At 38.7% G+C, this 288,358-nt stretch overlaps 2 protein-coding genes across 13 annotated transcripts in view; both read left to right on the top strand.

Moving 5' to 3' along the window:
* Nucleotides 1-38,626, top strand: part of BIRC6 (baculoviral IAP repeat containing 6) — a 221,425-nt gene extending 182,799 nt beyond the window's left edge. For 10 of the 12 annotated variants that reach the window (XM_046662165.1, XM_046662162.1, XM_046662161.1 and 7 more), the window contains 9 exons: nt 445-655; nt 15,417-15,562; nt 16,226-16,336; nt 22,158-22,375; nt 23,972-24,133; nt 24,589-24,666; nt 29,907-30,095; nt 34,015-34,149; nt 37,458-38,626. In XM_046662165.1, the coding sequence (XP_046518121.1) occupies nt 445-655; nt 15,417-15,562; nt 16,226-16,336; nt 22,158-22,375; nt 23,972-24,133; nt 24,589-24,666; nt 29,907-30,095; nt 34,015-34,149; nt 37,458-37,637 (1,430 nt within the window). In that variant the 3' untranslated portion in view covers nt 37,638-38,626. Of the gene's footprint in view, nt 1-444; nt 656-12,306; nt 12,480-13,044; nt 13,185-15,416; nt 15,563-16,225; nt 16,337-22,157; nt 22,376-23,971; nt 24,134-24,588; nt 24,667-29,906; nt 30,096-34,014; nt 34,150-37,457 lie in introns of those variants that run through there. The other 2 variants (XR_006888703.1, XR_006888704.1) reach the window with 2 other exon arrangements.
* A 15,997-nt stretch (nt 38,627-54,623) lies between these two features.
* On the top strand, nt 54,624-231,032 carry TTC27 (tetratricopeptide repeat domain 27). Its single transcript, XM_046663090.1, has 20 exons — nt 54,624-54,893; nt 56,043-56,220; nt 57,302-57,431; nt 63,319-63,459; nt 67,770-67,872; nt 82,660-82,824; nt 84,741-84,874; nt 92,094-92,206; nt 102,827-102,893; nt 127,485-127,598; nt 152,411-152,506; nt 156,334-156,456; nt 175,495-175,722; nt 194,789-194,887; nt 199,593-199,645; nt 204,462-204,627; nt 221,864-222,061; nt 223,369-223,480; nt 227,134-227,234; nt 230,803-231,032. Exons 1-20 carry the CDS (start codon nt 54,794-54,796, stop codon nt 230,923-230,925), a joined length of 2,544 nt encoding a protein of 847 aa, XP_046519046.1. The 5' UTR covers nt 54,624-54,793; the 3' UTR covers nt 230,926-231,032.
* The last annotated feature ends 57,326 nt before the right edge of the window (nt 231,033-288,358 follow it).

Here is a 288,358-nt window from a genome sequence, read left to right as displayed (position 1 = left end):
GTAATAATTAAGTTAGCATATAATCAATTTTTTAACAATTTGTTGAATTATACTTTTGATAAACTGTGATCATATTGTTCTATTTTACGTAATATACAGTGGTTTTATCACTTCAATTTAATTTTTAAAATATATTTCCACTTCGTGCTAATAAGTGTATTTACTGCCATAATTTATTATCTGGGCTATTTAATTTTTATGTGTAATATAACTAGGTAGTTGCTTAATTATATTTCTTGCTCTCTCCCCAACTCTGTCCCTTATTTATTTTTATTCCCTAAAAGTGTCTATTATGCTTTTTACATTGGTGCTTCATAAACATCTGCATTAGTCCGTTTATCAACTAACCAATTAATCTTAAGATTCAAGTAGGAGCTGCATTGCTGTGGACTTAGTTTTATATTGCACATGTTCTCATTTTATATTTTTCCCCTCTTCTTATAGTTCTTGACATGGCAAGACATGTGCCACTCTATCGAGCTCTGCTGGAATTGCTCCGGGCCATTGCTTCTTGTACGTCCATGGTGCCCCTGTTGTTACCTCTTTCTACAGAGAATGGTGAAGAGGAAGAAGAACAGTCAGAGTGTCAAACTTCTGTTGGTACATTATTAGCCAAAATGAAGACCTGTGTTGATACCTACACCAACCGTTTAAGGTACTGTACTTTTCTTCATTTCTCTTGACCTTGCCTCAAACAATCTTTAAAATAGCTTTATGAGGTTTTCTAATGATATATGCTAATTAAACACACATACACACAAGCAATATATAAAACTAGAAGGAAAAAGTATCCACCAAAGGCTACACTCAGAAACCTTTGTTCACATTAGCTTATCAGACATCTCCCTCTACAGTCTTATAGCTATAGGTATGAAGTTTTTCTTAAATGCTGTCACATTGTACCTATTATACAGATAGATGCTAGTTTTATTCAGTGTTGAGGTCAAAGATACTTTTCAGTGTCAGTAAATATATATTGCTTCCATTGTTCTTAATACTTCTAATTATGCATTGTATATAGGTGCTGTATTTTACTTAACCATCTAATAGTGGACATTTCGGGTTATTTCCAATTTATAATTACCTCAGACATACATCTTTTGGGGCTTGTAGAAATCTCCACAGTAGATTCATAGAAGTGGAATTGTTGGGTTTATGGATTACTCCTGTTTCATTTTGATACATATGTTATAATTCACACTGTAAGTTTTTTAGAAGTCAGAGGATTCAGTATTTATTTGTTGGAATTATAATAAAGTTAGTATTTATCTTCATGTAAATTTAAATTTTTAAATGAATATTTAAGATTATATCTCACTAGATTCAGATAAATTCTGCTACGAAAACTCTTTTTAAATAACCTGGTAAGCCTTTTCCTTTCTCTTAGAATCTGTTTAGTGGTTGTCAGTTTTACTTAAAGATGGCCTAATTCTGATTTCTAAGGCATTTATACTACCAGTGGAAGTTTATTCCTTTGTCAGTGGTCTTTTGAGTCAATTAATATTCTTTACCGGGGGCTGGCCCCGTGGCCAAGTGGTTAAGTTCGCGCGCTCCGCTGCAGGCGGCCCAGTGTTTCGTTGGTTCGAATCCTGGGCGCGGACATGGCACTGCTCATCAGACCACGCTGAGGCAGCGTCCCACATGCCACAACTAGAAGAACCCACAACGAAGAATACACAACTATGTACTGGGGGGCTTTGGGGAGAAAAAGGAAAAAATAAAATCTTTAAAAAAAAAAAAAATATATTCTTTACCATCTTTGCAATATATTTGTTCTACCTATTTTCACTTATTTTTTAAGAACCTAAAATTTGGGAAGCAAGAATGTATGTCAAACGATGGCAGAGAATTGGTCACTGGAGGAATAGTTTTTGTCAGTCTTCACCTTTCAGAGAGAAATCAACTTCTCAGATAATCGTCACTCTTCTTAGCTTATTGTATTGTCATTATCACTTTAAAAACTAATGTCTTGCTGCCAGTCAGCAGGAATCGTAAATTAGAGAAGAGAGTAAAGAAGAGCCAATTGGCAGAGATATAAAAAGCTGTAGGTTCATACTACTCTTTTACCAGGGAAGGAAAGTGTAGAGGTATATTTTCTTTCATAGTATGAGATATTTTCTGTTGAGGAGAAAAGAATAATATTATGTTTGGTTCCATCCTTTACTGTGGCAAAAATTTTTTCAAATAGTAACCTAGGCAGCCAGCATAATTGTATAAAAACAATGTGATGTCATAATTGAACTGAAGGTCTAATTTCCTAATTGACTTCAGTCACACTGAGAAACGTCTAACTGAACATCCCATGCTCTGCCCTGGCCATCCGTGTTCCTTACTCTTGTACCTAAAAAGATAGTTCTTGACAAAGCAATTAATGTAAAATATATAAAGGGGGCTGGCCCCATGGCCCAGTGGTTAAGTCTGCATGCTCTGCTTTGGCGGCCCAGTGTTTTGCTGGTTTGGATCCTGGGCGTGGACGTGGCACTGCTCATGAAGCCATGCTGAGGTGGTGTCCCACATGCCACAGCTAGAAGGACCCACAACTAAAAATATACAACTATGTACTGGGGGGCTTTGGGGAGAAAAAGGACAAAATAAAATCTTAAAATAATAATAATAATAATAATAATATCACAAATTTGTGATGTTATAAATGTGAAAATAAGACCATTAAAATAAAAATAACTTTCTTTATACTACGTTTCCTTATGCTATAATTTCTATTGGATCCTGCAAAAATGCAGTTGTAGTACATTGAGTTCTATGGTAATTATAGAAGATGCTTATTGCATTGAATGAAATTTGTACACCTAGAGTGCCTTTTTCGTTGCTTTCCTTAAATTAAGAAATTTCCAGTTCACATAACATATTCAGTATAATTTTTTAAAAAGTGAATGACTTCTGGGGCTGGCCCAGTGGCGCAGCCATTAAGTGCATGCATTCCGCTTCAGCGGCTCGGGGTTCACTGGTTTGGATCCCGGGTGCGGACATGGCATGGCTTGGCAAGCCATGCTGTGGTAGGTGTCCCAAATATAAAGTGGAGGAAGATGGGCACAGATGTTAGCTCAGGGCCAGTCTTCCTCAGCAAAGAGGAAGCAGGTGTTTGCTCAGGGCTAATCTTCCTCAAAAAAAAAAAAAGAAAAGTAAACAACTTCTGTATAAAATGTATTAATTAATGATTCACTACAAAAATTTAATTTCAGATAGAAGATAACTTGAGTTTCGTTTAACTGGAGCTCTTTATTTTTCTACTTGGTTACCTAAAAAGAATTATTCTTCAGGTTGTTTCCTTCTTCAACAAGGAAAAAAAAATGATGCCTCAGACTTCTAAATTCTGTACCAACAAAACACGCCTGTACAGATCATAATCAGTGTTCACAAAGTTCATTTCATTTATGTTATTTTATCTTATGGTGACCCTGTACAGTAACTATTTCTAATAACTGTTTTACTGATGAAGAAACACTACTAGTGCATTTTTTAATAGAATCTGAATATGTTTCTTAGTCAAGATCCATCCATCATGATACCTGTTACATTATACAGCCTCTGTTAGAAAAAGAAACCAGTAAAGACATACGTATTTTAACATCCCTACTTTCCTTTCAAGGTTTGACATATTGAGAATTCATTTTCAACTTCACACAGAAAGAGGGTAAATCTGTTTTTTTCCAGCCTAGCAAGACTTAAGATGTATTTCTTTTCATATTTTCATTATAATAGACCTCTAATAAAATGAACGATGTAGTCCAATTTCCTGTAGAAGTTAACATCCACAGAAATTGGCCTAAGTTCAACATTAACACTGTTTTAAAGTGCAGAGCTTTCCCCTCCCCCTACCTGCCTACTCCATCCCCAGCTATATTCTTTTAAAAACCCTGGATACTCTTGAGAAGACGATGGGCAAGGCAAATATGTTCTGTTTATGTATCATTTTGAGGATATTTTTAGTGCTTTATTAGGGTTTGGAGTTATGGCTTAAAAATAATATGTAGGTGTACCCCAACTCAGAAAATTATTACATTATTTTTATCTCTGCTGTCTTGGAAAGGTAAGGCTGAATAAAGTACGTCTATTTAGTATAGAGGGCTTTTTTTTAAGTAAAACAGCAAGTACTAGTTTACTAATTAAGTTATATGCCTATTGCCTTGTTTTTTCCCTCTTGTTAACTTATTTCTCATTTGTAACTGTTTTTTAAACCAAGTATATACAAAAGGCATGCAGTTTTTTTTCCCCTTGAAACAAAATTTTAATATATTTAACTCTTTGGTCATCTTAGATAAAGAAAAAATGGATTCACTATGTACTCTGCAGATCTCTAGGTCATGATTGTGTTTATATATAATGATTTTCATTGAAATTATTTCTTCTGTATATGTTACGTTTATAATTTTTGTCTTCCTTTTGTGGGTGAGAGAAATTAAAATGTTTTGCCCAGTTTACTTTTACTGGCAGGAATAACCCAAGTAAGATTATCCTATCTTGAGGTCAGCGCCTAAACCCAACTAATTTTGATCTCGAAATTCAAAGAATGGGGGGGATTATATAGGTTAGCTGGCTCTCTCCCAAGCCTGAAACCTTTTGTAAGAGGAAGTAGAAAGCTATCATTAAGAAGCTTAAAAGGCAGATCATTTATCTTGTATTTATCTAATTTATGCATTACAAGTTTGTGATTATATTTAGATAGGTGAGATCTGGCCTGATCACAAGATCGTGACTGATTTGTTCATTTAACAGATGTTTATTGAATAATGTTCATGGGAGCATAACAAGAAGATAGAGTCCTTTTTCTAAGGGACTGACAGATAAATGGGAGAAGCAATCACTAGACAGTTTTAATTACATGATACATGGCATATTAGAAGTATACGACATTACTGCAGAATCAACCCAGATTTGGAGGCCTAAAGAGTAAGTAGGAATTAGTTAAATGAAGAGGGACAGGGGGCTGGTATACCAGGCTATGGGCATAATGTTAGCAGTGAAAGGAAGCATCACGCATTCAGGGAAACCTAGAGAAGTTTGGTGTGCCTGGCTGTAGTGTGGGTGGGAGATGAGGCTAGAGAGGAGAGCAGGGGCTAGAAGATGAAAAGAGTTGTATTAGACAATAGAAAGTTAGTTCCTAGGTGGAAATTCATTCTGTGTACCAGACGTTTGACTTAAAAAAGCAATCATGTAACTCAGGCTTTATAAATCACGTATTAACTGCATTATTCTGCCTGTGGGTTAATACTGGCAACTGCAGATTTATCCCTGGGGATCCCCTTCAGTAGAGTGCAAGTGCTATACCATAAATAGTTCTGGGAGCATGGTTTCCTTTGTTCACATATAAGAATCTAAAGTCTAATTCCAGGTGGAAGTTTTCTAAAACTAGTCCTACTAAGTTATTTTACCGACCCAGTTAGGCAGAAAACTATCACCTCTTGGCTTGACGGAGGCTCTGAGTCATTAGCAGAGAATCTTAAGTCTTTTATATTAAGGTTCAGGGATGACAGGGTGAGACTACATACGTGTTCATACATTCCTCTGCTGTTTTCTTAAAGCTGTCATCCAGCTTAAGTTGTAGATGGGGAGAACTCGTACAGCAGTAAGTAGGTTTTAGATGTAATTTTTCTGGAGCCTTTTGTCTGTATTATTTTGGAATTTATCTAAATCTAAAGTGTGCTCATGTAATAATGGGATTTTATTAATCTGATCAAGTAAGCCAAACAGTATTCATGATTGAAAACAGGAGGAAATTTTTCTTGGTAGAAATTCTTTGTCAGAGTACAGAGCCTCAGCATTTATGAGGAAGAACTTTTAGATCTTATACCACCTGTGCGATTGTTAGAATCTTTCTTTAGATCAACTGACTTTAAAAAAAAAAAAAAGCATTTTATTTGAAGAGGAAACTTCAAATTACTACCATATCAGAAGAACCATTATTATTTGCCATAAATAGAAGATAAGAGTAAAAGCGAATAAACTAAAATAAAAATACTGACTCCACACCTGTTTTCTGCTTTCAAAAGGAAGGTTTGGCAAATGCTAAAGAATTTCCAAAGGGTTATTGAGACCTTTCTTTTCATTGGAAAGGGGCTAGCTTTCTCATTATGCAATTCAGTTATCTAGTACCATATTTCATTACCACTTAATGTCTTCTCACACTTTGGGAAATCTTCTTTAATAGGGTATATCTTCAAGTCCTCTAAAATAGAGGCGTTTTGCAAATATAAACTAACAAAATAGAAAAAAGAGAAAAAATGGCAAGATGTCCATTAACTATCTTACTCTCTCTCCCTTTTTATCTGTGTTGAATTGGGAGAAACTAAAGTTAGCGGATAGCCAAACTAGCCTAGCTTTTGTTTGTAAATGTAGCTACAGTTTAGAATGGTATTGTGGTTCTTATCATCACCTTAAAAGTTTTACAAAAAGTAGTTGGTTTTTAACTTAACATGCTTCTCTTCCTTTTTGTTTTTTACTTCCCTGATTGCTAAGATACCCAGGGCCCTCTCTGGGCCCTCTGTCTGGTTGAAGCACTTTCTAACCAGGTCTGTCCTGCTGTTCCAGGATTTTCCCCTTTTTGTTTAAGACAGACCCCTTATTTCAGAATACTTTCCTAAGTATGGATATGATAATTTATATAAAAAAAAGGAAATGGCCCTTTAGCCTTACAAGGGGGCACTTGTATTTTAATAAAGAGTAACTCAAGTAATTCTTGATGAAGGAGTGTATAGGAGCTGTATTAGGTGGGTTGCCTTTTACGTCATGCTCCCTTTTCGGTGCTCGGCCGGCGGGAGTAGCCCAGGTAGAATCATTACTGCAGTTACATTACCGAACTCTCTGTGCGTCCAAAGGCTTCAGTGAGAAGAACTGCTTAGAGGAGGAGTATGGGATGGCTCAGTGGCACAACGCCATGGGAATGCTTTGTATGCCTGATAGTTCTGTAATTACTGAGTTTTTGCTGCTATGTATAATAATATATTGTGTGACATGTATAGTTATATATGCACGTGTATATCAACACACACATCTGAAAAGTAGCTTCTAAAGTTTAATTTTTGAATAATAAACTTTAAGGCATGTTTCATATTTCCCTTACTTATAATTATACCTTAATAATAAAATGATATCTCTTATGGGTGAAGGTTAGTTTGATAATTACAGCACTTTGATACGGTTGGTATTTAGTATAAACGAGAGCACTACTCAAGTAATGAATGTACTTCTAGTTTATTATGTTCATCTTTCCTGGCTTATCTGCTAAATTAACCTTTTGACATGGCAAGGTGACAACTAGGAGTGGTTTGTTGTGATTTAGTGTGTTTTTAAAAAGTTGACAGGGGTTGACCTAGTGACGTAGTGGTTAAGTTCGCGCACTCCACTTTGGCTGCCCAGGGTTCGTGGGTTTGGATCCGCGGCATAGACCTTCACATCTCTCATCAAACTGTGCTATGGTGGTGGCCCACATGCAAAGTAGAGGAAGATTGGCACAGGTGTTATCTCAGGGCCAATCTTCATCACCAAAAAAAAAAAAAACAAAAAAAAAGGACATTTCCTTAGACAGTTGTTAAATATTTACTGTGCAAATTGCATTAAGAGCCTCCTTAAAGATGATAATATTTTAATATTCTTTTATTCATGATTCTATATTGTTATTACCTACTACCTCTCCTAATACATCCTTTCAAAATTCACACTTCTTAATAACTGCATAGAGTTAATTTGAGTCTAATGGTTAACATGGATAAACTGATCAAAATTGCTGTTGGCTGATTGCCAGTAAGCATTTAGATGAAGATAAATCAAGCATAACATTCCTTTTGGAAGCACAGAATGCTGTGCAAAGCGTATCACTTCAAAATAAAGAATTTTCCATTCAACACTCTCCAACTTCTGTCTGCAGCAGACAAGATTAAAGGTAATTAATTATCGGAAATTTTTCAGAAATCAATTTTTTTAATATATATGACATATTTTGTACATTAGTCTCGTAGAATTTTGAAAGCATACCTTAACTATACCTCTAAGGTTGCCATCATCTATCACTTAAAAACCTAAACAGTATTGGAACATTTTAGGATGCTGTCATCAGGAAACTTTTTTTCCTTGTTCCACTGAAATTTTTTTATAATAGTTTGAACAAAAATGGGGAAACAGTTGATTAAACCATAAATATTGGTTCTGTTTAAAACTTCATTTGCCTCAGTAATATTAAGTGGTTTATTTACGTTATTTCAGAGAAATTGTTCAAAAGCCACCTTAGTAATCATTTCAATGGAGAGATTGAAGGACTTCCAAAATAATAAAAAGCTCTTCTTATTTCTTTGCTTGTCTACTTCCATACTAGGCACTTAAGAAGAACAAACATTTAGTATTCATCCATGAAGGACTTACATTCTAAGTGGAATTTACTCCCTTGGCTAGTGTTTGGAAACTTTTATTACCATATACGTTTCATTTTTCAGATGCCCTCAGTGTAGCAATATTAACCCTTTTCTTTTTTTGTGAGGAAGATTGTCTCTGAGCTAACATCTGTGCCAATCTTCCTCCATTTGCCTGGGATGCCGCCACAACGTGGCTTGGTGAGCAGTGCTTGGTTCATGCCCAGGATCCAAACCTGTGAACCCCAGGCCGCTGAAGCAGAGTGCATGAAATTAACCACCATGCCACCAGGTTGGCCTAACCTTTTTATTTTTTACCTAATGCAGAAAGAATTTACCAACTTTTCATTTATTTTATCCAAAAGTCTTAATTCTTGCCTTTTTTCTTTAGCTTTCTAGTTTAATGAGTTTTGTGTTTAATACTTTAAATCATTAGGCTTACAAGCAGTGGGAAGAAATAGTTCCCTAGGAGCCAAAAGAGAGGTAGAGGGACAGAGGGAGGGAGTGCATTGAGAACGAGACAGCATGATACCAAAAGTCGGAGAGAAAGGCTGTATACAAAGTGTAAGCAGTGTTACACGCATGCCAAAGACAGTGTGATGAGATAGATGTTTATTGATGCTGAGTCCAAGGTCACTACCACTTACATGCATTATCAATTGTGTTATATGAGCTATATGTTTCAGGATGATTGCCGCTATCTTTATTATCTCAGACAAAATCTCAAGCAATCTTAATTGCTGAATTTGAAGTCTCTTGCTAAGTAAGATTTAGTTTATAACAAATCTTTCCTGACACATCATAGTAAATAACCTGTCTCATGTTTTTATCTTCAGGGTTTTAGAGCTGTAAGGGACTCTCTTTCAGGTAGTTCAGATCCCTCTGAAAAATAAGGTCCATAAATACTGTGATTTGTTCCAGGTTCTCTGATGCTTAGTTGCAGAGCTCAGATCTCCTAATGTCCCAATCAAGTATATTTATCCACTGAATTAAACTTAAGTTCCAAAGAACAATTGGATTTGTGTATCAATAAATAATTAGAAATGGGAGAGATGGACTTGCTTCTGACTTAGCTTTGTATATTTAGGATATATAAAAAAAAGTTTTTAATGTTGACAATGAAGTAAAATTATTTTTAGTTGAAAAATTTGCTTTTGATAATTATAAAGTATATACAATAATGTGGATTCTATGAAGTTTTTCTTATGTTTCCTTTTACTCATCTTTTTTCATTCTCCTGAAGAATTTTTAAGTTAGCACTATGATAGGATATTAAGGCATATTTCCTTAGCTATGTGTAGCATTCAAGTTGTGCCTAAGTAATAATTACTGTATTAATTACTAAAGTAAACTAAGCTTCACTGTGTTTTGTGGTCTATCTAGTACGTAAACAGGTAGCAACTTTCTATAATTATTTAAATAAAGAGTAAGGCAGCTTTACCTGTTTGATGTTTTTCTTGCTTCAAAGAATTAATAGAAACCATTCTTCTGAAAGTTTCTTAGTTATTGATGTATGTATTTTTCCTCTCCTGTCTTTTCAAGCTGATCTGGTATCTACTTGCATAGATTAGGGCAATGTGTTGGTGATAAAATTGTTTCTTATTTGTTGCTAAAAGAAGCCTGTCACCACCTGAGAGGCTATTGTTTTCTGTCTCCTGAATTTTATTGTTGTCTTAATATACCTTATATTTCTAATATCTTTAGCTCCCTTGTCAAGAAGAAATTAAAGAGTTCATATAGCAATACTTCATATTTAAAGAATAAGCAAAAATACTCCCCTCTATTTATGACCAGTTATTGATCAGTATTTTATTTTAAACTCTTAAAAAAAGAAAGAACTTGAAAGTAACTCTCAATTACCTCCATTAATAAAGGGGTTGTGGCATGGGTAACATAACATAATACTTTAAACGTTTATCTATATCATTTCCACTTGAATTGAAATATAATCTTGCAGTGTGAAAATTCATTCCGTTGCCCATGAAATAATCGCACTGTGAGATGTGACCCCTTTGGCTTTTACGTACCAGACCTGGTGAAATTCATCTCCTACTGGCCATTCCAACCTGTGTTATCTCAAAATGAAGTCAAAGTGTAACCATAGTAGTTTGGTTCAAACTTCATAGCTTCCTTGGAGCTGGAACAAAGGCAATTATTTTGTCTTTGATCTTCTATGCAGACTTTTCCTGCTGGACTCCAGTAGGCAAACAATCATATTTAGTATTTAATAGTTTCACCAAAAACTTGAAAGAGGGACTTGCTGTCAGTCAGATAGTCTTAATTGCTAATACGGATGTGACACAAATGTTGAGTATAAGGTCTTCTGGACATTTAACTTCTTAACAGCATTAAAGCAAGCATCTATTATTGCCATTTCCCTTAGCTATCTCAAAGAGTCTTTCTGGTGCAAAGAAGTTTATCATATTTTAAAATAACTGAATTCACTTGTAGAAATACCCAATTCCTTTTTATCTAACTAAGCAGTAAGATTAGTTGACCTCATCCTTAAAAGGCGTATTTTCTATCAAACTCTCTTATTTTAACTCCCTTAAGCTAGTTCCTCTAGGGCTTCAATCCTTTAAGAAAAAATTTGAATTCTAGCCCTCCTATTTGTTTCTGTTGGAAAAATATTTCCTGGTTTCTCCTCTTTTTCCTCTCTGCCTCTCAAACCTACACAATGAGAAAGGCTTGATTTCTTAGCCAAAAAGCATTTGTTGTAACCATATATGTTTTTTTAAGTTTCTGTTTTTGATGACCTTGAACAAGTTCAGTTGTTTATCAGCCTTTCACTTGGCGGTAGAGACAGTGATGCCAACATTTATTTTAATCTCTCTTCTTTGCCTCAGTTGGATTGTCCCTTAGTGAAGCTTATTATTTGTGGCAGCTCCATTCCACAATAGCACACAGTACTTTCATTATGTCCTGTGATGTTTAATCTGACCTAAAAATTATTATATTTTTTATCTAATCTAGAAATCAAGGTTTTATTTTTAAAGAATTCTCATACCTCTGTTTTGAATATTTCCTTCTCTCATACTGTTCATTTATTCTTGCCAAGACAAGAAAGATTTCATCTTCAACTTTCATTTAAATCATATTGAAAACTAAAACTTGTACTTCCGTTTGGAAAGAGTTTAAGTAAACACAAAAGGGTATCTAGAGCTTTAAACTAATCATGGAAAGCATTTATCTTAATTAAAGAGGTCTTTGCCCCATTTACTGGTGCATTTAGAGAATTATTTTCAGATTTTCTGGAGACATTAGAAGCAAATAATTCTCCACAGTAATATATTTTTTAAAATCCTTCTGCTTACTTTTAATCTTAATTATTTTAAACTATAATTCTTGCAGAGAGCTTTAGAGCTGTGGAGTATGATATGATGCATTGTTTTATAAACATAGAAGTTTCATTCTCTTAGCGTTTTAGAATCTTCCTCTAGGATGCCAATTCTTAATAGTTCTGAATCTGAACGTTTCAACATGTAGTCTCCAGATTACTTCTTTAACATGGCTCTGGTTTTTAAATGTTTATTTCAACTGTGTGATAGCTTTGACTTTAGAATTATGAGTGCAGGGGATTGAAGTGGTCTTTCCTAATGTTCTACCAAGAAAATAGCTATATAAGCTGTTTTCAGTTTATAGGTTATAAAGGAACATAATCTGATATTTTGTATTTAGTTTTACAAAATATCCGACTTAATTTGGGTGATAGTATTAGAAGAGGCAATTCAATATAATTGAATGCTGACTTATGGGGTTTTTTTTTCCCTTTTCACAAGAAAGATTTGCCCATTTTGCTCACATCCTAGTTCAGATTATGTGTCACAGAGCCAAAATTTGCTTTATATGTTAGCTATTTAGTTGGAATTCACAGTATAGTGGAAAATGTTTACAGATAATTCTGTGCAATAGTAGAAACTTCAGTTGATTCCTCGTATTTCTTCAGGGCAGTGATCACAACCAGATTCAACGTATGCACAAAGCAGCGGATACCATGGTAGCGGCCGTCGCTGATTGCTTTTACCATGTTGGATCCATTGTCAGTCTCAAAGACCTACTTCCAGCTAGGTGCCTTGAACTCAAATAGCTTTTCACACAGACTTCAGGATGTGAGCGAAGGTATGGCCTTTTTTCATGAGCTGGGCCTACATATGGGTTGACAGTAACCTGCAACTTTTAATAGAAAAGAGACTACTGGCTATAGTTTAATGTCAGACAATGACTAGTTGTAGTCATCATTAGGGAGGTAGTTTGTTCTTCATATATTTAAAGTACTCATGTTTCGGACATTATCCCTTTTTTCCCTGTATGTTTTTGTCAAAAAAAAACTATCCACATAAAAATTTCTCATTAGAACCTGGTGTAAAGCTCTAAGATATATCTGCTTTATGATTCCACCACTGTCTTCATTTTGAGATGTATTTGGTCATTTCTTTCATATATTTGGTGTAAAAAATATTTTTTAAACTTCTATGGATTTTTGCACTTTTTCTAACATTTTTTCTTTTGTGGTCAAAAAAATACAAAATTTATCATCCTATTTGCACTATTTTAATAGTAGGGATTGCTCCTACTAGTCTTCTTTTGAAAACTGGAATTAGAAAATTGGTATTCATGATTAGGGCTTGAAATTTAGACTTAGTAGTTTTCCAAGAGTAACTTGCTCTAAATTGCATTGATATAGTTGACTCTCCACACCAGAGGTTCTTGTTTCTTCAAGGAGAAAATACCCTAATTCTGGAAAAATGAGCTTCACTCCTGTATCTTCTTTCTCTACTTGGCAAGATGTATTTCTTTAAGTGAAATCTTTATGGAAAGTACAGTGGATCAACTGATTGATGACAGATTTTAGGGTACCATCTTTATTTTATTATATCTGTAACCGTAACTCTTCTGTTTTCTGAAACTACTTACTGTTGCTTTCCTATTATGGTTCAGTGTCCCTATTATTTAAGAATTTTTTAAGCCCTGGGATTAGAAAGAGAATCATTTATAGTTGGGAAGAGAGAGTCCTTATAAATTAAAGGATGTACTGTCAAGCAGCTTATGCATTTCTCTTGACTCTCAGTGTTTGACACTAATTGTGAATAGCTACTGTTAAATTCAGAAGTTGAGAATCTGTTTGAGCTTGTCTACTAGAATCATGTTTTCATTAAGGAAATTGGTGGTCTCAACTTTGTTTCGTAGCTACAAAAGACAATATCGTGTTTGATTCTAGCAGTAAAAATGTTTGATATTTCATTCTTAAAACATTCATTCACTGTACTCTCATTACATACATATGCAAACATATATGTTCGTAGACACAGACACACAGATGTTGATGACTGAAATGATATACAGTCATGTGCTGCATAATGACGTTTCAGTCAACAATGGACCATATATACAATGGTGGTCCCATAAGATTAGTACCACGTAGCCTAGGTATGTAGTAGGCTATGCCATCTAGGTTTGTGTAAGTACACTCTATGATGTTTGCACAAGGACGAAATCACCTAATGACGCATTTCTCAGAACATATCCCCGTCGTTAAGCAGTGCCTGACTGTACAGTATAATATCTACCAAGTGGTTCCTAAGAGGAAAAGGAAAGTTGGCCATGTGTTCTCTGTGACTTCTTATACCTCAGGGAAGATAAGAAGACAGCATAAGAGAAAAGGCAATAACCAGGTGACATTATGCCTCTTCAGTTAGATCATCTCGTCAGGTGAGGTAGTATATACCTTATAGTCAAAAATATCTGTGGGTACTAGTTTTTTCACATACTATGGGAACCAGTTCAAAGCACATGCATAATACTGTATCCATTTACCCTTGCTATCCACCTGAGTGGCTTTTCTTAATTTACCTCTTATTATCTACCTAAAGTTAAACACTGAGTTTCTTTTGAGCAGATTTTTGTCTTTGTGATAAAGAATGGTTCATTTGTACATAGACAACATGATATTTTTTTAAAGCCTCTTCTACCTTCTGTTAGTCTTTTTATAGTTCTCTAAGGCTCCATGCTCACTTTGTGAAATAATGTTTTAATATAATAGCCAAGTCCTTTTGTGGTAGGTATACAACTAGAAAAATAAGTAATGTGTAGTTTAGATCATACCTTACCATGCAAATTTGAAACCCCTGTATTTATATGTGATTTGTTTGTTTTAGATTGTTTAATGAATTAACAAAGATGTAGGTTTTTAGTATCTAAGAAGTAGTGTAATGATTATTTTGTGAACATGTGGTGAGAGTTGAAATAGAAAATTGATATTTAGTTGTTATTTTCAGTGAATCTTATAATAAAATACCACTGCATTCATCTAGAAAATTTAAAGAAACATTTTGATGCCTTATGCACAGAAATTTTACTGTAATACATCCTGTTATGATATACAATTTGATATAAAGTTATGTATATTTTAGACCCTGAATAGAGAATAATAGATGAGTATCTTTAAAATGATTATGCCCTAAAACTTAGTGTTTAAAAAATTTCCAGTTTATAGAAACACATTGTATTAAGACACCTAATAGTGAACCTGCATTTTACTCTGGAATTTCTCTTTTTCTTTCCCTTGGAAATTAATATACTCTGAATGAAATACAAATAGTATTAAAATAAAAAACTCCATATGGTTCCTTGATCCCCAAGTCTTAAAAGAGAGAGGATAGACGTCTGTGATTTTTTAGATACAGAAGTGATTTCTCTACTTCTAGGTATTTATAATTACTGTAAGTATGTTTTTAAAAGTGTGGATCCAAGGACATATCAGGTATCTCAGTGTTTTAACAGTATGACATTTCTGCAATCTTTGTCTCTTGTATCTTTTTGCATTTGAAGGGAAAACCTACCCAAAACTTTATCATACTAGGCATTATTCTATGGTTTCAAAAGTAACAATGAATCTAATTTAAACAATCCTCAATATATATCAAGTATATGTCACATAAGATGCACACTACCATTTTGATTTTTAACTACTATTATTGACTTATAGAGATATTTATTTTTCAATCCTAAAGTCTTAATTTTCCTTGTATTTCTTTCCATATTAAAAAAAAATTTCAGATCTAAAAGAGAAAATGTTAAAACAGGAGTAAAACCAGATTCATCTGATCAAGAACCAGAAGGACTTACTCTTTTGGTACCAGACATCCAAAAGACGGCTGAAATTGTTTATGCAGCCACTACCAGTTTGCGGCAAGCAAATCAAGGTACAATACTATCCCTTTTATGCTGTTTCTTTTGATTCAAAGATGTTTCATTTACTTACTGAAAACTGCCTTTCTTTTCCCTCTATGTTAATGGTTTTCAAGCAAGTTCATTTACCTAAAAGTTTTGTTCTATGTCAGGTTTCCAAATTAATAATGAATAGTCTCTAATTTTAAAATATTTGCCTCTACCATGTCTGATTGCTAAGACTAAATTTAGTAGGCTGACAGCATGCATTATAAGTTTCTCTTTTCTTCCCATTGAAAGTCATGAAATTGAAAAATGCCATTGTGTTAGGTGGAAAATAGTACAGTAAGACTATGTGTGAGAATTAAGTGAAAATTGGTATTTTCATGTGTTAGCAACAGAAGATATAAATGATTCTGCATTATCCATTGCACTTCTGCTGTTTTTGCCTGAATGGATGAAACCTAATTAACATTTCAAGAATTTAAGCTTTAAAATTGATAAGGTTTTTTAAGCCCTATTAGTTATGTTTATGAAATAGAAAGAAATCTTTTATTCTTAAAATGGTACAATAGGAAGATAATTGTGAAGAGTTTGGTAATTTTTTGGAATTCAGAATTTGAACTCTACAAGTTGTTTTTTGTTTTAATTTTGTAAAATGTATACTTACGTTATTTATCTTGAAATACAAATAACAGAAAAAAAACTAGGTGAATATTCAAAGAAGGTGGCTATGAAACCCAAACCTTTATCAGTATTGAAATCACTTGAAGAAAAATATGTGGCTGTTATGAAGAAATTACAGTTTGGTAAGTTGAAATTTTAATCTTTATTCAAATTTCATTTCACATTTTAAATAGTGCTATTGAAATGTGTCTAGCAAATTAGAGATTTTAAAACTTGCTTGTACCATGAATTATTCATATTCTCTCGTGCACTCTCTGTGTGTGTGTGTATATATATATATGTATATATATACACACACACACACACACATGCACAGGAAAATTTTTATCATCTTTTTATCTCTTTGAATTTATATCTGTATTTATAGTTATATAAATCATGATTCAGTGGAAACCTAGGAAAAATGAAAAGCCAAATGTCTAACAAACAGGCAGAAGTGATTTCTTTCTTTACGTCTCCAGTTCTGGCCTGAAGGAAGCCAAGACCTGGGGCTTCGAACAAAGTCTGTTACTCCTACCATTTTAGAATTCCATGAGATTTACCTTTAGAAAATGTAGTTACGCATAGTTCATTTGTAGCCTTTCCCATTCCAAAACTCTTGACAAGTAAGGGCCAATGATAAGATCGTCGTTTTAGCGCCCCTCAAAGAACACTAAAATAGGAGTCAAAAAACATAGATTTTTGTCATACTGTCTTTGAAACCTCAGTATTAATCATTTGGCTTTTGTTCTACTTACCTCTCATGTTTGCAGTAAAAATCACATGAGATGGTAGATTTGACAGTGATAAAGCAGATCATTTTTATCAATGATAAAAAGATCAGGCAGATCTTTGCAAAGGTCTTGTTCGCCATTTTAAGATTAGAAGAGTTGAGGTGAGGGGCTAGCCCCGTGGTCGAGTGGTTAAGTTGGCGCGCTCCGCTGCAGGTGGCCCAGGGTTTCGTTGGTTCGAATCCTGGGCGTGGACATGGCACTGCTCATCAGACCACGCTGAGGCAGCGTCCCACGTGCCACAACTAGAAGGACCCACAACAAAGAATATACAACTATGTACCGGGGGGCTTTGGGGAGGAAAAGGAAAAAATAAAATCTTTAAAAAGAAGAAGAAGAGTTGAGGTGAAGTATACTGATATTCAGAAGGCATATAACAATTTTCCAAGGGATTCGTGTTTTTGGATAATTCTGCCAGCCATTGATAGATTTTGACCATTTTGTAATAAACACTTGAATTCAGGAAAATGTAATAAACCTCAAATTCATTCAACACTATATTAATAACTATAAATGATTACCAGAGTAGCAAAAATACTGTCTGCTACAGTCTTAAAGTTGTAAAAGACTAAGAGCAAATGCCGTACAAATAGAAAAATGAAACAGATATCCTCAAAGGGATATCATAAAAAGGAATAATCAGAATTATCAGGAAAGGGCACTCACAAGTATGATCATTACAGCCACACTCAACAACACAGGTATCAGTAAAAGTATGCTCAGAGTTTAAATAGACTTCATTTTTAAAGTCTCTCAAACGAAACCTTTGTAGTGATAAGTTAACGTATGTTGTTGCTGCAAATCTTTTTTGAAACTAAATCCACTATATCATGTAGAATAAAACACCTGAAGTAGACTGGAGATATATCAAGAGTTGTCAGAGAAGCATCGCATTCAAATTAAATATTGGATGTATACATCCACACGTTTTTTTCTACACACAGTTAGAGGTAACTGTTGGTAACCTTGAAGCAAAATCAGCTGTTAGGTGGGTTTATCTTTAGCTTCGCGCTTCTGTATGCTTTTTCACTGTGACAACCTGTTTCCTCCAAAAGCATTCCCCTGTTCTCCTTCCTCCACCTCAGATTCAAAAGCTTAAAGAAGCTGCTTCTGCTTGTCTATTGGCTATGTGATTATGCTTTTATCCTGAATGAGATTTGGTCTGTGAGTTGCCCCAACTAGGTAACAGTGCATATCTGCTGAAACCTTTAATGCCTATTTCTGGATTAAAGGAGTGGAATTTTGAAACTCAAGTCAATGGACAGTAACTTTGTTGGGAAACCCCAGAAAGCATGCTTAGCTTAAAAATAAATCCTGAAGAAACTAAGACCTTTTTAGTATAACTCTCGTAGAGATGTCAGAAGGGCATTAATTGGTTGCTTCCCACTCACCCTATTAGACATAGCACTAGTTATTTGCCAAAACTAGATAGAGGGGAAGAACAAGCGCTCCATGGGCATGATATTTCTGGTCCAAGATTTTAAATAGCATTTTTTAAACCACCTATGATTTGCTGTTACTGCTCAGCTTTGGATTGACTAGTCTTTCATAATTCAAAAAAGCTTTGGATATTGTCACTAGATTTAATCTGCTTTTTATTCTTAATTTGATTTTGGATTTTGGATTTTTTTTTTTAAAAGATTTTATTTTTTCCTTTTTCTCCCCAAAGCCCCCCGGTACATAGTTGTGTATTCTTCGTTGTGGGTTCTTCTAGTTGTGGCATGTGGGACGCTGCCTCAGCGTGGTCTGACGAGCAGTGCCATGTCCGCGCCCAGGATTCGAACTAACGAAACACTGGGCCGCCTGCAGCGGAGCACGCGAACTTAACCACTTGGCCACGGGGCCAGCCCCGGATTTTGGATTTTTATTAATGTTTTTTGCCCTTCTTTAATGTATATAATTTGCAAACTTCAATTTCCTGTTCAATGTTTAGAGTGCTAGCCAGGAGTGGAGGTGTCAGGAATAGGGTTGGGGAGAGAGAAGAGGGGATTCTTTCCAACCAAGGATTGGCTTCCTCCTACATGGAAAACATTCCTGCCTTGGGGGTGGGAGTGGGTCAAAAAATTATATGGATTATTTTATATATTTATATAGTTAATTTTGTATAATCTTAGTTTATCATTGAAAACCTGGTTTTGGCTTTTCAGAAATCTTTTAAAAGTGATTATTTTTCTCTTCTATTTTTACTGTTAGAGTTTATCAATCCTGAAAAGACGCAGTGGGATATAACTATCACTTGTGTTCTGATGTTGTATAATACCTTTTTCTCTTAGAAATTTTTCCATAATCTTTGCCACGCAGATTTCTCCTTTTTATACTTTACTTTGGGGTTTGATTAGTTTCTAATGATATTACAGCCTTTTGCCCCACTCAGTTTGGCAATCTAGTCTGTTCCTCTCACTCTAAGTATATTAACATGCTTTTTAAACAGTACTCCTGAAGAAGCATTTTATTGAAAATTCCTTTTTTGTGAGTATTAAAACAAAAGCTTTATTTGGTTTATATGAATTTGATTGAATGTTACTAAGATTCTTTATAGCTTTTTGGACTCTCATTAGTTTCTATAGTATTTTATTAAATCATTCTGTGTTACTTATTGTTGCATAAAAAATTACTCCCAAAACTTAGATGCTTCAAACCTTTATTATATCACAGTTTCCCAGGGTCAGGAATTCGGGAATGGTTCAGCTCACTGGTTCTGGCTTAGGGTCTCTCATTAGGTTGCAGTCAAGATGGTGACTGGAGCGTCAGTCAAGTGAAGGCTTCACTAAGTCAGAAGGCTTCAGTGCTTTCCAGATCACTCATGTGGCTGTTGATAGAAGGCCTCAACTCCTTCCCATGTGGACCTCTCCATAGGATTTCTTGAGTGTCTTCACACATCATGTCTGACTTCTCTGAGAGAGAGCCAACAGGAAGCCGCACTGCCTTTTGTGATGTAGTCTTGGGAGTCGTACACATTGCTTTTGCTTCATTGATTAGAAGCAAGTCACTAAGTCTAGCCCATACTCAAGGAAAAGGGAATTAATTTCTACCTTTTGAAGAGACTGTCAAAGAATTTGTCAAAGTATTTTATACCAGCAATCTTCTATTAGGAAAATAACAAGTTTGTTCTAAGATTCTTAGAAGAAAAGTTTCCTGAAATATGTTTGTATATGTGTTGGAATTAAATATTTTATTGAACTTTAGGTTTTGGTTCACTTAGGTCATATACAAATGTATATTAATGGCTTTAAAAAACATACTGTAATGTTCATGTAATTGGAGCTGTTTAGCTACATTCCATCTCTGTATGTTCTTTAGCTCTTTCAATCCAAAAAGCTTTATTTCATCAATATGAGTGTGCTTATGCTTCTAAAGTGTATGAGAGATTCTGATTCAAAATTATTACCTCTAATTAAGAAATTTGGAGTCATATGTCAGAGCCCTTGATTAATGTTACCCAGACAGGAAGCTGCTGTCATACCAGGTAAAATCATAAACTCTCCATGTTGGATATGACTTCAAACATAATTGACTTTTGATACCCATTGACTTTTGGGATAATGTAGAATAATTCAGAAAAAATACATGTTCTCTGTTGAGTTTTTTTTAATAAACTGCATTTTCTACCTTATATATCAAACATTTTTCAGTATCATGATTCTTCTACAATTTGATATTTATTGACTGCTTAATATCTATCACATGATGTACTATGATTTGTTTAACCAGTAACTGGACCTTTAGGTTGTTTCCAGTTTTTCAGTAATATATGCAACATCTCAGAGGCCATCATTATGTATAAACAGTTATATGATAAAGAAGTTTCCTCCAGGCATGGGAATGGGCTCATTTGTGTTTGTGTCTGGTGGAGTGCTATTTATACAATTTAAGGGAAATTTATCCCTGTAGTATGTGAAAGGCAGCAGAATCAGGCAGATAAAAACTCCAGTTTACAAGTTTACTGATAGAAATTAGTCAGTAGTCCTGCTGAGACATAGTCCATTTGATCAGCCAACAGTATTATATGTATTGTGTGATAAAGTAAGCTTTTAGCATTGCTTCTTAAATTAGATTCTACTTGAACAGAATTGGTAATAGTTTCTATAAGAAATGAACTAAGAGTTCCTTTTTTTCTCTGAAGGATTTGTTAAATAAAGATTGTGGGAGTCGTATTTTAAACACTGTAGTGCACAGACCTCTAACATTGATTATAGGTCTTTCCCTCTTTTTCTAGATTATAAGCTCCTCGAAGGCAGATATAGTTTCCTATTTATCATTTAACCCAAATAGCCTAGCCTAGGACCTTGCACTTAGTAAGTTCTTGGTAAAATTTAATGCATTCATGTTAATTACAATTTTATAACATTAATGTTCTTCCAAATATTTAGAATTGTATGAACACAAAATCAAAAATTATCATTGCTTCTAATGACAGTATTTGCCTTAATAGGTGGTTTGGGTTTAGGGTTATAATTTATTTAAATATTTTTGTTTTAATCCATTAGTGGAGTTGGATTACTCTGAATTAGAGAGAAATTTCAAATTCACTGTTTTCTTTCTGTTGTATATGTACATAGCTTATAAGTAAAGAATATCTTTAAGTCCTTCCAAATCTGCCTAAAGAATTAGCCCATTAATTATTTTCTGTCAAAGTGCCTAGAAGATTACCCTAATAATCTTCTTTTATTCTGTTAATTTAAATTCCAGAAGTAATGCAAGAGTAAACTTCAGCCTGGCCTTTCTGTTTTGTGGTTTCAAATCAGTGAAAATATGTAAAGACTTATTTTATTTTTTAAAAATGAAATATAAGGAGAATACTTTCGGCATTTCACGTTCTGAATTATTTTGGCAAAAATATTATATACCACTCATTTTGAGAATAAATTATCTGCTACTTTGTATTGTCATTAGCTACTTGATATAATATAATCTATCAGCATATCCACACAGTAGATTAAAAACCATTTTCTTACTTTTGCTTCTATTACATATTCCATCCATCTAACAGTAGGTGTTACATAAACATTTATTGTATGCTGTTCTTCCACATTGCGGTATTCTCTGTTTGGTGTGGAAGAAGGACAGATTTATTTATGTTTTCTATTTATGTTTTTTATCATTATAGCAACTTATCCTCCATTCTAGTTCCTTTTTTTTTTTAAGTGTTTTTTCCTTCTTTTTCTTCTTTTAGACACGTTTGAGATGGTTTCTGAAGATGAAGATGGGAAATTGGGTTTTAAAGTAAATTACCACTACATGTCTCAGGTGAAAAATGCAAATGATGCAAACAGTGCTGCCAGAGCCCGCCGCCTGGCCCAGGAAGCTGTGACACTTTCAACCTCACTGCCTCTTTCATCATCTTCTAGTGTGTTTGTGCGCTGTGATGAGGAGCGACTTGACATCATGAAGGTAGAAAAAACAACTTTTTCCCCTGTCTCCCTGGCTAATCTGCTTATTCAAATATTCATACAAAACACTAGAAATGCATGAATTTTAATAAGTTCAATAAAGACATCCGTGAAAGGAGTCCTTTTCTAATGTTAGTTCAAAGTATATGGATGAGACTGCTGTTCAAAATAAAGATTTAGAAGAAAATACCAAAATACCCTCCTTGAGCAGAGGCTGTGCACAGCCTGTCATAGTTTTAGAGCATAGTATCAAATGTTTTAAGGCTGGTCAGTAGAAAAAAAGTTATAGGATTTCTTCCTTGTCATCCAAGATACTTCTCTGTTTTATACTATCAGTCTTCAAAAATGACTCTTTTTGTTCTTTTGTAGGAAATTTATGTATATACAGATCCATAAGATCTGTGAATTAAGTAATGATAATATAATGATAAATAACCTACACCTTTATGTTTTAACACTGTGGTGGTCTGGCCTTAAAATTCAAGAGATTGCTGCAGCAAGAAAATTTTAAAGATTTGACACCTGGGGGTGGGTGGGGAAGCTTTCTTTACATTTATGAATTAATTCCTGGGTTAAATGTTCAAGCTTCCTTAGATACACAACTGAAACTATTGACTGATTGATTTGAGGAAGATTTTTTGTTTGCTTGCTTTTTCACTTGATGTTTTGGATAATTTCTTAAGTCTCATAGACTCTGCCTATTTGGCCACACTCTTACCTGCTCCTTATTACAAACAATAGAGCCAATTATAGGATGATTGCCTAGCAAAATATTTTATCACTAAATGGACCACATAAAATTACTTTATCTCTGTTAAGCATTATGTTATACCTAACATAAAGGATCCCAACATGGAGCCCCAAAACATAAATCAGAATTGTCACAGATACTCTAGTGCCACTTGCCTCCACACATAGCTATTCAGGACCAGAGCTCATGCTTTGCACAATAAATACCTGTTGATTAACTCAAGTAAAATTCGTTAAATAATTCTGACACTCACTTTTGGGTTCTCTGCTGTTTTTTGGACTACTGATAACCCTAAGGGGGAAAGACTACTGTTCTCTCAAAACATTTGTGTTGGCAAGTTGTTACATGAGAACTTTTGTTCCTGTTATCTACTTGTCTCATTATCCCAGAGAAACATATTAAAAAGTAAGTTATTCCTTAAAACATTAACTTGTCTGAAGATTTAGAGCAGAAAATTACCCTCATACCTTTGAGATATGATAATGAATGTACCTGGAATCTCAAATTGTTGAAAATACCATAAAGAACACCATGAAGGAAAGCTCTCAGAAAAAGGTAACTTTAGTATTTTAAAAGGTTTTTGATGTTAAGCTTTCTTGCTCCCAATAAGGCATCTCTCTTTTAATAGCCCATTTTCACCAAAATCAAATTACTGTAATCCTAACCTGAAACCATTTCCTAATCCTGTATTTATTTTGACTTTTAACTTCATTTTTAACACGTTCTGGTCAAGATATATGTAGGATGCAAGACTGTTCTTATTTCATGTAGATTGTGTTTTCCTTATTAAATAGCAGTGTTTAAAAATAGTAACATAGGCTTTTGTGTGTTGTATATTCATGCTAGGTTCTGATAACTGGTCCAGCAGACACCCCTTATGCAAATGGCTGCTTTGAGTTTGATGTATATTTTCCTCAAGATTATCCCAGTTCACCCCCTCTTGTGAATCTAGAGACAACTGGTGGTCATAGCGTACGATTCAATCCAAACCTTTATAATGATGGCAAGGTAATGTATGCAGTGTTTTGTTTCTAATACTGAATAAAGTACTGTAACCAAAGGTTTTTTTGTAATTTGAACAAAATATATATGATGATAGATAAAAATTAGACTACTGATGATATGCATGGTGCAGTCTATACAGAAACTGATAATAATGTACACCTGAAATTTCACAATGTTATAAACCATTATGACTTCAATAAAATAATAATTAAAAAATAGGTTACCTCTATTAACATGTAGTAGGTGCTGATTTATTTTCCTTCTAATGCCACACAAATTTGAATCACATCTGAAGATGCCAATTTATTTTAACAGACCGACCCTTAGGATTTTGTTTGAGGACATAAAACTGAGATACTTTGACATGATAGCATTTCATTTTGACTTCTAGTTGTGACAGTTGCTTTTAAAAAGTACTCCTTTCAGTTCTATTTATGCTTTTTTCTCTTCTTCCTCAGGTTTGTTTAAGCATCTTAAATACATGGCATGGAAGACCAGAAGAGAAGTGGAATCCTCAGACCTCAAGCTTTTTGCAAGTAAACAGATTTCTCTGACAGTATCACTTAGAAAATAAAGACCTATATGTGTTTAAAAAAATGTTTTCGGTGATCAATAATAAACAATAGTACCCAAAAGAAAAGATAGATTAATAGGGGATACATATTAAATAGCTTATAGGTGAGCAGTTAGTACAATGGAGTCTCATCTTATCTAGAGTTTAGAATCTTAAGTTAGGGGATAAGACAAAAATTGCATTTTGTCAGAATTGCCTTTAAAAAAAATCCCGAGTTGCCCTAAAGTACACTGTGGTGCAATAAGAAAAGACAAAACAGATCAGTCTCTCCCATCTCCCAGTCACTACAAGGCTTAAACTCATGTGAGTAGAATTTAATAGACTCCATCTGTATTACATATCGGTCCACATATGATATGGTTCTTCTATAGTTGATAATGGGACTCATCTGAGGCTCAGAAGTACTGTCCTGGAAGTCATAAAACTTGAGACTTGTAGTTCTTATTTTGCAGAGCATTTGACATACACGTTTCATAGTCTTGAATTTTATAAGTAAATTTCCACAAACCACTTAAGCACATAAAATGTTATATAGTATCCCATCAAGTGTTTTCTACCAATGCTTTATCTTAATAGCTCAGAATTCCAGCAAAGAGGTGGACAAGTAAACATATTAATAACGTGACTTAACTTTGTTGCTCGTTCATTGAGGAGGCAGAAAAAGATCGCTTTTGCTACATAAAAGTTTAAACTCACATTTACAGTTTAGTGTTTATTTTAAGAAATATTACAATAAATTATGCCAAAGTAAGCCTCTTAAAGTTGCCCTACCCTCAAAGTATTCTTTTCATACATTCTTATTTTGAATTAGGTGAAAGAAGATATGAAAACTAATTCTTTAGGATGTTACTTTTTTTGATTCTCTGAAAAGAGCTGGTAGCATCCTCATGAATTAAAGAAATAGTTCTATAATAAATTTTTTCCCCTTTTGCTAATATGAAGACTAAGAAAAAGAGAGATTACATGATTCATGCAAAGTAACTAAGGAAGTTATTAGAATATTCCTCCAAGTAACTGCTTCTTCATTTTAGAAATGATTGTCAGTTCTAGTCCAAAAACCTTAAAATATTTTTTCTATGTGTATGTTACTCTTGTCAACATAAATTAAGCTTATGATGAGTTTTATTATGAAGGGAAACTCATAATAAATTAGACTTATCTGAGAATTTGAATCAATTTTTGAGTTTTTTGTTGAATTTATGTAGTTTTAAAAATAAACCTATAGTTAATTTTCAAAGTTTCTTTGTTTAAAATTTGACTTGCTTTTACCTTTTATATTGCCTGTATATCTAATGTATACCAAAAATCCTGTGAAATAAAGAAACTTATGCTTAAGGATTTAAATTTTTCAAGTTCGGAAACTTTACCCACACATAAAAATGATCTTTTTTATATGCAGTCATGAACCGCATAACAACGTTTTGGTCAACGACAAACCTCATATATGACGATGGTCCCATAAGATTAGTACCATATAGCCTAGGTGTGTAGTAGGCTATACCATCTAGGTTTGTGTAAGTACACTCTATGATGTTCGCACAATGATGAAATTGTCTAATGACGCATTTCTCAGAACATACTTTTGTTATTAAGCAATTGTATGACTATATTCCCTTTAGGGTTTTTGTCATATACATTGTTCATATAGTCATAATTAACATAGCAGATAAATTATTTGTATGCTGCTCTGTTCACTTAACATTAGAGCATACCCATTTTTCCAGATTACATTTTTATAATTTCTAATTGCTATATAATAAATCTTTTGAGTTCATATACTATAATTGAACTATTTCTCCATATTGACTAAATATTTCACTTCTAATTTGTTTAGTTTTACAAATAATACTGTTATTATATGACTTTCTCTATTTAGATAGCTTCCTGAATCTAGATTTCCAGATCTATGCTGAACTTGACTTGGACAGGAGCAAGAGGAGGCTGTATCTTTTCTGTGGCAAGAACGAATAGCCTTGTCTTCTTCCAGATCTTAAGGGAAAACCTTTCAGTCTTTCCCCATTGAGTATGACGTTAACTGTGGGTTTTTCATAAATTCCCTTCATCATGTTGAGGACCTTCCCCTCTGTTCCTAGTTGGTTGAATATTTTGTCAAATGCTTTTTCTGCATCTATTGAAATGATCATGTTATTTTTGTTTTTTAGTCATTAATATATGATGTGTTATATTAATTTTCAAATGTTAAACCACCTTGCATTCCTGGAATAAACCCCGTATAATTCTTTTTATATGTTACTGGATTCAGTTTGCTAGTATTTTGTTTGAGGATTTTTGCATCTATATTCCTAAGAAATATTGGTCTGTAGTTTTCTTGTGATCTTTTATTAACATTATACCATAAATAAATGCATCTAGGCAGGAATGCATTACTCTTTGTTTTCTGTTAGGAACTTTCTTTAGAGGCAGACTACAGGGCCTCAGGAAAAATTACTTAATTTTTTTTTAGTTAGATTTGGGGACCCAAAGTTGTTTTACACTTTTATTTATCATATGTGCACAAAGGATAAAACTACTTTTGTCAGATTGAAAATTCCCACAAAAAGTTTTGAATGTTATATACAATTAAAAAGGTTTCAGAAATATTTTGAACAGCGACAAGCATTATTGGAATTGCTTAGTTTCTTTGTAGTGAAACTCTTAAAAGAATAATATTTATTTGTATAAAAATTCACATTTTTTAGTCTTATGCTGTAGGTCTCATATCCAGCAGTAACCTAGTAATAGTTTCAACTATTTGAATAGTTTAAGATCAAAAGTTACATTACTTATTAGAACTGTCATCAAGAATTATTACATTTTATCAGTAGCACCAAATTTTAGCATTGCATACATAACTTTCTTAATGTTGCTATAATGTACCTAAAATAGCTATTAATGCCTTATGAATAGTTTGTTCTAATTGGATGTGTTAATAAAGATGTCATGTGCAAGAGGAATTAAACATATTTAATGGTTCATGTAATCAGCCACTTATAAATGGTTATAAATGTTAACAAATTTATATTACCATTTTTCTTAAAAAGTTCAGGAAGTCAGCCACTGATTAAAGTCCTACTCAGTATCAGCATAATTTTCCTTAGAGGGAGGTACTTACTATTTTGAAAGGCCAAAAGCATTTTACTAATTAAAAGTATTTCTTTCCCTCACCCCTGAGATGTTATTATTTCATATATAGTTTCTTATTGCAAATTAATATTTTCTGTACGCTGTACTTTCCTATGTTTGAAATATCTTTTTTTTTAATTTTTTAAATTTTTATTATTTTTTTATTCATTTGTTTTTGGGAAAGATTAGCCCCGAGCTAACATCTGCTGCCAATCTTCTTCTTTTTGCTGAGGAAGACTGGCCCTGAGCTAGCATCCATGCCTACTTCCTGTACTTTATATGTGGGACGCCTGCCACAGCATGGCTTGCCAAGCAGTACCATGTCCGCACCGGGGATCCGAACCCGTGAACCCGGAGCCGCCAAAGCGGAGCGTGCAAACTTAACCACTGTGCCACCTGGCCAGCCCCCTGAAATATCTTTAATAAAATTTTTCAATGTACCTGACCAAGTCAAAAGATTATATCTTCTGACATAATATGAAAATAAAGGAAATTAAAAAATTAATAATTCTTAATAGGAGTAGAGTAGGAATATGGCAAATTGGTGGAAAGCCTAAGATAAGAATAAGTTGCGGGCCTGGCCCCGTGGCCGAGTGGTTAAGTTTGCGGGCTCCACTGCAGGCGGCCCAGTGTTTCATTGGTTCTAATCCTGGGCGCGGACATGGCACTGCTCATCAAACCATGCTGAGGCAGCGTCCCACATGCCACAACTAGAAGGACCCACAATGAAGAATATCCAACTATGTACCAGGGAGCTTTGGGAGAAAAAGGGAAAAAAAAATAAAATCTTTAGAGAATAAGTTGCAAGAATGGATAGTGGTAGGGATATAGTGACCAAGTGAATATATAAAATGGTAGGAGAGAAGATTGTTGACTAGTTGAGTGGCCTGGTAGAAGACCAGACGATAGTGTTAAAATTTTTGTTGACGCAGATAGTGAAAGGAAGCTGTTAATATGGTTCTTGATTTAGGTAGTCCCTGAACAAATTACAATGAGAATGTCTTGCAGTTTTGTGGATACTAATATGAAGCTAAAGAGGAGGACAATAAATTCAGCCTCTGAATAAAAGTCTTTAACTCTTGACTTTGTGAAAATATCAAAGAATTGACTAAGAATCAGTGAACCTACATTATGGAATGAAAATATATTTTGTTTGTTATTAAGGTAACTTAAATATTGTAACTATATGTATATAATTTACTATGATGTGTAGTGACTCCAGGTCGTGTTTAATCTTAGCTGTTCTTAGGTCACATATTTCAGGTTCAGGTTCCCATTTTTAAAATTTTCTGAGAAAATCCATCCCTTAAGATGCATATCCTTGACATTATTTAATCATCTTTCCTAATGAAAGTGCAAATTGCTGTCAATCCATTTTCATTTATGAAGTGGGCAGATGGTATCTAATGTTTTCCTGCCTCCAAAGATGTTATGTTAGCTAGTTAGATATGTGTATTAGCTAGCAGTATTATATCAGCTAACAATGAGCTCGTTCAATATTTGTCAAATCTGGAAAAACAAGCCTTCTGGTATGTAAATGGAGGGGTCGAGGTGATCTTAGAGCCATGTCATCTTGCCAATGAGAGCTTCCAATGATAAGATTTTTGTGATATTGTGGAAGTTAGTTTTCCTTGGAATAAAAATAAACACTTCCTCATGCATAGTTTTCCTCACAAGTGAGTATTGTTAAGAATTTGTGCTTAGCTTTATGCTCTTTAGGTGTAAGGACAATTTGAGGACAGTAGCGTTTAGATTGGTTTGAGATGTGGGATGTTTATAAACATGTTTTTTAGCAGTTTCAGGAAGTAGGATCTTCATATATATTTTTATTTTTCAAGGATTCAAGAATGTAAAATAAGATGTATAAATATTATATAAGACTCTACCTATTTTAATTTTGCTTTAATAGTAAAGTATTTCAGTGTCATAATTGGTAATTATGTCATAGTTATCAATTTTATGGTGATAAAAATATGTGGAAGCACATATTAAAAGGGACTCTTGGTTGATAAAGCAAGATATCAGTTTACTGGTAGTAAAAATCCCATTGTAAGTCTTCTTTATTTCTTTGTTCCTCAGGTATTGGTGTCTGTTCAGTCCCTTATATTAGTAGCTGAGCCTTATTTTAATGAACCAGGATATGAACGGTCTAGAGGCACGCCCAGTGGCACACAGAGTTCTCGAGAATATGATGGAAACATTCGACAAGCAACGGTTAAGTGGGCAATGCTAGAACAAATTAGAAACCCTTCACCATGCTTTAAAGAGGTATGTTCAATAAAATTAATGATTTGCTTTATTAAAGGCATCATAGAATATAGTTTATTAGTATTGCTTGCCTCTATATTTAGAATGTCTGTGGTATGCTAAAGTTTATTACCATTTTCAATCACGAAAAATCAGTAACGATGTAGTACAGATGAATTTTAAAAGCACCTGCTTCCTAAAAGGTATCTGACTATATTTGGGGACAGTTTTATTAATTCCTTTTAATTGTACCATCCTACTTGCAAACTGTCTAAATATGTTACTCAAATATTCCTCATAAAAATATTCTTTTTATTAGAGGTCAGGATACTTTCTAAAGTTGTCTTGCAAATAGAAGGTTTGCCTTTATACTAATATCAGTGTGTGAATTTTGAAGAAAAGCCATTTTCTTTTCTTTAGGAAAAAGTTGCACTTACTGAGTTCGAAACCTGTTTTGATATTCTCAAGTGCTTTTATTTCACCCCATCCTGAGGCCTGGCTCTTTTCCTGTGGTCAGTTGTCTCTCCGTAGTCTGCCTAAAAATGATTGTAATTTTCACATCATATCAAATTACTTGATCACATCTTACTCTGTCTCTGAAACATTTTTATTTCTTAAAGTTGTTTTTCTTGATAATCATTCTTAAATTGTGCTAGAAACTGAATATTTTAGAGGAAAAATTGGCATGTTTACCTGGCAGGAAACTGATCTTTAATATAACTAGGCAAATATTATGTGTAACTGTTTTATGTGTAGCATCATACCTGAAGCCTCATCTTCATCAAATAGCATCAGTGAGGGTTAAGTTCACAGACTCCGCTTCGGTGGCCCAGGGTTTTGCCAGTTTGGATCCTGGGCACGGACATGGCACCTCTCGTCAAGCCATGCTGAGGCAGTGTCCCACATGCCACAACTAGAAGGACCCACAACTAAAAATACACAACTATGTACCGGGGGGCTTTGGGGAGAAAAAGGAAAAATAAAATCTTTTAAAAAAAAATAGTAGCAGGGAATATACTCTGAAGGAATAGAAAAAGAACATTTCTTCTTTTATTTTTGTTATTACTAAATGAACTTACATTTTGAATGATGAAGTTGGGTGTTTTACTTTTTCAAAGGCTTTCATTTTTACCTTGAAAGGCTGTGGGAAATCACTTTTCCTAATATTACAGAGAAATACAAACATGCATTTCTTTGTGCTCTTAAGCATAATATTCTGTCTCTTTTCAAGCTTGAGTTACTTATATTAACTAATTCATTTTGCAACCATATCAAGTGTCAACTGTTATTAGGCACTGAACTAAGGTACTCAGAACTCAACATCATAAATTAATTTTTTCAGTCCCCCTAAGATTCAAATAATGAATTCAGATATATGAACTACTTGTTGAGTTCGCTAGCATGTGTAATAGTCATTTCAGACTTAACACTGTGTGAGACTGCAGTCTTGATTCTTCCTCCCCCTCTCAGTAAGAGCACCATCAGCTAAGCCAAAACCCTTAATCATCTGTGACTTTGTTGTTTTTTCTCACATACCACATTCAGTCTATTGACGAATCCTGTTGGCTCTACCCTTCAAAGCATAGTCAAAATTTGGTGGTAAAAAACATCTTTGCCATGGCCACTCTGTTTCAGTGCACCATTACCTCTTGCTTGGGCTGTTGAAGTAGGTTTCTATGTGATTTCCCTGCTTCCACTTTTGTCCCTCTGCAATGATTCTCCACACATAATCAGATCATCTTACTCCAGGGACTGCCCATTATATGAAGAAGAAAACCCAAAGTCCCTACCATGGCCTACAAATCCCTACATTGTCTGGCCCCTGTCTACCCATCCTTCACCATCTCTAAGAGTTTAAAAGCTTTTGATGCCAAATGTTAGGATGTGGAGCAGTTGGAACTCTGATAAACTTCTGATGGGAATATAAATAATAGAGTCTCTTTGAAAGACTCTGTCAGGATCTAACAAGCTGTGACTAGCAATTCCACTCCCTGGTATATGCTCAATAGAAATTGTGTACGTATTGGTTATAGAGAATGTTGATTGCAGTATTCATAATTGCTGTAAATTGAAAACAGCTCAATTGTCCATCGATAGAATGAATGGACAAATTATGGAATATTCATAAAATGGAATACAGCAATGTAAATAAATGAACTGCTGTACACATTAACACGGCATGTAAAAGGACATTCCATATGATTCCATTTATGAAAAGTTCAAAAATGAGTGAAACTAACTTATGCTTAAAGAAGTCAGGATAGTGTATACCTTTGAGTGAAGATTAATGGTGAGAGGTTGCACAAGGCAGGCTTCTGGCCTGCTTGGTGTAATGTTCTGTTTCTTATCTGAGTAAAGATTACATTGGTTTGTTCACTGTGGGAGAATGAGTTCAATTGTGCACATATGATTTGTGCACTTTTCTGTATATGTCAAACTTCAATTTTTAAATGTATTGAAAAAATTTATAGGTATATATACTCCGTTGATGTATCATTTGTTGGTTCATGCATAAAACTTTTTTCTGGAAGAAGAGTAAAACAGTGCAAGGAACTCAGAGTGAGAGGATGACTTTTTTTTTTTTTTGAGATTGGCACCTGAGCTAACATCTCTTGCCTATCTTTTTCTTTTTCTTCCTTCTTCTTCATCTCCCCAAAGCCCCCCAGTACATACTTGTGTATTCTAGTTGTTCCTTCTGGTTGTGCTATGTGGGACACTATCTCAGCTCTTGACAAGTGGTGCCATGTCCACACCCAGGATCCAAACTGGCGAAATCCTGGGACCCAAAGCGGAACGCGGGAGTGTAACCACTCGGCCACGGGGCCGGCCCCGGGGATGAATTTTACAAAAAGCATATAAGTATAATTTGAAACAATAAACCTTCTCATCCTTTGAGAACCTAGTTTATGTTGAAGGAGGCACCCCTTGTCCATGAATACTTTCCTAATTTTCTTAATCAGATGTGATTCACTCATCTTTGAATTTCCTGGGATGTTTTGGTTTTGGTTTTTAAGTATCTTTTTCTGGTGCACCCACTTCTGTGGTTATCAAAGTTCTTCTTGTCAGGCTGTCTTTCACTTTTGTATCCCTACAGTCATCAAACGCACAAACTCTTAAATGTAATAGGATCTTATTGGTGTTTTACATCCATTCCCAGGTTTTCCTACTGATTTTTCCCTTGTAGGTATTATTGCCTTTTCTTTAGGGGTGGTAAGCTCATTGGACAATATAGTAGCTCACCCAGAATACAGACTAATATTTCCAAATTGATTTAATAATATTTCCAAATTGATCTATTTTCTAACTTAAATTTGTTAGCCATAGACTTGTACTGCTTACACAGGGAGAAATTTTACTCAGTTTATCAAGGATAGAATTTTTTAATCCCAAATCTAAGTCATAATTATTACAAGAAAATTTAACTTCATAAAATAAAATCCTATCCTTAACCAGAGATAAAATTAAGAAAGTAATAATAGTGCCTTTTTTAGGGCTACATTCTGATTTCTGTGCAAATGCCTTTCACATTTGGAATATCTTTACTTATCTAGGTGTTGTTTGAGTTCTTTTTCGAAGATACAAATTTTGATAAGTTTCCTATTTTCAATGCTTTTCTAACTCTTCTCTCCTGGTTATTTTTATTTCTATTCATTGTCTGAATATGTTGTATTATATACGTCTTATTCTCTCTGAGTAGGATTAACTATTTGCGTATCTTATTGGGATTGGGCATTATTTTCTGCTACAGGAGTGGGCATTTCAACACATGTCATAAGCCTGATTCTTCCCTGTTAATAATGTAGAGTTCGCTAAACTGAGTTTTATCAAGAGAAAAACATTGCAGTGTCTTTTAAATCTCATTTTTTGGTAATGCCACAAACTTTGTCTTTTAAATTCTGACCTGAACACATTTTGTTCCCTTGCTTGTTTTATTCTTAAGGTTATACACAAACATTTTTACTTGAAAAGAGTTGAGATCATGGCCCAATGTGAGGAGTGGATTGCAGACATCCAGCAGTACAGCAGTGATAAGCGGGTCGGCAGAACTATGTCTCACCACGCAGCAGCTCTCAAGGTAAGTAGGCCTTCCTAACGTGAGTTCTGTTGGTGGCTTTGAAAGAAGAGTTGTATATTCATTAAGAGAACCATGGCAACTAGATGGTAAAGGGTGGGAGGGATCAAAGAAACATAAAATTTAAGTTCAGAGGCCTAAATTGCTATCCAACAGTCTGTAGAAAAGGTACATTCGTTTCACAATGAATTGACAGTTCCTCAAATTAAAAACAGGGACAGAGACTGAGGCAAGAGAGTTTTTTTTAGAGTTATTTGGAGATGATGATAACAAAGTGTGCTCCATGCGTGACTTTTTTATTCCTTTAGCTTTTCCCTAGGCTTCTTACCTTCCAGAATTTTGTTACTTGGAGTAGTGAGGGAGATGGCGGGTGTAGAGCCTCCAGCAGCTGATGGGTAGAAGCGTCTGTGACACACTTGTTTGGGGGAGATGAGCAGTTGTTTTCAACGTGGGTGTTCATAAGGTGGAAATGTCTCACAGGATGGTTTTAGAGATTTTTCCCCCTATATGGGAATCCTTTCTTCAAGAGCCACCCTTTTTTCTCCTGCTTAATCATATCTGCTTTTACTCACCTTTGTTCCTCTTATCTTCCACCAGTTATCTCCCCTCTTCCTATCTTCAATTTTTTCCATCTCTGCTGGCTCCTTTCCTTCTAACTTTAAAACTATCTTCACTTAAAATGATTAGATGATGATAATAAGGATTTATTAGTTTTTTAGGTAGGATTTTAAAAAATAGCCATATCTTTTCAGGTTACATGTAGAAGTATTTACAAACGAAAAACTATATGATGTCTAGGATTTGCTTCAAAATAAAATGGGAAAAAGCAAGTGGTGGGGATAGAGATGAAACAAGACCGACTGAGTTGATAATTGTTGAAGCTAGGTGATAGATATACATGGGAGTTTATTTTATATTCTGCCCACTTTTGTATATGTTCGAAATTTCCCGTTTTAAAAACTTACAAAAAGTTATTTTTCTCTTTAATACTTGCATCCCCCTAAGCTAGTTTTATTTTGCCCTTATTATTAGAAAACTCTTCCTTTTCTTTTACTATCAAAGTAGAGCAATTGACACTTCTGCCTCCATTTTTTAAACCACCCTCTCACTAATTAGCCTTTTTGCAGTTTGACTTTCTACCAAATTACCCGCTTTCCAGTTCTCAAAGCCACTGACCCTGGCTCACCTCTCTGTTCACTCAGCTCTCTCCCCTCCACCCTTTGCAATTGCTTCCTTTTCACCTAGCTCACTTTCATGCAATTTTCAGCGTAAATTTCACTTCACGGAAGCCTGCCTTCACTTTTAAATTAGATGATTTTACTATGAGCTTTTATAACTCCCCATGCCTACCTATGAAAACACTCATAACAGTGGCCTAATGTTTGTCTTTTCTACTGTACTTTTCATCTGTAGACTGTCCTGGGCTCCTCCTCTTCTCACGCTAATTCTTGAGGTGTATTTTTTCTTTCGCCTTCTGAGTGATTGTATACCTGAAGGCTTATGTTTTGACCCTCAGGGCTATTTTTATTCTCTCTCTTTCTCTTTCTTTCTCATTGTATCTATGCCCTAGACTTTGGCCATTTACTCTTTAAAAGTGACTTTTCAAACTATTATCTGCTCTTTGCTTTCTCAAAATTATATTACTGGCATTTTTATTGGGATGTGCTATCATCACTTCATTAAAGGTCTAAAATTAGAGCCTATCTTCCTTCCAGTCAGGTTTTCTAACTTTCTGTATTTCCTTAATTTTAAACTATTTTTCTTTGTCGTAAAATCTTCAGATAAGATTTAACTCCTCCTTGATCTGGTATAGCTGGTTAGGACATCAGCGCTGCCTTCATAAGGGGATTCCCACCCCCCACCATCATTCCCATTCAGTTCCAACAGCTTAGTCTTAGTTTGACCAGCTTCTTTGCACTTGGTTCTGCCCCTTCCAGTTCTTTCTACAGTGCGTAACCAGATTGACCCTCCCCAAACGCGTTTAGATTTGTCTTTTCCTTTCATAAAACCTCAGGAGCTAAAGTCCAGCTTCTTTGGCTTTATCTCAGTCATGTCTTGTTTATATCTCAAATTCTTTTGCTCTGTTGTTTCTGTGTCACCTTGACCTGGAAATCTTTCTCTCTGAAACAGTCCAAATTTATGTCCTTTTAACTATACCTTTGCTCCTGAGTACTTTTTGAGAAAAGTATGCAGCTGTTCAGCTTGATTCCACAATAAAGGCATAGTATTCCCACCTCAGCTGGACCCTTATAATCATTAGATTTTTCTTTATCTCTCCCTACTTGGTGTTTTCTCCTCTAGTCCACAGTGGAAGGGAAATTGGGGCTAGAGGAATTTTTAGTTACCAGCATATAAACATACTTTGAAACCTTACAAATGGCTGCGAGTGTGTAGTTGTTTTATCTTGTTTATATGTCTTATACCTCTAGCCAAAATTTAGACTCTGTAAGGGCAGAGATTGTACCTTCCTTATACTACTTATTGCTTTTACATTGTCAGTGTTGAACACAGTGCCACATCTACAAAAATTGTGCTGTAAATGTTGGCTAGTTAATTTTCAGTCAGCTGTGACACAACTAATTTTCAAAGCCCTTGGTAGAGAGATTTGAGGCCATTTCTCTCCCACGAGGAAATTATAACCCAAACTTGTTTGTAGACAACCAGTGACTCTCTAGTAATGTCTCTACTCCCTTCCCTAAATGGCAGTATGGGGTAATACAAAGTTATGTAATCTCTCTAAATCTTCTTTTTCATTTGCTTAAATTGAAAAGAATTCTGATGGTAAAATTAGTTCTGAGGTTTGTTCTGGGCGATAAGTGAGACAATCAGTGTGAAACATTTTGCAGACATTCTACATTGGGCCTAGTACCTGATAAATACTTGTTTTCATTCACTAAAATAGCAGTGGGTTTATTTTAATTTATGGATTGTCTTTCTCTCAAAAATATGCAGCCAGAGGCAGCATGTATTCCAAGTCAAGTGGTTACTCTCTTTAAAAGAGTGTGTGTAACAAATGGCTGGTGTCCTGTGAGTCATCAGTAATGCTGTTTCTCTAGGGGTTGGGAGCGTGGGTAGGATCTGTGGGCATGCTACTCAGGGCTTTTCAGCAGCATCATTATTTTGGGGTTAGAGATTTTTGCCAATTTTATTCACTGCCTGTTACAGTAGCTAGCACCTAAGGAAGGTGCTCAATAAATATGTATAGGCCTAATACTTTGGATTTTATTTTAAACTCAGTTCCTTCCTCAAATGATGATGTGTTAAAATCCTGGGGTTTGCGATTCTGACATCATTCATTTTACCCTGTGTAGCGTCACACTGCTCAGCTCCGGGAAGAGCTACTAAAACTTCCCTGTCCTGACGGCTTGGACCCTGATGCGGAAGATGCCTCGGAGATGTGCAGTGCCACAGCAGGAGCTGAGGAGACTCTGATGCACGATCAGGTCAAACCCAGCAGCAGTAAAGAACTTGCCAGTGACTTCAAATTATGAGCTGCGTTGACATGGACTTCATAGACACAAAGGCTTTGAAGCACAAGCCAAATATGTCAATATTTGTATGTAAGAAACTAATTATGTAATAGGTAATGAAACTGAAACTATACTATGCCCTTAAGGAGATCCAGTTTAATTCAAGGTGATCTTTTATTTACCTGTACAAGAGTGTAACTTTTTTGTGCTTTTATTTTTCAATTGTGAGAACCACTGATTGGTATGTTCAACAAATTTGTGTATACAAAGAAATGGATAAATCACTGATATATAAGGGAAACTACCTTAGGAAAGAATGTTTACTGAATGTTTATTTTATTTTTTTTTTTTTACTGTAGAGTGAGGGGTTGTTAACAAAGAATATATATTGGTCATTCTTACAACTACTATTTAAAGTCAGCAACTTTTCACTGAATTTGATAGATTTTATGTTTGGCCATATCTTCATGCTCATATTTGGTTTCTGAAGACCTCCTACATACACTTCAATAAAAGTTAAATGGACATACTCCCTCTTTTTTGATTTACTGGTACATTTTTTAAATGATAAATCTGCCATAAAATGCATTATAGCTGGAGACTTGCACTTGTATGGATGAATTTATTACATTCAACGTATTTAATTTTATGCCTTCTAATTCTAAGATGCAGAAAAAATAAATGAACATGATTTTATTCTATGCCAACATTTGGGCCTGTGATTGTATCCGTTATTTGAATTTAAGTATATGAAAAGGAATGGTCAATTTGAAAAGTCCTCTAAACTGATTTTTTCCTAAAGGGCTCCTTTTTTCCTGGACTATCTGGTTTTATTACTAAAGTCACATGTATGTATTAAACATTGAGGCTCTGTAGAGCAGAGAGGATGTACCTCTCTGGTGCTGTTCCAGTACATTCTGTACCTGCCATATAGGCTCATTTTCATGCAAATTCTTCCTAGAGCCAAATAAATAAAAACTTAGGTGTATTAGTATGTCTTCTTTCTAAAACGGTTTGATATGGTGTGAAGTGCTGTTTCTACAAAGAATTGGACGCTTTCAGGACTTAAGCGTGGGACAGGAAAGGATATTTTTCCAATACCAGTTATCACAAAGGAAAAGCTAATGTGGTTCTTGACAGTATTTACGTAAAATGAAGTGGCATGTGGGAACCCTGAATCTTGAGCTGACTCAAAGGAGAAGCTGTGTTCTGAACCGAGAGTTGCTGTCTGAAGAAAAGGGGAAACTACAAGGTACAGAGCTCCTTAAACGTGGAAAGGAGGGACAAACAGTATGTGATCCAGAAATTAAAGATTGTTCCAAAACACATTGTGTTAGGTCTGCTGGGGGGTGAGCTACACCAAGAATGACAGAATAGAGTCAGTTTCTCAGAAAGAAGAGTCAATTCAGTGTCATCCACAGACATGCTAGCTAAAATCTGAGTATAGAATTATCAGCAGTAAGTCAAGGGACAGTCATTAACCCTCTAGCCTTTTTGTTTGTTTCTTGGTCCGTGAGGGTCCCATCAGGAATGGATGGATGTTAAAAGCTGCTATCCATTGTATTGTTTGCTTCCAGTTTTGGATTTTATTTTTAATCATTAAAATAAGGTTGAGCCATTTTCCCCGCTCCACTCTGTTAGTCCTCAGAAAACTTTACAAAAGGAAAGTAATGATACCAGTACTATAAGGTCCAATTCGTGTTTTTAAAAAACCAAGGCCTACAAGTCTAAACTTGAGACCAGTTACATTAAAATGGTTCCATCTGGCATCCAGACTTATGCCAGCAAACATTTGAGCACTCACGTTGTTCTAGGTACAGGTTCCTGCACTTGGGGGTTGAATGATAGAAATTAAAACATGTCAATGCAATATGGTAAGTCCTCTGATAGAGTTATTAAAGGGCACTATTAGGAGCACAGAGGAGGGACACTTAGCTCAGGCAAAATGGGCACTGAGGTGACGTATGGTCAGGAAAGGCTTTCAAAAGGAGGATATCCTGAGTCTTGAAGGATGAGAATAAAGAAGTTAGCCAAGCAGAAACAAATTATTCCAGACACAAGAGAGCAAAAGGAGAGCTCAAGTTAACGGCACAATGTTAGATACTGGATTTTAAGAGGCAAAGTGGGAATAGTCACATGGGATGTAGGCTGTGGTGTTGGAAAGAGTGGAGGGGTTGGGTCCTGGAAGGCCGTGTTTGCCCTGTTAAGGAGCTTTGGCATCCTGTAGTTGATGGAGAGCTCTCAAGTAGCTTTAATTAGGGGAGCAACCTGGTCAAATTTGGTTCAGGAAGATCATTCTGCCAACTGTTCAAGGCAAAGAGATCAGTTAAGAGCCCACTCTAGAGTCCAGGTGGTAGGTCATAAACTAGGACAATCAAAGGGGTGGAGAGGAAGAGACAATTGACAACTTGGGGAAATGTATATTTTTTGGCATAAGAATAACTTCGGCATTATTTACAGGCTAAGGAACCAGTCGGGGAAGGGTGAGTATGAGGCCTTGCAGAAGGATGGAGCAAAGGCCAGCAGACAGGATGTCCTAGATCCAAGAGCACATGCAGAGAATATGAAGAAATTGGGAAACCAGTAAAACCAATTGATCTATTCATTAAACTATTAACTATGAAGTTATCTTAAAAGTACAAAAATAAATAGCTTAAATACCATTCTAGCATTAAGACTAGTATCTCCAAAGTCAGACAAATAAATAAAATACCATAAACATTTTTTTCTTTGATGTCCTATAAGTTGGTTTATGTAAGATAAGATGGGTGGGATGAGACGTTCTAGCTAGTGTGTCTTAAACTGTAGGGAAGAGCCAAGGTTTTTGGTTACCCCTCCTTTACACTAGAGACCAAAGCTTTATACACACAATAAAAATATGACAGCATTATCACGTTGCTTGCTCTCACTTTTGGTGCTTAGCCCGTTGCTGACTGGTGGCAGTCTTCAGACCGTGACTTTAGCAGCACTGTGCTAAACTCAATTAAGTGAGGTTGGTCCCCAGCCAGGCATTACTAATTGGCCATTTATTCTTTACAGTAAAGCTAATTATTTAGTGGAGAAATTTCTACAGTTGCGTTTTTCACTATGCAATATACTTTTTTCCACAACTGAAAGTTAATACTCTGGTATGTCCTTGTATAGGTGCTGGAATAGTACCAATTTACTGAAACAAGCTTCAGATCTTGGAAAGTAATGAGACTGGTTAGACCAAAAGTTTCCAAGATGGAAACAGACATGCCCACTGGCTCAACCTTGACGTAGGAACAGACTCACTTGCAGACCTTGGGGGAGCTAGATAGACTCAGAGTTGGAGCAGGTAGCCAGTATGAGAGAGGACTGGAACAAGGAGCCAGGACCAAGCTACTGCTCTGATGCTTTAGTCTTGGGCGAGGTGGTCAGAACAAGGCAGGCCTCAGGCTCGTTTGGTTTCAGTCATACTGAGGGGTTTTTAAATTATGATAGTGATACTGAGCAAGGGCTTGATCCGCTCGCCTCAAGGTAAAAGGCCAAGCAGGTGATGGTAGAGAAAGAACTTTAATAAGCAATGAGCTAACATAGCGGAAGATGGTGCACTGTCGTCCTAAATAACCCGTCTTAAAGGGAACTGATTTGGAAATGACTTAGATAAGGCAAACGGGGTTGGGGAGGGGGCTCAGGAGTGTTAGGTGACGGATGACCACAGAATGTTGGGTGCCTCTCCATAGCAGATCTCGCATTGGAATCTAAGAAAATCTTAGTTCCTTCCTTATCTGGGACAGAAGGAACAGTTTGGGCAGAGGACATAAGTTTTCTGCTAACAAGTTATTCTTTCTACCAGTTACAGATTAGCTTGCCTACATGCAGATCTAAGCGGTTTTCCAAAGCACACTGAGAGTAGGATGAGGTGGGGCGCATGTGGCCTTGAAGGCTCAAATTCTAAGACTCCTCTGCACATGGGCGACTGTCTCATGTTTCTTATGAGGTGTGAAGCTTAGAATCCAACATTTTAGCTTCTTAATCCCTCTGCGTGATGCTCAGTCGGGCAGAGGGCTGTCAGCAAGTTACGCTCCTATCAGGGTCCTCCTGCTGTTCTTCAAGGCAAGCTTAGAAACTTGGGTTACTTTGTTTCCTACGTTAACCTCGTTAACCTGGTCTTGGGTACAGGCATAGTTTCATCCTAATCCGGGGAAACTTTAGTTCCTTCATCCTCGGTTTCAATAGTTACACTGTAATGTATGGCTTGCCATGGAAAATTGGGAAAATACTGAAGAGTATGAAATGTGAAATTAAACACTTAATTTTCTGGTATATTTCCTCCTATTTTCTGTATTTTTCTGTATAATTGATTTATTGTATATACAGTTTTATCAACTTTTTAACAATGTATTATGCACTTTTTAAATCCTTAAATGAAAATTAATGGCTGCATAATAGGGATGTACTTAACCAATCCCTTACTCTTGGGTGTTTAGGTTGTTTCTGTTTTTCTAATTATAAATAATGCTGTAATGAACGTGGTCTGTATCTTTGATTATTTGCTTATGATAAATCCTAGAAGTAGAATTTCTAGGTCAAAGGTTTTGATATATATTGACTAATTGCTCTCGAGAGAGGTTGTATTGATTCACACTTCCAGTATCAATGTTTCCATGCCCTGGTCAGTGTTAGGGATTATAATTTTTTAATCTGGCATATTTACCTATCATCAAACATGCTTTACTTTAATCTACATTTCTTCACATTATTTATGTTTATTAGTTATTTGAATTTCTACTTTGTCAATGATCACTTTATACCATTCCATTATCTTAGGTTGTTTTAATATGTATGAGCTACTCATATAGCAGAATATTAATTTTCATCATACTTGTATGTATTTTTCCCAGGCGGCCTTTTAATTTTTGTTTCATTTTTCTTATGTTTTAAATTATCATGAAGTCATCTATTGATCTTTTCCTTTGTGATTTTAATTACTTTCTAATTCTTTTAAAGACCGTCACAATGCAAAAACAAAAACAAAGAAAACGTTTCTTTTCTAACTGGGATTGATTTTGGTATTGGTGTCAGCCTATCTGGAGGTGAGTTAAAACAGGCTTAAACCGCCCTCTGCCTCTCCTCCCCTCCATTCTCCATCCCCCTGGAGCCCAGCTTGGTGGTAAGAATACAGAGGCCACATGCTCAAGATGGAAGGTGCAAACCAAGTTGAAAGGAATCCTCTTTTTCTCTTCAAAAGCTTCCTAATTTCTACCAGCTATCCATCCTTTCCTTCAGCTTCTAGTCTCCTGATGCTTCAAGCTAAAGGAGCTGACCTGAGCCCTGTGAACCTATCCGTTTCCTGGATGGAAGAGGCATCCTCTGTTCTTTCTTTAGTCCCTGGATGTGATCCTATGGGTTCCCCCAAAAGACTGGTTTTGTTTGCTTCCTTCATATGTGTCCCTCCTCAGGTTGCACCAGTTATGTTTTCCTATGCAGAAAGAGATTGCACTAGGCCACCATTTTGATTATATTTTCAGTTTTATTCACTTTACATTTCTCCAGGGAGGGAATGCCCATCCAACCATGTCAGCTGTAGACTTCCCTGGGCTGCTGGAAGGCACACAATCTCAGGATAAGTGCCTCTGCCTACTGTGGTCCCCGGGAGACTGATCCTCCCCACCTCTGACAGTCTCCTTTCCAAAGGCTAGGTCACAAGGATAGACATGGACTTCTTCATCCTCCCCTTCCCCTCCACCCCCCCTCCCCCTACTTTTGTGTCCTGCTGTTGCTTTTTCCCTAGCCTTTACAGGTTTTGTTCTTGGGTTTATCCCTTGCTCTTTTTACTTTGCTATCTGCAAAACTGGCAAACCCAGCTGCAAAGCACCTCCCATCTTCCTGGAGCCATTTTCATGATTTAGAGAGACTAACTAGAGCTCTAGTTTTAGCTTGTTTGTGCCTGTTTTCTGAGAGCTGCTGTCCTTGTTATCTCCCCTCTAGCCATATAAGGTTTTTTTGACTAGTTGTCTCCTGTAATTGCTCTGAGGCAAGGAGGCTAAGCATTGGCTACTGAATTAAGGGGTGGGCTTTATCAGACAAAGGTTCTTTGATAGGTACCATGTTATTGAAATAATGGTCCAAAAGCATAGACTATCATATTTGTACAAAAAGAAAGATTTACAATAATCTAGGAATACTCAATCTGGACTCTTACATGCTCTGCTCCTACTAATCTTCCTGTGGCTGTCCTAAATTGCCTATAGAGATTCTCTGATATAGCTTTTTTTTTTTTTTTTTTTGGTGAGGAAGATTCACTCTAAGCTAACATCTGTTGCCAGTCTTCCTCTTTTTTTGCTTGAGGAAGATTAGCCCGCCCTGAGCTAACATCTGTGCCAGTTTTCCTCTATTTTGTATGTGGGTTGCTGCCACAGCATGGCTTGATGAGTAGTATAGGTCCACACCTGGGATCTGAACCCATGAATCCAGGCTGCCAAAGTGGAGTGCAGCAGACAATTACCACGCCATGGGGCTGGCCCCCAATTATTTTTTTTTATCATTTCTTGAATTATACATAGTCTAGGTAACCTAATGTCTAGATCATCTATCATCTGATCATGTGTAGGAGCTGTAGTATATTTTGTCTGGAAGCAGTACCTAAAATTAAACTGTAGGTGTTGTGTCCCATAGAAAAAAGAAGTATTCTAATAATGATCACAAAATATCAGTTATCGGTTAGGAGATAGGCTCATTAGAGATTTTTACTACTTCGATGGTTCTATTAAGCCAAAGTGAATAAAGTTCATTTTCCTTCAAGCTCTTTACAACTTACTTTATATCCTCAGATTTGTCTTTTATTTATTTATTTTTCATTCTCTGGTGCAAGCAGGTATTTTAACTTAAAGACAAACTTTCTTATTTATTAAGAAAAATGAACTTAATTTCCTTTTTGCTTTTCAGTCAACTTTTACAATTTTAACTGCAGGATCTGATGTTGTATAGTAGTGGAACTGAGGTAGATAAAATGACGCTAAATCAGAGAGAATTACTGCCCGACGTTACGGGTAGTTCTACTTAAGGGTTTAGAGAAAGGACAGAGTATTGTTGCGTGCTAATGTCCCTTTTGGATTGGCATTGGAGGGATTTTGGATATGTAGTTGTCCTTTTGTTTTTTAGGCAACGTGGGTCATTATTTCTCTGGGCCTTCTGCTTGTAGTCGATACCATTATCCTTCTATGTTGGCTCCCAAGTCTTAAGAAAGGCCCATTTTGTTATATAGAGAGACAAATTACATGGGTTTCTCACTTGTTTACTGCCTAAGACTATCAAGCAAGTAAGGTTTGGCACAAATATTTATCAAATGACATACCTCCCAAAGAAAAGGTCTAATGATCTCATAAAATATATAGGTCTGTTTGCCAAATGATGCACCTCCATACCAAAAGGTCTTTTAAAAAAAGGACTAAGCCTAATGACGTTATACAAAAGCCTACTTCATTACAAATCCTAGGAAGAAAGAAAAAATTCAGTAAGGGGAGCTCCATCAAACTAGTTAGATCTCATATTGTTGAGACTAACTCACTGGGTGGCAGATCTGAAGGACAAATGAAGTTTAGGCTCAAAGGGCCAGTGTTGGTCTGAGGGTTCCCGAGAATCCTGATTAGGATGGTCTTTAAAATGATCTTGGTGGAACCTCTAGATTTGTCCAAAGATGATGAAACCACTACTGAGTACCTGAAATAGAAAGACTGAATTTATTGCTTACTGTAGTGTGTTAATTCACTAGGGTTGCCATAACAAAGTACCACAGATTGTGAGGCTTAAATAAAAATTTATTTTCTTACAACTATGGAGGCTAAAAATCTGAGCTCAACGTGTCGGCAGGGTTGTTTTTTTCTGAGGCCTCTCTCCTTGGCTTGTGGATGGCTGTCTTCTTCTTGTGTCTTCACGTGGTCTTCCCTTTGTATGTGTCTGTATCCTAACCTCCTCTTCTTATAAGGACACCAGTCACGTTGGATTAGGACCCACCCTAATGACCTTATTTTACCTTAATTACCTCTTTAAAGACCCTATACCCAAATACAGTATCATTTTGAGGGGTCCTAATTGGGGGGTTAGCACTTCAACATATGAATTTGGAGGGAGGGAAGGTACACAATTCAGCCCACAACACACAGTAAGAGAAAGTGATGCTGGTCAGGCATCTAGGTGACACTCTTGTTGGTTGGTTGGCACTCAGAGGTGTGTTTGAGTGAGTCCATCCGCACAGGCTGGCTTTCAGAAGCAAGAGGCTGACACTGATTGGATGGCTTGCAAAAATATATTCAGTGCGGCGGGTTCTCACTGATTGAACAGGTTTGTAGCTTACAGAATAGCCAGTCTTCTCCTAAGTTTGTGGGAATATTATTCTCAATATAAAAAGTGGCTTTCAGTTAGTCACAGTTTTTGTCTAAAGTGATCTAACATCTCTCAGCTCTAGACATGGGAATTTGTGGTACTTTCTGGCTGATACACATGTTTACACTCTGAATCCAAGTCAATGATATTCTGTTGGGTTTCACAGGAAAGAACGCAGGTTTGAGCCATCCTGGCTCCTCAGATCAATGGTTGCCTGGCCTCAGACAAGACACGTGGCTTCTCTAAGATTCAGTTTCTTCATCTGTAATTGGAAATAATAATAACTATCTGTGTTGTTATGAATATCAACAACATAACTTAAGTGAAATGCCTAGTGCAGTATCTGGTATGTTCCAGTCATGGTTCTCATCTCTGCTTATTAGACTCACCTGGATAACGGAGACTAGGAATCGCCCCACCACCCAGAGATCCTGATTTAATTAGTCAGGGTTCATTCCAGGTGGGTGATGACAAAACTCCAAAGGTGGTTCTAAGGGACATCCAGGTTTGAGAACCAGTATTAATTACTCCAAAAAGTGGTAATTCTCTTTCAATCCACCCTCTTCTATCTCTATTAATTTTTACCCTGAACTTGATCCCCTTTCCAAATGTCAGCAGTTTTTCTCCTGTATCCCAGAGAGGGAAGAGCCCTCCCCATGCCGTATGTGCACAGTCTGTGGCAGGATGTCTCTGGCTCTGATATGACTTTCAAGTGGCCATCCTTTTAATGCATGAATGCATGAGTCACATTGATCACTTGGATGAGAGAAGTGTCCTCAGACCCCAAACTGGAATTGAGGAGACAGGGAGACTGGCAGAGAGTATTCCCTTTCTTGTTCTGAACTGTAAAGTGATTAAGTCACGTGGAAGTGTGCCCATAACATTTACAGGGTAAGAGGCAAGATACCAACCGAGATGCACATGCCATATGTCCACACATTTAGGTTATTAATTAAACTGGCAAAGTATTATGTGAAATATATCCTATCATCCTACTTTGACAAATGTATCTTCATAACCCAAAAAAAGTGTTAAGCTATGCCTTATGTGTAAGTGCTAGCCATCAAAATAATTAATTAAAAAATTAAATTATGTTGAAGTATTCTGTTGATGGGCCAGGAATGTTTGGATAAGTAATAAAGACATACATAATTAACATATTATTAAATATTTATTCCATAACAATTGATCTTGTCTTTATCTCTACAAAATCAATAACTATGTTTTAATACTCACTGTATTAGTTCCTAGGGCTGCTGTAAAAAATTACCACAAACTCAATGGCTTAAAACAACAGAAATTTACTCTCTCACAGTTCTGGAGACCAAACGTCTCCACCGTGAAATCACAGTGTTGGCAGGGCTACTGTCCCTCTGAAGGCTCTAGGAGAGAATGCATTTCTTGCCTCTCCCAGCTTCTGGTGGCTGCCGGCATTCCTTGATTTGTGGGTGCATCACTCGAACCTCTGCCTCCATTTCCACACATCTTTCTCCTGTGTGTCTGTGTATAATGTCCCTCTGCCTGTTTCTTTTTTTTTTTTTTAAAGATTGGCACCTGAGCTAACAACTGTTGCCGATCTTCTTCCTTTTTTTTCTCTGCGTTTTCTCTCCAAAACCCCCCAGTACATAGTTGTATATTTTAGTTGTGGGTCCTTCTAGTTGTGGCATGTGGGACACCAACTCAGCATGGCCTGAAGAGCGGTACCATGTCCGCACCCAGGATCCGAACCAGCGAAACCCCAAGCCACCAAAGAGGAGTGTGTGAACTTAACCATTTGGCCACAGGGCCGGCCCCTTTTTATTTTCCTCTTTCTTCTACAACACTAGTCACGGCACTTTGGACACACCCGGATCATCCAGGATTATCTCATATAAAAATCGTTAGCCACAACTGTGAACATCTTTTTTCCTATTAATGGAACAGGGATTAGGACCTGACATCTTTGAGGCCACTAGTCAGCTCACTACAATAATCAAGTGTCCTAGGGCCAGCCCTGTGGCCTAGTGGTTAAGTTCAGCACACTCTACTTCAGCAGTGCAGATTTGGTTTCCGGGTGCTGACCTACACCACTTGTTAGCGGCCCTGCTGTGGCTGCAGCCACAAACAAAAATAGAGGAAAATTGGCACAGATGTTAGCTCAGGGTGAATCTTCCTCAGCAAAAAAAAAAAAAAAAAAAAAAACTTTCCTGGTTCTATGAACACTGCTGAACTAAAGGATTAAAAAAAATACAATGTAATTTTATTCAAAGTATATAAAGTTTGAATGTACTTTCATTGAAAATGTAAATTTAAGTAAATGTTGACAAAGTTTCATGTTTTCCATTTTTTCTTCTAAAACATTTAAAATTATTTATTAAACTTAAAAGGGAAAATATAAAGTAGAATCAGTACTGGTTAAAGAAAGTTAAAAAATTTAAAATTGTTTTTAAATTTAGTTCAATCTTATTTTTTAAAGAAACAAAACTCTGTATTTCTAGTGTTTAATGTCATCTAATTGCTAATGTAAAGAATCGGTAATGTGTCAAACATATTTCATCTCATTTGAATGTTACATCTGAGTTGTTTCAAATTGGTAAATGTCTCCTGGCCACTGTCCATATCTGTCACAAATAAAATTCTATTTCATGAGTACCTCCAAAACCGAAAGTAGAACACAAGGAGTTGCAAGAAAATGGACATCATTTTCTTCATTACTGAGTGCATTCTTACTGAGAAATGACACTAATTATGCAAGAATCTGTTGCATCCATGCTGGAGATCTGACAAATTATCCTTTTTTTTTTTTGAGGAAGATTAGCCCTGAGCTCACTACTGCCAATCCTCTTCTTTTTGCTGAGGAAGACTGGCCCTGAGCTAGCATCCATGCCCATCTTCCTCTACTTTATACGTGGGATGCCTACCACAGCATGACTTGCCAAGTGGTGCCATGTGTGCACCCGGGATCTGAACCGGCGAACCCCAGGCCGCCGAGAAGCAGAACGTGTGAACTTAACCGCTGCGCCACCGGGCTGGCCCCTGTCTTTTTTCTTACCTGGGAGCTTCTGCAGCTCAAATCCTCCCTCCTCCTGTACGTTTCATTCGTCAGTGCCTGTCTCCCACATTACGTGCAGCACAACCCACACACCTTTACAGCATTTGGACCCAGGAGCCTTTTGTTTGAAGGACATAGATAAAATGCAGAGATGCCTTTTCTCTGGAGCCTGAACAGTGTAAATCAAGAGAGTAGCTGTTCAAGGTCACCCTGTGTCCTTAGATCTTGAGTGACAGGAACCCCCACATAGTCTTCGATTTATTTTGTGTGTTTGTGATATACGGGGGGCCCTTTAAAGCACAGCGCCCAGGACAGAAGCCCCCTTGTGTGATTCTAAGCAGCCAGAAGAGAGTTCCAGAGTCAAGGGAGAGAGAGCGTTCTCTAAATAAGGCTGGTTGGGTCAAGCCCAGAATGCGTGAGCTTGAGTGGCATTGTTCCTATAGCTACGCTTATGTCTCCATGCTGCATCTAATGAAGTCTCATTGAAAGCCTTATCCTTTTTCAGCCGAATTGAGACTTACCAGAGGGAAAGGTCTTGTTTGCTTTGTGAGGGCAACAGCACACCCTTTAGGGGAAGCATGCTAGCAGTTAGAATTGTCAAATTTTCTTTTTTTTTTAAAGATTTTATTTTTCCTTTTTCTCCCAAAGCCCCCCGGTACATAGTTGTGGATCCTTCTAGTTGTGGCGTGTGGGATGCCGCCTCAGCATGGCCTGATGAGCCATGCCATGTCCGCGCCCAGGATCCAAACCAGCGAAACCCTGGGCCGCCGAAGCAGAGCACGCAAACTTAACCACTTGGCCACGGGGCTGGCCCCAGAATCGTCAAATTTTAAGATCCCCAAAGACAAGGTAAAGGGGGACATCACTGGGCTGCCTGGCTTTGGCCCTGACTCACGAGGGCGGTTTCTGAATGAAATCTTACAGGATCTGGTTGCTTGTCATTAGGGAGTGTGGCTGTCTTGTTCTGTCTCCAGCCTGACTTACCTTCTACCAACATTTCCACCTCAACCAAATGCATCCTTTCTTTCCTCTGCTTCTTCACTCCTTGCTTTGAGGGATCTCCTGCATCTGCATTGATCCTGGCTCCAGAGTTATTTCCAGCATGTTCCCTAGGGAGGTTATTTTACTTAGTTACCTATTTGCCCTGTCCTACATCCACTCATGTACTTCTCATCCATCTTTGTTCGCCAGAGGTACAGCATGGAGCTTTGGGGGTCAGGCTAGGTTCAAATCCTAGCGTAACCTTGGGAAAGGTACTTATCTCTGCTCCCTCATTTGAAAAACTAGCTTAATATTTCCCTCAAAAAGTTATTGTAAGAGTTAAATGAGACATCTATTTAACTGTGCTTAGCACTATAGCTGGTTTATCTTATGCCTTCCATCCATGTGAACTTGTTTCCTTTCTCTTCTCTTATTTGTGTCAAAAGCTCCTGGCCCATCAAAACATTTCATCTTCTCCATACTCATGCTTCTACTAAAATGTTTATGGTAACTTTTGGTCTACAGTGAAAAATAAACACAATTATAACACTTCTAGTTGGGAGTACTGTATGATAGGGAAATTCTGCATTATGCCTCCGTAAGGGGGAAAATAGGAGGAAGGTGCATGGCCAGAAATGTAAATTCAACAAGGGTTAAGGAGGTCAGGAGTCTGTATAAAATAATGGCCCCAGGCACCAGCCCAGTAGCTTAGTGGTTAAGTTCATGCCCTCCACTTCAGTGGCCCAGGGTTTGCAGGTTTGGATCCTGGGCACAGACCTACACACTGCTCATCAAGCCATGCTGTGGTGGCGTCCCACATACAAAATAGAGGAAGACTGACACAGATGTTAGCTCAGGGCTAACCTCCCTCACCAAAAATTAAATAAATAAATACATAAAAAGAAAAGATAAAAAAAGAATAGTAATGGCCCCAAGGGAATTTCTGGACGGGTGAAGGGCTAGCTAACTCTCTGAGGGTTAGTGGTGGTTGTGGAGCTATTGTTCTGAGGGACACAGTGTTTTGCGAAGTGTTTCCCACAGTGGGATGCGAAGAAAGAACTGTATGTAAGCAGAAGGCTTTTGAAGAATATTAGTCTTGGGAGATCAGTTTTTAAGCCTTATACAACAGACAATTTTTTAAAAACAGTGTTATTGAGGTATAATTGACATAGGATAAATTGCACATCTTTTTACCATACAATTTGATAAATTTTTCCATATGTATATTCCCACAAAACCATGAGCACAATCAGGATAGAGAACATAGCCATCACTCCCCAACGTGTCCTTGTTTCTCTGTAGAGTCCCTCTCTGCTTCCGCTCCATCTTCCCCATCCCCAGGCAACCACTGATCCGCTTTGTGTCATTATAGATTAGTTTGCATTTTCCAGATTTATATAAGTGGCATCATATTGTATATTCTCTTGTTTTCTGGCTTATTTCACTCAGCATAATTATTTTGATATTTGTGTACGTTATGTATATAAATAGTTCATTATTTTTTTACAGCTGAACAGTATTCCAATGTCCAAATATATCACAATTTGTTTATTCATTTGTGGATGGATATTTGCATTGTTTCCAGTTTTTGGCTATTACTAAAAATACTGCTATAAACATTTTTAAAATTATTACTATTAAACATGAGATTCGTTAAAGAATGCGAAAAGGGATTGAAGGGTCATGAAATGCTAGTTACCATCCCGACTTCTCCATGCTTGAGCTAGTGAGAAGAGCCTGCCTCCCCTTTCCTACCTAAAAAGACATCAGATAGAATTAAAGTACATAAATGTATCCAACCTGAAGCTGCTTGGAGAGAAGTGTCATTTACAATATAGTTTAAGGTTCTGGGTAAACATGGCATATTAAGTATATGCATCTAGGGGGCCGGCCCGTGGCAGAGTGCTTAAGTTCGAGCCTGCCACTTTGGCGGCCCAGGGTTTCGCCACTTTGGATCCTGGGCGCGGACATGGCACCGCTCATCAGGCCATGCTGAGGTGGCATCCCACATGCCACAACTAGAAGGACCCACAACTAAAAATACACAACTATGTACCAGGGGGCTTTGGGGAGAAAAAGGAAAAATAAAATCTTTAAAAAATTTTTTAAAAAAATGCATCTAATTTCTCTCTTCCTTCAGAAACCTGTTAAAACTATGGTAAAGAAAAAAATTAAGACATAACTCACAATGAAAGAGATGAGAGTTGGTAACACTGTTGGGAAGCTAGATAAGTGACCTAGCTGACCCGAGAAAGCCCAATCCTAAAAATGGAGTGGGAAAAGCTAAGGTAGACTTTTATCTACACTGAATGATCCCTGAAGCACTAGAGGCCTGTGGGACCGGAGCTCTGGGGTGGGAGGAGGAGGCGCTAAAATGAGGAGGACTCCTGCAAAGCTGAGTCAGTCAGCTGGAATCACTGCGCGCTGCTCCCCCGCCCGGTCCGCAGCGGTGTGTAGAGCTGTAGACTGTCGGATATACAGACTGGGTCTTGAATGCTGAGACTCCTGGCTTTCTCTTTTTCTTTTTAAATTTTTAAATTTTTTTTAAGATTTTATTTTTTTCTTTTTTCTCCCAAAGCCCCCCGGTACACAGTTGTGTATCTTTTAGTTGTGGGTCCTTCTACTTGTGGCATGTGGGACGCCGCCTCAGTGTGGCCTCATGAGCGGTGCCATGTCCGCGCCCAGGATTTGAACCGGTGAAACCCTGGGCTGCTGAAGTGGAGGGCGCAAACTTAACCACTTGGCCACGGGGCCAGCCCAAGACTCCTGGCTTTCTCCTTCCACTTGGCTCTGGAACTCTGGCAGCCAGGCCCTAACCATACAGGTAGGAGTTTCAAAGAGTCTGTCTGAAAAATCCGACCAGCCCAAGAAAAAGACATAGTGACATCTGAATTCCCAACAGACCGCCCAGCCAAAGCACTCCACACTGATTCTAAAGCATATCTCACCCACCGGCTCCGTTTCCATTTAGTATTTTTTTTCAACTGAGACCATATATTTTTTTCTTTGTTTCTTCCTTTTTTTATGAGGAAGATTGGCCCCTGAGTTAACATCTCTTGCCAATCTTCCTCTTTTTGCTTGAGGAAGATTGTCCCTGAGCTAACATCTGTGCCAATCTTCCTCTATTTTGTATGTGGACCCACCTCAGCATGGCTTAATGAATGGTGCATAGGTCCGCCCTCTGGATCCGAACTCACAAACCCTGCTGCCGAAGCTGAGTGGGTGAACTTAACCACTATGCCACTGGGCCAGAACTGAGACCATATTTTTTCAGCCCATTTTATTACTGGAGTCCATTTAGCCTGAAGGGAGACAGACTTAATTACAATCACTGTCTAGCATAACACATTATTTAAAACAAACCAACCTTGAACTATAGTGAAAGCTGCAAGTTCACAGTATGGGTCAATGGGGTTCCACACACAAGTGAGGAACTTGGTGTAGTGGTCAGTGGTCAGTGTGTTTCTACAACTGTTGATCTTTTTAACAATTGTCAAATAGTTTTGACAGTGTTGGATCTTGTGCTTGGAAAACCATATGGACACACTGATCAAATACCATTCCCTGCACAAATAGCTTTTCATTACTTCTCAGGGAGAAGACATCCTAGGGCATCCGCTCTTCTCTTAGAGCTCAGGTCTGGCTTCCTTTGGCATCTACTGGCAGCGGCTGAACTGAGCTGAGAACCTCTTCCCTCCGAAGTCTAGAGGGGCTCTAGGTAGTGAGACAGAGTGAATTAAGAATTATTTAGCTTTTCTGCTTTGGAGCCAGGTACTGGGCGAGGGTCTTCCAGAGAGCTGCACGTGATTCCTCCAAGAATCCTGCGTGGTCGATGTTACCCTGCAGCTTTCTCCCGCATCGTGAGTGGCATACTGAGTGCAGGCTTCAAGGCGACTCGGGCAGAGTGCCCCGCTGTCAAGTTCCGGCTCTCGGAGCCTTGGTTTTCGCCTAGGAGTGCTGCTGTGAAGACTAAAGGACGTGCGGATAAGGCATCAGCTCTGTGCTCAGCAGCAGGCAGGAGGGGTGGCAGGCGGATTTCGACAGCGTTCAGTCTATCCTCCAAAAACGTCGCTGCGCCAGCGGTCCGGCCAGATGTCCCACTCGGTCATGGTTTACGTGCTATCAGTATCAAAACCAGATACTTTTCTTACACTTTAGTTCACTCGGGAATAAAGAGTCTCTGTTGATGCGGTTCTTAACCTGGGGTTCACGCACTCCACTTTACAGGGTCTCTAACTCCCAGCCACGGTACCCAAACGTTGGTAGTAGGGCCCACGTGCATTTTGCGGGAAGGACTACTGCTTTCATCAGGAAGTTAGGAGGGTTCTAACCCAAAAGGGTTTAGTTATCAAAGCGGTAGACCCTCCAACTAAACCGCGCTTGAGCAAGACCGCAGCTTTGAGCCACATTTTAACCCGAGTCCTCGGTGGGCGGCCCGCGAGGACTCCACGCCCTCCACTTCTGCTCCTCGCGGCAGCGCCCCCTTAGGGGCGGGGCGGAGATCAGCCACTCCCCTCCAACTCCGCCTATCCTGTGCTCGGGTCGGGGCATCTCCACGGGGCCTGCTCAGTACCAATGACTCTGGTTGGCCTCCTAGGCGGAAGTCGGTGCTGAGCACGGTGTGTGTTTCCCAGGATGCCCCGCGCTGCTGTCATGGCCGCCTCCATGAGCCTGTATCCACACATGGGGTTCTAGGGTTGTGGACTTATTTACTGGAACTGTCGCCTCTAGACTTCGGCTCTTTGGACCCTCCTCCTTTCACTTTCTTTTGTTGAGTCCTGTGTGGCCCTTGTAGGAAGACGTTTTAGCTGCAGCGATGTCCGGGTTGATGTGGACCCCGGAGCTGGCAGTTCTGAGGGGCTTTTCCACTGAGGCTGAGCGGCAGCAATGGAAGCAGGAGGGAGTCCCCGGCTCAGGTGAGAGAGGTGCACCTGCCAGGGACTTAGGCCAGCGTGGGGACTGTGGCGAGAAGGGGTGGTGGTGGCTGGGTTCTCATCCCTCCTTGTTTTATATTCTTCCTACCAAAATCTAGCTGATTTCTTACAGCTTTGGTTTGTTGTGTCCTTGACGTGGTGGGCGTGGTCTTTAGGCTCCGTGAGTGTCTTTACCCTAAACTTCTCACCGCGCAGGTTCAGTAATAATAATGGTAATGTCAGTTACTTTTCTAAGCCCTTCACATGTCTTCAGTCATTTAATCCTTATAATAGACACGTAAGGTAGATACTACTTTTAGTCGCATTTTTCAGATGAAGACATTTAAGTTCAGATTGGTTAAGTAATTTATTTAAGGTGAAACAGCTGGTAAGCAGAACAGCTGAAACGAGGCAGCAAAGATGTAATCTTGTGAGCAATGCACATTTACTGGAGAGAGAAAGAGTTAAAAGGCACATTTACTAGTGGGATATAGGCACATCTGGTTTAGGCTGCACTCGGAAGAGAGATAACAAGTTAGGACATTATATAAGTGCTGTGTGTGTGTACACAATAGGTGTTTCAAGAGAGAGGTACTTTCTGAAGTCTGGTCGTCTGGAAAAGTTTCATGGAAGAAGTAAGACAAGCTGATTTTTGATTAAAGAGTAAGACTGACAAGTGGAGAAAAGTTCAGCAGGAGAAATCACAAGTGTAGAAGTGTAGAGGCAGGAATGTGCATGGGACATTAGAGGAACAATGAGCGAACCAACTTTTCATCAGGGAGTGTAGTGGGTGTAGGAGGAGTCTGTTGGTGGGAGGTCTTAGAATCCTGACTGAGGAAACTTGTCTGTTGTCAGTAGGAATCTTTCTAATTCCCAGAAGAAAGGTGATAATACTTACTAATGAGGAATATTATTCCAGGGTCTAACTTCTACCTTGCTGCTCATCATGTGGATGAGCTTCTAATTCTAGGAGAAGTGATGTTTGTGTAATAATAGGAATTTGCTCAGTGCTTTGTGATTAATGTATAGCAAGCATTCTAAGTATCTGCATTTTTTGTGTACTAAAAGGGTAGATCTGCCTAATAATATTATCCTTTACAGTATGAAAATAATTGTTCTTTTGGGTTACTGGGCTAACTTTTTGTATTACAGAGAGTGGATCTTATCTACAGTTGCTGCTAGAAGGGAACTATGAGGCTATATTCTTAAATTCAGTGACTCAAAATATTTTTAATTCAACAACGATGACTGAAGAAAAGATTGACAGCTACCTAGAGAAGCAGATAGTAGCATTCCTGGATTACTCAGCAGATTTGGACAAAACGGAAAGGTAGAATTTTGACAGTTATATGAAGGCTTTAAGATCTTGCTGCACACCTGTTTTTCCCAAGTTTTCTAATTACAACAGGCTCTTTTGTCACCTGTTTTCCCTAGTGTTGCTGCTGCTTTGCTCTGCTCTCAGTTGTGGTGCATCCAGAGCTTTATATTCTGGCTACCACAGGCTTGTGGATTTGATATTTTTTCTTTTCCTTAAACGGGATAAGGGGAGAAGGATCCCCCAGGGGACATGGGGAGAAGAAGGTGACTGCTTTTATTTTCTCTTCACACGAAACACCAGAATTCTCTGGCTGTTATTTGTTACAGCTGAATCTCCACCTATTTTTTCTTAATCCAGAGGTTGGCAAATTATGACTGGTGGGTCAACGTGGCTAAGAATGCTGTTTACATTTTTAAAGAGTTGGAAAAAAAGAAACACATGTGACCCAAAAAGCCTAAAATATTTAATATCTGTCCCTTGCCAGATAAAGTTTACCCACACCTGTCTTAAGCCAAAGCAGGATTGAAAAAAAGTAGGTTCAAGTAAAATTTCTAAGGGTCTTTTTGTTCTAGCAGTTGGTAAGACAGGGTCAGTAAAAATGTTTAAAAACAACTTCTTGGCAGTTTTCTTTTGTATCAGATCAGTTTTACATATATCATCTGGCAGCGTCAGAGCTGTTAAATAAAATGCAAGAAAAGTTGCAAGTGCCTGCTCAGGACCTAAAGCAGTGCTTTTCAAGAGAACTTTCTGTGATGATGGAAATGTTCCGTATCTGTGCTGCCCAGTACGGTAGCCACTAGCTACGTTTGTCATTGAGCACTTGGAATGTGGACACTGCAACAGAGGGACTAAATTCTAAATTTTATTTAATTGTAATTAATTTAAATTTAAAAGAGCCATACGTGGCTCATGGTTATAATGTTGGACATTGCAGACTTAAATTGTTTAGGTTTCAGAAATGTTTTTGTAATGCTCTTGAGTAATCGCAATAAATCTTGGTTGATATGTTCTTCTTAATAAAACTGAAATGAAATAATATGTGTGGATATACAATGATAGCGGTGCATATTTATTTCTTTATTCTTATATGCAGACAACAGCTGATATTCCTACTTGGTGTGAGCAGTTTGCAACTTTTTGTTCAGAGTAATTGGACGGGGCCTCTTGTGGATTTACACCCTCAGGATTTCTTGCCATCTCTTTTGTTCCAGCAATTCAGTGAGGTATGCTGCTTGGAAAGTTCATATATAGTTATTAGTTTATTAGTTATTCTTTAGGAACTGGTCTTTATAAACTGGCGTTAATAGTAAGTAGGAAAGAAACAAGACTTAATAGCTTGCACAAAACCTTCTAAGAATGCTTGTTCATTGATCAGATTTTCAGATATTTCCAAAAGTTCCTTTGTCAGTCTCTGACTCCTCTTCAGATGCTTCCCATTTCATGGAGTGCTGTTAGCCGTTCTTTTTATTAAAGTGCAGGCAGCAGCACCAGTTACCCGGTTGCATATATTTCCGCAGTTACATAAAGATCTTTTCTGGCAAGGCAGCAAATTTAGAAATCTATTTAGTTTTGTTGCAGTTAAATTTTGCTGCTGTGTTTAAGAATGGTTCCCAGGGGTGATTTCCTTTATATTACAAATACTTTCTTAAAGTGCCTGGCACAGAGGTGCTCCGTGGTGATAATTATTATTCCTATATGAGGGTAATATTATTGACCTGCGTCAGTAGATCATCAGTAGAGCTTGCAGTTCGAATTCCTCAGGAGTTTTCCAGCACATATGCATAGGGCTTGGTGAGTATGACATGCTCTAAGAAGAAGTACGGTAACTTTAATTTTTTAAAAAAGTTTATGGAGGTCACATTGATTTATAATACATAAATTTCAAGTGTATATCATTATGTTTTAACTTCTGTATGGACTGCATCTTGTTCACCACCAAGTCTGGTTCTGTCCAATGGAAACTTTGATTTATCCAGTCACCTCAGATCTAGAGCATAGACAGCAATCACTCAGCCTGGAAAAAGGGCCCCTTAGCATGCAAAGCTTATGCAGCAAAAGGGACCTTTTGCTGTTACTTGGTTTTTCAGAATTAGAAGTAGCAAATGAAGGGGAGTGGAGCTGATAGAAATAAGTGTTAATAATTTGCTGGTGGGGTGGAAGGAGAAGTACAAAAGCAAGCATAGTGTGGCAGCCACAATGATGAGCTCCGTGTGCATCAGCGTAGGGAGCCACTGTGTTATATTGCAGTAGAATAATTGAAATTCATAATGCTAACCCGCAATCATTATTGAAAGGTTAAAAGATCTTCTGAATCTTATATCCAAGAAGGGAATTTAACCTACACTTTACAAAGGTTTTTAACCAAACTGGGTAAAATAATCCCAAAGATTATGGCACTTAAAGAGATATGCTTTAATTATCCAGAAATGTACTTACATGGAACATCTCATTCCCTCTCTTATTCTGTATGAAACAGTTTCTGACCTCTACAGTCCTACAGTGTAGGTTGGAAATCCGCCAAAGAGTCAAAGTCATAAGTATTTACTGAGCATTGCTGTGTGGTTCTTAATTCACATGTGTTTATCAATTTGAGATATTCTATAGCTGAGGAGCTCACAGTGGGGAAGGAAACTTGTCGTGGGTCTTCTAGCTGGGGGATTGGAATCCACGTTTTCTGGGTCCAAATCCAGTACTCGTTCTACTATGCTAGTGTAGCAGTGCCTGTAACGTCAGGTAACTATTCAAAGCAGTACAGAAATGGGTTACGTGAGAGAATCATGTAATCAGAAATTAATGAAGAGATGTGGAAAGTGAGTTTTGTCAGAGAAGACCTTTTAGTTGGGAGTGGACCTTTAGCTAGAACCTGCAGGGTGATGTGGAAATGGATAGGTAGAGAAGAGGCGGAAATGCTTTCTAGGTGCAGTCATGTGAGCAGAAGTGTAGAGGGGAGAACGTGGTGTTTGTGGGAAAGCGATGCTTTGAGCCTGTTGGAGTAGCAGTAAAAGGTCAGACCTGATGAGGTTCAGACCTGATTATAGGAAACTTTAACTAAGACCTTGATTTTAGCTTTTTAATTACAAGTACCATATATATTCAAAAAAGCATACAAAATATATGCAGTTTAAATAATAAAACTCCTTTGTTCCTACCACCCAGCTTGAGAGAGAGAACATTACCAGCACTGTAGGACAGAACTTCCTGCCTGCTCTTCCCCAGATGTCAAGCCTCTCTGCCATTGCAGTGGCTCTGCGGAGCCTGGGCTGGGGAGGGCCTTTGAACTGGTGTCTTCTGGTTAAGCAGCCTTCTCTAGTTACCTGGTGTACCTATCTTCTACGTGTGCTCTGACTTGGAAAAGGCTGAGAAATGCCACCTTAGCAGGTTCCCTGTGTGTGCTGCTGATAGTTTCCCCAGCCCCCTCTCTCACGAACCACTCTCAGGAAGTTTGTGTTAATCATTCCATTCCTTTTCTTCATAGTTTTAGCATCTATATATGTGTCCCCAGAAAACATATTATTTAGTTTTGCTAATTTTTGAACTTTATAGTGATGAAACAAACTGTATATATTCTTCTGTGACTTGCTTTGCTTAATGGTATATTTTTGAAATTTCCCATTCATTTTTTTTTTTTAAAGATTGGCACCTGTGCTAACATCTGTTGCCAGTCTTCTTTTTTCTTCTCCCCAGAGCCTCCCGCCCCAGTACATAGTTGTATATTCCAGTTTTGAGTGCCTCTGGTTGTGCTATGTGGGATGCCACCTCAGCATGGCCTGATGAGTGGTGCCATGTCTGCACCCAGGATCCAAACCAGCAAAACCCTGAGCCACCGAAGCAGAGGGTGTGAACTTAACCACTTGGCCACGGGGCCGACCCCCATTATTTATTTTTACTGTTGTATAGTATTCCAGTTGTATGAATATATCACAACTTGTATGTCCGTTCTAGATGGCCATATGGGATGTTTCCATTTTTTGCAATATATTATGTACAATGCTATTAGGAACACATCTTCGGGAAATCATTTGCAAGAGTTTCAAAGCACAGCATACTTAAGAAATGATAGTATTTGGTGCAGTGTGCTAAATGGAAGAGGCTGTTTTTACTGGCCCCCAGGCTAGAGCTGGGCCCCCTGAGGGCTGAGGGGATTGATATTTTGACACGCTGAAACCCCTGCCCAGCACTGAGTTGGGAACTCTGCTGTAGTGTGTATATTTTGAGTGGAGTTGCTGTACCCTGGGGCCTATGCACGGTCAACTCTTCTTGGTAAAGTCAGGTTGTTTTTAAAAGGATTAGTCAAGTATTAGTCTTCACCAGCCGTCTGGGGATTTGGAAGATAGAGTGGAAGTTTTTAAACTGGGGAGTAGCACATCAGTATTTTCTAGTTGTCACTTTCCTGGGCTGATTCATGTTTTTTGGTTCTTGTGAAGCACAGATGTTTGTGAATATACTTCATGGTCATGGAGTATAGTCACCAGAGCTAAATTAATTTTCCCTGCCTCTGACTTACGGCCTTGGCATCTTCAGCACTGTTTTCTGACGTCTGGTGCTAACCAGCCTCGGAGGAAAAGCACGAAAAGTCCCTGTCTGAGCAGCAGGTCACCTCTCACACTTAAAGGTTGATCTCCTAGTAATCTGGTTTTATATTAAGTTTACCTCAGACTTCCAGATGTTGAATTTTTTTCACTATTATGCTGACAAATATGTATTTTTATGTCATACGCTCTCTTGACTGAGGAATTGTTCCTAAGGGAATTGTAACCTTTGTCTGTTTTTATTAAAAATATAAACAATCCTTTTTAAAAATGGACCATTTCCCAAAACCTCTGAAAGCACATTTTGAACTTATTTGGAATATCAGTGTTATGTCACAGGGGTAGACAGAGGCTGGTTTACTTCAGCAGAAGATAGAAAAGCATTTAATATTTTCATGATGATGCAAGGTGACACTAGGAAGAGAAATTTGCTTGTTTATTCATTCATTCACTCATTTATTTATTTATTATTTGCCTTCTTAATACCATCTCAGAGAACTTTGAGTTGACAAGTAGGAGCTTTGGTCACCAGTCTGTGGCTTTGATAGCAGAGGTCGTGCTGTCCAGGTAGTCTAGTATGAGCTCTCTCTTTGTATAAGTTTTTATTTCTTGCTCTGTTTAATTACTTGTTTTTTATCTTTACGGATTTCATTTAGAAGATAATGATCTAAATTCGTGGTAGAACAAGTAGACATATTTCTTATCTAAAGTGATTAGATGGGAGCTGGCCTGGTGGCACAGCGGTGAAGTTCGCACGTTCCGCTTTGGCGGTATGGGGTTCGCCGGTTCGGATCCCGGGTGTGGACATGGCACTGCTTATCAAGCCATGCTGTGGCTGGCATCCCACATATAAAGTAGAGGAAGATGGGCATGGATGTTAGCTCAGGGCCAGTCTTCCTCAGCAAAAAAAGAGGAGGATTGGCAGCAGATGTTAGCTCAGGGCTAATCTTCCTCAAAAAAAAAAATAAATAAAATGATTAGAATAAGGATTCTTTTTCTTAAAGGCATGTTGTATCTTCTTGTACTTCACCAGTTTGGTTTATTCAGACTTTAGGAAGTAAAGATTGTTATATCCGTCTAAATGACAAGATGATTCGATGAGCCTGCGAGTCCAGTTTGGGCACATTAAGCAGATTCTTCTCTCGAGGTCTTAAGTCAGTGTATTCACTTGTGTATTCAGGACTTCCACTTGGAGGTCTCACAAGGTACCTCAGACTCATCGTGTCCAAGACTGAACTCATGGCGAGGTTCTTGTCCAAACCAGGTCCTCTTCTAGTGTTCGTATCTCAGTTACCCACAGCACCATAATGTGGTTGTTCCAGTCAGAGGGCTAGAAGTGATCCTGGCCCTGTCCTCGAGCCCTCCTAATGCTTAGCATAGCCCTGGACTTTGCTGAGGGGCAGGGAGAGGTAGAGAGATCTGGGGGGAAGGCAGCATGGGAAGAACATTGGTTTACGAGTTGGAAAACTTGGGCTAGAATCTCTGTTCAGTCACTAACTTCTGTATAGTTTTGTACTGCACTTTTTTATATCTGTTTCCTTCTAAAATTGAGGCAGTTGTAATCACTTCAAAACAGTTCCTTAATTATTGAAGTTTTCAAAAAAAATTCCTTCTACCCTTAGTGTAGGTAACCGTAAGCTTTACGTGTGGTTTAGAGGTGGTGGTCATTCATGTTTAGTCTTTATTCCTCTGTTACACTTGTTAATGATGATGAAGGTAGGACAGAGGAGGAACCCATGGCTGTTTCTTTCTTGAATACTTCAGCAAAGTGTCGAGCCAGGCACTGGCATTATTACTTGGATTATTTAATTTAATCCTTACAAGAACCCTATGAAGTATAGGTTCTATCGTTTCATTTTATAACTGATGAAACTGAGGCTTCCATTAAAAATTTCCCTATGCCCCCCTAGTAAGCAGAAAAAGGACAGCCTCCTGTGTCTGTGAGCTTAGAGCCTGTGTTCCTAACGGTTAAGCATTCTTGCTGTGTATTTGGTGGCAGCTGTCAAAATTATGCAGTCTGTGTTTTAGGAACGCAGGTGCCTTGTCCATTGTAGATCTCTCTGTAGCTGAGGAGTGAATTTTTCAAAGTCATCCCTTTTTTGGAGCCTTTACTCTGGTCCGTGGTTATATTCCTACTCGGTGTTTGACATCTAAGACCTTGTTGTTTAGCTTGATAATGTTATGGAGCGGACATGCTGTATGATGACACTTGCGAGCTAGTGATGCATATGTGAAATGTAGGTGTTTAATATAAAAACCTTAACATAGCAGTGCTTTTCATTGAGGTGATGTTTTGTTGTAAGTAAATCTATAAAGTCATGATGCCTCTTCAATGCTGGCATTTTCTTGACTTCCCTGTTCCTCTATGGTACAAGCAGATGGGTGGCCATCTGTGAGGGCAGGCTGGTTTGTAGATCACTAAGGGCATTTATAATGTTATGACTGTCAGTGCTGGCTGCTGTGTAATGGATCAATGCCTTTGTTTCAAAGCTGAATTAACTGAAAATATGTGTTATTACAAGATGTATGATGATTAACGTTTTGTTAAATTATATCATCTTAGCTTACAATTTTTTTTCAGGTCAAAGGACTGGATGCGGTTGTTCTGAGTCTGCTCGTTCTAGATGGCGAATCAGTCTACAGCCTGGCCTCGAAGCCTCTGCTGCTGTTATTAGCACGAGTTATCCTAGTGAATATAAGACATAAACTGACTGCCATTCAGGTAAGGGAAGAAACGGAGCCAGGAGAGGCATACCCAGGAGTGACTTTTGTGCTGATTAGCATCAGACTTTACGTGTGCTGACAATGTCTTGGTATATTTGTTTTCTAAGTCTTCTTTAGGTATTTAATTTTAAAATCTGATGAAAATAAGCAAAAACTTTCTCCCATCATGAGATTCATCTAGTATAAAATGAAATTATATTATATATCCTCTTTAATAGGATTATATATATGTGTGTGTGTGGGTGCATGAGTATCAGTGTTCATTTTCTGAATCTTAAATATAGGTTTAAAAACATCCTTCATAGTCTTTTATGAATTTCACATAAGGATAATGAACAATAGGCAAACTTTTCTCACTCTTGCTGTGGATCTTCATTACTTTTTCCTGGCTCACATCCTACCTTCTTTCACTGTTTGGGTTGGATTTAGTAGAGCATTTGTTGAATATGTGTTATGTGGTTTTTTTAGCTCACATATAAGTTAATGAGAAGAAGACTCATAATCACGGGAAGCTAATATGCAGTGGGAGGTGAGCAGAAACCACAGGAGAGAGACAGAGATTTGGGGGGGCCAGTCTTTGGGGGTTTAGCGGAGGTTGTCAGCTGTGTAGTGTGCAGTCTCTGTCACAAGCACTCCACCCTGCAGCTCTGCAGCTGTGCGCTGCGCTGTGAAAGCAGCTGTAGACAGTATGTAAATGAACGGGTGCGACTGTGTACCTATAAGGCTTCATTTATGGACACTGAAATTTAATTCCTTAGACTTTTTACATGTCACAAAATATTCTTCTTCTTTTGTTTTTTTCTTAAATGATTTAAAAATGTAAAAATTGTTCTTAGTTCTTGGGTGGTATAAAAACAGGTGGTGGGCTGGATTTGGCCCACTAGCTGTAGCTTGCTGACTCCTGTTTTGATTATTGTAACTTGAGGATGCAGACTCCATATTGCCAGAAATAGTGAATCTAAATTTTATGTGAAATCTCCCAATTTTTGAGTGTTAACTGAAAACTTTTAGGAAACACAGTATTTCTCTAGGCAAAATGTAGACTTAGTCCGTGTTGTATGAGGGCTTCCCTGAGCATTTAAGTTTAGGCAAAGAAGAGGTAGGAAGGGACATGATGCCTGTTTCAGCAACTCTCCTGAGAGCCGGAGAATTTGCAATCAGTTGTGCTAGAAGAGTTTTTAATAGAGGGCTTTCCACCTTTCCTAGCAGGTATAATGTCTTACCTTTGACTTTTTAGCGATGTTAGCTTGATCAAAAAACTTTTTCTCAAGTTGATCTGAGTTAAGTGGTCTTATAGTACTTGGCTCTAAAGAAAGTGTCACCGAGGCATGAGGCTGCCAAATGGCATTATTTTCTTTCTAGTGAGACTAATGTCATTAGTGAGCTAGTGATACAGTTTTAAGTTTTGTTGGTGGAAAACTTTCATCAGCAAGTGTGTTAAGCATCGTTTGTAAAAAGATACATATGCTATCAACAACTTAGGAGAATAAGCCAATGTGTGAACTGCTGGTTGTAGATGTCATGCTTTGTAGGGTTGGAGAGACAAGTCACCTTAATTTCTTGGCAGATGTTAAATGATTTTTGACTTCTGCTCAAAACCCTCTTCTCTTGTTGTATAACACCATGCAAACATCATTCTGTGCTGAAATCTTGCCTTTCAGTTGAAACATTAAAGTTTTTTTCCCTTTGGCTCTTTACTATATCGTTCTCTAAATGCTGATGTTAAAAATGTCTTCTTCGATAAATGAAGATAAAATGACAAAGAAGCATCACACATTTATCCAAGTTAATTTTAACCTTTTAAATTAATTTTGAATAGGCTAACTCCTGAGGAATGTATCGAGTTGTTTGCTGTGATATTGTTTTTGTCAAACTATAAAAGATGATTTTCCTCTACCCCCTAATCTGTGAAATATATAGCCTCGTATTAGTAATATGTAAATGTTGAGTAAAAAGAGTCTTGGCTTTGAAATCAGACCAGACTTTTTTCTGGCTCAGCCACTTACCAGCTGTGTGACCTTATACTAGTTAATTTCTCTGAATATCAGTTTCCTTGTTTATAAAATGGAATAAGTCAGCAAACATTTATTGGGTGCCTTTTGAGTACGCTAATGCTTCCTGCCTTCTAGGAGGTTATTGACCAATGTGACTTCTCAATCAAAACATTCTGTAATAAGCGCTGTAATCAGGAGACAGCATCTAGAAACCATCTAAAGCAAGGCTTCAAGTTTCCTTTTTTATTAATGCCTCAAATTTCCTATTAAGCAATTGTTGGCAAATAGAAAAAAGGCACCTTTATTTTCTAGTAGAAAAATAGTGTATGCTTTCTTCATTTGTTTCACATTCCTGCTTCCCCCATGTAAAGATTTTGGGTTAAGAGTTAGTTTATAGATCTGATTTTTAAGAGTTCAACATCTTATGTTGTATATTTTCTTAAAAGGGCAATCCCTGTGGCTGGATCTATCTAAATTTCCGTGTCTAGAAAAGGAAAGAATATGCTGCCAAACCTGACTCACTTATTGCTGACAGCAGATAAGGGACAGAGAATTGAAATATGGACTGACTTCATTAGCCTGAGTGATAGGAAAAGAATGAAAATGAGGCCACACCTCTGGGAATTCAATTAAAAATGATGTGAAGCTTCCTTCTGTTAGATAATTCACCTTTCCTTACATGGACTGAGGGGCAGCATTAATAATTAGAAAGGATTTTGTCACAGAGTCAAAATTCATTTGTGATTACATCATTGTTGCAGCAATTATGTGTAACAGTTTAGAAAGGAACCAGGCAGCTTTACCCTTTCATCACGTGAAGAAATTACGTTCAAGTAAAAAAAAAAAGCTTTTGTTAATTAAGTATGGTCTCCTATTAATAGGTATTGCTTTAAAAAAAAAAAAGAGGGGCTGGCCCTGTGGTCTAGTGGTTAAATTTGGCGTGCTCTGCTTCTACAGCCTGGGTTTGTGGGTTTGGATCCCAGGCGTGGACCTGCACCACTCATTAGCCATACTGTGGTGGCAGCCCACATACAAATAGAGGAGGATTGGCACAGTTGTCAGCTTTGGGCTAATCTTCCTCAAGCAAAAAAAGAGGAAGATTGGTAACTGATGTTAGCTCAGGGCAAATCTTCCTCAGCAAAAAAAGAGAAAATTAACTTCTCACACCTTCATGCAATATAATTCGAAGTAACATAGTAATAATTAATTTAGATGATTCAATGCATGGTCATACTTGATACTTTAATGAACCTATCACAGATATTTAATACTTATTATAACTTGCACACATACGTGCACACACAGAGGAAGATCTAGAATATAAACCTTTCTTGTGGATTTTTCTGGGAAAGGAGGAGGACGTTGAGGCAGCAGGAGAGAGCCTTTCACTCTTGACTGTGTATGCTTCTGTATTGCCTTGTTTGCTTTTTTTGTTCCTTTTTTAAAAATAAAGTTGTATTGATCAAGTAAGAACAAGCATCAGAGGATGGAGAAAAAGCTACTGTGTTCTCAGCCTGGACATAAGTCAAGACAGTGTATAAAATGCAGTCTCTCCCCTCAAAAATGTACGGACCAGGTAGAGTTACACACTTGAAACACAAGAGCTGTCCAATGTGGTGCTAACTTCTGGGAATAGTGTAGAAGTTCAGAGAAGTGAGAGACCAATGCGTGCCAAACTAGTGGGAGAAGACTCATGGAAGAGCTTTTACAAAGGTGTGGAAGGGATCTTCCCAGTTGTGGAGAATATCTGAATCCAAGGTATTCCTTACTTTGTAGTTTGTGCAAAATACATTGTTTGGAGGAGGATACAGAGATGAGTAAGACTTGATTTCTCATCTTGTTGGATAGATGGCAGATGACATTGAAAGCTAGGGATGACATACATGAATACAGTGGAATGTGTTGCAAAGACTGTACAAATAATGTGCTGGAAGTTCAGACAAGCGAAAAAACCACCGCCACGTGAGGTTCTTGGGGGAGGCCTCCCAGATGAGCAGGTACTGAGTTATGGTGCTGATAGAGTGCCCAGCAGGGCAGGATGATTACGACGGACGTTTTAGAGGAGGAGATGGTTAAGTTCAAAATGGCGTCAGGAAGCCCCACTGGTTAAAAGAGGTGATGTTCTTGTGGAAGATGTCGAAGTGGATTTGGGTATTGTTACTGAAGACATAGCCGTGGATGGGTAAGCTTATTGAGGAATACGTTTAATTTCACAAGAGTAAAAAAGCAGTTCTAAAAATTAATTTCAATTAATGTAAAAATTTTTTCTAAAGGGTCCTTTTGTTTCAGCTTACATGGTGCTTTCTTTTTCTAGAGCTTGCCGTGGTGGACTTTGAGGTGTGTAAATATTCATCAGCAGTTGCTTGAGGAACGCTCGCCTCAGCTTTTTGCTCTTGCTGAAGCCTGTATTGATCAAGGTATGTATCAGATTTTGTTTGATATGGGCATTTAGCTTCATTCTCATTTCCTGGCTGAGACTTTCCTTTTCAGTTTATTCTTTGAAAGGTATTAGTAACTCTTCGTTTGACATTATTTCCTTTTTTTCTGGATGTGGAATATCACAAATTATTAGGGCATCATTATAGAATTTCTTTTCGTCTTTGAATTTTTAAAAAAGGCAATCACTATCATTTATATTACCTTCTTAGAAAGAGTGATTTGTTCTGTGTAGGTCACCATAATTTTATCACAAATTGCTTAAAAGTATTTTAATATTTTCTCTGTTCTTTAATCTACGAAGCCTCATTGGAAACAAATGTGAATTCCCTTTATTTAAAGAAAACAGTTCTTAACTAACTTGAGCTGGAGTAAATTGTGCCAAATTGCATGCAGAATAGGAAATTATTTGTCCTATATCCTGTTGAGTACATGAAGAAAGGCTTTGTTGTTTTTTAAACATTTGGCAGAAAACATATTTTACTGAGGATAACAATGGGTAGAGAGGCATTTTTACATTTTGTTTCCTTATTTTCTATTGTAATATATAATGTACATATAGAAAAGTGCCTAAAATATGTATAAAATTTTCCAATTGTAGTTATAAACCACACACCCATGTAAATGCCTTTGTTGCAGATGCCCCTCATGTTTCCTAGGGAAGCATTTTGAAAAAGAAGGAAAATCTTGGGTACCTTGACACTTGGTTTCCCTGGGCTTTTGAAACGATTTTCTTGGCAAAAGTTGCCAAACAAAACAAAATAAAAACAAACCAAATTCTCTTGTAGTGCAGGTATACTAGAACACAATCGAACCTAGACTCGGTAGTGAGCTTCTGAGCCGCCTAGAGGGTGTGTCTGATTCCAAAGCCCACACTCCTTTCACATTGCGAGAGTGTGGAGTGAGTTATGTGTGCGCATCTGTGTGGTTGCGGGTTGGGGGAGTGGTGGGTAGCCTCCCTCTGCGTGGGGAAGCAGTGGCCCATGTTTGATGGAGGTAGCACCTTCATGAAGGTATAAAGCAACTCTTATGTGTATGCTTGTGTAATTACAAGAAGCTCCGGTACCTTTCTGGAGTCTGTCTCCTTCAACAGTACCTCTGTATAGTAACAAGCTAGGTCAGAATACACTAGAAAGGACATTAGTTTGTTCAGTATTATTAGTAATATACTAATATAGATTAGTATACTGTATTAGTAATATTAGTAATATAGTAATATTAGTAAATATTACTAAGCTAGATGATCAGTTGAAACTAATTTCTCAGTTCTTTTTTGTTCTAGGACAGAAATACATAAGCATATGTTAATCTTAGATAAAATGAACATATATACATGATTCAAAAAGAGAAAGAAAGGAAAATATTATTCAGTCAGTATAATAATTGATTCAATTATGTTGTTCATACCAGGACTTAGACAATTTATATTCTTTCAGGATTTTAAGTAATGTAGGGCTGTGAAACAAGCAAGGGCATTTTAGGCCAAACTTTGTATGTATAAAAAAATGTTTATTCTGCCATGGGACTTAAACCTGACATATAATGGGCAGATTAGTTGTTTTATTAAATGTAAGGAGTTTACTTTTCTATACAATGATATTTCTTAAGTAACAGAACTGAAAAACAGTCTATCCCTTTTTTCTGCAAAAGTCTTTGGTTTAATGCTTTTGGGTTTCCTAAGATTTTTATGAGCATATTTAGCCTATGAAACCATCTGTATTTTCACAAGACTGTAAGCAACTGTCTAGGTTGTGAGCTTCTTGAGAGCTGATGTTTTACTTGTTTCTGCTTAGCACAGAAGCAAAAGAATGTAGAAACACAATGCCTAGAAAACTGTTAACATTTAGTACATGTTTGTTGGACAGTGATAGACGTGCACTTTTTAGAGAAGTTGTAGAACTCTCTATTTGTCCTCCATCTTGATAGCAGTTTTTATCTGAGTTAACATCTGTATAAGACATTTTTAAAAAGTGGAATATTATAGAAGTTGTGAGAAAATTGATCCTAACTAGATACCATGTGGGACTTTCAATCTTCTCTTAATACTGTTGCCTGGATGGGTAGTTCTTTTCAAAATGAAATATGAAGTGGGACTTGGAGAAAATTCAGACCTGATGCCCAGTTCAGTGGGTATCATTGTCCTCTTTCTATTTTTAGGAAAATGAAAAATGTGTAGACTGAGTCTTCCTTCATTCATGCCATTGCATATTTTTGAAATGAAGTGAGATACACTCCATAAATAAACTTAGTGCAAGGGAGAAAGAGGTGGGGATAAGCTTCTAGTTCATGAAATTGGGCAAAGTTTTTTTTTTTATTATTTTTTATTGAGTTAATGATTGGTTACAATGGATAAAGTTTTGAAAGCCAGGGATGAGCTGAATGTCACTGATAGTAATGGGAAAAAAACGTTGCCTTTTGCAGAGGATAGTGAAAGCATTTGGAAGACGATGGCATCAGGATTCAGCCCACTATTTAATTTTCAAAAAAGGTTATTACAATATACTGTGTAGGAAATCATACAGTTTCCTATGCTTCATTATGCTTTGATGGAAAATTGGTAAATGAACAAAAAAGGTTTTACTGAGAGTTTTTTTTTTTTTTAAGGAAATCATATTTGATACAATTGCTATAGGAAAAGTCACATTTCTTCGTTTTATCTCATATTATATAATCTGCATTTATGTATATCTTTACCACATCTCTGTGATGAATGTTCATAATAATGACCCTTAATTATTAAGAAAAGAAAAAGTACCTTCCTTACGTGCTAATTTAAAAGGTGGGAACCGTATGGTGTGTTTTAGAGAGAATTCTCTTCTAAGAGGTAAAATTAAGTTCCCAAACTCAAAGGGTTAAGTAAGATATCTGGAAAATATGACTCTAAGTGACTCATTCCCCAAGTGGTCTCAGTTCTTTCCTGCAGTATAATTCAGCATATCATTTACTTTGCCTTGTACTAAGAATTTTTTATGTTGCTCTTCTAGGCTAATCAATGACATTTTTCATTTCATCTAGTCACAAATTGGTGCATTTTGGCTATGTCTAAATAGGTCTGCAGATAGTCTTAAACTGCAACATTTCATAAACAATTTTATGTTAAAAAATATTTTGTTCTGGGATTTGACCCAAATGTTGACCAAGCAGTCAGGTATAACTGAAAAACTGTTCACTGTGCAGAGAAGAACATTATATTTGAAATGTTGCCCTTGAAGGATCATCAGAAATTTGGCAGCGTTTTTTTTCGGTCTCTGGAGTATAGGAAGGATTTTATGAACAACTGTGGTCTGTATTGCTGTGTCCAGGAATGTTACATCAGTACCATGTAGTGGGGTAGAGCCTGTCAGAACATCAGCATAACTTTGCTGGACTGATCACATCTGTGAAAGGAGTGGGTTAGAATCTTGAAAATTATGTTCTTCAGCACCATCAAAGGCACTCTTTTGGATGTCTCACTAATGAAACCATGATTCTCTAAAGACTGCTTAAGGGCGCGCAACCATTTATTGAAGGATCTGATACTGAAAATGCGTTCCATGTTGTACGTGGGATGCAGTATTGCGGTGTAGCTGTTTGCAGATGAGCTCAAGGAGAAGTCACTGTCTAAGAGAGCACAGGTTAAAGTGCTTTGTCTGAGAGTTCTGCTGTGACATCTACAGGCAGCTCTGTGACTCTTGGGTTAGATTGTTTCCACGTCGAAAGAGTTGTTCAAGAGATTAGTCTCTTGGTGACTGATGTATGCATTGATTTGTTTAATATAAATTTGATACTTTGGAGTGAATGTTATTAAATGTATTAAATATGATTATCTAATTATAATTATCCATAGGGATTTCATTTTAATGTAACATTAAAATAATCTCATGAGAAGAGATTTTGGTTTTAGCTTACGTTTTAAATGTCCTGGTTGACATTTTGATGCAGAAGGTCATAAATATTCATTTCCATGGAGAACCTACTGATTTATTAAAATAATAAATATAGGTCTGTTGGGTCAATATGCTCCTCTTTTTATTTAAACCTTGAGTCATCCAAAGCTCAAAACTTTGTGTTCATGGTTGACTCATTGTTTTCCATCGTTCTGCATATCTAGCCAGTTCTTAAATCTTATCACTTCTTCCCTAAGTGTTCAAATTCATCCTTTCTTTTCCATTCCTACAATTCGTATCCTAGTCCATGTCTAAAATATTTAGTTTGGAAAGGTCCCTTAGAGATTATCTTCTCCATCACACTGATTCATTTTACAAAGAATTGAGACTCAGAGATTGCCCAGGAACCAGACTGGGATCTGGAGTTTCTGACTACAAATCCTGCCCGCTCTTCTTTCCATTACATTTCTCCAAACTGGTCAGTAAGTCAGGATTCTAGCATCTAATAATGATAATGCAGTTTACATTTCTATAGTGCTTACTCCATACCAAGCACTGTCCCAAGTCTTTAAATGTATTAACTAGTTTATCCTCACAACCAGTCTTATGAGATAGAACTGATGGGTTGACAAAGGATGGTATGGTAGTGGATATAATGTTTTTTTTAACAGCTTTTTCAAGTATAATTGACTTACAATAAGGCATATTTAAAGTGTACAATTGATGACATTTTATATGTATATCCACCCTTGCAATTATCACAATCAAGACAATTAACAGGGACTGGCCTGCTGGCATAGTGTTTAGGTTCATGTGCTCCACTTTGGCGGCCTGGGGTTTGTGGGTTCAGATCCTGGGTATGGACCTACACCACTCATCAAGCCCTGCATGCTGTGGGGGCGTCTCACATGTAGAAAATAGAGGAAGGTTGGCACAGATGTTAGCTCAGCGACAATCTTCCTCAAGCCAGAAGAGGAAGATTGGCAACAGATGTTAGCTCAGGGCCAGTCTTCCTCACCACCAAAAAAAAAAAAAGAAAAAAAAGGACAATTAACAAAACATACCATTTTAACATCTGGCTTTTAGTTCCTACTCCATCATTTACTCCTTATGTGACCTCAGGCAACTTATCAGACTTCCAAACCAGGATTTCCTTCCATGTAAAAATAATCTTTGAATCCTTGCCAAATGTGAAATAATCTGATTCTTTGTAGGCCAACTTCCTATCCATCCCTAATGCTGGAGTCTACTGGAAGATTGTGTTCAAAAAAGTTATCTCCTTTCTCCTTGGGCACTTTCTGAGATGACGTTGAGAGGGAGCCAATTCCATTGTTAGGACCCATAATTGATACAAAGTGCTTTCTTTTATTAATTAAAAATATCTGCTTTCTGTCGCTTACAACTGCTAGCTAGAGCTCTGCTGTCCAATATAGTCCACTATATGTCCACTAGCCACATGTGACTATTTAAATAAAGTAAAATAAATGATATTAAATCTTCGATTCTTCAGTTTCACTAGCTACATTTCAAGTGCTCAGAAGCCATGTGTAGCTAATGGCTACCATTTTGGACAGTACAGATACAGAATATTTACCTCATCACAGCAAGTTGTATTGGAGAGCACTGCTGTTGAGCACAGAGAATGACAGGATAGGTCTAATCTTGCTTCTGCACGGCTAGCCCTCCAGTGACTTACAGCTACTGTCATTATTACTTCATGTCCAAAGGGCTGCATCTGGCTTGTACGCTCTTTCTTGGCCTTTGTTCCTTCTCCTTGTATGTCAGTACTGGATTGGTTTTTCTAAATACCAATTTCATCATGTCATTTTTTTGGATTAGGAAAATCTTTAATTATTTCCAGTTTTATCTTTGACTTTCTATTTCCTGCCCAATTTGAGATTTAACTAAAAAAGTTTTTTGAGTGTTTGCTATGTTCCAGTCACTGTGCCAGGTGCTAGGGATATCAATGAACTCAGTGGGTTAGGAACTAACATACAGATAGAAAAAAGGGCATAAAGAGGAAGGAATGAAAAAAAGGATGAGATTAATCTAAACTTAAGAGATCAGAGGAGGCTTCACAAAGTGGCTGATGCTTGAACTGACTCTTGAAGAATGAGTGAGAGTTTATTAGGTAAAGTTGGAAAGGGTGTACAATATGTACAGAGAGAGGCACAGAGACTTGAAGCACCTTTGTGTGTTTGGGAATTCCAGTAGTTTGGAATGGCTGGAGCAGAGTGTGAGGGATTGTGTATAGGTGATGAGGGTGAACAGGTAGATAGGAGCTAGATGACTAGAACATTGGATTTCTGTCTTGTTGGTGATAACCGTGGAAGGGTTTTTAAATATTTGCTCACTCCAAGCATATTTATTGAGCATCAGCTATGATAGGTGCCAGGCATACAGCAGTGAACAAGACTCAATGTGGATTTTGTGAACCTTACGGTCTAGAGGTGAAGATGTAGCCAAATTCTACCCATCTTTCAAAGCCCAGCCCCCTGACAAGGTTTGTTCAACTATCCCCTCCTTATGGATTTCCCTGGCCAGTACCACACACTTTCAAATCAAATTAACTGTGTTGAACAATGATTGTGTGACTTCTCTTCCTAACTCTTCTCTCTCCTTGACCCCACCCCCTTTTTAGAGGAGAGCAGGGCTTAAACTTTGCTGTAAGATCTAGCACAGTTATAAGCACATAGAAGAATCCAACAGATATTGATTAAAAGTTATAGGGTGGAAGAGAGGGAAATAGTTGGGAAGGGGAGAGAGGCAGGAAAAGGATGGAAAAATCAGAAGGAACAGCAGTAGGTAACAAAGCTTGAGAAGTATGGAGGTCATGGAAAAGAGGATTTTTTTAAGGGAAGTGAGTTGGAGTTGGCTAGTACTTTCCTGTTTAGACGTGATAGGCTGTGTGCCTCCCTAGTCTTCATGGCTGATGATGGATACCCTCCATCCAACTGCTGAGGATTTTATGAAGTTTCCCTTTGATTGACATTTTACTTAAGACACCAGGCTTCATTTGGCCAAGAAAGTGCAATCTTTCTATTAATCGTACCTAGTAACTCTATATTTCAATCATTCCTTCTACTTTTTTTCCCCTTGAAATTCTTTTGTAAAGAAGAATTCCTCCTCATCAACCAGGCTATTGGATAACCCTAAAATATAGTTCAGGCAGGAAAGGCAAGATAACATTTCTTTTTCTTTAATTGCTCATAGTTTGGGATTTAAAAAAAATTTAAAACACTTCTAGAAAGTTGCAAGTACAGTACAAAAACTTAGACATTTTTTAATCAAAAATTTTTTAAAACAGCTTTATTAAGATATAATTGACAATAAACTAGATATACTTAAAGTGTACAATTTGTGAAGTTTGGACATACGTCTACACCCATGAAACCATCACTGTAGCCGAAGTAATGAACCTATTCATGGCCTCCAGAAGCTTCCGTGTGCCCCTTGGGAGTCCCTTCCTCTCAGCCTTCCTGGTCTTTCACTCTGCCTCTTCAAGCAACCACAGATCTTCTTTCTCTGACTATATGTTAGTTTGCGTTTCCTAGATTTTTGTGAAAGTGGATTCATACAGTCTGTGCTCCTTTTTTGCCTTGCTTCTTTCAACTCAAAATAATTATTTTGATTCATCCATATTGTGACATAAAACAATAGTTCATTCCTTTTAGTTGCTGAGTAGTGTTCCATTATATGGAAATACCACAGTTTGTTGGTGGAAATTTGGATTGTTTCCAATTTTTGGCTATTACTCTTTATAATTAATTAGTGTTTTATAGTGAGATACTTGGAGACCATGTAAGTCTCCTATTCCTCACCAAATTTTGAATATATACATTTATATATTGATATTAGTATGGACTCATGGATGTCTAGTTCATTCAATAGATTATAGTAATTTGTTACTATCGTTATTGTGATACTCAAATTTCCCAGATTTGGCTAGTGGGAGCTTGTTCAAAGAGACTTCTATGCCCTTTTGACTTATCTTTGAGCACTTCTGTATTTTCTGACAGAAGAAGGTGTGTTAGCACCATTTTGTATTTCCTTGCTGCAGCCCTGGAATCAATAATTTCTCCAAAGAGCTCTGGCTCCTTTTAAAGCCTTTCAACAGACATAGCTAGAAAGTATATGTGTGTGTATACACACATACATATGTACATCTGTCTCTATTTCTATATTTATCTCTGCATTAAAAAACATGAATTTACATCATCTCCAATTCCAATCTAATATCACAGGGTTTATGCTAGTATTCTCCTTCCAAATTTGTAACTCCCTTCTGTGACAGTGAAAAACCAGGCTTCCATTAACCTTAATATATTTATTTGTACAGTCTTCCAGTATGTAATAAATCTCCCAGCCTGTAGACTGTCTCTGCAATTCCAGCCTCTACCATCTAGGCTGATCCCTTGGCCCTGGCCTCGTGGAACGCACAGCTTAGTTCTTGACCTGGCTCTGTTGAACGCTGGTCAAGTCCCTGGCCCTGTCAGATACACCAGTTGAGACCCCAGCCCCAGCAGACATACTAGTCTCTGACTGATCCCCAGCTCCAGCAAACTCTCGGGGCAAGCCCTGAACTTTACAACTGTGCTGGCTGAGTCTCTGGTCAAGCCACCAGTCCTGGTTTAGGTGAAGGCATAGATCATGTCTCCAACCTAGGCAAGCACTCCACCTGAGGCCTTTTTTGAGACTTTCTTCCTGGCACACACTCTGGTTGAATCCCCAGCCAAGACTAGGCCCCAGCAAACATGCCTATCAAGTCCCTGACCAGGGAGCTCCAGTTAAAATTTAACCTTGCAAAGTGTTTATGTCCTTGACTGACATTCGTATCCTTCTTTTTGTGAACTGAAAATCTTTTTCCTAACAATATTAACATGATTACTTGCTTTATTCTACATATAACATGTTCAGTGGGGGAAAGAATAGTCTTTTCAACAAATGGTGCTGGGACTGCCAGGTAGCTACATGCAAAAGAATGAAACGGGACCCTTACCTTACATCATATGCGAAAGTTAAACCCAAACGCATCAAAGACCTAAATGTAGGAAGAAAATATAAAACTCTTAGGAGAAAATTTAGGGTAGATCTTTATGACCTCAGATTTGGCAATGGATTCTTAGATATGACACCAAAAACATGAGCAACAAATGAAAAAAATAAATTGGATTTCATCAAAATTTTAAAGATTTTTGTGTTTCAAAGGATACTATCAAGAAAGTGAAAAGACAACCTGCAGAATGGGAGAAAATATTTGCAAATCATACAACCGAGAACGGACTTGTATATAGAATATGTAAAGAACTCTGACAACTCAATAATTAAAAAGATAAATCACCCAATTGAAAAAATGGGCAAAAGATTTGAACAGACATTTCTCTAAAGAAGATATCCAGATGACCAATAAACACATGAGAAGATGTTCAATATTATTAATCGTTATGGAAATGGAAATCAAAACCACAGTGAGATGTCAGTTCACCCTCAGGATGGATATAATCAAAAAGTCAGATAATAACAAGTGTTGTTGAGGATGTGGAGAAATTGGAACCTTCATACACTACAGGTAGGAATAAAATGGTACAGCCACTTTGAAGACAGTTTGGCAAGTTCCTTAAATGGTTGACCACAGAATTATCATATGACCTAGCAATTCAACTTCTAGATATCTACCTAAGAGAAATGAAAACATAGATCCACACAAAACCTTGTGTCTGAATGTTTATAGCAGCGTTATTCATAATAGCCAAAAGATGCAAACCACTCAAGTGTCCATCAACCGCTACATGGATAAACAAAATGTTATGTATCCATACAATGGATTCCATTATAATATTATTTAGCCATAAAAAGATATGAAGTACTGATACGTACTAAAGCACAGAAGAGCCTTGAAAACATCGTATTAAGTTATAGAAGCCAGTCACAAAAGACTGCATATTATATGATTTCATTTATAGTGAAATGTCCAGAATAGGCAAATCTACAGAGTCAGAAAGTAGATTAGTGGTTGTTTAGGGCTGTGGGAGGAATTTGGGAAGGAGAAAGTGACAGCTAAAAGGGATGGGATATATTTTTGAGGTGATGAAAATGTTCTAAAGTTAACTGTGGTGATGGTTGCACATTTCTTTGAATATACTAAAAGCCATTGAATTGTATACTTTAAATTGATGAATTGTTTGTATGTGAATTATCTCAATAAAGGTGTTTGAAAAAAGAGGCAAAGGTCATAGGTGTTGCTCTTGTGGTGGGCTTGTTCTGGTTCAGGGTGGTTCGTGATTGCATCTCTTAAACAGTTAAATGCTTACAAACCCACCCTTGAGTTCCTTGGGGCAGTCAGTCGGTGACCATTTCTCTGCTGAAGTAGATACTTCCAGCAGCTTTCAACTTTTACTGTAAATCAGAAGCTTTAAAAATAGATGAAAACCTAACTCTCCTTAAAACTTGTTTATCAAGAGACTCAGCCTTCTTTTCCAAACTTTGAAGATGTCCTGTCTTTTGAAGTTTGAAGCTGCAATGTTAGGTTGTGGTCCTTGGCTTTCTCCTGGGTGTTGTTTCCTCAGTTTTCTCTCTACTTAGGGGAGGTGAGGTGAAGTAAAACTCAGACATTATGTTTTTGTATACTAGAGTTATATAAAGTAATTTAGCAGTTGCTGTACTGTAAACAAGCTTATCTGGTGATGAACTCTCTGTTTCCATTTGCTTGGAAATACATTATTTCGCCCTTGAAGTGTTGGCTAAAGGGTTCTAGGTTCATAGCTATCTTTTCTCAGCACTGTGAGATATTCTGTTTTTTTTGTTTGTTTCCACTGTTAGTGTTGAAAAATCAGTCACTGGTTCAATTACTCTTCCTCTGCGGGTTGTCTGCCTTTTTCCTTTGCTGCTCTCAAGATCCTCTCCTTGTATCTGATTTTCTTTGGTTTGACTCTGACTGGACTAGGTATGGATTTCTTTCTGTTTATCTTACTAGGGATTTAATGGGCTTTCTGATTCTGAGATTTAGTGTCTTTCCACGTTTCTGGCAAATTCTTAGCCATTATCTCTTCAAATATTGTCTCTTCTTCATTGTCTGTTTTCTCCTAGATCTTCAGATATGTTACAACTTCTCACCTGCATCCTCAACATTCTTTAATTTTTTAAATTTTCTGTTTCTTTGTTTCCCTGTGTTGCAGTCTGCATAATTATATTTAGATCTTCTAGTTCTCTGGTCTGTCCATTTAATTTTTAATTTTAATTTTTAAAAAGTGTCTAAACTTCTTTTTCGTTCCTTTTCCAATTCTCCTGGTCGATTTCTATAATTTCTTGTTTCTTATTTATTTATTTATTTTGCTGAGGGAGATTCACCCTGAGCTAACATCTGTTGCCAGTCTTTCTCATCTTTTGCTAAGGAAGATTAGCCCTAAGCCAACATCTATGCCAGTCTTCCTCTACTTCACATGTGGGTCAGCGCCAACAGCAGGCTGACGAGTGGTATAGGACTGCGCCCGGGAACTGAGCCCATGAACCTGGGCTGCAGAAGTAGAATGCACTGAACCTAACCACTATGCCACGGGGCTGGCTCCTATAGTTTCTTGTTCATATTTTTTAGCTTTTTGTTTCTTGAAACCTATTAAACATTTCATATACTGTATCTGGTCATTTCAGCCTCTGAAGGCTTTGAGAGTCTGTTTCTGCATTTTGTTGAGAAAGCTAACTTTCAAATTCTAGCACCATGTTTTCTACATTCTGTTTTTTGGTTTTTTTTTACTATGAGCTCAAGTGCCTAGGAAATTTATGTGTGAGAATCCTGAATTTGAATCCTGATTGAAGTGGCATTCCTTCAGAAGAGGATTTATCTTTGTTTCTGCCCCTTCTCTGGTGAGCTAAATTCCTGGCTTGAGGGTTTTTTGGAACTACATGGATAGCCCGAATTTGACCTACAGATCTATGTGAAGTCAGTCTTACGGTTATGAATTCTTGGGATAAAATTTTTCCCCTTCACCCAATGACATTTTTCTTGCTAACTTCTGCATGGCAGGCTTATCTCCTTTTTAACCTTTCAGTAAACATACAATTCTTTGGGTCTCAGCTTTAAATGGAGATCTCCTTCTAAAAGATTTAAAAATTTTTTTTTTCCTTTTTCTCCCCAAAGCCCCCTGGCACATAGTTTATGTTTTTAGTTGTGGGCCCTTCTAATTGTGGCATGTGGGATGCTGCCTCAGCAGGGCTTGATGAGCAGTGCTGTGTCCACGCCCAGGATCCGAACCAGCGAAACCCTAGGCTGCCGAAGCGGAGTGCGCTAACTTAACCACTCCGCCACGGGCTTGGGGCGAGGGGCTGGCCCCAGAGATCTCCTTCTAGATTGCCTACTTTGGGTGCCTCTAGGCCTGATCTTTTGTCTTTGGTGCGTCTTTTTGCCATCAAAGTGGAATCCTAAAGTCCCTAGGGTTTGATAGATAGCTTCAGGGCAGAATAGGGCTTCAGTGCATGCTTAATTCCCGAAGTTGCTGTTTGCATTTACTTTTTGTTCTCTGAGGATTTCTTATTTTGTTCCCAGCACAATTGTTAACATAAAGATATATTAAAAATTTTTAATGCAGCTTTTTAAAGGTGTTTTTATTGGAAGAGTCATTGATGATGCTGTTGGAATCTAAAGAGTAAGCTAGTTCTTAAAAAAAGAAACAAGATCTGTCCCCCTACTTTATTTGTCTAACATGTTGTCTTTGACCCCTGAACACATGAGATGCAGATAAAGTACAAATGTACAAGATCAAAGCCAATTATACTTATACATATATATATATATGTATACACACACATGCTTACATACATATAGACAAGCAGGTAAGTAGGTAGGAGGGAAGATAGATACAGACAGACAGCTTTGGGCATTTATGTGACTTGTTTATCTCTTCTTAGGACAGTGTAAATTTGATTGTCTTCGCTAGATGTGTATGAGTTATCACAACATAACAAGTCTACTTAAATGCAGAAGTGGCCTTTCTGTGATATTTGAAAGAGGATTTTTAAAGGCCTTGCCCAAGCTTCACGTCTCTTGATACGTTTGCATCCAGAACCTTTAGGGAAGACGACTTTGTTGCCGTTGACAACCAAGCAGAATTGCGTCACTTGTGAATTGGGCTAAGATCATAGAAGGTTATTATATTTCTGAGAGTAATGGCTAGACACTCAGGAATAATGGGCAGACAAAAGGCAAAGAGAGTTAAAGAAAAAGCACTCACTGAGAACACTGAGTATCATCAGATCCAGCTTTTCTTCAGTTTGGTTTGCATGGAGGAAATCTAAGAATTTTCACTGTGAGATATTCTTGTTTGGATGCCTGTCTCTGCCTTTTGAAGTAAGACATATAATCTTGACTTATTCTCTTTATTTGAGTCAAGGGAATCTCTAAAAGGCTGGCCATATATAGAGAAACACTATCTTTCTTTTTCAAACTCATTTTAATTTCAGTTCATAGTAAGACAAAGGATGTCTATTTCTTAGCTAGAGGTGTTTTTGCTAGATTACTCCGTGGTAAGGTAGATTGGGTTTTGGGACAACACCTCTACCCTGTTGACCTTACTCCTTCCTCTGCCAACTCCCTCCCCCGTTTTTCCAACAAGCTTGGATTTGTATCCTGGCTTTGCCATTTTAACAGCTGAGGTGACTAGTCAGTAAGCTGTCTGAGTTCAATTTTCTTTTTTTTTTTTTTTTTAAGATTTTTTTTATTTTTTCCTTTTTCTCCCCAAAGCTCCCCGTACACAGTTGTATATTCTTCGTTGTGGGTCCTTCTAGTTGTGGCATGTGGGATGCCTCCTCAGCGTGGTCTGATGAGCAGTGCCATGCCCGCGCCCAGGATTCGAACCAACGAAACACTGGGCCGCCTGCAGCGGAGCGCACGAACTTAACCACTCGGCCACGGGGCCAGCCCCTGAGTTCAATTTTCTAATGAATTAAGTGGGGATAATGTCAACCTCAGAGACATCATTGCGAGAATTAAATGACACAACGTGTAAAATTCCTAGTGCTAGCCAGAGTAGGCATTCAGTGTTATCACTTCCCCTTTAGCTTGAATGATAGAAAACTGATTCTCAGACTTTGGATATTGGAAATGCGTTTTCTGTTCCTTCATTATGCATTTATTCTTGTGGACTGCTTTGTGAAATGCTGACTAACCCATACTGAAACATTTGTGAGGGGCAGTTTATCAGGGATATTGTAGAGGGATGGAGATGGATGAGGTGACCTGGTAGACACCCCCTGCAACTGGGTGGATGTCAGCTAGCCCCTTTATTATATATAATTCATTTTGACAATCATTTTATTTCAGATACTATGTTGGTACGTTATTATCCGCCTATCTGTTCATCTCAGGTATTTAAAGAAATAACTTAGAATCTGACTGCTAAGCCAATATTCATTCATTCTCTATATGATACTCATACTGTCTTAGATATATATGGATTTATATCTGTTTCTCCTTTTCTTTTAAGGGAGAAATTCTATATTCTTTAGGAGGGAAACTAAACTGATCCCTTCTTCATTAGATTTTCGTGTTGTTTAACTCTTTGTAGATTCATTTGGTACTTTGTATCATCACTTTGTATTGCCGTTATTTTTTTTACAGCGTGATTAAGACAAGCACTCTAAAACATGAAGGAGCAGGGTTATGAATTGTCTCTCCTAGGACTGTGTGGTATAAAGGAGGTAAATGTCTTTAGCTTCATGCTTGGAATGTGCAAGTGCTCAGAGAATGCCAGCTGTGAACTATTGTTATATGTTTCTCATCTTCCAGATTTAAAATTCTTTAAGAGCAGGGACTATATAATATATCCTTCACATATTATGGACTCAACATTTTAATCATTAATATGATTTTATTCTCATCATAGTTTTTAATTTTCATCTTTCCTCTTGCAGTGATAAAACTAGAGAATCTGTTTGTAGGCGATTCAGGTCGATATTTGGCTATTCAATTCCATCTGGAATGTGCATATATATTTTTATATTATTATGAATATAAAAAAGCAAAAGATGAGTTCAATATTGCTAAAGACATCAGCAAATTACAAATTGATTTGACAGGTAAGACTTTTTCTACCTTTTGTGGATAATTAATTTATTTTTATGGTAAAACTAATACATACATTGGCAGTTTGGTTGTATTGTTTGGTTGTATTTGATTTTCTATGTCCTATTCTTTGCTTTACAAAAATAGATTTTTAAAGATTTTGTTTTAAAAATTCATGGTCTTAGAACAAATTTGAAATTACATATTTTCTTTATGCCAGGGATGTCTATTTATTTTCTAATCTAGTTAGACACATGTTAGGAATAAATAGCAGCCAGGCAGTCCACAAATGAACTTTTGACCATTTGGTCATGGGTGGGGGCTTCCTAAGCTCCTCTTGATTCCCAAGTTTAGGTTGGCTTTCCTACATGGCCTTTTCTTGTAAATACCCACCTACGGCTTCCATCCTGCTTTTCTTAAGAACAGAAATTTTTGACTGTTGTGTTTAGATGTTTCTTCAATGCCTTACAACACTATCTGGTATGTAGTTGGCACTCAGTAAATATTTGTTGAATGAACAAATAAATCACAGAATTTCTCCTAAAACCTCTGTGTTTCTTCTGAATACCAAATTAGAAACAGTGGTTTCTTTTGATGTATTGCTCTATCCCTAGTGTCTCATAATAAATTGACATTCAATATTGAAGATAGTATGCAAGTCAGACATCAGCATTGATCACACCATTTATACCTGTTGAACCTGGGCTCAGCCTTCCAGCCTATGACTGCTAACCTGTGAATATGGAAATAATTGAACCTATTTGTCCTTTCTGGGCTAGTCTAGATCATCTCTAAGGCCCATTCTTAGCCCACATATTCTATGCTTCTTATTGAGCTAGTCCTGTCAATAAAATCCTTCAGATATGAGTTAAATATGACTTTGTGGCCTGATCTGGGATCTTAGCCATCTTTTATTACATTGTTTGTATGAGGACAATTGTTAAATATCCAGCTTATAACTTTTGGAACAATGACCATGTGTAAGTTGGAGTCCTGTATGTATTTGAAAATATATATAATATAACTTGTGAGGTTAGTTTCAGAGATTATGTTTTGGTCCTAGGACTATTTAAAAAACTAGTATCACAGTACTCTGTATAGTGAGCTTTAACTGTTGGTGTGTTTACTAGCTAGTTCTTCATATTCGTTTCCAAGTTAAGAGGGAAGAACTTGATACAAATGTGGCGCTCACAGATATAAAATGAGAATCAGATTATTATTTTGTTCCGTTCAGCTGTAGCCTTACTATAAAAAAATAAGCAGTATTAGACCATCTCAATAGCTATTTTAGTGTGCCATGTTTAAAAGGTGGATGTATCACTTAGAGCCAGACTCATTCAGGATGAAGTCCAGACTTCTCACACTGGTCTTTGTAATCTGGCTGTTGCCAGAGAATGGGTATTAGAACTTTTGCTTCTCTTAAAGCTATTCTGCAGCAAGTTATTTCAGATACAAAATGAAACAAATTTTGGTGTTACGTGAAGCCAGATAGTGTAATAGAAATACTGTTGGACTTAGAAGCTGAAGACTGGCTTTAAGCTCTGGCTCTGATACAGAGAAACCCTGTGATCTTAGGCAAGTGGCTGCACCTCAGAACCTCTGTTTTTTCATCTGTTATGTGGACATGATAATATTTCTTCTACCTACGACGCTTAATGAGTTACTCTTTTTTGAGGAAGGAAGTAGTTTGAGGCAAAAATAAATACGTGGAATCTAGTGACAGGAATCCTGGGTTTGAGGTCTATCCCCACAGCTAACTGGCTTTATGATTTTATGAGTCATTTTAAAATCATCACTGGGCCTCAGATTTCTCTTATTTGAAATGGAGAAAATACTTTATAAACTCTAAAGCAGTCTGAAAATATTACTGTCTATGATTGTACAGTAGATCTGATTGACAAATCAATAAATATAATTTCATTTTTTTCAGGCGCTTTGGGAAAAAGGACACGGTTCCAGGAAAATTATGTGGCACAACTTATTCTAGATGTAAGAAGAGAGGGAGATGTGTTTTCCAATTGTGAATTCAGTCCAGCCCCTACTCCTCAGGAACATTTAACCAAGGTGGGTAGGATTGTAAGTTATTAACATCCAAGTCTAACAGCTTCTTTAGGTAAGTTTTGTAGAAACACTGCATGAGGTGGGAAGAGGCTTCATTTTGTCCTTTCTTGAGCTTTCTCAAGGTGGCTGGGGGGTTAAAAAAAAAAACAACCCATATTTAAGCCTTTTTCACTGTTAAGTGGAGATAAAATGTTGTTTTTCTTCCTGACTTCAGTAAATATGAGTTAATGATGCAGTTAGTTATGTGTTACCCGCCTTGAAAAAATCCAAATGGCAGACTGAGTAGTGACTAATTTTTCTAGCTGGTACCATATTTGTTGCCTTACTTTTGCCTTCCATGGATATTTTCTAAGATTAAGAGACTTGAAATTTCTTGGGCTTCTTCTAAATATGTAAACAGATGATCAGAATTCCTTTTTACCAGTTTTCTGATCTGTCTTTTGTTACTCTGTCATTACTGGGCTGGTTGCTGTCTTAGTATGTTTTTCCTCAGTTGGCTGATGCGTTCTCTTCTTGTAGCTTAAATTTATGGCTCTTGGTCAGTTTATCTGCTTTTAGGCCTTTCCGTCTGCTTCCGTGGAAGTCATTAGCATTTATATTTCCTTATCCCAGAGACCCCAAACCAACACTTTTGGTTGTCCTTTGGTTGATGTTAGTATCCTTGAAGCCCATGTCTTGCTAACCCTTCATTCCAGGGCCTGCAAACAAATTTACCTTGGGTACATTGAACACTAAAATTCTATCCTGTACTGAAAATAATGCCAAGGCTAGGGTCCATGGATGCTAGCACTCAGGAGTCCCAAGGAAGGCCTTTGATGAGATATTGAATACCTCCTGGGCTTGTTCCGAGTACTTGTTTGCATTTCTGATAACTTCAGAGAGGAACAGCTATTGATTCCAAGAGGAGAAGGAAGGAAGGGAAAGATGTACCCACTCCAGGATAAGACTACAGAGGGTGCAGCCTGTACTTCCTGACCTAGGTAGAACCGTAGCTGAACGAATGTTTGTACTGCTCTGTTGATGCTTGTAGGGAACTGTGTTGATACCTGCTTGCATCCCCCATTTCCTCCTTATATAGACTTGATCCTCCTTCTTAAGCTTTTTGATGTAACCTAAGTCCTTGCCGAAGTCTTAGATTCACTGTCATAAGCCTGATTTTTAGGCCACAGCACCAATGGGAAGAGATTTAATTCTGCAATCCAAGTATATAATTTAGTAATCCATTGTTGCTTATAGTTTAGTAATCCATATGGAGTTCTATTGAGAATTGCCCCCTGTGATGATAAACAGGATATGATGACTATTATGAGGAATGTATGAAAATGATGTACAATTTAATACAGAATTTATTTAATCTTTCAGTATACCTTCAGATAGTCTTAGGGTCTCCATTAATTACTACTTAAAGGTGGGAAGTACAAATTATGTGATGTAGGTATGGATTAGATAGAAACAACTTTATACTCAAGGATGGAAGATAGAATTGTTTAATTAGTTATATATCATATTTCCTTATGTCAGAGACACTATTAGATTATAAAATAAAGCATCTGTTTAATAACCTCTCTTCGGGAAAAAAAGGAGCACTGTTATACCAATTATAGTGATTACAGAATATATCCTGATTAAAAATGTTACAATTTCAAAATGTATATCTGAGAATTGAGGAAATACGGTAATTTTATTGCCAGTGAGGAACGTCATATTTCCCTTTGGGCCTTCCTAGATTTTTAACCTGTTATTAATGGGGAATTACATGGACTAAAGCTATTGGATATCCAAATTTAATAAGTCAACAATTATGAGCAACACCCATGTGGAAATCAAAGACACAGTCTCTGTTCTTTATTGTTCAGTTGTGTGTCGGGGGGAGGGAGAATAAATTAAAACTGTGTATTCACAGAAAACACAAACATACATGCAATCAGCCATCACGGATAGGAAAAATACATTAAATGCTGAATATGGTATGTCCCACATATTGGAGATAAATTATGTGGTAATACTTTTTTTCCATTAAGCACAATACAGCAATTTATTTAGATGCTTAAAATGAATACAAAGGGAGCTAAAGTTCACAGAATTATACATACTACAACAGTATGTCATATATTAGATGGTATGAATGAATGCACCAGGATGGTGTTTAACAAAAGATAAAACTAAATATCCAAGATGCAGCACTGATTGGTTTGCTGCTTATACATAACACTTTCCTACAGGTCTAAAAGGTGTCAAAATTAGTAGCTGCAAACTCAATTCTTGCATGTGATTTTAGCTTAATAGATTTCAGAAAACAGCTCTGCAGTACCAGTTTTTGTTTTTGTCAGCTGTAACATCAAAGATTTTCACGATGGAAAATTCTATAATACAAGAGAGTCCTGATATCTGTCTTATGTGGCTGGCCTCTGTTGCAGGATTGTACAAGGTTATGTGCAAAACCTCAGCCTGTCCAAAAGTCCATCCTAGCGCAGTGTCAGGCTTTTGCTAGGTAAGCTAGATATAGCATTAATTACAGCAAAGGCAACACTGAAAACAGAAACAAATCTATGATGGGTACCCAGGAACAGTATCATAAGTATCACTTGAAGAGGTCTAAAAGATGGTAGCTAATTTCTTGATTCAGTAGAATGTTATGTGGTTCGAGTGGGACTAAAGTAGAACAATATGTTAAACAGAACAGCTAGGTAAGTATGTGCTGTGGCAGACCCATTTTAATTTCAAAGAGAGCCGAATAGGAACCTACAGAATCTTGAGTGAATATCAAAACTGTTTTGATCACCTGGTTGTATCTGGCAAATAATAATGCCCTGCTGCTAGCACTGGCATGTCTCAGATCTTCTGTGGTGAAGGGGAAGGAGCGCCTGGCTGGGAGGAGGAGACTTGGTTCCTGTCCCATCCTTATTGTCTGGCCTGGGTGAGAACCTGGGAAGGATATTATATTCTTAGTTTCCTCATTTATTTTTCCTACATCACACTTTGTTAAAGGATCAGATTAGATTTATAAAAGCACTCTACAAATGTGTTATTAAACACTGGATATTAGTAAGCAGGTTGGTACAACCCCATAAGGATGTAAAAAGGTGAGTTTTGGGGTACTCTAGAGTTGCACTGTCCACTATGGTGACCGTCAGCCGTGTGTGATTGTTAATAAAGTTCGTCCAAATTGAGATATGCTGACGTGTAAAAGACACATCAGATTTCATAGACTGTCTAAGAAGAAAGAATGTATAATATCTAGTTAGTAATTTTCTATTGATAAATGATACAGGGATAATTTTGATGTATTAGGTTAAATAATTTCTTTTTTTCACTTTTTAAAATGTGGCTATTAGAAAATTTAAAATTACATCTGGCTGTGTTTTAAAAATTCTGAAAGGCCTGTGTTGAAAATGGATGGCCACGAGGCTGTGCTGTCCACCTGCCAGCCCTGCCTTCTGAAGGTGCTGCTTCAGGGAGGAAAGGCCACTTGTTCAGTGGAGACTGAACAGCAGCCTGGATCCTGTCTTCCTCCCATCATTAGTTGCTGGAGGTTGCTGTACTCTTTTCTTGAATCCCTGTGGATAGCGCTAGGCTTACAGTTAGGGGGAATTTGAGGATAGACAAGGAAAGCTGTTCCTTTGGGCAGCGATTTGGGCAGAATAACGGCTTACCAGTTAAGACGTTACCAGTTAAGAGGTTGGCCTCTTCTCCACAGGCAGTTTCCAGCATTCTGAAACTGGGGGCTAAGCCTAGCTCCATTTAGCTTCTAAAGTCTTCTTAGTTTTTAGTTATTCTTATTGAATAAGAAAAAGATTTTAAATCAAGTTTTTTGAGGAATAATTTACATAAAATAAAACTCACCTATTTTAAATGAACACTGAGCTTTGACAAACAGATAGACCCATGTAATCACCACTGCAATCAAAATAAAGAGCAATTTCCCTTATGCCAAAAAGTCCACTTTTGCTCTTTTGTGGTCAATCACTTTCCCTACTTCTTTTTTTTTTTTAAAGATTGGCACCTGAGCTAACAACGCTTGTCAGTCTTTTTTTTTTCCCCTACTTTATCTCCCCAAATCCCCCCGGTACATAGTTGTATATCTTAGTTGCAGGTCCTTCTAGTTGTGGCATGTGGGACGCCACCTCAGCGTGGCCTGATGAGCGGTGCCATGTCTATGCCCAGGATCCGAACCGGTGAAACCCTGGGCCCCCGCAGCAGAGTACACGAACTTAACCACTCGGCCACGGGTCTGGCCCCAAACTTCCCCTACTTCTGATCTGCTTTCTGTCAGATTGGAGCTGCTTTTTCTAGAATTTCAAATAAATGGAATCATATAATAATACTCTGTCCGGTTTTTTTTGCTTAGCATGATGTTTTTGAGATTATCCATGGTGTGATACCAGTTATTAGCTCCTGATTATTGCTGAGTATTATTTCATTGTAGGGATAAACCACAGTGTGTTTATCCATTCACCTGTTGGTGGACAGTTGAGCTGTTTCTCGTTTTTGGCTGTAGTGAATAAAGCTGCTTGGAACATGCATGTGTAATTCTCTGTGTGAACATATGTTTTTAATTCTCTTGGGTAAATACCTAGGAATGGAATGACTGAGTTGTGTGGTAAGTATATTTGTAACTTGATGAGAAACTCCCAAACTCCTTCCCAAAGTGGTTGTACTATTTTACATTCCCACCATCAATCTGTGAGAGCGCCAGTTTCTCTGTGTCCTTGCTGATGCTTGGTATTGTCAGTCTTTTTAATTTTTGCCATTCCAGCAAGTGTGTGTATGATGATATCTCATTGTGATTTTATTATTTTTTGATAACTCATTTTTTTAAAAATCAATTTTATGGAAATATAACTTACAGAAAAATTGACCTATTTTATTCGTACAATTTGATGAGATTTGACAAATATATACACTCAACCATTACTGTCAAGATATGTTCCGTTACCCTAGAAAATTCCATCATACCACTTTACAGTTAATCCGCCACTCCTATGGCCCTAAATAATCATTGATCTACTTTCTGTGACTAGAGATAGTATTCCTTTTCTAGAATTTCATGTGAATGAAATCATATAGTATGTACTTTTTTGTATCTGGCCTCTTTTGCTCAGGATGATGTTTTTGAGATTTGTCTATGTGGTTGCTTGCATCAGTACCACCTTTTTATTGCTGGTTAGAATTCCATTGGATGGATGTAGCATAACTTTTTAAAATCTACCTGTTGACAAACATTTGGGTTGTTTCCAGTCTCGGGCTAATATAGATAAAACTGCAGTCAACATTTATATACATGTCTTTGTGTGGACATACGTTTTCATTTCTTGTGGGAAACTACTTAGGAGTGGAATTCATAGCTCATAAGGTAAATGTATGTTAATTTTAAGAAACTGGCAAACTTTTCTGTGGTTGTACCATTTTACATTTCTACCAGCAATATCTGAAAGTTCTAATTGTTCTAGATCCTTGTCAACATTTGCTATTGTCAGTCCTTTTAATTTTATCCATTCTAATGTGTGCGTACTAAGTAGTTCTGATTTTAATTAGTATGTCTCTGTTGATTACTATTATTGAGGATCTTTTTGTGTGCTTATTGGCCATTTGTATATCTTCTTAAGTGTCTGTACAGATCCTTTGTCCATTTTTTAATTGGGTTTATCTTTTTATTATTGAGTTTTAAGAGTTTTCCATGTTCTGAATACAGTCCCTTTTCAGATATTTGTTTTGTGCATATACTCCCTGACTCTGTAGCTTGGCTTTTCATTTTCTTAACTATGTTTCTAAAGAGCAGAAGTTTTAATTTGATGATATCTGATTTATTAAGCTTTTCTCTGGTGGTTCATGTTTTTGTGTCCTAAGTAAGGACTGTATGCCTACCCCAAGGTTGTAAATATTCTCTTCTATGATTTCTTCCAGAAGTACTTTAGTATTAGCTTCTACATTAAGGTCTTTGATCAATTTTGGTTTAATTTTTGTATTTGGTATGAGATAAGGGTAGAGGGTCGTTTTTTTCCCCAAATGGATATCCAGTTGTTCCAACATCATTTATTGAAAAGACTTTCATCTGTTGAATCACCTAGGCACCTTTGTTAAAAATCAATTGACCATATAACATGGGTCTAAAATTTTTTACTCTATTCTATTCCATTCTTCTTCATGTCTGTCTTAATGCCAGTACCACACTTTCTTGGCTTTGTAGTAATTCTTTTTTTTTTTTTTAAAGATTTTATTTTTCCTTTTTCTCCCCAAAGCCCCCTGGTACATAGTTGTGTATTTTTAGTTGTGGGTCCTACCAGTTGTGGCATGTGGGATGCCACCTCAGCATGGCTTGATGAGTGGTGCCATGTCTGTGCCCAGGATTTGAACTGGCAAAAGCCTGGGCTGCCGAAGCGGAGTGCAAGAACTTAACCACTTGGCCACCAGGCCAGCCCTGTAGTAATTCTTTTTTTTTTTTAAAGATTTTATTTTTTTTCCTTTTTCTCCCCAAAGCCCCCCAGTACATAGTTGTATATTCTTCGTTGTGGGTCCTTCTAGTTGTGGCATGTGGGATGCTACCTCAACGTCGTTTGATGAGCAGTGCCATGTCCGCGCCTAGGATTCGAACCAACGAAACAGTGGGCTACTTGCAGCAGAGTGCGCGAGCTTAACCACTCGGCCACGGGGCCAGCCCCCCTGTAGTAATTCTTGAAAGCAAGTACTCTGTCAAGTACTCTAAGTCCTCAGATTTTATTCTTTTTCAGGTTGTTTTGGCTATTGTAGATCCTTGTATTTCCATATAAATTTTAGAATCAGGTTGTCAATTTGGTATTTCTGTCATTAATTAACAACAAATCACTTGTAACATTTCACAACTAATTACACTATACTGTTGAGAGACAGAGTTGGGTGTTGATGTTTTAGAGTAGAATTTAGAGGTAGAGAATAGAATAGTCTGGCTTTGAATCCTGTATCAGTAAAGGGGCTTTTGCATACTAGGCTCAACCAATGATAGCTCTTATTCCCTATTATTGTTATTGTCAGTACATTCCTGAGGTTAGATGGCACATCCTCCATTTCTGCACAGAAATTGTCCCTAGATACGTTTTTCACTAGAAACAGACTGTTGACCATATGTAGGCATTGTATAATCTTAAACAAAAATGCAAGTTATCCCCCTTAGCAATCTATTGCATACCATTTGTTGAATGAATCAAATTTAATTTTTGGTCTAAATATTTTTTTTGTATTCCACCAGAATCTTGAGCTCAATGATGATACTGTTCTGAATGAGATAAAATTAGCAGATTGTGAACAGTTTCAGATGCCTGACCTATGTGCTGAAGAGCTAGCTGTTATCCTTGGGATCTGGTAAGTTAGTGACTTAGTGGGCTACTTTGAACACCTTGCATGTGGTTCTCTTGTGTTGGGGAAATCTTTATTCAAGGAGATCCCAAGAGTTCTAGTTGAATAGGGAATCTTGTAATGCTTATGAAGATCCAGAAGGAATACTTGGGCAGCCGTTTAAAGGGTTAGAGATTAGGAATCCCAGGAATCTCCTGTGAGTTTGTAAACTCATCCTTCTCTTTCCTTCATAAGTAAAATTTCTTTGGTTAGCCGTACCTAGGAACAGAACCTTATGTGTGGTGGAAATAGTTTTTCCTTTTTTTTTTCCGTTTTGAAATAATTTCAAACTTGGAAAAGGTTGCAAGAGCAAGGCGTTGGAAAGAACTTTCGAGAATAATTTTCCAATGGGATGCTCTGTCACCCTTGAATACTTTTGTGTGTGTTTCCAACAAATAAGAGTATTTTTGTACATGGCCACAATACAGCTATCAAAATCAGGAAATTAATATTTATATTTACTATCATTTAATTCTCAGACCCCATTCAAGTTTTGCCAGTTGTGCCAATAATCTCCCTTATAGCAAAGGATCCAGTCTAGAACATATGCATTACATTTCATTGTCATGTCTCTTTACTATCTGTTAATCTGAAATAGTTCCTCATTTTTGCTTGACTTTCATGATCTTGTCACTTTTGAAATTTATAAGCCAGTTATTTTGTAGACGTTCCCTCAATTTGAATTTGTCTGATTTATAAAATTATGATTAGGTTCACATTATGCTTCATTAGCAGGGATATTAGAGAAGGGAAGTTTTGTGGTTCTCATATCCCAGCAGATAGAGCACAATTTTGATTTGTCCCACTACTGCTGGTATTAACTTTGATCCATGATTAAAGTGGTGTCTGCCAGGCTTCTCCAACGTAAAGTTATTCTTTTTTACCTTTGTAATTAACATTTTTTAGGTAGGTACTCTCAGATTATATAAACAGCACATTTCCTGTCTGGAGATTTAGGAATGTTCAAAATAGGATATCTCACAAAGTTACAGTATTGAAACTGAACTAGTAATAGCAATTTAAAAAAGGATGCATTTGGAAAAAAGACTTGTCTTTTAACCAGTAGAACTCATTCTTTTGTGTTTCCCTCATAGCATTTTACCTCCTTTACACTCACGGTAGGTTTTCATTTATGCAAAAGTAGAATTCAGTTCTGCAGTCCCCTTTTGTTTGTTTAAAAGGGAGCATACCTGTAGAGTTCTGTTTATAAATCCAAATCAATTGACCTATCATATTATTTGATTCCAGTGACAGAATTTATGCTTACCACTGAAAAATTACCTGTTTGATTCATAATGATACTTAGTGTTTAAATAATCTAAATAGCATTCATTTACAAGCAATACTATGTGCTAGGAATATCATGTACTTTCACATTATCCCTGATTTATATTCTAGTAACCCTATAGGTTGTTATTTTTCACCATTTTTCAGATGGCAAAACAGAGTTCAAACAACTAAATGAGTTGCTCAGAATAACAAAGCAACAATTAGGGTTTGAATCCAGGTTTTACTGACCCCAAATTCTGAGTTCTCTTTTATGCTGTTTCTTAAAACATTATTTTCATGCATTCATAGTTGTCAATTAATCAGAAAATTAAATCAAGCCAAATATATATATATTTAGGCATTCCTGTCTGTTGAGCTTTAGCTGTACTGAATTAGATTTCACAGTTGAGAGGGGACTAAAAGCCAAGAAGAAAATACTTGTCTTCTAATACTGTTATTTTCCCCAAATAAGATCTTGGTGGAATCTCAATATATAGAACAGTTAAGGTGCTGACTGCATTTCATGGACAATTTACATCTTCATTGTTTGGTAGAAACTACTTGATCATATTCTGAATCTTAGAGCATCTAATACAGTTTATAAACCTCTGGGTTAGAACACCCGTGAAGTGATGATTTGCATGAACTGAGTTACTGTGCGGTTTGTAAACAGTGATTTTGTTATACTGCCTGATATTTGTCTGATCCCCATGGCCACTAAACCCTATGAAGAGGCAACTTGGACATTGTGGCAGGCTGGGTTGGTTTGGAATGGAGACGTAGAGAAGGTAAATTCTTATAATTGATAGATTGGCAAAACACTGGGGCCGGCTTCATTTCCTTCCCTTCTACTGTTGCCCTTCTGTGGCCTCCTGCTTGAGTTTGATTCTACCTGGACTGCACACTGGAACTTGTCCCAGGTCAAGTATACTTCAGTATACTTGATTGCTTTTATGTAAAGTCATTGTGGGAGGGATTAAGTATAGCAGTATATAGCTTAAAATATAGCAGTCCTTCAGTAATTCAGACTGCTGGAGTGGGGAGGATAATTCTTTTTAATTAACAATCTGGGGGTTGGCCTGGTGGTGTAGTGGTTAAGTTCCCATGCTCTACTTTGGTGGCCCAGGGTTCGCGAGTTTGGATCCTGGGTGCAGACCTGCACACTGCTCATCAGGCCATGCTGTGGCGGCCTCCCACCTACAAAAAAATAGAGGAAGATGAGCACAGATGTTAGCTCAGGGACAATCTTCCTCAAGCAAAAAGAGGAAGATTGGCAACAGATGTTAGCTCAGGGCCAAACTTGCTCACCAAAAAAAAAAATTGTCTGATTTTCAGGTATGCATTAATATATGCTAAGCCTAAATCAGTAAATTATGGTCAAAAGTGGTGGCCTGACTCAGTGACTGTGTCACTGATTATTTGTAATGACCCTGTCACATTTCACTTTGTCTGTATGCTTTATACAATGAATTTAGGATTGGAATTTTCTGTGTGAGAGATGAATGTTGATCCATTTTGGATGAGGTTCTTATCATGGAATGACATTTATGCTGTTGTTCACTCATCAGAATCATAGTCTTATAACTGAAAGGATCTTAGGCGTTAATTGGGTCATCTTACTGCCCTGGTACAAAAGTCCTTTGTGCAGTCAAACTAGAAATGTCTGTGTGTGGGTATGTTGTGTATGTTTTAAATGAAGTGATTTCGTAATTCTTTTCTCTTCATTTGCTATTTTTTCTTACCAACAATAAAAATAGTTCATTGAAAAATTATTATATAAACATTTAATGCTCATTATAAACTCCTCTAAAAATATTGAAAATTACAAGGAAGTCCTCCTATTTTGTGGAGTGGTATTTTCTTTTCATTCTTAATATAAGTAATATTTACATACAAAAGAATTTATATAATATATAAATGTAAATTATATAGTTTAATAATAAAGTGAACCCACCACTCAAGAACTAGAAGATTACAAATATCATTAGCACAGTCTCTGTGTTTCTTCCCTGTCTCATCGTCCTGCTCTCCTCAAAAGGTAACCACTAGCTTGAATTTTGTTTGTCATTTTATTGCCTTTTCAAAACATATATTTACTCACATTGGCTTCATTTTGTTTGTCTTTGAGCTTTATAAAAGTGGTATTTTACTATATGTAGTCTTCTGTGATTTTTTTCCCTCTCGTTATTGTGTTTCTGTGATTCGTTCATGTTGTGTAGAGCTGCAGGTTACTTGGCAGTATAGCATTCCGTTGGGTGAATATTTCACAATTTATCAGTCTCCTTTTGGATATTTTTTTTTTTTTTTTTTTAAAGATTTTATTTTTTCCTTTTTCTCCCCAAAGCCCCCCGGTACATAGTTGTGTATTCTTCGTTGTGGGTTCTTCCAGTTGTGGCATGTGGGATGCTGCCTCAGCGTGGTCTGATAAGCAGTGCCATGTCCGCGCCCAGGATTCGAACTAACGAAACACTGGGCCGCCTGCAGCAGAGTGCGCGAACTTAACCACTCGGCCACGGGGCCAGCCCCTGTTGTTTTTTTTTTTTTTTTTTAATTGAGTTATTGATAGGTTACAATCTTGTGAAATTTCAGTTGTACATTAATGTTTGTCAGTCGTGTTGTAGGTGCACCACTTCACCCTTTGTGCCCAGCCCCCACCCCACCTTTCCCCTGGTAGCCACTAAACTGTTCTTAGTCCATAATTTTAAATTCCTCATATGAGTGGAGTCATACACAGATTATCCTTCTCTCGCTGGCTTATTTCACTTATAATTCTCTCAAGGTCCATCCATGTTATTGCAAATGGAATGATTTTGTTCTGTTTTGCAGCTGAGTAGTATTCCATTGTATATATGTACCACATCTTCTTTATCCATTCGTCTGTTGCTGGACACTTAGGTTGCTTCCACGTCTTGGCTATTGTAAACAGTGCTGCAATAAACACTGGGGTGCACAGGACTTTTGGGATTGCTGACTTCAAGCTCTTTGGATAAATACCCAGTAGTGGGATGGCTGGATCGTATGGTAGTTCTATTGTTAGTTTTTTGAGGAATCTCCATACTGTTTTCCATAGTGGCTGCACCAGTTTGCATTCCCACCAGCAGTGTATCAGGGTTCCTTTTTCTCCGCAACCTCTCCAACATTTGTTGCTATTAGTTTTAGATATTTTTGTCATTCTAATGGGTGTAAGGTGATATCTTAGTGTAGTTTTGATTTGCATTTCCCTGATGATCAGCAATGATGAGCATCTTTTCATGTGCCTATTGGCCATCAGTATATCTTCTTTGGAGAAATGTCTGTTCATGTCTCCAGCCCATTTTTTGATTGGGTTGTTTGATGTTTTGTGATTGAGTTGCGAGAGTTCTTTATATATTAAGGATATTAAGCCTTTGTCAGATATATGACTTGCAAATATTTTTTCCCAGTTAGTGGGTTGTTTTTTTGTTTCAATCCTGTTTTCATTTGCCTTGAAGAAGCTCTTTAATCTGATGAAGTCCCATTTGTTTATTCTTTCTATTGTTTCCCTTCTCTGAGAAGGCATGGTGTCTGAAAAGATCCTTTTAATACTGATGTCAAAGAGTGTACTGCCTACGTTTTCTTCCAGAAGGCTTATGGTTTCAGGTCTCACCTTTAGGTCTTTAATCCATTTTGAGTTTATTTTGGTGAATGGTGAAAAAGAATGGTCAATTTTCATTCTTTTACATGTGGCTTTGCAGTTTTCCCAGCACCATTTGTTGAAAAGACTTTCTTTTCTCCATTGTATGCCCTCAGCTCCTTTGTCAAAGATAAGCTGTCCATAGATGTGTGGTTTTATTTCTGGACTTTCAATTCTGTTCCATTGATCTGTGCACCTGTTTTTGTACCAGTACCATGCTGTTTTGATTACTGTAGCTTTGTAGTATGTTTTGAAGTCAGGGATTGTGATGCCTCCCGTTTTGTTCTTTTTTTCTCAGGATTGCTTTAGAAATTCGGGGTCTTTTGTTGCCCCATATGAATTTTAGGATTCTTTGTTCTAATTCTGTAAAGAATGTCATTGAGATTCTGATTGGGATGGCGTTGAATTTGTAGATTGCTTTAGGTAGAACGGACATTTTAACTATGTTTATTCTTCCAATCCATGTACATGGAATGTCTTTCCATCTCCTTATGTCGTCATCCAATTCTCTCAGAAAGGCCTTGTAATTTTCATTATATAGGTCCTTCTCTTCCTTAGTTAAATTTACCCCAAGGTGTTTTATTCTTTTTGTTGCGATTGTGAATGGTATTGTATTCTTGAGTTCTTTTTCTGTTGGTTCATTACTGGAGTATAGAAATGCTACTGATTTATGCAAATTGATTTTATACCCTGCAGACTTTGCTGTAGTTGTTGATTACTTCTAACAGTTTTCCAATGGATTCTTTGGGGTTTTCTATATATAAGATCATGTCGTCTGCAAACAGTGAGAGTTTCACTTCTTCCCTCCCTATTTGGATACCTTTTATTCCTTTTTCTTGCCTGATTGCTCTGGCCAGGACCTCCAGTACTATGTTAAATAAGAGTGGTGATAGAGGGCATCCTTGTCTCATTCCTGTTTTCAGGGGGATGGGGTTCAGTTTTTGCCCATTGAGTATGATGTTGGCTATGGGTTTGTTGTATATGGCCTTTATTATGTTGAGGTAGTTTCCTTCTATGCCCATTTTGTTCAGAGTTTTTATCATAAATGGCTGTTGGATCTTGTCAAATACCTTCTCTGCATCTATTGAGATAATCATGTGTTTTTTATTCCTCAGTTTGTTGATGTGGTATATCACGTTGATTGATTTGCAGATGTTGAACCATCCCTGTGTCCCTGGTATGAATCCCACCTGATCCTGATGTATGATTCTTTTTTTTTTTTTTTTAAAGATTTTATTTTTTTCCTTTTTCTCCCCAAAGCCTCCAGGTACATAGTTGCATATTCTTAGTTGTGGGTCCCTCCAGTTGTGGCATGTGGGACGCTGCCTCAGCGTGGTTTGATGAGCAGTGCCATGTCCGCGCCCAGGATTCGAACCGACGAAACACTGGGCCGCCTGCAGCAGAGCGCGCGAACTTAACCACTTGGCCACGGGGCCAGCTCCCCCTGATGTATGATTCTTTTGATGAATTGCTGAATTCTGGTTGCCAAAATTTTGTTTAGAAGTTTTGCATCTATGTTCATCAGTGATATTGGCCTGTAGTTCTCTTTTTTCGTGGTGTCCTTGTCAGGTTTTGGTATCAGCGTGATGTTGGCCTCATAGAATGTGTTAGGAAGTGTTCCATCTTCCCTAAGTTTTTGGAATAGCTTGAAAAGGATAGGTATTAAATCCTCTCTGAAAGTTTGGTAGAATTCCCCAGGAAAGCCATCTGGTCCTGGGGTTTTATTCTTTGGGATGTTTTTGATTGCTGTTTCAATCTCTTTCCTTGTGATTGGTCTGTTCAAATTGTCTGCCTCTTCTTGAGTGAGCTTTGGGAGATTGTAGGAGTCCAAGAATTTATCCATTTCCTCTAGGTTATCCATTCTGTTGGCATATAGTTTTTTGTAGTATTCTCTTATAATCTGTTGTATTTCTGCAGAGTCTGTTGTTATTTCTCCTCGCTCATTTCTGATTTTGTTTATTTGAGCTTTCTCCCTTTTTTTCTTTGTAAGTCTGGCTAGTGGTTTGTCAATTTTATTTATCTTCTCAAAAAACCAGCTCTTTGTCTCATTGATCCTTTCTACTGCCTTTTTCGTTTCAATAGTATTTACTTTTGCTCTGATTTTTATTATTTCTCTCCTTCTGCTGACTTTGGGCTTCATTTGTTCTTTTTTCTCTAGTTCAGTTAGGTGTGCTTTAAGGTTGCTTATTTGGGATTTTTCTTGTTTGTTAAGATGTGCCTGTATTGCGATGAATTTTCCTCTTAATACAGCTTTTGCTGTATCCCATATGAGTTGGTATGGCGTGCTATCATTTTCATTTGTTTCCAGGTATTTTTTTATTTCTACTTTAATTTCTTCAATGATCCATTGCTTGTTCAGTAGTGTGTTGTTTAGTCTCCACATCTTTGTGCCTGTCTCAGCTTTCTTCTTGTAATTAATTTCTAGCCTTATAGCACTATGATCTGAGAAGATGCTTGTTATTATTTCAATTTTTTTAAATTTGTAGAGGCTTGCCTTGTTTCCCAACATATGGTCTATCCTAGAGAATGTTCCATGTGCACTTGAGAAGAATGTGTATTCAGCTCTTTCAGGGTGGAGTGATCTATATATGTCTATTAAGTCTAATTGTTTTAGTTTTTCATTTAGCTCCACTATTTCCTTGTTGATTTTCTGTCTGGATGATCTGTCCATTGATGTGAGTGGGGTGTTGAGGGCCCTACTATTATTGTCTTGTTTTTAACATCTTCCTTTAGGTCTGTTAATAGTTGCTTTATGAATCTTGGTGCTCCTGTGTTGGGTGCATAGATATTTATAAGTGTTATTTCTTCTTGATGAAGTGTCCCTTTGATCATTATATATTGTCCCTCTGTGTCTCTCTTTACCTGTCTTATTTTGAAATCCACTTGGTCTGATATGAGAATTGCAACACCTGCCTTTTTTTCCTTGCTATTTGCTTGAAGTATTGTCCTCCACCCCTTCATCCTGAGTCTGTGTTTGTCCTTGGGGCTGAGGTGTGTTTCCTGGAGGCAACAAATTGTTGGATCACGTTCTTTAATCCATTTTGCCACTCTGTGTCTTTTTATTGGAGAGTTCAATCCGTTCACATTGAGAGTGATTATTGATGCATGTGGACTTAGTGCTGTTAATCTGTCACTCATTATCTTGTTTTCCTGTGTTTCTTTTCCTGTTTGCTTTAGACTACCCATTTAATACTGCAATTTCTTATGCTGGGTTTCTTAGATTGTTCCTTATTTATGATTTGTGACTCTGTTCTGTACTTTATTTTAGTGTCTACCTTGAAGTTTGTATTTAGAATCTTGTGTATAATATAGTCTATTCTCTGGTGGTCTCTTACTTACTTGACCAATACTGATTTAGACCCTTTGCTCTTCCCCTCCTAAATAATTATTTTCATTTCTTATTCCAACTCGTCTTATTAATTTGTAGTTAGAGTGCTAAGATCGTCCTTGTTTTGGTAGTTTCCTTATTTTTACCCTAATGCTATAGTTGAATATTTGCTATCCTGTTCTGGTTCTATCCATCGGTCTCCCTAGTCTGTGGATTGTGTCCCCTTTCTCCCTTTTTTCTTTTTTCAGGTATGAGAGCCTTCTTGAGGATTTCTTGTAATGGAGGGCTTTTGGTTACAAATTCCCTTAACTTTTGTTTGTCTGGAAAAGATTTAATTTCTCCCTCATATCGGAAGGAAATTCTTGCTGGATAGAGTATTCTTGGCTGAAGACTTTTATCCTTTAAAGCTTTGAATATGTCACTCCATTCTCTCCTAATTTGTAGGGTTTCTGTAGAGAAATCCGCTGACAGTCTGATAGGGGCTCCTTTATAGGTTATTCTCTTTTTTTCTCTTACTTCCCTGAGTATTCTTTCCTTATCTTTCCTTTTTGCCAACTTTACTACTATGTGCCTTGCAGTAGGTCTTTTTACATTGACAAATCTAGGAGATCTAAAACCCTCCTCTACACACATTTCTCCGTCGATCCCTAGATTTGGGAAATTCTCTTCAATAATTTCATTAAGCACACTTTCTGCTCCAGTTTCCTTTTCCATATTCTCAGGAATTCCTATGATCCTTATGTTCTTACTCCTCATTGAATCCATTATCTCTTGGAGATTTTCCTCATTTTTTTTAATTCTTAGTTCTCTTTCTTCCTCTGTCTGGCGCCATTCAGCCTGTCTATCTTCGATTATGCTGATTTTCTCCTCTATGTTGTCTACACGGGCATTGAGGGAATCCGTATTTTGTTTTATCTGGTCCATTGTGTTTTTCATCTCAAGTAATTCTGTTTGATTCTTCTTTATGATTTCAATCTCTTTTGTGAAGTAACTCCAGAACTCGGCTTGTTTCTCTCTCTCTCATTGAGTTTTTTGATTATAGCTGCTCTGAACTCATTATCACTTAGTTTACCTAATTCCAAGTCCTCAGGACTTAATTCTATGTTTTTATTGTTTTCCTTCTGGTCTGGGGCTTTTATAAATTGCTGGATGGTAGAGGAGCGGTTTTTTCTCATGGTGGTAGAATTCAGTTGCAGTTACAGCCTGTCGCCACTAGATGGGGGTCGAGAGCGGCGTGTTATGAGCTCTCCGCCTTGGGGCAAGATGGCTGCGCCCACTGGCTTTGCTGGGGGGGAGGGGCTGTTACTCACACGCGCCGGTCTGGGTTCAGATCAGTTCTGTTCTCTGGTCTCCCAAGGCCCTTGATTTATGGGGTCCCCGCAGAGGGAAGCTTTCCCCCCCGTCAGCGGGTCTCCACTGAATCAGCGGCAGGAGTCCTGGATGATCCCCCGGTGGCACGGCCCCTCCCCCGCTCCTTCTTGACTCGCCCCACAGCAATCGCAGACTCTAGGGGAGGGAGCGATGTTCTCTCCTACCGTTCCAGCGCCTCCAAAGGGGTAAAGCTAGGTTTATGATCTCCGCCTTCTTGGTATTGTAGGTCTCTAACGAGCTGGCATTATGTTTATTCTCTGAAATTCAGTTCTTCCAATCTTTTGTTGTATTTTGGAGGGGAGAAAATCCCGGGTCAGCTCACCCCGCCATTTTGCTCTGCCCCATCCGGATATTTGGTTTGTTAATGGATTTCCCCTATTACACACAATATTACCATGGATATTTGTGTATATGATTTTTGGTACAATTGTTCAAGAATTTCTCTGGACTCTATACAGAGGATGGAATTACTGATTTCAGGATACGTGAATGATCACTCTATAGGATAGTGCTAAATTGTTTTCCAGAATTATTCTACCGAATCATACTTGGACCAGCAGGATCTAAGGATTCCTTTCGTTCTGCCTCTTTGACAGCCTCTTAAGTTTTGCCTGTCTAATGGTTATAGTAATTTTTTTTTTTGGCGTGAGTTTAATACACAGGAGTTGGTGCCATATTAATTCTTTTCTTTTTCTTTGTGGAGTGGCACATACTGGTTTTCTTTTTTCCTAGTAAGATAAATTCTGTTGACATTTAGTACACCAACCACATTTTATTTGTCGGCATTTATTACTTTTTGTACTACTTATCTTTCACACATTCATATCTATATTTGTATACAATACAATAATATAAAAATATGTGCTTTCAAATATATAAATAGAGTTTACTTTGCCTTTTAAAAGTTATATTTCATTAGTTACAACATGCATTGTAGAATTAATTTTCTTTTTTTTTTAATTTAAAGCACAAATTTCCAAAAGAATAATCCGGTGCATAAGTTAACTGAGGAGGAGCTGCTGGCATTTACAACAGTAAGTAAAGTCTTTTTCCTTTTCATTTCATACTTTTTTCCTTGTAAATTATTTTGCCTCTGGTATGTTCTTGCCTTAGATTGCTTATGTTGAAACACTGCCACCTAAGGAAATTAAGGGGGAAAAAATCATCATTTTAGTTTCCAGGCTGCCTATATCTTGCTGCTGATTTAAACATAATCATTTTTCTTTGTACTTGCTTGTATTTGAGGGCTGTGACCAAACATTTCTTGTTTCATTGTTTGATCCCAGGGCCTAGTCCACTATCTCCGACATAATAGGTGCTCAGTAAATGTTTGTTGAATGAATAAATGAAGTGACACAGCAAATTTGAATCATCACTCCAAAGTTAGTATAGTATGCAACTCTCTTGTCTAAAGCTGAAGGTGATGCCTACATGGGTGTGATGAGAAAGATGACTTTAGAGAGCTAGGAGCAAAACCAGGATGGGTTATAGAGGCTGAGGAAGGAAGCAATACCAAGAGCATGGAGGGTGCTCGTTAGCATTCAACAGTGTAGAGCAGTCAGGAGAAAAGGCTGTGGGCTTTGGTAATTAGAAGTGCATTGCTTCTCTCTAGGACAGTTTCAGTGGAATAGCTGGGTAGTCACCTCATTCCTGAGAATTAAGGAGGGGATGGGGTGTAAGAAAATAAAGTCGATACATGAAGGCCTCAGTTGGAAAAGAGTGGCAGTGCAATGGAAAGATAGAGTAATAGATGTTTGAGGATTCGAGATCAAAGAAGGCTTTTCAAGAAGAGAAAAGGCATAGAGCAAGGAGTCAGTCCATATATTTTTAGTTTTATGGATAAAAAGAAGATATGCATGTCTTCAATGAACACAAGTTGCTTAAGATACATCATTTTTCCAAAGGCATTTTTATTATCGTAGTTAGGAAACAAGTTAGAATTCTGATGTTTTCTTCCTTTGTTATTTTATAGATAAGGCAAAAATAAAGTACTTTTATCTTGTAGAAAGGAAAGCTAGCTTACTTTGTACTTGTACTGTAATATAAATTTTGCAAGTTACTGTTTTCTATATACAGTTTTGGAATTGGTTAGATGTTAATCCTTTGAGTCCTCTCTGAGCCTTTATTTTCCCACTTCAGTATTCTTAGAAATCTTTGCTGTTTATCATTATAGCATGTATGTGTTTACATAACTATGTGAAAATGTCCCTAATTATTTGTTACATATGCCATCAGGAATTTGACAAGTAAAGTGTTAAACATTTTTAAAAGATATATTAAAAATTACTATGTACTTCTCATTTATTCATTCAGCTAATATCTGTTGAATACTTAATATTTACCAGATATTGTGCTGGTAGTCACTGGGGATACAGCAATAAACAAAGTCTTTTCTCTCCTGGAATTTACATCAGTTTACATTCTTGTGGGGTAAATACACAGTAGACAAAGAGAGAAATAGACATTTAATAAAAAGTGCTCAGGAGAAAAATGTAAAGTAGGGTAAGGGAGTAAAAATGGGATGGGAATGGCTGTTTTAGATAGGGTGGTGGGGCTATCTTGATGGGAAGGTGACGTTGACCCGGGTCTGCGTGATGTGAGGCACGGGGAAGGATGCGGAGAGTCTGGAATGGTGGTGAGTTAGAGTCGGAGTAGGGAAGTAGAGAGCTGGATGGGGACAAGTGTCCAGATGATAAATGATGACCAGGATGCTTGGATTTCTTCTGATGGCTGAGGTAAACAGGATGCAGCATATGATAAGAAGTGTTCCTGCTGGCCTTTCTTGGGGAGGATGGTCAGTAGCAACATCTTCTTGCGATGGGCCTCATAAGCAGTTTAGTGTGATGTATTTATATTATCCACAGTTTTCCTGAAATCACACTAAAATACTCTATTTACAGTCAAACAAATTTTTTAGCTTTTCTTGTGGGTAGGGGTATATTTATTCCTTTCTTTAAACCTTTTCCTATTTCTTTTGAATCTTTTTTAAAAAATTTCTTCTCCCATTCTTCTTCTTGTATACCGTGAGATACTTCTGAAGTAATTAATCTGATAACTTCTGCTAGTAGGTAACTCATCCCTCCTCGCTTGTGGTAAGGTCATAAATTCAAATTTGATACTTTTCCCCGAAGGGCTTTACAATACATGAAATTTATGCTTTCTCTCCTCCTCCAGCTCTTTTCCAGATCAGAACTGACCTGAGGCCCGATCTCTTTTTTGGAGGAAAGCTGTTAGATTACAGTGATTCACAAGGCCATGCCTAACTCTTCTAAGATGAGTTTGTTCATCCCAAGTAAATCTTTAATTGGTAAGAAGTAGGGCAAGGAACTCTTATATGAGGAGGGCTTTTAGGAGCCCCAGACATCCTTTGGGCTCTGAATCCTCCCTTTTTTTTTTTATCCTAAAGGAAGCATGCAGAATACACCAGAAAAACCCAAATCAACCCGTGTCAACTCTTGCTTTTTTCTATCAGTCCGTCTTCTTATCCCTTCCTTGCGCGTGATACAGAAGCGGATAGTAAGATTAATTAAAAGTGGCCCCTGGTTTTAATGAAGAATTTCATTGAAATTTATATCCTATATAACTATATATCCTGGGGCCGGCCCTGTGGCCGAGTGGTTAAGTTCGCGCGCTCTGCTTCAGCAGTCGGGGTTTCACCGGTTTGGATCCTGGGCGTGGACATGGCACCGCTCATCAGGCCATGCTGAGGCAGCGTCCCACACAGCACAACCAGAGGCACTCACGACTAGAATATACAACTATGTACTGGGGGGCTTTGGGGAAAAGAAGGGAAAAAAAAGAAGATTGGCAACAGATGTTAGCTCAGGTGCCAATCTTTAAAAAAAAAAGTGGCATAACTATATATCCTATGTATAAAATACCCTTTATTTATATCCTATATAACTCCAAAAGAGTTATTTGAGACAAGGGTGGCCACTTTTAGGTACTCCCCCACTTCTGAACTCTTGAACTTTTGTCTGTGCGTCTCTTTTAACAAGGATCACATTTGGCTTATATTATAATTATTTATGTATATGTCTTACCTTCCCCACAGGACTATAAACTCCCAGTTTTAGGGACTAGGCTCTGTTCTTTTCTGAGTCTTCCACAAGGCCTGGTACAGTGCTTCAAGGCTTTACTCATAGTTGTTGCTTAATGAATGTATGCAGAATAAGAAAATGAATGAAATATGCTAGAAGTCTGGAACAGGATTTATTTTTGTTCTACAGCTTGCTGCTGCAATGCTCCACTTAGGCCCATAATTTAGGTAATACTACTACCTATTGGTAAAGATAACCACTTGTTTCATCTTCCTCTTCTGTAGAATGGGGGAAGGAGTGATGTGTCCCTCCCTCGGCACTGAAAACTAGTTTTGAGGATCAGATTACAGAACGTATATGAAGGTACTTTGGAGTAGGTAGAGGCTGTTGTACCCGTAGTATTCAGGGATGAGCTAGATCTTCTGGTCATTGATTTGTAGGAGAACGTTTCTATTTTTTTATGCAACACTTTTTTTCTTAAAGTATGCTTTCTTTTTTTTTTTTTTGGTGTGGAAGATTGGCCCTGAGCTAACATCTGTTGCCTTTCTTCCTCTTTTTTTTTTCCCCTTCCCCAAAGTTCCAGTGCACAGTTGTATGTCTTAGTTGTGGGGCCTTCTAGTTCTTCTATGTCAGATGCTGCTACATCATGCCCTGATGAGTGGTGCGTAGGTCCGTGCCCAGGATCCCAACTGGTGAACCCCCGGCCGCCAAAGTGGAGCATGCGAACTTAACCACTCCACCACGGGGCCAGCCCCACATTTCTATTTTTAAGGAGTAGGAATTCCCAAGTGGATGAGACCTGTTTGGAATTGGCTGTAGATGTGGAAGAGAAGGAAGCAGAGAGGAAACAGTATACTCTTTCTTGCTGGGCATCCATTTCCCTGTTCTGGCAGCAGCCTGGTAGCTGGGACTGGGCTTGTGAGCTGTTGAGGCTGTGACGTGTCTTCCTCTGTTGCTGGAAGAGCAAATGCAGTAGAAATCTTGATACTTAGACCAGAAGATTGTAAGCACTTGGAGGGAAACGAACCATGGTTATTGGACATTTGGTAAATATTTATTGAAAAATGAGTGGCTTATTGGTCTTGAACTTTGTTCAGTAAAGTGATGGTGAAATCTCTTTTTTGGAGGAATTTTTGCCAGTGTTTTCAGGTTGGTGCACAGCATGTTGAAATGTATGTGAGATGTGTTTGGAAAATGTTTTAATTCCACAAGATTGGAAGCTTGTCCTAAAAGAAATACTTGACTTTTTAAGGTTGTCATTGTGTAGTGCTATTCCTGAGACATTATATTCACACATTTCAGGAAAGCTGAATGAGTCATAGTAAAAATAGCCCATATTGTTTTAGAGAGCCATTTATGTCATATTGGCTTGATAATTTAAAATTAGCTGGGTTATCTACGTTATTTCCTTTCAGATGAGCCAAGTCAGTGACATTCAGTAATGCTTTTAATTTCCTTTCATTGTTGAAAATGGGAACTATTTAGTTAATTCATACAGGTGTTTCAGTTTTCATTGGCAAAAGTTTTGCTTAAGCGTGAATTGATACTGGCAGCCTGCCTTCTGACTGTCTGTCTGAAGCCCCAAGGTCTCTGTAAATGAAAAAAGGAAAAAGACCTTTGGAAGTTACACATTATGTTATATGTATTTTCTCTTTCTGCTATCAGTTTTAAAGCTATTAAATATTTATCTATAAACATAAAATCGCTTGCTAACCACTTTTACAGATTAAAATGATCACCTGTTTTTCTTTTAGGGAATATTCATTTCTTAATTTTAATTTTTTAAGATAGGCAGTGTAACTTTGTGAGATAGCCACAATACTTATGATAGTTTGTATTAGCATTTCGTGATGACATTTTCTATATTAAGCAAGATAGCCCACCAGTTTGATTTTCTTTCTGGTTTGAATATTTGTCTCTAAAATGTTACTAATGCATTTTAATTTAATAGGCACTCATTGGCATAATGAACCTTGTAGCTATCTCTGGGTTAAAACCTGGTTACTTATAAAGAAGCAGGAGATGGGTGTATTTTGTTTCTTGTATCGGTTTGTAGGTTAACTGTTATTAAGCAGAGGCTTAATATTTTTTAATATTTAATATTTTTTGACTGGAGTTGAACTGAGTTACTTGTATATATCCTATTTTAGGAATAGATAGAATAAGTAAAAGGATTTGTGGAATCTTACAAGGCTCCACCATCTACTTTGATAACTGCTAGACTTCTTTCTTGACAGTTAACCATGCTTAAGATTAGCACTTATTTGTGGATTTACTTCCAGCCATGTTGGAGTAACTGATACTGGATTTGAACTCTCATTGTAAACAACTACAAAATTGGACAAAATATATGTATGAAACAACAATGTATAAAAAGGATAATAAGTCATGACCAAATAGTGTTTATCCCAGGAATGCAAAATTTGTTTAAGCATGAAGCAATCAATGCACTTCATCTTATTAGTATAGTAAAGGAGAAACGCCAAAGGATTATCTCAATAGAAGCAGAAAAGCATTTGAAAAAATTCAACATGCTTTCATTATAAAAACTCTTAGTACACTAGGAATAGAAGGGACTATCAACCTGTGAAAAATCTATAGTTAAAATCATTATTGATGTAAAACAATCTTTCCCCCCTAAGGTCAGGAAAAAGGCCCTCCTATCCTCCATTGAACTATAAATTCCAGCTAGTGCAATAAGACATGAAGATGCAAAAGGTATGCAATTTGGAAAGGAAGATATAAAACTGGTTATGCATAGATGACACAATTGTGTACCTAGGAAACCCTAAAGAACGGACATGAAAGCTACTAGAACTCTTAAGCAAGGTCTTAGAATACAAGGTCAACATAAAAAGTCAGTTGTGTTTATATATTACTAGCAATGAATAATTGGGAAAGACATTTCAAAACCATTTATAATAGCATAAAATCTTGAATGTCTAGTGAAAAATTTAACTGAAGTAGAAGACCTGTACACTGAAAAAGACAAATAATGCTGAGAGAAATTAAAGAATATCTAAATAAATGGAGAGATTACCATGTTCATAGATTGGAAGGCTCAGTATTGTTGAACTGACCATTCTTCCAAAATTGAACTATAAATTAGGGCCCCCCATGGCATAGTGGTTAAGTTTGGCATGCTCCTCTCTGAAGCAGCAGCCCACATTTGTGGGTTCAGATTGCAGGCGTGGACTTAACACCGCTTGTCAGCCATGCTGTGGCGGTGACCTACATACAAAATAGAGGAAGATTGGCACAGATGTTAGCTCAGGGTGAATCTTCCTCAGCGAAACAAAACAAAACAAAACAAAAACTATAAATTAAATCCAATAGCAATCAGAATTGTAGTAGGATTTTTTTTCTTTGCAGAGATTGACAAGCTGATTCTAAAATTTGTTTGGAAGACTTCTGCTTCTGTGATAGCCAAGTAAGCTCTTCTTGGAACCATCCTTCTGCAGATAAAAATTACAATCTACTGACAAAATACAAAAAACCAAAAAGCAACTACCTAATGACACTGGGGAATGACCAAAGGCAGAAAGATTCTGGAGATGATCGTTTACTTGGAAGAATGACATTGGGCCATTTTCTTGTTTTTGTTGTTTCTATCCTGTGGCTAAATCTCAGTGTCTTACATGCAGGGCAGCTAAGACTCCATAACAATTCAATAATCTAAGGGCAGAGTTTGGGGCTGCCATGACTGCTGTCATGTGAAGGGGGCATTTCATAAAGGAGAGAGTGACAGGTGAGGATTCTTACATTCTGTATATAAACTTTGTCTGTGTCTGGCTCACCCCTGAGCTACACGTGTTTAGGGCATACTCTAAGTAGCTCAGCTAAGCATAAAGGAACTCAGATGAGATTTGAGCAACCACCTAACAGACTGTGTGTTCAGGTTTAATCAAACCAAGTTATGTGTTAAAACATAAAAGCCCAGGGGCAGGCCTCGTGGCCGAGTGGTTAAGTTCGCGCGCTCCACTTTGGCGGCCCAGGGTTTTGCCAGTTCGGATCCTGGGCGTTGACGTGGCACTGCTAGTCAGGCCATGCTGAGGTAACATCCCAAATGCCGCAACTAGAAGGACCACAACTATAAGGACCACAACTAAAATATGCAACTAGGTACTGGGGAGGTTTGGGGAGAAGAAGCAGAAAAAAAAAAAGAAGATTGGCAACAGTTGTTAGCTCAGGTGCCAATCTTTAAAAAACAAAAACAAAAAACATAAAAGCCCAACACTTTGGAACAGCATAACCCAAGTCACAGTCTCAACACTATAACAGTCATAATACGTAGGATACCATGCAAAATTGCTCAGCAAATGAAGAATGAAAAAATTGGGAGGGGCCGGCCCCGTGGCTGAGTGGTTAAGTTCGCGCTCTCCCCTTCGGCGGCCCAGGGTTTTGCCAGTTTGGATACTGGGCGCGGACATGGCACTGCTCATCAGTCCATGCTGAGGCGGCATCCCACATGCCACAACTAGAAGGACCCACAACCAAAAGTACACAACTATATACCAGGGGACTTTGGGGAGAAAAAGGAAAAATAAAATCTTTTAAAAAACCAAGGAGTTGTGAGCCATTCATAAGAGAAAAGAGAGTCAGTGGAGACTGGCTCTAACATGACCTACATGTTGGAATTAGCAGACAAAGATTAAAGAAAAAAAGCTCTTTTAATTATACTCAGTGACATAAAGAGAAAATGCTTGTAGTAGTGATGAAGAGAGAAATTTGTAGAGAAAAATAGAAGTTACAAAATCAAGCCATATGGAAATCTTAAAACTGAACATAAAATATGTGAAATAAAAATATGCTGGATGAGATTAACCATTGAATGGAGATGATACAAGAAAGAGTTAAAGAACTTGAAGATAGATCAACAGAAACTGTCTAGTCTGAAGAACAGAGAGACCAAAAAGATAAAAATAATGAACAAGCCCTCCTGGACATGTGGGACAACATCAAAAGGCCCAACATATGTGTAATTGGAGTGCCAGAAAGAGAGAATAGGGCAGAAAAAATGTTTGAAGAAGTAATGGCTAAAACTTTGCCGAAAGGTATGAAAGTCATATATTTATGGATACAAGAAGCACAGTGAGACCTAAGCAAGGTGAAACAAAGAAAACCAGGCCTATGTACATCATAGTCAGCCTGGTGAAGATAAAACATAGAGAGAATGTCTTGATGAAAAACAGAAAATTGGCACATTAAATAAGTGGGAACAATGATTCCAAATATCTCCAACTTCTCATCCTGAACTGTGGAGGGCAGAAGACAGTGGAACAGTGCTGAGAGAAAAATGTATCACCCCAGAATTCCATATTTAGTAAATCTTTCAAGAATTATGGCCAAAGGAAGACATTTTCAGATAAAAAAAAAACTAAGAGAATTTGTTGTCAGCAGACCTGTATTATAAAAAATGCTAAAGGAAATTCTTCAGGCTCAAGTAAAATAATTTCATATGGAAGCTCAGATGTTCAGTTAGAAATAAAGAGCATCAGAAATGGTAAACATCTGGATAAATATAAAAGAGCATCATTTTCCTTACAGTGTCTTTAAAATAGATATTTCTATTTTAAATAAATTATATGATTGTCCCTTGGTACTTTTTAAACTATGTAGAAAGCATGCAAGTGTGGATAAATGGACTTATTCTCATGTAAATTTTATGTGAAGGATTACACTATTCATTTTTAAAAAATTATTTAGGTCACATTGGTTCATAACATTGTGTAATTTCAGGTGTGCATTATTACATATCAGTTTCTGCACAGACTGCACTGTGCTTACCACCAATAGTCCAATTGTTTTCCGTCATCATACATTTGTGCCCCTTTACCCCTTTCGCCCACCCTCCAACCCCCTTCCCCTCTGGTAACCACTAATCTGTTTTCTTTATCCATGTGTTTGTTTATCTTATATATATGAGTGAAAACATATGTACACTATTTGTTCTAAATAGATTGTGAACAATTAAAGATGTTATTCTAGTGCACTTACTTAAAAAATGCAAAGGCATCTAGCTAAAAATCCAATGATAAGTTAAAATTGCAATCTGAAATATGTTCAAATAACCCAAAAAGAAGGCAGGAAAGGCAGTACAATGGAATAACAAATAAATGCAACCGTATCTGTAATGATATTAAATGTTAATGGATAAATACTGCAGGTGAAAGTTAAAGGTTGTCAGAATGAGAAAAAAGGACATACTATATGCTGTCTCTAAGAGATATACTCTAAGTATAAAGACTCAGATAGGTTGAATAAAAATGGATGGAAAATATTATCCCATGCAAAGATTAAGTATTAAAATGCTAGATTTGCTAAAGTAATATCAGATAAAATGGGCTTCATTACAAAGACTATTTCCACAGACAAAGAGGGCTATTTCATAATAATAATGGGAAAATTTACCAGGAAGACATAATCATAAATGTGTATGTACCTAATAATAGCTGCATAACACATGAAGCAAAAATTGACAGAATTGAAATGAGAGACAGACAATGTCACAATCATAGTTGGAGATTTTAACACTCCTCTCTCAGCAATTGATAGAACAACTAGATAAAAACAGTGAGTAAATACGTAGATAATGTTGACAATACTATCGACCAACTTGACATAATTGATATTAGAGAACAATAAGCTCAGAATACAGGGTCTTTTCAAGTGTGCATGGTACGTTCAGCAAGACCATATACTGGGCCAATAAAACAAGTGTCGATGAATAAGAAATTAACATCATATGGAGTATATTCTTTCCACAATGGATTTAAATTTGACATAAATAACTCTTAGATATCTAGAAAAACTCCAACTATTTGGAAACCAAGTAATTAAACAACATACTTAGCCCATGGATCAATGAAGAAATCACAAAGCAAATTTATATCTAAAAGTCAATCATTGACCCAAATGTTGCAACAATTTTCTACTGTGTTTCCTTAAAGTAAAATTGTTGTAACATTGGGGTAATGGGCAATTTTTAGCTAGAACACTAAGTGCATGAATCATAAAAGAAAAATTGAATAAACCGGTAAATTGGACTTCATTAAAATTAAAACCTTCTGCTCTTTGAAGGACAGCATCAAGAAAATGAAAAGACAAGACACAGACTGGGAGAAAATATTCACAGTACATATATCCTGTAAAGGACTTGTATGCAGAATAAATAAAGATCCCTTCCAACTCAATAAGACAAACGAACCAATTAAAAATGGACAAATGATTTGAACAGATACTGCCAAAGATATGTGAATGATGAGTAAGAGCATGAAAGAGGCTTAATATCATTAGTCATCGGGAAAATGCAAATTAAAACCGCAAGATACCACTATATACCACTTAAAAGACTTAAAATACCATGTGAGGTAATTGGAACTCTGATACATTGTAAGTGTAATGTAATGTAAAGTAGTACAACCACTTTCAGTTTGACGTTTTCTCATATGGTTAATCATCAATTCCAACTCTAGATATTTATCAATAAGAACTGAAAGTATTTATCCCCACAAAGACTTACACACAAACATTTTTGCTGTTTAATCCGTTATAGCTTAAAACTAGAAACAACCCAAACATCCATCAACAAGTAAATGATAAACTGCAGTATATCCATCTAAAGAAATAATACCCTGCAATAAAAAGAAGTGACGTACTGATACATGCAATAACTGTGTGAGTGAATCTGAAAAACATGATTTCCAGTTAAAGAAGCTAGATTGTGTGATTCCGTTTAATTGGAATTCTAGAATAGACCCAAATCGTAATGTAGAAAGTAGATCACAGATTGATTGCAAAGCAGCACAAGGGAACTTTTTGGGCTCCTGGAAATTTTGCATATCTTGATTTTGTGGTGGTTACATGGATGTATATGTAACACTACACTAAATATTGATTTATTTTATTATATCTGTCTTACATTTCAATAAAGTCACGAAGAATAACCTAAAGGGAGAAATGCATATGTGTCATTTAGAGCTATAATATTTATGATTGATTAGTTTATTAAAATAGATTTTGGTTTTAGTGTGGATGAGTTCTTGTCATCAACTTCAGAAGTACAACAGAAAATACTTTATCTAAGGGTTAGGTGGAAACAATGTAAAAGGAGAGGAACAAATTCCCATTAGGAAATTACGCTGTGTTCACATTCAGTATGAAGCTTACTCCTTTTTTAAGGCAAAATCAGGCTAGTTTTCCCCAAGTATTGTGGAAACCTATATTCAAAAGAAACCCCAAATTTAAGTGGAAGAATTTGCTGTGTAGAGCTCCTGTTGGGGCCACTTTTGACCCTTAGTGTCTAACACAAGTTGTCAGTATTAAAATGTTTGTGGAACTGAATTATTCCCCCTCATGACTGAGAGTCAACAGAAACAACAAACAGAAAGATAGCTGGGATGAATGTAAAACCTTAAGAGTTCATAGGGCAGAAAACTTGTGTATACAATAGCATAGGTAATTGACATCTACTAAACTAAAGTGGTGTTAATACATGATTTCAGGTAACTTCTTGTGTTAGTTGATATAAAAATAGCTAATTAGTAGGATTTAATTATTTTAAATCTGTAAATGCCATTTTTAGTAAAGTCTATGTTGGGTCTGGAGATTAAACTATTGGTTATGTGGCAAAATGTTAACACTTGGGTGAAGGGTATATTGGAATTCTCTGTATTATCCTTCATGGAATTTTTAATTTAGCCAAGATCAGATAAACTTATGAAACTGTAATTAGCAATACCAGGCAGTTTAAACTACAAGCTGATAACACAGATAAAAAATTTCCTAAGTACTTAGCAAAGAAGAAAACATTTAGAAGAAGAGCTGTCAAAGAAGGCTTTGTGCACTAAGGGAGGATTTGAGCCTTGAAAGACAGATGGGGTTTAGATAGAGTGATAGCAAGAGCAAAGGCAAGGAGATGGGAAAGTGTGAGTTGTGCTGACTTCATTTAGCTGTGTTGGAAGATTTGTTTAGGGCAGTAGTGAGACTTAGGGAAAAATATATTTGAGACAGATTTTAAATGGGCTACAGAGCAAGAATCGGGAATTTGGACTGCTGTGTCACTTCTACTGGGAAGAATTTATAGAGAAAATTTGAAATTTAAATTTATTGTCGTTTGGTACTGATTTTAACAATGAATACTCTTTTAGATAAATCATTAAGAAGCAGCAGTAGTTCGGCTTTTGATAGTATTTCTTTGTTCTTTGCTCTGTAAGGTCAGCCTGACCTGGGTGGGCATTGCCGGATTTGGCTTTAGTGTAGCCAAACAATTATTCACCCACAAGGAGAGCTCTGAGCTTTGATTTATGTGTGGAAAAAGCAGCTATCTGAAAACTCCTTCATGTTTAAAGGAGCAGACTGTCTGTCTGTCATGTAAAGGATCCCAGTGACCTCTGGAAGAAGATTATTTGAAACGTGCAGTGATAAAAATGAAAAGGAAATTTGTTTTTAATAGAAACAACACTCCAGGTCCTCTTTGATGGTGTTACAAAATTTTCTTTCCTACTTATCTGGGAATTAGGGCACTGTTGCATAGACTGGGAAATTGTTAGCTAAATAAAATAATGCCCATATGTATATATAGCGTGTCGTAATATTACAATTTACTTTTTAGTGGGAGTTAAGGTGGTATTCACTGACTTTTTCATTTCAAGCAGTTGATGGAGTTTCCTCGGATGTTAGATGATTACAGTTCCTTTTTTAGTGTGAGTCTGAGCATCAGCTGGCATATCTTAAAGTGATAAGCTCATACTGAGGTGTGCAGAGCAGTCTCCCTTTTGCTCTCAAAATATCTTCTTACACTCCTTAACAGTTGCTGAAGTGGATTGATTGTTTAACTTATAAAATGTTGCAACTATAAATGAAAGATATTACTGGAGTTCATTTCAACTTTTACAATAATAATGGAAATATTGAAGAGTATATGAAGAATTATATACTTGTAAAAGCCTACTGACTCATTGAGTCAACTTTCACAGATTTCGGTCAATGAGATTTGAGAAATGAGACAACTTAAAACAGCCACACAAATGTTCTCTCTCACAGTTGAGTGGCTTCTGCCCTGATGTGTGAAAGTGGTGAGAATTCCATCTCATATACAAGTGTATGGTTGCAAATGGCACAGTGTTGTTTGGCATTGTCCTGATTCTCAAAGTGCTGCTAATTGAACACACCAAATTTCTTAAGCTTCCTTTTTTTTTTTTTTTACTGGATTTTTAGCCAGTACTCATAATTTAGTTAGCCAATATTTCATCAAATTACTGTTGTTATTAGACTCCAGGTAAAAATAAAATGGATTTAAAAAAGAGCATTTGCAACTGTATGATTCCGCTTAATATGAGGTACCAAGAATAGTCAAATTCATAGAAGCAGAAAGTAAAATACTGGTTGCAGGGGACTGAGGATGGGGATATTGGGCAGTTGTTTAATGGGTATAGAGTTTCAGTTGCAAGATGAAAAGAGTTCTGGAGATTGGTTCCACAACAATGTACTTAGAACAGAGCTGTACACTTAAAAATGGTTAAGATGATACATTTTATGTTATATGTATTTACCATAATTTGAAAAAATTGAAACGAGGGGAAAAAAGATAGCACCTGAAATAATGTCAAAAAAGTCAAATTCCTAGGAATAAATCTATCTACAAAACATTATTTATTTTTATTGAGGTATAATCGAGGTGACATTATTAGATTCAGATGTACAATGTAATGATTCAGTATTTGTATATATTGCAAAATGATCACCACAGTTAAGTCCAGTTAACATCCATTGTCATACATAATTACAATTTTTTTCTCATAATGAGCATTTTTAACATTCACTCACCTAGCTGCTTGCAAATATGCAATACAGTATTGTGTTATTAACTATAGTCACCATGCTGTACATTACCTCCCCATGACATACTCATTTTACAACTGAAAATTGGTACCTTTTAACCCCTTCACCCGTCTCCCACCCCCTGCCTCAGGCAACCAACAATCTGCTCTCTACATCTATGAGTTCGGTTTTTTGTTTTTTTTAGATTCCACATATAAGTGAGATCGTACAGTATTTATCTTTTTCTGTCTGACTTATTTCACTTAGCATGATGCCCTCAAGGTCCATCCATGTTGTTGCAATGGCAAAATTTCTTTCATTTTTACGGCTTAATAATGTTTTTTTATATATATAATATCACATTATATATGTGTATTTATGTGTGTCTTTTCTTTGTTCATCAATTGATGGACATTTAGGTTGTTTCCATGTCTTAACTGTTGTAAATAATGCTTCAGTGAACATGGAGGTGCATATATCTTTTCAAATTAGTATTTTCATTTTCTTTGGATAAATACCCAGAAGTGGAATTGCTGGATCATATGGTAGTTGTATTTCTAATTTTTTGAGGAACTTCCATACTGTTTTCAATAGTGGCTGCACCAATTTACATTCCCACCAACAGTGCACAAGGGTTCTCTTTTCTCCACATCCTCTCTAACACTTGTCATTTCTTGTCCTTTTCATAATAGTCATTCTAACAGGTGTGAGGAGATATCTCATTGCGGTTTTGATTTGCATTTCCCTGATGATTAGTGATGTTGAGCATCTTTTCATGTACCTGTTAGCCATCTGTATGTCTTCTTTGGAAAAATGTCTATTCAGATCCTCTGCCCATTTTTTAATTGGATTGTTTGTTTTGTTGCTATTGAGTTGTATTAGTTCTTTATATGTTTTGCATATTAACCCCTTATCAGATATATGATTTGCAAATATTTTCTTGCATTCCATAGGTTGCCTTTTCATTTTGTTGATATTTTTCTTTGCTGTGCGTAAGGTTTTTAGTTTTATATAGTCCCACTGTTTTACAAAACATTATTAAGAGAAATTATTGAAGACCTAAATAAATGGAGGGATATGCTATGTTCATAGAGGACTCAATATTTTAAATTTTCAAGTCTCCTCAAAGTAACCTACATAATGAATGCAATCCCTAACACTGTCCTAGCAGTTTGAGGCTTTTTGTTGTTGCTATTGTTTTTTGGCTTTGTAACTCAAACTGATTTTAAAATTCACATGGACATGCAAAGAGCTAAGAATAGCTGGGGCAGTCATGAAGAACGGAGCTGGAGTACTTACATTGCCAGATAGCAAGACCTATTGTAAAACTATGTTAATGAAGACAGTGCTTATCATATTGTAGTCCTTGGACTGGCAGCATCAGCATCACCTAGGAGCTTGTCAGAAATGAAATTTCTCCATCTTCACCTCAAATCCTGTTGAATCAGAATCTCTGGAACTGGGGCCAAGGAGTCTGTGTTTTAACAATCTTTCTAGGATATTCTTATGCACTTTAAACATGCCAGTGAGAAACGCCGAGTGGAGACATTTTGACATAAAGAAGTGCACACCAAGCGGTGGAGGAGCTGATAGAGAGTCCAGAAACAGATCCGTACGTATACCGTTCATCTGACGGAGTTGGCACTGCAGTACAGTGGTTAAGGGTAGGCTTTTCAGTAAGTGGTACTAGATGATTTATATTCATATGAAAAAAAGCTATCTTAACCCCTGTCATGCTATATATACAAAAATCAATTCCAGATTGAATTTGTGAAAGTGAAAGCAAAACTATAAAGCTTTTAGAGGAAAAATGTAGGAGAACATCTTTGAGAACTTAGGACAATAAAGCTCTAACCATAAAACAAAAAATGATAAACTGGATTATTATTAATATTAGGTACTTCTTTTTAATACTAACTTTTTTCTATTGAGTTAATGATAGGTTACAATCTTGTGAAATTTCAGTTGTACATTATTGGTTGTCAGTTGTGTTGTAGGTGCACCCGTTCACCCTTTGTGCCCACCCCCCACCCCACCTTTCCCCTGGTATCCACTAAACTGTTCTCTTTGTCTACTTTTAAATTCCTCATATGAGTGGAGTCATACAGAGATTGTCCATTTCTAGCTGGCTTATTTCACTTAACATAATTCCATTCCCTCAAGGTCCATCCATGTTGTTGCAAATGGGACGATTTTGTTCTGTTTTACGGCTGAGTAGTATTCCATTGTATATATATACCACATCTTCTTTATCCAATCATCTGTTGATGGGCACTTAGGTTGCTTCCACGTCTTGGCTATTGTAAATAATGCTGCAATAAACATTGGGGTACATAGGACTTTTGGAGTTGCTGACTTCAAGCACTTTGGGTAGATACCCAGTAGTGGGATAGCTGGGTCGTACAGTAGTTCTATTTTTAATTTTTTGAGGAATCTCCATACTGTTTTCCATAGTGGCTGCACCAGTTTGCATTCCCACCAGCAGTGTATGAGGGTTCCTTTTTCTTCACAACCTCTCCAACATTTGTTACTATTAGTTTTAGATATTTTTGTCATTCTAATGGGTATAAAGTGATATCTTAGTGTAGTTTTGATTTGCATTTCCCTGATGATCAGCGATGATGAACATCTTTTCATGTGCCTATTGGCCATCTGCATATCTTCTTTGGAGAAATGTCTGTTCATATCTCCTGCCCATTTTTTGATCGGGTTGTTTGATTTTTTGTTGTTGAGTTATGTGAGTTCTTTATATATTGTGGATATTAAGCCTTTGTCAGATATATGACTTGCAAATATTTTTTCCCAGTTAGTGGGTTGTTTTTTTGTTTCAATCCTGTTTTCCTTTGCCTTGAAGAAGCTCTTTAGTCTGATGAAGTTCCATTTGTTTATTCTTTCTATTGTTTCCCTTCTCTGTATACCGTTAATATTTGTAAAGCACTTAGACCAGTGCCATGTCAGCACATAGTATGTGTTATATGTGTTTCTCATATAAGAATAAGTAAATCATATATTACTCTCCTCCACCAAAAAGACAGAGGACTTATGTCCAGAAAATAAGAATACTTACAGGGGCCGGCCCAGTGCTGCAGCAGTTTAAGTGTGCACGTTCCGCTTCGGCAGCCTAGGGTTCACCAGTTCGGATCCTGAGTGTGGACATGGCACCGCTTGGCACATCATGCTGTGGTAGGCGTCCCACATATAGAGTGGAGCAAGATGGGCACAGATGTGAGCTCAGGGCCGGTCTTCCTCAGCAAAAAGAGGAGGATTGGCAGCAGTTAGCTCAGGGCTAATCTTCCTCAAAATAAAAAAAAGGAAAAGAAAAAGAAAAAAAAAGAATACTTACAAATTATCAAGAAAAGTTCTGACATTCCAATTGAAAAAAATGGGTAAAGAACTTCAGTAGAGACTTAATAAAGGGCGTTAAAATGGTCATTAACATGTTAAAATGTGCTCAGCTTTATTAGTCATTAGATAAATGCAAAGCTATTAGAGAAATGCAAATTAAAATCATAATGGAATACCACTACATACCCACCAGAATGGCTAAAATGCAAAAAATAGGTGATATATGTTGAATGTTGCAAGGACGTGAAGCAACAAGAACTCTCTAGTATTTCTCATGAGAGGGTAAAGCGGAATAACCTTTTAGAAGATGTGCAGTATCTTTGAAAGCTAAATGCATGCATGTTCTATGGCCTAGCAGTTTTACTCCTATGTATACACCCAACAGAAATACTTGTACGTAAAGTACGTGTTCACCTAAAGAACGTGTCTTAGAATGTGCATAAGGGCAATTCTGATAGCACAGCTGGAATGTTCATGGCACATTTGTAACAGCCCCAAATTGGAAACTACCTAAATGCCCATTAGCAGGATAATGGTTAAATAAATTTTATGTTTATGTAGTGGAATATTATGCAATATTAGAATAATATGAACCTTCTGCAACTGAATATAACTATATGGATGACTCTTTCAAACAGTGTTGAGCAAAAGGAAGCAGATACAAAACAGTACTCTGTGATTACGTTGTATAGAGTGGAAGAACATGCGCACTGATCAGTGGTGTCAGAAGTCAGGATAGTGGTTGCCCTTTGCAGTGGGGCAGGGAAATGACCAAAACAGAGAACAAGGGGGACACTGGGTTGCTAGTAATGTTGTTTCTCGATCTGGGTGCTGGTTACATAGGTCTGTTCAGTTTGTGAAAATTCGTCACACACTTTTCTGTATGTATATAATGCTTTAATAAAGAGAAAATTGGATTTAGTAGCCATTTCTTTGCTACCTCAAACTGAAAAATACGTGGAGTCACATAAGGCGTTCACATTCATGGAAGATGAGTTGCAGTGGTCATTCTTTCAATATTCTGAAGGAACAGTATCTTCAAGAAAATGAATGTTAATAAAGAACCTTTCTTCAGCACACTTTAACCAAACTAGAATTTCTTATATAACAATGATTTCTTTTTAACTGAAAAAATTCATTGTAGTTTCTTGTATGGATGTATTTAAGTTCATTTAAGTGTTTGAGTATATCTTCCGTATAGTCTAAGTAAAGATAAGCTATGAACTTCCAAACTTATCACCTATGTGAGTGCTTTGCTTGGGAAAAATCTGAGTTACACCTTTGAGCCCATCAGTGCTAGAAAGCGTCAAGATGAAGGATGACCCACTCATTTCTGTATGAAAAAAGTGACAATTTCTTGCAAAAAGCACAGAAGCATCAATCACAGCTTATTCTCACAATGAACTTTTGCCATTATCTAGGTGATTCTGTATATTTTTGTTCATCTTAACAAAGAAAAATAAATGTAACGATTATGATTGTAAGGAGTTGTTTTATACAAAAGAGATAGAGCAGTATGCTGTAATAATGTGCAGCCAGTTGTCTTCAAGTTAGTGCTATCTGAACGTTTCACCAAATGTCAGAATGGAGCTGTCAGTACTCTGAAGTCTACAAGGAAATAGTTTAATCATAGTGGGACGTCATTTGGGTTTATGTCACTTGGAAAGAATTCTAATAAATTGAATATTTGTACAAGAGAAAAGGTTATTGCTGTGCACAACTGCTGCCTGCCAGTTCACATAGCTAAGTAGTATTACTCACTTTAGATTTTAAGATAACTGACAGCAGTACCTTTTCATGGGTGACTCGCTAAGCCCTGCACTGGCGTTTTGAGCAGGGCCATAAAGCTTAGGTAGTGCGGTCACAGCTTAATTTGTTTGTGGGTGGTTTGCCTTCCGAGGGAGCTGGCGTACACTGAGCCTGCAGAGACGTGGCAGATTGCTCCTCTGGGGTGAATAAAATCCTGGTTAAGAACCACTGATGTAGAGGCTTTTATAGTTGAGTAGTTATTGTATTTCCCTCAGAACGAGTAGCTAACTCTCTAGTTATCAGCCTTTTACTAAATTCTATTATTTAGCACCAATTTTAGAGCAAAATTTTTAGAAATTTACAGGACATTTCTGAGAAATGAGTGAATTTTATAAGAATTAGCAACATGCAATATTTTATGTCTTCATAGAAAGTGTGTTCTTTGGGGGCATAGAGGATGAGATGATTAAAAAATAGTGTTCACTTTAATTTGATTACATGGAAACATATCAGAACATTTTCAGGCACTAAAATAGCCCAGCTTTTGGGAAACAAATTCTGAAATTTGGGAGATGCTGAGTATATGTTCAGGATATTTCATCCAAAATATCATTAGTGGCTTTAAAAAACAATGAAATATTAGTTTGGGCACAGTTATATTTTTATCTTCTGTTCTCTGTTTTAAGTCTTTAGCAACACTGAACTAGACTGTAAGTTTTCTTTCTCTTTTTAGGGACTTTGTCAGTAATGATTTTGTAAAATATATGCTATTTTTTTATTGTGGTAAAACATGAATAACATAAACTGACCATTTTAACAACTTTTAAGTGTACAGTTCAGTGGCATTAAGGACATTCACATTGTTGTGCAATCATCACTCATCCCCACCGTCCATCCATCTCCAGAACTTTTCCTTTCTTTCTTTCTTTTTTTTTCCAGTGAGGAAGAATGGCCCTGAGCTAACATCCATTGCCAATCTTCCTCTTTTTGCTTGAGGAAGATTGTCACTGAGCTAACATCTGTGCCCGTCTTCCTCTGTTTTGTATGTGGGATGCTGCTATAGCATGGCCTGACAAGCGATGTGCAGTCCACATCCAGGATCTGGACGCGTGAACCCTGGGCTGCTGAAGCGGAGCGTGTGAACTTAACCATTACGCCACCAGGCCGACTCCTCCAGAACTTTTTTATCATTCCAAATTGAAACTCTGTAACCATTAAACAGTAACTCTTCATTCTCTCCTTCCCCTAGCCTCTGGCAACCACGATTCTACTTTCTATATGACTTTCACTATCTAGGTACCTTGTATAAGTGGAGTCATAAAACATTTGTCCTTTGTGTCTGGCTTATCTTGCTTAGCACATTGTCATGTTCATCCGTGTAGTGTGTATCGGAACCTTCTTCCTTTGTAAGGCTGAATAATATCCCAAAGCGGATGCGGTGATAGAGAATCACTGGCTAGACACAGAGGCCCTTAGGGAGGTGAGTGAGAAAGGCTCTGTGAGGAGGTGGCATTGAAGCTGAGACCTGAAGAGTGAGAGAGACCAGCAGGAGGCAGTGGGGTGGCCATTCTCAGGTCCTAAACCGAGTGGACTTGCGAGCAGGAACCCCTGTTGGGGACTGTGTGGAGACTCTGGCTCAACTCTCCCCATCCACCTGTACAGACTGTAGCTTGAGTCTTCCCCAGCAGGCCGGGCAGCCTGCTGCTTAGGTAGTTGGGTTGGTGCTCCCTCCATTGGGTTAGCTTGCTGAACTGTGGGACTGAAAACTTTGAAAATATACAATTTTCTTCAGAAGTCAATAGAACGTTATAATGTATATCTCCTGCTTAGTTTTCTTTTTCTTCACCTATTGTCCCATGTCATGATTGATTCTTACCTTGTGGGCAGCAGTGTTTTGTAAAATATATTAAACATAGCCTATCTGCAGTCACCTCCTTTCAGAAGGACTTCCCAAGTCTTTCTGTCTCCCAGCCAAACAGATATACGATAAATGCATTCTTCAGTGATATCATTACCCAGTCAGTTCCTTCTTTAAAGCTTTTCAAATGTCTGTTTGTCAGATTGCATTTTACTTTCAGTGTTTAATGAGAATGTTTTGCTTGACCTCCACATAAAAGTCTCAGGCAAACCTCTTGTTCTCATGCCAGCATAGAAAACAGTCTGACTCTGTTGTTTTTCCGAGGAAAATCTCTCCCCTCTTTGGTGTGCACACCTTCTTAAAGCTGGACTGTAACTCTGCAAGCCCATTGCCTGAGCTGATCTGTGGGTGTACCACGATGTTATTGGTAAAGTGATCATGTGGTTGGGGGTGGTAGGGGAGGAGAATTTCCCTCCACCCTCTTAGGGTCCCTGGCTGCATCTGAAAATTGAACTGACAAAGACAGATTAACAGGAAAAAAGTGCGCAAATTTATTTAATATAGGTTTTGCGTGACATGGGAGCCTCCATAAGGAAATGAAAACCTGAGGAAACAGTTAAACCTGAGTGTTTTTATGCTAGGTTTGATGGAGAGTAGGCAGTTGTGGAGGAATATGATAGGTCAAAGAGTATGAGGTGGTCTAGTGGTTAAGTTCGGCATGGTCTGCGTGGAGGCCCAAGTTTGCGCGTTCAGATCCCATGCGTGGACCTATACCACTTGTCAGCCATGCTGTGGCAGTGACCCACATACAAAAGTAGAGGAAGATTGGCACAGATGTTAACTCAGGGCAAATCTTCCTCAGCAGAAAAAAAAAAAAAGAATATGAGGTAAGTGTGGTAAACTGGGGGACACTTAGCAAGGCCTCTTTGTTCCAGTTCTTCCCCTTTGTCTTTTTGGAGATAAAGGTGCTCCTTTTCTCTGGGAGGCACCTCTCACCTTAGAGTTTTATGACTGACCTTTCCGGGGGGGAAGGACTGGATCAGGGGAGGTCAGAGGGATCTTCCTGCTTTTGCTGTTTTCTCAAAGTCCTTCAGTTAAAATATTCAATGTGCCTAGGTGCCATATTTTGGGGTAGCATGTCCTGAACTCCATCAGAGGTTAGTGACATCACCTGTATCCCCTCTGGATTGCGATTTTCTGTTAAGGGTGAGAGAAGGCATTCTAGGAAGAGATGTCCTGGAGGGGGCCACGTGTGCTTTTCAGTGGGTACTCTTGGAGGCTTCCTTAAGCTTCACTTACTCATAGTTATTATCCGCACAACTCTGTGTGAGGTGGGAATTGCTGTTGCTGTTTACAGAGGGGGAAAGTGAGACCCAGGGAGGTCAAGTAACTTCCCAAGGTCACAGAGCTAATCCCCTCACTTAATGGAGCTGGGCTTCTGCTCAAGCTCTGACTGACCTGGAGAATATTCCTGTTCTATAGAGCTGTGTCCTCAGCGCTCTTCCATCTTGTTATCATGAGGTGACAGATGACAATCCCTTTAATAAGGAGAACAGGAAAAAAGGCAGTGATGCAACCCGCTGTAGGTAATAGAATCAGTTTCCAGACTTACTTAATGAAAAAAGTTCTTTCCTTTGAAAATTCTTTAGATCACATTTTATAATAAAATCTTCTGCCATATAGTGTTACACATTTTAAAGAATTAGTTTTTTAGTGTCTTCTATTTCATCATTTATGTCTTTATAGTGCTATTTACACCAATGTATGTTGGTAAATTCCTCCTTTGTAGATTTAAGTTAATGGAGGCTAACAAGATAAGGTTATACATTAATTTTGTAAACTATATTTCAAAGAGATAAAAATATTTTAATTTACTAAGTTAGTTATAGAGGAATAAAAATACCTAACAGGCACTGCATTAGAATGTAAGTTCTGTGAGGGCAGGGGCCTTGTCTGTCTTGTTTGCTAGTTTGTCCTGGGCCTTGTGCACACCGCCTTGTACAGAGTAGGTGCTCAAGTGAATTAATGAATGAACACCCGTCAGTAAGACCCCTTTCTTTTGGTTCTCCTCCTCCCTTAATTGTGTATTCTTTGCCTACTCCTTTTCTTCCTTTATCCCTTTACTATAGCAGTTTCCCACAGTTCTTTATTGAGTTCTCATCTTACTTTACTCTATCAGGGTTTCCTGGGTAGTATCGTCCACTTCCAGGAGGTAATCATATCTTAATTAGCAATTTAAACGATCATGAGGGCATTTGGATAAAGTGTTAAAAAGCAATATAAAGATGTTGTTCTGGGGATCAAGAGACCAAGTGTCAGAATCAGCTTTTGCTACAAATGAAGGTGTGGCATTGAGCAAGTGATTTAACCAGCTGCTGCTTCATTTTCCTCTTGATTGTAAGGGGGTTGGCCTAGATTCGGAGGTGAAAATTCATATGCCTACAGGGGCCGGGCAGATAATACAAATGAATGAAGTGAGCTGATGTGGCACAGTAAGGATTTGTGGGACTGTGATAGAGTTTACACTCCACTGAAGGATTTCTTGCTAACCTTTAATGAGAATTTGGTGTTATAAATGAATTTGACCAAAGACAAAATCTTGTGTTACTTAGCCTAGTAGTTCTTAAACTTGGCTATGCTTTAGAATTACCTGGGGAGTTTTCAAAACCACTGAAGCCCAGGTCCTGTTCTCAGAGATCTGATTTACGTTTAAAAAAAAAAAACAAAAAACCAGAAGCTTCCCAGGTGCTTCTAATGTGCAGCTAGGTTTTTGAATGATTAATTGGACTCTAATTAACTAGGATATTTTCCACACCTGACTCTTAGAAACAAGTAGATGATCAAGGATGTAATCAACTTTAAGACAAAGTTTGTTTTCCCGTTTCCCTTTCTTTGCAGTGTTTTTTTCACATGAAGACAGTATTGGATTCCAAATCATCAGCAAAAAGCTTAACTTGTGTTCATTATACCAAGCAGTCCCTATTGTGTTATATTTTGTCCCTGTTTTTACTCACCCACAGTTTCACTTTTCCCCACCACATTTGTGGGCATGTTCAGCGGTATCTGTTACCTTCCCTGAACTGATGGCAGTCACAGCTTTCTCTGGGGTTAGGATTCAGTATGTACATATTCAAGGTTTTGTTACAGGCCATTCTTTCTTAAGATGTCTCCTCTAGGAAAGCATTTAACTAAAGTTGGAGACTGCTTACCCTAACCAAGGCTGGAAAGCATTCTCATACATTTTTAAATGTTTTTCTGTAATACGAGATGAAAAAAATATCTTTGTCTTTAATTGAACAACTGCTTGATTTTTTGGGCATTCTGTTTACTTAAAGCTTGACTTGCATTTACTTCTATGAATTAGGATGTTTTCTAAGTGCAGAGTTACCAGATTTCTAATTATTTATTTTTATTTGTGAGTTTGGGTGATTTTAAAACATTTATTTCAAATTTGAGAAAAATAGCATTTATTTACTCACATATTTTGTAACCTGTGAGATAAAAAGATTTATTAGTTCATGATGTGATATATTCTGGTTACTGTTTTGATTATCTGGAAAGATTCTGATTTCATTCTTTCATTGATTTATTCAGTAGAACGAATCGCCTGGGTTAAGTAATGACTGCTTAAATGATTACATCCTGCACAAAAATATTTGAAAGTACATTTTATTATTTTTCACTGAGATTTTCAAATCCACATTCAGCTGTATCCTGACATTTTTGGAAGAATTAATTTTGTTCTATTCAGAGTGGGATCACTCAGCTTATCTCTTCTTTGTTTTTTTTTTTTTTTTCTCCTCCTCCATCAGTGTTTGCTTTCACAACCAAAGTTCTGGGCCATTCAGACATCAGCCTTGCTCCTCCGGACAAAACTTGAAAGAGGAAGCACACGCCGAGTGGAACGGGCAATGAGGCAGACACAGGTAGGAATTAATGGGGCAATTTTTGCTTTTCTTCCAACTCTTTATTGCTGTCAATAAGCATACACTTACATTATGAATATAAAAGGATGAGATGGCCTTTATTTTACTCAAATACTTTGTTATTAGTTAGTGTGTAGGTTCTAGAATTTGACTGCTTGGCTCTGAAGCCCAGCTCTCCTTAGTAGCTCTGTGATCACGATATTTAACCTAAAGGAAAATTGTTCCTCTATTCACAACACTTCTGACGCTAAACGTGTGGGTCTTCCACACCAAGCAATTCTCTGCTTCCCTGTGCACATCAACTGGGTGTCCTACAATTTAGTTAATTCTGACACTACCTGGAATTAGTGCAAACCCCACAGGTTAAGGGCTCAGTCCCACAAGACTGCCTCCCACTTCAGATGCCAATCACAAGTCTGGGTACTTATGACTGACTGGCTGTAAATTGAGGGTTCTCATGCCCTTCTCTTTGGGTTCGATAATTTGCTAGAATGACTCTCAGAACTCAGGGAAACACTTTACTTACTATTACTGGTTTATTATAAAGGATATTATAAGGGATACAGATGAACAGCTAGACGAAGAGATTCATATGGTGAGGTCCAGAAGGATCCTGAGCACAGGAGCTTCTGTCCTTGTGGAGTTTGGGGTGTGACACCTTCCAGGACTTGGGCGTGTTCACCAACCTGGAAGCTCTCTGAGCCCGTTTGTTTTAGGATTTTTATGGAGGCTCCATTTTGCAGGTATGATTGATTAAATCATTGGCCATTGATGATTAACTCGATTTCCAGCCCATCTCCCCTCCTTGGAGGTTGGGGGTGGGGCTGAAAGTTCCACTCCTCTAATCACATGATTGGTTCCTCTGACAACCAGCCCCCATCTTTCAAGAGCCACCATATGGTGAAAAAGGCTTATTGTGAATAACAAAAGATGCTCCTCTAACCTCTATCACTTAGGAAGTTACCAGAGTTTTAGAAGCTCTGTACCAGGAACCAGGGATAATAACCAATTATATATATTTCTTATTATATCGGATCATATCTCTAAGCCTCATTTTCATCATCTGTAAAAGAAGGTAATAGTAATAGTACTTACAGTATAGGTTTGCGGTGAGCATTAAAAGAAACAATGAGTTAATTTTTTTTTTTTTTAAAGATTGGCACCTGAACTAACACCTGTTGCCAATCTTTTTTTTTTTCCTTCCTGCTTTTTCTCCCCAAATCCCCCCAGTACATAGTTGTATATTTTAGTTGTGGGTCCTTCTGGCTGTGGCATGTGGCATGCTGCCTCAGCCTGGCCTGATGAGCAGTCCCACGTCTGTGCCCAGGATCTGAACTGGGGAAACCCTGGGCTGCCAAAGCGGAGCACATGAACTCAACTGCTCTGCCACAGGGCCAGCCCCAAGACTTAATTTAAAACCATAATGCAGTTCTACAGGTACAGATTGTATAAGGACACAAAATTCATCCTAATGCAAAAGATTCTCTAACTGGTACCATGCAGTGGGCACGATCTGCTTGCTGCAAGACAAAAGCCACTGTCAAAAGGCAAGATGGTGGCAGAGAAAGGGCATTTATTAAGTGATAAGCTAGCAAATCAGAAGATGGGGGACTAGTGTCCTAACGAATCATCTTAAGGGGGGCACAAAATCTTGAAGCAGTTGTATAGACCAGTGGGTTATTGGGGTGGGGGTTAGAAATGTTGACCCTCTGGTGTTACAGATTGGGAGTGCCCACACGAGATCTTTCAATTGTCATTGATGAAGGCTACCAGCATAGACTCTGTCCGGGGATCATCTCATTCCTAAGGAACTCAAAAGAACAATGTTATCGACTTATCGGAGCTGGGAGGTACATACACAAGCAGGGGCCATAAGATCTACAGAGCATGTGTATCTCCTGGAGGGTATAATTAGAGGCCATTCAAATTTGCAATATAATTTCTTTTTTACAATATATCCTCCTTTATGTCAACCTTGTGTTGAGCTGATATCATAACGAGCTGACCATGTATAAAATTAATCTGTGTTCAGGTATCATGCTCCATTTAATACTAGTGCTTATTCCTGCCCAATGACTCAATAGTGGTTAATCTCTTTCACAGATTGTCTAACTACCCATTATACAAATTGATTGCTGAGAAAAATAAAAAAATCTTATAAAAGATGTAGGATTTCATGAAGTCAATGAAAGTGATATTAAGATTTTATTTTTATTTTGAGACAATTTCAAACCTACATAAAAGTTATAAGAACATTGCAAAGAACTCCCATTTACCCTTCACCATAGGACTCCATTCGAGTTTTATCAACAGTCCTAATAATGTTCTTTGTACCAAAAGGATCTGAGCATAGCATTTAGCTGTCATATCCTGTCAGCCTCCTTGGACCCGGAACGGTTCCTCAGTCTTTTCTTGACCTTTATGGGTTTGATGTTTTTGAAGGTTACCAGCTAGTTATTTTGTAGACTCCTTCAGTTTGGGTTTGTCTGATGTTTCCTCATGATTAGATTCAGGTTGTACAATTTTGACAGTGTTACAGAAATACTGTTGTGTTCTTCTCACTGCATCCTCCTTTAGGTGGCATGTGATGGGATTTCTCCCATCACTGGTGATATTATTTGATCACTTGAGTAAGGTCATGTTTGTAGGGTTTCTCCCCAGTGTAAATTTACTCTTTCCCTTTTGTAATTACTAAGCATTTTGGGAGAGTTACTTTGAAGTTATCCTGTTTGTCATCCAACTTTCACCCGCAAGTTTCAGCATTTATTGATATTTCCTGCCTGAGCAAGTTATCACCATGATGGTTGCCAAGTGGTAATTTTCTAATTTCAAAATTATTTAATAACATCTTAGTTGATATTCTGTAGGGAAGAGCTTTCTCTTCTTATTTATTCCTGCATTTCTTTATTTATTAGAGTGTGGACTTATGGATTTCTGTTTTATTCAATGGGATGTATTCTTAGACTATCATTACTTATTTACTCTGAATTTTTTTTGTTCTGACAGAATTTCATCTCATGTGAGTAAGATAAGCCTACGTATAGAGCATATTATTTGCTACTGTATTAAAAATAAATCCACAGACAAAATGCTGTGGTAAAAGCAGAAGTAGATTCTCTGTGTCAGAGAAAACTAACTGTACCCAATTATCCATTCTCCCCTTCTTTCAGTAATAGAACCTCCTGAATTTTATCCAGGTACGTGACTTGCCATCCTCAATTGCTGGTAGGAAGGGCCATGTGACTAAGTTCTGAATAACGGAATGTTATTCCGTTATAATTAATACATAATCTTGGACTTCAAGGAGCTTAAATTGTAAGGGCCAGATTATGTATTTTGGAATTACTTTCTATTCCATCTTCATTTTCAGCCCCGACTCTCTCTCCGCAAAATACTATGCAGGTACCATGTCCTTCTGCTTTTCTTCGTGCACAGTGTTTGAATCAGCAAACATTTTGTTGAGGGCCTAGTATTTGCTCAGTAGTTTGTCACATATTGTTTTAATCATTTTACTTCTTTTCAGTAATTACTATCTTACTTTAGGGCCCTTCATATTATTGTCACACGTTGGTTTCTCCAGGACAGTGAGACAGAGCTGTTACTAAGGTTCAATGCCTGTTGAAGAGAAATAGGAGGAAGCAGGACTGCGCTGAGGAAGAAGTCCCACTGAGGTGCAGGCCCAACACCGCCTAGGGTGTTTCCCACCTGAGTACCCCTTTACCTTCTACCTTCCCTTCCCCCAAGCTGGATATAGGTGGCTTTCAGAGGAGTATGACCTCAGGCCAGGTGCTCTCTATAGCTGAGAGGGACTCTCAAACAGCTGTCAGCCTGAGGCCATCTGCTGACCCCATTCCCAACAGCTGGGTTCAGTATAAAGCAAAGGAGGAAGGTGAGGACGTAGTTCCATGATCAGCTTCTTAAGTTATTCGTGATGAATGTTGAAATGAGCAAAGTGTTAAAATGATCAACTATGCATATTTTGTTAAAATAAGTATATAGTTTCTCATTCAAGGAAACTGCACATAATTCTTCTTCTTCTTTTTTTCTTTTTCATTTTGGAGACAGTTTAAATGTCTTTTTTAAAGTTTTGGCCTTTTGAATACAAACGGTACTAGAATACTTTCATTTATTAATGAAGGACATAGTGACCTAGAAATAATTTGCTTTGTCTCCATCTCTTCCACTAACTTTGGCAATATGAAATAACCAAGTCATCGCTGATTTTTCTTTTGCAGCGGCAGTTAAACTAAAAACCTGTAGAAGTAAATTTGTTTATAAGTATCATAGATATTTTCAGTTCGAAACCTGCATCATTCTCTGAGTTGTGCAGACTGTGTTTTTAGATATCAAATAAGAAGGATGTGCTTTGACTGGGGAAAATGGAGTTAAAGAAAGAGCCAAGTCACCGTGCTCTAGCATTTTGCCCCTCTCTTGGCCTCACTGTGCCTGGAGTCTCTTCATCTTGCCATCCAGATGCTGCTTTGGGAAGAGATGTGTACCTCCTTACCTGTAGAGCAGAATTAGGCAGTTGTTTCTGCTTCTACAGGTGATACCTCAGAGAAAGGTTTTTCACTCTCCAACCCAGAAATTTTGGAAATTAGCCAGATCATGTGACAAGGTGAATGCCAAATTTGTCTAATTTTCTGTCACTTCTTGAGCCACTTACGTCATAGTCTGAACTTTTGCCAGTTCGTCTGATTCAGAGTTTGATATTACTGTGTTTGTTGAAGTTACTGCATCCCTGAAGAATAAGAGGAAAATGGCTGAAATAATACATATATATATAAAACAATGTTTTAAAAAAATTCTCTGTTTTAGTTTCCGTGAAAATCTCTTCCCTTCCTCAGCTGTATAAAGTAATAAAATGATAAACTGTTAAAGCAGAAAGAAAAATAAGCTAGAAGGAGCTCTTAGGGAAAAGCTTAATCTTGTCATATTACAAGTTGAGGATATGCAGGTGTGTTGAGGTCAGGTGACTTGCCCCAATTTGCCTGGCTAGTTAACGACAGAGTCTGGACTATAACTCACACGGTGACAGGCAGTTACACTGAAGGATTCAGTGGCAGGTCCTAAAGATGGCAGATTTGGAAGGGATTTCTAAGTGAGACATGCCAAACTTAGAAAGAAAACATCGCATAACACCTAAAGATAAATTAATCAACCTTATAAGATCCACAGAGGAAGAAGGAGCTCCAAGTTGAGGACAATCCATTAAAAACACTCCATTTCATGAAAATTATACGAGGCTGGAGTTCTTTAATTTTGCATGTTCAGGGCTATGTTGTTGGTGGTGATGATGAAGAAAGTAGTGTTTATGGACACTGTTTACTTTAATGGTTATGATTCAGAAGCAGCTTGAATTAAAATGAGATTATATTCTCCAATATTTATTTGTATCCTGCTTTTTACCAATGAAGTATAAAGTAGTTGTATTATCTACCATCATTCAGCTTCCCCTCCTTTCTGATCCAAATCCAAATAATCAACATTATCATAAGGTCACATCGTTTTCTTCTTCCCTTTAGTATGGTGAAAGCAGGGTATTATACGTATGATCCAAGTATGAAAGAAGTTAATTGAAACCACATACATTCAAAGGGACTATCTTATGTCCAAACCAAAAAAATTGTGCAAACCAAATGTCATCGTTGTTTTCTAACTTTCCTATTAACTGCTTTAACCTAGTATTAGATAAACTCAGCTCAGACATCGATGGTTGATGTTAGATTATTTTATGTTCATCATTAAAATAATCTTGCTAATGAATGTTAATTACTTAGTTATCACTTAAACCTGTTAATTTAAATTAGGAAGGTCTGCCCCGTCCAGGTAGTTGTGCCTCTGAAGGTGATTGCTCAGCAGGAATCTTTTTCTTCACCCTTGAATTTCTGTGAGGACAATGCTTTGAATTGGGAATTTGAGAGGACAACAGTTTTCTGTCACAGAGACTGTTCATACTGCAGTTTGACTTTCTTAACTGTGGTAGTTAATTGAGATTTCACAAATTTTAAGTGGAATTTTTTTTAAAACATCTGTTCTTGATGCTGTAGTTGCATGCATGCTTTGATGGAATAGGGATTTTTATCGTGGTTCATGATGGAGGAGGGAGGGCCCAGAACAGGATGATGGTTCCATTATGGAGATTATTGGTCATGGGTGGGCTGAAAAATTTCTCTTTTAAAACCTGGTCATTTATATGGCTATTTAATGTCTAGTAATGATTAAGGGCATGTCATAACAAAAGCCTTAATTGGGGGAAAAACTGGTCACAGTAATATACTGTCAAGATTTATACACTGAGCCTTGTACTTCCGTTTGAATAATTTGAGGAAGAAGTCATTTAGATTATTTTTTATATTGATGGAATACCACACTCTGCAGGCATTATGTGTAAAATCTGGACCAAGTCCATGGTTAGTAGTGGCAAAGTGTGTTTTGTTTTTTTAAACTATGTCACTGTTCATAATTGTTTTTCTGTTCATAATTGATTCTCCATTTGTTTCTTTTTTGCTTTCTTTACTCATTCTAGGCCAGAGTCAGCTACCACTGTTTGTTTTATCTCAGATGTCAGCTGTCTTGTTTTCCTTGTTGTCCTTCTGTACTACCTTTTTGTAGAACTTTTTCATATAAAGCACATGCTTGGTAAAATTTGAGTCTTTGTGGAAAATTTGAGTCTTTCTTTGTGGAAATATTCTTCCATCATAATTTAGTAGTTTGGCTGGGTGTAGAATTCTAGTTTCAAAATCATCTTTCCTTAGGACTATAAATGAGGTGATTAATATCTTCTGGCATCCCAGTTTGCTGATAAGTATAGAAGTCTGATTCTTGTTCCATTTTAAGTTATATATTTTTCTTTTCTTTTTAAAACGTTTAAGAATTTTCTCTTCATTCTTGGAATTCTGCGTGTATCTAAATGTGAGCATGGGTCTGGAGTGGTACTGCTTGGTTTCACTTCCTAGCTCTACCATGTAATTGCTGACTGTGCTTTGGACAAGCTACCTAACCTCTCTGTGCTTCAGTTTCCTCATGTGTTTAATGGGATAAATGTAGTTACTATGAGGATTATATGAGTTAATATTTAGAACAGTGTCTTGAGAGTAGGAGACCCTTCATAAATGTTAGTTGTCATAACTAGTTATTTCTCTTGCTAGGGTACTTATTGGGTTCTTTAAATGTGAACAATCATGTCTTCATGTTTCTATAGTCAAGGAGTTCTACAATTGGAATTTTAGCAGACTTATCTGAGACCTCTTGGATCTCTGTCGTATGACTCAACTTTTTTCCCTTGCTTTCTGTCTTTTTGCTTGATGTTATGGGAAATTTCTTCAACTTTTCTTCTATAGCACTAGTTTTGATCATTAGCCCAATTCCTAATATTTATTTAGTCCACCCATGTAATTTTTTATTTTGACAATTACTTTTAATTTCCTGCAAGTCTGTACTTTTCTGATTGTTCTTTTTCCTGATAGCCTTTTCTTGTTTTATACATGCAAATCTCATTTAATTTCTTTGGACATTGTTAATTAGAATTATAAAAATTCTTTTCTTTCCGTGAATTCTTTCCTCCGTGGTGAATTGTTTTATATGTTCATCTTGGCCCTTCTTTTTCGTGGTATTGCTTTTCCTTAAATACCTGTTGATTGTATTAGTGCTTAATGTGAGCTCCCTCTGTGGTTATGTGGATCTCATTGTCTGAGAGGCTTTTCCATTGAATGGGAGGGCTGACTACGACTTCGCACACCTGGCCAAGGTGTGTCTAACCGGCAGGCGTATTTAGGGTTGCCAGGAATTTTTTCTGTACACTTTCCCCTAGGGTCCTGAATGCTGGATCTGAGGAAATTACTGTTAAAACAGAGATGCTTGCTTTTTCAAATAGGCCCATATCTCCTGTTGCTTCATTCCCTCATTCCTTTCCTTCTGACAAGACATGTAAGATCTGAGACAGTATCTCCTAGATGATGCAAGAAGGCAGTGTGCTTGAGCCTAGGGGGCAGAGTTGGTGTCCAGAGGAGCTGGTAGCAGGGATCCCACGTGAAGAGCCAGGAACAAGGGATAGAGACCCCAAAGAGGAGGCCCTCCTCTCAGTGGATGTCTGAAGCATCAGCCATGGTAGTGAGTCCCGGAAATCATAGCCTGGAATACAGGATCACCCTCCCCAGGGTCACAGCCCAACAGATGAGCTATGCGTAGAGCAGTGAACTAAATAGTTTGTGAAGTCTTCTTAGGTCATTGAACTCAGGGAGACAGCAAAAGATACAAAAGGCTTAGAGTGATTAGGAGAGGCACCTGTTCATCAAGAAAAGGGTTAAAGTGTTTAAAGGATGGGATAGCAGGGTCAGGAAAAAATGATTCAACTGTCCAGATAGTGGGTACTGAGATTGATTATATGCAAAACTTACATTAGCTCTACATCAAATGTATTAACACAGGGCCTCCTCTTATGCCCCTAGACCAGAGCCAGGCCTCAGGTCAAGGCATCACGTCAGAATTGCCCTCTGCATGTAGTCATAAAGAGAAACACTTGGCAGGAGTGCAGGAGTTTGGGAGCGCAGAGAGCTAGCTTATGAGGATTATCTCAACTTCAGAGTAATTATGTAAGTGTGTGGTTATCTCAAAGGGATGGGGGTATGACTTCAAGAAAGAAGCTAATGGACACAACTATAGGATGCAGTATTTAGTTATGCTAATCTGGAGGCAACTTTAGTAATCTGAGAGCTATAGAGACCAGCCTTTCTAATATCATTCCTGTCCAAATCTTCATCCCAGTGCCAAAGCTAACAGGAACAGAGCAGTTACCGTGATCACACTGAGGTTAGCGTAGAGTTCTCAGAGGGTAGTAATTCACAGTTTGGCTGGTTGTATTTTTTTAAGGGGAAGGAAAAGAGATAAAGGAATGTCAGTTTTTTCTTTCTGGGTTTCCTAAAAAAATGATGACTTACATGCATAAATCACTACCCTTTGAGGTCATTAGAAGAAGTGATAAGAGACTGGAGTTCATGAATTAACTACTTAATTAACTGGAAATTATGTTCACTCTGTATTTCTCAACATACCAGAAAACGAAGCTTTCCCTCTATATTACAAACTGTCCATTTGTTCTCCCTTAAAGACTTCTCTCCCATGTCTCAGAATATGCATTTACTGTATTGTATTTTCATATATCTTCTTCAAAAAGTACATCTACATGCGTTGTGCTCGCCAGGCTTGGTATTAACCTTGATGTGTGACTATTTGTGTGAGAATATACTGCTCCTTTATGGAACCACTGAAGAAGGACCAGGAGCTGGAGTGGGGTGTATGATCTAGTATTTCAAGCCAACTTTGGATGTATTTGGCTTGCCTAATGAGTGAGTATAGCTTCAAAATTTGAGAAATTGTATATGATTTTTACAGTTATTTTAAATATCCTTATGCTAAATATAAGGTGCTTATAATGGACTGATTGAAGTTTAGAGCTTTTCAAGACTTTGTACTCTTCTCCATCAGTAAAATATAAGAATAGGTCTCGATAAGGAATCTCAATAAGGGACAGAAACCCAGTTCAGACTGGCTGTGAAAAAGGAATTTTATTGGTTCTTATAACTGGTAAGTCTAGGGTTGTTCTAATCTCAGAGACAGCTAGACTCAGGGGCTCAAACAGATCATCATGTCTTTCTCTTTCTCTCTTTTTTCTCCCTCATTCTCATGTCTCTGCTTTTATTTGCCTGCTTCAGTATCAGAATGTCTCTTGTCAGAAAAGCACCAGATTTTGTTGTCCGTAGACCTCGTGATCCAAGAGGAAGAGAGAGATCACGTGCTGTGGCTAAGATTAAGCACCTAACTGTTCGTGCTTCGCTTTGCTCAGCTGTAGAACGCAGAGCGCACTGGTGCCTACCTCACACAGGTGTTGAGGGGTTAAGTGAAATAATATTTATGAAATGCTTGGAATAGTGCCTGGCACATAGTAAACCTTCCATAAATGTTGGCTGTTATTATTATGCTCTGTTTACAGGAGGGGAGGTTTAGGTACAAGAAAATAAAACTGCCTAATCTTTTATAACTCATTAGAAGCAATCATTTTCCACTACCTAGAAAATCTGAAAGCATTGGGGTGATTTCAGTGCTTCGTGTTTAGTATGCTGAGACATGCTGTTGAGCTTTTCAAATGTCTGAGATATGAAAACGTGTCTTCCATTCTAGCTCTGTCCTTCACCTGCATTGATAACCATGGGCAGCATTTGAAAGATATTGAAAAATGTACTAGGATTTGCTTGTGTGACTGTAGCTGTGCTTTTATTTGTTGGAATAATTGTAGTTACTACCACTTATTGAGAACTGTGTATAGTTACTACTGTTTACCGAACACTCATGCTCAGTGCTAAATAATCCTAGTAAGTAGGCATTATCTCCATTTTTACTGATGAAGAAAATGGACGACGGAAAATTTAAGTGACCTACCCAGGGTCTCATAGCTGGGCTAGAATTACATCCAGGTTTACCTTGGATTTCAGACTCCATGCTTTTATCTACCACGCTGTATTGTTCTAAGGAAGCTATGAGAACTGGCTTAAAAAAGAAAAAAGATATCAGTAGAAGACTTGGCATCATCTGGAGGAAAGGGGTTGAATGAGCTTAGGCAGGAAGAAGTGAATGGAGGCTTTTGTGAGAAAGGCTTAGGGTTGCAGAACTCAGCGTCTCAAAGCCTACAATTTAGGTGAAAGGGGAGGGAAACGGAATGCACACAATATCAGGATATGGTGTGGGAAAAGAACATGCAACGGGTGAGCGAAATTGGCTTTTGCTAAGGCCAAGAAAGGCGGCTGACCAGAAGGATGCTGATAGGCTAAATCCAGGATATGAGTTTCATGATAATGGATTAGTACAAAATAGGCAATGATTAGTTCATAGATAGTGGGGGTAAAAGAGTGGGACAAGTGATATACAGCATAAAATAAACTTTATTATTGATAGTAGGAAAAAAACCCTAGGAAGTTACAGAAGAGTGGAAATTGGAAAAAGAGAGAAAAGCAAAGGAACTTACTAATAGAATGGAATAAATTACACTCACTTAAAACACACTTCCAAAAGCACTAGATGATAACTTCAGTCATATCCCAGGCAGGGACACACTTCAGTTCTTTGGACAGAGTGAGATTATGTTGATTGAGCTGACACTTCAGTTTTCCCTGGGAGAGCACCCTGTGTACATCGTAACAGCATTATGCAGCATTTCCCAAACTTGTCTGAAGATATGAACCACTTCTGAGGTGCCTGTTAAAAATACAGCTCTTTAGGGGCTGGCCTGGTGGCGTAGCAGTTAAGTTCACGTGCTCTGCTTGGGCAGCCTGGGGTTCACAGGTTCAGATCCTAGGCATGGATCTATGCACTGCTTGTCAGGCCATGCTGTGGCAGGTGTCCCACATATAAAATAGAGGAAGATGGGCACATGGGCACAGATGTTAGCTCAGGGCCAGTCTTCCTCAGCAAAAAGAGGAGGAGTGGTGGCAGATGTTAGCTCAGGGCTAATCTTCCTTAAAAAAAAATATATATGTGTGTGTGTGTGTGTGTGTGTGTGTGTGTATCTGCAGCCTAGTCCTCAGAGCTTTGGGGTCAGGGTGGGGGTGGGGATTATAGATGCTTTTGGAAAAGACAGCCTTGAGCAGAGGTAGGCTGTTAATCTTTAGCAGCTCCAGATGTTTTTCTGTCTCATGCCCAAGCACATACAGAACAGAGGCTAAAAGGGCATTTACCAGCGTCTGGAGGCCACTATTGTGATTTAACAGGGAACTGAGTGCCAGAAGGAACCTTAGAGGTGAGTGTTACTGAGGGCCACAGAACCTGGGGCCCGTTGAAATTGAGCTTTCTGAGGAACAGGCACTCTGCATTTGACTGAGACCAACTCAGGAAAGTAGGGTGTAATTATTATTAGACTTAACTACTTTAACTTTTTTAGAAAGGATATTACTGGAAATTTAAAACATTCACCTAGGTTTTAATAATAACCATTTGTTATTCTTTACACTCTTATAATACTTGCAGATTATAAACAGGCCGACATGTGTTCTCATTTCCTAATCTTTTAAGACAAGATAGTAAAAAAGAACTTCTAAGTGTTTCCTTAAACGCTAAGCAGGGTCCCCTGGAGAAGTTTTGGGAGAAAGTTGGAGGTGGGTGAGGTGTGGGGAAGGTATGAGAGGGTGTTCATCTACTAATCCTATAGCAGCAGCTCTCAAAGTGTAATTTGTGGAGCCCTGGGGGTCCCCAGACAGTTTCAGAGTGTCCACAGGTGAAAATTATCTTTGTAATAGTGCTGGGATATTATTTACCTTTTCTCTGTGTTGATATTGAATCAGCAGTAGGGGGTCAAACTGCTGGCCCCATCACCCAAATCAAGGTAGGGCCACCAAACTGTGCTAGTGGCCATCATATGCTTCACTGCCACACATTCGTAATTTTTTAAAAAAGACAGTTTTAGGGGCTGGCCCTGTGGCCGAGTGGTTAAGTTTGCACGCTCCGTTTCGGCGGCCTCAGTTTTCAACGGTTTGGATTCTAGATATGGACATGGCACCACTTGTCAGGCCATACTGAGGCAGCGCCCCATATGCCACAACTAGAAGGACCCACAACTAAAATATATGACTATTTACCAGGGGGCTCTGGGGAGAAAAAGGAAAAATAAAATCTTTAAAGAAAAAGAAAAAGACAGTTTTATTTATGAATGTCTTTGATAAAGCTGTAAATATTACTTTATTGTCTTTACCCTTGACAATCTGCCTTTTTAATATTCTATGTGATGAAAAGGGAAGTACTTGCAAAACACTTGTGCCACATGCTAAAGTACAGTGGTTGTCTCAAGAAAAAGCTGAACTAGCTACTTTTCCCGTGGAGCATTATGTTTACTTAGAAGAACGACTGACAAACTTTGGATATTCAGACTTGGGTATTTGGCAGAAATTTTCTCAAAAATGAATGAAGTGAGCTCATCACTTCAAGGAAAATAATTGACAGTATTTGTTACCAATGATAAAATTTTGAGCTTTAAAGAAAAAAAAATGAGAGTTTTGGAAAACTTATATCTGCAACTATGAACTTGACAGCTTCCCAGTAATTCAGGTATTGGGATGAGAGTCTTCTGATGAGATTTTTGATGATATTAATGCATATAATTTTTAAATATTATATGAAATATGTCAACATATGGAAGATCTGTGCATTTTCCAAATGATTAATGCATGATGTTAAAAAAATGAAGCATGGGGGGCTGGCCCACTGGTGCAGTGGTTAAGTTTGCACACTCTACTTCAGTGGCTCAGAGTTCACTGGTTCATATCCTGGATGTGGACCTATGCACTGCTTATCAAGCCGTGCTGTGGCAGGCGTCCCACATATAAAGTAGAGGACGATGGGCACAGATGTTAGCTCAGAGCCAGTCTTCCTCAGCAAAAAAAAGAGGAGGATTGATAGCAGATCTTAGCTCAGGACTAATCTTCCTTAGAGAAAAAAAAATGAAGCGTGGGTGAAAGATCCATTCAAAGTTCAAGATAGATTAGTGATTGAGTGTTTTTTAGCCCTGTGGATTTTACTGTAACAGAGAAAAGTTCATTGATAGGATTTCAAATTCTACAGTGCAGGTAACTCTAAGCTACCACCACGTGTTGAATTTTGGTGTAGTATCAAAGAATAATATCCATATTCAACTGGAAAAGCTATTAACGTACTCTTCCCTTTTCCAACTGCCTATCTGTATGGGGCCAAATTTTCTTCATAAACTTCAACCAAAACACCGTATTGCAACAGATTGACTACAGAAGCACACATGAGAATCCAGCTGTCATCTATTAAGCCAGACATTAAAGAGATTTGCAAAAATGTAAGACATTGCCAATCTTTTTCATAAAACATGTTATTCTGTTAATGTAATGGATTTATTTTATTTTAAAATGGATTAATAAATATTTAAATTTTTCAGTTTTAATTTCTAATATGATAAATATCGATGGGTTATAGCCCACATAAACAAAACTCTTTGGAGTCCCTCAACAATTGATAAGAGTTTAAATTGGTCCTGAAACCAGAAAGTTTAAGAACTGCTGACCTAAGGTATGACTAGGGGAAATGCTCCAAGATAGTGACCTGGGCTTCCCTGAGGACTGCCTCTGTGTGTTCATCTCTTTGCTCTGGAATCATAAAAAAGAGATCTAGGTTCTCCTGGCCCCCGTTAGTAGACCCAGTTCCTGCCAGCCCCGCACACTAAAGTCTTTTCTGTGTCTAAGACAGGAAGCAATAGTTGAAGATCTTGACCAGGCTACGCCCTGACTCCTGCCTTATGAGATTTAGGTGGAAAAAAAAAAACACAGTTAAATAGGATTCTTAATAGTTTTCCAATTAGAAGCTGCTTTTTACTTTCGCAGATCTGGTTATTGTCCACTTAATTGTGTGGTAGGTAAGGTTTCAGTGAAGCTGTCAGCTTGGTCTTTGGAATCAGACAGGCTCGCCTATTTCATAGCTTTATGACTTTGGGCAAGTCATTTTTATCTCTCTTAGCTGCAGTTTTCTGTGCATGGGGTAAAACTGGGTTAACAATAGGTTTAATGGTGTTGATACTTAGTAGGTGTGTTAATAGGTTTTAATTCTTATTCCCCTTGTTCCTATTGTAAATTTTCTTGGGCTTGGGGGTTCGAAGTGACAGTTATCCTAACTCCTCCATTTGTAAATCACAGCTGAATGACTGCAGACTCCTGTGAGAGAAAGCTGTTCTGCCCAACTGTTGGATATATATCCAATATATATCAGATATATATATTAAGTACACATATTTGTAATGAATCTCACCTTCCTTCATAACATACTTGCACACACAGATTGCACAATAAAGCAAGTTGATTTGGCATATGATCAATTATACCTTTTAGATTATCAGCTAATTTCTACCTGTCTCTTCAGAAAGCTGATAAACACTTTGATATCATGCTAGCAAGAATGAATAGCCTTCAGTGAAAGGTAGGTCCTTAGGGATGGGCTCTTTTCTTCTGAAGATATGTGTGCCATACTTTTGGATGTGAGCACATAAAGTCTAAACCATACCACACCTTGTTCAGAATTGTCCTTCTGTGCTAAATCATTCTCCATGTGCTAATTTTGAGATGTAGTCTCAATCTTCTCTAGTTTTGGGGGAAGTTCTTTACTGAAAACAGCATTGAAAAACGAGGGCACATCATCACTTTCTGGGGTTTTACTCTTTTATTCCCCATCTCATAGAGATATCCCCTGACCTGTGATATGGTGGCTCCTGGAAGGTTTGAGAGTTGTTATTGCATGAGATTAGAAAATCTATATGCACAAGTATATTTTCTCAAGGACATTCAAACTATAAATGCTTTGAAGTGGAGTTTGGGGAGAAAATGATTTTAAAGGGGAGTCTTAAAACTTGAAAATGGGCTGGCCCAGTAGTGCAGTGGTTAAGTCCACACGTTCTGCTTCAGTGGCCCGGTGAACGTTAGTTTGAATCCTGATGCGGACCTATACACTGCATGCTGTGGTAGGCATCCCACATATAAAGTAGAGGAAGATGGGGTCAGATGTTAGCTCCCCGCCAGTCTTCCTCAGCAGAAAGAGGAAGATTGGTGGAGGATGTTAACTCAGGGATAGTCTTCCTCAAAAAAAAACCAAACTTGAAAAGTCTCCTGTCACAATAGTCTGTACATCATGAAGTCGTCTTTAGCGTGTTGCAGCAGTTATGCCTGAATTTTCTGTGACTTGGCTCTCCCCCTGCCTTTAGACTGAGCCCTAGACTATTCCTTACTCTTTACTAATTGTCTTTCCAATTTACCCACATCTCTTCTGTCGCCCTCCTAAAGTACACTGTGTCTTGCTTTCAATTCTTAATGATTGATTTGAGGTATATTTGCTTGTCTCCCTCCCTCTCCGTTTTGACATTTCCTAAAAGACCGCCTCCTCGTGCCAGTTTTAACTTATGACCAAGTGCCTGTGGTTTTCAGGTATGAAATTTAGAAACCGGAAAGAGAAAGTAGCAAGTAAAAGGTAGGACACTGCTTTAGAGGGCATTTACCTAAACTTCTGGGAGTATGTAAAAGCTTGCAAAGTGCCAGTTTCTCACTGAACACATTGTTTATGTTCATGTACATAAATATACACAGTAGTAATTGAGGCTTCGCCTTCATTCAGTCACATTCTCCTAGTACTTAACATCCTACTGTTGTCTTCCAGACTATTTGGGTACTTGGTTTGCCCCTAATGAATGTACATGATACTTGTGTTCAGCTAACAGTGCCTAAAACTAACCAACAAACCTCCTCAAATGCTTAAAATAAAACAAAATATTCTTTTCTTTTTTTGAGGAAGATTAGCCCTGACCTAACATCTGTGCCCATCTTCCTCTACTTTATATGTGGGACACTTGCCACAGCATGGCTTGACAAGTGGTGCATAGGTCCGCAGCTAGGATCTGAGCCGGTGAACTCTGGGCCGCCGAAGCGGAACATGCAGACATACCTGCTGCGCCACTGGGCTAGCCCCAAAACAAAATATTCTTGATAAAGCCATATACTTATAGAATGTTGCAAGTGCAAAGATCACTTAGAAAATCATTTCACAGGTGAGTTGCCTTTGTGGTTAAACAACTTGCTTATTGGAGATAAGCCTATAACAGAATCCAGGTCACTTCACTTACTAGCACTGTTTTTCCTGTAAAGGACTCCAGTTTGTTTGAGTATAATGGAATTTTTTCAGAATGAGTTGCTAGAAATAATCCTGCTCTGAAAAATCTGGAGATATACTATAAATATGTCCATGTATTTGTAATGAATTAACAAATAAAAAGGAGTACTCTGAATCCAGTAGAGGAAATAGGCAAGTAGCAGTACACCACCACCCCTTTCCTTTGCATATTAATTTAATATTGTTAGTTTTATTGGTAGGAAAGTCTTATTTAGGTGGTTGTCATGCTTAAAGTAGGAAGAAGTATATTCTGTGCAGGAGTGAACAAAGGCAAAAATTCTGTTTTTAATGTTTATCATACACATCGCCTAATCAAGTTCTTATGAAGTGTGACTGTACTTGTATGGGGGCTTATTCAAGGTATCCAGCTCAAATAAGTGTTGGTTCTCTGCTGTCTCTCCTGAGGTCTTTGCAATTTTGGAGAGTATCTGAGAATACCTGAAATACATAATAAATTTGTTTATTAATAAATTGGGGGAGTATTTACTGAACGCTTAATATGTTTTCATTAGCTGCCAGAACTACAGCAAACAACGTGAGTTGTGTTTGAAAATAGGTCGTTTTGCATGTAGTTAGGACTTCATAAAAGTAAGTGTCATGAGGAGAAGATCCAAGATGGCGCCGTGAGTAGTCCTCTTTGTCTCTCCCCCTTCGAGTCTACAATTATTTGGACACTTGTCGCTTGACAAAGGATATCCAGACAGCATCTCAGGACGTCTGAGAGACCCACGCGACTATACATCGGAAGGCGGATGGACTTTCCTCCGGGAGGATGTGGAAATAGGTGAAAACTCTCCGACCCCGACGAGCAGCCTAGTACCCGCAAGCGGCTTTCTTCCAACGGACGCCCCCAGAGGATCTACACACATCTAGGGCAGGAGCGAGCACACAACAGAGGAGCGACGGTGGAAACAGGTGACCAGAACCCTACCTAAACCCCCCGCAATTACTCCTAAACGCAGAGGGAAACTTTGGAGTTGCACACCTGAGCCCGCGGGGAGAATGTCTCCCCGCCATTGGCGGGGAGTCCCCGCCGGGTGTTCGCGGCGCCCGGAGGGTCCCAGAGAGAGTCGCTGAGGGTACGGAGGTCTCCCAGCTGCCGTTGCCCGCCCCGTGGGACTAGGGATTGCTGGAGATCTCGGAGAGGACCGGTGCTGGGGGAAGTTTCACAGGCCGGCTCTGCGACCCGCACGGGAAGCGCCGGAGTTCCGCCCAGGCAGCAGACAAAACTCTCTGTCTGCCATTAGCAGAGGGGCCACGCCCAGCATTCACGGTTCCGGGAGAGGCCCGGAGAGAATCCCAGAGGGCGGGGCGACCCCCAGCTGCCGTTGCCCGCCCCGTGGGTCTAGGGATAGCCGGAGATCTCGGAACGGACTGGGGCTGGGGGGAGTTCCAGAGACCCAGCTTCGTAGCCTAGGGGGAAACCCTACAGGCTCACAGCAGCCTTAGGGAAAGCCTCTGCACAGCACCAGTAGAAGGCACCCAGCCACCAGCCACAAGGCTGGAAGACCCCAGGGCAAAAGCAGCATAGCTAGGTGAACTAACCACAGACTGTAGAAGATGCCAATAGCTCTCCTACGACCCATAGAGGACAAGTGAGATTTTGTGGGTGCCGACAGCAACGGAGCGACAAATATAAGTGATCCCACCCCTGGCCGCTGGAAAAGCCCATAACACCGTTGCAGACCCCAAGGAGAGAGCACATCTAGGTGGGCTGCAACAGTAGGCACCTGCAGCCTGAAGCCCCCCTGTGACGGCCCCCACGGCAGAGGAGGGAATCCAAAGGGCCACTGTGGCTACGAAGAGGGGCCCAGGCCCAGTTAGCAACTACGGACAGGATTCCTGGTTGGTGAAATATAAACAGCTGCTCCTCCCACCGCAGCAGCTGAAACAAGTGAAAGGAGCAACTAAACTCTATTTCCATGCGGAGGCACAAATCAACAACATCAAGCAATATGAAAAAATACATTAAATCTCCAGAACAGAAAGAAAGCAACAAATACACAGAAAACAATCCCAAAGAAAATGAGATGTATAACCTAAATGACGATGACTTCAAAACAGCCATCATTAAGATTCTCAATGAGTTAAGAAAGAATTCTGACCGACAACTCAACGAGTTCAGGAGCTATGTTACAAAAGAGTTTGATATGATAAAGAAGAACCAAACAGAAATATTGGAAATGAAGAACACAATAGAGGAGATTAAGAAAAATCTAGATGCTTTGAACAGTAGGGCCGATAATATGGAGGAAAGAATTAGCAATTTGGAAGATGGCAATATAGAATTGCTGCAGGCAGAGGAGGAGAGAGAAGCAAGACTAAAAAGAAATGAAGAAACTCTCTGAGAATTATCAGACACAATTAGGAGATGCAACGTAAGGATTATAGGTATACCAGAGGGAGAAGAGAAGGAGAAAGGGGCAGAAAGCCTATTCAAAGAAATAATGGCTGAGAACTTCCCAAATCTGGTGAGGGAGATGGATCTTCAGGTGACAGAAGCCAATAGATCTCCAAACTTTTATCAATGCAAGAAGACCAACTCCACGCCATATAGTAGTGAAGCTAGCAAAAGTCAACGACAAGGAGAAAATACTAAGGACAGCCAGGCAAAAGAAACTAACCTACAAAGGAACCCCCATCAGGCTTTCAGCAGATTTCTCAGCAGAAACTTTACAGGCTAGAAGAGAGTGGAATGATATATTCAAAAATCTGAAGGACAAAAATCTACAGCCGAGAATTCTCTACCCAGCGAAAATATCCTTCAAATACGATGGAGAAATAAAAACTTTCGCAGATAGACAAAAATTAAGGGAGTTCATTGCCACAAAACCTCCTCTTCAGGAAATCCTCAGGAAAACCCTCATTCCTGAAAAATCCAAAAAAGGAAAGGGGCTACAAAACCAAGAGCAGAGGAGATAAGTAGAAGGACAACAACAGAGAGTAGCAGCTCTACATCAGAACAGATTAAACCATGGGACGAGAAACAAAGGAAACTGAAGAAAAGTGGAAAACAAGACACAAAATGGTAGTGGTAGGCCCCCACATCTCAATAATCACTCTAAATGTAAATGGATTGAACTCCCCAATCAAAAGACACAGAGTGGCAGGATGGATCAAAGAACAAGAGCCAACAATATGCTGCCTCCAGGAAACACACCTCAGCCCCAAAGACAAACACAGACTCAGAGTGAAGGGATGGAGAACAATACTCCAAGCTAATAATGAACAAAAGAAAGCAGGTGTCGCTATACTAATATCAGACAAGGTAGATTTCAAAGCAAAACAGATAAAGAAAGATAAAGAGGGACAGTATATAATGATAAAAGGGACTCTCCACCAAGAAGACATAACACTTATAAATATATACGCACCCAACACAGGAGCACCAAAATTTGTAAAGCAACTCTTAATAGAACTAAAAGAAGACATCAACAACAATACAATAATAGTAGGGGACCTCAACACACCATTAACACCAATGGACAGAACATCCAGACAGAAAATCAACAAGGAAATAATAGAATTAAATGAAAAATTAGACCAGATGGACTTAATAGATATATATAGAACACTTCATCCAAAAACAGCAGGTTACACATTCTTCTCAAGTGCACATGGAACATTCTCAAGGATTGACCATATTTTGGGTACCAAAGCAAACATCAATAAATACAAGAGAGTTGAAATAATATCAAGCATCTCTTCTGATCATAACGCTATTAAACTAGAAATCAACTACAAGAAAAAAGCAGAGAAAGGTGCAAAAATGTGGAGACTAAACAACACGCTTCTCAACAAACAATGGATCATTGAAGAAATTAAAGAAGAAATCAAATATTATCTGGAGACAAATGAAAATGAGAACACGACATACCAAATCATTTGGGATGCAGCAAAAGCAGTCCTAAGAGGGAAATTCATCGCAATACAGGCTCACCTCACTAAACAAGAAAAAGCTCACGTAAGCAACCTCAAACGACACCTAACAGAACTAGAAAAAGAAGAACAAACAAGGCCCAGAGTCAGTAGAAGGAGGGAAATAATAAAAATAAGAGCAGAAATAAACGATATTGAAACAAAAAAGACAATAGAAAGGATCAATGAAACAAAGAGTTGGTTCTTCGAAAGAATTAACAAAATTGACAAACCCCTAGCCAGACTCACCAAGAAAAGAAGAGAGAAATCGCAAATTAATAAAATTAGGAATGACAGGGGAGAAATCACAACAGATACCAATGAAATACAAGAGATCATAAGAGAATACTATGAAAAACTATATGCCAACAAATTGAACAACCTGGAAGAAATGGACAAATTCCTAGACTCCTACAATCTCCCCAAACTGAATCAGGAAGAAATGGAGAATCTGAATAGACCAATCACAAGTAAGGAAATAGAAACGGTAATCAAAAACCTCCCCAAAAACAAGAGTCCAGGACCAGACGGCTTCTCTGGAGAATTCTACCAAACATTCAAAGAAGACTGAATACCTATTCTCCTCAAACTGTTCCAGAAAATTGAGAAAGATGGAGAACTCCCTAACACATTCTATGAAGCCAACATCACTCTGATCCCCAAACCTGACAAGGACAACACAAAGAAGGAGAACTACAGGCTGATATCACTGATGAACACAGATGCAAAAATCCTCAACAAAATTTTGGCAAACCGATTACAGCAATACATCAAAAAGATTATACACCATGATCAAGTGGGATTTTTACCAGGGACACAGGGATGGTTCAACATCCGCAAGTGAATCAACGTGATGCACTACATCAACAAAATGAAAAACAAAAACCACATGATCATCTCAATAGATGCAGAGAAAGCATTCGACAAGATCCAACACCCATTTATGATAAAAACCCTCAGTAAAATGGGTATAGAAGGAAAGTACCTCAACATAATAAAGGCCATATATGATAGACCCACAGCCAACATCATACTCAATGGACAAAAGCTGAAAGCCATCCCTCTGAGGACAGGAACAAGACAAGGGTGCCCACTTTCACCACTCCTATTCAACATAGTACTGGAGGTGCTGGCCAGAGCAATTCGGCAGGAAAAAGAAATAAAAGGAATCCAAATAGGTAACGAAGAAGTAAAACTCGCGTTGTTTGCAGACGACATGATCTTATACATAGAAAACCCCAAAGAATCCACAGAAAAACTATTAGAAATAATCAACAACTACAGCAAAGTAGCAGGGTATAAAATTAACGTGCATAAATCAGTAGCATTTCTATACACTAACAATGAACTAACAGAAAAAGAACTCAAGAACTCAATCCCATTCACAATCACAACGAAAAGAATAAAATACCTTGGGATAAACTTAACCAAGGAAGTGAAGGATCTATACAATGAAAACTACAAGACTTTCTTGAAAGAAATTGACGATGACATAAAGAGATGGAAAGACATTCCTTGCACATGGATTGGAAGAATGAACATAGTTAAAATGTCCATACTACCTAAAGCAATATACATATTCAATGCTATCCCAATCAGAATCCCAAGAACATTCTTCACAGATATTGAACAAACAATCCTAAAATTCATATGGGGCAACAAAAGACCGCGAATTGCTAAAGCAATCCTGAGCAAGAAAAACAAAGCCGGCGGAATCACAATCCCCGATTTCAAAACATACTACAAAGCTACAGTGATCAAAACAGCATGGTACTAGTACAAAAACAGGTCCACAGATCAATGGAACAGAATTGAAAGCCCAGAGATAAAACCACACATCTATGGACAGCTAATCTTCGATAAAGGAGCAGAGGGCCTACAATGGAGAAAAGAAAGTCTCTTCAACAAATGGTGCTGGGAAAACTGGACAGCCACATGCAAAAGATTGAAAATTGACCAGTCTTTTTCACCACACACCAAAATAAACTCAAAATGGATCAAAGACCTAAAGATTAGGCCTGAGACAATAAGTCTTTTGGAAGAGAATATAGGCAGTACACTCTTTGACATCAGTTTCAAAAGAATCTTTTCGGACACTGTAACTCCTCAGTTGAGGGAAACAATAGAAAGAATAAACAAGTGGGACTTCATCAGACTAAAGAGCTTCTTCAAGGCAAGGGAAAACAGGATTGAAACAAAAAAACAGCTCACTAATTGGGAAAAAATATTCACAAGCCACTTATCCGACAAAGGGTTAATCTCCATAATATACAAAGAACTCACACGGCTTAACAACAAAAAAACAAACAACCCGATCAAAAAATGGGCAGAGGACATGAACAGACATTTCTCAAAAGAAGATATGAATATGGCCAATAGACACATGAAAAGATGTTCATCATCGCTAATCATCAGGGAAATGCAAATCAAAACTACACTAAGATATCACCTTACACCCGTTAGATTGGCAAAAACATCCAAAACCAAGAGCGACAAATGTTGGAGAGGTTGTGGAGAAAAAGGAACCCTCATACACTGTTGGTGGGAATGCAAACTGGTACAACCACTATGGAAAACAGTATGGAGATTTCTCAAAAAGTTAAAAATAGAAATACCCTATGACCCAGCCATCCCATTACTGGGTATCTATCCTAAGAACCTGATATCAGAAATCTCAAGAGTCCGTTGCACCCCTATGTTCATCGCAGCATTATTTACAATAGCCAAGACGTGGAACCAGCCTACATGCCCAGAAACTGATGATTGGATAAAGAAGAAGTGGTATATATACACAATGGAATACTACTCAGCCATAAAAAAAGACAAAATTGGCCCATTCACAACAACGTGGATGGACCTCGAGGGTATTATGTTAAGCGAAATAAGCCAGTCAGAGAAAGACGAACTCTATATGACAACACTCATAGGTGGAATTTAGTATATTGATATGGAGATCTGATCGGTGGTTACCAGGGAAAAGGGGGGGGTGGGGGGAGGGCACAGAGGGGGAAGTGGTGTACCCACAACATGACTAACAAAAATGTACAACTGAAATCTCACAAGCTTGTAATCTATCATAACATTAATAAAAAAAAAAAAGTGTCATGATGTTGTTTTTGGCTTTATTATTATTATTATTAAGAATTAGTTATTTTTTTCTTTCCAAAGAAAGGAAAAAAATTTGATGAAAAGAAAAATTTGCTCCCCTTTTGATGAAGTAGTTCAGTGAACCTTTTATTTATATATTGTGACCATATGTATTCAGCCAGAAGTTTTTCTTCTTTCTCTCTCCTACAACTAAATAGCTTCGGGCAAAAGCATGCAACCTTTTCGCTATTAGGTTTCTCTGAAGTAAGGCCAGAAAGCTTTAAAAATATTTTGACCATGATGGTTTAGGAGTCTGGTTATGTCTCAATTTGTTACGATTGACTTGATTGAATAACATCTTGGATTGTCAAAGAAGTGACATAATGAGTGTTTTTTCATTGTACAGGGTGTTCTTAGGCTAACAAATATATCTCCCACCTACTATGATAGGGAGAAGCCCCAAGTTAGGGGCAGTTTCCCTGCTTGGAAACTGGTCTCTTTGTTTTGGGCTTTTCCTGGGATATGTTAGATTCTTGTCCTTTTCTTTCTTCTGAGGAGGTTTGGACTTGTTACCTCTTACTTTCTTCGAGATTTTCAATTTTAAAAATTAATTTTGTAAACACTTGAAGCAATTTCAAACTTACGGAAAAGTTGCAAGTACAGTACAGCTGTCTTTTGTATCCTGAAGCAGTGGAAAGTAAGTTGCTGATATGGTGCTTCAGCATCCTCAAATACAAGGGTATTCTCCTATATAACCTATGTAATATGTGCATTAACATTGACATATTGTTACCATCTAATCCTCACAAGACAGGCTTGTGAAAACTAGTCAACTGAAAACTAGTCAACTGGCAAAAAAAAAGAAAAGAAAAAAATTTAACTACTGCGTTATGAAAAAAAGATTGGTTAACTTTAAAGTTTTTTAAACATAAAGAAATTAAAGAAAAATTCACATATTCCTATCACCTTATCAAAGTGACTTGTGTTCTTTATTGTTTATATGCACGTTTGTATAACTTTTACAATAAGAATCTTCTTTATATTAAAAAGTTATTACACATATAGATTCTGATTAGATATGTGCTCTTAAGGCTCTTGCAGATCAATTTGAAGATAAGACTACATCTGTATTGGAACGTCTGAAGATGTTCTATTGCTGTCGAGTACCACCTCACTGGGCCATTCAGGTATTTTTCTTGTTGCTTGTCATTTCATATGGAAATTACTTTGCATTTGAAAGATAATTGCAGGGGCCGGCCGGTGGCGCAGCAGTTAAGTATGCACGTTCCGCTTTGGCAGTCCGGGGTTCCCCAGTTCACATCCCAGGTGCAGACATGGCACCACTTGGCAAGCCATGCTGTGGCACGTGTCCCACATATAAAGTAGAGGAAGATGGGCATGGATGTTAGCTCGGGGCCAGTCTTGCTCAGCAAAAAAGAGGAGGATTGGCGGCAGATGTTAGCTCAGGGCTAATCTTCCTGAAAAAAAAAAAAGAAAGAAAGATAAATGCATTAGAAAAGAATGATTTTTAATTATGTTTGTGTTTTCAAATATTTCAGTGAAAAGAAAAGTATCTAGCTACGGATGGACTGTTACTTCAAATAGCTGTTTTGATTAAAATTTGATTTTTTTAAATTACTTTGATTAAAGTGATATTAGATTTTTAAAACATTTTTGAAAGAATTTAAAACTAGATTAAATAGAATCCTTGAAATTAAATAATAGGAGAACCACAAAAACTTCCATTTTCAAAATAACTTTTTATATTTAAAAGCTCTTTAAGAACTTTCTGCCAAAGAGTGAACCTTTTAACCAAGTTGTGTGCAGAAAGTAAAAGAAAACAGCTATTTGATACTCTGTATTGTGCGAAACTCTTAACTGCTCTCCTCTTTCTGAGGAATACCTGGTGCAGCTCCTAAAGCCGCGTGTTGGGCTGGAGATCCTGGCCCCTTCGCCGTGGTTCTCCTGTGTTATAGGTCCCCTGTTCTGTAAAAGTTTTAGCACTGAGGGCAACTGAGACATCTGTTCCAGTTTCTTAATTTTACAGAGAAGAAAATTGGGGTCCAGTGCAATTAACTGCCGTTTTCCAGTGTTGGTCACATAGCTGTTCATAAACTAGATCTCTAATTTCCCAACTTTTAGTCTAGCTTACCTCCTTCTTTATCTCTTCACGGGGTTGTAATTGTACTGGCTAATAACAACTGACTTTTACCACACACTTCGCATAAGGCACACATTTTGTTCTGCATTTCAAGCATCTTATCTTATTTTATTGCAACAATTTTGTGAAATATCCCCATTTTACAGATGAAGAAGCTATGGCACAGGAAGGTTAAGTGAAGTCAAATCCTGCCAGCCAGATATGTCTAGAGGATTTGGTAACTGTTGTCATTTTAACTAGCTTCCCTCCTCTTTCTCTTGTGGATTACGCACACATGCAGTGATTTAGAATTATAAATGCCAACCCACCATTCAATCTCTCAGAATCCTCCTTTTAAGATTTCCTAGAGTAGGTTATACTCAAGCACAGGGCAAACTAAGGGATTTATTACACATTGGAATTCAGTTTATCTATTGAGGAGTCTCAATAAAACATAGGCAAATAAAAAGCTTTATTATATCATCTCAAAAGGAGTAGCTTCTTCATCAATTGGTGTTAACAACTGGAATTTTTTGGCGTGTTTTTGACCCTGATCTGTGAAATTTGTTAAGTGCTTTGTACTGTGTGGTTTGTGGTGGAGAAACATTGCAGACTCTGAGCTATTATTATGACAAAACATATGTCTGTCGAGGGTGTAGCTTTTAATCTTTTTCTGAACAGAAGCATTAGTACAATTAAATACTGTTCAAGTAGAATTTAGGCTAAATGTTTATTTTATCTGCTTAGGAATCTGTAAATTTGGGGATCTTGGATAAATGTTCTCTTTCATTAAGAAATTAAATCATTTTTCTTGCATTATAGGGAGTAATCCATATCTTATGTATTATTTTTAAAGAGCAGGAAATAACGGCAAAGTTATTGTAAAAAGAGATTTAGTCTTTACTCTGTCACTAACTAGCCATATCAGCTTGGATGCCGTAACTTTCTTCATCAATTAAATGAAAAGATTAAACTACTTACTGTGTGAGCCTAAGGTTCATTCCAGCTTCTACATGCTATCTTCAGTTTTTGAAAATGTCCAATCATATATTCTAAAAAAGCCAAATGCTCCTGTATTTCATGGGGTACGAAATGTTGGACCATCTTCCTTATTTATTTTGATAATATATTAGCTTATTTTTCAGGTATATTTCATTTTACTTTCTAATTTTGTCAATCCTATATTTTCCATATCCATTAGCTTAACTCTTAAATATGTATTGAATTTTTGAGGAAGTGGTAAAATGTATTTAAGAGAAAACAGCACAGTTCTCACTAATAGGGTTTCATAGCTCATTCAAGGTATTCACCTACTTTTGTAACTTTTCCGTTATTTTTTCCTTTCCTGCAGGATGGGCCACTTATAAACCATAATATATTATTTTTGAATGTGTTTAACTTTCATTGACCTTACCACAATTTGTCCTTTTTTATCTGCCAAGGACTGGGAAATTAGGGAGCTAAGTTTTTTAGAATGTGCTTAAGATAAATCTAAGTAGACTTGAGTGAGAAAGAGCCAGAGATGCTGTCATGAATAAAGTACACGAGTACTAATGCATAGATTTTGTCATTTATACTGACTGCTTACAGTTTTAATTAATTATTTGGTTCAATTTCCTTTTATTTTTTTCCAGTTTGAGATATAATTGACATATAACGTTGTATGGTTTAAGGTGTACAACAATGATTTGATATATGTATAAATTGTGCAGTGATTGCTACAGTAAGTTTAGTTAACATCTATCACCTCACATAGTTGCAAATTTCTTTTTCTTGTGATGTGAACTTTTATGATCTAGTCTCTTAGCAACTTCCAAATATACAATATAGTATTGTTAACTATAGTTACTATGCTGTACATTACATCTCCAAGACTTATTTATCTTATAACTGAAAGTTTGTACCTTTTGGCCACCTTCACTCGTTTCTGCTACCCCTTGCCTCTGGCAACCAGCAATTTTTTCTCCATTTCTATGAGTTCAGTTTTTTTTAGAATCCACATATAAGGGAGATTGTACAGTATTTGTCTTTTTCTGTGTGACTTATTAGCGTAATGCCCTCAAGGTCCATCCATGTTCTCGCAGATGGCAGGATTTCCCTCTTTTTTAATGGCAGAATAGTATTGCACTGTGTATATATGTATATATAGACACACACACACACATTTTCTTTATCCATTCATCTGTAGATGGATACTTAGATTGCTTCCATGTCTTGGCTATCATTGATACTGCTGCAGTGAACATGGGGATGCAGAGGTCTCTTTGAGATAGTCATTTAATTTACTTTGGTTATATACCCAGAAGTAGAATTGCTGGATCATGTGGTAGTTCTATTTTTAGCTTTTTGAGGAATCTCCATACAGTTTTCCATAGTGGTTTACATTGCCACAGTGGTTACATTTCCATAGTGGTTTACTAGTTTACGTTTCTACCACCAGTACACAAGGGTTCCCTTTTTTCCACATCCTCACCAACAGTTGTTATGTCTTGTCTTTTTGATGATATCCATACTAGCTAGAGTTTTAAAAATTGATTTATTGGGTCTCAGCTTTACAAATCAGAGATTGTCATGTATGGAATCTCTAAGTAAGAAAGAAGTATTGATTTTACTTTTTAAGTTCATAGAAAAAAATTGATATATTGAGTATTTTGAACAGTTTCTATATTTTTAATTCATCACCCCCTATAAAGAAGCTTGCTAAAGGAAAAGTAAGTGTTGAATCATTGCTAATTAGTAGAGGTTGGGTTATAGAAGTTATGAACTTATTACAATAAGTAGACCCTTAAAATGGCAGATTGGATATATCTCCTGTGAAACAGGAATCTATCTTTCAATAAGGAAATGCTCATTATTTTAATTCGATTTTTCTAGCACCAACTTGCAAGTTTACTCTTTGAGCTTGGATGTACCAGTTCAGCTCTTCAGATATTTGAGAAGCTAGAAATGTGGGAAGATGTTGTCATTTGTTATGAAAGAGCCGGGCAGCATGGGAAGGTAAGTAATAGTAAAATTCTGTGTACCGGTGAGAGCCTTTCCTCTTTGAGCATCTTCTCACTTGTTTTGGTTTTTTTAAACTCACTTTTGCCAATAGTTCACTTATATTCCTGTTTTCACCTCTTTCCCCATAAATCTTTTTACTGTTTTCTCTGATTTCTGTTGGGACAGATTATTTTGCATGTATGCATGTGTATGTATATATAAAAGAGAAAAGCAGGCCAAAATTGATATGATACTTGATGTTTAAGAATGAATAATGAAAGCTTTAATGACGCTGCATTTTGATCTTTCTTTTAGTACTCTTCTCCTGTAGGACAACTTCAAGGTGAAATATTCGGAATTATTTTAAGCATCATTGGGTTGCCTGATGATCAGAGGCCTTGGATCTAAAGGGAGGTTACCTAGGAGAGAGAGCAGCTGGCTCAGCCTGTAGAAGAAAGTCCAAAGGGTGTGACGACCCCCCTGGGGCAGACTTGTCAAGTGTGTAATGCACATTCAATTCCACCCTTAAATTGGGTCAAGAGGGAAAATGTTGCAATATTGCATCTGTTATTAATCTGTTGTTTTATCCCTCATAAATGAACAGAATTTTAAAAAGAATAAGGGGCTCTGCATTGTGAATAGCTGTTAAAACTGACATATTGAAGTCATATGTTAATTTTGGATTAAAATTTTAAATGACTAAATTTCTATCGTAGTATACAAGCAGAGTAAAACCCACCAATTGTATCATTTATATCTACAGTCAACCTTTTGCCATCACCCTAAGAGAGAGAAATAGTGGGACAAGAACTTATGTGTCTGTTTCTTCAATACCTTTCCAAGTATGCCGATTTTAGACATGGTAAAAGTTACAGTGCTTTCATTAATCACTAAAGGCAATAAAGGTCTTTCAATTGTATTGACTTACGGAAAAGCCAGCATGGGAATAAAATTTTATTGTAGAAGATTATAGAATTGTAATATTTCATCCTGGGAAAGAGCTCCATAATCATCTCTTCCAGTATCCTCCTTTTCCAAATAAGGAAAGGTGCCTGTAATGATTTGCCTCAGGTCACAAAGCTAGTTATTGATTATTAGCTTGAGTGGCAACATAGCATAGTAGTTAAAAGCATAGCCTCTAGACTCTAGCTGCCTGGATTCAAATGCTAGTCTTGCTGCATGCTAGCTTTGTGATATTGGGCAAGTTACTCAATCCCTCGACTCCCCAGTTTCCTCATCTAGAGGCACATAATCTACCTGCGTTACGGGTTTGCACGACATAATGTATGTTGAGTACATAGAATGATGCTTTCCTCAGTGCTACGTGAGTGTTTGCTGCTATTACTGCTGCGATTCTAAGGCACATATTTTTTCACATTTTAACATCTCTGAATTTGGAATATATCTAACTCAATGGCATCTTCCACTTGCTGTCAGTCAAGCGGCCATCTGGCCAGGTTGTCATTGCCTGTGCTGGGCAAGCTTAGTCATAGCTATATTTAGTGTTATCATTTTAATTGAGGTATGGACACGGTATCAACACTACGTATGTTGGATTTAATTGCCATTTAAACTATCGTCAAAAAGATTCCATTGATTTGGTATTGAAACCAAAAGTTATTGAACACACAGAAAAGGACAGGAGCAAAGTAGAGAGATGTGCATTAGGTATCAGTGAAGTAGACATTTATCATTCGACAAATCATCACAATTCCATTTACTTTTCTTTAAAAAGCAACAACTGAGTGCTGTATGGGAGCCAAGAATGGAAGATACCCCAAAGTAAGATGGAGTGGTGTTTTGTACTGAGATGCATAAAAAAGGTTGCCATTTAAAATGTCAAGGAATGTATTGAAGGCAGGAAAAACTGAGACATTTTTCTAAACAGATTTAAAAAATATCAAAGCAAAAAGTATCAATAAGAGGCTGATGTGACTCATTGAAGGCATTATGTTGTAATTTAATGGAGAGCATTTTTTCTTTATTAGTTAAGAGTTAGTCTTATGATTAATGGCATCTCGAATTTGATGAAATGTAGTATTATGTATCCTCAGGGACTTAAATATTTCTTAGTGCCCATTGTCTGGCACTAAAGCAGCACTCAGATGTTTGTTTAACAAAGGACTGAATGGCTGAATGAGTATCTTGACTCCCAGTCTGACGTAATTCTCATTGCGTCATTCTTCACTGGACTAGTCTTTTATGTTGGTCAGTAAATAAATAAATAATAGCTGTGTATAAATTATGGTAGTTTTTGAAATAGTGATTTTTGAAATAATTAACTGAATCACAAATACCCAAAGCACATTTTGAAATAATAAATTTATTTAATTACTTTTAGAAAATGTGGAAAGTAGGGACTTTGCCTAATTGCAGAAGAAAAAATAAGTATGTTCCTTTCAGAGAGTAGATTTATTATGTCCCCCAAAGTCATTGTGGTATTATTATTTTTTAAAGTTTGCACATGACCTTGTAAGAAATGTTTTATATTAATGTTACCACACAAAATTGGGGTTCTCTGCCCAACACGCATAAACAAGCCAACTCATTATGGCATCGGCCTTTGGGAAAAGAGATCAGTTTTATTCTGCGAGATTGATTTTCAGGGAGAACAAGGGGTATGTGCCCTCAAGTCTGTCTCCCTGATTGAGGATTTGGGGTGAAATTTAAGAGGTTAGGAAGAACAGGCTGGCACGGAAATGCTGGTAGACCAGGTTTTGATTGTTGGACTTCAAGTATTTATGGTAAGATTTTAAACATTTATGACAAGGTTCTAAACTTTTACGACGGGGTTCTAAACATTTTTGGTGAGGTGGGGAAGGAATTTTAACTCTGGATCTTCCTGAATGAGGGACCCCTCGCTTCTAATGAGGGTCTAACTTTCAAATTCTGGTCGTTTCCTGGTCCTTGGGTTCTGTGGGAAGGAGGATCTTTGTTTCAAATCACAATTTCTTCTTTTGCGCATGCCCTGGCTCTGTGACTTTGCAGATTTTCTGAAAGGCAATTCTTAATCACTCTGTTGGTAAGAGATGGGGTCAGTTGAACTGGTCCTGGAGGGCCTGCGGCTACAATAATGATAAATTCCCATGTTTTTAATTACTCTAGAAAAATGTGTGTATGTTAATTTTTGGAATATATTGTCATTTACTTTAAGTCTTGTGAGTTGCAGCCAAACGTCCCTCAAAATCTTGATTTTAAAGGCTGATTTATTATTTATTTATTTATTTATTTTAAAGCATTTTTATTTTATTTTTTTTGAGGAAGATTAGCCCTAAGCTAACATCTGCCACCAATCCTCCTCTTTTTTGATGACGAAGATTGGCCCTGAGCTAACATCCATGCCTGTCTTCCTCTACTTTATATGTGGGACGCCTGCCACAGCATGGCTTGACAAGTGATGCATAGGTCTGCACCCAGGATCCAAACCTGCGAACCCCAGGCCGCCTGGGGCAGAACGTGTGCACTTAACTGCTGCGCCACTGGGCCGGCCCCTAAAGGCTGATTTTAGCATTTTATTTGCCACATAAAAGACTTTCCTTATCTGTTTTTCTTATGCTATGTTTGCAGATGAGTTTAACCATAGACCCTAAAAGGTTTTACGTCAAGTTGGAAGTAACTTATTTTTTTCTAAAACAGCTGAGATTCTTTTAGTATTTGGGCATGTGCCAGTAGTTGTCACCACATTTTGATTTAACTAGAAGTTTGTGAAATTTTAATCCTTGCATTTAGTGCCTAATGGCATAATTTAATTTTAAGAGGCAAATTTGGAAAAGTATCTAATTCTAATTATTGTATTCTGGGGCTCATGTTTGCACTCCACTGTTTTAGGGTGTCAGCCTTTCTAATTTAGAAACTACCTGCAGAAATTCTCATTATTTAATGACCATTGGCAAAATAGCTAAAATTACTTTTGCTTGACCTTGGTGTCAGAACTGGTTCTCATCTGTGAGCATTTAGTTTTTTAAAACTGTGTTACGTTATAGCAGTTTCCCCAAGCCCATTCCTATAACAAAATTATTATTTTGTTGGGCAAATTTGGTCCCTGAATGAAAGACAGAGACTGAGCTGGCATGAGCTGCCTGTAGTGGGTGGGGGTGAAGGGAATGGAGAGATAAGGGTTGGGATCTCTTTTGTTTTCTCTTGTTTCTAGAAAACAAGGTTTACCTGAGATTACATAGCCTTCTCTTTTATTACGCTGCATTTGCAGCTCATTGCAGCCATTGGCTTTTAAAAAGTTTTCCTTTAAGTTGCAAGGAAATGTTTTATTTCTGAAATAGCTGAGATTCCTTTAGCATTTGGTTTGATTTTTTTTTCCTCTAAGATAGTTTCTTTATATGATTTAAAAGATTTCCCACATGTTCTTTTCCCATGCTACAGCCAGAGTGATCTTCCTGAAAGACAAATCTGATGTCATTTGCACTCTTCAATGACTTCCCTTTGTCTCCAGGATGAAGCCAGAGCTCTAGTGTGAATGGTTCACAGACCACTTCATGACCTGACTCCTGCTTGCGTGGCTAACTGCATTGTCCCCATCTCTTTTATCTCGCTGTCAGCCCCCTTTGTACTCTCTCGTCCAGACTGTGTCCAAAGTTCCAGGAAGACTATACTGCTTGTAATTTTTGGATTTGCAGCATTGTTGCACCTCAGGACCGTTGTTCATGCTATTGTCTGTTTAGAACTTCTCTTCCTTCAGCTAACTCCTGCTTGTTCTTCAGATTTCTCCTTGACGATTACTCTCTACAGTGACTTTGCCTGTTACCTCCTTCCCTGATTTTGTGGTGTTCTCCCGTGTTGGGTGCTCGAGTGGCACCCAACACCACTGTAATATTCCGTGTGTCGGCTTATCTCACCTACTAAACTGTAAGCTGTTTAAGAACAAGGCTTAGGTCTATAGTATTTACAGCTGTCACCTCAACACCTAGCTTAGGCCTGGCACATAGTAAGTACTCAAAAATATTTGCAGAATGAATGACTAGTGACTGTTCACTATGAGTAGTTATTGCGTTGAAGCAAATCTCTGAGTAGATACTCCTTGTGGACTTTACATGTTGCGAGATACCTCTCCAACTCCTGCCATATATTCTCTCTCCAAAAACAAGTTATGAGATCTCCCCCCTCCCATTTTAACATTTTAACTTTAGGAATATAAATAGGAGTCTTCAAGGTTTTTTTTGTTTTTTGTTTTTGCTGAAGAAGATTTGCCCTGAGCTAACATCTGTTGCCAATCTTCCTCTTTTTGCTTGAGGAAGATTCGCCCTGAGCTAACATCTGTGTCAGTATTCCTCTATTTTGTTTGTGGGTCACTGCCACAGCATGGCTGATGAACAAGTGGTATAGGTCTGTGCCCAGAACCAAACCTGGGCTGCTGAAGCAGAGAGTGCCGAACTTAACCACTAGGCCACAGGGCCGGCCCCAATAATTTTTATTCTTGCTCAGTAGGTGTTAAAGACACTGTGAGCATGCTGTTATTATGTAATGAAATTTTTGAGTGCTTCTTATGTAGTACATTCTTATATCATTATGTTGTCATTGTCATATAATATTCATAACAACCTACAAAATATGAATTGTTTTTGCCACTTTACTGAGTAGCCTTAGAAAGTGGAAGATTTTGGAATCCAAGCTCAGACCTTCCTTTCCTCTAAAGCGTGCAGTCCTTTCCCCACACCAGCTTCCCATCAGGATTATCGTTAATCCCTTTAAAAGTAGATATTTGATTGTAAGTTAAAACCTATTCTGCTCACCTGAATGAAAAAATAGGCAAAACAACTGAAAATACTCTATATCTTGGGAATGCAAATGAGCAATGATCAGCCAATTGGATAACTAGACCTATTTTTAATTATTCTGTTTTATGTTGGACCTGGAGTATTTATGTTGGCGTGTACCCTTTGAAAAATTAAGTCAGAGCACAGTGTCCTCACACACACAAATGTGAAAAACAATTAGTGAACAGTTGGCTCAGTGAGAGAGTGAACAGGACTAGGCACCACCACACAGAAGTGTAGCTGGGAGTGACCAACTAGGGTGGGATGAAGCGTTTTGCACTTTTCACCTCTCAGTTGCTGCTCATAGAACAATAGTTTAGACTAGGAGTGAACTGTGTTTCTGCTAGAAGGATTGTCCCTCGCAGTTGGAAGAGGAGATGGTGCATTGGTGCTTTCTTAGCTCTGCCCTGCCATCCTTTTCACTGTGTCAAGGACTGTAGAGCACCTTTCCAGTGGTCAGTCTGGTACCCTGGGTTCTTGTTGTCCTCCAGGATAGCAATCAAGAGAGACAACAAACGGGAGTAGAAAAGTAAAAGTTGATTAGCTTGTGCACAGGAGAGGCACAGGGAGGCCAGTGAGGAAAGGAAAGGGGCAGGTGACCAGCTCATTAGGGAGCGGGATTGTGGGGCTTTTATTAGGCAGAGGCTGGGGAGGAGAGCCTTGTCACGGCATAAAGAGGTGGGGTTGTGGTTGCACCTGCGCTGTCACGTAGCATGCTACTGCATGTAATGCATGTATCACTAGCATGCTAGCTCTCCACCCCTGCGTGTTATTTTTGCTATCGTATTGGGGCTGGGGTCATCTTCAACCAACTCCTGGGTGCTAGGTGCATGTGTAAGCCTAACAAAGTCCCGAAGCTGTGGAATGTGGATCTTGGTGGCCTCTATCTGATTCTCCTAGCTTGTCAATTGGTTAGGGACCTTATCTTGTTAGGCCAGGAGCCTTCTGGACAACCCTATCTCATTAGGCTGGTTCCTATCTCAAGTCTCCCTGTCTTTGAGAACCAGCCTCCGCAAGAGTGAAAGAGTGAAAATCAGAATCCATTTTGTTGTCTGCTTCAGGGGAGAAGAATGAATTCGACCATGCCTAAAGTTGTTTGAGTTACGTGTCGGCCCCCTCGCCCCAAACACATGTTTTAAAACCTAAAGCTATTGTCAGGAGGCCAAATCTGACTAATAGTGTGACCTTAAATCCTTAGCCTGCCATTTTTTCATCCCCTTGGAGCAAACTTCTAGCTGTTAAGCTTAATTCTGTCGTTTTTATAGTTCTCAATGACACTCGTTACAGTTGGTAGCATCTCTGGGTCTAGAGCTTGCTTTTTCCCCTTCGTTCTTTGCCAGGAGAGCTTCCTATGGGTGTTGGTCTGCCAGTTCCCTGTTCCCGTATACTGACCAGATGCGATGTCAGATGAAGGCCACTCTTATCACACATTAGAATTTTTGATTCCTTCCACTAATTCACAAAATCAAGGCACAAATCACAGCCAAGAAGGGCAGTTTGTTTTGATAATTCCTCTGGCTCAAGTATGAATAATTTTCCTGAACTATATTATCTCCCTTTTCACCGGAGACTAAACCTAACTTTTGCGCAAACTTTTATTCAAAACCCAGGGCCTTGTCCCTAACAAGGTGCTTCCTGGAATCCTAGTGGTGCTTAGGGTGGGGTCTTACCTCGCTCAGACCTCAAATTTCCTATATAACAACTTGCAGAAAAATGTACAGTCATAAATGTAAATGAGTCCGAGTGTGGCATATTTTTCAGTATATTAACCCCTTTGCTTGCATATGTCTGAAGTTCTTAGTTACCTCTTAACACTGGATCATTTGCTCAAAAGGTACATCACAACAAGGGTAGGGAACTCCTCAGAGACTCAGAATCTCCTTTCAGGCCATCAGTTTTGCTCCTCAGTGTTTTTAGTCTTAACAAGAGTAATTTCCTAGGTGTTTTTACTTGAGTTAGACTGGCCTGTGAAATTCAGATTCTGCCATATGACCTTTTGTTTACTAGGATAAATTCTTGTTAAAACTGTACTAATTTAGTTATACTCAATACTGCTGCCAGCCAAAGCATATCCCTTAAAGAAGTTCTTCCTTTATTCCCAATGGGAAGAATCTTTTATGTCTCTATTTAGAATCTGAAGACCCTTAGAAAACATTAGCAGCCCTTTGTGACTTTACTATTAGTTTTAGTTGAATTCTTCCAACATTTATAGAAACCTACTGTTTGCTGGGCAGTGGTGCTCCAAAGATGAGTAAGAAACAGAATTTACCTCCAAGGAGCTTATGGTCTGATAGTACAGATACACATGAGCAGAATATTTTAGTATAAGATGACGGATGCTAAGATGGAAGTATATCCAGATTCCAAATTCTATTTGGCCATCATATTTACACCTAAATATTTCTCCCTCTGATGTTCTTGTCTAAAGTAATAGTCCGCTCAGTTTGTGTCTAGTACAGACTCTCCCTCTGCGATCCCTAGACCTACTCCTGTGAGTCGACACACTTTCATAAAAAACTGACATTTGGTTGAAATCAGCCTTATGTGGAAAAATTTAGCTTTAACCTTGTAATATCAGTAGTTTTTTCACTTTGACCTCCAGTCTTGTTGGCTCAGTTACACAATCACCTACTTAGTTGATGAGAGTAATTCTTCTGTCTTTGGAGAAACTGTACACAGTTGACCAGTGTGATTATTTATAGAATATTTTAATGTTCCTAGAAGCCGTTTCAAGTTGCCTTCCTTCTTCCTAGTAGTGAAACCTTAAGCATCTTACTTTCTACTCTGGTTTTCCAGTAGAGGGAGTTGAGAAAGAACACAAACATTAGTTCGGGGCTTACTGTGTGCCTGACAAAGTGCTAGGTACATTTCACGTCTAATTCTTGTAGGTAAGGTGCAAATGAAGAACAGATTCTCAAAATATTAGTTAACTTGCTCATGGTCAGACATTTAGTACTAGTAGAACTGGCATTTGAACTGCCTATCTGACTAAAGGCACCTATGTCCTCGCAGACCTTCTTATACTTGGAAGTCTATAGAACAGATTATGCAGCATAATTTTCTAGGGATGTGTTAGGATTCTTTTGGTTGTAAGAGAATATACTGACTTATGCAAAAAAGGGAATTTACTGGTTCACGCAACTGAAAATTCTAGTAGACCTGTAATGACAGTTGTATCCAGGGGCTGAGATGGTATCATCATGACTTTGTAGCTCTCTCTATAAGGCAGACAAGATGGCCACAGAAGGCCCTAGTTTAGTAATCCCAGTGCAAAGATATAGTCAATTCCATGGGTCTAACAGAAAGGTTCTTCAGAAGACTGAAGGGCTTGAGTCACGTGCCCTTGCCTCTGGTAGGCCCTACCTGTACCACACGGAATGGGTTCCCCTCAGGGAAGAGGAGTTCTGTTATCAGATCAGGGAAGGGATGTTGAGCAGGAGAAGAACAACTGATGTCCACTATAGGGTGGAAGTTTAAGACTCTCAATCTGAAGTTGCAGGAGGTATTTTGTTTGATTTACACAGTGTTGTGAAAAAAATTAGAGAAAATATTTTCAGGCGATTTCCTCTAGAAATCTAGGTTTCTTGGCTTCTCTTAAAGAATCAAACGATGTGGAAACACTGGGCCAAATTCTCACATTATTGTACTAACTGGCTGGAGTTGAGCAGTGGTTCCTTCCTTTGTATGCTCACTCACCAGCCTACCTCATTCGTACTTAATAATTGGCAAGAATCTCTGGGCGTTTGAGTGTGTGACCCTTGCTCCAAGTCATGCAGGTTTCCCTGGTAAAGTAAGTACAGTGTTATTCCAGCCATAATTGTAGGTTCTGCTTAAGTGTTGGCTGACTTAATTTTATACTGAGATTCACTATGCATAGTCGTTGCCACAAAATTGTATTAAGAATAATCATTAGTTGTGTGCAATGACAAAATAAAACAGATTGTTAAACAGCCTAGATGTGTAAGATGTGTATATATGTGTGGGCAGGAGAATGGTCTTTGGGGTTTGCAGCCGACAAGAGTCTTGCCAGTAGGTCAGGTATATTGCAGCCAGTTGCCCGTTTAAGTATGCCTTTTCGTGTTTGGGAATGTACTTTTATCCTATTTAATAGGCATTAGATGACAAATTTCCTGTATCCTATAAGAATGTACACCTGTATTTTCCTGTAGGGAAGTAGCAACTCAAAGCCACAAATACCAAAGCTTTACATTCTGTGAAGATTTCTGGCCACCCACGTTTCGATATTGCAAAAGTGATATTACAAGCGCTTCTGCTTTGTTTATGTTCACTGGGCACATCTTTTGTAGCTCTTTATTTGGTAATAAATTATGTGAATTGAGTGCGTAAGTGGGGGAGGGAGGAGAAAATAGAACATTTTGGAGAGAGTGCAGAAGACTGAGGACTGCAGTGTGACTAACTGAAGAAAGGATATATATTGCCTCCAAGTATTGCCCTTGGGAAAGATAATTCTGTTGGCAGGACTTAAGATCTCAAGGAGAAAGAATTGACTTATCTAGCAGAAAAATGTGGGATAGGAGTTTGAGGAAAGAAGAATCCAGTTCAGACCAAGCAGGGTCGCTGCTCTAGTGTTTCTCACCTTTTGGAAACGGCCCCATTTTGGCCCTCCAGACCCATCTTCCAGTGGATAATATACCCAGAGTTGGTATGTTTGGTAACAGAAGTGGCGTACCACCCACTCTCTATGTTCCTCAATCTTACAAGAGTTCGGGTAGGTACCACTTGCTGGAGGAAGGATTTGAAATCCTCAGTACCTTAGTATTTCCAGATGTGGAGGTTTTCCTGATTACTATTTAATCTTTCGCTTTTATATTTTGTCTTCTTTGCAAACACTAGGACAGTGTTATATGTCTTTGGACTCTGGTGAATCTTCATGGCCTATAATAGTTACAAGTAGAGTAAATATTTGTAGAATGGTGTTTTTTGATCATGCAGGTGCTTTAAGGGTGTGATTTGATATTCTGAATCTTGGATCATATTTTTAGTGTAAGATACCTATGGAGTATTGTATTCGCTTATAATCTGTTTTATTTCTGTAAAGTTGGTAGTAATTTTTCCTCTTTGATTTCTGATTGTAGTAATTTGAATCTAAAGAACCAACTTTTGGTTTCTTTATTTTCTCTTTTGTTTTTCTAGTCTCTATTTTATTTGTTTATACCTTAATCTTTATTATTTCCATCCTTCTGCTTTGGATTTGGTTTACTCTTCTTTTTCTAGTTTCTTATAGTGGAAGATTAGATGATTGATTTGAGATCTTTTTTCTTTTTCATTATAGGCATTTATATCTTTACATTTCCCTCTCAGCACTGCTTTCACTGCATCCCATAGTTTTGGTATATTATGTTTTTGTTTTCATTTATCTCAAAGTGTTTTTAATTTCCCTATGATTTCCTTTTTGACCTATTGGTTATATAGGAGTGTGTTGTTTAATTTCCACATGTTTCTGACTTTCCCAAATTTCTTTCTGTTATTGATTTCTAATTTCATCCCTTTGTGATTAGAGAACATATTTGGTATGACATCGATCCTTTCAAATTTATTGAGACTTGTTTAATAGCCTAACATATAGTCTATCCTGGAGAATGTTCTGCATGCACCTGAGAATGTGTGTTCCGCTGTTGGGTGCTTGGAGTGTTCTTCAGATGTCTGTTGGGTTTAGTTGGTTTGTAACATTGTTCAAGTCTTCTATTTCTGTCATCTGTATGGTTCTTCTATCCGTTATTGAAAGTTGGGTATTGAAGTCTCCAAATATTATTGTTAAATTGTGTATTTTTCCCTTCAGTTTTTGCTTCATGTGATTTGGGGGTCTCTTGTTAGGTGAATACTTACTTATAATTATTATATCTTCTTGATGGAGTGAACATTCATCATTAAAATATGCCCTTTTTTCTTCTATGAATAGTTTTTGTCTTAAGGTGTTATTTTGTCTGATATTAGCGTAGCCACTCCAGCTCTCTTTTGGTTACTATTTACATGATGGATCTTCTTCCATTTTTCTGGGTTTTTTTTGCTTTCAACCTGTGTGTCTGAATCTAAAGTGTGTCGCTTTTAGACAACATTTAGTTGGATCATTGTTTTATTCTTTCTGCCAATCTCTGCCTTTGATTGGAGTGTTTAATCTCTTTGCATTTAATTTAATTACTGATAATGTAGGATGTCTGTTGGTCATGTTATTTGTTTTCTGTATGTCTCACTTTTTTTTCATTTCCCCATTACTGCCTTCTTTTTGGCTAAATGGGTATTTTCTAGCACACCATTTAATTCCTCTGTCATTTCTTTACTATATATATTTTTAGTTACTTTCTTAGTCATCCTACTAGGGATTATTTAAAATAGTAGAGGTTAAGTGTCTATTGAGTCCATCATCTAGGCATCCTCAGGGACGGTTTCTGTTCATTGTTTTTTTCCCCATATAACAGCTGTACTTTCTTGTTTCTTTGCATATTTTTGCTGAAAATTGGACATTTAAAAATAATATAATGTTGCAACTCTGGAAATCAGGTTGTTGTTGCTGTTTGTTTTGTTTTTGTTTGTTTAGTGATATTTCTTGGCTAATTCTGTAAAATCTATGTTCTTTGTCCTATGTAGCCACTGAAGTCTCAGGCTGATTAGCTTAATGGTCAGCTAATGATTGGACAGAAAATTCCTTAAATGCCTAAATCAACAAGTCTCCCTGTCTTTGCTGATGGCCTCTGTGTGTGCGTGTGTGTTGGGGCATGCTTTCAGCACTCAGTCAGGCACTTGACAACTCCGCCTTAGCTTTCACCAACTGCTTGTGCAAAAGCCTGAAGGTCACCCTGAGGTGAGAGCTTAGGGCCTTCTCAGGTCTTTCCTGAACATGTGCACAGTCTTCTAGATTCCCATGAATATGTTGGAGCTTTTCAAAGCCCTTATGTATATCTCATTCCCTTTTTTCCTTTTAAGTTTTTTGGTTAGCCTATTGTTTGACCCAGCTGTTATTTACCACCTCAGGCAGCTGCAAAATTAATTAATTGTCTCTAATTGTTTTTGACAAAGGCTTTTCACTGAGCAAGCTCAGAATTAGGTTAAATAAAGATAACCTTGCAAGTGAACTCTTCCAGGGAATCACCAGACTGGTCATATAATGACAGTGTTCTGGGAACGAGACTTTAGAGGCACTGCAAACCCATTCTATTCCCTCTGGTGGCTGCCAGGACACTAATTTTCACCATGAATTGCCTGCTGCTAGTTTTCAAGGCTATTGCAGAGCTGGTGAAAATGGAAGAGGAATGGTGCAAGTTAAAATGACATGACATTTGCTGTTCTTAGCAAAATTTTACCATTTTTCTTGAATAAACACTCCCTGGATAATTTCAAATCTTAGTTAATTTCCAGAGTTCTGAAAAAGTTGATTCTAATACTTTTTGCCAGTTTTCTGCTTGCTTTAATGGAGTGGGGAATTATCAGAGGTCCTTTGCACCACCATTTTTGCTGACATCCACCTGTGGAACATAGGAAAAGTATTGAACCTGAAATCAAGGTCCTGTTTTTCAGCTTAGTATCTTTTGGTTTGGAGCTGACCAGTTGACCAAGGAATCTAAATTTTTATTTCTTTATCTTAAAAATGGGTATATTACTATCTACCTCTCAGAATTATTGTAGGGATTAAGTGAGATAATGCATTTAACAATGTGCTAGATAAAAATGAATCTGTAAATTACTATCAAATGGAAGGACACATAAGGAGATTAAAAGGTAGAAGTGAAAAAAGATTATCATTCAGGTTTTATTTATGGAGGCAGAGCCACTTGGAGTATTTCTGGGACTAAGGGGTCTTACTAAAGGAATTAGGTCTTACACAGATGTGAGAGGAGCTGGGGAACTGAAGGTGTGGAAGAGGGAGCAAGATCAGGAAAAAAATCATTTACCAGCACGCTTGTAACATTGGCACAAGTGGATAAGTCTGAACTTAACAGGAGAATCTGAGAAGCCAACTACTTCCAGCCATTGAAATGGGAGCGTGAGGGAGGAGCTCATGGAGAGGTTTGTGGAAAGCTGTTGTATCTATGTAGCTAGATATGTAGCCCTACTGGGACCTGTGGGTCCGCAGTGAAATGTCTGATGGTGGGCCTGGGGTTGCTCTTGGTCAGCAGCGACAGCAATTGGAAAGGCACGTGGGACACAGAGAGCAAGGACGATGCAGGATATCTCAGCATCTTGTTTGATACCATATTTAACCATGACAACCTTCCAAGAGTAAAGGCTGTCGCTTTACTTCTGCCTTTCAAATCCCCAACGAGTTTCACTTTTGGCCAATTCTAACATGAAATCCGAAGGGAAGGGGATTTTAGGAAACAGCTTCCAGCTCACGCAAATTGACATAGTGTAATCCAGTGCGTATGACTGTGCAGTGGTTTAGCCCTTTAACTTGGGAGTTTACTTATTTGGAAAGTGCCAAACTACTAACAGAGTAGTACAGAGTATTTTATAGATTGTGTTACACAGTTAGAGAAGAGTTTCTGATTTGGAGAAATTTGTAGTTTCCTCAAAAGATGTTTAGATATTGGAGCATACTTAGAGCATATAAGAACAAAAATATCTGGAAACATATAAACATTTATTTTACATATCTTGCTTTATTTAATGGATGAATTCCTCAGAGTTAATGTATCAAATGTTTGTAAATTAAACATTTTCCTAATAACAAGTTAAAGTATCAAGAGTATTATCATTTCCAATTGGTTTTTGGTTGACATTGGCACACAATTTTTTATCTTAGTTTCTTGAGTTTTATTAGCATGATGTCATCAGGGTCATAGACTGGTGAGGTCTAATGTGATGGTGAGACAATGAAGGTCCTTGCAGACTAAATTATACTCTAAAGTTCATGTAATTCTGAGGCAAGATAGGAAAATGTACTTCTCTCTGTGCTAGTGAAAGCCCACTGCATCTGATGTTGCCTGGTTGTTGGGTAAAGGAAAACATATTTGCTTTATCAGTACCTGCTTTCCATGTGTCAGGGGCTGATGATTTGCTCCAGTAAAGAGATCGTGTCTGGAACAGTAGCTATAAGTAGAGCTACCACTATATTAAATTTATAATAATCTGTGACATTTTCCAGGAGCCATTTGTGTTCTGCTCGGTTTAAATGAGTATGTTAAATCATCTGTACACCCATACACAGGCACACACACTTTGCGGTATCTTTCAAGTTTTTGATAGTAGCACACATTTCTGTGCTTTACATAGATATGCAGTGTTACTTTGGATTTTCTCTCTTAATGGGGAGAGGAAGCTGCGGGGCCTTTCACTTGGCCCATTATTCTGTAGTGGCACTGACTGAGGGCTCTGCTAGTTGCAGATATCAACTCGGTGTTCAAAACCTAGGAAGTAACCACTGGGTGGATTCAGAGGCTTACTAGGCCTACCATGGGATAAACTAACTCCCATAAACGCACTAACTCATCGTGATGATGTTCTGGGTCCCAAAGGATTAGCATTAACTAAGAGCTAATCAACCCTGAAAAGATGAAGTATTTCCTTTTCCCCAGGATACAATTACCTGGTAAATGGTTACACTTCTTTGGGGAAGACCAGGGAAGAATTATGGTATATACTTATGTTATTGCAGGGTCCTTCCTCACCTGTATTGGCCTCTCCTTTATTTGTTCTTTTTATTTAAGAGTCTCTGAGTCTGTGAAGTGACTCAGAGATAGAAATTGGGTGAGAGACAATGTTTTAGCATGGTGATTCAGGTCAGACATCTGGTCTCCAAACCTAGATATTTTTTTTTTTAGTGTTATATAGATCAGGTTTGAACCTAGTTGGCTGTTCATCTGATTTGGTCCTGAGGCTTCATGATCAGTCAGCCACCATCTAGGATCCATGCTAGTCACACCATTCTAATTATCACTCTGGCTGTACCTATTGCAAGTAACTGTGCTCATCTTGCTTCCAGGGGTTAAGTGCTATCACAGTCTCTGTTACCTGGGTTCTAATCATCCTCATTGAAATCTGGAAGCTCATTTCAATAAAAGGACCTGCAGGCTTTTCCCCCAGCTTGCACAGGACATCTACTCTAGCACTTTTCAAGGATGCTGGTACTCCCACATACAGTGCATTTCTCAAAGCCAAGGTGAAAGGAATATCCCCTGAGCCCTCATGGGGGACATAGTTAGAGGTGGGTGAACAGGTTGCAAATGATAAATTAACAACAGCATTTTCTTTCTAAGTTGTTAGATTCTTTCCTTCGTATCACAACAAGAAATTTCTGGCATTTTGACTTTAGTTTTGGCCATATTTGAGTCTAGGTTTTAGTCAAGCAATTGAGCAAATAATTTAGACCAATCCCCAGCTGCTTGAGTTAGCACCGGGAATCAAAAATTTCTGATGAGTAGCCAAATTCAGCTGATTTAAAATTCTGATCCTCCTTGTCTATGGTCTAGCACACTTAGAATCTCTTTTTCCACGTGGTCCCAAGGTTTTCCTTCTAGAAATTAACAACATCTTGCAGTTCTTTTTGTGTGTAAGTCTATTTCTATGTCTGGAGGCGATGAGGAATGGAGGGTCAGGTATGAGGAGAAGTGGCATTGTCTTATGGTAACTGCCTGAGGTGCAGTCCTTATACTGTCTTTGAGCCAGGTAGCACTAGCCTCTCTGATAGGGGAGGGTTGCCTCTGCTGGAATAGGAAATTTGATAGGGTTTGGGGGTTTCTATTATCTGAATCATCTCAAATGTCCCCATTTAAATTCTTGGGTCTTGCTCGCTCTTAATCAATGCCCCCTTTTGCTTCTGGCCTTGATAAAGACACTCGTCGTACTAGAGTAACACTCTTATTTTAAACCATCATAGCAGTTATTATTGCTATGTAACAAACACATCAAAACTTAGTGGCTTGAATCAACAACAACTGTTTGTTTATCTCTCATTGTTTCTGTAGAACAGAAATTTAGGAAGGGCTTGACTGGGCCACTTGTGCATAAGAAAGGTACAGTGATGCAATGTTAACTCTAAATGAACTTTGATATATTGAAGATGCACATGATTAGCCCAAGGGCAATCACTGAAAAATAATAAAATGATGTATAGCTAAAAGGCAGTAGAGGAAGTTAAATAAATGACTAAAACATACCCATCAGATGCCTTGACTTTCACATAGAACTAGTGAAATCAAATTCATCCTATATTGTAATTCAGCAATCCTACAGGAGCAGTGTCTGCATTTGATTTTTGGCAGCTAAAAGGGAAAAGAAAATCTTTTAGGCAATCACAGAAATTCCATAGTTCTCCAACCTTGAGGATTTAAAACTCTGTGTCATTTTGTTTGTTTGAGGTGTCCAGTGAACTTAGAAGCAGCCAACCTACCTTACAGTCTTGTATTCTCTCATAATGTCTTATCACTCAATCCATAAAAGCCTTGCATTAGATAGGTGCTTTATTCTAAGTTACCACAGGTGATAATGTAAGTAATTGTTTCGTCACTGGATATTGTGGACCATCACTGTTCTACACTCTCATGGTCACTGCATCCTCATTGTCTTCAAATCCAACCAGATCAGATAACCAATCACAAATTTTCATTTTCTACAGGGCTGTGTTGCCTACAATCACTTCTGTACCCAGTTACTGTAATGATCATTGTTTAATTGCAGACCTACAGAATCCACTCTAACTAGTTAAAACAGAAAGGAACAATGTATTAAGTGAATTAGCCTTCAGAATTTCTGGGAGGGTGTGGGTATCAAGTTTCCAAGAGAAATACCTTCAACTACACTGTAAGATCATTTCGGCAAAAATCATGCTGTGGCTACAGTCTTTTACACATAATTTGGGTGAATACATATACTGGTATATGTAAATATACATATACTGAATACATATATAGATGATCTTACAGAATTATGGTTGGATACATTAATAACTATTGTATTATCTGTGAATAGAGAAATTCACAGATTCTATTTTAAAACTTCATGCTTATTTTGGCTATTTGGGACTTAGAACTGTTTTCCCTTAGAAACTATTTTATAAATTCTGGTTCCATTTTCAAACTAGACCTAAGAAGCCTACATAACCCATACTGTATCAGAAATGCAAAAGAGCCATCATCCAAAGATACTTTTAGAAGCACAGCCATCTTTTTAACAATTTCACAAAAATTAGACTGCTTAAGAATTATAGGTACATCCACCCTAAAGAAAATCAAATATGCAGACCTTAAGATTGCCAGCTACGTAAGTTAGGGAGTCTAAAGTATCGTTTCAGCCACTGAAGGATGGCTTCTTGGATCTCTGTGTCCATTGTGGCCATGCCTATCTTGGCATCTTTGGTGACCCCACTGCTGTTTATGTGAAGGTGTTCGTGGGTGTGAGGATGGAAAGTAGAGCTACTGCCACGCTTCCTGCTCCCTGCTGAAAGTGATCAGAAACGGGGAGTAAGGGCCACGGGTTGGGGAGTGGAGTAGTAGTTGTAGCAAGTACAGAATTAGCTTGGGTGACCCGAATTGTGGACATATGAGAGTAACCAAGCCTGTGTAGTGTATTGAGGATGGGCTTTAATTTCTAAAGTGAACAGACTGTCTAGAATCAGATAGGTCTTGTGTTGGCAAGTTTTATCGGTGAGGTAAAAGAGTGCTTTGAACACTCGGTGAAGGTCAATCCCATGCAGGTCAGACGAGTCATAAAACCCCACCTGCTCTTAGCACTTGCCTTTTCTTTGGATTTGATTCTTATTGAATAAGTACCCATTTTCTGTCCTAAAGACAGTGAGCTTGTCTTTGAGAGCTAAGTAGTTTGGTTAAGAGGTAGGTTTTTAGCAATATCTATGCTATTGTATGTACCCTCCTCCTTCTTTTGTAAGTGTTTCAGCAGTCCTAGGCTCCCTGTGCATACCATTTTAAAAAAGGAAAACGTACTTTTCATTGCCATTGGTAGAGGTGAATTAAAGGCGGTGCTCTAACAAACGGTCACAGTGGTGACAACTGGAGTGTGGGGCAGGGAGACGGGGGGCTGGGCAAGTCCACGCGATATCATGCTGTAAGCCTCTCCTCCATGCCTTTCCTGGGGATTCTAGAATGCCAGTAAAGCAGTACTCCCCTCTTACTTGTTGTTCCTCTCTTTTACTTGTGCCGTGTTTATTTTCTAAGCCCCTCTTATTCAGCCTAGGTCCTAGATGCGTGAAATAAGCAGGTTGTTTCAAACTTTGAAAATAAAGTTTGGGATGATGTGGGATAAAAGCTGTATATGTGGTAAAAAATAGCTGTTACAGTCACTATAAGCCATTTGTTGCTTCTATTGTTATTTCTAGGCAGAAGAAATCCTTAGGCAAGAGCTGGAGAAAAAAGAAACACCAAGTTTATACTGCTTGCTTGGAGATGTCCTTCGCGACCACTCCTACTACGACAAGGCCTGGGAGCTGTCCCGGCACCGCAGTGCCCGTGCGCAGCGCTCCAAAGGCCTCCTTCATCTGCGGAGCAGGGAGTTTAAGGAATGTGTGGAGTGCTTTGAACGCTCGGTGAAGATCAATCCCATGCAGGTCAGACGATTCATAAAACCCCACCTGCTCTCAGCACTTAGGTTTTCCTTTGGATTTGATTCTTACTGAATGAGTGCCCATTTTCTGTCCTAAGGATGATAAGCTTGTCTTTGAGAGTGAAGAACTTAGTCTCTAATGTCCTTCTTGCTTGTCACTGAAAGTGGACTGGTAGGTTTTCTCTTACTCCTTTCTCTTATGTTTCTCTTATTCATTTTTCTGTTTCATTTTGTTGCTTCTTTCTGTTAACTGCCCTTAATGCAAATACAACTGTTAAAATTAGGTTCTATTTTGAGCAGGTATGTTAGGAAGGAAATGAATGAGAGTCAAAATTATAGACAGTATAGGACTCTGCAAGTAATTGCTTAAGTCAATAATGAAAGAAAAACTTTTACATAAATGCGATAACATATAGAATGGATTGTTGATCATTTTAAGAAAAAAAATGTATTTGCGTACACAAATATTTTTAAATGTTTAAAAGATTTTTAAAGTTTTTAAAAAATAATACCAAAAGAGCCTGGATCTTTGAGTGACAAGAAAATCCACAGGAGAGGACCTAATTTTGAGGGGCAAGAGATCAACCTTATTTTGTACTTAATGATATTTGGTTAGTAAAATGATTTTATTCTCCAAAATGGTCATTATTTTTTAACCAAACTTTCTTGACTACTGCTTTCCCATTTCACCAAAGGCCCACATAACTGTCAACCATGGCTCCTGACAAACATGCACACTGACTTGGTCTAATTCCAGTTAAAATACTAATTTATAATCAGCTCTTAATGTTTACTGAGCATCTGCTATGAACCAGGTACCTCACTGGGTATTTTGCTAGTATTTGAACCCAGGTGGTCTGACTCTGGAGCCCACACTTTTTTTTGTTTTGTTTTGGTTTTTTTGATGAGGAAGATTGGCCTTGAGCTAACATGTGTTGCCATTCTTCCACTTTTTTACTTGAGGAAGATTGTCACTGAGCTAACATCTGTGCCAGTCTTCCGCTATTTTGTATGTGGGACACTGCACAGTGTGACTTGATGAACAGTGTGTGCCCAGGATCTGAACCCATGAAACGTGGGCCACTGAAGTGGAGCATGTGAACTTAAGCATCTGCCACTGGGCTGGCCCCTACCTGCACTTGTTTTTTATTGTGGTAAAAAACACATAACATAAAATTTACCATCTTAACCATTTCCAAGTGTACAGTTCAGTAGTGTTAAGTACATTTACATTGTTGTATAACCATCATCACCATCTATCTCTACAACTTTTTTCATCCTGCAAAACCGAAACTCTGTCCCCAATAACCAATAGCTCCTTATCCTTCTCTCCCTTTAGTCCCTGGCAACCATTCTACTTTCTGTCTCTATGAATTTGGCTACTTTAAGTACCTTATATGAGTGGATTCATACAGTATTTGTCCTTTTGTGACTGGCATATTTCATAAGCATAATGTCTTCAGGGTTCATTTGTGTTGTGACGTGTGTCAGAATTTCCTTCCTTTTTAAGGCTAAGTAATATTCCGTTGTATGTATACACCACATTTTGTTTATCCATTCATCTGTTCATGGACACTGGGTTGCTTCTACCTCTTGGCTATTGCGTATACTGCCACTGTGTGCGAGGGAGTGCAGAAATGGTCATTTTTGAACTGAGTAGACTCGGGGCATATCTTTTACATTGAAAAAAATCAGAAGTACAATTTTTTATGACAGGTTGAGCTAATTGTTTACTTTCTTCACTCTGTAGTGAATACAAGGAGAACCTTCCAAATCAGCTGGCTGGTGAGAAGCTTGGGGAAGAGAGTAGGACAGGCGTGAGTACAGAATAGGAGCAGAAATGAGCGAGGTTGAGAAACCCTGCACTAAGTTGATCATCACTAGACTTTCTTTTTTTTGATAGAAAATAGAACTCTGTATTGTGTTATTAAAATTTTACTTTTACTTTTATGGAAAACTGTGTCATATCCTTGGTTATGTTAGTAGCCTCTGCCTAAAGTTCACCTAACCATAGCTGCCGTAGGGACTAGGGAAGGTACCTCCCTCCCTGAGCCTCCATAGTCCGTTGAATCAGTGCCTGGTACCTCGCAGACGGGAATTGTTCTCTCCAGCACCCAGGCTCTTCTCATCACACCGGCACTAACATTTTCCTCCTGCCTCACAGGCTGCTCCTTCTCAGTCGTCTTTGCCGGCTCCTAGGGCTTAGTCCTCAGGCCTTCTCTCGGTCTACGCTCACTCCCTTGATTTCATCTAGTCCCATAGCTTTAAATACCATCTGCACACCGACAACTCCCAAAAGCTTATTTCCAGTCTTGTCTTCTCCCCTGATCTCTAAACTCCTGTATCTAACTACTTCCTCAGTCTCCCGTTCGTCACTCTAACTTAACATCTCCAATATCTGAAATACTGTTTTCCCCCTCCTAAAAACTTTTGCCTCCCAAGGTTATCCCCATCCCTGTAAATGGCAGCCCCATCCGGTCTTGAAGTCATCCTTGATTCCCCTTTCCCTCATGCCCCACATCTAACCCATCAGCAAATCCTAGCAGACCTACTTTCAAAATACATCCAGAATCAGACAACTTCTTACCGCTTGCCACCAATTTGATTCAGATCCCCATTATCTCTCACTTAATTAATATATTACCTCCTTTGTGGTCCTCCTGCCTGTTTCCTTGTCCTCATCTGCCTATTCTCAATGAACGTCCAAATTGATCCTTTCAAACGCAGATCGGATGTGTCATTCCTCTGCTCCATGCTTAGTGATGATAGCCAGAGTCCCTTAATGGCTCTCAGGTCGTTCCCCAGCCCAGCTCGTGTTACTTCCTTACCACCCGTCCCGTTCTCCTTCTTGTTCACCCCATATTAGCCTCTTTGTTCTTCCCTGACTATTCCAAGCATATTCCTGCTTCAGGGTTTTGGTACTTGCTGTTCCTCTGCCTGGAATGTTCTTTTTCTAGATATCTGCATACCTTGCTCCATTACCTCATTCAAGTCTTTGCTCAAATGTCACTTTCCCAGAGAGGCCTTCCATGATCATTCTGTTTAAAATCACGCCTCCACCTTCCACCCCTACCTTACACTCCTTGTTTTCCTTCTGTGCTTTATTTTTTTCCATAGAACTTAGCACCTTCTAATATTATATATAGCTTACTTTTTAAAAAAATTCTGTTTCTCCTCCACTAGAATGTTAGTCCCATGAAGGCAGAAATTTTTAACTCTATGGTTCATTTATATTTTCCTAGTGTCTGTAACAGTGCCTAGCACATATAGGGTATTCAGTAAATATTTGTTGAATGAGTGGATAATATCTTTAGCCAGTTATTCAATCCAATATATATTCATTGTCTGCTGTGCACATAGCACCGAGCCGGAGGATGAAGCAGTAGCAGCAGGTCACTGGATCGTCTGCTTTGTCCCCGCTGGCACAGTCTAGTGAAACGAACATAGACAAAGCTAGCCAACAATGCGAAGCCTCAGAGAAACGCCAAGTGAGTTATATGTAAAGCATTAGTTATATAGAAGCCAGAGAGAACATTTCTACCTTCGGTAGACAACAAAGAGAGGATTTGAATTTGGCTTTGATGGACAAATAGTAGTGGAAGAGGCCAAGGGAAGGGCAGCCCTGGAAACAGAAAGAGGAGTGTGTGTGTGGCGGGGGAACAGAAGGGTTAGTGAACAGGCTAGTGTTTTAGAGTGAAGGGGAATAGGGCAGTTCCAGTGAGAAAGCTAGACTGGAGCCAGATTATGAAAGATCTTAAATGTGAGGCTAAACCCTTTGGCTTTCTGTTTGGCAGATAAGGAGCCATGGAAGGGTTGATTTGTGTTTGGCTTTGTTTTGAATAAAGGAATGTGGTGTGCCTGAAGGTAATTTAGGAATATTATTTTGGCAGCACTTTGGCTGTGGGAGATAGTAGATGTAGGCAAGGTTAGGAGAGACTAGCAATAGTCCAGTGTGGCAGTTGTTAGTGTGGGAGGGGCAATAGGAAAGAAGAGATGGATGTGAGGGAATTTGCAAGGGAGGCCTTGGCAGGGCTTGATGGTCTCGCTATATGATTTTGAATTAATTACTTAGCAAGACAAAGAAATGACAGTTGCTCAAAGCAGTGTCACAGTACATACAGATGTTATGTGAGGTTATTTTGCAGTTTGTCATATGGACCCAATTCAGGCAGGCTGTAAGCCATACCAAAATATGCAGGCATTTGATGCTACAGTTGCACAGAACTACTACAAGATGTAAACTTGAAGACCATAGACTTCTTATAGCTTGTGATCCAAGTGTGAGCTCTCTCTGAAGAAGGAGAGCTCTCCACGCTGTTGTCTCCTTTAAGTCCTGGAAGAAAAGGAAAACAGAAAAATGGCATTGAAAAAATTCTATCCTCTTTTTTCAGACATATCCAGACAACTAGGTTTAATAACAAAATTTAGGCAAAGTAAAACTGATATTCAAATGGCTTTTGTGCATTGTAATGACTTTCTGAAATCAAATTGGTATAAAAATAGGAGTGTTTGGCTTTATATCAGAGCCAGTGTGCAAAACTTAACACATTGTCTGTGGTGCATTTGTTAGAGACCCGGAATACGTGTATCTGTTGATATTTGTGCTTTTGAGATTGCTAGCTGTCATTCACTTATACCTACCTGTTTCATTTTCCCAAGCAACTTCTGAAACTACAAAAATTCAGCCTTAGACTTCTGGGGTTTGTGGGCTATTGGAAGCTGAAGAAAGTGGGAGGAAGGTGGTAACCAAACCTCCCAAGCAGGATTTCACAAGACTCAGGACGAGAATTAAGACATAAATCCTTATGTCTACTCTTAGCTAGTTATTATTCCCATTGCCCCCTACTTCTATGCAAAAGGAAAAACAAAGAAATTGCTGAGATATCAAACCAGTATGTGTAGCACTGAAAAAGGAAAATATCCTTTCCTATCATTTTTTTCCACCCCCTCTCAACACACATACTTTATTCATTTTCTTTTGTTAGTTGCCCCTCCTCCCCTTAAAAAATTTATTTTCTTAACTCTCCTCCTTGATTAACTTTGATAAGGTTATATCATATTAGTGGCAGTATATATATATCCAAAGACATGTCTAGGCAGAAGGGCTGTAGGAGTTGAGAGGACATGGGCAGCCACTGTGGACTAACAGGGCCAAGAAAGGCTTTGTGCTGGAGATGAGACAGGAGTTAGCTCAGGTGTGCACTGAATGATCAAAAGTTGACTAGATGTTCAGGAGGGGACTGGGTTCCCAGATAGGAGACGAGCAGGAGGAAAGGTATGGATTCTAGAGTTCACTAAACATAAGTGGCTGTCCCAATTTATGTCTGGTATCCTGGTAACCCATCCAGTTTAGCATTTGTCCCAGATTTTTCATTTTTACATGAAGCTTTATTAATAGTTCCTTTAAAAGAAGTTGGAATGGGTTTTCGTAGACATACATCCACTTTGTACTTCCATCTTCTGCCATAGTCTCATCTAATGTTTAACGTATGTGCAGTAGACACAGCTCCCACTTTACAATGTGCTAAAACGTGAAAGATGATCAGTAATAGCCTGTCTCATTTTTCCCAACTCTTTTCGGATGCAACTTACTAACATAGCCCTTTGGAGGACAGCATGCAGGATGCTTGCTGATGAAACCACCTGAGCTTGCTCTGAGTGGCTGAGGACAGCCAGCTCCTTCAGGTCTTGGGTGGTGGTGGGAGAAAAGCTTGAGCCAATGTCTCTGTAAGTCCCTTGGTATATCAGACATTTGTGCCAAGCTGCGGCCTGCGTGACACATGACGTTGCCTGGCTGCCAGTGGGCAGAATGAGCCTGGATGCAGGGAGTTGCAGGCTGGATGAATGGGGAAGAGGTAGAGCAGTCCTGCCAGAGTAAAGCACGTGGAGAACGGTCGGAATTCTCTTGCTGCAGTGGTTTTGTCACTTACTGTATGGTCTAACTGTATCACTATTTTTGTATTATGTTGCTTGGTAACTTTTTTTTTTAATAAAGATTTTATTGTTTTCCTTTTTCTCCCCAAAACCCCCTGGTACATAGTTGTATATTCTTAGTTGTGGGTCCTTCTACTTGTGGCATGTGGGATGCCGCCTCAGCGTGGCTCGATGAGCGGTGCCATGTCCACGCCCAGGATTCGAACTGACGAAACACTGGGCCGCCTGCAGGGGAGCTCGTGAACTTAACCACTCGGCCATGGGGCCGGCCCTGGTAACTTTTTATATAGTTTATAATGAACCCTTTTGGCAGGAATCATCTCCAAAAAGCAAACAAACCAAAAAAGTGTATTTTTGGAGAACAATGAAGAACTCAATTTTCATTTGTCAAGAGAGTTAATGAAGGCATAACTTGTACAAAATGTAGTTCACATTTACACTCCCCCTCAGGGGCCTTAGTGATATCACTGACCACATGAAAACCAGGAGAAAATCTGAGGAAACATTACCATTGACATCAGAAGCTCATAGGTTTTTAAAATATTTGTATAGAAAGCTCATCCAAAGATGAGGATTTCATATGAAGCTGTAGAAGGTGCATTGTCATGTCATTCTGTGGAGTTTGACTTTTTATCTAGAGCGAAGAAAATGAGCAAAATTAGTTTAGAAGGTTAGTTGATGGCAAATGTTCTTGTGAGATCATAGCTGTTAATGTGATGGCTCTTTAGCAGGGGTAGTTCACTAACAGTTGAATTTGCCTGTTTTATATCAGTGGCAGTCAGAGACTTCAAACAGAAAACTTGTTAATTTGGTTCTCATAATGGTTTAATTTTTCCCCCAGTTAGTGGATTCAAAACAAAATTTTTGGAAATTCATTCTATCAAAGGTGAAACATCTAACATTATTCTGAATGCTATTGTAAATTCAGTTAAAAAGTTGAACATCAAAGATAAAAGTATTTTTTTTAGGGGTAATAATAAGGATACGAATTTTGGTGGAAGATGGCAACATGGTAAAAATAATGCTGTTTCTGAATTAAGAAAACCTCTGGAGCAGAAACGTGCTTGGAGTTGGTTGTAGTGGTAGACATAATACGGTCCAGACAAGCTTCCACCAATGGAAGTAAAAACTTGCTATTGTCATTTGCAAATATTTTTATACGTACCATTTGGGTAATTGAGTTACAAAATTATTGTGATATTGTCTGATATGATGATGTCTGATTGTGATGATGTCTGATGTTGAATTAAAGTTAAATTCTCCTAGTGTGGCAGTATATACTTTCTCTGTTTGCTGCCCATCATCTAGTGCACTTTAAAAATGTTTGAGTTTTTGAGGAATTTTTTTATGTCAATTAAGGTGTCCTACAGTGATATTAAAAATTGTTTTAAAGGAGTCCTTTGTGTTTTGACTGCATTGTGTTCACAATCATTTGGAAATCTTTTATGTATTCAATTAGTGGAATTCCAAAAAAACTTTAGCTTTTAGCGAATTGTAATTAACGAAAGCAACACTTTCAAACAGGAAGACATTGAAATTTGTCATAGAGGAACAATGAGAGTTCAAATGATGTACAAGATATAATTTTGAAATGTATAATTGCACTTTTGAATATCCCTACTGTATTAGATATCTCTACTGTATTATCTGGCTGGGGCTACCGTAACAACATACAATGGACTGAGTGGTTTAAACAATAGAAGTTTATTTTCTCATAGTTCTGGAAGCTAGAATTCCAAGATCAAGGCACCTTCAGGGTTGGTTTCTGGTGAGAACTCTCTTCCTGCGTTTTAGACGGCTGCCTTCTCACTGTGTCCTCACAGGGCCTTTCCTTTGCGTATGTAGAGAGAGAGATCTCTGGTGTCTTTTTCTTCTTCTTGTAAGGACACCAGTCCTTTTGGATTAGGGTGCCACTGTTATGACCTCATTTAACCTTATTTATTTCCTTAAAGGCCCTATCTCCAAATACATTCACACTGGGAGTTTCAGCATATGAATTTGGGGAGGATACAATTCAGTCCATAACATCTACGTAGGAGAAATCTTTTCTTTGTAACCTTTTATTAAGAAAATTTCAATGACATAAAATATACAACAGCAGAGAGACCAGAATAATGAGCCCCCTCCCATGTGCCCATCAACCCACTTCAGCAATTACTGCCTCATCGCTGATCATGTTCCATCTATTTCCCCACTCCACCCCATATTATTTTGAAACAAATCCAGTATGAGTCATTTGATTTTTAAATGTTTTAGTGTGTATCTCTAAAAAATAAGGATTTACAAAGTAACCATGATACCATTGTACTTAAAACATCAACGATAATTGACAAGAAACTTTTGATTGAGCTTCTGATTTTAATTGAATAAATTTATGTTGTATACTAGAATAGATTGTAATTGAGAAGGCCTGTAATTTAGCAGTGTCTAAATTTGGTTTAACTTATAAAGAATCATAAATAGAGACAACTTATTTGATTAATTTTCTTATTAAAAATATTTGTTGAAGAAAGGACTCTAAATGGAGGCCAAAAAACAATACCTAAGAAAAATATTTATAAGTTATAGTATTAACAAAACTAGAGTTAAGAATATCCCCACTTTAGCAGAAGTTGCTGAGGTTACCACTTATCTCAGTACATTTAAAAAAAACTTGTTTTCCAGCTTTGTTGAGATACAATTGACATAATATTGTGTAAGTTTAAGGTGTACAACATGGGGGCCGGCCTGGTGGCGCAGTGGTTAAGTTCGCTTGTTCTGCTGCTCGTAGGCCCGGGGTTCACTGTTTTGGATCCTGGGAGCAGACATGGCACCACTTGGCACGCCATGCTGTGGTAGGCGTCCCACATATAAAGTAGAGGAAGATGGGCATGGATGTTAGCTCAGGGCCAAGCTTCCTCAGCAAAAAAAGAGGAGGACTGGCAGTAGTTAGCTCAGGGCTAATCTACCTCAAAAAAAAAAAAAATAAATAAAAGTGGTGTACAACATGATGATTTTTTATATGTATATATTGTGAAATGATTACCATAGTAGTGTTAGCTCCTCTATCACCTCTCGTAATTATGTGTGTGTGTGTGTGTGTGTGTGTGTGTATGTGGTAATAACATTTAAGATCTACTCTCTTAGCAACTTTCAAGTAAATAATACAGTATTGTTAACTGTAATCACTATGCTGTATGTCAGATCCCAGAACTTATTTGTCTTATAACTGGAAGTTTTTACCCTTTGATCAACATCTCCCCTATCCCCCACCTGCCAAGCCCCTGGCAACCACCATTCTACTATTTCTATGAGTTTGGCTTTTTTAGATTCCACATATAAGTGAGAATATATAGTGTTTGTCTTTCTCTGACTTATTTCACTTGGCATAATGCACTGAAAGTCCATCTATGTCGTCACAAAGGGCAGGATTTCCTTCTTTTTATGGCTGAATAATATTCCATTACACATCACCCCACACACACACATTTTCTTTATCCATTCATCTGTTAGTGGACACTTAGGTTGTTTCCATGCCTTGGCTATTGTCAATAATGCTGAAGTGAACATGAGGGTGCAGATATCTCTTTGAGAGAGATTTCATTTCCTTCGGATATGTACCCAGAAGTGGGGTTGCTGGATCATATTGTAGTTCTATTTTTAATTTTTCCTTAGTACATTTAGAAAGAATATTTTCTCAACCAAAGTTACTATGGCCTACAGAGAAAAGTCAATCAAAAGTTTCAACAATTTTAAATGTGTTAATGATAAATTTGACAATTAACAATAAAGAGCGAATTTGAAGTAGACAACAGGCAATTTTATGAAAAAATAAAAGTACTAAGATCATATTGAAAAAAATTAATTCATCAGAAGACTATCGATGACATGGTATTAGAATTAGGTATGACAAAGGAACTGATTAAAGTATGTGAATAACTACTAAGAAAAATTAAAGTAATTTTAATTCTGTAATAGATTACAGTAATGTGCAATTGTCATAAATGTATTGCTTGATTAATATTCCTTTTGTTATTTTTAATTGTTTAGGTAATCAGCATTTAAAATTTTTTACTGTAATGTATTTTTATTTTTCAATAAATAATTTTTTTTTTTTTTAAAGATTTTATTTTTTCCTTTTTCTCCCCAAAGCCCCCCGGTACATAGTTGTGTATTCTTCGTTGTGGGTTCTTCTAGTTGTGGCATGTGGGACGCTGCCTCAGTGTGGTCTGACAAGCAGTGCCATGTCCACACCCAGAATTCGAACCAACAAAACACTGGGCCGCCTGCAGCGGAGCGCGCGAACTTAACCACTCGGCCACGGGGCCAGCCCCTTCAATAAATAATTTTACTTTTGAAAATGGTTTTCAAATAGAATGATCTTGAGATCCCCTGGTATAGTAAAACCAATTTATTGATTAACAATTCCTTGGTCAATAAATAAGATCTTTTTTAAGTCATGTAATTTTAATTATTTTTAATGCTTCACTTTCAAAAATGTTGCCATTTGAACAGTACATTATGTGGTTGCCTAACTAAGCTTTTCTCGAGATCCTATTGTGTACCAGATATGGATGTGGGAATGAATTACACTGTGTCAACCTGTGAGGAGAGAGCAAAGAGTTTCTACTGGGAAATGATATGGGTAGAACTAGTTTGTGAAGGACCTTAATGCCCTTCTTCTGGGTTATCTAGCCGTATAGATGTGGAAGTCTGTTGTGGTTTTGAATAAAAGAGTGATATGACAAAAGTGGTGCTACAGGACGTTTATATAAAGAATGAGCGACATGGCTGAGTGATCAATGGCTTTAGCAGTGAGGATGGAAAGATGGAACAGGTTGAAGCCTTTAGAAAGGAACGTTTTCTTGGACTTATTCATTGGACTTGGCAGGACTGAGGGAGAGCTTGGAATCCGAGAGGATGCCAGTTTCCCCATTGGCTGATTCAAAAGGAGAATGTCTTTACAGGGGAGGATGATGTGATTTTGGATGTTGAATATGAGATGTTGCTAGATCTAAGTCGAGATGGCTGAGAGTCTATTGGACATAAAAGCCTGAAGTCCAGTAGTGAGGCCAAACTGAACTTGGAGATTGGAGCTTTTCTGTGGCAGTGAGGTGAAGCCATCCCTGGTGGTCTAGTGGTTAAGACTCGGCACTCTCACTGCCGCGGCCCGGCTTCGTTTCCCGGTCAGAGACCCACAGCACTCGTCTGTCAGTTGTCATACTGTGGGCAGCAGCGTGTTATTGGGATGTTGAAAGCTATGCCACTGGTATTTCAAACACCAGCAGAGTCATCCCGTTTCAGTGATGCTTCCAGATTAGACAGACTAGGAAGAAGGACCTGGCCACCTGCTTACAAAAAAAATTGGCCATGAAAACCCTATGAGTGGCAGCAGAGCACTGTCTGATATCACACTGGAAGATGAAAGGATGACCCAGAAAGACTGGGCAAAGTTCACTGCTGCTGTACACAGGATTCCACTAGGAGTTGGAATTGACTCAGCAGCACTAACAAACAAAAAAGGTGAAGCCACGCAAGCGAATGGATTCTTCATGGAAAACTGTATTGGAAGAGAACGCCAGGTAAAATCTTGAACTTTGGGCATCTCCAGCAGCTGGAGGAAGGTAGAAGAAAGAGCGCCAGTGAAATATGATTCAAACAAAATACACCAGAGTGTTGGTCAGAGGGACAGAAGGAAACCTGAGAAAGGGATTCATGGAAACTAAAGGAAGAACAAGTGACAGTGAGTAGTATCACATGTAGTGATAAAGTCCAAAGAGGGCTGAGAAGAGGTCATTGGATTTGGAGCTTACTACTGACTAAAACAGCTTCAGGAGGTGACAGAATGAGTGGCAGATGAGGAAATGGATATAGCTTCTATAGATCTGGTTCATTTTAGGAGCGTGTGAAAGAGACGAGAGTCAAACTGTGGAGTATTGTAGTCAGAAGGACAGAAGAGTCAAGTAAAACTTCCCAAGATACTGGAGAGCTTTACATGGTTGAAGGCAGAAATGGGGGAGTCCTAGTGCATGAAGGAGAGATTGAGTGTTATAGAGAGAGGAGAAGATAACTAGGGAATATCATTCTGGGGAAGGCTGAAATGAGAAGAGATGAAGGTATTCTCTCTGGAAACAGGAGTAATATTTCTAATGAGTCTGGAAGGAAAATGAGAGCATTAGTTTAATAGCAGTTTCTATTTATTAAGCATCTTCTGTATTCTAAACTACAATATAAATGTGAACTATTTATAAACCATTTTGAGACATTGAGGAGGAAACAAAAGAATTGTGTTAAGATATGGCCTCCTGCTCTTCTGTAGTTTATGTGGGCTAAATGGAGGGACGAGGCAGAAATACCTTTGCATGTGACCAAGGGGTAGATTACATAGACAGTATGCTTTGGGTGCCTGATGATGGCGTTATGAATGCAGATGTGTTTGGTCAGAAAAGGTCTGATGGAAATGTTGTGAACTTAGAGGGATGGTTAAGATTTGGATAAAAGGCAAAAATTGGGAAAACATGTTTCAGGAAAGGAGACTAGCAGATGCAATAACCAACCATGGAGTGAGCAGAGCTTTCTTGGTAACTATAGATTTTGACCGTTTATTTCTTTATTCAGTTATAATAATAATAGCTAATGTTGAATATTTACTAGGTGCCAGATACTGTTCTAAACATTTTGCATGTATTTTTAATCCTCAACACAATCGCTGAACTATTTACTGTTTTTACCCTCATTTTTACAGATGAGGAAATAGAGGGTTAAGTAATTTGCACCAGATCCCACAGCTTATTAGAGCTGGAGCTGGGATCTGAACCTGGGCTTTCTGGTTCCAGAGTGCTTACTCTTAACCTCTTTGCTGTTTTGCCTCTAAAGGATATTGTCTTATGTTCGGAAGTAATGGTGGATTTGGTTGAGGTCAAGCTAGAAGTTACGGAAACCCTTGAATACAAGACTGTCAGGTTTGAACTTCTTCCTTCCTTTAATGAAGAACTGTCAGGGCTTTCATCGGGAGCAAAGTGAAGTTACAACTTTGATGTTTTGAGACGACCCAGGACATAACGGTGATGAGTCTCCGTGAGACCAGGGAATCTGAGAGAAACTGAGGCAGCCCTTCCTAGCCCGTTGTATACATAAGACCAGACTTCCTCCATGTAATAATACTCGGATAGAATTGTTAATTATCCCTGGAGCTTGGACTCTTCTTTGATTTGTAGGGGTGAAACTTTCTCTTTAGTTTTTGAAAGAAGAAAGTGTTTTTCTTTGGACTAGAGTAATTGAGTTTCTGTGATGAATTTGTATTAGCTGTGGGGGGAGACTCAAGGAGATTGGAGCTTACATTCCAGTGGACAAGACAGAATGAACATGTGCGAATAATATGTAGAGAAAAAAGAGATTCTTTCCTTTTTGCTCTTCCTTTCTCATATTGGTAAGCAATAAAAAATGAAACTCTTAAGGTCTAACTTACATAACTGCCAAGAAATACGAGCACTTTGGTACCATCTGGGCTGTAGCTGTGACTGAGGGGTAGCGGGGAGGGAAAAACTTCGCTGCCACAGACCTGAGTCTGAATCCTAGCAATCCCCGAGAACATGGCATAGGGAAATCACTTCAACTTTCTGAGCTTCAGTGTCCTCATTTGTCAAGTGGGGATTAGAATCCCTATCTCAATTTGCTGCTAGGAAAATTAGAGCCAATAAATGTAAAGTGTCTAGCGTATGTCCTGGTCCATGTGAGTTCTCGTCCTAGATGTTACGTGGTGACATTTTTCTATCCTGCCTATTGCAGTGTGGTAGTAATGTTGCCCCATTGTCTGTAGCCTAAAAGCAGAGAGATAAATCTAACAGGAGAGTCTCACATGCAGATGACACCTAAATACCTGTATTACCTCACGTTGAATTCTCTGTAAAGAGTGGGCAAATGTAAGAACCAGTGGTAACCAAATCTAGGACAGGAATAAGAGGAGGGCATTAGTTAATGGCCTATCTAGTAAAAGAAAAATGTATGTATAAAATTTAATGGATCCTGTAGTTTAAAGGAAGACACCAAAATAGAGGAAACTTTTCCTTTAGAGAGTGAGAGAGAGAGAGAGAGGGAATGAAGCTGGCAGGTTAGGGTTTGTGTTTCCTCAGGGAGGAGAACTTAGTATTTAGTAAATGAGAAATTTGGTCATGAAAGAGTTGGTGCACATTTTTAAAAATGAGCAGCAAGCATCACTTTAGGAAAAGCAATTACCAAACAACATTGATATCACTCTTGGATTTGGCTTGGGTCATTTCCTGTTTAATGAAACCACAGGCAGCAACTTATCTGCATTTGGGGTCGTGGGAATGGGTCAGGGATGTAGAGAGTGGGGAATGGAGAGTGACATCAGAAAAGTTCAGACACTCAATCCTGTCAGGAAAATTAGCAAAAAGTGTGAAGCTACTGATAATTCGTTCTGCAGAAACCTTGAGGAGGAAGGAAATTTGAATAGTAGGCTCATAATTTAAGAAAGAAAATCGTAATATATAAGCCAATGGCACCTCTTGCATATGTGCTTTAAATACCCGTGTAAAAAAAGAACTTTTCAATTGTAAAAGTGATGTATGCCCATCGGCTAGTGGTGCCTCGTCTTTGTTAGCCCTCAGAGTAGCAAATGGTTTAATGTCGGTTTTAATTATTGAGGTGTAGTAAGCATTGCAGCCACTGTCTTCATCACATGGTGCACACCAGGAACCAGGAACCATGCGTGGCTTCAGGCAAATCACTGCCTTTCTAGGCCTCGTTTTCCTCTCGGCCCCTTTTGAAGTGATTTCTAAGGCCTCTGATTGAATTGATTGCCTCCACGCTCCTCAAACCTGCTGATTCTAAATACTGTTTGTTATCATCAGTGTACTTGTTTTGCCACTAGATGGCACTAATGTACCTTGAACCCTGGAACCTCTGGGTTTCCAGAATCTGGGGTTTGAAGGAGCCTTGGAATTTTTCCTTAATCCAACCCCCCCATTTAACAGTTGGGGACCTGAGACTCAGAGGCTAAGTGACATGGCCAAGGTCGTACAATTCCTCGGAACCTCTTGAATCCCAGTCACCTATCTTTCCCCTCTGTTCCACTGTTTCTCTAGGGGATTTTGTGAGGGAAATTCAAAGAGAGCTGTTCTCAGCCATTCCTGTTCTTTGTTAATTATTTTAAAAATTATTTGAAACCATTCTTTAGGTACGTATTTCATCAAATTCAAAATAAATAGTTGGCCCACTTTTGTGTTGCTGTATTTGCTCCTCCAGAGAAAAAAAGCGACGCTGTCAGTTTCTAAAGATCGTTGCCCTACCTGTGACTAACCTGCCTTCACAATTTGCCCTGGAAAGAGGCTCTCCTGAAACCTCAACCAGAACCTTTCTATCAGATGATGATCTTTCGCCATTCTTGCCCAGTCCCTTTGATAAGATTTGCCTTTTAGCTCTTCCCTCCAACTAAACAGGGTCATGCATTCTTCCCCTTCTTTTTTGTCTACCTGCCTAAGCAAGAGAGCTTTTGGGGGGAAAAGTAGATATGCCTTGCTTCTTAGAAAATGGATCTCTTGTGTGTTCCCAGCACTCTTTTTCCCCCTCTCTCTTTATCAGTGACAAGGATGGTATTGCCATAAATCATGGCTGTGTGTGGGCAGAATGGTGTCATGGGAGGCAATGTGGCCACGTGAAGACATGAGCTCTGGAGTCGTACTGACTGGGTCAAATGCCTCCTGTATCACTGACTGCCTCTGTGACCCATCCTCATCTCAGTGAGTGTAATGTTTACTACTTTACCAGGCTGGTGTGAGAAATAAATGAGGAAATATACGGAAGGCTCATGGTAGCAGTGCTTGTACACATAGTAGATGCTCGTTGAGTGCTGATTGTTCTGGTTGCTATTTTGTAGAGAAGAACAGGAGTGACCATAGTATATGAAAGGGGCCCAAGGGAGGGTCTCAGATGAAGGCGCTAGTTTTTTTATTGGAGAAAGAAGGGAGGGATGCCAGGGTCTGTGTGACTATTTCAGAGAAATTAGTGTGGAACTGTGCTGCCCAATGCAGTAGCCAGCCATCTGTGGCAGTTAAGCACTGGAAATGTGGCTGATCAAAACTGAGAGGTGCTGTAAGTGTAGGCTACACATCAGATTTCAAAGACTTAGTATAAAAAAAAATGAATATGAAATATCTCAGTAATTTCGTATGTTGCTGATATGTTGAAGTTATAATATTTTGGATATGTAGAGTTAAATAATATATGTTGTTAAACTTGATTTCACCCATTTCTTTTTACTTTTTAAATGTGGCTGCTAGAAAATATAATGAGGCTGACATATTTCTATCTGATAGCACTGGACTAGAAGATAGAGACCTTTGATGTTCAACCATATACAGCTCTAATTTGGGGAATCGTGAGAGGTTTTTTTGAGGCTTCTTTTGATTTTTTTATTTTATGATCTGTTGTTAAGAGCATGGTTATCCTGAATTCAAGATGCCAGTCACTATTGGTAATAATAGTTTAAAATGAAAAAAAGTGAAAGAGGCACCAAGTATTCTCCTTAGTCCCCCAAATTCTGAAGACCTCAATTGAGAAGCAAGATATGAATGCATTATGGATGGTTTGGTGGGTCAACCATAGCAATTAGAAGATCCTAGAGGTTTTTTTTTTTTTTTTGGCCATTTCATGATTCAAAGAATAGGGTGTTTACAAAAATCGTCTCCTATCATAATTATATGTTATCTATAGATGAAAATCTAGCAGTTATTGATTCTAGAATTTTCCTTCAGGTGCAAATTATTAAAACAACACCACAAATGACCAAGAGTAACAAGAAAAGAGAATCATAGTATTGTATATTAAATTAAGTCATCTTCCTGATTTTTGTTAAATTTATTTTGGTTTTAATACTCTGGTTACAAAACATTGACTTCTTTCAGAAATTTAAAGGTAAATAGTAATCTCATCACCAGTTTGTTTTAGAGCTATAAGATAACTGCTAATTTTAGACATTTGTAACCTTTGTCTTTTCAGGTGGATTGAAAAATAAAGTTATTTACATCTTGAATTTACACTCTATTTTTTTTTTATTTTTTATTTTTTTAAAGATTTTATTTATCTTTTTTTCCTTTCTCCCCAAAGCCCCCCAGGTACATAGTTGTATACTCTTCATTGTGGGTCCTTCTAGTTGTGGCATGTGGGATGCTGCCTCAGCGTGGTTTGATGAGCAGTGCCATGTTCGCGCCCAGGATTTGAACCAATGAAACACTGGGCCGCCTGCAGCGGAGTGCGCGAACTTAACCACTCGGCCACGGGGCCAGCCCCTACGCTCTATTTTTGATAACAAAACATGTGAAATAGTTTTGTGGGAAGTTTATTCTTTGCTGATGCAGAAAGCAAGCAGGGCACATGCATTTTGAGAACTATGAGGGCAAATCTCATTGTTCTTAATTTAGTCCCAGAATTAAGGTATCCTTCATTCCAAGTAAACTGGCTATTATTATTCATTGGCTATAAGATGCCATCAATTGTAAGAGGCACATTTATTTTAAGTACCACCTTGTATAGAAAATAAAATACTGCCAATAAAACTGACAAGCTGTTGGCTTTTTAAATGTATCTATTTCAGGGATGTTAAATAGTGAAAAAAAGTGTACCTTAGAGCTGATGAAATATAATACACAGATTTTGAAACTTTCAACTTAGTTGGAAGTTAGAAAGTTTTATATCTTGTTTTATAAGTTAGCATCACACTTTTCAGCCCTCTCAGAATGTATCATATTTAGTAAGCGTGGTTTGGTGCATTGGAGCGCTTTTCATCTGATTCTGTAAATAGTCAGAAAAAAGCAAAGTGTATTGAGATAATATTTAAGTTGCTGGAAATCCTTTGATTCAGAAAAGTGAACTTCAACCTCGTTTTAACCTACCACCTCTGCTTCTTGCACTGCCACCTCCACACACGTGCCCACCCCCTTTTCAGCCTACCTACTCCTCTAACAGAATCTGTTCTCCATAAAGCCTCCTGATAACAGTTATTTATAGCCTCTCTGAATTCAAGGCAAAGTGTTAAATTGCCCAGGGATGTTTGCTTTCTAAGCCTTATCTCTAATTATCAGCTAAAAATCTTTATCTGCTCAGAGAACTTTCAGGCCTCAACTGGCCATATGGAACAAGTTTTGTGGGAATGGCTGGGGGAGGAGAGATGGAGGGACAGGCTCCTACCCTGCCTCTGTGGAAGGCTGTGGACAGAACACAGAGCACCTCATTTCCTTTCCCACCCGAATGTGTTCAACCAAATCTGTCTCCTGGCTCCCTGCCTTTGTGCTGGGAGTCAGTAAGAAAGTAGGCTGCCTTCTCCTGCTGGCCTCACTGACTGTATCTGAAAGGAAAGCGGACTTGACTTGTAAAAGCTGCTTTTCTGACTAATTTCATTGAATTTTTATCAGTTTTATCTTCCTTTTGATAGAGGCTATTGAATTTTAAGGAAACTCTGTGATGTAAAGAATTCTTTTGCAATTTCAATAGCTACTTCCTAATTTACCTGTTTTCTAAATCTCTGGTTTACAAATCTTACTGGCTTAAATGAGGCTTTCCATTTTGAATGGCTATTTGGTAATCCAGCTTCTGAGCCTACTTTTTCTAAATTATTTTTAGGCATGCCTCAGCAGACACATGCTAGGGCAGTTTGGCTCTTGCTTAAACTGCAGAAGTACTTGTGGTCTAACTTGAAGATGAAAGCAAAAATCGTTCTTCTCAAATTTGTAATACATTCATCAGTTGTGAATCTACTGATACTCTGTACTTTTTATACAGTTGATGTTCAGTAAAAATGTTAGCTGAATCCCACGTTTATAGTATCAGGGCTTATAAACAGAGCTCTCCATTGCGTTCATGGAGTTTGGTTAACACAAAGAATGGTCTTTCTCAGCAAAAGATGTGCAGGGATATTGCACGTGCTTTCAGTGGTATATTAGCTTTGAAAATGATATGGAAATATTCATCTCTGTTGCTAAATTTCCTACATTTAAACGAATATAAAATGTAAGGCAAATATTTATTATATAGCTCTGCATTCTTTATTGTACATTTGTTGATAGTATCTTAAATAATTTTCCGATTCTATCCTGTAAATGTCTCTGTGCGTTTGAATGACTGGCTTTTCGTCCTTGCAGCTCGGTGTGTGGTTTTCTCTCGGCTGTGCCTGTTTGGCCTTGGAAGACTACGGAGGGTCAGCGAAGGCATTTCAGCGTTGTGTGGCTCTAGAACCTGACGTAAGTTTGTTTGGTATTCTTTCCTTGTTATAGCCCTTTGATATTCTCTGAGTTATTCGAATTGTATTGTAGTTCAGAACAGCAATTCCTACAGGTAGATAGTTTCAGTTATGCAAGAGGAATGAGTTCTAGAGATCTCTTGTACAACATTGTGCCTGACGTTAACAAAACTGTATTGTGCACTTAAAAATGTGTTAAGAGGGTAGATCTTAAGTCTTCTTATCACAATAAAAAAAGAGAAAAAAGAAGGCCAAAAAAAACTCAAGTTTTCTATTATTATTATTTTTTTTTTTTTTTTTTAAGATTTTATTTTTTTCCTTTTTCTCCCCAAAGCCCCCTGGTACATAGTTGTATATTCTTCGTTGTGGGTCCTTCTAGTTGTGGCATGTGGGACGCTGCCTCAGCGTGGTTTGATGAGCAGTGCCATGTCCGCACCCAGGATTCGAACCAACGAAACACTGGGCCGCCTGCAGCGGAGCGCACAAACTTCACCACTCGGCCACGGGGCCAGCCCCAAGTTTTCTATTATTTTATGTTAAAAAGTAAAAAGAACAGCAGTTCTCGTTTGTTGGAGGAAAGTGCACCTCTGACAGAAAGTCACTCCTTAAGGTAGATGACTTAGAAATCTAGAAGTAAGTTGCTTCTCATAATAGCTAAGTTATTCATGGTTTCATTTAGAAAATAGTTTTGATAAAAGTTTTCTAGTTAAAAATATATTTCACTGAAGTATACAGCAAGTATCACATATATTTTGTCACTCACTAATGTGTGCTGCCGTGTGAGTTGTGTTATTAGGAAGTTCTTTTACTTTAAGTCTTAATATTTAACAGCTTTCCTGAGATGCTAAACAATTCACATACCATATAACTCATCCATTTAAAGTGTACAATTCAGTGATTTTTTAGTATGTTCAGAATTGTGCAACCATCACCACAGTTAATTTTAGAACATTTTTATTGTTAAAAGAAACCCCTGTACCCTTTAGCAGTCACTGTTTCTCCCAAATGCCCCCTTCCCCCAGCCCCAGTCCTGGGGAACCACAGATGTGCATTCGGTCTCTGTAGACTTGCCTATTCTGGGCATTTCATGTAGATGGACCCATACAATATGTGCTCTTTTATGACTGGTTTCTTTCACTTAGATTAATGTTTTCATCCATGTCGTAGCGTGTATCAGTACTTCATCCCTTTTTATGGCCAAATAATATGTCATTGTAGCCAGCCCTAGTGGTCTAGTGGTTAAGATTTGGCGCTTGTCACCACAACAGCTGGGGTTCGTTTCCTGGTCAGGGAACCAAAGAACTTGTCTGTCGGGTGGCATACATGTCAACATACATGCAGGTGTATGTTGCTGTGATACTGAAAGCTGTACCACCAGTATTTCAAATACCAGCAGAGTCACCCAGGGTGGACAGGTTTCAGTGGAGCTTTCGGACTAAAACAGACTAGAAAGAAGGACCTGACCACCCACTTCTGAAAAAACTGGCTGTGAAAACACTGGATAACAGTGGAGCATCGTCTGATAGAGCTCTAGAAGGTGAGAAGATGGCACAAAAAGAGCAGGCCGGGTTCTGCTCTGCTGTCCACAGGGTCACTAGCAGCCAGAATCAACTCGATGGCACTAGCAATAACAATATTCCATTATTTGGGTATGTCACGTGTTATCTGTTTATCAATTGGTGGACATTTAAGTTTTCTACATTTTGGTTATTATGCATTATACTGCTATGAACATTTCGTTTACAAGATTTCATGTGAACATGTTTTCATTTCTCTTGGGTATACCTGGTAGAATTACTGGGTCATATGTTAGCTCTGTGTTCAAAATTTTGAGAAACTGCCAGACTATTTTCTAAAGTACTATTTTATATTCCCACAAACAATGTATGAGAGGTCCAATTTTTCAACATCTCTGTCAACCCTTGTTATTATCTGTCCTTTTTATTAAGGTCATCCTAGTAGGTGGTATCTCATTGTGGTTTCAGTTTGCATTTCCTTGATGGCTAATGATGTTGAGCATCTTTCCACATGCTTATTTGTGTATCATTTGTGTGTCATCTTTGGAGAAATGTTTACATCCTTTGCCCATTTTTTAATTGGGTTATTTGTCTTTTTATTTTTAAGTTGTAGAGTTCTTTATGTATCCTATATACAAGTCCCATATCAGCTGTGTGATTTGCAGATATTTTCTCCCATTCTCTAATTTGTTTTTCATTTTCTTGGTAGTGTCTTTTGAGGTACAAAAGTTTTTAATTTTGATAAGATCCAACTTATCTATTTTTTTCTGTTGTTGCTTGTGCTTTTACTGTCACATCTAAGACTTCATTGACAAATTCAAGTTCATGGAGATTTACCCCTATCTTTTCTTTTAAGAATTTTATTGTTTTGGCTCTTACATTTATGTCTAATGTTAAACCTATTCATAAAACATCGTACTATGTGTGGTGATGATGTTATCTTATTGTGGTAATCATTTCACAGTGTGTACATATATCAAGTGATTATGTTGTACTCCTAAAACTAATACAATGTTATATATCAATTATGTCTCAATTAAAAAGAAACATCATTTCAGATAATGTACTTTTTTAGTTCAGGAATTTTCATTTGATACTTTTTTACAGTTTTCATGTTTCTACTGAGATTCCCCAGTCATTCCCTTATTATGTTCATGTTTTCTTCAGATCTTTATCATGTTTATAATATCTGCTTTGAAGTCCTTATGTGCTTATTCCAACATCTCATTTCTATGTCTGTTTCTATTAACTGATTTTCTCCTTTGGATATAGATGAATTTTCCTGCTTGTTTGCATGTCTACCAATTTTTTATTGTATCCCACACATGTGGATGCTATGTTGTTGAGTTTCTGGGTTTTATTGTCACTTCTTAAGGGGGGCAGAGTTTTATTTTGGCATTCAGTAAATTCACTTGTGGATCAGCTTGATTTTAGGCTTTCTTCGGGTGGGTCTGGAGTTGTTCTTATTCTAGGATTGAAGAAACCCATCTCTTAAGGTGTAACTTTTGGGGGCTGAACTTATAATTGTGGTGGGCTGTGGGTGATCATTAAGAATTCTCCACTCTGGTTGGTTGGAACTTGAATAACTCCTACCATTCTGTGACCTCCAGAATCTCCATTCAGCTCACAGCTCTCTGGTCGTTGTTCTCTGCCAGAACTCGAGAAGTTTTTTCCTGCACATGTGGATAGCTTAGTATTCAGCCAAGGACTCAAGGAGATACTTATAGACATTTCTGGAGCTTATTCTCTGCACAAATCTCTCTTCCCTGTATTTTGCCCTGCAAATTCCAGCCACTGTTTCAGCCCCAAACTCTAATCTCTCATTCTTCATCCCAGTAAAACATGCTATGCTTTGTTTGGTTTCTCCTTCTCTGTGCCACAGCCCTGAAAATGCCTCTAGACAGAAGCCTAGATTGGTTCTTTTTTTTTTTTTAAAGATTTTATTTTTTTCCTTTTTCTCCCCAAAGCCCCCCGGTATATAGTTGTATATTCTTAGTTGTGGGTCCTCCTAGTTGTGGCACGTGGGACACTGCCACAGCATGGCTTGATAAGTGGTACCATGTCCACGCCCAGGATTCGAACCGATGGAACACTGGGCCACCAGCAGCAGAGTGCGCAAACTTAACCACTCGGCCACGGGGCCAGCCCTGGATTGGTTCTTGAGACACCTCAGTTGTTTCCCTTCTCTCAGGGATCACAGTCCTGTGCTCAAAGCTTCTCAAAAACAATTGTTTCCTAAATTTTGTCCAGTTTGTAGCTTTTTTTTTTTTTAAAGATTTTATTTTTTCCTTTTTCTCCCCAAAGCCCCCCAGTACATAGTTGTATATTCTTTGTTGTGTGTCCTTCTAGTTGTGGCATGTGGGACGCTGCCTCAGCGTGGTTTGATGAGCAGTGCCATGTCCGCGCCCAGGATTCAAACCAACGAAACACTGGGCCGCCTGCAGCGGAGCGCGCGAACTTAACCACTCGGCCACGGGGCCAGCCCCCACCAGTTTGTAGCTTTTTATGGTGATAAGGCTAGTCTGATAGTAACTGTGCTATGTCTGCAAGCAGAGATTCATTGCTACTTAATTTTTTAATCATATGTATGGAATTTGAGATGATATAATCTGTATTTTATAAAAAGTGGGAGAAAGAGAAACAAACGTAATTCATATTGTTCTTGTTAGAATTGACATTTATATAAAGACTTTATTTCTGTCATTGCATAGAGGAATAGGTAGAGAAATATATTTGATTGATGAAATACTTAGGAATAACACTAGAGAACACAGACTCCTTTACTCTCCTGTTCTGATGAAGGATGATATAAAATAGAAAATCCTTTTAAGATAGTATAAACAATATTTTGCATTGCCTTGGATTTGTCATAAATCTATATATGGTGTAAATTATGTTGTAAATTGTCCAACTATTTTGTACATCTAAATTTGGAAATAAAATCTTAACTAAATTCCAAATTAGTGCTATAATACTTGTATCATTTTGTTGACTATTTTTGTGACTTTTTTGTTCTAAATTATAAAAGTTTAATTTATTTAATTTTCTCATACACCTTTAAACATACTTATTGAAATTTGTAGTTGTAAAGAGCACATCTTGGACTAGGGAAATATGTTATGTTTTTGATTGCAAAAATTATTTTACCTAAATGAGAGTAGTCCATAACTGAGTTCTCTATCATTTCAGAATGCTGAAGCTTGGAACAATTTATCAACATCTTATATCCGATTAAAACAAAAGTAAGTACATCAGACAAATATGAAGAACTTTGTTTCCAAAATAAATGAATGAGATTTTCTTCAACTGAACACCAAAACATTGTGTCTTACTCTTTATCTTTTTCCCTTGCTCACCCACATCTTTGAGTTAGAATGACTTAATATAGCCATTTGAATTCTAAATATAGTTTATTTCTTAAAAACATTTAATATGTAATAAAATGAAATATTATTTGAAATCTTTATTTGACACTGAAGTTTTGCATCCTGAATTTTGTTACATCATAAAAGCAGGCATAACTTTAGTTGCTCAACTCAATTGATAGATTCTTATTGATTGCTTGCTGTGTACTGGACATTATTGAGAAATATAAATATGAACCAATGTCTTCAGGGAGTGTAGGTTTAAAAAATAAAACATTATGCCATATTATTTAAAAAGTTGATTAGCAATATAAGTAATATGTGGTAAATATCAAGTGAGAAGTACAAAGAGGACTATAATGATAGTGGGTGATATCTGAAGAACACTTGTTCTGTGCCAGACACTCATGTAGTCCTTTGACGATCTCAGAAGAGAGAAGGTGTGCAATTCTGTTTCAGAGATGCTTCTGAGAGGGGCCGACCTGGTGGCATAGTGGTGAAGTTCACCTGGGCTTTGGTGCCTCAGTGTTCATAGGTTTGGATCCCAGGTGCAGACCTACACATCACTTGTCAAACTATGCAGTGATGGTGTCCCACATGCAAAATAGAGGAAGATTGGCACAGATGTTAGCTCAGGGCCAATCTTCCTCAAGGAAAAAGAAGAAGATTGGCAACAGGTGTTAGCTTAGGGCCAATCTTCCTTACTAAAGAAAGAGAGAAAAAAAAGAGGAGGATTGGCAGCAGATGTTAGCTCAGAGCTAATCTTCCTCAAAAAAAAAAATGCTTCTGAGAGAACGTTGGACTCAAGCTGAATTCTGATGAATGGGTAGAGGGGACAGAGGAAAGCCTTACAGGCAAGGGGAATATGACCAAATGCAGAGCGACAGGAATGAATGCAACACTTCAGAAGATAGGAAGTAAAATCGTCCTGCTCTAGACCACGGTGAGATCTGTAGTGAGAGAAAAGGTTGGAAAGGTCGGTTGGGGTCCTTCTGTAGTGTGTTCTGATTATCTGGCTAACAAGTTGAGACTATCCTGTTGGCAGTAGGAAGCCAGAGATTTCAGGAGGGTAATTTCATGAAGAAAGAAGCTTTTTAGGAAGATTTATCTAGTGGCAGTGTGCGAGACAGAACAGAGAGGAAACTGGAGGCTGGGAAACCGCTTAGGAGACAGCTGTCGTAACAGTTCAGGCACGAGATAACCAGACTGGAAAAAGAAGGGGCAGATGCCAGTTTATAAAGGGGACAACCAACTGGGCTTGTTGACTAGCCACAGAGAGCGAAGGAAAGGGAAGAGACAAGGATTGCTGCTGTTAGAGTTTTAATAAATGAATTAAAGGATGACTAGATTTCCATTTTTATTTGGACTTATTTTCAAACAATTTATCTTTGTGGATTCACAAGATATTTCTGAAGATAAGATTAAAACCACATTACGTTGAGATGAAATGCTTCTGCTGCTCTTGGATGACAGTCTACATAAAGTACTGTTTGTTCTGCCACTCTCTTCAGGAAATACTAGTATGATTGCTACTGATTGTGTGAAAACTCACTAGAGACGCTTTTGGTTTAAAGCAGGGGGCGGGGGAAGTCCCTGTCATGGCTGTAGGATGATCTCAGGGGTTTTTTCTAGTAACCCTGATAAGTGTGTATGTAGTGAGTCTCTTGATTCTCCACCTGGTCTTCCAGCCCATTAATCCTAAGAATTCTGCTTTCTCTCTCAGGGGTTCTTGCACATTGCTCCTCAACTTCAGTTTGCCATTTTCTTTTCTTGCTGCAGCTCCATGAATAGGTTTTTGTGTAAAAGTGGGGCTGTAAGGTCAGAGGTAGATCGCTCCTTTGTTCTTGCCTTTTTACTCTTTCCTTTTTTTGCTGCTGCTCCAGACATAGCTAATTTTTGACTCACGAGCTTGTTACTTCAGGGGTAAATTATTACTCCTCCTCTCAAAAGAATCCTTTCCATGCCTTAAAGTGACCCTTTAAACCATCTCGTCTATCCCGTTGCCGTCACAAGGGTCTTCACTAAAGCACTCTTTTTGCTATTTCATCTGATTTCATTAGGCATCATGTCCCTAACCAGTCTGTTGGGAGAATTTTTCTTCTTTCTATATTACTTTCATAGTGCAGTGTCACTACCGTTTTGGGTTTGATAAGTGAATCCTGAGTTGAACTTATAAAAAAGCCATACTTACCAAAAAAGATTTCATTACAAAAATTTTGAGGCCAGGAAATTGTGATTAGTGGTGGGAGGACACACAGGGAAAAGGATAATCCTCTTGGTGTGGATTGCTGCTTGTTGAGTTCTTTTCCAGTAGGATGACTTCACCCCCAGCCCCCACGTGGATGGTAGGACTGAGGACTCTCAGTCCACCTGAGACTGTTGACAGGCACTTGCTATTATGTGGGAGTTGCGCACAGGGAGTTGAATAGAGAAAGGAAAAAAGAAGAAAAAAAATCCTATAGAAACAATTTACGGCTGAACTTGAAGAAGTGTTAGAGCAAGTGTACTTCCGTTTTCAACTGTGAAGGATGGTGAGCCAAGGGTAAATGAATCAGTACCTTCCATAACAACTTTAGATAAATCGTTCAATGCAGAAAACAAAAAACTAAACTGCAGTGAATTGGCTGTTAGGAAAAGACTAAAAGAACTTAATTGTAAGGAAGTTATTTTGACTGATATTGTAGGTATATTAAAGATTGATTAAATGATTTGTGTGTTCAGTGACTTGTGGGGGAAGTTACTGATGTTATGGGCACACTGCATATGCTTAAGGGGATCACTCTCAGAACAATGGCCTGGAATGGCCAGAAGAACCCCCATCATCGTCTCCAAAATTTGCTTTGAAGCCAGCAAGGAGGAGGGGCCTTGATGAAGCACGTGAGGCTCAGCAGGGCAAGGGAGGTGGACCTTGTAGTCTTAAGTTAGCAAACTCAAATGGCTACTGGAAAGGGAGATTGATAACATACATTTGAAACAGGTTACTATAATTGTCCAATAAAACATTTATAATCTGTAAAGGAGCTATAGTGTTTGTCCAGCCAGTGGAGTGAAGCATTATGAATCTTTTGGTTTGCTGAGATGTGTAACTTTTAGAATAGGTTACGTAAAGTTCTCTTGATTTCCTTGTCAATATCAAGTTTTTAATAGTCTTCTATTTCTCAAGTGGCTTGTATAAATAAGACAAGGATTCTGTGATGATTTGGTAAACCTTATCTGTAAAACTACCTAGCCTTTTCTTAATTTTTATTGATTTAATTAGTTTTCTGTTTCTTTAGTTCCTTTTGTGTAATTTGTTCATAGTGTTCTCTTATGAATTTTTTAAAAATTACTAATCTTGTTTGTGCCATTTTTCTTTCATTTTAAGTGGAATTTAGTTAGACATTTGTCTGTTTTGTTAGTTTTTTTCAAAGGGCCAGCTTTTGGTTTTGTTGATCATTTCTATTCTTTCTTTATATTTTATTTCTTATCTCTATTCTTTTCTTCTTTCTTTAATTTGTTTCATGTTCTTCTACAAAATTAAGTTGAATGTTTTGACTCATTTATTTTCCATCTTTCATATCTTATAATCAATGCATATAAGATCATAAATTTTCCTCTAAATACTGCTTCAGCTATATCCTGCAGATGGTAACATACAGTATTTTCATTAAGTTCTAAATGTTTCGTACTTTCTGAGTTTCCGTTTTTCCCCCCACTGTATGTTCCTTTTTGTTAAGGAGTGCATTTTTAAGTTTCCAGGCATGTATTTTTAAATTTATCTATTTACTGTTGATTTCTTATTTAATTACAGAAAATATAATCTATATACTTTTAAATTTAATTTTTAAAACTCAAATAACTAGTAATCATTTGTCCTTAATAATTAGTTAAATTTTCTGACAGATTTCATAAATTTCTGTTCTCACCATTGATCATTTCTTGTATCCTTTTCCTTCTGTTTGAATTCCCTTTTATTTTTGCAAGAGGGGATCCTTTAGTAGTTTTTTTAAGTTAGGATCAGTAGGTGGTAAACTTTCTTAGTCTTTGTATATCTGAAAATGTTTGATTTTGCATTTACTCTTGAGTGGTACATTTAGGTGGTTATAAATTTCAGGTCAACAGTTATTTTCACTCAGCATTTTAAAGGTAGTATTCTGTTGTCTTCTGTCATCTTTTGTTGCTAATGAAATATCTGCTGTTCTCTAATTGTCTTTCCTTTCAACTATAGCATCCTGCATTTTGTTTACTCTGCATTTGTTTACTCTGGAATGTCTATCAAATGTATGTTTGAGCCTTACCTCTCTTTTCTCTGTCTCGTTGCTACTCTTTTAATTTTTAATCTGAATTCTGTGTGAATTCCTGTTATCTTCCAGTTCATCACCTCTCTCTTTGACTGTGTGCAGTCTAGTTTTTGTTGCTCATTGAGTTTTTTTCTTTGTTTTAATGTCCCTTTTGATTGCAAAATTTCCAGTTAGTTTTTATTCATATCTCCCTGTTCTTGTTTCATTTCTGCCTGTTTTCGTTTTGCAACTTCCTGCTCCTTTCAAATTTTTAAAATTTTTTTAGGGAAATTTGAGGTAGTTTTGGGTTGTTTGGGCCTCTAATTCTGTTTATTAACATGAATGATTAAGGACTGACAGAGAGTCAACATTAGAATTTTATACATTTAGCTATGGTTATTCACTATTGTTCTCTTTAAAATTTGACCTTCTAGAGAAAAAGCTTTTAGAACTTTACAAGAAGCCCTCAAGTGCAACTATGAACACTGGCAGATCTGGGAAAACTACATTCTCACTAGCACCGATGTTGGGGAATTTTCAGAAGCCATTAAAGCTTATCACCGGCTCTTGGACTTACAAGACAAATACAAAGATGTTCAGGTAGGATATTTATATTTTGTTATTTCATTTTGCATTTGATATTACTACTTTATTATATGATATAAGTTGTTTTCTTGAATATATACAGGAAAATTTTGTTAAAACACATGTAACATATAAAAAGAGTGTTTTTTTCTCTAGTCAAATATTCTTAGTTACTTGTTAATTCTGGCATTCCAGTGTCAAATGTGTTTGTGCAGTCATAGGCTGAATATTACCATGACTCAGTTATGAAAATCTGGTATGTGGTTTCCGTATATACAGTCAGCTTGCAGAAACTAAATAGAGTGATGTTTGTGTTATTTATTACTTTGGGTATATCTCAATATATTCTGTGATTTGTAATAGGTGGAGTAAATCCCATACTCATTTATTTGCTCATCAAACAAGCATTTACTGCATATTTTCAAATGGTTTGAAAATATAGAAATGAAGACTAACATTTCTTTGAAATGTTTAATGAGGCGTTCGTTTTCTTGGTGAGATGAAGTCAGAACTGGTTGACTCTTAACACAATACAACAAGTGCTATATGCTTTCAGAAAATATGAGAGACTTGAAGCCACTGTGTTTGTCGTCCAATAGGATTAAATGTACAACACCTTGTGGGTTTAATGTGGTTGAAGATAGTGTATGAAGACACGGGGATGCAGGAGCTTATGGGTTACAAAGTCAGGGAGCTTGAAAATGTAACATTTTATTTGCAATATTCAACATATTTTATTTAAAATGATGAAGTTGAAATTATGAAAACACAGAAATAACATCTAATAAGTGATAATAGCTCGCTACTCTTGTGACTTATTATTTTTACTCCAGCTGTTCCAAAATTTACCTTATCTAGGCCCCGTTTTATAGCCCAGCCCTTGACCTGTGTGCATGGTCTTGCAAGTCTAGCCAGATATAATTGGCCAAGTTACGTTAAGACTCAGATTCTGGGCAATTCACTTGAAAGGTCTGTGGCTTCAAGTAGAACCATATACCTACTTACAGGAGCTATGTTGACCCCTTTCGATTACTTTTCTTTTTCTTATTTTTTTTACCCTTTCTAAATATCGTACATTGACTTTCCATTATAGAAAGAAGGGACTTGAATTTTATAGTGTAAAGATCAGTTAAAATGTGAATGGAGGCATAAGCAGAGTTTTATATCCTAGAGAGGATGAGAACCCTAGCAAATCTGTTTGCACGGTCCCCTGGTGGTCTAGTAGCTTCCTGTTGACAGAGCTGAAATTCTCCATTGAGACTGTGCTTTCTCTTCTACGCTTAGCCCGTGGACGGAGGGCACTGATGAGGCTCTGAACAGATCTCAGTATGTTGCTGAACCACTGAGGATGGGGCAGAGATTCCAAAGTGCTTATTTCTTGTTTACTTCAACTGTAATTTTTTAAAAGACCCTTCTATTTTAGAAGGCCTTCTGAAGCTTGTTCCTAAAATCTCAGGGAAAATGTAAATAGTTTACACTGGTAGTCTATTCCATGAGATTATAAATAATTTACTTTGCTGTTCCATTCCATTTTACACTTGAAATAAATTCTAATGATTTTTTTCTTTCACATTAAAAAAAATACGCACAAAACACTCACATCCAACGTTCTTCATTTGGATCTCACTGCTGGCTCAGTTCCAGCATTCTTTACAATTACAGACTGTCAGAGCAGGAAGGGACCCTCGAGGAGCCCTCTAGGGCTGGGCTGAATAGGCTACCCCCCGAGTCAGAAAGTAGTGTGAAGCTCCCCTCCTGCCTGCAAAGACTAGAAGGGACGATTCTCCAAACCAGTCTGCTTTTCTTTCCGACTGGTATGCTGCTGGCGTTGTCATCTCTTGAATCGTCTTAGAATTGCCTTCCTTGGTCAGTCTGATCTTGTTAATCTTCTGTCATGTGTCTCCAATTTCTAACTGATCTGCTTTTCTTTCTGATGTGAGTGGGATTTCCCCTCCAAATCTATATGTTAACTCACAGTAATCCTTCATATCTGCTAAGGATTAGTAACAATTGGCCAACCAGATTGGCTTTTTGGATTTTCTCAAGAAAATCCTGATCCTCCTTCTATACTTGGCACCCATAGGAGTTGCTTTTATGTGAGGAACCCAAATGGCTAGGTCCAGGCCCCTCTCCTTCCATAAGGGATGGACTTGTGTGGGTTATGGTACATAAGCATCAAAGGGAGGGGGCTTTTCTATCTTCTCTCTCACTTACCCTCTTCTGCTTTCCAAGGCACATAAAGCAGGTCAAAGTGAGACATGGTAAAGTAATAATAACTAACATTTATTGAGGGCTTGTTGTGTGCCAGACACTATTCTAAATACTTGACATGTTTTAACTCAATTAATTCTCATCACAACTCTGTGGGATAGATTTGTGCTATCATAAGCTATGTTGGACTCTGGAATGTATGTATGTATCTTCCCCCTTGTTTTAAGGAAACTAATGATATGAAACAAAATAACTGTTCAAAGATTGTTTTGAAAAGCTGTTACTTCGAAATCGTAAAGAGTTATAAAGTCATCAAGATATTGCTGATTTTAGTTGAATTAGAAGGGTGTATCAAGTATGCCAAGTCATCTAGTGATCTCATACCTGAGATGTATGTTTTCCAAAAGAAAGAAAAGACAAAATGGAGCAGTTGCTTTACTGAAGATGATGATTTAGAATAAAATAGGTTCAGCCTTGGTCATTCCAATCTCCTGCAATTACGTTAGCTGGAAATGTACTGGGGGATTTTACTTAAGATTTTCTTTTGTTCTTACCACTCCCAGTTTAGGAGTGTCATTCTCTCTCAGGATGAAAAAATTTCTTGCACATGTTGAGACTAACACTGCTGTATTTGAGCATCTGTAACTGTGTGGGGAGAGAGGTGACATTTAGAATAATATATTGGTAGTCACAGTGGTAGATACCAAGAAGACAACTCTGGCAAAAATAACCTGAGTATAGTTGATTCTAAAAGAAAAACTTTCAGTTGTTGATTTGGCAAGTTGTATACCAAATCAAATTCATTGGAATTGTAAGAACTCATGGTTAGAAATCTTTCAGGAGCCTTCCCTAAGAAAGAGTAAAGAGACACAAATAAGGATTTTTATTGGGGTGATTCTCAATCAATAGAGTTCATTTTGAAGTAAAAATGTATTTTTCTTAAGTTTTTAATGAAGAATTAAAAAGGAGGTAAAGCTTAATTAATGTAAAGAATGATCCTATAGCATAGGATTACTTTTTTTTCTTTTTTGATTTATCCACCCTCTGTTTTGAATGCACAAGATGCATTTTGAGCACTTTTCAGAAAAGGAAAAAAAGTCTTTAAAAAAAAAAAAGGACTTCTCTCAACATGAATTGAGATGCTTTGATTTAACTTTGATCTTAAGTAGATTTTTCAGGGGCCAGCCTGGTGGCGTAATGGTTAAGTTCACACACTCAGCTTCGGTGGCCTGTGGTTCGGGAGTTTGGATCCCCGGGGCAGACATACACACTGCTCATCAAGCCATGCTGTGACTGCATCCCACATACAAAGTAGAGGAAGATTGGCACAGATGTCAGCTCAGGGACAATCTTCTTCAGCAAAAAAAAAAAAAAAAAGTTTTTTCAGACATATTTTGGCGATCATAACTATAGCTTCTCACTCCTTCCAGCAAATCTAATCAAAAGGAATTACCACCTATAGAAAAATTATGTTCTGATTCCCATTTAAAATTTTCTTATCCCGTACCTATTTTAGCAGTGTTTAACTTACATCATTCTGACCTTAAATGAAAATTTTATTATTTCCTGGAGAAAATTATTAGAATTTAGTTTAAATTCATGGCTAGCTAATATTTTTATCTCTTTATTCCTCTATTCTTCATTTGTTTCTCAAATTCAGCTTATGAAACAAATTTCCTTTTGTATCATAGCATTTCATCTGAACATGAATATTTTGATGAGTTTGAGCATAGTTTCTGTAAACATTCAGTATTTTTATAAACAATCAAAGATGGCATTTCGGTTCTTGAGACTTCCCCCTTGCAGTCCCACTGCCATGCACAGGAGCACCAAGAACCATTCCTGTTATGAGAAATATTCCGTATAAACACAGCACTTGGAGAAGCACAAAGTGCTATAACGATGTCAGATAGTATAGCAATTAGCTTAATTTCTACATTTGGATTTGGGGAAATATTACAGAGAATATCACAACTAGATAACCAGTGACTTGCTCAGATGAAAGCATCATCTTTAGTACTTTATAGTAGAGAACTCTTAGGTATTTAGATGGAGAAATAGCCACAGTGAGATAATGTGTTGGTTTTCTACTGGGAACTGTTAATAGCCTTCTTCAGAAGTGTCATAGAGTGCTGATGGCAACGTTTGGTTTTTGGCAGGTGTGAGTAGAGTCGCTCCATAGTGGTTAAATCGTTGAAGCAAAGTCTTGATGGCTAGTGATGAGTTTAGTCATATTTAGCTTCATGGTTTTGTCTGTCATCATGCTCTATGACAACTAGTCACTGTGGACTGAGACAATTGATAGATTGTCTGGAATATTTTTATCTTGGCTAAAAAAATTTTACTTAATTTGACTCTACAAGTTTGGCAACAGGTGTCTTTCCAAAAAACTCTGATATTCTTATGTTTGACACTACCTGACCCCATTCTATTTTAGTTTGCTTTAAAATTTTCTCTTTATCTATTTTTTCTACTTCTTTATAGATGTGCTTATTGTCATCTTAATTTTTTCTATTGTGTGTATGTATTGGTGTGTAAATTTATATTCATTTTAATACAGACATGGTAAATTAGCTACAAATTATTCTGTATTTTTTACTATTTGTAATAGAAGGATGAGTGGGTACTACCTTTATCATTTTCTCCCCTTTCTCTCTGTGTCCTAATTTTGACCAATGCATAGATTAGTAACAGGAATGCTTTTCTATCTAGTACGTATTTCTAATCATGTCTGGTTGATACATGTCTTTATTTACCATAAAACAAATTTTGATGTTCCTGCATAATTGGTCCCTGTTCAATTTCCTATTGTCAGTAATGCCACAAATATCCCTATAGATAAATCCTTGTCTATGTCCATGCATCCTTCCTCAGGGTAAATTCTAATGTTGATTTGTTAGGTTTTTTTTCTTTTCTTTTTTTCTTTTCTTTTTCTCCTCCTGCTTCTCTTCCTTCTTTGATAACTTGGGCAATCATTTTTGGAAAAGAATTTAAGCATTACATTATTATACCCCATTTGCTGTTTATAAATGGAAGAGGAAGGGAAGGGGAGTAACGTATATCGAGTGTTTGCTGTTTCTGGCACTTAACAGGGATTATCTTTTGTAGGACGTACAATATTTGAGCTGGATACTAAATATTCCTCATTTTACAATGGATGAAAATGAGACCTGGAGGGGTTATATAACTTGACCAGTCATATAGCTATTCTTATATAACTACCACCCAAAACAGATAGGGAACATTTTCATCACTACAGAAAGTTCTCTTCTGCCCCTTTGTAATCAATTGAACCACTACCCTTACTCCCCCAACCAGGCAACTGCTTTCTGATTTCTGTCACCACAGTTTAATTTTGGTTTTTTTTGAATGTCATATAATTATAATCATACAATATGTATTCTTTTATATTGATGTTTTTTGTGTAGATTTCCATTTGATGTTTTCTTTAGGGAAGGCAAGAGATAGTGTTGGTGTGCAATGGGGCAGATTGCCAACCAAATTGAAGTTCTGGAAAAAGTTGTGGCTGAGTATTACTTGAAAGAAAAGAGAGAAGGGATTGGATATATTTTGTATAAATTATGTCTCTGTAAAATAGGTATTATCTCCAATTGACTGCTGAGGTATCTGAGGGTCAGCAAGCTGAACTAACATGGCTGATGTTTCTTGGCTAGTAAGTAGTTAAGCCAAGACTTTAGGTCTGAAGTCTGGCCTATTTAAACTAAAGCCTGTGCATGCCTTTTCCACACTCTAAGAAAATTTTTTTTTTTTTTTTGCTGAAGGAGTTAAAAAGAAACTGTTAAACTGCCTACCTCTCTCTGATAACAGATTTGGGCAAGCCAAGGGTCAGGGTTATCAGGCCAGGAAACAGCAAGTTCTGTAGAGAACTCCATGTGGAGCGGGGAGTCAGCCAAGCTGGAAGATGGGAAACGGCTTCCTTCTTGGCCTGGAGCCCTCCTGGAACTTTTTGTCACTAGACCTGAGGCAGTCCTATTCCTTCCTGCTCTTAGACCTCTGGGATTCAAAGGGCCAACACCTTGTGCTTTCAGCGAAGACTGTGGTGAGACTTGGCTGAGGCCTTCAAGGTTAGTGTTGGGGAAGAGGATAGTTACACTTTTCTCTTTGTGGAGATTCTTCAGCATTTGTCTTAGAATCACTGCTCCTCCATGTGAGAAAACTTCAACTCTCTTCAGGGGCCAGTTGTGGTTCCCTAGTCATTCTCTGCTTGCTGCATCCCCCAAGCATAGCCCATGATAGGGGTGAGAAATAAGCTTAGGATAGAGAGTGAAGCGAAGGTTCTCTCTCACCTAAGTGAATTAGAGATGTGGGTAATGGATCTAGAGGCCATTACATGGAATCAGTGGTATGGCATTGGTTTGGGTAGGATGTGAGGGAGTAGAGGGCTATTTATATTGAGTAAAATGAAATCCCTCTAAGTAGCCAGGCTTAAAGAATATACTTAGATTATTTTATGATATACCAAATGAATTCCAAATGGACTAAATATATGCGAAATATTTTTTCATCTCATAGAAAAATTAGGAGTGAAAATGGATATTTCCCAAATTTCCTGAATTTTGAAGTAATAAAAGAAAACTCGAAGGAATTTTTATGGCCACATTAAAAAAAATATGTGACAAAATATTTGTAACAAATAGGAAAGATAAAAAGCTAATAATATCCTTATTATATAAAGAGTTAACATCTGCTGCAGGAATGAAATGTGACAGAATAGAAGATTCAGAAACAGACTCAACTAAGTATGAGAATTTAGTCCATGATGAGGATGGCATTTTAAATCTGTGGGATAAAAATAAAATATTCAGTGTGTATTGGAATAGTTGGCCAAACATTTGGGACCAAAAACTAAAACTCTGCTTCACTCCTTATACCAAAGGAAATTCAAATGGATAGAATATTTAAATTGAAATGCCTTGAAAAGCAGATTATGTTGTGGGTAAGAGCGTAGATTCTGGCTTAGACACCCTTGGTCTCCACCTACCAATCACTAGCTGTATGACCTGGGGCAAGTTAGTCACTTTGTGCTTCACTTTCATAAAATGGGGCTGATAATACTTCCTGCCTCACAGGATTGTTGTGAGGATTAAATGGGTGTTATATACGTAAAGGGCTTAGAACAGTGCCTGGGACATACAAGTGTAGTTGCTATCCTCCTCCTCCTCCTCCTCCTCCTCCTCATCATCATCATTGAAAAGGGAAAAGCAAAAAGCACTAAAAGAAAGTATGGTCAATATTTTTATAAGCTTGGGAGCGGAGAAAACATTTTTAACCATAACACAAAAACCGTACTCCGTTAAGGCAAATTTCGAGAGATTTGACATTTAAAACTTCTACACGTGGGGAAAGAATGACTGAGTAGGTGCTAGAGGTCCCGTCCTTGTTAGGGATAGGCTGTGATGTGATAGTCGTTCATTTAGTGCTTTCTGAACTGAAACTGGAAGATGATTAGTAGAAGCCAGCTAAGTACGCTGAGGAAAGTTTGTCTCAATGTTGTCGATGTTATCTTGGTCTTTCTACTTAAGACTGCTGTGTTCGTTTCCTGGGGCTCCTATAACAAATTACCACAAAACTTGGTGTCTTTAAACGGCAGGAATTTATTCTCTCCATTCAGTTCTGGAGGCCAGGAGTCCAAAATCAAAGTGGTGGCTGGGCTGTGCCCCCTCTGCAGGCTCTAGAGAAGAATCTTCCCTTGCTGCTTCCAGCTCTGGTGGCTCCTGGCATTCCTTGGCTTGTGACAACGTCACTCCAATCTCTGCCTCTTCACTTGCTTCTTCACCTCCTTCTTTGTGCGTCCTCTCCTCTTTGTATAAAGACACTAGTCATTGGATTTAGGGCTCACCCTAATCTAGTTTAACCCTGTCTTAACTAATTATATCTGCAAAGACTCTATTTCCAAATAAGGTCACATTCTGAGGTTCTGTTTGGACGAGAATTTTGGGGGACACTGTTTGACCCACCACAACTGTTATGCTCCTTTTCAGGGAGGAAGCAGTGGCTTTGAGAATAGTGGGGTTGGTAAAGGTAGGGAGTGGATCCAACACACACCTCATTGGTGCCTGTGGTGGTAGCAGAGGCAACATGTACAAAGGGACACCAAGGGAAGGCCAGAGAGACCTCAACTAATCATATGAAAGTCTTGCCTTTAGCAGGCAACACCAGAGGTTTGAACATCTGGAAGTGACAGAAGAGGTAGTAAGAGTAGGGAGGGGAGTTGTTAGAAAATTAGTAAAGCTTTTCAAAGAGAGACACTGACTTGGTCACATGTAGTATTGAGAGATAAGACTGGAATCCCCGGCCATGATGGGCAAATTAGGATTTCTAAGAAGGATCTATTATTAGGCTTTAGGACATTGTAATATTACCTGAAATACTGGGAGAAAAATTTTCATATGTGGATATGTACATATTCTGGAAAGAGGGTTCAAAACTCTCGTTAGATTCACTCGGGTGTCCAGAGCCCCAAGAAAATAAATGCAGAGTAAAGAATTGTCTTTGGTGTAGACTGCTAGGATTAATTTTCAGAAAAAAGGGCAAGTGGGCTTCCCTTATAATCATGGATTAAAATTTACTTCTATAACTTGTATTATGTTACAAATGGGAAAATATTACTGAATGCATTTATCTGTTACTCTAGTTTTTGAGCGTTCTCAGTGTTTTCAAGCTGGGCATAAATAGTCTGCGCACACTCACTTCCGTCCCCAGTTCCCACCCCGGTTCTCTGCTGCTCTTCAGAGCTGACTCCTCGGGAGAAGCATCTTCCCATATGGTCTCTACTTGCCCTCCTCCCATCCTCTTTGGAATCCAGGCCATTTAGGTTTTGTCTCCACCAGTCTACCGAATGTGCTGTTGTCAAGGGCTGTGTTGCCACATCCATGGGACTGTTGTCAGTCCTCAGGTTTCTCAGCCTATCAGCAGTTTATATATATATTCTTTAGAGGAAGATTGGCCCTGAGCTAACAGCTGCTGCCAATCCTCCTCTTTTGCTGAGGAAGATTGGCCCTGAGCTAACATCCATGCCCATCTTCCTCTACTTTATATGTGGGACACCTGCCACAGCATGGCTTGACAAGTGGCACGAAGGTCCTTGCCTGGGATCGGAACCTGCAAACCCTGGGCCGCTGAAGTAGAATCTGCAAACTTAACCGCTATGCCACTGGGCCGCCTTATCAGCTATATTGAACGCAGTTGATCTCTCCTCCTTTTTGAAACATTTTCTTCACTTGGCTTCCAGAATTCCACACTTAGTACCTTACCAGCTGCAGCTTCTTCATCTCCTTTGCAGAATCATCTTCACATTTTCTTCTCTGTGACAGCAACTCCAGGCTCAGTCCTCGCCTTATTTTTCTTCCTCACATAGGCTACTACCCAGAGATCTCATGATTCCCTTGATTTTCCCTCGTATCTTCCTGAGAATATGTATTATGAAAACAAGGTAGAAGTTTTCCTCTGTGTGATCCTTTAATTCTTTTTCACATAGGCTGTTCAATTTGTTTATTTCATTATGGACGCACCTTTCAGGTGTCTTAATTTTGTCCCTGTTGGCTCATACGCACCTGGGGATATTGGCTTTCCATTGGTAATGTTTACTCGATGGGAGGGACTAAAGCAAGCCCAGGATCTAACCAGTGCCCTTCCTGGTGAGTTTGTACCATAGGGAGAAGTCACCATGAGTACACTTCACCACTGCCCTCTCCCATCCCCACCGAGTGGCCTGGCTCCTCAGGAAACCTCCCTTTTCTCTGCTAGGTACTGCTTTCTTCCAATGCCCATCCTCCTGTGTAGTCACCTAACCTCAACAGGTGGAGGCCCACCAGGCAGCTGAGGTCTACTGTTTGCTTCCCACCCCAGCCAGGCCCTCTGTCCTGCCGTACCCTCACAGTCCTTGGCTTGCATTGGGCTGGCACTGCTGTGTTTCAGTCTCTCCCTGCTGATGGCAAGTAGCATGTGGAAGAAAAAAGGCACAACCAAAAAGCTTTTCTCAGCCCATCCGTGAACCTTGGCACCTGGCACTTTTCCGCACTGGGCTACTCTTGTCTACCATCCCAGGACCCAGCCAGTTTCTGTCTACCCAGGGCTTCTCACGTGTTTACCGTTACTTTCGCAGATCCATCAACTTTCTCTTTTTTGGAGTAGTGTACAGAATTGGGGCTCAGAAAAAAGAGCTAGCAATGTGTTATTGTTAGTCCGTCAGTTTGTAGGCTGTGTAATCTCCATACTCCAAACAATAAAACTGTTTTCACATTGGAAAAAAATGTGTTCAATACAAATTAAGAAAAATTTAAATATCTTAAAAAGGAAATATGTACTTGACAAACATTTGGAAAGAGATTTAAGTTCACTAATAATAAAGGAAATAGGGGCCGGCCCTGTGGCTGAGTGGTTAAGTTCACGCTCTCCACTTCGGCAGCCCAGGGTTTCACCAGTTCGGATCCTGGGCGGGGACCTAGCACCACTTGTCAAGCCATGCTGAGGTGGCGTCAAACATAGCAGAACTAGAAGGACCTGCAACTAGAATGCACAACTATGTACTGGGGGGTTTTGGGGAGAAGAAAACAAAAGAAGAAGAAGAAAAAAGATTGGCAGCAGATGTTAGCTCAGGGCCAATCTTAATAAATAAATAAAGGAAATAAAATCCAGAATAATAGCTGGACATACCTTTAGTAGAACAAAATATCAAATATTTAAAAAGTAATAATACACCCAGTGCTGGTAATATGCAATGAAATGACACATTTTCATATACTACTGATGGGCATCTAATTTGATTTAGCCCTTTCAGAAAGTATCAGAGTTATGTCTAGAGTCTTAAAATGTTTATTCCCTTGATTCCGTAATTCTGTGCCTGGAATTCTGACCTAAGGAAAGCTTCAGGATGAAAAAAATCTTTAGGCGCAAAGATAGGGATTGAAGTGTTGTTTAATAGTAATAACAATGGCAGTATGGGGACAACCTAACTGCAGGTGCATCAGTGAATAGACTACGGTTTGTCAGCCTCGTGGAATGTTTGGAATCTATTAAAATGATCTATTTAAAGAGTATATGAAAACATGAAAAAATTCTGTGACATAATTTTAAGTGAAAAAGGTAAGAGAAAATGGTTTATGTAGTGTTATATGAAAAATTTACACACAGTGAAAAAAATTAGAAATTCACTGCAGTGTCAGTAGTGCTTGTATTTGGGAATTTTTCTTTTTTTATTGGCTCTAATGTCTTGGGGAAATTTTTAATTAAAAGAAAATCTTTAAAAACTTGTCTGGTTTTGGTTGATTCAAGATTTGGCAAAGAAATGGTAATGAAATGATCCAAGTTATAGCATACGTATTTCGTAAAAGAGAAATCTTTCCAATATAAAAGAACTTGTTATAAAGGAAGAAAGAGTAAGGAGCTGTGCTTTCTAAAGTAATGTCGCAAATGCTTGAGAGCAAGATCGAGAACCCAGACTGCAGGTTCAAATCCAACTCCACCTTCCCTGGGTATGTGACCTTGGACAAGTTACTTCACTTCTCTGTGCTCCAGTTTTTTCATCTGCAGAATGCAAATAATGAGAGCACCTTCCTCACATGACTGTGAGGAGGATTCGGTGTGTTCGTAGAGGCCCTGGCTCATAAGAAGGGCTATATAGTATCTATAAGTATTGCCTATCATTATTGTTGTCTTCTTATCATTCTCCTCTCATTCTCAGCTGTGTAAACTTGAGAACGTGCATTTTACCTCTCATGCTTCGGTTTACTTGTCAAGTGGGGATAATAAGGTACCTGCTCCCTAGGGTTACTGTGGGAACTAAATGAAATCAGCTTGGTCACGTGCTTAGCGCAGGGCTTAGCACATCGGGAGCTCTCACAGCAGAGGTAGTAGGGCAGTATCTGGGGCTGATACCATGGTGGTGGATTCTGGTTTTCTTTACGTCTATTTTGAACCATAAGGAAATAAAGGGGCGCATAGAGAGTGGGTCAACAGTGAGGGTTTTGCTGTCTACTTCTGTTGGAGTAACGAAGTTGAGGGTCAGTGATAATCATGATAGTTTATAGACTTATTGCTTGTTTATTGCTTTATAGTTTTCAAAGCTCTTTCCACGTATGTTGACCCCTCGATCCAACAGCTCTGAGATGTAGTAGACAAAAGACCTGTCCTCATTACTGCTGTTTACCAGCTTCCTAGTGACTCCCCCGGATTCATGGTGGACTGCAGCGACTGATTCTGTGTATCTTCCTCTCCTCTCTAGCTCTAGCTGCTCTTGAATACTTGGTGTTTAGGTATATGGTACATCCAGTACTTTGGACTTCAAATTCTTTGTCCTTTTCTTTATTCCATATGAGCAACTCATCCAAGTGGCCGTGTCTTAGATCCTGTTCCCCTAAGAATTGTTCCACCTCTAAATTCTTAAACTTCAATATTCTACCCTTCAGTGACTTATTACATACTTAATAATTTGTGGTTTTAACTAGTTACTTGATGATTTAAATAATCATAGCAATTTACTCTTTTTTACTCAATTTACAGTGGATAAAAAACATTTACTTATTTAAATTTTTTTTTCCGCTTTTGATGATGCAAAGGAGTGTGATTCTGTTAAATGTAGTCTGCCCAAGAGGAAATTGCACTTTTTTTTTTAAAGATTTTATTTTTTTTTTCCTTTTTCTCCCCAAAGCCCCCCCATACATGGTTGTATATTCTTCGTTGTGGGTCCTTCTAGCTGTGGTATGTGGGACGCTGCCTCAGCGTGGTCTGATGAGCAGTGCTGTGTCCGCGCCCAGGATTCAAACCAACGAAACACTGGGCCGCCTGCAGCGGAGCGCGCGAACTTAACCACTCGGCCACGGGGCCAGCCCCGGAAATTGCACTTTTTGGTGATTCATTTAATCACAGAAATTCCACAGCAACACCCTTTGCTCCTTTTAAGTTGCAAATATCTGTTTTTCTAAAGAAGGGTTAAATGTAGGGGCAGGCCTGGTGGTGTAGTGGTTAAGTTTGCACGTTCCACCTCGGCGGCCGGGGTTCGTCAGTTCAGATCCCGGGTGCAGACATGGCACCGCTTGTCAAGCCATGCTGTGGCAAGCATCCCACACGTAAAGTAGAGGAAGATGGGCACGGATGTTAGCAAAAAGAGGAAGATTGGCGGCAGATGTTAGCTCAAGGCTAAGCTTCTCCTTCAAAAAACAAATTTAAATATATATTGAAACTTATTGTTTTTGTAATGGGCCTGGGTAACTAGAATGTGATTTTTCTCACTTACTAGTTAGTGAAAAGAAAATAATGATATTAGCCAGTAAATTATAAAATTACTCTAATAGTTTTTAAAATAATTTCTATCACTCTAAAACCACTTTTTAAGATTACATATTAGCTCTATTTGTTAATGTATTTTAATAATTCCATTTTTTTCTTCAGTTCATAGGGCTTTCTTAATTGTAGGAAATAACTTTTTAATTAACTTTTGATTAAAATATAATGTAAATACAGAAAAGTATACCGATCATATGTAAACATATGAATTTGCATGAAGGGAACGCACCCTGTGTGACCAGCCCCCAGCATGTGAGTCAACACTACCAGCACCCCCAAAACCCTCACAGTCCCCCTTTTAGTCACCACCCCCTCCCCTATCCACCCACACAAACTAAGGATGTAAATTCAAAGTCTCAAGTGAATATTCATGTGTGCCATCGTGTTTTGTTTCATCTTTGCCAATATTCACATGTATTTATTCTTGCCTTTTCTCTATTTTTAAATTGTTTTCATTAAAATAACATGCATATAATTCTACGGGTTAAGTAGTAGTAAAAGGCTTATAACAAAATACAGCAATTTCCTGCGTTACCCCTTCTTGCTTCTCAAGATTCTTCTCCCCAGAGGGGAGATATCCTTTTGGTTTTCTTTTTCTATTTGCACATTTCCATATTTTATAACAGTAGTTATATACTGCTATTTTTTTATTAGCCAAACTTAGGTATTATCTACTGACTTCCTATTATAGTAAATGAGACTTAACTCTCATATACCAGCACTTCCACTACTTCCCTTTCATATTTTCCCAACATATTTAGATTAAAATTTTTGGTTAACTGAATATTCTCTATTAACATTATTTGCCTATACATATGATACTCAAAGTGAGTATTACAGAATACTGATTAGGGTTTGGGGTTTTTTTTTTTTTTTTAAGATTTTATTTTTCCATTTTTCCTCCCCGAAGCCTCCCTGGTACGCAGTTGTGTATTGTTAATTGTGGGTCCTTCTAGTTGTGGCATGTGGGATGCCGCCTCAGCGTGGCCTGACGAGCGGCGCCATGTCTGTGCTCAGGATCCAAACTGGTGAAACCCTGGGCCTCTAAGTGGAGAGTGCAAACTTAACCACTCGGCCATGTGGCTGGCCCCCAGGGTTTTTGTTTTTCCTGATGTTAATAATTGTCTTGGTTTTCACATTTCTCTCTTTGTAAGCCTCTAGTCTAAACTCATGATCTCTCCTGCCCTCTTTGTTCTGGCTTTAGCTCTGGATACAGTCACTCACCTTAGTACTTGCCAAATCCGGTGGAATCCTCCAGTCCTGGTCTTTGTAGATGTACTCTGCTTGTTACTTTCTCCTTCCCTTGTTTCCATGACGTCACTTTCTCCCACCTTTCTGACTGCACCGTTTTAGTCTTCTTAGTGTATTACCTTTGTTCACCTTCCCTCCTCTTAACTTTTGTGTTCCTTAAGATTCTATCCTTAGTCTTTCTTACCCAACATAGTCTCTTTAGGCAATATCTGCCGTGGCTGTGAATGACTCTATTATCTATTCCTCCATTTAGAACTCTCTCCTAACATCCAAATCCAGTTAACTGGCCATTGAACATGGAAATAGACTTATTTGTTATTGCTTTCCCTCCTATTCAAGGTCCCCCTCTCTTCTTGTGCTATCTGTGTAGGAATTGGGTGGATGTGTTGCACTTCCCTTCTCCCTACCCCGGCCCCTAGCACAGAGATGTTCTCCCTCCCTACTCTTCCACAGGTCCCTTCACACACCCAAATACACACACTTCACCAACTTTTCCCTTCTCAAATGCCGGCACTGCTGCTGCCCATTTTTCTTGGCAAGAAGGCCAAAAGTTTTCTCTCCCCCATTGTCTCCTCAAGTAGGCTGAAGTGAAGGGATGTTGGCCCAACTGTGAGAGCCCAGAAAAAGTATTTTACTAATTTAGTATGCTTTATTTGTACTTGTTAGTAACTATTTTAGTAGGAACTATCTCTTTCAAAACATGTTAATCTTTGAAATGTTTACAGAATGATAACTTGAAACAAGTAGTACACATTCATACTATTTCTTTTGCATTGTTACTTCCAGATTTAAAATCATGAGTGGGATTGTAATATGAATTTCATTACTTTCAGATTTAAAGCTACACATGTGGAATTGTAATGTGAATTTACAGGCAGAGATAAGGTGCCTTGTCCAAACAAGAAAGAAAAAGCACAATTGAGTGTTTTCCTGTTTACTTTTACCACTGAATATAATTAGGACCATCAGTCTGAGCTCACATTCCTAAAAGTGTTCATGGTCCCCAGGAGCATTAATTCCTTGGCTGCATCTTTTGCCTGGATCAGAATACTCTATGGGGAGACAGAGCAGGGTGTCACAGTGGTCGCATTTCTCTTAGCAACGCTTTCTGAAAGAGGTGTGTTCATTCAGTCTTTCTTTCAGGCACCAGTTTTTATTGCATCAGTGCTGTGTGTCAGGTAGTACGTTAGACACTGGTGATAGAGATGATCAAATGTGGTCCTCTCCCAGAAGTTCAGAGTAAGAATAAAGATGTGGCACCCTGTCTCTTGGAACCTTGCTAGTCAAAGTGTGGTCTGTCGACATCAGCATCACCTGGGAGCTTGTTAAAAGTGCAGAATCGCAGTCCAAAATGGAACAAGACCTCCATCCAAGATTCTGCTTTTCTAGCAAGCTCCTGGGTGATGCCAAGGCTGTCAGTCCATGGGCCACGCTGAGTGGCAAGGTCTTAGAGCACTCTCCTCTAGCTGGTTCTTTAGTGGATCCAGGTATCTTTGGTGTCCTTCCTTCACAGGAGTGGATGATCAAGGATGCACTTTTTATGCCTCCAGGAAGCTGCCTTGAGATGTACAGCCTAATATAGACATGACAGATGTATCTTGTCATAACAGTGTAACCTGCTGTGGAGCTCAACTTAATCCATCTATCAGCATTCAAAGCATCTGGGGTAGAATGTGTAAACAAGACTAATGAAAGCATGATAGCCAAGAAGTTGCTAAATGGCAAGTGGATCTGGGGTTTGGAGGGATAAGAGATACTTTCTGGGTACCCTGCATGCCTAATGCAAATGCATTAGCAGTTTAACGTTCAACGATTAGGAAGGGCCAGGACCTTTTTAAGCAGAATTAGAATGTTATCATAGCAATCCAGAAGGAAAATAATGAGGCCTAACCTAAGGTAGGAGAAGCTGGATTTAGGACTCCTTAGGAATGTAGAATTGAATTGCTTATATGTGGCAGAAACTGGGAGAGAAGAGAAGCTATGTTGATGCTCAGGTCATTGGCTCCGAGATTACAGGAGGAAGATGGATCTGGGGTCGCTGTTTCATTCTTGGGTAGATGGAGTGTGAGATGTTGATGGGACATGCCTGGTGGGGTTGAGGTGCACAGTCCGGGAGCTCTAGTGAGGAGTCTGGCTGGAGCTGTCAGAGTAGGTTTGGTAATATATTTGAAGCTATGGGTGTGGATCAGATCATTCAGAGAGAGCACTTAGAGTGAGAAGAGAGGATCAGCGGGTATAGGGCCTTGTGGAACAAGAGCCCTCCCAAGATCCTGAGAAGGGACACTAGAGAGCTGGTCAGCATGCACTGCTAGAGCGTGGTTCAAGACAGCTTGACTTTTATTTTTAAAAAGTGTAAGAGTGATATTCTAACAGGTCTCAAGGTTTTTCACTGTCATTGTCATTGATGATGGTAATGGTAGCCCTTTGTTTGTTGTTATTGTTTGGTTGTTTCTAGCTTACCGGTTTCTTCTGTGCATTTTTTAAGGTCCTTAAAATTCTGGTCAAGGCAGTGATTGATGGGATGACTGATCGAAGTGGAGATATTGCAACTGGCCTCAAAGGAAAGCTGCAGGAGTTATTTGGCAGAGTAACTTCAAGAGTGACAAATGATGGAGAAATCTGGAGGCTATATGCCCAGATATATGGAAATGGGCAAAGTGAAAAGCCTGATGAAAACGAAAAGGTAATTTCTCCAGACCTTCTGGGCTCTTGCCTTTTGTTTGAACATATGTGTAGTGGATCTGCTTTTTTGATGGTTGGAGGAAGTTTAATAATTTGAAAGATAAGATTAATATGCTCAGGTTTTCAGTTTTGATTCAGAATCTTTAACATAAGCACTTTGAACTGCGGACAGATTAAGACTTGTAAGCATTCGTTTTTTTCTTTCCATGAATTTTTCTTATATAATTGTTCTCTGTTTCCTGCAAAAGGGTCTCTCTAACCTGCTCCCCTACCGAAGCTACAGCAAACAGCTGGTGCTCATTATTTACTCTCACCCCTTTCTGCAGGCTCATCGCTAAGGACTAAGTTAGACTGGGTACAAGGACAAAAGAGTATTTAAATCTGGGATGGGACTATGAAAGGGAAAAAGAAAAAGGAACTAGATAAGAATATTGGAGAAGAGCTTTAAAAAATCTAAATATAAAATACTTTACAAGGTTGCCCTGTCCCTTTCTCACAAGTACAGTGGGACACCAGTTACGCTCAAGTTATGCCTGTAGCCTCTTATCTTAGAGCTTTAAGGAGCCCCTGGAGTTTCTAAGGTTGGAATAGTTATTTTGTGTTCTTTTCAAAACATCTACAACAAATCTAATATACTCCTTGCGTGAGTTTGGAATTAACCACAGTACAGCTAATCTGTGGGATTCTTAACTGCTCTCTCCCCTCTCAGTCCACCCAGCTGGCTTCTGCCATTGCCCTGTCAGCCCAGAGAATACATACTCACATGCACATGTGCACACACTGCTACGTTCTGTCCTTCCGTTTCTTCTTGAATTAGGTACTCTCTTGCATATATACAGATTAAGGGTACTCCGAATTCTCTAATCTGTGACTTCTCCCTCAAGAATCCACAAGGATGGGATTGTGAAAGAGAGTGTTTTAAACTTTTGTGAGTTTACACACATATCAGTAATTGCACAGTTTTCACCAAGTTCACACCTCATTCTCTAAACTTGTCTCTGAAGCTGATGGCTGCAAACACTGAGGAAATGTGCACACTTTTTTACAGATTTCCAAACCTGGCATTTGTATTTTTCTGTTTGGAGGGAAGTGTCTCTATCCAGAATCATCCATTTAATTTCTTTTAATGGCTTTTTGCTGTTGGACATGCTTATCTACACCTTCTTTGATGAGAATCATAGAGACTGTGCTGCATAGCACAGACGCTGAATTTCGAGTTGGAATTAGTTACATATGACTTCCAGGAAACAAAGTTTGAAACGTGAATTCCACTTGTTATTCTGACCGTTGTTCTTTTTCTTTCCTCAGGCGTTCCAGTATCTATCTAAGGCATACAAGTGTGACACACAGTCCAGTTGTTGGGAGAAAGATATTACATCATTTAAGGAAGTGGTTCAGAGAGCCTTAGGACTCGCACATGGTATTTGATGTAACATTTGATATCCATGGCATATTTCAATGTAGTTTTACTGATAAGAGAAAGTATTTGTCGAAAGTAAAGTTCCATTACATAATTTCAGGTTCATTATATTGAAATTGTATTTAATTCAGCAAACATTTATAGACCAACTACCATGTAGTAGGCACTCGGGAGCAATAAGAAGTGATAGGATAGAAGCTTAAATACTCTTTGAATAAGTGACAGATAGAAATGTGAAATACCTTCATAATTGTATTTAACCTTCACTTCACACAGAGTCGGTTTGCGTTGATTATGTAGTGTTAAGAAAATCTGTTGATTTTTCCCGAATCATATTCTTCCTTTATAAATGAAAATATTCACAAAAATACATAGATTTCTGGATGTATAGCAATATACAAAGAGCTATGGCATATATAAAAGAAGTAAAAAATCTAAGCTAGTCCGTATCCTTGGGGAATTTAGTGGGTGATATTTGAGGGGATGGATAACCTTTCAGTTAAAGTTGTATGCCTCTTGGTTAAATATACTCCAGATAAAGGCTGCTTTTAATTATTTGTATTAATGAAAAATAGGACAATTAAATTTGGTAATGCATTTTTATATTGATATTTGAGTATGCATGTATAATACCCTGGGAATGCAGTGCAAATCAAACAATGAAACCATAATGCTAAGAATTGAATCCCAAGGACTGTGAACGTATCCTGAAGTACTCTTCTAACTTCTGCAACTAATAGTTACAGCAAATAGGGAGCCAATGAGGGATGATAGAAAGAGCAGAATTTTGGAATCAGGGAGATCTAATCTCCAGGACCAGCTCTCCCGTAGACTGGCTAGGTGACTTTGGGTAAATTACTTAACTTCTCTGAGCCTTACTTCCCTCTTTGGTAAAATGGAGATAATACCTACCTATGGTTGTTTCGGAGAATACAAGATTTAAATGTTAATCCATTACCATCTCACCCCCACCCTTTTCCTTCTCAGGTGGAGGATCTGAGCTGTATGATAAGGGACTCAAGACTAAAAAAGAGAAAGATGAACAAGAATAAACTTTAAATTGCCTGTAAAGACATCGCAAAACATTCAAACAATTTAGAAATGGGCTTAGTAGTTAATAATTCTGCTCAGGGCCATTGATATCGTTGACTAAAAGGATATAAATGTCCAATTTCCTGGGTCACCTACCCCTTGACAGATTAGGAAGAAGTGCTGAACTCTGCATAGCTGAAATTCAGTATAGAAAAGGTTGAAGTAGTTGCTGATAGACCAGTGGAAGGACGGTCTAGGGTGGCGAGAATTTTTGTGGTTCCTACTGGCCTCATGGTGGGTGGGCTCAAATGGAGTGCAGTCGTTATGCCTTCGGCCGTTGTGGATGTAGTACTTTGCCTGGGGAAACCCCTGCTAAAGTGTGTTATGTACATAATTATAGCAGGGTGCAATTTACTTTGAAGAATTTATCTTATCTACTTCAACTTGCCAACCCTAAACATTTCTGTGAACAGCTGGCTCTGTAACAGTCAAAGCCAAGATATTTTCTGTGATCACTAAGTGATGGTATTAAACCTGTCAAATATAAATATGCAGGCTAAAGAAATACTCTAGGAAAAAAATCTTCATTTTGCATCTTAAAGTTGGTTTAAAACTATTTTTGGCACCGTTTTTTCATCAGGCAATACTTAGAGAAAAAACAAGTGTCTATTATTTTAAGTTCCCCTTTGACTTTAATGAATTATGTGTTGGTTGTCTTACGATGTTTTAAGCAAATTTGAGTGGATGCTCAGCTTTAATTTCTAGTCATATTTTAGATTTATGAAACTAAATCTTAACCTTTTCTTTTGTTGCTTTTGTATACCATTGCTCAATCGAAGAATGAGATGGGTTTCTCTTGATTCTCTCTCTTTTTTTATCTTTCTCCCCTACATTGTTCTCCACCTCGCCCAATTCTGAAAAGGAAATAGAACATTTTAAAAAAATCTCCGCATGATTGAGTCCCTTTGGGTTGCTATTTTTAGAAGTAGCCCAGTACTTCAGAAAGCTTGATAAGACATTGCACTCTCTACATAGTGTTTGAGACCTTTCTATAGCAATGTTGTCATTGTGCCCCCATTTGTATTGTCTGGAGGGTATTCATTTACAGTCTCTGCTATTCTATTTTCTGAGTGGGCGAAAGCTCATTCCTTCTTTGCCATCCAGGAACTTTTACAGTAATAGTTACGCATTTTGACTCTAGTTTGCCTGCAGGAAGCCCTGTGCTCTCTCACTCTGTCTCTGTCTCTCTTTCTCAATCCCTACTGTCTTTTGGAAATGGGATTGAGGAGGGGACTAATAGAGTGTTTTTGTCTTTTTGCTCTATTTTTGTTTTCTCCAAATGAAAATAAAGGAGTGAAAAAAGAATCACAGCTGTTTCTGATATAAGTTACTAGGTATTCAATAGCCTAAATACTTCAGCCATGGTAGTTACAACTTTCCTCTACTAAGAAACACAGACATCGTAATCCTCACTATCTCCAGGTTAACTGAACCCTTTGAAAATGACTTTTACCTTGTTGATTACCACGCATTCTTTCAATCTTTAGCTGAGAAGTGTCCAAGTCTAATTATTATTTTGAAATAGGAATGTCAAACCTAGTTCTCGCCAGTCATAGGAAATACTAATTAATGACAAAACTATTTTGCCAGGCACAGGACAATTAGAGTTTGCATACAAAAAGAAATCCATTTTCCATCCCTCGTCTAAAATCTAGGGTAGTTAGTAGACTTTAATTGTTGCACTGTTTAGTGAGTTTTAAAACAGGTTCTGGATATTGATCTGTTTGTAGTGAGCATAATTTAGAGGAACAAAAGCAGGAACAAATCAGTGGAGAAATATCAGGCATTATATTCTTACAAAGCTCTTCACTTGTTCTTATAAAGCATTAATAGCCAGGCCTTCTGCTAGGGAAGATTATGCCCTCTTTGTAATTTCAAGTTTGAGGGAAATGGGCTCCCCAGAATGATGGAGGCAGAGTTGTTGGGGATGACTTGGTTCTCCCCGACTCCCTGCTGATGCCAAGTGTGGCTCAGCGACCCGAGAGCCTGGTTGTGGTCTCGTTCCCTCAATGCAGGCACGTAGGTTGTTGATGTCAGTTCTTCCAGGATGGTGATATAAACCCTGAGTGTGAGAATGCAGGAAGAAGTGAACAGTGAATGTCTGGCACGTCACTTCCCTGGGTTAGTGTCATGAGCAGCGTGAGTCCCCATTAGGGACTCCATACTGTGGGAAGCCACACTAAGATGTGCTGCGTCTGTTTTTCCCCTCTGTGGGCACCGTGTTTTCAATTAGATTTTGTCTCTCTTTGCCTAATTTCATTAGTCTGTCCGTGTGTGTGTGTGTGTGTGTTTGTTAGTCTTTTCCCAATGATCTGTAATTCACCAAAAATCACCTATTTTCCTCAAAATTCTCCTTTCAGCAATAAATTATTCTTCTTAAAGAAGGATAAAGGGGAGAATTATGCACATAATTATTATTCTTTTTCCAAAATAAAAACTTTCCTGTAGAAATATTTCTGAAGTCTGTTACTATACAACCCTAATTAGATAATTAGATTTTGTACCTGTAAATTATCATTACTGATTTTTAATGGATATTTTTCCCCACATTTATCTTCCAGTGGCTATAAAATGCAGTAAAGGCAAATCCAGTCCTCAGGAGGCTGTACAAGTGCTTTCTTCGGTTCGACTCAATTTACGGGGCTTGTTATCTAAAGCAAAGGTGAGAGTGAAATGTGAATTAATTAGAATTGTCATATAAACAAAGGTCTTAGTATCAGCTCTTAAATCTTCTTTTACATCAGAGGTAATTTTAGGCCCGTGTTATATTTTGGATATCAGCCCCAGGTGGTTAGTTGTGCTGGTAAGGATATTATTGGCCCAATGGCTAGACCACCCTACACATGGGTAACTTAGGAGTTCTTTGAAATTAGTATTTATAATCCAGCCTAATGCTTTATGTTAAATTAAAACAATGCTCTTCTATACTTGTCACTTTTCCCAAAGTGTGGCACAGATGCCACTGGTAGCACTTGGGTAAAAGTGCTTTTACCTGAGTACTTTTGATTTAAATATACATTTATTTCACTGCATATTGGAAAAAGCATAACTAGCATATCACACCTACAATTTCATGAATATTATTGCTTATTTTCCATTTATAGTAGTATTTTAGTGTTTCCTTTAAAAAACTTTTATGTAAGTAAAAAATTGATTTAGAGACAAATATTAAGTAGGTGGTATATGGATTTGACAAAAGTTAAGATAGACGGATGACTCAGGTTTGACAACTAAAACATATACCATCAGTTTACACACATCAACCTGTGAAGCAGTGCCAGGATGGGGACACCTGAGAATCAGTGGGGGAGTTTTTTTGAAGCCTGGATCCGGGTCTCTACCTGTGATAGATCAAGTCTGGGAGGGAGCCTGGGAAATCTGTGTTAAATTTTAAATAGGTGGTTCTACTGTGCAGCTAGGTTTGGATTATACCTCTGGAAGCAAATTTTAAAGGAATATCACTTCTAGCATAATTTAGTACTTTCTTTTCTGATCTTTACTTGCCTTCACTATTTAATCTTGGGTTGCAAACGAATTTTAACTCCCTTCTGAGAGCAAGTCTGTGGCATGTGAAGGTCATTTCTGGACACGTAAAAACCTTTCCAGAATATGCCTCTTTCTTTCTTTTTTTTTGCTGAGGAAGATTCACCCTCAGCTAACGTCCATACCAGTCTTCTTCTATTTTTTAGTATGTGGGCCACCAGCACAGCATGGCCGCTAAGAAAGCAGTGTAGGCCCATACCTGGGAACCAAACCCAGGCCACCCAAGCAGAGCACACTGAGCTTAACCACTGGGCCACCATGGCTGGCCCCCAGAATATGCCTTTTTATTAATCGCTTGATCTTTTCAGATCCATGCCCCTTTAGATTATTAACTTGCTTTACTATCCTTATTAATCTGCATGCTGGACCCAGGTTTCTGTAATGTGCGTGGAAGAACTGTGTTTCCTCCGGGTGTGGCAGCGCAGCTTCAGAATTCAGTGTCTCTCGGAAGGCTGCAAGTGCTCAAAGGAGGTCAGGGACGCAAGCTTGTCCTGTGACTCTCCTTCTGCAATTAGGCGCTAAGTGTCTGAGTTCCGGTTAGACCACTGACCTGCCCGTGGTTGTTTGTTTCTTCAAGATGTGCTCTACCAGTTCCCTTATCTCTGTGCAAAGCTTTTTCTAATAAGTTATTAATTTTACATGAATCTGTACTCACATGACACAGATAGTCTTGTCTGGGCACATAGTGCCCATCCTTCCATATTGTCGTAGATTCCCAAATATTGAAAACAAGGCCTCAGAACATCATTTATGTTTAGATTTTCTTCTTATTAGATCCCAAATGGATTATCCAAAAACGGGGAAAATTGCTTCCCAGCGCCTCCTTTGAAAGCACCTTTTTGCATGTAATATTTGGGAGTCTCCGATTTTGTAGTAGTCGTATGCCTTTTCTATCTTTTGAACAAATTGCGTTTGCCAAACTGAATTCCAAAAAAGCCACTTTTTTAGAACTCTTTAAAAAGTGAAAATGAATTAAGATAGCTGTGTTCAATAGCTTGCAGTAAGCTTGGTTTGCTCGAGTCTCTGGTCTTTTCTTGCCAGGCCAGGGACTTCATGGAAATGAACTCCTAGAACCCAGAGACTCCCCTAAAGTCCTCCAGTCCATGCTCTGCCAGAACAGAGTAATCCTTGGCCCCGAGCCCCATGTCATTGCACAGTCTGCTGCAGGGGGCATGAGGGCTGTTGGTGAGAATGCTGGAGGGCCTGGGCACAGAAGAGATTTACCATTTAAACTCAGTGAGATCCTCAGCAAATTATTTCTTCTTTCTTAGCCTCAGTTTCTCTCTGCTTCCTCTTTACCTTCCAGGGAAGTGATGCAGATTCAGGCTGATTTACAAGCACTGTAATTCTTGTAAAAGTAAAATGTACTATATGAGTCCCAGTTATTTTCCTCAAAGGTGTTTTCTCTACTGATCGTGTTGTCGCAGTTCTTATATCATTCTATTATGAAATGCTATCCAAGGTGTGACTACACAGTAATGGGACAAATCTTTGCTACACATTTTTGAAGTTCTTCATTAAGTGAGTGCTCTTTGCTCCAGAAATCACTATGCGAAACTCTAAGCTTATCTCAATGATTATACCACCACTCAAAACATCTTTGGGGTTCTCTTTGTAGAATAAACTGTCAGAACAATTGTCACATGTTATCATCTGTGGGAGTGATAGTAACTAATCATATTTTAATGGTAAATTTGATTTTTGTGAACTAATAATCTAGTCAAGTCTGATGAAAAAAAATATATGGTAAGCTGAGTACATTATATTTCTGTTTAAAACACACATGCATGCGCACACATCCCCACACACAAGGTGGTCATAAAGTCCTGAAGCTGATTTTCTTGCGTACCTACATTGACGCAGCAGACAGTTCCTAGAGAGGCAGTTCAAAATATTTCCGCTATGGTACCATTACTGAAGTATGTTGCAGTATGCCTCCCAAGGCAATTCCTTTTTTTTTTTTTTAAGATTTTATTTTTTTCCTTTTTCTACCCAAAGCCCTCCAGTACATAGTTGTATATTCTTCGTTGTGGGCCCTTCTAGTTGTGGCATGTGGGATGCTGCCTCAGCGTGGTTTGATGAGCAGTGCCATGTCCGCGCCCAGGATTCGAACCAATGAAACACTGGGCCGCCTGCAGCAGAGCGCGCGAACTTAACCACTCGGCCACGGGGCCAGCCCCGGCAATTCCTTTTATAGGAGGATGGCACGTTTATTTTTACTTTATTTTGCTGGGCTTTTTTGCTTTTACCAAATCTTGATAATCTTTGTAGCTTCTGAGTCCTGTGCCATAATTAATTCTCAAATAATTAGCATATAGGATATAATTTGTATGGACTCGAGTTTAAAATATATTTGTTTTGCCTATATACCATGAATAGATTTGGATGAATAATGTCCATTCACCCAAAAACCCTCCTATGACGTTGAAATGAGTAATCAATATTCATGGCAACCATTTTGAAGAGCAGAGCTCATTTGAGTTTACAAGTTCAGGTGTGTTGTTTGATTCATCATTTAATTGTCGCAGCTCATACATTTCCAGGATGGTGACCAGAACAAGTACTATAATAGTATAATGTTGTAGGATCATTAGGTAAAGGGAAGTTTAATTCTGTACTCTGTATCTATTTTATTTTAAAGAGATTTTCATTGTTTTGATAATTCTGCATTGTTCTTTATGTTGCAGCAACTTTTTACAGATGTGGCAAGTGGAGAAATTTCCGGGGAGTTAGCTGATGAAATAGCAGCTATGGACGCCTTGGTAGTAGAGCTCCAAGACCTAAGCAACCAATTTCGAAATCAGTATTGACCATTCTGGGAACAATTTCTGGAAAAGGCACTTTCACCTTCTGGAAGTTCTCTTATACCTGTGTATCTGAAACACAAGATATTGATTTTTTAAATAAATTTCTTTTTTATGGCTAACACTCCTTGTTTTTATGATTTTTCTAAATGTTTGAACTTTCTGAAGTACATTAGATAAAAAGTTTCCTATTTCTTTAGGCTTAGTTACAGATGAATTCAGTATTTTATTATTCTTGAGGCATTTCAGCACAAAGAGCAAAGATTATAGTTTTCCTTTTAGCATAGAGTTTATTCTCTCTCGGCCTGAAATGAATTAGATCATTCTTTGGAAAAGCTTAGTCTAAACAGGAAAAAAATCACACACTCAAGTTTGTAGAATCATTAGATTGGCTGCTTTATTATCCAAAAGTGATAAAGGAGTAGATTTGGTGACAGAAACCTTTACACTTCTTGAGATTTTGTGTTTGTGTCAGAAAGATACAGGCTTGGCTAAATTAGAAATGTGAGCATGGTTTAACTTCTAAATCAAGAAAATGCAAGAAAAAATGACATAATGCAGATTTTGACTCAACTATTAGCCACTAGTAACCAGGCTGACCTTCCTCATTGTGTGTACTGCCAGCCCTAAAGATAGCTGTTTAATAAGGTTATTATGGATGAAGACAGCTATAAATGGTGCCATATTACAAAAATGCCAAAGTAAAATGCTTTCTTAGTAATGTCTATGGAAACAAATATCGAAGGCAGCAGCTGAGCTTAATAATCTTACTACAAAAATCATAGTGAGGAATTCTCAGTGCTGGCTTGGGTTGCTGAATTTTGGGTACCATGCATAAGTCATTAGACCCTTGCTTTTTTCCGTGTTCTGATTTATAAAATGTGAATAATTTCTACTCCTTGCTGCTTTGTGAGTTTCAGCTGCCTTTGGAAATTTAAAAATACATAATCCACAAATATAAGTGTTCTGAACACTGAAAAAACAGTCTTTAAAAACTTTCATCAGAGAATTTTTAGTTATGAATGCTTACTCATGCTGCTTTCCTTAACCACCTGCTTCTCTTTTCTGTATCATACTAGCCAAAAAAAAGTTGATGTATGCCCCAAGGCAGTTTCTCTTGCAGGAGACACAATAATAGCAGAAAGACCAATAAAATGAGGTAACAGCATGAGTTAACATTAAGTGTCCACTCAGATCTTTTATAGAAGCCATTGGGGAATAGGTGGTGGGTGGGTGGATGGATGGATGGAGTGAGCCAGGTTTTAAGATTCACTCTTTGTCGGTACCTAACTGTGAACCCCAATAGAAGCTAGACAAAGACTGAAAGGGGTAAAGATTTCGGGAATCGAGTGGAAGATTGAAGAAGAGGTCCCGAGTTTTAGAAGTCTTTAGTTCTCAGTTTATTTTCCTTTGTATTTTCCACTTTCAAAGTAGAAAGTGAGTGTGAGTTGTCACAAACCAGGTCACAAAAGGATGATCCTTTTCCAGTCCTGTTCCCAAATGCTGTGCTGGACCAAAGTCTGCAGGACACTGTCCTACACCCTCTCTTATCTTGGAATGGTCTCACAAAAGAGAGAGCTCTTACATATCTTCTTCTTAAGATATAGACCTGCCGTTATATTTAATAATCTTACTTATGTGAATGTTTAGCATAGTTGAAGAAAGTGTGCAGGAAGGTACTGTGGCAAAGCAGGAAAAGCATGGGTTTTATCAAAACCTCATCTCTACCACCTCCTAACACTTAATACTTAACACTCAGGTACTTGATACTATATCTGTAGAATGAGTGTGGTGATAGTGGTATTTTCCATCAAGGTCTTCACGTCTCTTACAGCACTTTCACCCAGCTGCGGAGTCGGTAACACAGTATCTGCTTAAACAGATACATTTCATTTACTATAGGGTCTTTGGTGCTTTAGATTGCTATATTATGATTTAAAAACTTATTTCTGAATGCCTTATCTTTTATAAATTTCAACCTTAGTTTTCTAGTATTAATACTTTTGTTTTCAGAACTACTGTTTTGCTTTGTCAAGTTGAAAAATAGAAAATATGTGATCCTCTAATCTTTATTGAGTTCCCACATCATGAATAATCATGCTGATAGCTACAGGTTATGGAGTTCTCACTCTGCGCCAGGTAGGTTTGTGATATCACCAGGAAACTAAAGGTTACAAACTCTAGAAAGAAAAACAGCCAGAATTCAAAGACTGCTAAAGCCTGCGTTCCTTCTATTTGCTGTGTTAGCACTAGAAGCAGCTTGCAGTGATCAGCCGATTCCAGTCTGCTCTAACAGTGCTATACCCGGAAAGTTTGCCTGTCATTGTTTATAAAGTTCTTTGAGGAAAGGCATTCTGTGAGGTCTCAGTTAACAATAGCTTGTGATCTGTTAAGATAATTTAGTCTTTTTTTAAAAAAATAATTTTAATAAATTCTTCATCAACCTTTTTCCAAAGAAGCAACATAGTAAATGAGGGCCCTAAGTGCAGAGGAGTTCAAATAAATCCCAGTGGAATAAGGAATCCATTCTCTACACCCAAACCCAATTCTCAGGAAGCTTCGAGAGTTGGTGCTGAGTCTGGGAAGCAGAGCCATGGAGTAGGTGTCGAGCAGAGGTGAGTAGAGTGGTGGAGTTCAGAACTACAGAAAACCAGAATGGACCGTGAGGTGCCCATTTGGGGGTGAAGAGCCTGGCCTTACCTCAAATGGAGCCTCAGTATGGTAATGAGGACCTCAAACATTGAAAGCATTGACTAAATTGGGTAGCAAGACTATCCTCTTCATGCTGTGCTTGTTTCTGCTGAACATGCTATTCGTGTGCTATTCATAAGCAGAAATGTAAAGAAGTGGTATCAAGTATGTGTAGTAAATCCACCTACTTTCCAGACCACATTCAAAGACTGTGACATAAGCCGAAGTATGGCTAGTTTGGGCTATTTGTGACCATTTATTCAAATTATGGTACATCTACCACATTATAACCATGGGTGAGTCTGATGAAAAGTATTCTTTTTTTCCGTTTGTTTTTCTAACATCCACATCAATCTAAATCACTGTTTAGATAAGGTAACTCTACTTTACTGGCCAAGAGTGAGGAATAAAACCTGTTAAGTGGATGCAACACACTTCCTTTCTGCCTGTTCATTCAACAGACCCTATAGTGAAATGGCAAAGAGCCTTTATTCGAATGGTGGGCGCCATGCTGTGGTGATACAGATGGATTTTTCACAACGTGCAGAAGTGCTTATAAATAGATAGGTTTCAATCAACAAGTAGCTTATTCAGGCATGCGCTCAAATATAGTAGCTGCATTCATTAGACAGACATTTGCACTAATCCCAGGACTATACTAATAAAAGCGTAATCCCTTATGGGCCAAAGGTAGTGCTGGCTTGCTTTTAACTCTTAGAGTCTTTCACAGACCAAGGCCTAATAATTGTAGCTGTGTAGGTTTTCACCAAGTGAACTGTAAAGCTGAGCTTATCTTCAATTTTTTCTTATTTTTTTAAATTGCAGTAGCTTAGTGGACAAAGAGGTACTTTTTACTCTGGATATGCAGCTTTCGGCAAAACCTATTTAGAAACCAGTTGTATGTGTATTTGTGTGTGTGCATGTGCACATTGTGTGTTCTCATTACTTTATTATAAAGCACCTCTTTAACCCTGGTTAATAAAGTGGTGAATAAAGAGTTCACTTGAGCAGATTTTGTTTTTTCCTTTGACTTTAGGATAAATAAAAAGTTAACGTCAGTTTTGAGAAGACTTGCCAACTCTTAGGAGAGCGGTTGGACTTTTTACATGGACCGTTTCCTCCTTAGGCTTGGCTTGGTTCAACAAGGTCTTTCCTCCTCCCGCATTATTCAGAGCTAACTGTAATTAGTTCGGCCAGCACAACACTAAAATTTTTCCCTTGCCAGTGATGTCAGATCTGCCTTCCTTTTTATTATTCTAACTTCTTATAAACTGCAGTGACCGGTGAGTCAACCACACCATCTCTTGGCCCTGTGCCAACATTATGATCTATGAAAAGGGACTCCTGCCAAGGACTGTGAGGCGGAAAACTGATATTATTAAAGTGGTCTTCTGATCGGTAAGTGTCCGCCATTGTTTAATCTTTTGTGGTGTTATTGTCAAAAAGGGGTGTGGGGAGGAGGTAAATTACATTAATATTCCTAAGGAGCTAACCCACGCACTGCTAACTCTTTCCAGACTGGAGACTCAAATGAACATCAGTATCTATGGGCACAGGGAAATTAGTACACAACGCTGTTCACAGACAGAGAGGTGCTTCTGGAAGACTCTGCGACTGTGGGACTGGAGGAGGCCCTTAACTTCTCCTGTCAGTGGGCCACATGACAGAGATGTTATAACAAAATCAAGTGGGAAGATGCATGTAGAAGTACTTTGAAAATAAAGAAGTTTAATAGAAATACGAGTAAGAGTGTCTTAGAAACCGTTTGGTAATAAGCATCAACACAGCCTTTTCTATTCCCCAGCCAGGAGCTGACGACATTCGGTTTTCCTGGGCCACGGTGCCACAGCGCTGTGATTCTCAGCATTCTCACTCTGTAGCCACCTCTGCCTGAGTCTGGGCTGCCAGTGGATAGGGGAAGGAAAGAAGGGAAAAATGAGGTGGATTTTTCTGAAGTGAAAGAGAAAGGAAACCAGGTTCCTATCATCAGAATTCCTAGGTTAGTGCTAGGAAAAGAAAAATGATGATAGGCAAGAGGAGGCAGAAAAATGATGGAATGGGGAATTGACTGGCTAGGATGAACTCAGGATGAGAACGCCTGGACTTGAGTCCCAGCTTCACCGCTTCGTAGCCGTGAGCACACCTGAGCCCCTGAACCTCCTTAGGCCTCAGTTTCCTCAGCTATAAAATGCAAATAGCCACCCTACAGACCCAGACAGAATTGCTGTGGGGGTCATATCAGATGATGTGCGTGAAGTACTTTGTGAGCAACTGTGCACAATTAGTTCTTGTTATGATCAAGAGAAAGGAGCATTGTGGATGGTCTTCCGGGTCTCAGGGACTGGTGGAGTCCCTGGATGGGGGCATCCAGCAGCTTGGCTCCAGTTTCCGTAATCCCCATGGGGGTCATAACCCTGTGGTTTGAGAAACAATGCTGCAGAATTTTTTCCAGTCTTCTGTGTGCCCTTCATCACTCTACTTAGTGAAATCAGTTTGGCCTATAGGATGTCTGGTGCCAGGGTTGATAAAAGCTGTCTTGGTATTTTTACAGCTGTCTGGCCAGAAAACCTGCTTCTGCCTCCACAGTTCTTTGTCACAAAAGATGTGTATCAGCAGCAAGAACTCAGGGTGTGCCTCATATGCTCAGTTGATTCTCCTGACCATGACCAGTAGGACACAGGTTATTTTCTTCGCGTAGGTATGTCTTGTTAATGTTCATCTTCCCCCTTTAATAAATTCTGCAAGTGTCCCATGTTCATTGTCAAAAAATTAGAAAATACAAAAATAAGCAAGAAGGAAAAAATTAAATCACCTCAAATGCCACTCTTGTAGAAGATAACCAGGTTAACAGTTTTCTGCATATTCTTCTAGACTATATATCCACATCTATCTAGCTATCTGTATATATATATATCTGAGAGAGCGAGATAGGTTTTTCTTAAACTTAATTAAGCTTTCTAATAAAGCACATGGAGTAGGCCAGAGCCAGAGTACAAAAGGAGTTCCATGTGCCATGTATCTAAATATTTAAGTTATAAATCAAGCTAGGAAACTATTAAAAAATTTTCTTTTATGCTTTGATCTTGATAAACATTCCTTTATACTGTCTTGGATGGCCATATTTTAATTTACAATTCTCAGAACCTCAGAATTCCAGACCAGAAGAGGGTAGCGCAGGGATAGCCCGCCCTCCCTCAGTGCACCCTGCTCTGCAGGGCCCTCGTGTGCTCCCGTGTGCACACCCCAGTGCCAGTCTCAGTTCTGTCCACACTAGCCACAAACAGCTATAATGCCACACTTCAGACCTAGGAGTGTGCAGACCAGAGCCACTCTACCCCTAGGAATATGGGCCCAGAGAAGAGGCCCACACAGCCCTTATGATGCAGGCTTTGGGCCTTCAGGCAGGGGAGTGTGTGGTCCCAGGTACCTGAGCATAGTCTAGAAGATGAGGGTTGGACATGCTCTAGGCGGGCATGTCCCCTTGGTCCATGATCGAGGGATGTCTGAAGGAGGGATGGAGAGGGACCTCTTAAAGTGAAAGGCCCAGGGCAAAGGCACCTCTTGCCTGGTTTTAAGGGTGGTACTGATGGGAAAATGGTGTCAGACACAGCATTGTTGGGAGGAACACTTATTCCCCCTCAATTTTCCTTAGAAGAGAGAGAATTTCTATTCTACGTGCTACAAAGGAGAATAGGAGAAGCAATTTAGCCTCTCTCTACTCGACGTTTACTCCAGGGGAGGAGTGACTTAAGGAACGAGACCAGCCTGACCTGACTCTCCCTCTCTCTCCCTCTCTCTCCCTCTCGCGCACTCTCTCTCCCTCTCTCTCCCTCTCTCTCCCTCTCTCTCCCTCTCTCTCCCTCTCGCGCACTCTCACCTGCTCGCCTTTCTTGCCAAAGGAGTGGTTGCATCCTCTTCCAGCCCTGCTCTCCACATAAGCACACTTGAGTCAAGGCCCAGGCTTGCCTACGAGATGGCCCCTCTCTCCCTCCTTCCCTAATGGGGCAGTAATTCTGGGTTGAGGTATGTATCTACTCTGTAGTCCCAAACTCTCCCTTTATGGATCAATCCAAGAGCTAAATTTCAGGAGAAGTATCAGGGGGCCCAATTGTGATACATCAGAATAATAAAACTGACATTTTGATTTCTATCTCTCTGAATCCAGTGTCTATACCTCAAATTGGTTTCAAAATCAATTCAGAGAGAGGAAGGCAGAGTGATTAATTAGAGTCAGAATTATTGGATTCAAGCCCTAGCTGTGTTCATTGAGTTCTCCACTGGATTTTTTCTTTTTTAAGGTTTGGTGGATTTTTAGTAGGGCTTGGAATCAGAACCATCTAAAGAATTTTCCAAAAAAAAAATAATGACCCTTGGTTCAAACCCTGGAGATTCAGATCCACTAGGCCTGAGCAATGTGCTTTTTAAAGCTCCAAAGCTGATTCTAATACTTATCTATGTTTGAGAATTACTGAACATAACTGCAATTTTAGAAAATGAAAATAATTCCTGTATTGCTTTGTCGTAGGCTGACAGTAAGGATTAAATGACAAAAATGCACTGAATATGAAAGGTCTCTAATAAAGTATTATTAATTTTATTATAAATAATTATCTAATAATAATTATCTAGTATCATTATAGTTATTAAATAATGTATATTTGGAGCAAACTACAATAAAATATCAGTTGCCAGAAATCTGACTGACTAGTCATCCAGAGAAACATATTTAGAACAACTAAAAATATTTGATAAAACTTTTTTTTAATTTCCTTTTATATGGATGGCTGAATTGGTGGGGAAACGGGGAAATTCTTGGTGGCCATAAAGCATGAATTGAGGGAGGTAAATGAATGCTAAAGGTGATGTGTGCCCTGAAAGCCTCTATTAATTTCCAGGGGGTAAACTTAGGTATAAATAGGCTGAGCATGCTTGGAGACAGGGAACAAAACCCAGGATTCATCAGAGTGAGAGGCTGGCTCAGGGATCCTCTGTATCCAGGACCATTCTCCATGAAAAGTGGATCAACAATTACAGCAAAACTCACTCCACAGAGGGATGTTGATGGAGTTCTTGTCTGTTTCAGATTTGTCTCTGGGTTAAGGGGAAACAGAAAAGAAGAAAAATCTTTCTCTAATAATTCCTAACTGCAAGGCTGCTCTTATACTGGATTCATACTCCCTGTGTGGCCTGAAGCCAAAAATTTATATCTGGCACACCCAGATTGATGTGATGCCAGATATTTGATTGAATAAACTTTTTGAAGGAATGCACTTTGAACACAGTCTTTATCCCAGTAAGGTTCCAAGGAATATGAATTCACAATAAAAAATCAGAAGTGTACCAATAGATAGGTAAGAATCAGTTGAAACAAACAACATAAAAAGACTGACAAAGACCACAGATGTTGGAATTACACAACATAGAAAAAGAAAATTTTTTTAATGTTTAAGGAAATAAAAGAGGAAAGCAACTTAGAACATGGAAATGAGACTATCAGAAAGTTTCAGAAAGATTTGAAGAGGAACCATATGAAACTCTTGGAAAAATATAATAATTGAAATTAGAAATTCAATAGATAGGTTAAAACAGGGTTTGTCAAGCTTGACATTGTTGACATTTGGGCTGGATAATCCTTTGTTGTTGGGGACTGTCCTGTGCATTGTAAGATGCTTACTAACATCTCTGGCCTCTATCCTCTAGATACCAGTAGCATGCCCCTCCCAGTTGTGACAACCAAAAATGTTTCCACATGTTGCTAATGTCTGCTGGGGGATAAAATCACCCTCTTTTGAGAACTACTGGGTTAAACAACAGATTAGAGCTGAAGGGAGAATTAGTGAAGGAAAGGATAACTCTGGAGATAATGCAACACATTCATATCAGCAACGGAGAAAAATAAAAGAGAATTTAGGAGACGTGAAGGATAGATTTCCAGAAGGATATTTCTAATCAAAATTTCAGAAGGATATTAAAGAGAATGGGGAAGAGGCATGTGAAGAATTAACAGCTGAAAATTTTTCAGAATTGATGAAAATTATTGATTCTCAAATTCAGAATTTCCATATAGATTTAAAAATCAACTTTTCAATTTACACATACAAAGAACCTGCATGGATTTTGAAAAGGAAAAAAATTTAAATGATACCATTTATAATAGCATGAAAAAGTCAAATACTTAGGATTAATCTTTTTTTAAAAGGTGGCAAATACCTCAACAGAAAATGAAAATATTTTTAGGGAAATTAAACAAGTCCTAAATAAATAAATGGTGGGAAATATTATGCTCATGAGTTGGAAAACTCATTATAGTAAAAATGTGTTTCTCCCAAAACTGATCTATAGGTTCAAAATAGTCTTAATCAAAATTCCAGTAGTTTTTTTGCAGAAATTAAAAATCTGATTGTAAAACGTATATGGGAATTCAAGGGCTGAGAATGCCAAAACAATCTTGAAGAACAAAGTTGAAGACTTACACTGTCAGATATCAAGACTTATTATAAAGTGACAGCAATTAAGACAGTGTAATATTAAACTTAACCAAATAGGTGAAAGACCTGTACACTGAAAACTGTAAGACATTGAAGGAAATTGAAGAAGACATAAAGAAATGGAAAGATAGTCCATGTTCATGGGTTGGAAGAATAAACATAGTTAAAATGTTCATACTACCTAAAGCAGGGTACAGATTCAATGCAATCCCAATCAAAATCCCAATGACATTCTTCACGGAAATAGAACAAAGAATCCAAAAATTTATATGGAACAACAAAAGACCCCAAATAGCCAAAACAATCCTGAGAAAAAAGAACAAAGCTGGAGGTATCACAATCCCTGACTTCAAAACATACTACAAAGCTATAATAATCAAAACAGCATGTTACTGGCACAAAAACAGACAAACTGATCAATGAGTCAGAATTGAAAGCCAAGAAATAAAACCACACATCTACAGACAGTTAATCTTTGACAAAGGAGCCAAGAATATATAATGGAGATAGGAAAGACTCTTCAACAAATGGTGTTGGAAAAACTGGACAGCTACATACAAAAGGATGAAAGTAGACCATTAGCTTGCACCATACACAAAAATTAACTCTAAATGGATTAAAGATTTGAATGTAAGACCTGAAACCATAAAACTCCTAGAAGAAAATACAGACAGTACACTCTTGGACATTGGTCTTAGCCACATCTTTTTGAATACCATGTCTACTTGGGTAAGGGAAACAAAAGAAAAAGTTAACAAATGAGACTACATCAGACTAAATAGCTTCTGCAAAGCAAAGGAAAGCATGAACAAAATGGAAAGACGACCCACCAACTGGGAGAAAATATTTGCAAATCATTTATCAAACAAGGAGTTGATCTCCAAAATATAAAAAGAACTCTTACAATTCAACAAAAAACTACAAACAACCCAATCAAAAAGTGGGCAGAGGATATGAAAAGACACTGTTCCAAGGAAGATATACAGACAGCCAACAGACACTTGAAACGGTGCTCAACATCACTAATTATTAGGGAAATGCTAATCAAAACTACAATGAGATATCACCTTACACCAGTCAGAATAGCTATAGTTACCAAGACAAAAAACAACAAATTTAGGAGAGGATGTGAAGAAAAAAACGCTCATATACTGTTGGTGGGAATGCGAACTGGTGCGACCACTATGGAAAATAGTATGGAGATGTCTCAAAAAATTAAAAATAGAAATACCATATGATCCAGCTATCCCACTACTGAGTATTTATCCAAAGAACTTGAAATCAATGATCCAAAGAGATTTTTACACCCCTATATTCATTGCAGCATTATTCACAATAGCCAAGATGTGGAAGCAACCCAAGTGCCCATCTACAGATGAATGGATAAAGAAAATGTGGTATATATATACAATGGAATACTACTCAGCCACAAAAAAGACAAAAATTGTCCATTTGCAACAATAGGGATGGACCTTGAGGGTATGATGTTAAGCAAAATAAGCTAGACAGAGAAAGACAAACACTGCTTGATTTCACTCATATGTGGAAGATAACAAATATATGGATAAAGAAAACAGATTAGTGGTAACCAGTGGGGAAGGGGGTGGGTGAAAGTGATAAAGGGGCATATATGTATGGTAATGGATAAAAATTGGACTACTGGAGGTGAGCACAATGAAGTGTATTCAGGAATTCATAAATAATAATGTACACCTGAAATTACATAATGTTATAAACCATTATAATCCCAATAAAATTACTTGGAAAAATTAAAAAAAAAAAAAAGAAAGTGTGATGTTAGTGCAAGGACATATAGACCAATGGAACAGAATATAGAATCCAGAAATACACATATAGAGACACTTGATTTGTGACAAAGGAGAAATTATGTTGTTTTCAATAAATGGTGCTGGGTTATTTAGATATCCATATAGAGAAAAGTGAATCTTGACCCCCATCTCACACCATATATTAAAATTCTAAGTGAATTATAGATTTAAATGTGGAAAAATAAATCTTCTAGAAGATAATATAGGGGAATATCTTCATGACATTGGGGGAGGTAAAGATTTCTTGAATGGGACACAAAAAGCACTAATGCCACAGGAAAAAATTTTTTAAAATATTAAACAACATTGAAATTAGGAACTTCTGTTCATCAAAAGACACAACAAGGAGAATGAAAGCTCAAAGTTGTGAGTAGATATTTATGATACATATAACTGGAAAAGGATGTGATCCAGACTATTAGAAAAATAAATAAAAACTATAAATCAGTAAGAAGAAAATAACCCAACTGGAAAACTTGGTGTTTCACAAAAGAGGATAACGAAATGGTCAATAAAACTATGAAGTATACTCAGACTCAGTCATCAGAGAAATGCAAGCTAAAGTCACAATTAGATGACCACATACTCAACAGAATGGCTAATATTGAAATGACCGTGTGATATACTCTGAGCAAAACAGTTGAGCAATATCTACTAACTCTGAAGATATACAGACCCTATGACCCAACAGTTTTACTCCTAGACAAACACACGTACACAAGCACAAAAGCCAGCACACGTGCTCCAAAACTCTCATACAAGAATGTTTATAGCATCATTATCCATAATAGCCCCCAAATGGAATCAATCCAAAAGTCTACTAACAGTAAAATAGATACATAAATGGTGGGATACCCATGCAATGGAGTAGTGTGGATCAGTGAAAATGAATTTACTAGAGGTACACCACAGCAACAACATGAGTGAATCTCTCAAACATTATGTTGAGCAAAGAAAGCCAGACATGAAAAAAATGTATGCTGCCTGTTTCCATGTATATAATATAATGTTCAAAAAGCAGATGAAATTGATCTATTAGTTAGTAATACGTGCTTGGGTGTTAAAACTGTAAAGGAAAACAAGGAAGTGATTACCACAAAAGACAGAAGAGTGGTTACTCTTGTGGGTACACAGTGGGATGACCAGGAGGGTGTATGAAGGGCTTCTGGGGTGTTGGCAATATCTTATTTATTAACATAGATCATGGTTAATATGCTTCTTTGCCAAATCATTGTTACAGACTTTTGCATATTTTTCTGAATATGTGTCAATTTCATAGTAAAAAGCTTAAAATATTAGGAACACTCTGGTCACTATTAATGTGAACCTGAGTGTCTGCTTTCCCACTTCTGGATCTTTGCTCTTTTCTACCTCTTGGCCTCTCTCTCTTTTTTTTTTGAGAAGACCTGACTCTTCAAGTAATGTCTTTTGCAGATCGTAACACTGACTTTTGAGAACGCATGTTGCTGTTTTTGGTGACGAAAGTTCACTCTAAGTTAGCATCTATTGCCAATCCTCCTCTTTTTTTGCTTGAGGAAGATTAGCCCTGAGCTAACATCTGTATCAATCTTCCTCTGCTTTATATGTGTGTTGTCACCACAACATGGCTTGACAAGTGGTGTAGGTCCGCACCCGAGATCCGAACCCATGAACCCGGGCCACGGAAAGAGTATGAGCAGGATTTAACCACTACACCATGGGGCTTACCCTAGCATGCTGCTTTTTGGGGTGAAAGTGGGCATCACAAACCCAAACTTAACCCCATGTAACTTTAATTCACCATCTACCCTCCCTCTTCGCCAAACACCTCCTCGAAAAAATATAACATTATTTTTATAAGCATAATGTGGGTAATTTGACATTATACTCTAAATTCTTTATTTCTTTTGTTTAACACAGTTAAGGTCCTATACTTTCCACATTGCTGTCTGGATGAATAGTGAGGTACTAACATAGAGGAACATGGCCAGCACTGACTCACTGATAGAGTGTGGCCATCTTGGTGACCGAAGCCAGCTTCTCACATTTCTTCTTGAAAAGCATAGTGTTGACATATTTAATGTCCTGTGGCATTTCCTCTGGGCTCCATAGTCTGATGGAAAAAGTCCCTGTTGATGTCTGATGGCCAAGTTGAATAGCAAGGCCTTGAGACCCTCCACTTCACACCCCGGGCTGGGGTGGTGATTTCCCTGAAAGATGTAATAGAAATCCTATAGTCTTATCTTGGCAGGATCCTCAGACCATCACTTTCAGGGAGAGCGCTTTTGTGTGCCTGGATGGTTTTTGAACAAATAAAGGTGAAATCTCACCCACAACTTCATAGGGAATGATAAATCAAACCCAGCACACTACAAAACAGAAAAAGATAACCCTAAGGTTTTAAGCTTTTCTGGAAGAATTCCAAGAACACATATTTCCAGGGAACGTCTCAGGGCAACCCTAAATAAACTGGTGACCTACAGATCAAAGACACTGTATTTTATTAGCCGTCTCCTGACCCAGCCAATCCTACTGTCCTTCTTGAACTGTTACACACATCCAGATAAACCCTCCCCGGTCTTTCCTTTCTTCCTCTGAGAATCACAAGAATCACAAATCAGCCCTGACAGCATTTGGTTTCTCATCTTCAGGAATGTAGCTGTACATTCTTTATGTGAAAGAGGCAATCCTGGGGAGGGGTATGAACCAGACAGAATGAAGAGTATCTTATTTCATCTGCACAGAACAAAAGAGTGTCTTTTCCTTTCCCAGTGCTTGCAAGAATCTGAGGACTTGAATGAAAGCAGACTGGCTGAGCTTAGTCCTAAGGACAGAGACACAGCTGGCGGGGGAGAAGGGTTCACTGAGGTAAGGGGGTTCCTTTTTTCTCCTCCATGATTGTTCTTACAACAGAGGGTTATTTATCCTTGAATGTAACATTCCACCAAAATAAACTGCTTCTTGCACTGATCCCAAGTTCTATAGGTTCATTTAGGAAATCATTATTAAAACATTATGAGCATCTCATAAGTTTATTGTGTGCTAGGAATTTAGTAAGCTATAGATGAGGCAGGCAGCCTGTAAGATGGCCCCCAATGATCTCTGCCTCCTGGTATTCATGGCCCTGTATAGTCTCCTTCCCTTGAGTTGTTTGTTTGTTTCTAATAAAACATTGGCAACATGGAAGGGATGTTACTTCCATGATTAGGTTGCATAAAATAGTGGCTTCTGTCTTACTAGAAGACTCTCTCCCTTGCTGGCTTTGATAAAGCAGGCCGCATGTTGGAGAGGCCCATGTGGTCAGGAACTGAGGGTGGCCTTGGGCCAACAGGAAGCCCTGAAGGCAGCAAGGATCTGAGGAGGTCCCTCAGTCTAACAACCCTCAAGAAACGATTCTGCCAACACGCGCTTTTGCTTGGAAGTAGATCCTTCCTCAGTTGAGCCTTCGGATGAGCCCCTAGCCCTGGCCGACTCCTTGGTTTCAGTTTGATGAGAGGCCCTGAAGGACAGGACCTGCCTCCTCTGTCCCTGGACTCCTGTCTCACAAAAACCGTGGGATAACAAATGTGTGCTTTAAGTTGCTAAGTTTATCTTAGCAATTTGTTATATAGCAATTGAGAACTAATGCAGTAGATTTTAGCTGTCATCTTTTTTTCCGTAACATAAGTCCTTAATATTCACTAATAATTATAAGACATATCTTCTTTGGAAAACTTTTCCACTTTTATTTCTAAGATGGTAGACTGACATACAAATTAAACTCAATATACTTTCGCTGTATACCATATGGCCTCAAAAACAGCCATCTCTTTAGAGAGTTACTTGTGGACTAACGGATCACATAAGGGCAAGCGTTGAGAAGACTCTGTGGTCTAAAATGTGGCTCTAGTTACGTCACTCCGCTGCTTAAGGACCTTTTGGAGTTTTCCATGAAATACTCTTTCTGTGACATTCATAATGTGAACCCAAACCACCTTCCCAGGCTTTCTCCCCATTACACCACTTCCTGCCACCCTCTGCACAATGTGGCTCATCCCTCCTCATGTCTGTCCTTTCTCCTACTGCCCTTTATAGCGTTCTTCCCTCCCCCCACCACCTCATGTCTGCCTGTGGAAAGCCTACCTCTTGCATGAGGTTTCTCCCAGATCCCACATCTGCCCCTAAGCCGGATGCTCTGTCTCCCGCTTTGTACCCGCCCCCCCCCCCCCCCCCCGCCACTTTTGGCCTTGCTTAGGGTACTTGTCATGTGCTGACCTTCATCCTGTTTTGCTTTCTGCCCCTTCTCTGATTCTGCCTTCTCTGATCCCCCCTGTGAGGCTGAAAGCTCCACGAGAGCAGGGACTGTCCATCTTTCTCTGTGTGGCCCTTCTTGCCCCTAGAACATCACCTTGGGCACAGTGAGGTGGTAAACCGATATTCATGGAACTGAACACGATGAAGGGCAGCTCCAGATGTGGTGCCACATTACCCAGAGGGTGTTAATAGAAGTTCGGCTAAAGAAGAACTCTATGGCCAAAGAATTTGGGAAACGAGGCGCGCCCTGTCCCTTCAGGGAGAGTCCCCGTAGACATTAGGTGATTAAAGTCCCTAAGAAGTTCTTCAGGGAGCCGGCCCTGTGGCCCAGTGGTTAAGTTTGCGTGCTGCACTTCGGAGGCCCAAGGTTTTGCCGGTTCAGATCCTGGGCACGGACGTAGCACTGCCCATTAGGACGGGCTGAGGCGAGGTCCCGCATAGCACAACTAGAAGGAGCCACCACTATAATATACAACTATGTACAGGGGGGAGTTGGGGAGAAAAAGCAGAAAAAAAAGTAGAAAAAAGAAAAAGAAATCCTGCAGTAAGGAAATAGGTATCCCGGCCTTCTGTAGTGCCGTGCTTTGGGCGGGAGGTTTGGAAGCAGCCTCGTCATGCTTCTGCAGGGTCTCTGCCCGTTTGGGACTCACCTCACAGTGGGTGCAGCATGTTGGTTTTCTTCCTGGTGAGACCGTGAGTTTATCGTGTTAAATAATCTATGCTCAATCCTCTGGTTTACTCACAGGTGAGTGGAGAGTGGTTTCAACTGTTGATGCTCTGAATAGAAACTCAACTCCTAAAAATACACACATCCTATTGTTAGGAACTAAGCCACCTATACTGTGTTTAGAATCTTATTTGACAACTGGTTATACCTGACCCTTGTCATCATGGGACTTCCTGCTCAAAGTTGCAGAGACTGTATTTAAATATTTCGGATGTTAGAGACTTACTTTCTCACCCACTGTTGCCAGAGTTGATCTCAGTTTAATGTTTAATGAGCATTTCCTGTGTCTCAGGCACTATGTAAGGTGCTGAGGGTACAAAATTCAATGATAAACTGTTCCTACCCGAAAGGATGTACAGTCTGACTCAGAACATAAACAGCTTCTCTTAATCCAATTCTATGAGGGCTAAAACCCTGTTATGCACTGCTCCATAGGCAAGGGCAGCGAGGAGGCGCCAGTGGAGACAGCCTAGAGGAGAAGGGAAGCCTAGGATGAGAGTTAGTTGAAAGATGCCAAGAGGTTACCTTGGGAATAAAGGTGGAAAAAAGAAAGTCCAATTCAACAGATTTATTTTTTTAACACTAGCTCTCTGCCAGCAACTCTGTCTGCTGGATTCCAAGGATTCTAAGATGAATGAGGCCCACTCCCTTCCTTCCAGGACCTTAGCTGGGGGTGGCGGAGGCAGAGGTCAGGCGAGGCCCATGGGGCCAGATTAATGGGGACTGAGAGATCCAAGGACTGCACGATGGATAGCCAGTATGGGTCATATACCTTCCATTTTAATTTAAACAATCATTTCTTGCCACTCATTTTGTTTTTTAAGAGCAAACATTATTCCTCTGGGTGTCTTAAGCCTGTAGTCCTAAAAACCTAATGGCTGTGAACTTAAGAATTTCTATCTGGTCACTGGTCACCTACTACCTGCCTTAAACACGGTTCTTCCCTCCCCTTCCTCCTTGTGCCTCCCTTCCATGAAAGGGCCCTAGAAGGAAGGAAAAGGAGGAGGCCCTGCCTCCTTTTGTGGTCTTGATGACCCTCTCCCTGGGATTCATTTTGGAGGACCTATGGTAAAGTGATAGCAGTGGTAGCTAAGTCTAGAATCCATGTCCAAGGCAGCTGCCGGGGAGACCCGGTGGTAGTTCTGACTCTGCTGCTTGTGCACGGTGTGCCCATGGGTGTATGTATGAAGGCTCTGTGTGTTTCCCTCATCTCTGAAATGGGGTGAGAAGACATACTTCACGGGGTTGTATGCGGGTTGTACTCATGTGTGAGCACACTGTCTTAATAAAGGCTATATTAAGTGCTTAATAAATGATAATCCCTTCCCTCTTTTTCTTTAAATCAGGAAGTCACACTTGTTTTGAGTGTATGATAAGAACATTTAGTTTTCAGCTCCAAAACTTGACCATGAGGACCACTTATTGTAGCTTGTAAGGCTGGATTTTCCTGTAATGACCCTGGTTACAAGAAGGCTAGTCCCTTCTGGTACGTGCAAGTGTCATACCTGGTAGCTTGTTCTATGTGGGCTGAGAAAATTTGGTCACCTAAAACAGGCGATTTGGAAATTTTTGTTCTGTTCTTGGAGAGCTTCCCCTTCTCATTTTTCTCCAGGTTACCTTGAGGAAGGTAAGAGAGTTGGTAACTTATATTGCCGTGTGGGATTGGGAGAGGCCATAAAAACGGGTGGGACATACATTCCCTGATAGATGGAGATGTTAACATTTTTGGCTTACAAATCAGTTTTCCTTTGCTATTGTACTCAGGCCAAGGAAGGACCAATTACTTGAGGTCTTTCCTGGAGCAATTAATTCACCTGGAATGCCTTCCTCTCCTCCCTTCCTGTGGTCCAGTCCCAGTAACTTGTTTTCCTTTATTCAAGAAACTTACTGAGGGCCTGTTGTGGACATACTCAGTCTTAGGGACAGAGCTATCAGACAAAGAAGGCAGGAGCAGAAGGCAATGGGGAGACAGACACGCATGCGCTCACACCCTCCACCTCTTGTTTGAGTTTGATGCATCTGGCCGATTGGCTCTCAGTTCAGGGAGAAGGAAAGGGCCCTGGGGCCTGAGGGTCTGGAGGGGATAACTCAGAGTTGGAGTGAGTAGGCACAGGCCCCACAGGCCCCACAGGGGAATCAGCAGAGCCAGGATAGATGGTGGGGCTGGGGGCACATGGGTGGCTCTTAAAGAAGAAACACAGATCAGCAGGGATGACATGGGGAAGAGAGAGAAACCCAGCTGTGCAAATGGCAGTAGGCATGGGCCATTTCTCCTCACACCTCTCGGCAGGTCTGACGTCTTTCTGGATCATTTTAGTTATTTATAATGAGCTGCTATCACTGAGTTTAGAGAAGCATCTAATGGGTCAGATCCTGTTCTGGAACTGGGGACACAAACAAAAACAGGATGTAGTCACTGCTCTGGAGGAGCCTGCAGCCTGTGCCGTGCTTCCTAGCCAGGGCTGCTTATCAGAATCACCCTGGGAGCTTTAGAACACACACCATCCGGCAACTCTGATTCAGCAGGCAGAGAGGGGCTGCCATTTCCCCACCCAAGAACCCTGGGTAGTGAAATAATGAGCAGAAGGAGGAGGTGAGAGCCCTGTTTTCAGGCACTGTGCAAAGTGCTTCATAGGTGAGGGGGTGAAATATATGAACTGTGGTGTGCTTGACCAGGCTCATCCCTGCTCACAAGAATCAGCTATGCACATTTCTTCTCAACTTGACATTCAGTGATGTCACACTGGTACTTTGAAATCAGTTACGGTGAGAATATTTACACCATGGATACTGGCAAATGCTAAAAATCATGGCATTTCCCTTTAGAAAGGCAGTTGTTAAACATTTACGGGAACCCACTGTGTGTAGGTGTATATATAGATATATATGTATTCTCATTTAATTTAATCTTCATAATTAGCCCAGATCTTATCATGGAATAACATTTTACAGCTTTCAAATCACTTTTAAATATGTTGCCTTACTCTCACAATAACCCCAGGAGAATAGATAAGGCAGGTATCACTACCCCGTTTTAAAGAAACATTGGCTCAGAGAGGTCACACAGCAGAAGGGGCAGCTCTGATGTTAAGTCCAGGTTTGACTTCTAGCTGTACTCTTCCTCCTCTGCAGGCACTGCCCCAGCGGTCAGCTTTCTGGTTCTGAGTCAGTGTTCCGATCACAAGGGTTGGAGGGACCAGACCTGACCCCATTCTCAGACATCTGATCACAGGAAGTTTCCCCGTGGCTGGCAGGCATAGCTTAATAAGTGACCTTCCTGCTCTGCTTGTTTTTGTACATTGAGTATTCTCATGCTCAGTTCAGGGCCTAAATAGACAGGCTCACAGGGGCCTCCATTCTGGGGGGTTGATATTTTGAGGGGGATGCGATGTTGTGCTAGGGAAGCGTGCCCCTGGCTGGCATGGAAAGAAAGGAATCTGGAACTTTTTTAAACCCACCCCATTAAGGGCTTGGCCAGGCTCATGAGAATTTCGAAATATTTCACTTGTTCTAATTGAGGCAGCAATGAGTATACTTTGCTAGTATGAGGCTTAGAGATTTATGTCACCATGGAAAATCCCCAACAGACAGGGAGCTCGTTCTAAAAGGGTGACAATAGCAGCCAGCTCAACCAGCACCCATAGATATTGCCTGCTGTGGAAACAGAGTACATCCTGAGGAAGAGAGGAAAAAGAAATTCCTAATTCCCAGGGTGTCACTCCCCACACTTCTGGTTTTATTGGGACCTAAGTGGTGTCTGCTGGGGTAAACAAGTGAGTGAAAGGCTGGTCATGTCATGGAAAAATCACAGGGAAAGACCTTTTTAAGACAGAATTGTCCTATATGTCTGGGGTTATTGCATTGGCATCAACTAACCCCCACTCCAGATTGCCACGCTCAGAATTCTCAGTGTGTCTCATATACTCTGACCACTTCCTGGAATTGCCTCAGAGGGTGTCAAACGTAACCTGCTCTTTATGTTCCGGAGGATGCCCTGTCTCAGGGATGGGCTTCCAGATGGCACCAGATGACAAACTTGAGAGAGTGGCCATTTGTAATGCTGTGGGCATGAGAGATGACATCAGGACTGCAGAGGTTTTCACTGGAAGATCTCAATGCCTCCTAGGCCTGTTCGTGGGAGGTGGAAGATCCCTTCACTAAGCTGTGCCCCCCACAGGCCCGTGCTCCCTACCACCCTCAGTGCTTGGCTCCAGAGTGAACATGTGTTTTCTCTGGAATCCGTAAACACAAGTGTGCCCCTGAAGTGCTTCAGACAATTTGGATCAGTAGCGGTCCCAGCAGTCTTTGCGCAGAGCCCCCCAGGGTTGAGACTGTTGATGGCAACGCTGGGACTCAGTGCTCCCATGTGGGCCCACATGTGCTCCAGCTGGGGAACCCTCCTCAGGAGCTCTGATGTCATGATGAGCAACGTAGAAGAACTCAGAATGTGAGGGGAGACTGGAGACAGCTTATGTAAACAAGAGTCAGCAGGAGAAAGGTGCAAGGTACAGCAGATTCACCGGCCAGAATTTTTGAGAACCTCACTACAGTGTGGTTCCCAGACTAGCAGCAACCAGCATCACTTGGGTACTTGTTAGAAATGCAGAGTCTCAGGCCGCAGCCTCACCTCCTGACTCAGAATCTGCATGTTAACAAGAGCCCTGGAGCCTCCTGTGCAGTTGCAGCTGGAGCAGCACAGCCCTGAATGAAGCCAGGCCTTTGCCAGCTGCCCAGGACCCTACCCACTGACTGAGACGAGGTCCAGGGCACATCCAGGCACTGGAGATTTTATTATGCAGTGACTGAAAGATGTTTACAATGGAGAGTCTGGGGGAGAGGGAGCTCTTTCTTTTCTTCCCTCTCTCCTTCTCTCACACACACAGACACACACACGCGTACACGTGTATGTTATCATAAAAAACCTAGAGTCAGAAGAGATTGAAGTCTCACACCTGGCTTTGTCACTTAATACTTGTGGGACCTCGGCCAAGTCTCTGACTTCTCTGAACATGTTTCCATATCTCTGAAAAGGAGCTGGTGGATGACTCCACTGAGCTGGGTGCTCACAGGTAGCGAGGAGTAAACGTTTTACATGGATTGACTCATTTACTCCTCTGCACAACCCATCCAGTGCCAGTGCTGTTATGACCCACAGGTGTGGACCCAGAGGCACAGAGTGCTGACTGACTTGCTGGAGATCACACAGCTCGTGGGTGGCAGAGAGGGGCTCAGCACCTGGGTGGTCTGGCTCCAGGGCCCACATTCTGTCCACGCACCATGCTGGGGCACAGTAGAGTGACCAGTAGACTTGTGCAGAGTATGTGGAATGATGGATGTAAACCATACAGCCCAGCACCTGAACCCTCGGTAAGTTGTTACTTTCAATGTATATGTGCACAGGTGAAGGGAGGGGAAGATGTAGGCCTCAATTAGGTGTTAATAGTGATTTCTTTAAGATGAGGGAGTTGTGGGTAACTTTGCTTTTTTTAAATCTGTATTTTCCTGAAATTAACATGTCTAGCTTTTGTCATGAGAAATAAGGAATCATAACTTTAAAAATCCCTCTTGACTTGGTATGACTTGCTTAGACTTGCTCATTCCCAGCACGATGAAGGGAAGGATAGAAGCCTTTCAGAGCCTGAGCCAAGCTCCTAAGTGTGGAAGCAGAGAGGACACTTACTCCAACTCTGAAAAAGCCGCCCACCCATCCCTCCATCCCACCCTCCAAAAGTCACAGCATATGACCAGTGAGACAGGCAGAGGGTGCCACTTGCAGGGGAATTTAAGAAACTCTCATACGTCTGCATTTCAGTATCTTCCCCACACCAAGGACCAGAAGCTGTGGAGGAAGGGACTGTCCCTGTGTCCCCTTAGTTCTGCTGCATCCAAAATGAACATTCTCAACAATAAACCTTTCAAAGCTAAAAGTTAGGGCATGGAAGAATGCATGTATTAGAGACTCATGGTTAATGACTTTCTAAGTGTGGAAATTTTCCTCCAAAGTGTTTCCAAATATAGAAAACTCACATAATAAATGATGAGGACTCGTAGACCTTGGTGGCAGCAGTGGTAGGGGTCAGAGTGAGGAAGGAGAAGGAATTCCCAACTCCCAAGACCCGCATCCTACACTGTCTTCCACGCTACTGTGCTACCAAAGGCTTCATACACACCGACCTGGGGCTCCTTAAATAAATAATCCAAGTGGGAAATCAGATGTGTTACTTTTTTAAAAGTCATTGACCAAGTCCCTAAAATAGATTGCATTTCTCTCAGCCCTTCTGGATTAGGAGTGTTGGGGAGGTTGAGAACATCACTGGTCACATTGTTCATTTCTCTTGTGTCCCTAAAGGGGTTTGTTGTTGTAGGTTTGCTAGTGGTTGTCAAATACACACATGCCTCAGGCATTTTTAACCTGCTAGTAGCCTGTTGGACCAAACAAAAGCCATCCCTGGTTCTCGGCAGACTGCATTTACCAGGATTAGGTCCTATAATTCCCAGGGTGCGGTCTAAGCCAAAGGCGACTCTCAACCTTCCCGGCTGAACCACCTTTAGCTTCTGGACACCTGGGAGCCTCCTCATCCCCGTGGGTGGAGGAACCAGTAGGGGTGCAGGAGATGGGAGGACTGTGGAGACTTGCATCTCTTTAATGCTCCTCAAACTTTCCTTCCCTGGAGCAAGGAAGGACCTGGTCGTGGCCCAGAAAGGATACTCAAAGTCATATCAAAAATGCCCAACTGAATAGAAATTATGAACTAGTATCCCTGGGATCACAGCTACCCAAAGAGGTCTGTTCCAACTCTGCCTAGTCCCCAAAGAATGAGGGATGCGTCCCAGGCTCCCAGACTATCTCCTCAAAACTCAGAGGCCCAGGGGAACCTTAGACTTTAAGGGAGCCTCCAGAAGAATGGCAGCATTTTCGGTCCTAGACTGACCCCTTGTTATAGCATGAGAGACGTGAAAACTGTATTGGGTATGGGCTAGTGGCCGTGATGTTCATTTTATGATCAAGGTGGCACTCATCTCCTGAGAGATTGCCAGGGAGCCCTGGGCACATGTTTTGACTCAGAAAGTCCTAGGAGAGTAGAGGGAAAGGTCACCATGTTATTTTAAACTCAAACTTGATACTTGGATGTATTAATGGCCTGGCATACAGGAGTTGAGAAATAACTTCCCACTCCCCCTGCCACTGCTCAAGGCCTCACCCACATATCGCTTTGAGGTTTGGGCTCTACCTTTTGAGAAAGATTAAAGTATCTGAAGAGATTCTAGGAAGATGGAAAAAAAACAGTATGAAAAGAAAAGATGGATTTAGGTCTTGTGCAGAATGTTTAAATGTGTTGGGAAGAAAGCCATAGGACAATGAAATCTCTGTGTCTAAGTGAAAGATTGGTTATGCAAACAGTGCTGATCTATTTTCTATTGTCAGCTAATTAAATGATTTTATTGTCAGTCTCCCGTGAGTTCTATCTGGGGCAGTGTAGGCATTGAATAAGAACATCTCCTAAAGGAAGACCCTGAGAATTCAGGTCTGGAGAGGGAACCTGAGGAGCAGATTCACCCCACTGATCCATGCAAACAAGGGTCTGTCAGGTTTCAGTGGTACTTCCTGGGCCTATGTGGTGATGTCAGGTGATGGAGAATCATGGTTCTGTTCTAGAGAGGAAACTTGATAGACATGGTGGCCTCAGAGTTCTGATACATCATAGACTCATAAAAATAGGTGGACCTTTGAGAGGTACAGCTCTCTGCCTCCAGGCAAAAAGATCCTTAAAATAAGGAAAGTGGCTATCATTTTTAAGACTCCTCCAAAAAAGAAACCCTACTCTTTCTTTCATCGACTTTATTCAATATTTAATTAACCTTAAGTATTTCCTTATTTTTTATGAGTCTATTATGTATCAGAACTCTGAGGACAGAAATCCAACTCTCGGTAATTTGGGGAAAGGGGTGGATGTAGGGCTCACATAACCAGTCAACATAGTGCAAGGGTGTGGTGGGTCTGGGGACCCCTGGAACCAGGCAGTGGTATGGAACCAGCACTCTATTTACCTCTCCCTTTCGCTGGATGTTGGCTTCAGATTTTTCTCTTTGTTTTTCACACAGCAGAAAACATAGCCCCTGAGAGGCTGGGCTTTACATCTGACTCTCCACTGCTCAAGAGGAGCTGTTCCTCTTTGATTGGTTCCAAGCCAAAACATTCTGGACAAGGACTAGGTCAACTGCACACCTGAAGGGAGACAGACCATTCCTTAGTGGTTGGAGTGGAGGCAGGAGCAGATCCCAGGAAGAAGGGCTAAGCAAACACAGCCATAGATGTCCAGCATGGCACTGAGCAAGACGCCAGATTCTAAGTATGCATGAGCTGGGGAAGAAAAGAGAAAGAGAGAAAGAATGTGGGGGCAAGGCTGGGAAAGGGTGGGGAAAGGGTCATTCTGTAGCATAAGCATGCTAATTGCAAGGACATTCAGTTCCACCCTTGAACAAAGATGCCTCAGGCCATATACATTTCTTGCCAATTTCCTTTCAACCTTAACTAATAACTTTTCCTGCTTAAATTCAGTCTGAGCTAGTTGGCAAAGTGTAAAAACACTTTCTGTTTATTTGTGCTTGGTATAGCTGGAAAGATTCATGTGAAGTTTTTTTGCCTTCGTCATTTTGTCTGTAAATTTCCAACATGAACTCTTTCTTAATAGGTTACCTGGGAAATGTGAGAGTTAGTAATATTTGTCAGTAGTAGCTACATCTTTTTACTTAGTAGACTATATATCTTCCAGAGATGAACTCTAGCTGTGTGTTAGAAGCATTTTTCCAGTTGAAGCCAGACACAGCAACAGATCTTAGTTTTCCCAGAATGGATCATCAACTTGGCAGTGGTGGTAACAGAGACATGCAGTAGAGATGAGCAGAATTTTGGAGGCAGAAAAGACTAGGATTTGAATCCAGACTGTAAAATGAGCAATGGAAGCTGTAGTGCACAACTCAGATCCCCCTTCCCAACCAAGGCATTCATTTCCCCAACTGCTGAGGGCATTGGCTGCTGATGCCTCCAAGTTGAGTCCCTTCCTGGGAGATCAACAGCCATGGTTGAGGAACCAAGGTTACATCTCTTCCTGAGTGGTTTGGGCTGATTCGGGGTTCAAAGGCACAGCACTCATACCTCAGTTTGGGACCATTCTGAAGGTATCCCAGCTCCAGAGCTCCCACGGGATCTGCTGTGGCCTTGGTTGTGACTGCTTCAGTGTTTAACCTCTCCCTCTGCCCCATCCTCTTTCCTTATTTCCTAACAGGTGTTGCTTCAGAGCGCCCTCCACAATAAGCTTCCTATAGGCAATGTCCCTCTCAGCCTCTAAGAAAGACATTTACCTGGTAGGACCTTTTCCACTGGGATAAAAGCTAATGTGTGTCTTAGCAGGTGCTCATAAAGTAATTGTAATGCTTTTAAAGCTATGACCTACATGGTTCAGTCCCAGAGTTAAGCAACAATTAAATAGAATACAGTCTACTCAAGCAAAATAATTTCAAAATAACTCAAGTCTTTTACTAATTCTATTAGGAGTAAGACTTTTGGTTGCAAACTAAGATTGTTTAAGGGAAGGAAAAGTGTATCTGTGTCTCCACATGGTTGGTGGGGAAGGTTCATGAAACAATAAAGTCCAGGAGTGAACTTTCATGCACATCAGGGAGGTGATTAGGACCTAGTCTCTCTTCTCTTTCTTCCTATATCTTGGTTCCATTCTCAGACAGGCTTTAACCACCTGATGGTGAGACAGAGGCCATTGCTTGCATTGTCTACACCAAGGTTTCAGCCCCACAGCTCGTGTCCAGTAGAAGAGAGAATGCCTCCTTTCTAGGTACCCAATTAAAACAGGTATGTTGTATAGTGGTTAAGAGCATGGACTCTCACTCCAGATTGCCCGGGTTCAAATCCCAGCTCTGTCCCTTACCAGCTATGTGACCACGGGTGAATTACGTATGCTCTCTGTACCATAGTTCCCTTATCTGTACAGATTGATGATAGCACTACCTTTTCTTTAGAAGTACACATATGAAATGTGCTAAGACTTGTAAAGTGTTTAGAACAGTCCTAAGCATATTGTAAATACTACATAAGAGTTTGTTAAAATTTTTTTTAAAAATCTGATTTACTTGACTTGGGTCACATTCCTATCTCTGAACTGATAAATGTGGGCCAGAAGGAAATGATGTTCAGGTTGCCCACCCTGTGAGTAAAGGTAGAGTCACCTCCACTGAACAGTAGGATCTAAGATGGAAGGTTTTCCAAAACCATTCCGGCTTCTGTTACCAGATGAAGGGGAATAGATGCTCGGCAGGCAAAATAACAAATGTCCCCTCTATTTATATTTCTTAAAATAGTATGTGTGGGACATACATTCATTAGAAATAGTTTTTTGAATTTTTTTAAAAAATTAAGATAGCTTTGTAATGAAGTGATCTGGTAGATACCAGATATCCAAGTGAAAAACAAATTAGCATCACCTAAGATGAAACAAATCAGCATTTTGTGCTTCCTAATTTGACACAATAGGAAGATACTCTCCTTTATTATCTTCTAAATGTTTTTTGGGGATTATCTGGAATTGGTTTTTGTATGTGATATGAGTCTGCAAATATATTTTTTTCCAATATGGATACCTAGGTTCCCCAGTACCATTTATTGAAAATTTCATCCTTTCCCCACTGTTCTGCTCTATCATTTCAATTATATTTCCATGAAATCATGAGTTTATTTTTGGCTTTCTATTCCATTCCATTGGTCTATTTGTCTGTTGCTGTGCCATACTATACTGTTCTCGTTACCATACAGGGTAAAGTGAGAAGTTTTAACAGATACTAGAAAGTCCTAAAAAGAGAGTCATCATAGTCCTAAAAAGAAAGTAGGAGGTTCAAGAAGCCAAGTAAATCCTGAGACAGAAAGATAGATAAATAATAAATAGTAATATAAATAATACAATAAGATGAGTAAACAAATGATACAAGGGAAAACAATAATAATAATAAATCCACACCAAACACATCGATAGAATTATAGAAAATCAAAAACAAATAGGCAATCTTAAAAGAAGCTAGAGAAAAAAGACATTACTTATGAATGAGCAACCCTTGACTTTTTTTTTTTTGAGGAAGATTAGCACTGAGCTAACATCTGCTGCCAGTCCTCCTCTTTTTGCTGAGGAAGACTGGCCCTGAGCTAACATCTGTGCCCATCTTCCACTACTTTATATGCGGGATGCCTACCACAACATGGCTTGCCAAGCAGTGCCATGTCCGCACCTGGGATCTGAACCAGCGAACCCCGGGCTGCCGAAGTGGAACGTGCAAACTTAATTGCTGCGCCACCGGGCTGGCCTCAACACTTGACTTCTTAATAGAAACAATAAAAGCCAGAAAAGAGTGAAATGACATCTATAATGTATTGAAAGAAAACAACTATCAACCTAGAATTCTGTACCCAGTGAAAATATACTTCAAGAATGAAGGTGAAATAAAGACATTTTCAGACAAACAAAACAGTAGTTTTCTACCAGCAGATGTGCACTAAAATAAATTCTAAAGACTATACTTTATACAAAAGGAAAATTGTCCTAAACGGAAAATCTGAGATGTAAGCAGTAAAGAGCAAAAACTTAGTAAATGTGGCTATAACAATTATAATGGTAATTTGTGATTTTTTTTTGGTTGTCTATTGCTGCATGACAACTGTTTCATTATCTCTCATGATTCTGTGTGTTGACTGGACTCAGCTAGGCAGTTCTTCTGCTAGTTTCACTAGGAATACCTCATGTGGTTTCCATTAAATGTTGTCAATAGCCAGAGTCATCTGGAGGCTTAACTAGGACATCATCATATCCGGGCCTCTCTCATGCTCCCTGTGGTATCAGGGCCTCTTCTTCCCCTTGTGATCTCTCCAGCAAGTTAGCCAGATTTCTTTTTAGTGAGGAAGTTTGGCCCTGAACTAATATCTGTTACCAATCTTCCTCTTTTTCCTTGAGGAAGATTGTCACTGAGCTAACATCTGTGCCAATCTTCCTCTAATTTGTATGTGGGATGCTGCCACAGTGAGGTTTGAGAGCAGTGCCAGGTCTGTGCCTGGCATCCGATCCCACGAACCCCAGGCCACCAAATCGGAACATGCAAACTTAACCATTACACCACCAGGCCAGCCCTTAGCCAGATTTTTTATATGTAGCTCAGGACTCCTAAAAGTGCAATAGTGGAAGCTGCCAGGACATCTTAATGTTTGGTTCAGAATGTCACTTCTCACACCCCTATATATATATATATATATATATAAAGAGATTTATTATAAAGAATTGGCTTATGTGATTATGGAGGCTGAGAATTTCCGAGATCTATAGTTGAGAAGCTAGAAACCCAAGACAGCTGATGATGTGGTTCCAGTATGAGTCTGAAAGCCTGAGACCCAGGAGAGCAGATAGTGTAAGTTCCAACTGAATTGCAAGGACTGAGAACCAAGAGAGCTGATCATATAAGTTCTGGTCCAAAAGTTGGCAGAATTGAGACCCAAGAAGAGGCAATATTTCAGTTCAAGTCCAAAGACAGGAAAAGACCAATGTCTCAGCTCAGTCAGGCAGAAGGAGTTCCCTCTTACTTAGCTATTTTTTTCCATTCAGATCTTTAATTGATTGGATGAGGCCCACCCACATTGGGGAAATCAATCTGCTTTACTCAGTCTACTGATTCAAATGTTAATCTCATCCAGAAGCACCCTCATAGACAGACCTAGAATAATATTTGACCAAATATATGGGTACCCTGTGGCCTAGTTAAGTTGTTTTATAAAACCAACCATCACATCTTCTGTTGATTAAATCAAATCATGGGCCAGAACAACTAGACAGAAGACTAATGTGGAAATAGAAAATGTGAACTACACCATAAACCTATTAGATTTAACACACATCTATACAACACTTCATCTAACAACATCAGAATACATTCTTCTCAAGTGCAAATGGAACATTCTCCAGAATAGATCATAGGCTAGGCCATAAAACAATGTTTATAGGGCCAGCCTGGTGACGTAGTGGTTAAGTTCGCACACTTCGCTTCGGTGGCTTGTGGTTCACACGTTTGGATCCTGGGCATGGACCTCTGCACTGCTCATCAAGTTATGGTGTGGTGGCATCCCACATACAAAAAAGAGGAAGATGGGCAACAGATGTTACACTTAGGGCCAATCTTCCTCACCAAAAAAACAAAAAATGAAAAAAAAAATCCCCAACACCCAATAAGTTTGAAAGAAAATCATACAGAATAAGTTCTCCAACCACAATGGGAATGAATTTAGAAACTGAAAACAGAAAGAAACTTGGGAAATTTACAAATGTCTGGAAATTAAACAACATACTCCTAAATAACCGATGGGTCAAAAAGCAATCACAAGGGAAATTAGAAAATATTTTGCAATGAATGAAAATGAAGATACAACATAGCAAAACTTATGTGATGCAGCTAAAGTAGTGCCAAGAGGGAAAATTATAGCTGTTGATGTCTATATTAAAAAAAATCCAAATTATTAATCTAATTTTCCACCTTAAGACACTGGAGGAAAAAAGCAAACTAAATGCAAGCAGAAGGAAAAAAATGATAGAGTAGGAATTAATGAAATAGAAAATAGAAAATGCTAGAGAAAATCAACAAAACCAAAAGTTGGTTCTTGAAAATATCAACAAAATGGATACACTTTTTGCTAGATTGACTAAGAAAAAAAGAGAAAAAACTAAAATTAATAAAATCAGAAATTAAATGGGATATTACTATCAACTTTATGTAAATAAAAAGGATTATAAAGAAATACTATGAATAACTGTGTGCCAATAAATTATATAACTTACATGAAATGGACAAATTCCTAAAAAGAAACAAACTACTGAAACTTATTCAAGTATGAATAGAAAATCTGAATAGACCTATAATAAGTAAAGAGATTGCATTGATAATAATGATAATAACCATAATGATAATAAAACTTCCCACAGATAAAGGCCCAGATCTAGACGGCTTCACTAGTGAATTCTACCAAACTTTTTTTTTTTTTTATTAATGTTATGATAGATTACAACCTTGTGAGATTTCAGTTGTACATTTTTGTTAGTCATGTTGTGGGTACACCACTTCCCCCTTTGTGCCCTACCCCCACCCCCCCTTTTCCCTGGTAACCACTGATCAGATCTCCTTGTCAATATACTAACTTCCACCTATGAGTGGAGTCATATAGAGTTCGTCTTTCTCTGACTGGCTTATTTCGCTTAACATAATACCCTCGAGTTCCATCCAAGTTGCTGCGAATGGGCCAATTTTGTCTTTTTTTATGGCTGAGTAGTATTCCATTGTGTATATATACCATATCTTCTTTATCCAATCATCAGTTTCTGGGCATGTAGGTTGGTTCCACGTCTTGGCTATTGTAAATAATGCTGCGATGAACATAGGGGTGCAAGGGACTCTTGGGATTTCTGATTTCAGGTTCTTAGGATAGATACCCAGTAATGGGATGGCTGGGTCATAGTGTATTTCTCTTTTTAACTTTTTGAGAAATCTCCATACTGTTTTCCATAGTGGCTGTACCAGTTTGCATTCCCACCAACAGTGTATGAGGGTTCCTTTTTCTCCACAACCTCTCCAACATTTGTCGCTCTTGGTTTTGGATGTTTTTGCCAATCTAACGGGTGTAAGGTGATATCTTAGTGTAGTTTTGATTTGCATTTCCCTGATGATTAGCGATGATGAACATCTTTTCATGTGTCTATTGGCCATATTCATATCTTCTTTTGAGAAATGTCTGTTCATGTCCTCTGCCCATTTTTTGATCGGGTTGTTTGTTTTTTTGTTGTTAAGCCGTGTGAGTTCTTTGTATATTATGGAGATTAACCCTTTGTCGGATAAGTGGCTTGTAAATATTTTTTCCCAATTAGTGAGCTGTTTTTTTGTTTCAATCCTGTTTTCCCTTGCCTTAAAGAAGCTCTTTAGTCTGATGAAGTCCCATTTGTTTATTCTCTACCAAACTTTTAAAGAAGAATTAATACCAATTCTTTACAAACTCTTTCAAATCACAGGCCAGCCCTGTGGGACTACTAAGAGTGAGAATACCAGGTGTTCATTGGGGATCATCTTTTGAGACCCGCTACCAAAATCCACCTTGTGTACCAGCAGGAAGGAATGGGTTTGGGAGCGTCAGAGCCTTCCCAGAGCCCCTGGACTCACAATTTAGTTCTGCAACGTGGTTTGTTGACAGCCTCCTAATGGACACCAAAACTACACTTACTACCGAAAAAAGATTCTATCCTTTTCCCTAAAGATCATGCTTCTCTTAGAGATTGGAGGGTATAAGAGTCTTTGGAAACCGCTTTATAAATATTGACATCATAGTTATTTTGACCTCAGTAACCCAAAGCTACCAGCAATGGCAGAGGGGCCAAAGGGTTCAATGCAATTGGCCGGTCTGATAGTTTGTCTCTTTGATTTCAGAAGGCCAGTGATTCCTTAAGTGTGTTGGGAATGAAAACCATAAACAAGAGATGTTGCTTTCCATTCACATAGCGATCTCCCATCTGAGCCCCGTATTTCACGTCTTACCTGTACCTAGCACAGCCTTTGGCATGAAATGTTTCAATGGTAAATCAGTGCTGTTAAATGGCTTGCTTAACTCCATTCTTCTGCACACATTCAGTGAGCTAATTCTATTACTAAAGGTTGTTGATAGTCTAAGAAAAATTGAAGGAGTTCATCTTTGGCAAAGCTTCCTAATTTGTCATGTTGGTGGTTACCGCACCCAAGGCTTCCAACTTAATTGGAAACAATGGAATGTAATTTAGTTGTGGCTGTTTCTCTGGCTGTTAATTGAGCTGATTTGAATTCCATTAAGGTTTTAATAGAAACAATTCCTCCCTAATTAACCAGACCCTCCATTTGCTAGTAGCTGGTTACAGGCAGAATGTGCACCACCATTCGCTCATCCGTGCTTCTTAAAGCAAATTCTTCGAGGGCGCCTGGGCCCAGCTCTGGATATATCTGGCATCTAGAAACAGATCTTTGAAACTCCTGGTGTTTATAATAAAAACCAGAGTCTATTCAGTGACCGAACACTAAAACCGCTTGAGTTTTGTTTTTCTAGCTGCATTTCCAATGACAAAATATCAAAGGCGTTTTGTTTATTGGCTCTTCCCAGGAGATCTGATGTTAAGATAAGACTAAAGCTTTACAACATTATTTAAAAAGAGAAGTTAGCATCTTAAGAATCTTCTTTAAAAAAAAATAAAGCAAATACTTTCCACTTGATTATTGTATTAAGATTTTAGCAATTTTGAAAATCTGATATTTTTGTCTGCTAACCCTTGTGGACTGACTGTGGTTTTCTAAGTTTTCCACAGGAGTGTTCAAGCTGATCAGGCAGCCCCATGTTCTGAAATATTTACAAGGCATGGATCATGATCTATCTCACTTGGTGTTTTCCAAAGTCTGGGAACCAGGCTCAGTTCAGTTCTGAGAGAACCGATCTGCCCAGCTATGCCTGCTTTAGGCAGGTCTACAAGCTTTCTTTCTCCTTAGACAGATAACTCTATGCCATAGAGCCCCAAAAGAAAAGTTCCCTGTATAGGATCGTGGTAAAATATTATGAATTTTAAGTTGCAAAGGCAAATTTAGCCAAAATCAGAGAACTCTGTGATTGCATTTCCCCCATCTTCACCATCCCCCGCTTCCCTCGCAGCTGAATCTGGTAGATGTTCCTCCTTCATCCGTGAGAACGCACTCCACTGCTTGTAAAGTGTCTTAGTTTGCAGTGGCAGCTTAGATGTTGGCAGAGCTTTCATCAGTCTGGGAAAAGGAGTCTTCAGTCAGCACATTCAATTCTGAGGGCTGATGGGAATGTGTGTGACTACACAGCAACGAAAGGATTCCCCCAGCCGCTCGGGGAAACCAGCCTCACCACGTCACAGTCACAACACAGGGTCTCCTTGAAGCGGCAACTTCTCTTCTTAATTCCTGCTTTCAACAGGCCATTAGTCTTAAACTTCAAGCTTGTCTCATCTTGAAATTCAATGTTTAGTTTACATAGAGTGGAGACCTAAGGATTAACGCATCACTATATTGAGGAAAAATAATTTGTTCTTATTCACTCATTATTCAACAACCATTTATTGAATGTCTGTTCAGGGATCAGATAGTCTAGATTTTCCAAATAGCCCCATTTAAAGAAACTTTGATATTTTCCATTAAGGAAATTTATTAACTATATATTAAGTATGGTCATAATGTTAAGTTCTTATAAATACACAAATTAAGAAAACAAGGGGGATTGAATTATGTGTTCCCTGTTTGAGGTTTGACTATCTGATCACCTCAGCTGTGTGTTAACATTTTTGTTAGGAGCGAAGATGATTAAGGCATGATTCCTGCTTTAAATGTGTTCACATGTAGCCGGGGACAGGAGACGTGTATGCCGATAACTCTAGTAGAAGGTAGAAAGGGACAAGTGTGACAAGGCAGTGAGCAGTGACTGGGGAGTTCAGAGAAGGAGATTATGTTGTGCTGGAAAGGCCCCCTGCCAGAGGCAGTATCGTAGGCCGTATTGAAGGACATCGAAGATTTGGAAGGGCAGAGGTGTGGGGTAGGGTGTTGAAGGTAGGCCAAAATCTGTGAGCAGAAATCTGCAAAGAAGAGAAATGGAGTTCAGGGCATGGGAGGGCAGTACAGGGAGATGAAGAGGGAATGACAAATCAATCCACAAATCTCAGACCAGGGAGAATGGACCTCATTTAGTAGGCGCTGAGGGTGGGGTGAATCTGAATATTAAGGTGGGGGGGCATGATCAGAAGGGCTAATGTGGCATCATGAGTAGAATGGGGGTGAGGAGGGGAAGTATAGGGGGACAAGAGAAAGGCAGGGGACTTGGAAGGCAAGCGGCACCTTCCATGGTGCACGTGGTACACAGTCTGGCCCTTGTGCAGGAGGCGGAGGATTGTCTGTGGAAATCTGTGGCCACATTGGGCAGGGTTCTGGCATCTGACAATGTGTGTGGCATCTGTCTAGCAAAACCCTCTGGCCAGGGAGAAAAGGACTCTGGGTGAGTTAGAGTAGCACTTCTCAAACTTTACAGGAAACACTTGGGGATCTTGTAAAAATGTGGATTCTGAATCTGTAGTTCTGAGGGGGGCCTGAGACTCTGCATTTATAACAAGGTCCCACGTGACGCCCATGCAGATGGTCCAGGGACCACTCTTTGAGTACCCAGGAGCTAGAATGACTCACATTTGCTAGTTTTAGGCAATGATTTATAACAGCTCAAAATCTGTGAGAACCCAATTGTTTCCAAGTGTATCTATTTCTTTAAATCTCGAATGTAGCAAGAAGCTGGCACATGGTTAAACTGTATTTGGTTTTTAGGTTCTGGCTTGACCCATGCAAACTGTGGTCCTCTTCCCAGGAGGGTGTGTGAACAGCCTTGCTGGGTGTAGAAGTCACAAAGGAGTGTCTGCTTGGCTGTGAGACAATCCACTTGGCTGCCCTAGGTTCAGAGAACAGATCCCTCCATTGTTCCAGAAGCCTGCTTTCTGTGTTTGGGGTCTAAAGGAGTGGAAGTCAAGGCAGGAAAGATAATCGTCCAGAGGTAGCAGATCCTTGAGCCCATCCTGACCCAGTGTTCTGGAGTCAGTTGCAGGCTGGAAGGAGTTCACCTCGAGTTGGTGTGGTGGTGGGTCAGTGACCAAAATGGCAGCAGGAAAGCAGGCAATGCCACGTTTGGGGTGGACCCATGCAGGCTGATGGCCTCTTTGTCTTTGGAGCTACTCCGCATGACTCTGAGGAGTGCTGCCAGCTCATTGCCTGTTGCTGCATGAGCCCTTCATTTAAGGGGAGACCAGCTGCAGCTCATGCCAGCCCTTCTGGCAGCAGAGACCCCTGGCCTCTGGGTGAATCAGAAGAGCTGGCTTTGAACTTCTCCTCCAAGAGCTGAACAAGGGGGTGCATGTGCCCATTAATACATTTTGAGGGATCCACTTATAAATATAGGATAACTGTTTATCTCCCTTCATTATCTTAGGCCACAAAGAAGGTCATATTTCTTTTAATAGTCAGATTAGTAGGATTCTGAACCACCATCCACTAACTTGGGCCACCTTTAGTACATCATTCTTTCCTCTCCTGGGACAGCCTCCTAGTCTCATCTCTGAAGTCAGAGCTCCAGCTGGACCCTGTGAGCCTGGAGAAGGCGTGGGCACTGCTCTGGACAGTGGGGCTTGAGGTCTTGTCCACAGCCCATGCCCAGAGTTGTCTGACCAAAACATCATCCAGGTTTTCAGCACTTGCAGGCTGGGAGCTGGTGCATCAGCCTTGCTGTCTCATGGGATTTGACAGAAGCCCATGGCTTTGCATAGTGTGGCTGTGAGCCCCTGCTGGACAGCAGCAGTTTCTCAGGATGCAGGAGAAAGGAACAGTAGATGGTTGCCCCTTAAGGCCTGGGCCCCAGTGCCACTGTAGCCATTTGGTTCTCACTCACACAGGTCTTTAATGTTTGAGGCCAGCTGCACTGCTCAGAGGTCCCACCATATGGGTCCCCATCACAGTTCATCCCCAGACAGTTGAGGTCCTGGCATAGAACTGGGGTCAGGGGTCATCCAGCTGGTCTCCGTCTTTCTCATAGTGAGGTCCTTCTGGTTGGGGAGTTCCTTGGAGATCAGGGGGTCATTGTCACCCCCTGATCTCACCCATTGATCAGGAGTTGGACCCAAGCGATCTTCAATTACTCTAATAATTAGAAGCGCACACAGGGAGGTTCTGGAATTGAACAGCAAGGGTTCAAATCCCGCCTCGGCTAAATAGTTCATGGCCTGCTGATTGGGGACATACACTTTGCGGCCAGCCAGACTGGGATCCACCTTCCAAATCCTCGTTGTCAGACCTTGGGAAGGTCATGGATCCCTCTGAGCCTAGGTTTTTTTGGCCATCAAGCAGTGATGGCAATGCTCCCCTCTCCTGGGGTTGTAGTAAGAATTGAGTGACGGAACGCACGAGGAGCAACTCACACTGTGTGTGGCACACAGGAAGCACCCAATAAATATTAGCTATTACCATTAAATGATGCTTATTTAATAAGTAAGGAGTTGTGGGTTTTATTAGAAACAAAGCAGATACATCTGCTTCTTAGTCCCTCATCCCTCTGGGAAGCCTGACCACGAGCTCGTAAATACCAAGCACGGCGTCCACCTGGTGGCCACATCCCCAAATCTCTCATCAAAAACCTTGGAGGAAATGAAAAGGCTTGTAATTTATAAACCGAGGCTTCTCAGGGGGCAAGGGGAGAGGCGGGGAGGCCGGAGCACACGCTCTGGGGCTTCAGGGAGGCTGCGCAGGCAGCTTGAAAACAAAGCAGCGCTTTGTCCGGTGACTTTGCTTTGCTTTTTGTCATAATATTTAATTAATTTTGAAATTTCAAATAACATTAAAGGAACGTGTGAGATATTTACATGTATTAAAGAAGGGAGCCTGGGTTTAAAAGGTTGAGAAACCATCTATAATCTAAAAACACAGCAAAGCTCACAGGAATGTTACAGCTACAGGGAGCCATGGTGCTCCACACCCTCTGCCCGCCCTGTCAAGCGCCCACCCATCTCCAAGGTGGCAGCGGGCGGACGGAGCCCAGGCAGCCCTCCCGGTCAGCCTAATTGGAAGAAGCTGGCACATGCACAGGGAGCTTCTGTGCCTGGACTCTTCCTTTTGCTTTATAATGCTAATGAGTGAAACTTGAACAAATGTTCGTTAAAATCATTTGAAACATGGTGCCCCTCCATCCTTGGGTTTTTGCTATTATTCCAGTTACTCTTTAGGATGTGGGGCAGAAATCCTTTATTCATCCTGAGAAGTCCATTTGCCACCCTGGCTAAATAAAACTCCTTTGTGGATCTTTTTTTGCCAGTTTTAATTTTCTTTACATGAAAGACAATAAAAATTTAAAAGTTAAGAAAAGTGGAAAATATACTTGCAGGAAAGTGCACATGTGTATGGCTTAATGAATTGTCACAAAGTGAATGTGGCCAATCAAGAAACAGTGTCACCATCCTCCTTCCCCTTCTGGTCACTAACTGTCTCCAGAAGCGTGAGCACAATCCTGGCTTATGACAGCACAGAATTATTTTGCTGGTTTTTGAACTTTACATAAATGGAATCATACAGGATGTGCTCTTTGGGGTCTGCCTTTGTCCAGCATTATGTTAGGAAGACACATCAGCCACATTGGTGGGCTCTGTAGATCACTCATTCTCACTGATGTATAGTATCCTTTGTGCTGTCCTTCATGATTGGAGACATCCCCAGTGGAGGTGGGCATGTGTCCCCTGACAGGATCGGTGCTAGGGATGGACGTATGACCTAGGTCAGCCAATTGGGATTTCCCAAGTTGGAACCAGATGCTATCTTTCTCCCTCGTGAGAAGCAGTCTATTACAGCAGACTCTGAAGTCAGGCCACCTGTGTGGAGCTCTGGCTGTGCCACTTACTATCTGTGGCATCTGGTATGGGTTATTTAACCTCCTTGTTTCCCATCTTAGTTTCCTCATCTGTAAAAGGAGATAATAAGAATAGCATCAACCCCATAGAGGTTTCAAAGATTAAGTGAGTGCTCAGAGCCACGCCAGGCACACATTAAATGCTACTGGATGGGTTTTTATTCTTGGATTATGAACTCAAAAGGTGTAAGGGCTGTGGTGGCGATTGAGCTGCCTGTAGTATAAAGAGTGGCTCAAGGTTCTCTGTGGGTACCATGACTGTCATGCCTCTGAGCCTCTGCACATGCTGTTCCCTCTGCCAAACCTATCATCTTCCATTTATTATCACATAAAACTTCCACCCCCCCCTTTCATATCTCAGCCCAAAAGGACCAGTGTGCTTACTTTGTTCCTAATAAAACACCATCCTCATCCCTGCCTCTGTCATTGTACCACAGTAGCTCTCACAGTGTGGTCTGCCATCCCCTAGAAACTCCTCCTAAGGTGGTCTTTGCCTTTTCTGCTCTGTTGGCATTTGCACTGATGGTATGAAGGCGATGGTGAGCGCAGTGATAGCTGCCTTCGCATCAGGGCAGTGATGCCAGACTGCACTACTAGACATTGGCTTCTTGGTCACCATGTGCTCATTCAAAAAAAAAAGCCACTTTCACTTAAGAATGCCTTTGATTAGGCAGTAAAAATTACTAATTTTTGACCCTTTAATGCATATATTTTCAAATTTCTGTGTGACCAAACAGGAATTATGCATAAAGCACTTCTCAAGTGCACTGAAGTAGGATGGCTGTCTCAAGGAAAAGCACTTGTGCGAATGAATTGCAAGCTGAATTAGCTGCTTTTTCTATGGAACACCATTTTTATTTGAAGGCATGAGGGACAGACAGAGAATGGTTATTCAGACTGGGGTAGCTGGTAGATATTTTCTTGAAAATGAATTAAAAAAGCTTGTCACCTCTAGGAAAATAACTGTCAGTACTTGTTGCCAAAGATAATATTTGAACTCTCAAGTGAAAATTAGAATTTTGGAAAACATGTAAATGCCACCATGAGCTTAACAGCTTCCCACTACTTAAAGACCTTTCTGGTGAGATTGGAGGCGATATTAATGAATGGAGTTGGGCCAGAATCTTACGTCCCTCTCTTTACACATGCCTCCAGGTTGTAACAGTCCTACTGCCAATACTGATTCCATCCCACACATCGTCCTCTTTCCCCCCAGTTTCTGCTTGTATTTCATCCCCCTCATCTGAATGCCACTGAGGATTTGACAGACTAGTTCACCTGGGGAGGAGGAGCTGGCCGGCTCCAGGTCAACGCCTTTGGACCACAGCCTTGGGGAGACAACACCTACTGGTTGGGTGATCCCTCCTATAGGGGTCCAGGAGGGATTTGGATTCTAGTGGTAGAAGGCTAAAGCCAGCTGAGTGTAAGGAGGCTAACAGCCTAGAGGGCTGACAGGAGAGAATGGTGAGGACAGGCTCACATTACAGGGCCCCTGTGCTCACATCCTTGCTTCTGCCTAGAATTCCACGTTGGGAAGCAGTTGTTAAAAGAGGGGATGTCATAGGAACTTTCTCTTCCACTTTTGGGGAGGGGAGCAGCGGGTTTATTGTCTAGTATGTTGTTTTATTTGAAGCCACAATAAGGGAGGGAACTTAGGACCCGCCATAAACTCACGTAGTTAGTTTAATGGGGAAAAAGGCTCTCACAACCCTCAGTGAACCATAGAAAAATATTTATGTTAAGTTTCTATTGGTAACTGATTAATACTACTCTTTAGCAATTGCTGTGAAATATCTTTTTTTGTATGTGTGAGGAAGATTTGCCCTGAGCTAGCATCGTTGCCAATCTTCCTCTTTTTTTTTGCTTGAGGAAGATTAGCCTTGCACTAACATCTGTGCCAGTCTTCGTCTATTTTGTATGTGGGATGCCTCCACAGCATGGCTGATGAGTGGTGTAGGTCCACACCCAGGATCCTAACCCTCGAACCTGGGCCGCCACAGGTGAGTGCACGGAACTTTAACCACTCGGCCACAGGGCCGGCCGTGAAATATCTTTTAAATTCCCTTTTGAGGAGTACTTTTCCTAAGACATCAGAATCTTTCACGCCTCATTCTTTTTTTCGCTTTAGAAATTTTTAAACATATTATTTTGAAACTAAAAAGCTTCTGCATAGCAAAGGAATCCGTGAACAAAACGAAAAGACAACCTAACAATTGGGAGAAGATATTTGCAAACCATATATCAGATAAGGGGTTAATATCCAAAATATACAAAGAATTCATACAGCTCAACAACAAAAAACCAACAATCCAATTAGAAAATGGGCAAAAGATCCAAACAGAGATTTCTCCAAAGAAGATATACGGATGGCCAACAGGCATATGAAAAGATGCTCAACATCATTAGCTATCAGAGAAATGCAAATCAAAACTACAATGAGGTATCACCTCACTCCAGTCAGAATGGTTATAATTAACAAGATAGGAAACAACAAGTGTTGGAGAGGATGTGGAGAGAAGGGAACCTTGTTCACTGCTGGTGGGAGTGCAAACTGGTGCAGCCACTATGGAAAGCAGCATGGAGCATCCTCAGAAAATTAAGGATAGATCTACCATATGATCCAGCTATCCCACTGCTGGATATTTATCCAAAGAACTTGAAAACACAAAGGCATAAAGATATATGCACCCCTATGTTCATTGCAGCATTATACACAATAGCCAAGACTTGGAAGCAACCTAGGTGCCCATCAAGGGACGAATGGATAAAGAAGATGTGGTATTTATACACTATGGACTACTACCCAGCCATAAGAAATGATGAAATCTGGCCATTTGTGACAACATGGATGGACCTTGAGGGAATCATGCTGAGTGAAATAAGTCAGAGGGAGAAAGCCAAATACCATATGATCTCACTCATAAATAGAAGATAAAAACAACAACAAACAAACACATAGCGTTGGAGATTGGATTGGTGGTTACCATAGGGGAAGGGGGGAGGGGGGGCAAAAGGGGTGATTAGGCTCACATGTGAGGGGATGCACTATAATTAGTTTTTGGGTGGTGAACATGATGTAATCTACACAGAATTTGAAATATATTATGATGTACATCCGAAAATAAGCAAATAAATGACGAAAAAAAATAAAAAAAAAACAAGGAAGCTGACATCAGTACAATGCTATTAACTAAACTACAGACCTTATTTATTTTATTGCCACAAAGAAACTCCCTCATGCTGCTCCTTTAGAGTTGGACTCCATTCATCATTGAAATATAGTTTTTCTTTTAATGAAAGTTACACTTCATTAAAATACCCATGATTAGAATCATTGGAGCCTAGCATAGTGCCATGGCAAGTAGTCAATTGTGTGGAATTTAGTGTTGAAGGCCTGGCTATGAATAGTCACTTGTGACTCACTTGCTGTGTGACTTCAGGCACACAATCGCTCTGAGGCTTGGTTTTATCACCTATAATATGAAATTAATAATTTCCACTTGGTAGAGATGCTGCACAGGTTAGACACGAAGTATATGAAGTGCCTAACACGTGGGTCACAGGCAATGTGTCCGTGGTCAGTGTCTTAGGTCAGGGTGCCCAGGAGGCAGATTCTGAGATGGATATCTGCATGCAGGTAGGTTATTGGGAATGCTCAAGAGCTCCACACCTATGAGCGGGCTGGGACACGAGACTGGACAGAGGGAGAAGTTGAACTATGATGCTATTGCAACATAAAGCATCAGATGATCCTTCAGGGAGCAGGGATGGCCCTTTAGAGCTGTCCAGGCTTTTGTACCCCTGCATCCACCAGTCGCTGCGTGTGGACTGCTCTTAGGGAGGGATGTGACCTTGGGCAGGCCGGCTCCCTTTAGCCAAGGGCAAGGTGTAAAGACAGACTCAGCCGTGAACCTTCAGCAGCTAACACTCACTCAGCCGTGAGCCTCTGCACTGCTGGGGAATCTGGGCAGCACATCACAGCATTGACTGTACTCACTATTCTGATTATGGCTCTGAGGAAGGGGGACATCAAAAGGGGAGACCATCGTAGGTTTTTCATCTTCCCCACATGGTAGCCATATTAAATCCAGGCATATATGCACGGCTCAGTAACGCCAGAAAAAGCTGTTTCCTTTTGTTTTAGGCTATTGAAGGGATCTGTTTACAACTTCAGAAAGAGCTAATTTGGCAGACAGAAAAGCAAGCAACGTGTCCTACTCTTCCTTATGGCTGCTAAAGGGAATTTCCTAAAATTCTCTTTGCCAGCCCCATGAAAGAACCCCATCTTGTACGCTCCCGCCCTACCTAAGAATTGCCTTGAAGTGAGTTTTGGAAGTAGGCTTTCAATGACTTTTCAAGAAATCCCTTCTCAGCCTGCCAAGGACAAGCTGGTATCAGTGATATTATACAGTAATTGTGTTTGTTCAGTCATAGCTGGAAGTCTGACACTGAGCTAAGGCCCACGGGGGATGCCAGAGAAGAGATACCAAGTCTCCAGCTGGAAGGATTCCATTTTGGGCCTTTTCTCTATGCTCAGCCACTCTGAGATGGAGTAAATAATTGACTTTTGAAAGCACCAACCTGACTAGCACAGACTGGTTCTGAGTACGCAGTGGATGTGGGTTAAGCTCCTGATGGTTCATATCTCAATTTGGTTTATAAACATCATGATGTCATGTCCCCTTTTATAAGGGAAAGATCGCATATGTTAAGGTAAAGCACAGCTACTTCGTGCAACATCACGGGGTTTGGGGCAAATGATTAAAGTAAGTTTTCATGAGTTTTCCTGATTTGTTAAGTCTCTTTGGAACAAATTTCTTTGGCCAGTTATCCAAGAAACTATTGGCCTTTATTTGTTTATAAGTAAAGATACAGCTCACAGCACATAATAATAGTGAAATGATAACATGAAGGATTTTCATAAATTAAGGAGATTTTTCTGCCAGAAAGATTGATAAACACTTTTTGCCTTTTTCCAGCACCCATGCTGGGTGTTTTGGAGGAGGTGTCTCCACCAGTACATAGTAGAGGCTGATCTAAAAGCGTTCACATCTGTGACAAGGGTACAAATCCTCACACTCTTCAGAACCGGGAGGGGTAAGCCCAATCTTGCTGGTCACTGTCCCCCACTGCTCTCCCTCTCTGTCTCTCTTCGTGTGTCTCTCCAAACCACAGGCCTACCGACAGCCTTGGCCTACTCAGAATGGGAGGAGGCAGAGGGTAGAAGCCAGGTCAGTGCCCTGGAAGGCCCAAGAATGGAGCTCTGCCAGAGGAGAGACCCTGCAGGACTGAGGGAGGTGAAGGCCAGCCACCTCCGGGGACCTAAATGGCACATGTCACCCCTTGCCTCCTCACTTGAGGGAAAGGTCTGGCGGGCAGGAGCCAGGTCTGATTTCCCTTTGTGTCCCCGAAGAGCCTTGCCCGGATACAGTTTTGGTGATTAATAAATGTTGGAGACCGAATGAACTTTTCTGTTACTCCTTATTAACAGTGCCAGGAAGTGAAGATATGAGCTAATCAGCAGTCACGAGCGCCACAAATTAGTCACGTTAGAGGCAGCGGGGTTTTGACGGTTACATCAGAGATCTGGGCTCGTTCCTGGAAACTTTACTGGGCAATTGTCCTTTTTAAATCAGAATCTGTGGTGAACTCATCTGATGGATGGGTGAGAGTGCGCTGGTCTGGGAGTCGGAGGAGGCCTGGGCTCAGATCCTTTCCAGATACATGACCTTAGAGAAGCAGCCAAACCACCTGAAGGCACAGTTTCCTCAGCAGTTAAATTGGTTGATGCAACACCACCTCTCATAGGCTAGTTTTTTGGGTCAGATGAGCTAATGCCTGCAGTGTCGGGCTCACCCCAAGTGCTTAATAAATGGTGGCTATTATTATCATTACCAGGGGAACCAGATAATGTACTGTCCAGACCAAGATACCTTGACAGGGAAGGGGGGCATAAAAACAGAATAATAACTCTTCTGAAAGATTTATTTATTAACCAACAAATGGGATTTTTACATTGGTGGACCTATAAAATGGTTCTATTCAGGGACTATTTTCAAATATAAAATTCCTTTGAAGAAATAAAAGAACATATGTCTGTGTACATTAAAGCAAATTTGAAAATTTTCTTTCTGTTGATGATCTGAACATAAAAACTTTTATGCAGAGGCCAGCTGGGTGGCATAGTGGTTAATTTCACACACTGCACTTGGGTGGCCCAGGGTTTGCAGGTTTGAATCCCGGGTCCGGGCCTACACACTGCTCGTCAAGCCATGCTGTGGTGGCATCCCACATACAAAATAGAGGAAGATTGGCACAGATGTTAGGGACAATCTTCCTCAGGCAAAAAAAGGAGGATTGGCAACATACATTGGCTCAGGGCCAATCTTCCTCAGCAAAACAAAAACAAAACCAAAAAATAATTTAATGCAGAATAATTATTCTTGATACATATTTACATACTTTAATCAGTTTCCTTTTTTTTTAAGATTTTATTTTTCCTTTTCTCCCCAAAGCCCACCAGTACATCGTTGTGTATTTTTAGTTGTGAGTCCTTCTAGTTGTGGCATGTGGGACGCCACCTCAGCATGGCTTGATGAGTGGTGTGATGTCTGCACCCAGGATTCAAACTGCCGAAATGCTGGGCCACCGAAGCAGAGCACTCGAGCTTAACCACTTGGCCACAGGGCCAGCCCCTAATCAGTTTCTTAGCCTATCTGTCATGCTATTCTTCTACAGAGTGTAGTTTTCAATTGTTTTATTATTTTAACTTTTTCCACAAAATTGTCTGCATTTCAGCTTTAATAAATTTGAAATTGCTGCTCTTCAATTGACTTCTCTGTAGACCACAATATATTTAATTGAGAAAAATACCCTCTATACAGGTGTTGAATTCCCTGGTAAGCTGAGAGCAATTCTGCTAAATAAAGGCCATTCTTGATTCTAATTTTTAAAAATATTGAAATATGCAAATAATTCAGTCCAAATATTTTCTCAGGTAATTTTGGCCTCTATTCAGAGTACCTTTCTTTGACAAATATTTTTATGATACAACTTGTCAACTAAGTAGCCTCTATTTGTGATTCTTTTGAATGGTTCACCAAATTTGGGTGATTCAAAATTGTAGACCTTCTCAATTACATTCTATTCAGGGGCAGAATCTAAATTTATCCAAATAAAAATAGGAACTCCGTCAACATATTCTTCTCACAGATTGAGATCATCCAGGGCACAATTATAGAATTTCAAAATTAAATCTTATATTTCATTAGTGTGCTCATTGTACACCCTGCCTCCCACCCCAGTCCTGCAGGGTAAATTTCGATGTCTTCCTGTTTGCAGAGCTGGCTTCATGGGCTTGTGACTCTGCAGTCACACAGAACCCAGGGCTTAGAAGGGCTCCACACTTCAGTTACTGCCCTGCTGTTGCCATCTTGAAATTCTTAATTTTTCAATAAGAGGCTCTGCATTTTCACTTTCCTCTGGGCCCTGAAAATTATGTAGCTGGTCCTGCCTGTTTGTCAGCTTGGTTTTCAATAATTGCAATTTTCTGAAACTTCAAGCTCCAAAGCTGAGTTTCAAAAAACCCAAAAGCTCCATTCACTCAATACTTTGAAGACTTCCAGATGATTTTGAACAAAATGCAACCAAAATTTGGAGTAGCATAGGACACTTAGGTTGAATTTAACAAAGTAGTTTATCATAAAGGCTTAGATATTCTAAGTCAATTGGTAGCCAGGAAGGAGAATTTTGTGATCCCCTTACTTTATGTGTGTGTGTGTGTATGTGTGTGTGTAAAATGTGACAACTCATCTTCCATTTCCATTGGCAGACCACATAGCTTATTTGGATGAAAGTACTAATTCCATACTTTCCACCACCCAGACCAAATCTATTTCTCCTCCATCGGTTCTTAATTTAGTAAGACTATTGTTTCTACCGGGATTCTGGCCACCAAAAAGTATCACCTCGAAAACAAATTTTCTCTCCGATCAAAAACTTTTAAACTAGGTTTATAATAGCAATCAGAATAATGTTAGATTTTTCACCTTTGACAGAATGAACTTTGCAAAGTTTTAATTTTATTCCATGAATCAAGATTTTACAAAAATAAACCATTGTTAAAATTCACCGATTTCTTATTTGAAGCATCTGATAACCCTGATATAAAGCTGGTGTCGTATCACTGTTTACATAATTCTGCTTCTGCTAAAGGAGACTCATTAGCAGCTAACGCTTCATTTTTCAGTCATTCGCAAGAACGTTGGAATTGAAAATGAGTGAAATTAGTTTAGAAGAACAGTCGTTACATCTAATGAAAAATTAAGCATCACAGAGCGATATGACAGTGCACCTTGTGCAGCTGCCTTTGTTGAATCATCGTCTCTGAGCACCATCTACTTAAAATAACAACTAAGTTTTGAGGTAAATGCTGATGCTTCTTCAGCAAATTTCTGTTTTCTGGTTTTCATGTGGCCTATGGTATTATGACATCCCCATAGTAGAAGCTGGATGTAAATAAATATTTTTTTTGTAAGGTGTACATTCATCTACGACTTTAATATTTTAATTTTTCCCTAAAAATGTACTTTGACCTTTTCAAGCTAATTTCTGCCAAAAGAGTTTATTACAAAAGAAAGATATGTTGTTACCCAATAACGCATTAAAGAATAGTTGTAGATGCACTTCACTGTAAATGACAAAGCCACTGGAAGCAAGGGTATTCAAACTCCATTCTGTACACTCTATCACGGGGCTGCTCAGCCCCGTTCCTGCACATGTTTCACCTACACCTGCCCCACACTTTCTCACATTTCCCACTGACGCTGCTGATGTATGGCCAGGCAGCTTCACGGACCTCCCAGGCCCCAGCAGGGACTAGTGAGAGGTGGCAGGCTGCAAGATCTCTCACCACCACTGCGTCCCTAGGAACTGGTGGCTGGGCACACTATGCTTTATTATGCTGTCCAAAGGTGACGTTAATTGTGCCTTATCAGAGAATGGTTCGGAAAACAGAGAAGGGTATTGTTGGTCATCCTTCAGATTTTACCAGAGGAAAGTGAGAACTCAGTTTACTGCACACGTGTCCCAGTACTACTCTTCAAGACTGGCAGAGGCTGGGAATGCCAAGTGGAGGTCTACTAAATCCATCGCAATGTGTTTAATTCCGCCATTATGAATAATGTTTTGTTTTGTTAAAAAATGAAGCACTTGATATATGTTAAACTGCCTGGGACTGTCCTGGAGAAACCTGGAGTACAGTCACCTTAATTATCACCCATTGCTTTGGTTATCCTATGACTCCCTGAGGAAATATATTGCACCAAGTTACAAACCACTTCTGTGTAATGAAGACGACCTTTCGTTTAAATGTGAAGGGAAGAGTGAAGCTGGTACAGTCTAGAAAGGGATAATGTAAAGCTAAAAGATGAATGACAACTCAATGGGCTCATTCAGACATCACGACTTACCTGAGAAGCCAAACCCCTGGGACAGTTTCTGATCATTTTTCTTACCGATCCAGAACTATTTTCAGTTGAAGTAGGCTGAATTCCTGAAGGGAAGGGGAAACTGGATAATTCATCTTACTCTTGCTTCGTTAACTCAGGGCCTACATAAGTTAGGGCCTACAGCACTGAAATTCCCTTTAACTATGCTCCAAGTGAAGTGTCAGGAAATCACTGATTTTTTCGAGGGGGCAGTGTTAGAAGTCCAAAGTTGTATTGGATACCAGCTGTATACAAGTCGTGTAAACTTTATGGTCTGAGGGCTTCATCACCTGTAAAATGGCCCTCACAGCATGGGCTGCCAACACATCTGGGTCAGAACAGCTGGGAACAATTTTCAGCTGGAAAAATAACTTATGTGGAAAAGGAGCAGAAACTTTCATCATATACTGGCTGGTTGTAAACGAAGGCCATTGTCAGGGAGAAATTCTAATGGCTTGTTTTTCTATTTGGTTATAGTTAGATATTTCTGGGGCACGTAAGGCACACATTTCCCGGGTGACAGGACATTATAATAAAATGAACTGGATGACCTTATTACCTTTTTGGAGTCCTTTACTAGTGGATTTTGGGAAATAGATGCTAAACGTCTAACAAAACCTGTATATAGCTTTGGTAGGACTTTCCCACAGTGAACTGATGTACACGATGTGCCAGTAGAAAAAAGTATATCGACATAAATAAGTATGACTTAACACAAATTAAAATTGTATTTTTTAAAATCTCAAATAATGCCATGTGGACGTGGGTGACTAGATGACTATGACTGGAGATGTCCAGACAGGAAAAACCAGCAGAGAGGGTCCTTTCCAGAAGCAGAGTAAAACCATATTTTAAATTTGGAAACGCTTGTCTTTTTAATCATCGGATATCCTGCTCTTTTTTTTGGTTTAGGAAGCAAAAGCATGAGTGGACCTCAGTCCACAGAGTGTTTGAGAAATAGAACTATGCATGGTACTGGTAAATTCTCCCTGGGTTTGCAGCTGGTCAATTCTGAAAGTCTTTCTGTTTGCCTAAAAGGCACAATAAAAGGTTACTTTTTTACAATTTCATTCCACCTATTATTCAACTATTCTTTAAATATTTTATAATTTCTAATTTAAAAAATTTGTTATTGGGGTAAAACATAACATAAAATTTACTACTTAAATCATTTTTAAGTGTACAATTCAGTGGCATTAAGTACGTTCACATTTTGTGGAACCGTCACCAATATCCATTTCCCAAACTTGATTTCTAATTTTTTAAGCTTCGCTAAGTTATGACACTTAAGTGTAAAGAGGGAAGAATATGTGATTTAGCTTTAAACTGAGATCAATCAGCAATTGCTGGTTTGCTTTCTTCCTGCCTGGGGATGTGGACTGTTACTGAGTTTCTTCTTGTTAGGTACGTCTGTATCTTTCAACATATTGTGCTTAACTTTTTAACTGCTTTTATTATGGGATAGTTGTATACCAGAGAAAGCTACAAAAATCTATAAATTCTCTAAAAAGAAATTTCAAAAGGACTCTACGGCTGGCATGGGAGCGGAGGGGCACTTTATTATGTTCACGTATGGAAGAAAGGAAAGTCACTCAAGATCCGCAATGGTTATATGTGAATGTGTTTGTTAATTAAATAGAGGGACAGATAGGCATTTAGTTTCTAAACTTCTGCAGTTCAGGTTGTGTATGGATGTTATTTAAAATGAAGATGCTGGTAAAGTGAAATCTCGGAATATCTGTGCATTAAAGAAATAAACAAAAAGTAGACCTGAGTAAATTTTAGACTTTCAGTTTCCCCAAAGCTAATGATCTTCAGATCTACCTACATTGCTGTTTACAGAACATTTCTGTCTCCCAAAGGTCTCTTATTAATCATGTCCCACGCAGACTCCCTCACCAGCCGTAGGCCATCTCCTGGTAGCAGAGAAGCCCTGTGGAAGTCCTGTTTGGAGTATTTATGGTCTATTCCCGAACCTGTGTCTTCTGTTTTGAAATCATGGTTGCAAAAGGCTCAGAGTTGAAAGGTTTCATTGTAAATGTCCCTTAAAGAGAAAAGTGGAAATAAGAGTATTAGTTTAATTTATTTCATGGGTCAAAAAGAGATATCCATCGTTATAATTTGAGTGACAGACATATGGCAAAATGTTAGCATTTGTTAAAACACTATAGATACTATAAGGGGGTGAGTTTTATTATTCTCTGTACTTTTCTGGAGCTGCTATGACAAAAATGAATGTATACAATTTGCAGAATTGACAAAGCAGGGGACATTATCCTTTTGGGGTAAGCAAGGGAAATTTCAACATCATGTTAATCTGGCACTGACTGGGCTTTCTAAAATAAAATTGCCTCCAAACTCTCAAGTAGTCTTATCTGCACATCTTTTGAAAAAGACTTAATTGTTGCATCCAGCCCACAGGACGATCTCATAATGTTGCTCCAGGGGCCCTACAGCTTATAGTGAAAGAACATTTTCAACAAGTACTAAAGACTGTCCCCATGTTGGCTGGTTCGGAAACTGTGGTGTGTGAATTCAGAAAATAAATTGTTCTAATTCTTTCGAGCTTTGAGGCTTTGAACAAAATAATGAATAACTCTTAGTAATTAACATGCCTTGTTTGTTTTTCGTTCTTTTGAATGCAATCAAGGAAAGGAATGGGAAGGAAAGAAGTGCTCAGGAGGCCCCCAAAAGCACTTTGGCACTCACCAAAGCGGCCAGACGATGAATAACGCAGTGGGAGGATATGGCCAAGTGGGGCCTATTTTTGTGTTATTCAATAGCACTAGGAAACATGCTTTAGTTCAAAGCATTATTTCTCTTCAAGTGTCTCCAGTCAGCATCACGTAGCTTTTGGTAATGCTAGAGTGATTTCAATGTACAAAGTGTCTTTGAGTAGTTGTCTAAGGGGATAAAGCTACGGAAAAGAGGGCAGACAGAGGGCATTTGACCACAAAGACTGAGAATTTCATTGGTTTGCAGAAGAATTCCTTGGCTACTACCTCTGGGAAATGGAATGGTTTATAGCAAAGATTCCCAGGCATCCATGTTCTTAAAAATAAAGAGGCCTTTGGACTGCTGTATTGGTGAAGATGCTTTTAGCTGCAAGTAACCACAGACCCAACTCAGGATGGCTTAAGCCCTGAGGGGATTTGTGGTCTTGCACAACAAGTCCTAAAGTAGGCATGCTCCGCCCAAGCCACACCAAGGCGCTGGCTTCACCTCTTTGTGGCTTTCTGGATTTGTCCTTTTCTCTGTATTGGCTTCATCCTACAGCAGCCCTGAACATCACCTCTATTCTCAACAGTGTCTTTTGGTCTGCTTAGCCCCAGCTTTGGCTAGACAAGTACATATTCATTAAAGAGTCCCAGGAACTGGCTCTTCTCAGTGAGGAGGTGCTGAGACCAGCTGCCACTGAGGACGGCTGAGGTTGGAAAGACTGAGAGGTACTCTCATAGCAAGAAAGGAATGTGGAATTGTGAGTGGATCAACCCCAGTTCTTGAGGATGACACACCCACCTTCTGCCACTGTTTTCTGACTTCTAGGATAAAACAACCAGCAAATCAAGTGAAACCAACTGAAAATGATGCTGTGCTCCATGGGTCCCTGCTGGCATAATGCCTTAGGACAGAATCTCTTCTCAAAAGCGGCCTTAAATGAAAGAGGCTGCTCTAGATAGAGACATACATTTTCCATCTTAACACAAAACATTGCCTTATATTTGTGTAATATAAGCATCGTGAGAGCCTGAATTTTGTCTTATTCACTCCTGGATCCACAGTGCCTAGTCCAATGAATAGCACATAGTAGGTTCTCAACAAATATTTGTCGAAAGAACGAGTAATGGTAGAGACTGTTTCATTTACTAGTTAAGAGAGACCTGGAAAAAGAAGAGCGAGAGAAAGACCTGGGTTCCAAGGCCAACTCTGTCATTTACTAGCTATGGGATCCTTTCTGTGCTTCAGTTTCCTCCTCTGTAAAATGGGGATAATAGAAAATTGCTTCATCAGGTTGTTGTGAAAATTAAATGAATTAGTGTGTGTGACGTGCTTAGAACAGTACCAGGCCCATAGTAAGCCCTTGGGAAGTACTAACATTTTATCATCATTACTACTACCAAGTTCTTCATATCTCAGTTTCCTCCTTTGTAAAAGGGGTTTAATAAAAGTTACCCCATTTTCAGGATTAAATGAGACAGTGTTTTTTCCTTCCTCATGACATCAGGTACGGTGTTAGGAGCTTGGTCAAAGGTCTCTATAATTCCATATCTATTCTCAGTGTTTTTTATTTTACAAAGTTATTTTTACCCGCATGATGTATTTGGTCTCCACAACACACTGGTGATAGAACGAGTCAACTATTATGCCCCTTTTATAGGTTCAGAAATTGAGGCACTGAGCAATTAAGTGTGCCTCTGAGACTCACTTAACAGGCAAATGGAAGAGCCAGAAGTCAGCCCAATGGTCGTCTGATGCTTTACAGTGTAGATCTTCCACATTTTAAACATTTAAGCAAAGACTTTACAAGGCTAGAGAGTGACTTTATTGAGCAAATGTATAATATTGGCTCAGGAATGGAAGTCTTGTAAAGGCTAAGCTAAAACATTTCTAAATGGGATGATTTAGGGAGAAAGAGGGAAGTGACCAGGACAGGAAATAATGTTTTAAAAGAAGTGCTCTTAAAGGAAGAAGGTTAGAAAGATCCATGTGATACTGGATTAGAGTTGGAGACGTCAGTATGAACTCATGTTTAGCTTACTATAGGTACAGATGGTTCCATATAGGAAATGTGCAGCTATGTGTAGGTACATGGGTTGGTATACCACATATGTTTATTCCCTTGCTCTGTCAGCTGAAGGGGCTTAGAAGCAACAACATCCCAGTAGCAACAAGCAGAACCAGCACCCAGATGTTGGTTTCTAAAACCTTTCTCCAGTGAAAGGAACAAGGGCTCATTGGAGAAGGGACTGATTCTAGGGCTGGGTAGGTAACACAGAAGAGGGGCGTGGGCGGCCGGCCCGGTGGCACAGTGGTTAAGTGCACACATTCTGCTTTGCGGCCTGGGGTTTGCCGGTTCGGATCCCGGGTGCCGACATGGCACCACTTGGCAAGCCATGCTGTGGTAGGCATCCCACATATAAAGTAGAGGAAGATGGGCACGGATGTTAGCTCAGGGCCAGTGTTCCTTAGCAAAAAGAGGAGGATTGGCAGCAGTTAGCTCAGGGCTAGTCTTCCTCAAAAAAAAAAAAAAAAAAAAAGAAGAAGAAGAGGGGCCTGTAGTGCCAGAAAGTAAGGAAGTGCTAAAAAATTTAAAAAGAGGAGAGTATGTCAAAGGGACAGAGGGGCCAAGTAAAAAGGCTCCTAGTGACCAGAGCTGGAACAGCTTGAGCAATAAAATAAATAACATAGTACTAGATTATGACCTAAAGTGTAAATAAATGTCTATGAGTCCATACTAATATAAATAAATGATTGAATAAATAAATAAATGAGGGGAGAGACAAATCTCCCCTGCAGAAGAATTCTGAATAAATCATGTAGATCCTCCCTCCTCACGGAGATAGAACCTGACTCCTTACCCTGTAAGTGTTGGGTGTGTATAGCGACTTCCTTCCAAAGAGTCCAGGATGGAAATCGGGAAGAAAAGAGTAAATTGACAGTGCAGAAGCCTGACAAACACTACCTCAGCCAGGTGATCAAGGTTAACATCAACAGTGATGTCATCTCCATAGCATGTGCCCTCGATATGATGCCATGAGAATGGCACTTTACGGTTTATTGTTAGTGGCACAGCAGAGTGGAACCCTGCCCGGTCTTTTTGTGCCGCCCTTTCACCTTCCGGTGCTGTATCAGACAATGCTCCACTGCTCTTCATAGGGTTTTATCGGAAGTGGGTGGCCAGGTCCTTCTTCCTCGTCTGTCCTAGTCTGGAAGCTCTGCTGCATCCTGCCCACCATGGGTGACCCTCTTGATATTTGAAATGCAGGTGGCATAGCTTTTAGCATCACAGCAACATGCAGCTGCCACAGTATGACAACTGACACATGGGTGGTGTGATTAGCTCACCAGGAAACGAAACCCGGGCCACAGCAGTGAGAGTGTCAAATCTTAACCATTAGATACCAGGGCTGGCTGTCTCTGTGGTATTTCTTCCAAAAACCCATCATCCTGGTTGAGCAATGAAAAAACATCAGATAAACCCAAATTGAAGGACATTCTATAAAATACCTGACCAATATTCCTCAAAACTGTCAAGGCCGTCAAAAACAAGGAAAGTCTGAGAAGCTGTCACAGCCAAAAGGAGCCTAAGAAGACATGACAACTAAATGTAACATGGTATCCTGGATTGGATCCTGGAGCAGAAAAGGGACAATAGGTAAAACTAAGGAAATCTGAGTAAACTACAAACAATAACTAATAATAATGTTTCAATATTAGTTCATAGTACCGACAAACGTATCATACAAATATAAGATGTTAACAATAAGGGAAACTGAGAGTCAGGTATCTAAGAATTCTCTGTTCTATTTTGCAACTGTTCTAGAAATCTAAAACTAGTATAAAATTTAAAGTTTAAAAAAAGTAAAATAATCAGGCTAGTAGGATAGCAAAAATACCGCTCGTCCCCCTAAAAGGAGCAAAGAAGAATAAGAAAACAAAGAAAAGATGGGACAAATAGAAAACAAACAGCAAAGAATGGATTTGCACTCAACCACATAGATAATTAGGTTAATTGTAATTGGTCTAACTACTCCAATTAAAATTCAAATATTGTCAGATCAGGTTAAAAAAAAGCAAGATCCAGTATATGCTGTGTATATAAGAAACCACTTTAAATAAAACTATAGATAGATTAAAATAAAACGATGGCAACATATGCCAATCAAACACTAAACAAAAGAAAGCAGGAGTAGATGTATTGATATTAGACAAAGTCAGGTTCATAACAAGGAATATTGCCAAGGGTAAAGACGAATGTTTCATAATAATACAGAGGTCAATTCATCAAGAGGATATAACAATCTTTAACGTGCTTATACCAATAACGGAGCTTTGAAGTGGACAAAGTAGAAACTGATGGAACTGAAAGGAGAAGAGAGAACTAGCTTTGGTTGGAGATTTCAAAACACTTCTCTCAGCAATTGATAGAACAAGTAGAAGAAAGGAAATCGGTAAGAATACAAAAGATAAGTGAAGATAGAGAAGACTTTAAAAACATTCCTCCCCCAACAGCAGAACAAAGTGCATGTCTTATAAATAGCATCTAGATGGCTGTCACTTTTCTCTCCAGTCTAAAAATCTCTGCCTTTTAATCCAAATGTTTAGTCTCTACATTTGATATAATTTATGGTAGGTTGGGTTTGTGAATGTCTTGCTTTGTTTTCTATTTGTCCCATGTGTTCTTTGTTTCTTTGTTCTTTCTCTCTTGCCTTCTCTTAGATTGATTATTATTTTCATATTCCTTTTATCTCCTCCGTTGGTTCTTAGCTATGCCTCTTTGTTTTATTTTTTTTTAATGGTGGCCCTCCCTAGTGATTTCAATATGCAACTTTAATATATCATCATCCACACTGAATAAATATTATAACACTTCATGAACAAAGTAATAACGTTAAAACACCATAATTCCATTCTGTAGTGCTATTTTGTCATCTGTTTTACTTCTCCATATTTTATAAATCCCACAATACTTGCTATTATTTTTATCTAAACATTCAAACATCTTTTAAAAATTAAAAAAATGAAAAATAGTCTTGCATATTTCCCCACATATTTACTTTTTCCAGTGCTTTGCATTTCTCACTGTAGATTCAGGCCTCCATCTGGGACAGCTTCCCTTTAGCTTACCAAAGTCTCTGGAGATGGTAGTGATACAAACAAAATGGCCCGTTTCTTGACTTTGGATCTGTTGGTAACGCATCCTCTCAGATTTTGTTTGTTTGAAAATTTCTTTATTTCTCTCTCGTTTCGAAGTATGTTTTCACTGGATGTAGAATTATAGATTGATATTTGTTGTTTTTTCCTTTAGTACTTTAGTGATGTTATTCCATTATCTTCTGGATTCTGTTATTTCTGATTAGAAGTCAGCCATCATCTGTCTCTCCTCCCTCCTTCCTCCGAATATAAAGTGTCTCTTTTTCCCTTCTGGATTCTCTCATGAGTTTTCCTTTTATCTCTGATTTTCAGTGACTGTGATGCGCCCAGGGGAGATCTTCTTTGTATTCATCCTGCTTGGGCTTTGCTAAGTCTTTTGCATCTGTGGTTTAATATCTTTTATTAGTTTGAAAGATTCTTAACAATTATATCTTTAAATATTTCTTTCACCCAGTTTTCTCTCTCCTTGCCTCCTGAGACTTCAATTCCATATATGTTAAACTATTTGCTATTGTCCTCTGAGTTTCTAATATTTTTGTTTTTAATCTTTTCTTCCTCCGTCCTTCTGTTTAGGTTATTGATACTGACCTGTCTTCAATGCTTTGTTTTCCTGTGTCCAGTATTCTCAGGAATTTAGTTCATTTACCCTTCTTTGTGTCCATTGCTCTCCACTGTTCACTGGCTTTAAAGAATTAAAGATATAAATAAAGGGATAGATATAGACTTTTTTTTCCTTTGGCAAGAGCCACAGTCTTTCACAATCGTCTAGAGTTTAATTGGAAGTAAGACCTGCAGTGGTTCTTAAACCACTTAAATGTCCCAAAGAACTTGTTAAAAATCCATATTCCTGTGAAATACCACCAAACACCAGGCAATATCCAGGGCACCAAAAAATTTCTGAGATGATTCTAATACAGGAGTCCCCAGGCACCCTTTGAAAAGCACCAATTGGTTGTTAAAAGCCTGAAGTCAAAATAAGTAGTTGGCAGTTGGAAAATGCAAATAAGCTTCAATCGAGACCTCAAGAAGATCATCAACAAAGCTGTCGGATTGCTTTGCTAAACTCAAATTTAAAAACAAAACAATTCAATTTAAGCAAACTGGTGCACATGGAAACAAACATAGCCTAAAATTGCCAGAAGCCAGGTAGTTACTCTATTTCTTATGGTACTGATTTCATGTTGAGCTGTGGCTCCTTAGTGAGCCAACTGGAGACAAACTTGCACAGCTTGGGGAGACAGGTATATCTTCAGAGATGTGTCCATTTGTGTAGGCAGGCTTGTAAAACTCTTTAGAGGATCTCTGAAGGAAGATGAATAAGAAAAGGAATATAAATGATTGAGAACACCTAGATTTACTATGTCCCAATGAATCCTAAGGTTTCATTGCCTGGAATAAATACCAAGAGCTAGAGACATTAACTGGCATATTATGTGGCTATCAGGTAAGGACTCTAATTTTTAAACAAACATACCAGTAATTATAGATTCAAGTGAATGCTGTCCTCTTCAACAGGGTTTAATGCAAAAGGACAAATAAGTTGAGTGTCAACACCACTTCACTGATTTGGCTCCCTGAAGAGCTGTGTTGGGGATTCTGAGGCTGAGTCTAGTTCAGCAGGAAAGAGTGCCTTCGTCTGCTAATAAGGTCTGCCATGCACGTGCTTGGGGACAGTGGAAACAAAAGTGCTGTATAACTGCCTTCCTGGTTTAACAGTAAGACCCCTGGATTTGGGATTTGAAGACTTGAACTTGAATCTTGGCTCTGCCACTTACTAGCTGTAAGATCTTGTGAAAACCCATTATGTGAGCCTCAATTTCTTTAATTTAATGACAATTAGTCTTAAAAAATATTTTTACTTTCTATCTCATAGATATGTATATGATAGCCCCTTTATAACCTATAAAGCACTAATCATAATTTATTCTTCAAAGAAGTCACTTTGCTAGGCTATTATTCACAATAATTTGGTCCTTGTACATAATACTTTGGGAGTGCATTTATAAACAGTTTGAGCAACTTGGGAAAAGCACTTTTATCTGTACCTTTTTTTTTTATAATTTGGCTAGATAATTGATCATGACTTTTGGATCTGAAAGACATGGTTCTTCCCCAAAATAAAATTCACTTTCAATGAATGAAGATTTGCCACCACTGTGTTATTAAATAGAGTATGCCACAGGCTTTTGGAGATTCTTCTCAAAGAGAAACACCAAAAATGATTCGTGCAATGGCAGCCTCATTAGTATTACCATATGGTCACTAAGGGTACTACACTGAAGGCCAAAATGTACTTGAATGTGTAACTTTCTGTTAGAAATAATAAACCAGTCGTTTTTGCATTAGAATGTCATAGCATCTATAGCAATATCATCATGCTTTGAATCAGAATGATGCTCATAGGCTGATCCTGCAGTAATCCCTAGGAAGGCACAGTGATGTAAACAAGGAACCCAGATGAACTCTCAGCCTCTGATAGAGAAGGAATCACAGCTTGGTGGTGCTTACTGATAATATGTTAATCTCCA

Source organism: Equus quagga, chromosome 5, assembly GCF_021613505.1.
Source record: "Equus quagga isolate Etosha38 chromosome 5, UCLA_HA_Equagga_1.0, whole genome shotgun sequence".
In the NCBI taxonomy this organism is placed as follows: domain Eukaryota; kingdom Metazoa; phylum Chordata; class Mammalia; order Perissodactyla; family Equidae; genus Equus; species Equus quagga.
The sequence above is the reverse complement of the archived record's forward strand: the minus strand, read 5'-3'. Positions and strand labels throughout refer to the sequence as shown.

Excerpts from the sequence above, each read along its gene's own strand:
- TTC27 (XM_046663090.1), top strand. The coding sequence starts at position 54,794 with ATGTCCGGGTTGATGTGGACCCCGGAGCTGGCAGTTCTGAGGGGCTTT. Across the intron at positions 84,875-92,093 it reads CTCAGGAACATTTAACCAAG|AATCTTGAGCTCAATGATGA; the intron begins GTGGGTAGGATT and ends GTATTCCACCAG. Across the intron at positions 127,599-152,410 it reads GGGCAATGAGGCAGACACAG|GCTCTTGCAGATCAATTTGA; the intron begins GTAGGAATTAAT and ends TGTGCTCTTAAG.